Here is a 246,460-nt window from a genome sequence, read left to right on the forward strand (position 1 = left end):
AGATTTTTAATCAGACAATACTTGCCTTGCATATGTTGTGAAGCAAATTTTTAAAAGTTGGTGATCAATTAAACTGCTTGGTAACATTTAAATGCCACTTTTAAACTGATTGGCTTTGGCATCAAACTGACCCTTGTGTGAGGTTATTTGTTGATCTGGAATCATTTAACTGACATTATATGCCAAAGGATGCTGCAGAGCTAATAGTATCCGGTGTAGCATCACTCTTCTTAAAGCATTATTTGCTGTATCATAGCATCATTAGTTTAAATGGGTTTCAAAGTTGACCAGTGATATGAAACTATGTTAAGTGTGTGCAAACAAGTTGTAAAACATTTCCGTATTTGTTTACTCCTTGGAAAAATCCAAATATCGGAATGTAGATATTAATGACAACTCGCGTTCTTTCCCTGTGCGTCCCCACAAAAGTCAGTAGTTTGGCAATTGTTTCCATTTATCTTTGCTTCTGGAGAGAAGGGAGGTTCAACAAGCCTAAATTCAATAAAACTTAACAAAAGTTTATTTTTATTTATTTATTTAAAGATTGTAAGACCAGTTTTTCACTTTCATCTGCAGATGATTCTAAAACTCTCACAGGCAACAATTCAGGGTCCAGGACATTCAATCTACCTTTGTTAGTAACCTGAATTCGACTTGCCTGCTTATTTCTCTGTAACTGTTTTAAACTGTCTATGGCTTTAACTTCATCATCTTTGGCGGGTTTATTTTCTAAAGTACTGGCTGATCTAAATAATTTTTCCATGAGGCTGTTCTTCGTATCGTTTCTTGAAGTTGACTGAAGGCAATTTTTGGGTTTTTCACTGGGCCCATCACCAACTTGGTGCATCAGTTCAGTTGACCGATTGCACAGCTTTGCAAAAGATGGCTCATAACCATTGAATGAAGAGTTGAAGTCCAGAAACTCATCTTCTTGCCTGTCTTGTCTCTTTTTGTTGCTCATGTGGGCCGCATAAGATATTTTGCAAACAGGAAGCCCTTGATGGAGATTTTCAATTTGTTCTGTGAATCTGTAGCGCCTCCTGAGTCTAGAAGGAGTTTTATTGGGGCTGTCGTTCAATGCAAATGCCTCGCCTATCTCCTTGTTACCATCCTGTCGTGATTCACTTGCATCTCTGTTCTCCTCAGTTGTTTTCTGCTGTTCTCTTTCCTTGGCGTCCTGCTCCTCTTCTCCTGTCTCTTTCCTTTCCAAAGCCTCCCTCAAAAATTGATCAGCTCTTTCCTTCTCCTGCTTTTCTCTTTTTTCCCTTTCCAGGTTTTCTAAGATGTCATTCTCCGCCATTTCCTTCCATCTCTTCTCTGCCTGTTCATATTCTAATAGAGGGAGAAAAAAAACATATTCATGCAGATTTTTATGAATGGAAGTGAATGAACTAATCTCCCTGTGGCATCTGCCATAAACCAGATAATGTAAGATGTCTAACAACACACTGAAGGAAGTGACCTGTGATTGTATTGGAATACTTTGGACCCAGAGATTGTTGATTTTTATTTTTTTCGTACAACATAAAGACCAGGTCTAAGCCATTCAGCCCCTCAAGCCGCTGCCATTTAGTTCGATCATGACTGATTTGTTTCTCGGCTTCATTTACATATCCTTGCTCCAGGTCTCTTAATACTATTGAATAGTCTTAGTACTGAAAATTTCAATTGACCTGGACCCCACAGCCTTTTGGAAGGTGATGCTGTGTTGGCGGCAGGGAAAAGTGTTCTAGATGGCCACTACACTTTATTTACAGCAAATAAAAGTTTTTATTTCACCCTTAAATGGCCCATAGATGATCTTGAGATTAGTTTTCCCTAGTTTGGATTGCCCACCAAAGGAAATAGAATTGCTTCATTACCTGATTTCAATCCCTTCATCATTTTAAGGACCAGAATTAGATAACTCTTGAAACTTTTAAATTCAAGGGAATATAAATTAAGTTTATGCAACCTGTTTTCATAATTTAGCCCTTTGAGCCCTGGTATAATTCTGCGAATCCTCGTTGTACGCAGCCGAAGGCCAATATATCAGTCCTAAGGTGCAGAGCCCAAACCCAAGTTTTGTATTCCAAACGTCCTGCGTACTTTGAGATTTTTGTCACTTTTAAAAAAAACATTTGCCCTTTTCTAATGACTGTTTCTGGAAGTTGTGGACGTAATAAAACTCCGTCTGCTCACATTCATAGAATCATAGATTCAATTGATTTTCATTTGGCAAGCTACTGAGGAGCTGTTAATGGACGTGTACCACAACAAAAGTCAATAGCTTCGGGAGTGAAAATGAAACAAAACTAAATAAAATAAGTTTAACAATAAGCTATTCTTAATAAACAGATAACCGCAATCTCCATTCAACAGACTGAACACATAATTTTTGAAATGTATCTCTCTGTAATATGGTAGAGTTAATTGCCCAGATTGCACTCTTTGCCACAGAAGGCTGAGGATTCCAAATAACTGACTGTCTTTAAGACAGAGATAGATATGTTCTTGATTAAAATGAGATCAAGGGTTATGGGGAGAAGACAGGAGAATGGGGACGAGAAACATGTCAGCCATGATTGAATGGCGGAGCAGATTCAATGGGTCCAATGGCCTAATTCTGCTCCTTTGTCTCGTGGTCTTATAGATTTATTCCTCTGTGGAATGTCAAGTGTATTTATTAGTGCTCAGGCCTGGAATGTGTATTTTTCTCACTTCAAAAGCACACCTGTTTCCATAAATCTTTTCAGCATTTCCTTGAGGTTGGCTAAATGTTCAATTTCAGTCGGTCCAGCGACAAAGACGCAATCTAAGTGCACAACCAAACATTGAAATCCCTGCAGTGTGTAAGTCACTGGTCTGACCTTGATGCTGGTGCTTCCTGGGGTTTGACGTGTATTTTAACTTGTGTGATCTTCAGTTTTCCCAATTCATCCTGAATAAGTGTCAGCTTTCTTCCAAAGCACTGGAATTCCATCGGACCTCAAATGGAATATTTCTGACCAGTCTAGTTTTATTTTTTGCAGCCAATCTCAGCCCAGAAGGTTGGGCCCCTCCCCCTTTACAACCATCACAGGAAGCTGGGCTAGTTGCTGTTTGTAGCAGACTGAAATAGTTCAAAGACATGCAGGTTAGGTGGATTGGCCATGTTAAAATTCCCCTTAGTGACCAAAAAGTTTAGATGGGGTTATTGGGTTCCGGCGATAGGGTGGAAGTGAGGGCTTAAGTGGGCCACTGCAGACTTGATGGGCTGAATGGCCTCCTTCTGCACTGTATGTTCTAATTCCTTGTGGCATTCCATCGCGAGAGGAAGGTTCCAGAGCGTGCTTGAAATCATTAACCGGTTCAGCAAGCTAACAGTGCTGTATGGCGTTGTCGTTCATCCCACATACCAATCTGTCCCACAGCATATCATTCAAGACATCCCCAAACTCTCAGTACTGAGTGAGCTGTTTCGCATTCGCCACAAAGGAAGCAATAGCTTCTCAAGGAGCACAAACTCTCGTGTTGAACTTGAAGTGCTGTATAATTACAAGCGGTTTTGGCTGAAAATGGGACTTCACAAGCTCCACTAACTCACTGTACAACTTAGTACTGGGTGGGTTCGGAGAAGTAAAATTTCAGTTAAAATTCTGTGTTTTGCTTCCACAGATGCTCAGCAGGATTGCACTACATTTACCATCGTCAGTACTTTCATTCACTATGAAAGTGAAACTGAGACTCTTGACATACTGACTCCAATTCTCTGCACGAACCGTACGGATCGATCCTCCCAAACAACGGCATGATCAGCAAGTCTTTTTTCCTTTTGCAGGCGCTGGTTGTAATATTTTTCTTGTGTTTACTGTTTTAAGACAGTGTTTATTTTTAAGCTTCAGGCTGTATTGGTTCTGTCTTTGACTTTCCCACACTTTTCTGGTTTTGGCAGGCTACCAGCGATCATGGACATTTAAAAAAATTGTTTCAAGGTTCACTGTAGAAATCTCTCTGACTTCAAGCTAATGTTTTTTCTTTTGTTTTTATTCTGCAAGCGTTGCTTTTAAACCTCAGGGTGCATCTGCATTTTTAAACTTTGCAGGACCTTATTTTTGAACCTTGTGGTACTCACAGCAACCAGGGTGATGATGTTGCCGGAGTGCAGCATGCAAATAAAAGTAGGAGAGGTGGGCCTAGGGGAAGAGAGTGGAAGTGAAGCCATCACAGGAAATGCCTGGACTATAACAAAATAGATCTTATTTCAGGTTAGGGCAGTTCCACTGAGCTGGACAACTGAGGACGGTGCTGGTGGTAGATGGTGGAATCAATTACTGCAGATGGATTCTGAAGGTCGAGAGGCTGTGCATTGTGATCACAGTCACATAGGATATTATTGGTGACTTTGGTGTTCAACACTGCTACCCCTTCCTGTGTCGTGGACCCTGGTTTGATCCTGGCCCCGGATCACTGTCCACGTGGAGTATGCACCTGTCTGCGTGGGTCTCACCCCCATCACCCAAAGATGTGCAGGGTGGGTGGATTGGCCACGCTAAACTTCCCCTTAATGTCCAAAGATGTGCAGGTTAGGTGGATTAGCCATGCAAAATTACCCCTTAGTGTCCAAAGATGTGTAGGTTAGGTGGATTAGCCATGCAAAATTACCCCTTAGTGTCCAAAGATGTGTAGGTTAAGTGGATTAGCCATGCAAAATTGTCCCTTCATGTCCAAAGATGTGAGGTTATGGGGATAGGGTGGTGGATTGGACCCTGATCAGGAGCGAGGAAACTAGGTCGGTGGAGACTTAATGTACTGAATGGCCTCCTTCTGCACTGTAAGGAATCTATGAGATCCTGGAACAGTTTGAATCATGGTGTGGTGAGATGTATGTGTGAGGTGACAACAAGTTTGGGGACTTTGAAGATAGATGGACTTGTCAGGAAGGGGATGAAGTCAGAAGATTTAAAAGGGAGGGGAACTGTCCAGAGAGGGCAGCATTAACAATATTAGCTAGCATGTGGGCAAGAAAGTAAAATTGAGCAGTCAGCAGTCCAAAGGGATTGTATCTGATAGGAAATGGGTCTCATGGACAAGTTGAACTCAGAGACATCTCTCAAAATGTCAATACATTTGGTCTCTCGCCACCTTAATCAGTACCCAGTAGGGTGTTAAATTGCCAGCTGGACGAGGCTATTCCAGGAGAAGCTAAATGTGGCAACTGGATCCCTTTAGGTCCAAGCAGCCATCTGTTGCAAGCCAGAATCACCTCAAGTATCCCCACATAAGCATTCGAGGTTTTCTATCTACTCTGATTTGGGGGAGCACCTCCGAGAGTGAGGAAGCATCCTGTTACAAAAAGCATTGAGTTGAGAACTTGGGTATTAAGAGATTTTAGTTCAATCTTCTGTTGATGAATAAATTCAGCACCACCTTCACATTCTGGTGTTAGGTGTATAAAATAGAATAGAATTCCGACAGTGCATGGGCAACAAGGTGGAGCAGTGGTTAGCCCTGCTGTCTCACGGCGCTGAGGGCCCAGGTTCGATTCCGGCCCTGGGTCACTGTCCATGTGGAGTTTGCACATTCTCCCCATGTCTGTTTGAGCCTCACCCCCACAACCCTAAGATGTCCTGGGGAGGTGGATGGGCCAAGCTAAATTGCCCCTTAATTGGAAAAAAATAATTAGGTACTCTAACTTTATAAAATTTGGCCCATCGAATCTGAACCAACCCTCTGAAAGAGCACCCTACTTCAGTCCACTCCCCTACCATATCCCCTCAACCCCATCCAACCTGCACATCTTTGGACACTAAGGGGAAATTTAGCGTGGCCAATCCACCAAACCTGCTCATCTTTGGTCTAGGCGAGGAAACTGGAGCACCCGGAGGAAACCCACGTGCAGACTCCACACAGTCACTCAAGGTCTGAATTGAACCCGGGTCCTGGGTGCTGTGAGGCAGCAGTGCTAACCACTGTGCCACCCATATAGTATTTTTTTCATTGCAGCTAGTTAGTCTACATTGCGTGAATGTCACTGATATGGAGGTTGTTTAAATAATTTGACCATTCAATAAGAATGAAGGGAATGGTGAGGGTCAGCTATTGTCACTTTTCAGGTGAGTTGATTGAGCAGATCGATTCAATTGGTTCAATCGCTGGACATTTCAATTGCTCTCTAGCTGTCTCCTTCCAGTTCTCCTAATCGTCAGCCAATTCTTCCAGGTGTGGGTTTGTACCTTGTTCTGTTTTTGCTCCAATCCTGCATCCTCCAATCTTCATTGCATATATATTGAGCAGATGCAGCTCACTTTGTCTGGGGCATTTTGCAGGGTGCCCCAGGCTGATTGCGCACTAAAATCTCAGCATTCAAGATGCCAATGGTATGTTCAGTTATGCTCCTGAATCCTCATGGCTATTAATATGTTTATGCTACTTGGGCATGGTGATGTGATGGAGGGGAGTGCTTTTGGCTCTGAGCAGTTGTTGTAGTGATCTTTACATGGGTATGTACAAAAGGGGTTGATGGGAAATGGAAAGATCACTAGGGGGCATCACTGGTGGGCATAAAAGGAGAAGCAAGTAGCCCTCCGGGCTCTTGTGCTGATTAGACTGTGAGGAGAGCAGAAGTAGGGATTTGGCTCAGGGCTGATAGTGTGGTCAGGCCTAGTTGTGTGTAAAAGTTGTAACCTTTCCACTAGTATAGTTCTTAAAGTAAGAACTCACAAAGTTGTTAAGTTCTGTTACTCAATAAACCTTACATAAACCTCTGGACGACTTTGAACCTTCCTCCGGAAGCCTGTGCTGTAACTGGATTGAGTAGCACCTGTTACCTACCACACAGTTAACAAAACAGTTGTATTTTGATATTGCTGAAGGATGGACTACAGGGAGGAATGGATGAGTGTCTCAGGATGAAAATATCACAGCAGTTGCTGTTGAAACTCGCAGAATCTTGCATCTTACACAACAGTTAGTTATTGATAGCCTTTCTTATTGAGAAAAGCTCCTGACTCATCTTCTGGCTTCCTGATAGCTACACGCCAGTACTCAATGACATCAGCACCGTACACAAGGGAAAGCTGCCACTGCTGAAAACCCCGTGTGCTCTCATTCTGATTTTGCATCTGTTGGCTGATTGGCCCTGATGAGCTCCATACTGCAGACTGGGAGGTGCAGTTGATATGGGCGTAGATTCATCTGAAAAGGCTGAGGGCAATGGCATCCTGCTCTTGGAGGCTGCACGGACCTATAGCAAACAAGCCTGGAGAAGCTACAATCTCCTGATATCTCCAGGAAAGGTACTCCAAGTGTACGAAGATCCTGTGGGCTGGGTAAGGCCCAGGGCAGTCCCTCTGACCTGCTCTAACAGCTGCTGCTCATCCTGCGTGCCAAGGTTGATGACGTTTGCAGCTACTACTGCTGCAGCTGTCCTTCTTCTGTCTGCCTATCCATCCAGAATATTATCCATTCGGAATAAAGGAGCAAAAATAGCTGAAAATGCTTAGGCATTGTGCATTTGACAAATAGCATCAGAAAAGCACAGTGATCCTTCGAATTCGAGTCAGTGCAATGGTGAGGGTCCCAGTGCGTTTTGCTCTCGCCCTATCAGTCAGCTTCACAATAACATAATGGAACCCAAATTAAATATATTTGGTTTCTGGTGAGTGTGTTTTTGAATAGAGACTGTTGATCTGTAGAAATCGCAATCAATGAGTCTGTGTTGGGAGCAGGATTTGCAAGTACCTTTACCTAATATTAACTGTTCAGTCGCCATGTTCACACTGGTTGGATGGATAGGGATTAAACAGGTTCATAGGTTCTAACCATATCCCCTAACCTAGCATTGTTGCAGTGTCCAGCACCTATCAGCAATTGATTGGTTAATTCTAATAACATAAGAACTAGGAGCAGGAGTAGGCCATCTGGCCCTTTGAGCCTGTTCCGTCATTCAATGAGATCATGGCTGATCTTTTGTGGACTCAACACCACTTTCCCGCCCGAGCTCCATAACCTTTTATTCCTTTATTCTTCAAAAAACTATCTATCTTATCTTGAAACCCGTTGTCTGCCTTCCATCCAAGCTGATTGGTCCTGACTAGAGCCAGTACCACCTGTCAAATCATCTAACTGATTGACTCTGTTGACAAGAACAATAAATTGTATTTAATGCCTATGAACATGTCAAAATGCCCCAGGGTGATTCTCAGAAGTGTTATCAAAAAACATTTGACAGCAAGCTCCATTAAGGGTAGGAGACCAAATGCTTTGCCAAAGGGATATGTTTTTAGGATCGACTTAAAGGACAAAAAGTTCAGAGAGGGTATTCCAGAGTCAGCCATGGTGAACTGAGGGGACTGAAATTGTACAGAAAGCCCTCGGGCTGTCTGACCACATTGAATGTCTGCAGTGAATATTCCATGTATCGCAATTGTATTGAAGCACCCCCAGAGTGCTACTTGATCTAGGGAGACAACTTAAATCCTTTTGCACCATGTGTAATGACCATTTTGAAATGTCTGTAATGTTTCTTTGACTGTATTGAAGCACCTCCAAGAACAACTTGATGTGTGTAGAGACCCAGAATATTATTACACTTTGTGTGATGGCCATTTTGAAATTTAAAAAAAATTAATTTATGCGATGTGGGTGTCGCTGGTTAGGCCAGCATTAATTACCCTTCAGAAGATGGTGGTGAGTTGTCTTCTTGAACCGTTGCAGTCCTTCAAGGTGTAGGTACACCCACTGTGCTGTTAAGGAGGGAGTTTCAGGATGTTGCCCCAGCGACAGTGAAGGATCGGCGATATATTTCCAAGTCAGGGTGGTGAGTGACTTGGAGCAGAACCTCCAGGTGGTCGGGTTCCCAGGTATTTTGCTGCTCTTATCCTTCTAGATGATGGCGGTTGTGGGTTGGGAAGGTGCTGTCAGTGGAACCATGGTGAGGTACTGCAGTGCATCTTGTAGATGGTACACAAGTCTGCCACTGTTCGTCAGTGATGCAGGGTTTGAATGTTTAGGAAGGGGGAGCAATCAAGCGGGCTGCTTTGTCCTGGATAGTGTCGAGCTTCATGAGTGTTGTTGGAGCTGCACTCATCCTAGAAAGTGGAGAGTATTCCATTACACTCCTGACTTGTGCCTTGTGGGTAAACTTTGGGGAGTCAGGAGGTGAGTTACTTGCCATATGATTTTTAGCCTTTGACCTACCCTGGTAGCCACAGTATTAATATGGCTAACCCAGTTCAGTTTTTAATCAATGGTAACACCCAGGATGTTTGTAAAGTTTTTTTCAGATATTTTAAGAATAAAGTATTTTTTTGCAAAAAATAAAACTCCCGAGTTTAGGCATCAGGCAGGTGAAGGCACGACCACCACTGGTGGAGGAAGGGAATTGGGGTGTGCAAAAGGAAAGAATTTGGGAAACAGATGTCTCCAAGAGATGTGGGACTGGAGGAAAGTATAGAGATAAGGAACAGCAAGGCCATGGATGGATGAAATAAAAGGGTGAGAATTTTAAATCTGAGGCATACCGATGAAGTTAGTGCGCACAGGAATGTTGGGCAAATAGAACTTTTTGGATAAGTTCAAGTTTATGCCAGGAGGACACTGGAATAGTCAATTTAATAAGTAACAAAGGCATGGATGAGCATTTCAGCACCAGATGTGCTGAGGCAGGAGCAATGTTACGGATGTGGATATAATAATCTGCCGTTAGTGGGTATTTGATGCTTACATATGTGCTGTCAGCATTTTGAGAATACAATTAATTTTTCATTGCCAAATTTCTAGTGACATAGTAATGCCGTACACCTTCTAATTTCATATGTTGATTAATGTGCAAACTTTTGGAAGAATCCCAGTAATCTGTGCCTGACTTCATAATTAAACAGTTCCCCTCGGCAATAAGCAAGCATGCGCATGCTGTCTGCCAAATATCTTATGACATAGTTATGCATTTCATAAGTTACCATTTTATAATTTGAGAAGTTCTATCTTTGAAGATATACTGGGGGCTCAAACCTGGGTAGCCCTCTGGCAATCCTCCTCCTTCTCTATAATTTAAATTAATCAAAGAAACCCTTTGGGGTTCAGGGTAGGTGGATTGGCCAGGCTAAATTGCTCCTTAATTGGAACAAAAGATCCCCTTTGGGTTAAATAGGTTAAAACAAAAAGTTAAAACATGGCAATGATGTAAGCTTTCATATGAAGACAAGAGATGGCTTCACATAACTTTCAAACTTAGCAACAGGCTGAGAGCTATATTTCGGAACAGATAACTTTGGCCCTTTCCTGTCAAGTGGACAAAAACAACTCCAATCACACTACCTTGAAGAGTAGGGGTGTCTCCTGGCCAATATCTATCTCTCTGCAAACATCTGAAATACTTTGGTCAAAAACAGAATGCTGCCGATGCTGAAAATCTGACATAATGACAGGAAATGCTGGAGATATGCAGGTCAAGCAGCATCGGTTTCTCTCTCCACTGCCTGACCTGCTGAGTTGTTCCAGTATTTTCTGTTTCTCAGCTGAGACTGTCACTATTACATTGTGGGAGCTGGCTGTATGCAAATTGGTTGATGTGATTCCTACGGGCATGAATCTCTGGCCATGTTGGGCTCTCGCTTGAGCGCAACTCGGCCGGAGAATGCTCGGAAAGGCCTCCTGACAGCCTCCAGGCCTCCCGGGATTCTCCGAAGTCCTGCGAGATGTCGGAGTCGGGACCCCGTCCCAAATGGGCTGGACCGAATGACGCTCGCGGATCCACTGGCCTTCAGCGATTCCTCGGCCTCCCCAGCGAGGCTGCAGCTGGGCGCCGATCAGTGCTGATCCACACAAACGTGGACCAGGTGGAACAGCACCCAGGGGGTCTCCAAAGCCACTGGAAATCCCTGGGTGGTCAGGGTAAGTGCAGGGTGGCTTTGTGGCTCTCTCACTGGAATGTGGGCACTTTTGCACTGCCCAGCTTTCACCTTTACACTGCCACCCTGGCACTGCCAAGCTGCCCAGATGATACTGCCAAGCATCAGGTGCCTGAGTGCCAGACTGGCACTGCCAAGAGGCAGGACCCATGTGGAGCCATGCCCATGAAATGAGAATTGAGGGTGGGTTTGAAGGGTAGGGGAGTGCAGAGCAGGTAAGTAGTGGCCTCCGGGAGGTTGAGTGGGTGATGGGTGCTGTAAGGGGGCTTGGGGGGGCCTGAAGAGGGGGGACCGCCAGGGACCCCATAGCAGGGTGTACTCACTTGTGGGGGTGTGATCATAGATCATAGAATTTAGTGCGGAAGGAGGCCATTTGGCCCATCGAGTCTGCACCGGCCCTTACAAAGAGCAACCCACTCAAGCCCACGTATCTACCCTAACCCAGCAACCCCCACCTAGCCTTTTTGGACACTAAGTGCGATTTAGCATGGCCGATCCACCTAACCCGCACATCTTTGGACAATAGGAGGAAACCGGAGCTCCCGGAGGAAACCCACGTACACACAGGGTGGACGTGCAGACTCCGCACAGACAGTGACCTAGCCAGGAATCGAACCTGGGACCCTGGAGCTGTGAAGCAATTGTGCTAACCACTTTGCTACCGTGCTGCGCATGGTAGTGTCCGTGTGTGTGGGTGGGCGTCGGGATCCCAGGTTGGGTTGAAAATCAAGCATATTATCTCTGATGTTTCTGTTTTGGGTTGCCTGCATACTTTGGAAACATTATTTTTAAATTTAGAGTATCCAATTCTTTTTTTTCTCCTAATTAAGGGGAAATTTAGTGTGGCCAATTCACCAACCCTGCACATCTTTCTGGGTTGTGGGGATTGTTGTGTTTCTTCCTTTGTACTTCAGGAAGGAATTTACCAAACACTTGTCCAAACCAGAATCTTTTATTGAGTATCGTGTTACTCCTCTGGAACTTGGCATCTAGCACTGACCATTCACTTGTATGTCTTATTACCCTCTGAATCTGCTTCTGAAGATGACCAGATGTGTCTCCCTTTATATTGGAGTCACAGGTCACATGACCTTGGTCAACAGACTGCATAGTGTGTCTGTACCACCACCTGCTGGTTGGAGGTTGCATACCATCCATCTATGATATAGCCCATAGGCATATCATCACAGGGGTGCGACCCATGCAGACATGGGGAGAATGTGCAAACTCCACACCGACAGTGAGCCGGGGCCGGGATCAAACCTGGGTTCTCAGCTCCATGAGGCAGCAGTGCTAACCACTGCCCCACCCCGCCCAGCATATTTTGGAAACGTACAGCAATTACCAGAGGCTGGTTTAACACAGGGCTAAAGAGCTGGCTTTTAAAGCAGACCAATGCAGGCCAGCAGCATGGTTCAATTCCCGTACCAGCCTCCCCGAACAGGCGCCGGAATGTGGCGACTAGGGGCTTTTCACAGTAACTTCATTTGAAGCCTACTTGTGACAATAAGCGATTTTCATTTCATTAATACATCTTGAGCAAGAGGACATGTTAAGACATTATTGTTTGTTTGCAGTTGATTGGAAAATGCTGTGTTTATCTAAGTCTTTGTACAAGTAAGGTTTTACCACTTGTTAATCCCGGTGCAAGTCCAACCAATGAGGTTTGCCAGATAATCCATGTTAGCCAAGAAGAAAGCTTTCTCTCAAATTGTAATCATAAACTGTTTTCTGTCTGACAATCTTCATCCATGCAGATTCTCAGAGCTGACACTCAGAATAGCAAACATGCTCCAATGAACATTCATATTAACTTATTTCAGGCAGAATAATTTTCTAGCCTTTGGTGCTGTACCATGATTTTCACCCATGGATGCATAGAACTGAACTATTTTCTTTGACTTTTTGCCATATGGCTAAAAATTTGTCAAAAAGTGCAGAGGATACTGGAAGTCAGCAGAGGGATTTGGATAGGTTAAGTGAATGGGCTAGGTTGATGGAACCATCAATTCACTAGACACGTGCTTTAAGATGTGAACAGTGGTTTTAATCTACTTACTACAGAGCCAGCCTGTTACCCGTTAAATTCTCGATGAACTGCAGGCTGGCTCTGGACAAGGGTATTTATACAGTAGTCCAGGGGGAGGAGTCGTGGGCGGAGCCAAGGGTGGAGCCCTGTACAAACTCCTGAGCATTCCCGGAGCTGCTCCTCCTAGTGGTCGGATAACGCTACTGCGCTTACAATGGTATTGGTAAATACAGTGTGAATTACTAAATTACATTCACCACATTCACCCCCTGCAAAAAAATCAAGTCCGGCGGGGGTGGTGGTTTACCAAGTAAGTCTGTCCGGTGGTTGAACTGTCCGCTGTGATCTGCGGAGCACCGGGGTTGCAGCCCCTTGTGGTGGCTGGATGGGTGTTGTGTGCTGGGGTACGATGGCGGACTCCAGGGAGGGTTGTGTCCGAACTTCATACTCTTCTGGTTCAACCAGGGACTGGGGGCACTGGCTGGCCGGCGCGGGTGCGTGGAACTGGTGGAGCGCGCTCGTGGGCTCGGGAGCGCGAGGGGGTGGCAGCATGGGGTGTAGAGTCCTTCTGTGGGGTTAGAGGGGGCGCTGGATCCGGCGGGTGCCAGATCCCGGAGGGATACTGTGTCCTGACGGCCATCAGGGAACTCGACGAAGGCGTACTGGGGGTTGGAGTGGAGCAGGCGCACCTTCTCAACAAGGGGGTCGGTTTTGTGCGCTCTGACGTGTTTCCTCAGGAGTACCAGGCCCGGTGTCCTCAGCTATGCCGGAAGTGAGACCCCCGTGGTAGTGCCCCTGGAAAAAATGAAGAGCCTCTCGTGAGGGGTCTGATTGGTCGCTGTGCATAAGAGGGACCTAATAGCGTGGAGCGCGTCTGGGAGGACTCCCTGCCTCTGGGAGACTTGGAGCTTTCTAGACTGGAGGGTCAGTAGGACAGTCTTCCAGACCGTCGTGTTCTCCCTCTCCACCTGCCCGTTACCCCTGGGGTTGCAGCTGGTAGTCCTGCTCGAGGCAATGCCCTTGTCGAGCAGGTACTGACGCAGCTCGTCGCTCATGAAGGACGACGCTGTGCACGTAGGTGGGGAAACCAAACAGGGTGAAGATGCTATGCAGGGCCCTAATGACTGTGTGGGAGGTCATGTCGGGGCACGGGATAGCAAATAGGAAACGGGAGAACTCCTCTACGACGTTTAGAAAGTAAACGTTCTTGTTAGTTGAGGGGTTGTGGCCCTTTGAAAGCAATCGCGAGGCGTTCAAAGGGCCTAGAAGCCTTGACCAGGTGGGCCCTGTCTAGTCTATAGAAGTGCAGTTTGCACTCCGCACAGATCGGGCTGGTGACCGCTTTTACCTCCTCATTGGAGAAAGGCAGGTTTCGGGCTCTGATGTAGTGGGCGAGCCGGGTGACCCCCGGGTGGCAGAGGTCGTTGTGGATGACTTTCAGTCGGTCAATCTGCGCGCTGGCGCATGTCCCGCGGGATAGGGCATCCGGTGGCTCGTTGAGCTTCCCGGGTCGATACTTAATATCGTAGCTATAGGTGGAGAGTTTGATCCTCCACCGAAGAATTTTATCCTTTTTTATTTTGCCCCTTTGCGAGTTATCAAACATAAAGGCAACCGATCTTTGGTTGGTGATGAGGGTGAACCTCCTACCTGCGAGGCAGTGCCTCCAATAACGAATAGCCTCCACAATGGCTTGTGCTTCTTTCTCGACTGAGGAGTGTCGGAGTTCTGAAGCGGAGAGGGTACGGGAGAAAAATGCGACTGGTCTCCCTGCCTGATTTAGTGTGGCTGCTAGAGCTACCTCTGAGGCATCGCTCTCAACCTGGAATGGAGTGAATTCATCCACCGCCCGCATGGTCGCTTTGGCGATGTCCTCCTTGATGCAGTTGAAGGCCTGGCGTGCCTCAGCTGACAGGGGAAATCGTGTGGCCTTAAAGAGTGGGCGGGCTTTGTCCGCAAATTGAGGGACCCACTGGGCGTAGTAGGAGAAGAAGTCCAAGCACCATTTGAGGGCCTTGGGGCAATGGGGGAGGGGGTCCGGGTCTGGGCCCAGGACTCCGTTTTCCACGACGTAGCCGAGGATGGCCAGTCTGTGCGGAAAACGCATTTCTCTTTGTTGTAGGTGATGTTTAATTTCTGTGCCGTCTGGAAAAAACGGTGGAGGTTGGCGTCGTGGTCCTGCTGGTCATAGCCGCAGATGGTGACATTGTCCAAGTACGGAAATGTGGCCCGCAGCCCGTACTGGTCCACCATTCGGTCCATTGCTCGTTGGAACACCGAGACCCCATTAGTGACGCCGAAGGGGACCCGGAGGAAATGGAAGAGGTGGCCATCGGCCTCGAATGCCGTGTAGTGGCGGTCCTCCGGGCGGATTGGGAGCTGGTGGTATGTAGACTTCAGATCCACCGTGGAAAAGAGCCGATACTGGGTGATCTGATTTACATGTCTGCAATCCTGGGGAGGGGATATGCGTCGAGGAGCGTAAATCTATTTATGGTCTGACTATAGTTGACAACCATGCGGAATTTTTCCCTGGTCTTAATGACCACCACCTGAGCTCTCCAGGGACTATTGCTGGCCTCTATAATCCCCTCACTGAGAAGCCTTCGGACCTCTGATCTGATAAATACCCTATCCTGCAGGCTGTATCGCCTGCTACGAGTGGCTACGGGTTTACAGTCCTTTGTGAGATTGGCGAAGAGAGAAGGGGGGGAGATTCGCAGCGTAGCGAGGCTGTGGATAGTGAGTGGGGGCAGGGGCCCGCCGAAGCTGAGAGTGAGGCTCTTAAGGTTACACTGAAAATCTAGGCCCAATAAGAGTGGCGCGCAGAGGTCGGGCAAAATGTAGAGTTGAAATTTTGAGTAGCTAGTGCCTCGGATTGTGAGTATCGCGGCGGTGCGCCCCTAGATCTGGACAGAATGGGAGTCTGAAGCGAGCAAGATAGTTTGCCGCACGGGGAAAACGGGGAGCGAACAACGTCTTACCAGGTCTGGGTGTATGAAGCTCTCAGTGCTCCCGGAGTCGAAAAGGCATGGCGTGTTGTATCCGCTGATTTGGACCTCTGCCATCGAATTTCGCAGATGATTCGGGCGTGATTGATCCAGGGTGACTGCGCCGAGTTGCGGGCCATGTGACAAGCGCCCGGGGAGGTCGTACTCTTCCGATGAGTTGTCCGAGCGTGGAGATGCAGGTCGGGCCCGTGGATCACACGTGGCGGGCGGCGAGGAAGATGGCGCCCGAAGATGGCGGCCCCATGTGTCGCACGTGGCCGGCCGTGAGGTGGAGGTTTGCCAGGATGGCGGCCCCCATGGATCACATGTGGCGGGAGGGGGCGGGGTCGGGGCATAGGCCGCAGTGTTTCGGGCCCCGCGGGCCTGCGGGTGTGGGGAGCGATTACTTTGTGCCGCTGGGGAGTTGGAAGCTGGGGCTCTTTTTGTGAGGCACACTCTCGCATAGTGGCCTTTCCGCCCGCAGCTGCTGCAGGTCGCGTTGCGGGCCGGGCAGTGCTGCCGCGGGTGCTGATTCTGGCCGCAGAAATGGCAGGCTGGAGCAGCATAGTGGCTGGCTGGGGCAGCATGGTGGCTGCGTGGCACAGGCCTGGGGGAGTCGCTGGTCGGGGGCCCATGATTGGGTCGCGGGGTCCGCGGGGAACGAGGTGAGGCTGCGGAAGGAGACCTCCATCGTGGTCGCAATTTCCTCAGTTGTTTCTAAGTCTTGGGCCCCCTTTTCCAGCAGTCACTGGCGCACATAATTAGACCTGAGGCCCGCTACAAAAACATCGCGTGCAGCAAGTTCTCTATGTTCAGCCGCAGTAACCGCTTGATAGTTACAGTCATTTGATAGATTATTGAGCTCTCTTAAAAATTCGGCGAGTGATTCTGTAGGCCGCTGGCGGTGAGTCGTGAACACATGGCGTGCGTAAACTTTGTTAATGGGCCTTACATACATCTTATCGAGTATCGCTAGCGCTGCAGTATATGAACCGGCCGAGTTTAGTTGCGTAGAGATTCTGTGGCTCACCCTTGCGTGCAGTAGACTTAACTTCTGTTCCCCTGTTGTTTCGGCTGTGCTACCTTCTGCCAGGTAGGCCTTAAAGCACCGCAGCCAGTGGGAGAAAATTTATTTTGCCTCTGCATCCTGTGGGTTGAGTTCCAGGCGTCCAGGCTTGAGGGCTGATTCCATGATCGATCCTTACTGTTCTTAAGTAGATTAAATTGATGGAACCATCAATTCACTAGACACGTGCTTTAAGATATGAACATTGGTTTTAATCTACTTACTACAAGCCAGCCTGTTACCCGTTGAACTCTCGATGAACTGCAGGCTGGCTCTGGACAAGGGTATTTATACAGTAGTCCAGGGGAAGGAATCATGGGCGGAGCCAAGGGTGGAGCCCTGTACAAATCTATATCATCCATATGGATGATAAGGGCATAGTGTAGGTTAGATGGCCTTTAGTTTTTTGTTTTTTTCCATGTCGGTGCAACATCGAGGGCCGAAGGGCCTGTACTGCGCTGTATCGTTCTATGTTCTATGTCCTGAGCATTCCCAGAGCTACTCCCCCTAGTGGTCGGATAACGCTACTGCGCTTACAATGGTATTGGTAAATACAGTGTGAATTACTACGTTACATTCACCACATAGGGTCTGGCAGATGGAATACAATGTTGACAAATGTGAGGTTATCCATTTTGGTAGGAATAACAGCAAAAGGGATTATTATTTAAATGATAAAATAGTAAAACATGCTGCTGTGGAGAGACCTGGGTGTGCTAGTGCATGAGTTGCCAAAAGTTGGTTTACAGGTGCAACAGGTGATTAAGAAGGCAAATGGAGTTTTGTCCTTCATTGCTAGAGGGATGGAGTTTAAGACTAGGGAGGTTTTTCTGCAATTGTATAAGGTGTTAGTGAGGCCACACCTGGAGTATTGTGTTCAGTTTTGGTCTCCTTACCTGAGAAAGGACGTACTGGCACTGGAGGGTGTGCAGAGGAGATTCACTAGCTTAATCCCAGAGCTGAAGGGGTTGGATTACGAGGAGAGGTTGAGTAGACTGGGACTGTACTCATTGGAATTTAGAAGGATCAGGGGAGATCTTATAGAAACATATAAAATTATGAAGTGAATAGATACGATAGATGCGGGAAGGTTGTTTCCACTGGTGGGTGAAAGCAGAACTAGGGGTATAGCCTCAAAATAAGGGGAAGTAGATTTAGGACTGAGTTTAGGAGGAACTTCTTCATCCAAAGGGTTGTGAATCTATGGAATTCCTTGCCCAGTGAAGCAGTTGAGGCTCCTTCATTAAATGTTTTTAAGGTAAAGATAGATAGTTTTTTGAAGAATAAAGGGATTAAGGGTTATGCTGTTCGGGCCGGAAAGTGGAGCTGAGTCCACAAAAGATCAGCCATGATCTCACTGAATGGCGGAGCAGGCTCGAGGGGCCAGCTGGCCTACTCCTGCTGCTAGTTCTTATGTTCTTATGTCACCGCGCACCATCACTCCTGTCACGTTGCACCATCACTCCCATCACGGTGCACCATCACTCCCGTCACTGCGCACCATCACTTCCGTCACTGCTCACCATCACTCCCGTCACTGCGCACCATCACTCCCGTCACGGTGCACCATCACTCCCGTCACGGTGCACCATCACTCCCGTCACTGCGCACCATCACTCCCGTCACAGCGCACCATCACTCCCGTCACCGCGCACCATCACTCCCGTCACCGCGCACCATCACTCCCGTCACCGCGCACCATCACTCCCGTCACCGCGCACCACCACTCCCGTCACCGCGCACCATCACTCCCCGTCACCGCGCACCATCACTCCCGTCACCGCGCACCATCACTCCCGTCACCGCGCACCACCACTCCCGTCACCGCGCACCTCCACTCCCGACACCGCGCACCATCACTCCCGTCACCGCGCACCATCACTCCCGTCACCGCGCACCATCACTCCCGTCACCGCGCACCATCACTCCCGTCACCGCGCACCATCACTCCCGTCACCGCGCACCATCACTCCCGTCACCGCGCACCATCACTCCCGTCACCGCGCACCATCACTCCCGTCACCGCGCACCATCACTCCCGTCACCCCGCACCATCACTCCCGTCACCGCGCACCATCACTCCCGTCACCGCGCACCATCACTCCCGTCACCGCGCACCATCACTCCCGTCACCGCGCACCACCACTCCCGTCACCGCGCACCTCCACTCCCGACACCGCTCACCATCACTCACGTCACCGCGCACCATCACTCACTCCATCCAGGAAGGCTGCCCAGAGAAGGCCAGCACTGTGATTCCGGGCATCTGAGGTGGACAGACTGCTGGACCCCATTAAGGAGAGGAGGGGTTCCCTTTTCATCAGGGTGGGTTGCAGCCTCAAGCCCATCAGAGCCAACAACATCTCGGGGAGGTGAGCAGAGGTGGTCAGTAGTGCCAACCTTACAAGAAGGACTGGAATGCAATGCCGTAAAAAGATTAATGACCCCCTTAGCGCAGCTTAGGTCAGTCATCTCCTCTGCACCGGCATCACTCCTGTCCCCTGACATCATCTCCCTTACAACCTACCCTCCACCAAATCCCAACACATTGTCCTCTTTGGCCAGGAGCCTTATTCACACATGCCAACTGCTAAAGACCCCCATAGAACTCTCCTCCCAGCATCTCACCATGGCCTTTTTGTGTCCCAGGAAAACACAGCTGACAACAGGCGTGAGATGCAGAATACCAGAGGGGGCATATTGACTTGCGGGTCTCCACACTCCTGTGGAGGAGAGGGCCATGCAACTAGCGGGCAAGGCAGAGGAAAGGGCAGTGGCTGACACACTGGAGTGTGAGCGGTCCTGGGGGGAGGTGTTACTGGGCAGGTGGTTCAGGTTGTGGAGCTGCTGGTCACCAGGCCTCTTAGTTGGAAAATTGGAAAGTGATAAGTTTGTCCCATGTGTAATGGTCCTGGATCACACGGTATGTGGGCTGCCCTACCAGCTCAAACTCCACAACTGGACCATACTGGACATCCTCCTCATCAGATGAGGCCTGCTATTCTTCCTCCTTGTAATAATCCTCCGAGGATAAAGTGAATGATCTCCCTGTGTGACTCATGGAATATGTGCTTCCTTGCTAGAGGGTGGAGGTCCACCCAACTAGGGCACGCAAGAACATAATATAAAGGCCGCCTGGACAGGGACTATCATGTTGGTTGTCCCAATGAGACTTGCTCTATGTGAATACTTACTGCCATCGGCAGATTTCCTCTATCCATGATTAAGAGTTTGGCGACTAGGGGATTTTCACAGTAATTGCATTGCAACGTTAATGTAAGCCTACTTGTGACAATAATAAAGATTATTATTATACTCCAGCATTCACCCTACCGTTCGGCTTCCTGGGTCATTATACTGGTGACCAGGTAAAATAAACTGCAACTCCCATTCTGGACATTGCATGCAAAGTGGCGTGGGAAGCCTCCTCCGATGATTGCAGAGGGGAGCTTACGGACTGGGGCAGGAGGGGTGCAATAATCCCCCTTAACTGGTCCCTAAGATGTGTGAAAAATGAGCTTCCCCACTGCTGGGTGGAGGCCCACCTACCTGGGGCTCATAACATAGTATTGAGGCTGGCCCGGACAGGGAGTAGCATGTTGGTTGTCCCAACGGTACTTACTTTGCGTGTCTATTTACTGTCATAGACAGATTTCTTATGTCCGTGAATAAACCAGCATTCACCTTACCGTTCGCCTTCCTGAATCTTTGTTATGCAGGATGCAGCAGGCCAGTATGATGCTTGAGACCCTCCTGGAGCAATGTTGGGGAGCCCCACCAGAGTGGTCCAGGCATCAAAAGCACACCTCGAGATTGCCGATGTACCTCTCAATGACACTCCTGTTTGCTGAATGGGTTTTGTTGTAATGAATCCCCGCATCGGTATAGGGCAGGTTAATCTGCCATGACCTCAGCGGGTAACTCTTGTTGCCCAAGAGCCAACCCCTTACCCAAGGGACCACCTCGAAGGTGCCAGGGGCCTCGAAATGCACCAGGGTGTAAGTGTCATGCACGCTGCCTGGCTCTCGGGTGCAGGTGGTCGCATAGCAACTGCACATTCAGGGAGTGGAAGCACTTCCTATTGATGAAGGGCATCCTCAGTTGAACCGGTGCTTGGAGGGGGACATGCGATTTATCGATCACCCCCTGAACCCGGGGCATGCCAGCGATGGCAGTGAATCCTGTAGCCTGAGTATTCTGGTGGGCCTGGTCCAGATTGAAGGTGTCATAGTCCGATACCCGATTCCCTGGCACATGGAGCATCCATAACTGCGCAGGTGCACCTTCGTGTGGATGTTTGCAAGATCCCAGACAGGTCCCAACTCGAGCTGTGGAATGATCCTGAGGCATAAACGTTCAAGGCGACCATCACCTTGACGGCCACTGGGAACGGATGTCCTCCTCCAAACCCCCACGATGCCAGGTGTACCACCATCTGGCACAGATGGCTCAGTCTCTCTGGGTAGCTGGAGTCGGCAGCTCCTCTATGGATAGGCGCCAACGTACATACATGGCCCGATGTGGCGCCTTCTTCGTACCTCCTCCTCAGTCCGTTGAATGGCCAGCACTCTTGTGTAGGGTCTTTCCTGAGTTGGCGCTGTTCCTCCAGCCTTTGTATATCTGTAATGGCAGCAGCGACCAGTTAGATAGCGAGCATAGGAGGCTGGACATTGCAAAGGGGGAGAGGTGGTTGGAAAAGAGACTGAGAATGTTAATAAGATGAGTATTCCCATGACCATACAAAACCACCAGGTTACATGGTGACCTGGGTTGTACTGCTGGTCCATCCTCCACACGCCTCCCCCACCTCCTCACCCGGCCCCCTCGATATGTTGTCCGGCGTACTGCACCCCTGTCCCCATCACCGGGCTTGTGATGTAGGGATAGTCTATCCTCACCACCCGTCCCTGTCAAAGGGGTACAGGTGGCTGCTGCAACCCATGTCAGCAAAAGCCTCTGTGGCCCCTGTCCTGTTTCCCCTAGTGGGGTCTACTGTGGGTCTACTCACTGGGTGGGCTGTGTGTTATCCACCAGCAGGGTGCCAACTTGTGCGGTGTAAAAGGTCACTGGGTGAGTGAAAGAAAGTGTGCGTCTGCTGAAAGTGCAGCTGCTATTTCCAGCCCTGTTGGCTTGTTTTGTTTTGTGATTGTGTTTGATGTGTAAATATATAAACGCCTCAATAAAATATTTTTCAAAAAAAAGAGTGTAGCTGCAGTGTGATGTGGGTCCTGGGTGTAACGCACAGGTTGTGACTGGTCGGGTTTGCTGTTCGGGGGCAGGATGGTTGGGAACAGGGGCACGGTGGGCAGCAGGGCTTGGAGACGGCGCAACAGAATCGTCGCCAGGCGCAAATCACGCTTTTTCCATTGCGTGAATTCTTCCTGCCGATGGCGGGAAGTGGAGAATTCAGCCCCATAACTCTCGTCCATTCAAAAAGGTGCAACTTAATAATCTTCACGGTATTTTATTTCCCAAAGAGAGAGTTCTCCTCCTCCTGTTTCTTCTGGATGTATGCGGTACCTGGCCATTTGGTCAGGTATTGGATCCTTCCCTGAATTTGCATGAGAATCCTAATGTTCCTTTCTTCCCATTTGCCTACTCCCAGACCTGATCTCTCCTGTTTTCCTGTGGTGAGGTATCTGTCAGTGGTACAAAGTGAAGTTCTGAGTAGAGATCTTTAGGAAAAGCACTCTCTGTGATACAGCACATTGAATTTTAAATTTGAAAGAAATATTAGATGTAGCTCTCTCCCATGCCATCTCATATAACTGATTACTTACTATTAGGATACCAGACCAGGCACCAATATTTGTTAGGATACTTGACCAGAATCCCAAACAATTTTTTTAAATTCTTAAAACTATGAGGAAAGGATACTTCACCCAAGGACTGATGCCGCTGACCAACGGATATCTTTTATGTTAAAACAAACTTTTAATTTAAACACAGAATTAACGACATTAACATCAAAGAAAATAGCTTTACAATTATCAGTTAAACAGTTCTTAAACAAAAGGAAACTTTACTCTCTATGCCTGCTACTAATTCCAATTAAGCAACCCAACACAGTTCAATGCTACTTATGAATAAAGTTAACAAAACAGGTTTACTTGCTGAGCTTTGCAGACCTTTCGAGAGAGTTCCTTTTCAGAGCAGACTCTGTACATTTCTGCTCAACCTAACAGCATTTGGCAAAACTGCTGTTCAACTTAAAATGGTACAACAGACTGCAAAACTACAGAGATATTTGGCTCCTCCTATTAATTACACGATCTGTATCCCACTAAGATATCGCATGACCTGCTTAGCTAGGACTAAATACAAGTCCTCCATAAAGTATCTACACTCCAGGGAATCTCCAGCAATCATAACAATATTCCATTAGACCATTGTCTATAATCAAGTAAGTGGTTGGAATTAATCATGACCTCACCTTTTACAACACCTTAATTACAGCTTTAGCAGACATATTGCCTGTGTTTTCTTTATAAATTTAGAATACCCAATTCATTTTTTCCAATTAAGGGGCAATTTAGCGTGGCCAATCCACCTGCTCTGCACATCTTTGGGTTGTGGGGGTGAAACCCACGCAAACACGGGGAGAATGTGCAAACTCCACACGGACAGTGACCCAGAGCCTGGATCGAACCTGGGATCTCGGTGCCGTGAGGCAGTAGTGCTAACCACTGAGCCACCGTGCTGCCCTGTCTGTTTTAAGCAGGGTTTTTAATGACATTACTGCAGCATAATATACAATTTCTACATTCATCACACTTACAGTCTCGGTGACGTACTGTAACATGAGCCAATTGCTCACCTTTTCTTAATCTCTCCACCTCGGAATCCATTTCACCATCTTCCTTTCGGAGTTGGCTTTTTGATGCTTTGCTGTCTTCATCATCAGCTTCACTTGATGTTTCCTTCTATTACATTGTGAAACAGTAATAAAAAAAAGCCACGTTTGTACATCTCTGAAGATTGTGGCCTCCAGGGCAGTGTGATAACAGGATTGTGGCACCACTTTTATCGTGGGATTAACTTTCAGCTTTCCTGAGCTTCATCATATGACCAGGCATCACACAACTGTTGTCACTCTCCTCTGGAGTCCCATTTAGATTTAAGATAAGTGACAAAACAAAAATCAAACTACAAAACAGAGCAATCTCCGCTCTGCAGCATTTTATCCAATGTTAGCCTCTAAAAATATAGTAATGGTAATGAAATATATATTAAGGCGAATGGTTGCCTGATGTGCAGACCCGAAAGTTTTGGAGTTTTATCACTGGCTCGTACTAAGCCAGCAGACCTCGACTGGCAGTAGTTGGAGGCGATGTTACAGTCTGCAGCAATGCCACTCAGGTAATAGAATGCAACATTTAAGGAAATTCCCTGTTCCTGTTTTCTGGCCAATGTTCTGCTCTGAAAATTGCACGTGTGTGAAGACAAGATTAGATCTGACTGAAATGTCAAATCAAAAGCCTTGAAAATGGCACATTTTATAATATCAGAGTGTGTGCTATCAGCAGAATTGATGTGAGAAAATGCTTTGCTGATTGGTAATGTCAAAGTTAGCTGGCCCATTCATTTTCCCATATTATCCCTTTCTTTTAAATGTATGGTACGATTTGATAGTCCCATGTTGCTAATCCTTCCCGTCAGGAACATAGAACAGTACAGCACAGAACAGGCCCTTCGGCCCTCGATGTTGTGCCGAGCAATGATCACCCTACTGAACCCCACGTATCCACCCCATACCTGTAACCCAACAACCCCCCCCCCCCCCCCCCCCCCCCCCCCCCCTTAACCTTACTTTTAAGGACACTACGGGCAATTTAGCATAGCCAATCCACCTAACCCGCACATCTTTGGACTTTGGATCTTTGGACATCTTTGCACATATTGGCTCTTCCTCTGTTCAATCTCATGCCGGCAATCTTTGTCCTCGCTGACCTCGAATTTGTATCCTTGCTTGCCCTCTTGCAATCTGCATTGCACTCATTCCCTCTTCTTCCCACTTGTGTGACTCCTCTCCTTGTACAGGCTCCAGCTGAAACTCGTGCTTAAAATGGCAATCTTCTAGCTGAGATTTTCTTCCTCTATCTATCTACCTATCTGTCTACCTCTCTCTCTCCCTTTCTCTCTGTTTATCTCACTTTTTTCTTCTTCTGCCACTAAACACATCATTCCTGCCTCTGCCTCTTTTAACTTTTTGGATTTTGTTATTTCCGCTTTCTTGACTTTTAGATCTCCTTGTGAGCTGGACTGAATATTTGTTTCTTTTATGTGTGTGTGTACATTTCAATCTCATTGAAGGCGGACTAAGCAAACATTTGGTGTGACGATGCCAGATTCAAATTGTTAAAATGCTTTACTCCCACAGTGAGGTGAGCATACAGAACAGCTGGTAGGTAGGACAGGACTCATTTAATTTAAACAGCATAACTTACCTTGGAGTAATAGCACACAAAGAACACACAGATCGGCCCACATCAGTGCACCATTAAGCTTGAGGTAAACAAATTCCTTACTTAAAGGCACTGTTTTATGCTGAGGATCTGGCATCCTTTGATACTTCAAGTATAAGCCTAAACTGAATGTCAATCCGTTATTCAACCTGTGGGGACAGGGGGCTTATTCCCTGCCGTTGGTACACACATGCATACACACATTCTTGCAGGAATAAAACAATAGCAACAATAACTCAACTTGATTTCATACCCCCTCCTCGCTCCTTTTAAGCAATTGTAGGTTATAATCTCACTAAGATCAGCTAACTCAGCACAAACAAGGGTTAGTCCAATTGTGTGTTACAATCAAAAGTGTACCAAACTAACCATCACTGTGATAGAACCATCCTTATCTATTGGAAATAATAGGTGATTTCACAGATTTATAGTGCAGTAATTATGGAAATACATTTTGCATCAGTCAATAGACAAGTCACATGACAGCTGATATCTGCGGCGTGGTTGAAACAGAGAATCATTGGAAAGGTTACCTCACAATGGACCGCTTTCTTTTCTAAATTTGGAAGAACATTGTGAGGAGAAAAGGAGCTGATGGGAGAAAAACAGTCTTCTGTCTGTATTGCTTTGGCCACATTTTCAGCTGCATGACAAAAGATAACAATCAATACATTTTCAACAACAGAATTTGATCCTGGGCTCTGATGTCATACCCTTGTTAACCCAGGCATACAAGTTACAATTTACTGAATTTAGAGTTGAGAAGGAGAATATTATTTCCTAATACGTTAGAAAGAACTTTCCAGTCAACTGGTAAAAGATTTTGTCACAATATACACTAGTATATTATGGTGCAGACACACACACTGATGGACATTCAATAGGACCAATCAACATGCATAACACCGCAGCCAATCACCAGTTAGAGCACACTCACCATAAAGACAGAGGGCATCAGTTTTCCCGCTCATTCGGGATGCAGCCTTTCAGAAGTACAGAGCTTACAGCTTACAGCACAGATCCTCACCATGTGCTGAGTGATTAGACTGGTTAGGACAGGCACAGGTCTTTAGTTAATCTAACATCATGTTAACCCACATTAAGAGTATGTTCAACAGTTTATAGTTTAATAAAATAGTGTTGTACTATTTTAAGTGTTGGTGGCCTGTATGTGTTTCACGGATCCAGAGCACCCAACACATCAGATTTTGGGCTAGTTATTGGGGAAGGCATAAGGTTGAGAGAGGGGATGGGATCAGGAGATAATGAGAATACCTGTTGAAGTGGTTGAGGACCACGGTAGGCAGTTTCGATTTACCATTGAAAATGATTGGAGACCCCCAGGTGCTTGCCCTCTGGACAGGGTGGCACCCTGGCAGTGCCAGCCTGGCAGTGCCAAGGTGCCTGGGTGGCACTGCCAACTGATGGGGCACTACCAAGGTGCCAAGCTGGCATTTTTTGCCCAGCGGTGATTGGGTCGGGGTTGCTCTGTGCACGTGTCAGGAAGGGTGGGGGGGAAGGGGGACAGAGACCACACAGTGAGTTGGGGCATGGGGAGATCAGGGGTTGTGTCGGGGGCTCCAGGGATCAAGACGCTGTTTCTTTTTAACTGTTTTGGTTTTGTTGGTTGCCATTCTGCATATATTAGACATACAAATCATTGAATCTATTAAGACTTCTAAGTTTCTTTCTACCTCATCCATAACTATCCCGTCACCATGTGGCTGATTTTCTCATGCTATTTGCAATTTGTGTTTGTCTGAAACAGATTTAACTTGCTGATTTAGCACAGTGGGCTCAATAGCTGGCTTGTAATGTAGAACAAGGCCAGCATGGTGGGTTCAATTCCCATATCGGCCTCCCCGAACAGGTGCTGGAATGTGGTGACTAGGTGCTTTTCACAGTAACTTCATTGAAGCCTACTTGTGACAATAAGCGATTATTAATTATTATTACTAATATTATTATTGATATGCAACCTAACTATTCTTGCCAACTCACTGTTTCCTCCTATTCCATTGCCCCTCCAAGTTTGATATCGTCAACATATTTGATTACTCTGCATTGCATTTTTGAGTCCTTGTGAACTTCCAGTCAATGATGGTTACTCTAGCAGTGTGTATTTTATAAATCAGTATAAGATTCAGTGATCATATCCAGATCAATGTTTGTGTGTTTCAGAATGGAAGTAATCATCACCTATTGTGCTTTATGTATTTTTATATTAATGAAAGTTAAGATTAAGCAAATATTAAAATGCATGTTGTTGCAATATTGTTACAGTGGTTAGCACTGCTGCCTCACAGTGCCACAGACCTGGGTTCAATTCCGACCTCGGGTGACTCTGTGTGGAGTTTGCATGTTCTCCCCATGTCTGCGTGGGTTTCCACCGGCAGTTCTGGTTTCATCCCGCAGTCCAAAGATGTGGGGATTAGGTGTATTGGCCATGCTAAATTGCCCTTAGTATCCAGGGATGTGCAGGTTAGATGGGGTTACGGGATAGGGCAAAGGAGTGGGTCTGTTTAGGATGCAAAGCCGATGGGCCGAATGGCCTTCTGCACTGTAGCGATTCTATGGTTCTATCCAACATAATGCACATTCTTGGCGTCTGTCTTGTGGCACAGTGGTAGTGCCCCTACCTCTGAGCCAGCAACTCTGTGTTTGAGTCCCACTCCAAGTAACAGAAAACCACTGCAATACCGTGCTAAGTCTAACCTGGATCAACACATGAAAATCCAGGGTTACCAATGCCGCCTTAGAGCAGGGTATCTGTCTAGAGATGGGTTTCTTAAGTTTAAAGTATTTTAATTTTTTTAATGTTTCCTTTCTGTCTCTTTTTCTCTCTGCATCCGTTAATTCATTCCCTTTCTGCATCCAAGTCCATTAATTTTATAAACTTTGTTTCTTACCCTATCCTTCAATCTCATTGGTTAAGGAGATCGACCATTGGAACAAACGCTAATGTCCTCCGCAAGCATTCAATTCAAACTCCTGCAAAATCAGCCACAATGGACTGGATACTATTTCAGGATCATAGATCATAGAATTTACAGTGCAGAAGGAGGCCATTCGGCCCATCGAGTCTGCACCGGCTCCTGGAAAGAGCTCCCTACCCAAGGTTAACACCTCCACCCTATCCCCATAACCCGGTAACCCCACCTAACACTAAGGGACACTAAGGGCAATTTAACATGGCCAATCCACCTAACCTGCACATCTTTGGACTGTGGGAGGAAACCGGAGCACCTGGAGTAAACCCACGCACACACGGGGAGGATGTGCAGACTCCGCACAGACAGTGACCCAAGCCAGAATCGAACCTGGGACCCTGGAGTTGTGAAGCGATTGTGCTATCCACAATGCTACCGTGCTGCCGGCAGTGTCCCACCAATCGGCTCCTATTTTCTCAACTTTCAAATGGCTGGTGTTCCAGGGAAGGACAAAGAAAATGCTACAAATATATTCTGAAGCTACCCTTGAAGTGTGGCACCAATAATGTTAATGACAGAGAATCGTGCTACCACTCACTTAAAGTGGTGTAAACTTGTCCATCAAGCTGCATCATGCTTCCAGCCAAAATACCCTGATGATGAGGTAAAGCAGTTGCAGAAAAGGAAAGGAAACAAATCCTACATTCAGGATACCAATATCATAATAATAATCTTATATTATTGTCACAAGTAGGATTACATAAACACTGCAATGAAGTTACCTCATGGGATGTCCTGCACCATGTGTCATGGATCTGCGGGTCAAGAATTGGCCTGTTCAGTCACATGAATACCCAAGGTGTAACTCATGATCCTGAGTAGACACCATCATTGAATCGAGGGGCAGTTGACAATAAGACATTAGGGCCTAATGTTCAGGATGTTGCAAGCTGGGCGGCACGGTAGCACAGTGGTTAGCACTGTTGCTTCACCGCGCCAGGGTCCCAGGTTCAATTCCCGGCTTGGGTAACTGTCTGTGCGGAGTCTGCACGTTCTCCCTGTGTGTGCATTTCTTCCGGGTGCTCCGATTTCCTCCCATAAATCCCGAAAGACAAATCCCTTGTTAGGTGAATTGGACATTCTCAATTCTCCCTCTGTGTACCCGAACAGGCGCCGGAATGTGGCGACCTGGGGATTTTCACAGTAACTTCATTGCAGTGTTAATGTAAGCCTACTTGTGACACTAATAATTATTATTATTATTGCCTTGCTGGCATCATAGCGCTTTCTTCAAAACAAATTTCCAGTAATTTGTTCTGTAAACATATGCAGCGGGATTCTCTGTTCCTGAGACAAAGTGTTAATGCAAGGATTCATGGACTTCCATGGCAGCAAACCCGGTGCCGCACCTGGACCGATTCAGTGATAGTGGAAGGGTTAGCACCAGTGCCACGTGCAACACAATCGATTCCAATGAGAAATGGCGCGGGATTCACCGGGTCCATAATTGACACTTGCGAGGCTGACAAGCTGCAGCCGCACATACACATTACGATCCCCACACACACTGATCCCAGCCAACATGATGGCACTGGTTGTGCTGAGGCGCGTCCATCCCGCTGATGAGTCGGCTGGGGCTAGAGGGCACCTGGGGGGGTGCCCTGTGGGGACACCCATATGACCTGTGGCCCCAAGTTTACAGTGGGTAGTCACCGGCGTGTGCAGCTGCATAGCTGCTTTGCAGGCCGTGGCAATAGTGCTTCATGCCCATCCACCCTGACCCTACAGCCCATGTCCTGGCCACTCCTTTCTGCTCCTCCGGCCCTGGCAGAAGCCCCCCAGTCAGCGGCACAACTAACAGCAAACTATGGCGATGTTGGACACTTTCTGTACCCCCTCTCTCTTCCCCCAGCAGCCACGGTGCCTGTTTCACGACTTTTAAAAGCATAAGTGAACCTCGTCATTTGTAAATCTCCCCAATAGGGGCCCCAGAGAATACCGGGTCAGGCCCGCTAATGATACGCCAAAGGCGTTTACTGTATGTTCATTCTGGAATGCATTGATGCTGCTGTCGAGGCTCCGGAGAATTGCAATTTGGCGTGAAACTGGCGCCCATCATGATTTTGGCTTTAAAACCGATTCTCCACCCAACTGCATTTCCCGATTCTGTCGCGGAACTGATTTTTATTCCATTAAAAAAAATCCGATTCACGGCTTTCACTGCAGGATGTGCGATTCCCATAATTTCCAGGTCATTATCTGTAAACATGAGGGTTCAAAATCCATGTGTATACCAAAGTCACAGCAACGTCACCTCTCGGTCATCACTCTCAGATTCAGGGTGTTGCTGTGTTGTTTGTCTGGCAATCAGCTATGCAGGAGTCAGAACTTCCTCCAAACAGGTATTGACCAGGCTGAGCCAATTGTCAGTCAGTAGTGTGGTGCATTTGCAAGTTCTAGGGCCTTGTTCTTTGCAAACAGGATGAACATATGCACACATTGTGCCTGTTTCAGCTCAACAAATTGAGTGATGGCCATTCAGTGGTTCATTCCACAGGGCAATCACAGTCAAGCTGCCTGATTTAAATTGACCATCAGTCACCATCAAGTGGTACATTCTCCATGGCAATACCTCTACCAATCAGTGTCCACTTGCCAACCAATCAGCACCCTCTTCTCATACAGTATAAAGTTTCCCTTGGCATTTCCTGATGAGTGCGATTGTCCTGGTGAGTGCAATATGAAAAGCTTCAACAAAATGTCTTTTTTTAGCAGTGTGGTGAAAGTATTGCAGTAACCATTCACCATATATGTAACTATACCATGCTGTTGCCCATGAGGGCTCCACCTATGGACCATTGTAAGGTATTACCTGTGATGTATCATGTTGGTGCCTTTGTGCGCTCCGCCCCTGGCTCCCCTTGAGGGGAGGTATAAAGAGCAGCAGCCCTGTAGGCGGCTCTCAGTAGCAGAGCAGTCGCAGGCACGCACTGTTCTAGTCGATTAAAGCCACAGTTTACATCTACACTCTGTTTCGCGTGAATTGATGGTCGCATCAATTTAATCGACTACAGCACCACAATGGAATCGGCCCTCAAACTTGACTGACTGGAACTCGACCCACAAGCCGCAGAGGCCAAAGGGATTTTTTTTGCACTGGCTCCGCTGTTTCGAGGCCTACCTCGTCACCTCCTCCTTGCCTTCCGTCTCCGACGATCAGAAGCTGAGCCTCCCCCACGTCCGGGTGAGCCATCGAATCTCTGCACAACTCAAGGAAGCCTCCACTTATGCAGAAGCCCTCGCGATACTGAAGCGCCTATACGTAAGGCCAGTGAACGAGTTGTACGCGTGGCATCTCCTCACTACTCGCTGCCAACCCCCCCGGGGAATCGCTGGAGGAGTACCTACGCGACATCAAAGTCCTTGCGCAAAGTTGCAACTAACCAGGCTGTTACGGCCACTCAACATATGGACCTCACAGTCCGGGACGCCTACGTGACTAGAGTCAGGTCCAACTACGTGAGACAGCGCCTACTCGAGAAGGGTGCCCTGGACCTGGGAGAGACAGTAAAGGTCGCCTCCTCCCTAGAAGTAGCGTTCCAAAGCCTCGACGCGTTCCCGTCTGATCATGCGAACCCCTCGTGGACCCCCGATCGAAGAGTATCCCAGGCCTGTGCCACGCGGCTGCCCGCCTGGGGGGGGGGGGGGGGGTGTGCTGCTACCCTGCTATTTCTGCGGCCAGCATCAGCACCCCAGGCAGTGCTGCCCGGCCCGGAACGCGAACTGCAGCGACTGTGGAAAAAACGGACATTTTGTTAAGGTTTGCCTGGCCAGGTCCAAACCCTCAAAATCGCAGGTCCGATTTTAGATTTTAGTTTAGATGGACAGCATGGTCGACATGGGCTTGGAGAGTCGAAGGGCCTGTTCTTGTGCTGTACTTTTCTTTGTTCCCTGTTCTTTGACCCTCAGACTCACAGGCCCGCAGATTCCACAGTATAGCAGCTTGCCTGCTGGCTCCGCCCCCGGATGTGTCATCGACCACGTCCTGTCCGTGGGGGCAGCCATCTCCAAGCCCGCACAATATGTGCGACTCACAGGGCCGCATCTTGGCCATCTTCGCCCCCGCAGCCCACCACGTGTGACTCGTGGGGGCCGCCATCTTGCACGCCATCTTCCTCGCCACCAACACATGCGACCGACGGGGGCCATCATCTTGCCCGCGATCTGCAACGCGCCCGACACGTGCGACCGATGGGCAGCCATCTTGGGACCATCCCAGCACCTCTGACCACGCCGGTTACCCGCAACTCAGGGTGGTCACCCTGGACCAGTCACGACCCAAACACCTCCGGAACTCCATGATGACTGTCCGGGTAAATGGACATGAAACACCTTGCCTGTTCGACTCTGGGAGCATGGAGAGCTTTATTCATCCAGACATGGTAAGATGCTGCTCGCTCCAAATCTTCCCGGCGCACCAAACCATCTCCCTCGCTTCTGGGTCGCACTCGGTGCAGATCCGGGGGTGCACTACCACAACCCTAGCAATACAAAGAACAAAGAAAATTACAGCACAGGAACAGGCCCTTCGGCCCTCCCAGCCTGCGCCGATCCAGTTCCTTTGGATGAGAAAGTAAAATCAAATACTAGTGTTTTGTGTTTAAACAAAGGAGATTACAAGGGGATGAGAGAAGAACTAGCTAAGGTTGACTGGGAGCTAAGACTTTATGGTGGAACAGTTGAGGAACAGTGGAGAACCTTCCAAGCGATTTTTCACAGTGCTCAGCAAAGGTTTATACCAACAAAAAGGAAGGACGGAAGAAAGAGGGAAAATCGACCGTGGATATCTAAGGAAATAAGGGAGAGTATCAAATTGAAGGAAAAAGCATATAAAGTGGCAAAGATTGCTGGGAGATTAGAGGACTGGGAAATCTTTAGGGGGCAACAGAAAGCTACTAAAAAAGCTATAAAGAAGAGTAAGATAGAGTATGAGAGTAAACTTGCTCAGAATATAAAAACAGACAGTAAAAGTTTTTACAAATATATAAGACAAAAAAGAGTGGCTAAGGTAAATATTGGTCCTTTAGAGGATGAGAAGGGAGTTTTAATAATGGGAAATGAGGAAATGGCTGAGGAACTGAACAGGTTTTTTGGGTCGGTCTTCACAGTGGACGACACAAATAACATGCCAGCGACTGATAGAAATGAGGCTATGACAGGTGAGGACCTTGAGAGGATTGTTATCACTAAGGAGGGAGTGATGGGCAAGCTAATGGGGCTAAAGGTAGACAAGTCTCCTGGCCCTGATGGAATGCATCCCAGAGTGCTAAAAGAGATGGCTAGGGAAATTGCAGATGCACTAGTGATAATTTACCGAAATTCACTAGACTCTGGGTTGGTCCCGGTGGATTGGAAATTAGCAAACGTGACGCCACTGTTTAAAAAAGGAGGTAGGCAGAAAGCAGGAAATTATAGGCCAGTGAGTTTAACTTCGGTAATAGGGAAGATGCTGGAATCTATCATCAAGGAAGAAATTGCGAGGCATCTGGATAGAAATTGTCCCATTGGGCAGACGCAGCATGGGTTCGTTAAAGGCAGGTCATGCCTAACTAATTTAGTGGAATTTTTTGAGGACATTACCAGTGCAGTAGGTAACGGGGAGCCGATGGATGTGGTATATCTGGATTTCCAGAAAGCCTTTGACAAGGTGCCACACAAAAGGTTGCTGCATAAGATAAAGATGCATGGCATTAAGGGTAAAGTAGTAGCATGGATAGAGGATTGGTTAATTAATAGAAAGCAAAGAGTTGGGATAAATGGGTGTTTCTCTGGTTGGCAATCAGTAGCTAGTGGTGTCCCTCAGGGATCCGTGTTGGGCCCACAATTGTTCACAATTTACATTGATGATTTGGAGTTGGGGACCAAGGGCAATGTGTCCAAGTTTGCAGATGACACTAAGATGAGTGGTAAAGCGAAAAGTGCAGAGGATACTGGAAGTCTGCAGAGGGATTTGGATAGGTTAAGTGAATGGGCTCGGGTCTGGCAGATGGAATACAATGTTGACAAATGTGAGGTTATCCATTTTGGTAGGAATAACAACAAACGGGATTATTATTTAAACGATAAAATATTAAAGCATGCCGCTGTTCAGAGAGACTTGGGTGTGCTAGTGCATGAGTCACAGAAGGTTGGTTTACAAGTGCAACAGGTGATTAAGAAGGCAAATGGAATTTTGTCCTTCATTGCTAGAGGGATGGAGTTTAAGACTAGGGAGGTTATGTTGCAATTGTATAAGGTGTTAGTGTGGCCACACCTGGAGTATTGTGTTCAGTTTTGGTCTCCTTACTTGAGAAAGGACGTACTGGCGCTGGAGGGTGTGCAGAGGAGATTCACTAGGTTAATCCCAGAGCTGAAGGGGTTGGATTATGAGGAGAGGTTGAGTAGACTGGGACTGTACTCGTTGGAATTTAGAAGGATGAGGGGGGATCTTATAGAAACATTTAAAATTATGAAGGGAATAGATAGGATAGATGCGGGCAGGTTGTTTCCACTGGCGGGTGACAGCAGAACTAGGGGGCATAGCCTCAAAATAAGGGGAAGTAGATTTAGGACTGAGTTTAGGAGGAACTTCTTCACCCAAAGGGTTGTGAATCTATGGAATTCCTTGCCCAGTGAAGCAGTTGAGGCTCCTTCATTACATGTTTTTAAGGTAAAGATAGATAGTTTTTTGAAGAATAAAGGGATTAAGGGTTATGGTGTTCGGGCCGGAAAGTGGAGCTGAGTCCACAAAAGATCAGCCATGATCTAATTGAATGGCGGAGCAGGCTCGAGGGGCCAAATGGCCTACTCCTGCTCCTAGTTCTTATGTTCTTATGTTCTTTATCTAAACTGTCTCCTATTTTCCAAGGTCTATTTCCCTCTGCTCCCTGCTCGTTCATATATCTGTCTAGATGCATCTTAAATGATGCTGTCGTGCCCACCTCTACCACCTCCGCTGGCAAAGCATTCCAGGCACCCACCACCCTCTGCGTAAAAAACTTTCCACGCACATCTCCCTTAAACTTTCCCCCTCTCACCTTGAAATCGTGACCCCTTGTAATTGACACCCCCACTCTTGGAAAAAGCTTGTTGCTATCCACCCTGTCCATACCTCTCAGAATTTTGTAGACCTCAATCAGGTTCCCCCTCAACCTCCGTCTTTCCAACGAAAACAATCCTAATCTACTCAACCTTTCTTCATAGCTAGCACCGTCCATACCAGGCAACATCCTGGTGAACCTCCTCTGCACCCTCTCTAAAGCATCCACATCCTTCTGGTAATGTGGCGACCAGAACTGTAGTATCATCTGCAAACTTGCTAATCAGACCACCTATACCTTCCTCCAGGTAATTTATGTATATCACAAACAACAGTGATCCGAGCACGGATCCCTGTGGAACACCACTAGTCACCCTTCTCCATTTTGAGACACTCCCTTCCACCACTACTCTGTCTCCTGTTGCCCAGCCAGTTCTTTATCCATCTAGCTAGTACAGCCTGAACCCCATACGACTTCACTTTTTCCATCAACCTGCCATGGGAAACTTTATCAAATGCCTTACTAAAGTCCATGTATATGACATCTACAGCCCTTCCCTCATCAATTAACTTTGTCACTTCCTCAAAGAATTCTATTAGGTTTGTAAGACATGACCTTCCCTGCACAAAACCATGCTGCCTATCACTGTCTATTTTCTTCCAAATGTGAATAGATCCTATCCCTCAGTATCTTCTCCAACAGTTTGCCTACCACTGACGTCAAGCTCACAGGTCTATAATTCCCTGGATTATCCCTGCTACCCTTCTTAAACAAAGGTACAACATTAGCAATTCTCCAGTCCTCCGGGACCTCACCCGTGCTCAAGGATGCTGCAAAGATATCTGTTAAGGCCCCAGCTATTTCGACCCTCGCTACCCTCAGTAACCTGGGCTAGATCCCATCCGGTCCTGGGGACTTGTCCACCTTAATGTCTTTTAGAATACCCAAAACTTACCCCTTCTGTATGACAACTTGACCTAGAGTATTTAAACATCCATCCCTAGCCTCAACATTCGTCCTGTCCCTCTCCTTGGTGAATACCGATGCAAAGTACTCATTAATAATCTCGCCCATTTCCTCTGACTCCACACATAAATTCCCTCTTTTGTCTTTGAGTGGGCCAATGCTTTCTCTAGTTACCCTCTTGCTCCTTATATACAAATAAAAGGCTTCGGGATTTTGGGATTTTCCTTAACCCTGTTAGCCAAAGATATTTCATGACCCCTTTTAGCCCTCTTTATTGCGCGTTTGTGATTCGTCCTACTTTTCCGATAGTCCTCCAAAGCTTCATCAGTTTTGAGTTGCCTCGATCTTATGTCTGCTTCCTTTTTCATCTTAGCTAGTCTCACAATTCCACCCGTCATCCATGGTTCCCTAATCTTGCCATTTCTATCCCTCATTTTCACAGGGACATGTCTGTCCTGCACTCTAATCTACCTTTCCTTAAAAGACTCCCACATTTCAAATGTGGATTTACCCTTAAACAGCTGCTCCCAATCCACATTCCCTAGCTCCTGCTGAATTTTGTTATACTCTGCCTTTCCCCAATTTAGCACTCTTCCTTTAGGACCACTCTCGTCCTTGTCCATGAGTATTCTAATACTTACGGAATTGTGATCGCTATTCCCAAAGTAATCACCGACTGAAACTTCAACCACCTGGCCTGGATTATTCCCCAATACCAGGTCCAGTATGGCCCCTTCCCGAGTTGGACTATTTACATACTGCTCTAAAAAACTCTCCTGGATGCTCCTTACAGACACTGCTCCATCTACGCCTCCAACACTACACGAATCCCATTCAATGTTGGGGAAGTTAAAATCTCCCATCACACCCACCCTATTACTCCTACATTTTTCTATAATCTGTCTGGATATTTGTACCTCTACTTCATGCTCACTTTTGGGAGGCCTGTAGTAAAGCCCCAACAATGTTACTGCACTCTTCCTATATCTTAGCTCCACCCATATTGCCTCAGTGCTCGAATCCTCCATCGTGTCCTCCTTAATCACAGCTGTGATATCATCTCTGACTAGTAATGCAACTCCTCCACCCCATCTACCTCCCTCTCTATCCCTCCTGAAGCATCTATACCCTGGGATATTCAGTTGCCAGTCCTGCCCTTCCCTCAACCAAGTCTCAGTAATACCAATTACATCATATTCCCAGGTACTAATCCAAGCCCTAAATTCATCTGCCTTACCTGCTACACTTCTCGCATTAAAACAAATGCACCTCAGACCACCTGTCCCTTTGCGTTCATCATCTCTTCCCTGTCTACTCTTCCCCTTAGTCACATTGAGTTTATTATCTAGTACCTTACTGGCTTTAGTTGCTGCCTCTTTACTGACCTCTAACTTCCTAATCTGGTTCCCACCCCCCTGCCACATTAGTTTAAAACCTCCTGGTACAGGGCGCCGAGTACACCGATTTTAAGCTATATGTACTCCCCGACCTCTGCACTCCTCTCCTGTTGAGACTGGATTTCTAGTGTAACCTCAAGGGCCTAACTCTGAAATTCGGCGGGCCCCTACCCCCACTCACCGTATGTAGCCTCGCGACACTAAAAGTCGACCCTCCCCCGCTCTTCGCAAATCTCACCGCCGACTGTAAGCCAGTCGCCACCAGAAGCAGGCGGTATAGCATTCCGGACAGGTCTTTTATCAGGTCCGAGGTCCAGCATCTCTTGCAGGAGGGGATCATCGAGGCCAGCAATAGCCCCTGGAGGGCTCAGGTGGTGGTCGTCAGGACCGGGGAAAAGAACCGGATGGTTGTAGATTACAGCGAAACCATAAACCTGTACACGCAACTCGATGCGTGCCCACTTCCCCGGATTGCAGATATGGTTAATCAGATCGCAGACTACCGGGTGTTCTCCACGGTGGATCTGAAGTCTGTGTACAACCAGCTCCCAATCCGCCCAGAGGACCGCCACTACACGGCTTTTGAAGCAGACGGCCGCCTTTTCCACTTCCTTCGGGTCCCCTTCGGCGTCACAAACGGGGTCTCGGTCTTTCAAAGAACCATGGACCGAATGGTGGACCAGTACGGGCTGCGGGCCACATTTCCGTACTTGGACAACGCCACCATCTGTGGCCATGATCAGCAGGACCACAACGCCAACCTCCAGAGATTTCTCCAAACTGCCCAAACCCTAAACCTCATGTACAACAAGGAGAAATGCATTTTCCGCACACCCAGACTAGCCATCCTCGGCTACGTCGTGGAAAACGGGGTTCTTGGACCCGACCCTGACCGTATGCGCCCCCTCCTGCAACTCCCCCTTCCCCACTGCCCCAAGGCCCTGAAAAGGTGCCTCGAGTTCTTTTCCTATTATGCCCAGTGGGTCCCCAACTATGCGGACAAAGCCCGCCCACTAATCAAGGCCACCATCTTCCCACTGGCGGCTGAGGCCTGCCAGACCTTCAGCTGCATCAAGGCGGACATCGCCAAAGCCGCAATGCGCATGGTGGATGAGTCCGTCCCCTTCCAGGTGTGGAGCGATGCATCAGAGGTCGCCTTTGCTGCTACCCTCAATCAGGCAGGCAGGCCAGTAGCATTTTTTTCACGCACCCTCACCGCGTCTGAAATTTGACACTCCTCGGTCGAAAAAGAAGCCCAGGCCATCGTGGAAGCCGTGCGGCACTGGAGGCACTACCTTGCTGGTAGGAGGTTTACCCTCATCACCCTCCAACGATTGGTAGCCTTCATGTTCGATAATACGCAGCGGGGCAAAAGCAAGAATGATAAGATCTTGAGGTGGAGGATCGAACTCTTCACCTATAATTACGATATAGTGTATCGTCTTGGGATGCTCAATGAGCCCCCAGATGCCCTGTCCCGCGACACGTGCGCCCGCCCACAAGATGACCGACTCCGGGCTATCCAAGATGTCCTCTGCCACCCAGGGGTCACCCGGCTTCTCCACTACACCAAGGCCCGCAACCTGCCTACTCCACTGAAGAGGTCAGAGCCATGACCAGGGACTACCCGATCTGCGCGGAGTGCAAGCCGCACTTCTATCGACTGGATAAGGCCCAGCTGGTAAAGGCATCCCGGCCCTTTGAGCGCCTCAGTATCGATTTCAAAGGGCCCCTCCCCGCCACCAACCGCAACACATATTTCCTCAATGTCGTTGACGAGTTCTCCCGCTTCCCGTTTGCAATCCCCTGCCCCGACATGACCGCTGCCACCGTTATTAAAGCCCTACATAGCGTCTTCACCCTGTTTGCTTTCCCCACGTATGTTCACAGTGACCGGGGCTCGTCGTTCATGAGCGACGAACTGCGTCAGTACCTGCTCAGTAAGGGCATCGCCTCGAGCAGGACTACCAGTTATAACCCCCGGGGAAACGGACAGGTGGAGAGGGAGAACGCGACGGTCTGGAAGGCCGTCCTCCTAGCCCTACGGTCTAGGAATCTCCCAGTCTCCCACTGGCAGGAGGTCCTCCCCGACGCACTCCACTCTATTAGGCCCCTCCTTTGCACGGCCACAAACGAGACCCCTCATGACCACCTGTTTGTTTTCCCCAGGAAATCCGCCTCCGGGGCCCCGCTTCCGTCCTGGCTGAAGACACCGGTGCCCGTCCTACTCCGCAAACACGTCAGGAGCCATAAGTCCGACCCCCTGGTCGAGAGGGTCCAGTTCCTACACATCAACCCCCAGTACGCATACATAGAACACACCGATGGCCGACAGGATACAGTTTCCCTCTGGGACCTAGCGCCCGCAGGTTCCACTACCACCGCCACCCCAACTTACCCCACCCAACCTACTCTGACCAGCGCCCCCACCCCTACATGGCACCCTCACCCCCTCCTGCCCGCCATTCCCCCTTCACCGACCCACAGGAATGAAGCTCCAGAAGACACACTCCCGGAGTCCGCGTCTGTGCCCGCACCGGCAACTTCACTACCCATGCCCGCACGGATGAGCTCGATACCCGGGCCAGCTGCAATACCAGAGCTTCGGCGATCAGAGTGCACGATCTGGGAGCCGGACAGGCTGAACGTGTGAACCCTTCGCCCCCGCCAGACTTCATTTTTTTAACAGGGGGTGAATGTGGTGAACGTCTTGCAGTAACCATGCACTATATGTAACTGTACCACGCTGTTGCCCATTTGAGCAGCACGGTACCATTGTGGATAGCACAATTGCTTCACAGCTCCAGGGTCCCAGGTTTGATTCCGGCTTGGGTCACTGTCTGTGCGGAGTCTGCACATCATCCCCGTGTGTGCGTGGGTTTCCTCCGGGTGCTCTGGTTTCCTCCCACAGTCCAAAGATGTGCAGGTTAGGTGGATTGGGCATGATAAATTGCCCTTGGTGTCCAAAATTGCCCTTGGTGTCCAAAATTGCCCTTAGTGTTGGGTGGGGTTACTGGGTTATGGGGACAGGGTGGAGGTGTTGACCTTGGGCAGGGTGCTCTTTCCAAGAGCCGGTGCAGACTCAATGGGCCGAATGGCCTCCTTCTGCACTGTAAATTCTATGATAACCTATGGACCATTGTAAGGTATTACCTGTGATGTATCATGTTGGTGCCTTGTGGGCTCTGCCCCTGGCTCCTCCCCGAGAGGGGAGGTATAAAGAGCAGCTGCCCTGTAGGCGGCTCTCAGTCGCAGGCAGGCACTGTTCTAGTCGATTTAAAGCCACAGTTTACATCTAAACTCTGTTTCGCGTGAATTGATGGCCGCATCAAGCAGTATGCATTACTTCATGGTTCCACATGTAAAACACCATGCACCTCCATCGCTATCTCACTCTCATTACCTCTGAAACACTCATCCGCATTGTTATTACCTCCAGGCTGAACTTTGAAACAATGATCTGGCTATAACTCACCTCCTAAACTCTAACTCACCCAGAACATCAGTCTTGGCACCGTACCCAAATCCTGCTGACCACACTACCCTCATCCTCCAAACTCTGCCGGCATCCTTTCTCTTGGCAAACTGATTTCAAAAACCTCATCCATATTTACAAACCCATCCACAATGACATCCAATCTCTGCCACTTCTGTCTTTCCACTCACAGCATTCACCCATCTGAGTCTGAAGCTTTCTTCACATCATCATTATTGTTAAAGCCTTGAGTGATCACTATGCTTCTTCTGGAATTTTCCTCCGAATCATCTCACTCGACTCTCCTTACATTTAAAATGCATCCAAAGGCCTTCAGTCATCTCCCCATACTTCTCCATTCTTGCTCGGTGTCCATTCTCCTCCAGTTTGTGTGCTTCCCACAAGTACATTTATCCAGTTAATTCTAATGCCAAGCATGGAGATCTTATACCTGCTTGGGTTTCCTGTAGGTGGCTGCACATGTGAGTGGTACCAGTAACTTTAATCTGCCCGTTGCAATCAGTTTAAATTCTTAGCTGGGCCATTAGAGCAGAGCATCTCGCAGAGTAACAGGGTTCCACTCAGGTGAAGAACAATGATTCTCTATTAGTTCGATCAGGAGGAAATAAGTTCAATTAGTTATTTAGGTGGAACAACTTGACTTGATGATTTGAGGAGAATGGAGATAGGTGTCTTTTTTTAAAAACAGATTACACTCTAGATACACTTTACAATTGTGCATATGTATACTTGGTGTTATGGTATTCATTTCAGAATATTTAATAATCAATTACATTGCTGTATGTTCATGGACACCTAAAATGGAGGAACCCGTGGGACTGGGACTATTTATATTCTTAGAATTAAATTAAAACATTTTTTCTCCAGTCTATCTGCCTATGTGCTTTAGTGGTGCAGTAGCATCCCCTTCTGCAAAGTTTGCAGCATCGCAATTAAATAATGCAGCAGCTCTTGAGAGGTTCTTCATCACTTTATATATCACTGAGTCTGGTTTGACATTAAAACAGCAGGAGTAAGTTTCATTTTGCTCCCTATTTTTTTTTTATTGAATTTGTTCATAGCAAGGGTAGTGTTACAGATGCTTGGTCAGCCCTCAACAGTGGCTAAGAATCTTAGAATTTACAGTGCAGAAGGAGGCCATTCGGCCCATCGAGTCTGCACTGGCCCTTGGAAAGAGCACCCCACTTAAGCCCACACCTCCACCATATCCCCGTAACCCCACCTAACCTTTTTGGACACTAAGGGCAATTTAGCATAGCCAATCCACCTAACCCGCACATCTTTGGACTGTGGGAGGAAACCGGAGCATCCAGAGGAAACACACGCAGACACGGGGAGAACATGCAAACTCCGCACAGACTGTGCTAACCACTGCTATCGTGCCACCCAGGCTGAGCCAGAGCCATAACTTAAGTTTTAAGATGATGCGGAAAGATCGATTTGTTCCAGAGATGACAAGATAAGAAATAGGGCTTGGTTATTTTATAAGCAAACTTTATTAAAAGAAAACAACATTTAAACTTTTAAACTTAACCCTAACAATAACAGATTACATGCAGTTTAGTAACCTTAACTCACTAGTTCCCATTAAACAACACTATAACAGAACATGCAACCCTCATGTCACTTTCACAGACAGACAAAGGCAATACTTGCATTTGCGAAGCAATTTTTCTTCTGGTGGGGTATTGGTTTTGAACGCTTTTTCCAAAGGCTGCCTTGGTGGCAACTTTCATGACCTTCTTGCTCGATTTCCAAAGCCTTCTCACTGTACCTGTTCAAAACAGAACTCTCTCTCTCTCTCTCTCTCTCTCGCTAAGCTTCATCCAGCCCTCACACAAAGGAGCAGAGCCATGCTATTGCTTTAACCTGCCTTTGACGGACAAAGAGGCCATCAGACTGTGTAATGGGCAAATAACTGGTCAGACAGGAATGTCCACAAGGAGAATGGATCTTGTGTGACTCACCCTCGCTGAATCAAGCTATCCTGTGTATTTCCACTAGGTCTGAGTTTAAGTCTGAATGGACAATGTAACTCATGCCAGGTGTGGGCATACCCCTCTGACTCTGTGCTAGCAGGTTTTTTTTTCCCCTCAGTCTGTTTAACCCCTAAATTGCCTGCTACATTGTGGTCTAATTTCTAGACCTAATTTCCTAATATCTCCCTCACGTGACAGTAGTGCAAATACATTATTACACATGTTGTGCTAGAGCAATGGGTGTTGAGATAGAGCAGTGGTTAGACAATATGGCTCACCTCTGCATTTAATGCAGCACATTGTTTTCAGGAACATCCCAAAACAGTTCACATGCAATGAACTATTTGGAAGTGCAATGGCTTACTAGGTAGGCAGCCAGTTTGAACACAGCAAGAAGATCGCTAGACTCTTCAAATCGGGCATCACTCATTGTGTCAGAGGATTATAGCAATCAAGATACCATGGAGCTAAAATGACACCTAGTGGCTGAAGCCTGCAAGTTCAACGTCACTGGGGCCTGTTTAAAGGGGGAATTTTTATTTTGACTGGTTACATAATCATTTTCATTGTGCAATGTTAAAATAAAGAACATGATCAAAAAGTCTTGACAAGACGATCTGTTATAATTAGGTTATCAAGGCATTTCTAACAGTAACCACCAAAACAAACAAACAGAATCTTGATTTAATGTCTCATTAGGAAAGAGACATCTCAAACACCTCACTGAAGTATTTGCTTTGTGGTCAAGTTATCCAGGAAGGGTGCAGAGGAGCATGGTAGTGTGTTTAGAACCCTGAAATCTGAGGGAGCCAGACCGCCTGCTGATAATAGTGGAAGGACCTCATTAATATTTTCTTTTTCATTTCCTGCGGCCGAGCATACAGGCAGTTTGACAGGGACGGTCCCCGACAATTGGGACAGTTCAGTGTTGCTGATTACAGCTCGAGGATGGGGGTTGTGGTGGCTGGGGTGGTGGATGCCATTCGAGCTGGAGTAGAGAGGCCATGATTAATGGTTCTGATGAAATTTCGTGAACCTCCAATGTGAATTCTGTTTCTCTCTTCACAGGTGCTGCCTGACTTTATTTCTGTTTTTAGTTCCAGGGAAACTTAGCTAAAATCTGGTAAAATTAGGTCAGTCTCCCAAATGTACTTGAGATCCTGAATGAAATACGATAATGCCCCCCCCCCTCGCCACCACCACCACTACCTCTCTTGCAACTTATAGGCAGGCTTGTTTTTGGTGGTTTGGGGTTGTGTATTTTGATTTTTAATATTTACACTTCCTGAAATCATGTCTGACTAATTCATTTGAGTACTTTGAGGTAATACAAGGAATGTGGATAAAGTGGAACATGCAGACGTGGTATACTTAGATTTTAAAAGGGGTTTGATAATTAATAAAGTACCACATCAAAGGTTACTGCACAGGGGGAAACATATTAGCATGGATAGAGGATTATTTGGCTAAAAGCAAACAGCGTGGGGAAAAATGGATCATTTTCGGGTTGGTAAGCTGTTACTAGAGAGTGTAACAGGGATCATCGCTGGGGTTTCAGCTATTTACAATCTGTATAAATTTTTTATTTATTTTAGAAATTTAGAGTACCCAATTAATTTTTTCTAATTAAGGGGCAATTTAGCGTGGCCAATTCACCTACTCTGCACATTTTTGAGTTGTGGGGGCGAAACCCATGCAAACACTGGGAGAATGTGCAAACTCCACACGGACAGTGACCAGAGCTGGGATCGAACCTGGGACCTTGGCGCCATGAGGCAACCCACCGTGCCACCCTGCAATCTGTATAAATGGCTTGAATGAAGGGACCAAACGTATGCAGCGTTCATCAGCGTCCATAAGCGGGACCCTCTACTTTGCCGGCAGCGCACTTACACCCGCGAGTTTCCCGACTGCATGGGGGTTCCCACAATGGGAAACCTTGTTGTCCGGCTGCCGGGAAGGAGGATCCCACTGCCGGAGGAGGCGCGTTGCACCAGAAAAGGGCTGTGGCGGAATGGAGAATTCCGCCCATGGGTTCTACTTTTGCTGATGGCAGAAAGATAGGTAGTGAAGTAAAGTGTGAGGAGAATGTAAGGAATCTGCAAGGCGATCGGGGTCGGTTAAATGAGTGAGCAAAAATTGGCAAAGAAATATAACATGGAAAAATGTGAACTTGTCCCTTTGGCAGGAAAAATAAAAAGCAATATATTATTTTAATGGAGAATGCTTTAAAAAGAACTTGGCGGTACAGAGGAACCCGAGTGTCCAGACCCAGCAAGTGATTAAGAAGGCAAATGGAATCTTGATATTTATTGCACGGAAAATGGAATATGGAAGTCGAGAGGTTTTGCTACACTTGTATAGGGTGTTGGCGAGGCCACTTAAAAAATTCCAATTGCATTATAAGCAATTCAGAGACGGTACATTGAACTGATTCCTGGGATGAAGGGATTATCCTATGAAGAAAGATTGGACAGGTTCAGCCTATATCAATTGAAGTTCAGAAGAATAGAGGTGATCTTATTGAAACATGTAAGGTCCAGAAGGAACTTGACATAGTGGATTCTGAGAGGATTTTTCCCCTTGTCTGCTCGTGGGAGAGACTAGAACTGGGGACATAGTTTCAAAATATCAGGGGCGGGATTCTCGATTGGCTGTTGCCGAAATTGTGTAACGCGATTGTGCAGAGAATAAGTTCCGATGCCAAATCGCACTTCTCTGTCACCTCGACAGCGGCGTTAATGCATTCCGGAACGCACGTACAATAAACACCTTTACACATCATTAGCGGGGCGACCCTGTATTCTCTGGGACCTCTATGATTCTCTGTCTTTGATGGGTCGAGTTCCCAATGGCCTGGTTCGCTTGTGTTTTTAAAAATCGTGACACCGGCGTCATGGCTGATCCGGGACAGAGAGAGGAGGTAGGACACAGAGAGGCACGACTGTGGGCTGCCGGGCTGGAAAATGGCAGGGCTGGCTAGGGTGGGGCATCTGGCCAGGGCCGGGGGGACGCGGGGTGATGGGGGAACAGGCCAAGTGACTGGGGTGAGCCCCACGGGACTGTGGCAGTGTCCAATCACAGATCGCCACCTGCGGTCCATTACCATGGCCTGCAAGGCGGCCATCTTACTGCGCACCCCACTGACCACCCACCTTGGCCCCTGGTTCTGCAGAGTGACACCAGCCCTCTGGTTGTGCCCCCATCAATCCCCCCCCCCCCCCAAACATGGCCACCACATGTCAGCGGGGCATCAGGTGGCCTATCCAACGGCCACGGCTACAGTAGCCCCTATGGGGGAACTGGGCAGGGCCATGGAACATACTGCTGGCAAGGACAGTGCCAGCCAATGGTACCCCTAGCATCAGGGACATGTGCCGGGGCCAGGAGTGCAGGAATTGGGGGTGGGGAGAGGGGAGGGAACATATTGGGGGCGGAGCCCGCAGTGCCAACCAGGGACATCATGTAACCCGATGGACCTGGTTGGGCACGGGGGTGTGCACCATGCTAATATGATGGTCTTTCACCCCCAGCAAGCAATGGATATTGGAATTCAACCAGCAATAGTGGCCTTCCTGCTAGTCACTGCAGCTTTGGGGAGATGTACTGCGGCTGTATGAGTTGGCGCTGCCTGAGGAGGAGGAAGCTGCAGCAGTGGAACATGCCGCAGAGGAACAAGAGGCAGCCACCCAGGATGGAGAACCGGCTACCCAACAGGCAGAGGAGGAGGAGGAGGAGGAGGAGCTAAGAAGCCGTCGCACGAGGCCTCGTGTGTATCGGCAGCGCCTGTCATTCGAGGTCCTGCCGGACCGGGCATGCCATCGAAGATTCTGGCTGAGCAGTGAGACAGTGCGAAATATCTGCCAGATGGGGGTATGGGGGAGGACACCTGCTCCCGGTGGCCGTCAAGTGAAGCCTTTACACATTGGGGTCCCTCCAGGTGCTGAGTGGGGACCTGTCCGGGATCTCACATGTCCATCCGCGCCACCACGGAGGCCCTATATGCCCAGGCGGCTCAATACATCCATTTCAATGTGGACCGAACCCACCAGGATGCCTGAGCAGCGGGGTCTGCCGCCACTGATGGGTTGCTCTGGGTCCAGGGTGTGATCGACGGGATGCATGTCCCTCTCCGATTACCTGCAGATGACAGGTCGCTCTACACAAACTGAAAGGGGTTCCACTTGGTGAACATACAGCTAATATGGGACCATCAGTTGCACATCATGCACGTCTGCACCTGGTACCTGGACAATGTACACAATGCCTTCATCCTGGCACACTTGACGATTCTTGACATGTTTTGAGACGCCCCCCACTGGGGAGCTGGTCCTTGGGTGACATGGGTTACCCACTGCAGTCGTGGCTGATGGCACCTATCCGGAGACCACAGACGGATGTGGAGACACGCTACAACGACGCCCATTCAGCAACCAGGAGTGTGAGCGAGCTGTGCTTCAACCTCCTGAAGATGCGGTTCGGGAGGGAGGGTGGGTAACCCAGGCCACTCACAATGTCCACCCATTCACCCCCCCCCCCAAACATTCCCCCATTTCCACCCCCCCCCCCCCCCCCCCCTTTTCTAGCCAGCCCAGCCCCCAGACCATCTGACAGAGCACTGAGGCAGGTTGTAACATTGTGAACAGGTGTTTAATGTGATAACTTATATACAGAATTATGCCCTAGCCCCTAACCTCCTCAGGGCGGCCAGGACAAGTAGGCAGCACTGTGCCCCTGGCACCAACCCTGTCCTACACACCCGTAACCCTACATCTCAGCCTGGAGGGTGCCTGAACCCCCACCCTGCACTACATGACAGTAACTATACCGGCTGCCATGACTGAGAGGCCTGGCCACTGAGGCCACCAACTACCTACCCTCTGGGCTGCATGCGTCGGACGGTCTAACACTGTTATTTTCTGTAATTCTCCATCAGCGGTATCCTCTGTTTCGCCGGCAGCACACTCACGCCCGCAGATCTCCGATGGCGCGAGGGTGCCCACAATAGGCAACCCCATTGGCCGGATGGTGGGGCGGAGGATCCCGCTGCCGGCAGACGCGCCGTACCAGGACAGAGAATCCCGCCTTAGGTCTACTCACACAATTTAGAACAATGTACCTTTATGTCTTGGTGATGACATGTTCTTTGAATGGTTCAGCAGCACCCGATTAGCATAGATATTTTTAACTCCTAGCTGTCTTTCTTTTTCCTAAGAAAAATTAAGAATTATTGTCAGGAGCATGCATAGTACAATTACTCATATGAAAAGTCATCTCACTGAAAACTTCACACATTGTTTTGCAGAGAATGAGTTTTAATAAAGTTCAAAGAGTCTCCGGATAGCAGGATGTTTGTGTGTCTGATTTTCTGACTTTAGCTGAGGTTTCGCGGGAACAGTAAGAGGCACAGGGTTGGCTTGGTAGGTCTTTCCTGTTTTGGTTTACCTGAAGGTACAGCTGCAACTCCACACAAGCCAGGACCTAAGGACAGGCTGTTAATCTGCCCTCCAGGCCAACGGTGCAGTGTGACGAGATGGTGCGAAAGTAATACTGGAGTTTCATAAGAAACAAATGTTGTTGTTTGTGCGAAGAATATTTCTTATTGCAGTTTGATTCAGAAACCTGAAAGAAAGTCTGCCTTGATTGACTTTTACCCTTGGACTTTTCCCAGTCTCAAAAAGTAACCAAAGAATGGAATTGGTATCCATATGAAAAGTAGCTCCGTAATGGAGTATCCTGCTGCTGGCGGGAGCGTGCTGCATCAGAAACCGGGTACGGCGGGATGGAGTATCCTGCTGCTGGCGGGAGTGTGCCGTATCAGAAACCGGGTACGGTGGGATGGAGTATCCTGCTGGCGGGAGCGTGCCGCAGGAGAAAACGGGTACGGCGGGATGGAGTACCCTGCTGCTGGCGGGAGTGTGCCGTATCAGAAACCGGGTACGGTGGGATGGAGTATCCTGCTGCTGGCGGGAGCGTGCCGTATCAGAAACCGGGTACGGCGGGATGGAGTATCCTGCTGGCGGGAGCGTGCTGCATCAGAAACCGGGTACGGCGGGATGGAGTATCCTGCTGGCGGGAGCGTGCCGTATCAGAAACCGGGTACGGCGGGATGGAGTATCCTGCTGGCGGGAGCGTGCCGCATCAGAAACCAGGTACGGCGGGATGGAGTATCCTGCTGGCGGGAGCGTGCCGCATCAGAAACCGGGTACGGCGGGATGGAGTATCCTGCTGGCGGGAGCGTGCCGTATCAGAAACCGGGTGTGGCGGGATGGAGTATCCTGCTGTTGGCGGGGGTGTGCCGTATCAGAAACCGGGTACGGCGGGATGGAGTATCCTGCTGCTGGCGGGAGCGTGCCGCATCAGAAACCGGGTACGGCGGGATGGAGTATCCTGCTGCTGGCGGGAGCGTGCCGCATCAGAAACCGGGTACGGCGGGATGGAGTATCCTGCTGGCGGGAGCGTGCTGCATCAGAAACCGGGTATGGCGGGATGGAGTATCCTGCTGGCGGGAGCGTGCCGCATCAGAAAACGGGTACGGCGGGATGGAGTATCCTGCTGCTGGCGGGAGCGTGCCGCATCAGAAACCGGGTACGGCGGGATGGAGTATCCTGCTGCTGGCGGGAGCGTGCCGCATCAGAAACCGGGTACGGCGGGATGGAGTATCCTGCTGGCGGGAGCGTGCCGCATCAGAAACCGGGTACGGCGGGATGGAGTATCCTGCTGCTGGCGGGAGCGTGCTGCATCAGAAACCGGGTACGGCGGGATGGAGTATCCTGCTGGCGGGAGCGAGCCGTATCAGAAACCGGGTACGGCGGGATGGAGTATCCTGCTGCTGGTGGTAGTGTGCCGCATCAGAAACCGGGTACGGCGGGATGGAGTATCCTGCTGGCGGGAGCGTGCTGCATCAGAAACCGGGTGTGGCGGGATGGAGTATCCTGCTGCTGGCGGGAGCGTGCCGCATCAGAAACCGGGTACGGCGGGATGGAGTATCCTGCTGCTGGCGGGAGCGTGCCGCATCAGAAACCGGGTACGGCGGGATGGAGTATCCTGCTGCTGGCGGGAGCGTGCCGCATCAGAAACCGGGTATGGCGGGATGGAGTATCCTGCTGGCGGGAGCGTGCCGCATCAGAAACCGGGTACGGCGGGATGGAGTATCCTGCTGCTGGCGGGAGCGTGCCGCATCAGAAACCGGGTACGGCGGGATGGAGTATCCTGCTGCTGGCGGGAGCGTGCCGCATCAGAAACCGGGTACGGCGGGATGGAGTATCCTGCTGCTGGCGGGAGCGTGCCGTATCAGAAACCGGGTACGGCGGGATGGAGTATCCTGCTGGCGGGAGCGTGCCGTATCAGAAACCGGGTACGGCGGGATGGAGTATCCTGCTACTGGCGGGAGCGTGCCGTATCAGAAACCGGGTGTGGCGGGATGGAGTATCCTGCTGCTGGCGGGAGCGTGCTGCATCAGAAACCGGGTACGGCGGGATGGAGTATCCTGCTGGCGGGAGCGTGCCGTATCAGAAACCGGGTATGGCGGGATGGAGTATCCTGCTGGCGGGAGCGTGCTGCATCAGAAACCGGGTACGGCGGGATGGAGTATCCTGCTGCTGGCGGGAGCGTGCCGTATCAGAAAACGGGTACGGCGGGATGGAGTATCCTGCTGCTGGCGGGAGCGTGCTGCATCAGAAACCGGGTACGGCGGGATGGAGTATCCTGCTGGCGGGAGCGTGCCGTATCAGAAACCGGGTACGGCGGGATGGAGTATCCTGCTGGCGGGAGCGTGCCGCATCAGAAACCGGGTATGGCGGGATGGAGTATCCTGCTGGCGGGAGCGTGCCGCATCAGAAACCGGGTACGGCGGGATGGAGTATCCTGCTGCTGGCAGGAGCGTGCCGCATCAGAAACCGGGTACGGCGGGATGGAGTATCCTGCTGCTGGCGGGAGCGTGCCGTATCAGAAAACGGGTACGGCGGGATGGAGTATCCTGCTGCTGGCGGGAGCGTGCTGCATCAGAAACCGGGTACGGCGGGATGGAGTATCCTGCTGGCGGGAGCGTGCTGCATCAGAAACCGGGTACGGTGGGATGGAGTATCCTGCTGGCGGGAGCGTGCCGTATCAGAAAACGGGTACGGTGGGATGGAGTATCCTGCTGCTGGCGGGAGCGTGCCGCATCAGAAACCGGGTACGGCGGGATGGAGTATCCTGCTGCTGGCGGGAGCGTGCCGTATCAGAAAACGGGTATGGCGGGATGGAGTATCCTGCTGGCGGGAGCGTGCCGTATCAGAAACCGGGTACGGCGGGATGGAGTATCCTGCTGGCGGGAGCGTGCCGCATCAGAAACCGGGTATGGCGGGATGGAGTATCCTGCTGGCGGGAGCGTGCCGTATCAGAAACCGGGTATGGCGGGATGGAGTATCCTGCTGCTGGCGGGAGCGTGCTGCATCAGAAACCGGGTATGGCGGGATGGAGTATCCTGCTGCTGGCGGGAGCGTGCCGTATCAGAAACCGGGTACGGCGGGATGGAGTATCCTGCTGGCGGGAGCGTGCCGCATCAGAAACCGGGTACGGCGGGATGGAGTATCCTGCTGGCGGGAGCGTGCCGTATCAGAAACCGGGTACGGCGGGATGGAGTATCCTGCTGCTGGCGGGAGCGTGCTGCATCAGAAACCGGGTATGGCGGGATGGAGTATCCTGCTGGCGGGAGCGTGCCGCATCAGAAACCGGGTACGGCGGGATGGAGTATCCTGCTGCTGGCGGGAGCGTGCCGTATCAGAAACCGGGTGCGGCGGGATGGAGTATCCTGCTGGCGGGAGCGTGCCGTATCAGAAACCGGGTACGGCGGGATGGAGTATCCTGCTGGCGGGAGTGTGCTGCATCAGAAACCGGATGCGGCGGGATGGAGTATCCTGCTGGCGGGAGCGTGCCGTATCAGAAACCGGATGCGGCGGGATGGAGTATCCTGCTGGCGGGAGCGTGCCGTATCAGAAAACGGATGCGGCGGGATGGAGAATTCCGCCCAAGAATTTAATTATTTTCATGGCTAAAGGAAGGACACAGATAAAATGATGGAGATGAGAACTAAGAGTGTTCTCTATATGGAAATGGTCATTGTGTTAACATGCTGAAACACACAAACTAGGAAAAACCCAGTTTCAGCCCATGGTCTCTCTGGAGATGGCTGATTTTAACCAGGGTCACATTGGAAACTCAATATTGGCATCATAATCTCATAAAGGAGAAAAACTGGCCAGAGATTTTACTGCTGATTACTATACAGTGTCTCTTGCTGAAGCTTGCAGACACATGGACAATGAGTGGACGGACAGATTTCAGGCCCATACCCTGACCAAGTCTCACATATGGGGCTAGATTTTACTGGCTGCCACAGTTCCTGCCCCACCCAGCTAAAATGTCAGAGGGGAGTGGGATGTGCCCATCCACAGAATGACAAATGCTGCATTGTCATTATATGCCCTGATGCCAATTAAGAGAGGCATGGCAAGACCTCCGCCCCTTGGAACATGGGAGTCCCACCTTTGAGAGCCTGATCTTGGAGAGGGGACGGGGAAACCTGTGGGGGATTAAATCCCTCGAGTGGGGAACTAATTGTCCAATTGGCCCATGGTGGGCAGGCCACCTGCTTGATTTTGTTTGCCTATCCCCCCCCACCCCCCACCCCACCCCACCCCACCCCATTGTCAAAGCTTTCATGGGGGAAACACAAAATCCAGCTCATTAAGTATAACCATGTGGGTTAGATACCAGTAATCTGCTGCTCTCCATGGAACTGTTCCCCAACCTGAAATGAGAATAGTAGGTTGAAATTTAATTTTGAAAACCTGTAGTCACACATCACCTGCACTGAGAGGAGGCAGTAGAATGACATGTTTTTTATAAGGCTGAGTTTATGAAATCACACTCCTGCGGGTATTCTCGCTATGATTTTCCACTCATTAGTTTTAATGGATGGAAAATTGTAGGGAGCACACCTGAGATTTCCTGACCTGTGCCACTAATGGGTGAGGCTCGTTGTCACGGACAATAAAATAGGATGGCAATTTACAATTGTTGGCTCAGACCTACTGCCTGTGTGAAGTGAGATAAAGTAATTGGGAACAGGCCAACACAGCCTTCACCCTCCAGTGTCAACTTGGGAGACTCTCATTCCTTAGTTAGCTGTTTTACTGAACACAATTCAGAGAGATCTGGGAGCAAGTTGCTCTGAAGGAGGATGGTGCACAGTGTGAATAGTCCCGAACAGCAGAGACGTTGCAACAGCACACAATCACATCATTACAGTTCGGCAGTTTAGTCTGAGAATCCGAGTTAATTATTTATTATTATTCAAAGAACATCATTGCCCAGAACTCTCACTCCTCTGTGTAATTGTGCCAGCAATGTGGTGTAAATCCAGTTTACCCACATAAACCGGGATCTGGTACAGTTACAGTGGTGGAGGGAGAGACAGCAGAAATTCCAGAACACTGCTTTCTCCTTTCTGGGATAGTCACTGCAGCTGGACCAATGACATCATTTTCCACGATCCCTGACCTTGTTTGTACCAGAGTGGGGAGGGCAGGGTGCAGGTGCTTCACTCCAAGGTCTTGCGTGCAACCTGGTCTTTTGGGGACACTTGTCAAAACAAATCTCACCACACAGCCAAGGATTCGGAGTGCACCCCTTGAGCAGTGTACCATTGCCAACCGTCTAAGGGAATTTATTTGCTCGCACAGTTGGCCAATGGTGCAGGCAAACCATGGCTGTCAGAAAATTTGGAGGTCAGCGTGTCAAGGTTAAAGGCTGAGCAGCAATCAGTGGCACTCAGTTAGACTCCAGGCATGTCAATTGACCATAAGACCAAAAGATGCAGGAGCAGAAGTAGGTCACACGGCTCATTAAGTCTGCTCCACCATTGAATGAGATTTTGATAAAGGCGAAGGGAGTCAGACAAGTAGCACAAAAAAGATCCTCATTTACAATACGTACTATTTACAAATGGCCTGGTTGAACCTCACCGGGTCCCCTCTCTCTATCAGTCGGTTCCTATCTGGCCGAATTTGTATGCAACATGGTATCAGATCCGTAGTTAGCGGGGGAACACGGGATAAAAGCCCAGCCCCGTGTGTTCCATGGAGGTTATTACATCCCCCCTCCCCCCGCCAAAGTCCGAAGACCCCTTGGGGACAATGAAGACGAGGAGCAGACGAAGAAGTTAAAAATACTGACAACAAGGAAGGAACAGAAGAAGCCGGCACCATCCCAGCGGGCAGCGGGTGGCCCCATTTGCCGGCAGTGGGACCGGATCAGCCAGAGAATAACGAGCCAGAGAACGACACCTGCGGCTGGACCACCTGGGCATAGAACCCTCCAAACGTGGCCGAAAACGATGTCCGGGTCAGAGACCCTGATGTGTTATCTGTGTTGGTCTAACATCGACTGCAACTGGATGCAGTAAAATGAGAAACAGGCTTCCGACACAGGAGATGGTCGAACACTGTTTTATTGAACCTGCTGATTGCTGTACATAATCTGCTGTGGGTTGACACTCTATTAACCTAACTGATAACCTCCTACTGGCTTGACCAGACTAGCTCTCTACCACATGGAGATGATGTTCGTTGGCCTGTGCACTGTGACTATCTCCCCAGCCGTGACCTGTGAGAGAGAGAGAGAGTCTTAATGCCCTGTGGGCTTTATAGTGGTGGTGTCCTGTCTGGTGATTGGTCGTTCTGTGTCGTGTATGTTCATTGGTTATCCTGTCTGTCAATCACTGCCTGTCTGCATCTCATAATATACATGAGTGGATATTATGACATCTCCCCCTTTTAAAATAAATTTTGGAACGTGGCTGTATGTGTATGCATAACTATGTACAAGTGGGGAATGAATGAACATATGTACATGGGAAGGTGTCTATCGTGCAGATACAGAGCAAACTCAACAAAATTTACAAGATTTAAGTCTATAGATTCAGTCTTTGTGGTGGGCGACGAATTCTTGTTGATCGCCGCACAGATGGAGGGGGGATGCCGGCACCTGGACAGGCAGGATGGCCGCCATCTCGGTGGCCTTGTGGACAGGTGGGATCGCTGCCAGATCGGTGGCCTCGTGGTGCAAGACATCCGGAGGAGGCATGATAACATGCGGAGAAGTGTGGTTGGGTGATGGGCAGGGAACCTTATGCAGCGCCCTCCTGTTGCGCCGTAAAATGGAGCCGTCAGCTATTTGGACAACGAAAGACCTGGGAGCAGCCTGTCTGACGACAACAGCTGAGGCTGACCAACCTCCCTCAGGCAGCTGAACGCAAACAACATCGGCTGGAGCCAGCGCAGGCAGATCCGTGGCATGAGCATCATACGTGATCTTTTGCTGGTCCCTGGATCGCTACACCTTCTGCAGCACCTTGAGGTGGTCAAGGCCTGGAACATGGATGGCTGGAACAGTCATCCTCAGGAGCAACTGCGCTGGAGATAAACCCGTCGACAGAGGGGTTGCCCTGTACGCCAATAGCACCAGGTTGAAATCCAAGGCTGAGTCGGCCTTGCACAGCAACCGCTTGACAATCTGGATCCCTTTCTCGGCCTTCCCGTTTGATTGCGGGTAATGGGGACTGGATGCGATATGACTAAAGTGGTAGGATTGTGCAAAGTCGGACCACTCTGTATAAACATGGATCGTTGTCACTCATTACCGTGAGTGGTATCCCATACCTGGCAAACGTCTCTTTGCAGGCTTTGATGACGGACTTGAACGTGAGGTCCAACAGTTTCACCACTTCCGGGTCGCTGGAGAAGTAGTCAACCAAGCACGTAATCACGCCCATTGGCGCGAAAGAGGTCTATCCCCACCTTGGACCACGGAGAGGTCACAATCTCGTGCTGTTGCAGCGGTTCCTAGGGCTGAGCTGGTTGAAACTTCTGGCATGTTGTGCAGTTGAGGACTGTGTTGGCAATGTCCTGGCTGATGCCAGGCCAGTAAACTGCCTGCCGAGCTCTGCGTCGACATTTCTCGACCCCCGGGTGACCCTCATGGATCTGTCTGAGCACCATGTTTTGCATACTTTGGGGAATGACGATTCTATCTAGTTTAAGAAGGATCCCCTCAACAACCGCCAGCTCGTCCTTAACGTTGAAGAACTGGGGGCACTGCCCCCTTTGCCAGGCATGGGCGAGGTGCTTCATCACGTGCTGCAGTAGGGGATCTTTGGCAGTCTCTTCGCATATTTGATGAGTTTTAAATAGATATTAAATTTAAAATAGATAAGTCCCCTGGGCCAGATGGGATTTATCCTAGGATTCTCTGGGAAGCCAGGGAGGAGATTGCAGAGCCTTTGTCCTTGATATTTATGTCATCTTTGTCGACAGGAATAGTGCCGGAAGACTGGAGGATCGCAAATGTTGTCCCCTTGTTCAAGAAGGGGAGTAGAGACAACCCTGGTAATTATAGACCTGTGAGCCTTACTTCGGTTGTGGGTAAAATGTTGGAAAAGGTTATAAGAGATAGGGTTTATAATCATCTTGAAAAGAACAAGTTGATTAGCGATAGTCAACACGGTTTTGTGAAGGGTAGGTCATGCCTCACAAACCTTATTGAGTTTTTTGAGAAGGTGACCAAACAGGTGGATCAGGGTAAAGCTGTTGATGTGGTGTATATGGATTTCAGTAAGGCGTTTGATAAGGTTCCCCACGGTAGGCTATTGCAGAAAATAAGGAAGTATGGAATTGAAGGTGATTTAGCGGTTTGGATCAGTAATTGGCTAGCTGAAAGAAGACAGAGGGTGGTGGTTGATGGCAAATGTTCATCCTGGAGTTCAGTTACTAGTGGTGTACCGCAAGGATCTGTTTTGGGGCCACTGCTGTTTGTCATTTTTATAAATGATATGGAAGAGGGTGTAGAAGGATGGGTTAGTAAATTTGCAGATGACACGAAGGTCGGTGGAGTTGTGGATAGTGCTGAAGGATGTTATAGGATACAGAGGGACATAGATAAGCTGCAGAGCTGGGCTGAGAGGTGGCAGATGGAGTTTAATGCGGAAAAGTGTGAGGTGGTTCACTTTGGAAGGAGTAACAGGAATGCAGAGTACTGGGCTAATGGCAAGATTCTTGGTAGTGTAGATGAACAGAGAGATCTCGGCATCCAGGTACATAAATCCCTGAAAGTTGTCACCCAGGTTAATAGGGCTGTTAAGAAGGCATATGGTGTGCTAGCCTTTATAAGCAGGGGGATTGAGTTTCGGAACCAGTTATGTCATGCTGCAGCTGTACATAACTCTGGTGCGGCCGCACCTGGAGTACTGCGTGCAGTTCTGGTCACCACATTATAGGAAGGATGTGGAAGCTTTGGAAAGGGTTCAGAGGAGATTTACTAGGATGTTGCCTGGTATGGAGGGAAGGTCTTACGAGGAAAGGCTCAGGGAATTGAGGTTGTTTTCGTTAGAGAGGAGAAGGCTGAGAGGTGACTTAATAGAGACATATAAGATAGTCAGAGGGTTAGATAGGGTGGACAGTGAGAGTCTTTTTCCTCGGATGGTGATGACCAACACGAGGGGACATAGCTTTAAATTGAGGGGTGATAGATATAGGACAGATATCAGAGGCAGTTTCTTTACTCAGAGAGTAGTAGGGGTGTGGAACGCCCTGCCTGCAACAGTAGTAGACTCGCCAACTTTAAGGGCATTTAAGTGGTCACTGGATAGACATATGGATGAAAATGGAATAGTGTAGGTCAGATAGGCTTCAGATGGTTTCACAGGTCGGCGCAACATCGAGGGCCGAAGGGCCCATACTGCGCTGTAGTGTTCAATGTTCTATGTATAACTCGTTCATCGGTGGCTGGGAGGTTGCTGGCACACAACTGCACCTGTGCTTCAATGTGGCGAATGAAGTCGCCCTGTTCACACGGCGTGGTGATGGATCGGGATCGAGCATCCGCGACGATCAGCTCCTTACCCGATGTGTAGACGAGTTCGAAATCATATCGGCGGAGATGAAGAAGAATTTGCTGCAGCCGAGGTGTCATGTCATTTAAATCCTTTTGGATTATGTGGACGAAAGGCCTGAGGTCTGTTTCCACCGTGAACTTTGGCAGGCCGTATACGTAGTCATGAAACTTAACTATTCCTGTCAGGAGACCCAAGCATCCTTTTCGATCTGGGAATACCGTTGTTCGGTCGGAGTCATGGCCCTGGAGGTGTATGCCACTGGAGCCCAGGCCGAGGAGTCGTCTCGCTGGAGGAGCACCGCCCCAATGTCGTCCTAGCTTGTGTCTGTGGATATCTTCGTATCCTTGGTTGGGTCAAAGAATGCCAGTACTGGGGCTGTGGTGAGCTTCGCCTTCAGCTCAAGCCACTCCGCTTGATGTGCAGGAAGCCACTGGAACACTGTCGACTTTTTTACAAGATTTCGGAGGGCTGTGGTGTGGGATGCCATGTTGGGAATGAATTTCTCGAGAAAATTCACCATCCCGAGGAAAGGGAGGACTGCCTTTTGTGCTCTGGAATCTTCATGGCATTGATTGCCAGCACCTTGTCAGCATCAGGTTGCACACCCTGCTGTTAAATGTGGTCACCCAGAAACTTGATAGCGGACCTACCAAATGAGCATTTGGCCCTGTTGAGCTGGAGGCCGTTTTCATTAATCCTCTGGAAAACATGTTTGAGGCGAGGGATGTGATCCTCGGACATCGTGGACCAGATGATCACGTCGTCCACATAGACTCGCACCCCCTCGATGCCCTCCATCATTTGCTCCATTATGCAATGAAATACTTTGGAAGCTGATATGATACCAAAAGGCATGCGGTTCTAGCAATACCTGCCGAACGGAGTGTTAAACGTGCACAGCTTTTGACTGGACTTGTCCAGCTGTATCTGCCAGAACCCATGGTAGGCGTCCAGCTTGGTAAAGAATTTGACATGAGCCATCTGACAGGTTAACTCTTCCCGCTTTGGGATCGGGTAGTGCTCGCGCATGATGTTGTGATTCAGGTCTTTGGGATCAATGCAAATGCGGAGTTCACCAGAGGACTTCTTGACGCAGACCATGGAGCTGACCCAGTCTGTTGGTTCTGTGACCTTTGAGATGATACCCTGGTCTTGGAGCTCTCGTCGCTGCGTTTTCAAACGATCCTTGAGAGGGGCCGGCCCCCAGCGTGGTGCATGGATGACTGGGGTGGCATTCGGTTTGAGCAATACCTTGTAACGATATGGGAAGGTGCCCATTCCATCAAACACGTTGTGGTATTGCGTGAGAATGTTGTCTATCTCAGCCTGGAGATTTACATTGGTTGAGGCAGTCGTCGGTGTCAAGGACATGGCATGGACGCGTTGGACCAGATTTAGGAGTTTGCATGCACGAGCATCGAGCAGGGATGCCTTGTCAGGCCGGACGATCTCGAGTCATAACGTCGTCTTGATTGACTTGTGATATACACCTAGCTGACACGATCCGCTGGCAGCTATGGCATTGTCATTGTAGTCAAGGAGCTGGCAGGCTGGTGGAAGAATGCTAGGTTGGTCTCGGATGCTGCCGAAGTCCGACTGTGATATGAAGTTTGCAAATGCGGCAGTGTCCAATTTAAATTGGATGCGAGACTGCTTAACCGTGACGACAGCACACCATTCGTCATCAGGATCCACAGTGAGGATTGAAAGGCGGTTTGCAGGCATGGTGGAGGCTACCTCGCGCGTGGTGATTATGCCCACCCGGTATGGAGACTCGAGGCAGTCAGCATCGGGGTCCAGTGCGCTGTTGGGATCAGAATCCTGCAAGCCTTGTTGTACACAGCGGACACGTCTGCGCTGCAGCCGGGGTCGCTGGCTGTTGCTCGGTGGAGCGGACCTGCAGGAGGCCGCGTAATGCCCAGGCTTTCCACACTGTAGACATCGCCTTCCTTTGGCTGGACATTGCCACTTTAAATGGGCGAAGCCACAATTTGGATACGTCATGACGCTGACGCCAGTGCGTTCTGTGCGCCATCGCGCATGCACAGTGCAGTCAGCCAACATTCGCACATGCGCATCGGGGTCTTCGGCCTCGTTGTCCACCCGGTCGTGGCGCGCATGCGTAGGGACCCGGGAAAAGCGCGCGAAACGGGCACTCTCCTCGTGAGAGGCTAGTTTTGCATTTTCTGCCGGCCTGATGCGGGAGTAACGATTCCTGGCATGCTCATGGACAACACACGTTTCGATGGCAACGGAGAGAATCAACTGTTTGATTTTGAGTCAGACTGGACCCCAAAAACGATCTGATCCCGGATCATGGAATCAGCCGTCGAGTCATAAATACGTGACTGCGCTAGGATGCGGAGATGGGTCAAGAAGGACTGAAAAGGTTCCTCCTTACCCTGAAGCCTCTGTTAGAAGATATACCGTTCAAAGCTCTCATTCATCTAAATGTCGCAGTGGTTGTCGAATTTCAGCAGAACCGTCTTGAACTTCGTCTTGTCTTCGCCATCGGCAAATGTGAGCGAGTTATAGATGTGGATGGCGTGATCTCCGCAGTCGACAGGAACAGCGCGATCTTTCAGGCATCCGATGCTGCCTCGAGGCCGGAGGCTTTGATATATCGGAGACACTTCTGTTCGAAGACTTTCCAGTTGGCGCCGAGGTTGCCGGCGATCTGGAGTTGCGGAGGAGGTTGGATCTTTTCCATGCCACTGGATGGCTGCGTGCTGGTTGTTGCAGATTCACTTTAGGTAGGTTCATTAGAGTTAATTGCTCTCTGGTACCATGATGTGTTATCTGTGTAGGTCTAACATCGACTGCAACTGGATGTAGTAAAACGAGAAACAGGCTTCTGACACAGGAGATGGCCCAACACTGTTTTATTGAACCTGTTGATTGCTGTACATAATCTGCTGTGGGTTGACACTCTATTAACCTAACTGATAACCTCCTACTGGCTTGACCAGACTAGCTCTCTATCACATGGTGATGATATTCGTTGGCCTGTGACTATGTCCCGAGCCGTGTCCTTTGAGAGAGAGAGAGCCTTAATGCCCTGTGGGCTTTATAGTGGTGGTATCCTGTCTGGAGATTGGTCGTTCTGTGTCGTGTGTGTTCATTGGTTACCCTATGTGTCAATCACTGCCAGTCTGCATCTCATGATATACATGAGTGGATGTTATGACAGACCCCAGTGGTCTTTATCTCCATATCGGAATCAGACAACCAGACATCAGGCACTTCGGTATCACGAGGAGAAGAAGATGCATTGGGAGTGCAGACTGTGGGACCAGAGTAACCGGTGGTGGACTTCCACCGAGGAGACATCTAAACGGCGTCTGGACTGGGATAGAATTCCCCTGAGGAGTCTCCGGAGCAGAAGACTGCTGGGCACAAAAGTGATCTATGGATGGCACAGTGGTTAGCACTGTTGTCTTGCAGCACCAGGGATTCGGGTTCAATTCCAGCCTCGCGTGTCGGTGTGTAGTTTCTATATTTTCCCCGTGTCTGCGTGGGTTTCCTTCGGGTGCTTCGGTTTCTTCCCACAGACCAAAGGTGTTGGGTGGATTGGCCATGATAAATCGCCCCTTGGTGTCCGAAAGGTTAGGTGGTGTTACGGGGATACGGTGTGCCCAGCTAGGGAATCAGAGAATCGGTGTTGACTCAATGGACTGAATGGTCTCCGTCTGTACTGTAGGCATTCTATGATTCCATCATTCAGGTGACGCTTCATCAGCTGATCTCGAATACAGACCTGGTATGAAACCGGGCCACTATGACGAACGACGACCCTTGGAAGCCAGTGAGGACCTTCACCAAAGTTACCATCATTGACCACCTCGTCAGGTGCGAAGGTTCGTAGAAGACCACGCTTATTTGGCAACATCCTTGGAAATCTTGTGTACGGCGCACTTTTGCGCCGATGTCAGGGAACAACAATAATAATAATAATAATGTTATTGTCACAAGTAAGCTTACATTAACACTGCAATGAAGTTACTATGAAAATCCCCTAGTTGCCACATTCCGGTCCCTGTTCGGGTTCACAGAGGGAGAATTCAGAATGTCCAATTCACCTAATAGCACATCTTTCGGGACTTGTGGGTGTAAACCGGAGGAAACCCACACAGACACGGGAAGAACGTGCAGACTCTGCACAGACAGTGACCCAAGCCGGGGATCGAACCTGGGACCCTGGTGCTGTGAAGCCATAGTGCTAACCACTATACTACCATGCTGCCCGAAACCCAACCGAGTCTGGAGTCGGCAACCCATCAACAGGTTGGCCGGGGCTACCCCCATTACAGCATGACAAGCACTCCAAGATGAGAAGAGATGGCATGAATGGTATCCATCGGACCTCTGTTTCTTCAGGCCCTGATTCACCGTCTGTATGGCGCATTTTGCCAATCCATTTGACGCCAGGTGGTAAGGCACGTTGTGAACATGATGGATGCCATTCACCTTGGCGAAGGCAGTGGACTCTTCACTAGTAAACAAGGTACCATTACCCAAAGGGAGTCAGACGAGTAACACAAAGAAGCCGTTAATTAGAATGCCTACTATTCAAAGGGCCTGGTTGAACTTCACTGGGTCCTCTCTCTCTCATTATGGGTCAGTTCCTATCTGGCCGACCTTATATATAACAAAGAGGAGATACTCCTCGAGCCACTTGGGATAAACAATCAACCCAACCCCGTGTGTTCCGATCAGGTTATTACCGAGATCATGGCTGATTCTCAACTCCACTTTCCTGCCTCATCACATAAGCCTTGATTCCCTTACTGATAAAAATCTGTCTGATGCACTATCAATTACCACAAAGACGAGAATAGTGGAACAATCGAGGCTTTATTGAGTGAGATGTTGTGCCTCCTGTAGCTGGAATCAGAGTGGCTGCAGCACAGGAGAGCACACACATTTATATGCCGCATACTGGGCGGAGCCAGCAGGCCGGGATTTACCCTTGTACCTCTAATATACTGGCAGTGCCGTAATACATGTAATATACTACTAGTGGTGACTACCACATTGTCTATCCCACCATAGTGAACATACTTAACGTCCCATCTCTACAGCTCTCTGCGGTAAAGAATTCCACAGATTCGCTATGCTCTGAGAGAGGAAATTTCCCCTCATCTCTGTCTTAAATGGGTGACCCCTTACTCTGAGATTCTGCCCTCTGGTCCTAGACTCTCCCACAAGAGGAAACATCCTCACAGCATCGAACCTGTCAAGCCCCCTGAGAATCTGATATGTCTCAATAAGGTGACTTCTCATTCGTCTAAACTGGCTAGCCCCTGGGGCGGTTCTCGATTTTGGCCACTCCCGCTACTGACCAACCTTGTTTCACTCCCTCGAGCAAAACGAGGCCGGTGAATAACGGGAGAGGCCAAAATTGAGAACCGCGCCAGGCGCCAAACAGTTTGTGATACAACCGACCCACTCCCGAAGGCGAAATTGGGATTACGCCGGAGTGTGGCGAGAAACCAATTATCACCACTTAAGCACTATTTCCATACAATTACTGAGAGCCACATGATATCCAACGGCCTCCCGTCATTTAGCGGCCTCCCCACCAAGTGGTCACACTGGCGCCGATTAGTATTCCTTTTGAAAAACGTGAACCTGGCGGAAGGCCTTCCGTGGGGAACCGAGGAGGTGAGTAGCCATCTTTGCTCACAGACAAAAAGCCCACTTGTCGGCAGCAGATGCACAGCCATACCGCCCTCTCCCGTGTGCTGGCTGTCAGACACAGCCTCATCAAAGGGGCGGAACCTGGGGTAGCTGATGACCACCACCCCCACTCCATGGGACGGGTCCAGGGTGACACTCAGCGCACCGTCCTCCGGCTCTGTGCCTATAGGGCCCTAGGCTTCACATTGGAATGGAGGGGCAACTAGTTCGATCCCCGGCTGCCCCTGCATCATCTGGCTCTGCCAGCCTGGTGGTTCCCCATGTTCTGCACCATCATGTTGATGCTCCTCAGTGACTGGGACAGGCTCTTCAGCACCTCAGCCATGCCCACCTGGACTGGGACAAGCTCTGTGTCGCCTCGGCCATTCCCATCTGAGAGCAGGACATGTCCCGCAGAACCTCATCAAGGTCGGCCTGGTACTGGGTCACATCCCCCAGGGAGGTGGACATTCTGTTGCGACTCTCAGCCACGGCCATCCCCCACTGTGCGATACCTTGGACACCTTCACTAATGGTGCTGACGTCGTGCAGTCGCCACCCTAGCAGTGTTGGCCTTGGTACCACTTATTGCCAGGGACATCTCCTGTGCCCATGGCCTCAGCGACTTCTCCAAGTGGCCATGGAGGTGTTGGGGTGTTGCTGATATCTCCCTCTGAATGTCCCGGCCGCTTCCTAACGTCTCCGTCAGCAGCGGGTACCTCTGTTCCACAGGTTCAGCACCAGGCTGGGACCCAGTTGGGTCCTGGGATCCAGCAGACCCCCTACTGCTGTCTTGCCTGCCGGTTCTTGTCTCCACCTGATGCACATCATCAGCAGTGAGGTGCTCATCAGATTGTGCTCCAGAAGCCTGACCACTAACATTTCCCACCGAGGTATGTGTATCTGTGCTGGTGGAGGGTGGGGGTGACAGCTGTGCCATGACTATTACAGTGGCATTCTCAGAGCTCTCCTCTGAGGTGGTCTGGGAGGTTGGAGAGGGTTCCGCCTGGGATGGGCCAGCTCCATCAGCTGGAGGATCTGCGGGAGAATGGACATGTGGTCAGTGGGAGGGATGGGTCAGTCAGTAAGGCAATAACAGCTCATGTTTGCAGATCCTCCAGGTGGAGCTCAGTGATTCCTCACCTCTGCATCGTCCGCTAGCCTCTGCATTGGTGACCGCTCTGTCCTTGCCCACCCCAGTCACCTCCAGGGCGTGCTCCACGAAGGTGGTAAAGATTCTTATGTACGTCACGCCCACTGCCAGTCTGGCACCAACCTCGACGGTTGTGGAAGAGCTTTCCTGAGGAGACACAGAGAGGGCATCATTAGCCACACTCGTACTGCCCGGTGTAGGTCATTGACCTTCTTCCTGAACTGGAGGCCAGTCCTCCTGGTCACACTCCCGGTGCTCGTGCCGCTGCCACTTTCCCAGACAGCACTGGCTGCCCTGTGGCTAACCCTCTGCAACCCTCGGGGGAACAGGAAACCTCTCCTGGCCTCCACTGCATCTAGCAGCCTCCCCAGGTCAGCATCCCCGAATCTTGGTACTGGTCTCCTCAGTGCCATTGCTGCGAGCTGGCTGGGGTTGGCCGAGCAAATGCAGTTTAAGTGCTGCTCAATCTTGTTAGTGGGGGGCTGACGAGTGTGGTCTCAGCAAATCAGCCGGTGAGCCTTCATTTGCGGCGAGAAGCCCGTGCGGCCTCGTTAAGTGGACGAATTAATGTTCAACGAGCACTGGGAAGCTTGTGGCAATTCCCGCTCGCTACACACTTAGGAATATTTCCGGAGAACCATGCCACATTTGTCCCCTACTGCTAAGCCAATTATGAATCCACTTTATCAAATCATCCTTCATAAGTCTCCCATGTGGGATCTTGTCAAAGGCTTTCAACTCCTTTACCTCAGAGGCCTCAGGCGAGCGCCATTCAGCACTGTTCCCCACAAACAGGGACCAGACGGGACCGCACTCATGGGGGTCCCCCAAGAGATTAGAGGCTCCCAGCTTCATGCCCTATGGGCCAGGTGGTGCTCTGCCACTGATGGTGTCACCTAGTTACCCTGGCAGTACAACCTGGAGTCAGCCTGGCACTGCCAAGTTGCCCAGGTGGCACTGCCAGCTGCTATGGGCACTGCCACGGTGCACAGTTGACATTGCAAGGTGCCACGCTGGTATTCTTTTTGCACATGCAAGATCTGGCCGGAGTTGCCTGGCGTGGGCGTTGCAGAGGTGGGGAGGGGGGTATTGGGGACCCTCCCATATTGTGTTTGGGCTCGGGGGGGGACTGGTTTGGGGGCCTCGGAGATCGCGACGCCATTTAAAAATGACCTCCTGATCTCTCGCCACTATGGGGAGCTCCAGTGAGCGGAGATCCTGACAGTACAAAACAGGGTTATGTGGGGCCTCAGCCTCGCGTTCCCTGTTCAGGCTCCTTATTCAACGAATTTGCATTGAATAGTCATGCGTTTTTCGGCACTGAACGCTAAACGCGCTTGCTAAGGCACTTTGTTCCCTTTTGGGAGAATCGTGTCCAATGGCTCAAGTTTTTCATTGAACGGGATTCAACCAAACTCAAACAAAATCACACAGCTGGCAGGTTATGGTGCAACAGCAACAAGTCCATGTTTACCAATGAAAATGGGCCATGGAGATCACCTTCAATGATAAATACACTGCCCAGTGAAATACTAAACCCTACAGATCAAGAGTAATGCTAAGCAGCTTGTGTCAGATAGAACAGTCTTGGAATACTAAAATTAGCTTCACTATCTCTTGGATGGGGAAAAGTGGCTCCCGCTCCTAACTGTGATCCAGTGACCCTGCCATAAAATACATAGTGTGGATGTCAGTTGAGAACAAGGATCAGATCTATCCGTAATACTTCCAAACACACAGGTCACAGTGCAGTGAGGACAAAACATGTAAAAAGGAGTACATGTTGTTGATGTCAACAACATCAAAGTAAATCTAGCTGTATTTTATTCTAAAAATAGTTTGTTTTTCGGGGGGTAATTGCAGTAAAGAAGTGGTAATTCCAGCTAATGTTCAACTTGCTCAGTGAGGCAGATGGAGGCATTCACTCTGCAAGCCAATCTGTTTCTGTGACACCGCACTGAAAATGGACAAATGGCAGAGCTTTGTTGCCTCGTTTCTCTGTATACCTGACCCTGGGGGAACATTGAGACATCAGAGAGGTGTGCTATTTAAATGTTCAAGAGAAACCCACCTTCAAAGACCTAATTTACTTTGGCTACAATTAAAAAATATATACTTTTTCTTAAAGGCAGAATAAGACTCAAATAGTAAACAACATGGGTTGTGGGATTTCAACAGGATGGTGATTAGTATTATAGTTCAGGCAGGATATGGATTTCCACATATGTTGCTACTAAAATGTCTTTCTGAGACATTTCCAACCAATGTGTTCAGTTAACATTAATTATCATTTCAAGGGCGCATTATTAAAGCCTCATCTGCATCACGGGGCTTAAAAAGAAAAGGATAAGATAGAGTCCTTCTCCTGATCATTTTCCAGTGACTCCAATGGATGTTGGATAAGGAGGGGCTTGGGGCTGACTATGATTCCCAACATGGAAATAACCCTACCAATACTTACTATCTAGATACACTTGTGAAAAATAGTCATTTAGGCAAGGTACTGAAGGGTTGCTGGAAACTTCCTGAGTCAGTAGAGTGGGTGGGGGAAGGGTGGCACGGGTTGGGGAGGAGGCTTGATGGGGGTACAGCCAAAAATTGGTTTCTCCTTAGAAATATGAAAGACACAAATCGATTAATTTTGCTTCCCACTGTACCGATATCGGGCCTCCTTTTTTGTAAACTTAATTTATCTGGGGTTGATATCCTAGATCTTCATATACCTAAAACGTTTTTCCTGATTTAACATTGTGCTTCACGTTTTCATTGTTGAAGTTTTAAACAAACCAATGATGTTACAATGGGTCAGTTAAAGCAATACCGTCAGCATTTGGTTCAGAGTGCGTTGCTCCAATTCTAGCTTCTTTATCAGATCAAGGGCTTCGTGTGTCTTTCTGTGTTCTGTAGCCAGCTGGTGATTGAAACTTTTACCTTTTAATTCCAGAATTTTCTCCAAGTCCTAAAGACACAGTGAACAAAATAAGCACCTGCAGGAAAATCACGGGATAATTGCCATTGAAGACAACACTTTGTGTTCAGAAATCCCTTCCTTTCCTGAAGATGCAGACTAATCAAGTGGAATGATTCTACAGGCACCAGCAACCCTTCAACACAGTGGCCAATTGAACTATCTGTGAGCACAGTGTAAAATGGTGATTATTTTCCCACGGGGGCGCCGGAAATGAAAATGAAAATCACTTATTGTCACAAGTAGGCTTCAATGAAGTTACTGTGAATAGCCCCTAGTCGTCATATTCCAGCGCCTGTTCGGGGAGGCTGGTACGGGAATTGAACCGTGCTGCTGGCCTGCCTTGGTCTGCTTTAAAAGCCAGCGATTTAGCCCAGTGTGCTAAACGAGCACCTCAACCAAAGGTCTCACAACTGACCCAAATCTACTTTTACCCAATGCCCAATTATCCATTTTCCAGTAGCTACTAATGCATAGCAATCAGGAGAGGGAAACCTTCTCAAGATCAAACCAATTTTAGTGCCTTTATCAATGTCCCATCAATAATCAGCCAATTCAGCATCAACCAGGGTGTCTGGTGCTGCCAATTGACAAAGTAATGACTGTAGGAAGTGCTAAGCATGGTATGATTGGTTAGAATGCATAGCCACAGTTGAGGATGTGTAGGATAACTAAGTCTCTTGGTACCAATGTTACCGTCTTACAATATTACTTGAAAGCTCTCAAAGAAAGGAAATCCCTTTGTAAACCTCAATAACAATGTAAATAAAAAGCTCAGACGCCTGTATAAATGGGAGTGTTCAGGACAACATCTGGTGGTGATACAACATACAGGTTTATTTTAAGGTGAACTCCTTCTAACAAAAGAGTCAGAAACATAGTGGTAGTTGGTGAGGAGAAGCAGAAAAGGGCGGGATTACATATTCGACTCACTGAAATTGTATCATGCTTATAAATATGGGGCTCCTAAATAAAGTGATAATCCAGTTCCTAATTTATTTTCTGCATGGCTGGATAAGCGTAGCTTCAAGAACATTCAAGAGGTTCGATGCAATCCAGCACGAAACAGCCCCCTTGATTGGCACCCCATCCACCACCTTAAACATTCACTCCCTCCACCACTGATGCACTATGGCTGCAGTGTGTACCATCTACAAGATGCACTGTAGCAACTTGCCAAGGTTCCTTTAACAGCACCTTCCAAACGTGTAACCTCTACCACCTAGAAAGACAAGGGTAGCAGGCGAATGGGTACATCACCATGACTTGAAAGTCCATTTCCTACACACACACACCATCCTGGCTTGGAATGATATAACTGTTCCTTCACAGTTACCGGGACAGAATCTTGGAACTCCCTCCCTGACAGCACTGCAGATGTACCAAAGCCACATGGCCTCTATTGGTTCAAAAAGGCTGCTCACCATCACCTCCTCAAGGAGAACTAGGGATGGGCAATAAATGCTTGTCAGTAATGCTCACAAGCTACAGAGGATTGAAGCCTGGAAGTTATGCAAAGATTTGACCTCTCTAAAATTATTCTTTGGAGGTATTAGGCAAAGATAATTTATCATATAAGAATCTAAAATAGAGGTGTAAATACGATTAAGCTCTTTTCCACTATAGCATTGTACTTTCACTTCAGGGATCAAATCCAGTCCAAATTGATGAGATGAATGTCTTCAGGAGGCAATGCCAATCCTAAACAAAATGTATTTGATGAACAACAAATAATCTGGTACCTAGTTGGTAACCTTACTTAGTGGGGTAAATTTTACTGCATTTGACACAGGTTTTAATAAGAGAATCCCATTTTGCATTTATACCTAGATTATTATAATTAATGAATAATGAAAATACATACATCAAAAGAGGCCATTAGTATATCTGGTGTGCAAATGAAAGCATTCACTGGAGCACAACTGAGTTGCTCTTCTGAGGTTGGAGCATTAATGTGCAGGGGTAGTAGAAAGGAGTATCTTTACCCAGCCCATAATGTGTGCTATATGATGCCCTGGGAGTATTTGATACAATTATTATGGACAAAATAACATTACAAAATATTCTGAACTATGAAACACCATAATTGATGAACTTAAGAAAATAAAGGTGCAGAAAATGAATTACTGAAGTATTGCCATGGAAGCACAGACAGCAACATAGGTGTTGATGTAGTTATAATACAGTACAGCTGAATTTTATCTTTATAGACCTAAATGTAGCAGGGAAGCTGGTTTTGGGTCACCTGTATTGATATCACAGTTGTGTTGTAATTCACCAACTGACAACTAGGAGTCTCATAAGTATATAAGTGAATGTTGGAGTCAGGTGACCTCAGACTGACTAGGGAGCTGGAAGAGAGGTTGCTTGTGCATGTTCATACTGTTATTTATCTCTTGTTTTGTATATACTTGACCCACAGTTAATGTTAATAAATCATTTATAGCTTTAGTTACAGGTGTTCTTGTAATATAAACCAGGCCATCTGACAAGACCATTACATGGTACCAGGATTGGATGGTATTAAACACTGAGGAAAAAACTATCACATCATCGGTGAAGCCTGCCGTGTGGTCCACAGAGATTTTGCAAACTGCACAAATTAGCTGCATGGACTCATTGAATCCACCAATGAGTCTCAGATGTAATGGTAATCTGTACAGCAACTGGCGTGTGTTTAAACAACAATTTAATCTGTTTATTACTGCAGTAAATTAGGAGATCAATCAGATTCACATAAGGTAGCAATGCTCTTAACAGTGGCCGGGCCGGAAACAATTGCTGTGTTTAATACGTTTAAATTTGCAAAACGATGAAGATAATAAATATTTTAACGAAATAATGTGAAGATTAGATAAACATTGCATCCCCAGAAATAATGAAATCTATGAACACTATGTGTTTAGATCATGATTACCGAAGACAGAAGAGTCCATAAATCATTTTGTCACTGATTTAAAGTTAAAATCTAAAACCTATAATTTTTCTGCGGTGGAATCTCCCATGATTCGGGATCAAATTGTGTTTGGTGGGAATGAAAATAAACTGAGAGAATTGTTGCTGAGGGAATCAGAGCTGTCTTTGGACCAAATAGTTAAGAATTCTCAGGCTCATGAGCTAGCAGCACAGCATTCTAAAATGTGTAGGGAGAGAAAAGAGCTAATGTTTCGAGTCCGATGACTTTGTCAAAGCTTTGACAAAGAGTCATTGGACTCAAAACGTTAGCTCTTTTCTCCCTACAGATGCTGCCATACTTGCTGAGATTTTCCAGCATTGTCCCTTTTGTTTCAGATTCCAGCATCCGCAGTAATTTGCTTTTATTCTAAAATGTGTCTCAGTAATGGCAAAGTCTTCTTGGAAAAAAGCACTCCGCTTGCCGCCCTTTTTCCAAAAGGGCAGGAAATTTTTTTTAAAAGGTAGGAAGGTTCCTGCAGCTCCTTGCACACCAACAAACAGGTTTAAAGGTCAGGATGAAGTATTTCTGTGCAAAAGATGTGGTCAGATGCACAAATTAAGGTAGTGTCCATTGTTTGGCAAGTTTTGTTCCAGATGCAAAGGGGAAAAAATCAATTTGCTCAGACTCGTTACTCTGAGCTCCACTCCAGATCAGTCAGCACAGTGGAAGGCACAGTCTCCACTGATGAAACTTCATTGTTTGTAGGAGTAATAACAGAGAAGAAATTTTTGGAGACATCAAAAAATTCTCCAACACTTAAAGAAATGCAAACCGATACTCCATTTAAAATAATTGCGGTTGATAATAATCTTTATTGTTACAAGTAGGCTTACTTTTTTTTTGAAAATATTTTATTGACGCATTTATAATTTTAACATTTCAAACAACAGAGAGATCCAACACACACAAAAAAACCACAATTACACACCCAACTCCCCCAACCCTAAACCCTAACTAGCCATACATTAGATTCCCTGCCCTTATTTGTCACTTCCATGCCTCTCCCTTCCCCCCCCCCCACCCCCCGCTCTTGCTGATGGTCAATTCTCATTGAAGAATTCGCTGAACGGTGAGCGAACCCCTGCAATGGATCCCTTAAGGCAAACTTAATTTTCTCTAGCCAAAGAAACCCTGCCATGTGACTGACCCAAACCCCCGACTTTGGAGGCTCCGAATCCCTCCATCCCAGTAAAATCCATCTCCGGGCCGCTAGGGAAGCAAAGGCCAAAACGTCTGCCTCTCTCCTCCTCTAGACTCCCGGATCGTCCGACACTTCAAATATTGCCATGTCTGGACTCGGAGTCACCCTCCCTTCCAGGACCTCTGACGTGACATCTGAGAATCCCTGCCAAAATCCCCTCAGCCTCGGACACGCCCAAAACATATGTACATGATTCGCCGGGCTTCCCCCACACTGCCCACACCTGTCCTCCACCTCCTCAAAAAACCTACTCATCCAGGCCACAGTCACATTAGCCCTGTGGACCACCTTGAACTGGATCAGGTTAAGCCTGGCGCACGATAGGGATGCATTGACTCTCCTCAGCGCCTTCTCCCATAACCCGACTTCTAGGTCCCCTCCCAGCTCTTCCTCCCACTTCCTCTTCACCTCCCCAATTGGGACCCCTTCCCACTCCAACAGTTCCTTGCTTATTTCCGAGACCCTTTCCTACCCAACCCCTGTTTTAGACATCACCGTATCCTATAGTCCCCTTAGTGGGAAGCAGGGGAAGCTCAGGAGCTGCTTCCAAACAAAATCCCGTACCTGCAGATACCGGAACCCATTCCCCCCTGGCAACTCAAACTCCTCCTCTCACTCCTCCAGGCTCGGGAAACCCTCCTCAGTGAAGAGATCTCCAAATCTCTCTATCACTGCTCGCTGCCACCTCCTGAAGCCACAAGTAGGCCTACATTAACACTGCAATGAAGTTACTGTGAAATGCCCCCAGTCACCGCATTCCGGCGCCTGTTCGGGTACACAGAGGCAGAATTCAAAATGTCCAATTCACCTAACAAGCACACCTTTCGGGACTTGTGGGAGGAAACCGGAGCATGCAGACACAGGGAGAACGTGTAGACTTCGCACAGACAACGACCCAAGCTGGGAATCGAACCTGGGCTGTGAAGCAACAGTGCTAACCACTGTGCTACTGTGCCGCCAGGAGTCTCATTAGTCTATAAGTGAATGTTAGAGTCAGGTGACCTCAGACTGTCTAGGGAGCTGGGAGAGAGGTTGCTTGTGCATGTTCATACTGTTATTCATCTGTTGTTTTGTATATATTTGTCCCACAGTTAATGCTAATAAATTGTTTATAGCTTTAGCTACAAGTGCTCCTGTATATAAATTAGGCCATCCCACAAGAACATTGCAGTACCTATTTGCAAATGAAAAGGGCTTTGCAACAGCTCTTTAATTCTGCCATATCTTTAGTACCCAGTTTCTCAGTTTCTTGACCATCACAGAGTGCGGGTGTGGTGACACCACATAACTGTCAATGAGAGGTGCTCTATTTATAGAGGCAAAATGATTGCAGGACACTCTAATTGTGAATGCTTGTGGTGGCAAATACATGGAAGGCAGTTGTGGTAAATTGCCCACTGGATTCATTGACCCTTCCCTGTTGGTCATGCTGGAGGTGGTGAGGTCCAGACACGTTGCTTCCTCAGGATGGGAAAGTGGCCTGACACACAAACTAACCAGGTATGGCTGGAAGTTGGAGAACGTGAGCAGTAATAGTGAAGTGCCCACGGCATGGCTACAGTGTTGGAAAATGTTTAATGTCCTCATTCAGTCAGGGAAGGTGAGTGTAATACCATTTTCCGGTGGGCATCCATGACTCTTCGAGCTTCTCAGCATTCTCCTGTGCAGCCCTCCTCTGACTGGCACACCGGTCAGAATTTTAAATTGCTTGGCACGTGCTGGCTCGACCATGTAGCTTGTGAAATCGTGCAAGCGGCTATCAGGTGTGCATCCTGATGTCATCACATACTTGCATATTTCAGTTGGTGGCTGCATGCAAGAGTTGGAAGTGCGCAGGGTGACAATCAAGAAGGCAATTTAGCCCATTAAGGAGTCAATTGATGCAATGTTACGTGGCTCGTCTGCTTTTACAGTTGGTGGGTTGGCCGATTAGCCAGGCAGCCTTTACGTGTTAGCAGCATCCTCGATCGAGGGCAGGATGAAATGTCAGGGCCGAAATAAAATTTGAAAAGGTCACTCATGTCTATGTTGGAATGAGCTGCCTAGACTCTCTTTGCAGCGTTTTTCCATCGTCATTTCTTTTGTACCAGTCTGCAGCTCCCTGAGACTGCTCCACGCCGGCTGTCCCCCAGAGGGAGCACGTTAGAAGCCCCAGAACTTCTGGTGACGGGGACGTGCTGAGTAGTTGCAAATCAGGTCACTCATCTCCTACAAACCCGAAAATAGGCTCTTTCACGCGAAATAGCCCGCTAATACAAGGGAAAAACATCCCCACACCTCAACCAGCATCAACGCGAAAGGAGATGCTGAAACAACAGCCACTCCAGAGGCCGTTTAGAAACAAGAAGTGGAAAAAGCCAGGAGAAGCAAATGGCTGAGCCGGCAGACGCATGAGGCGTTGAAACTCGGGTCTCGGCAGAGCGAGAAGGACCGATCTGCCTTACCAGGGGGTGGTTGGAGGATGTTTCTCTCAAGGGAACCGAGAGAACACAAGAGAGGAGATGAAAACCAATATCCAGGCTGCGGTCAGGGTGGTGGTCACGGAAGCTCTGGTGACCATGCAGGTGGCCCTAGGCAAGCAGAGAGGCGATTGGAAGCCCAGGAAAACACCATGAAGAGCTAGAGAAGGCCTCAACACACCAGGGCGATCAGATCACAGCCCGGGTAAAGGAAATATCAAGGTTGGTCACGACGCAGGGAATCTGAAAGGAAAGATTGAGGATCAGGAAAACCAATCGAGCAGCGCGCGCGGGGGGTCGGGCGGGGGGGGGGATATCTGTTAAGAGGGAATATTGTGTAATAGTCTATGGTTAGGGGGGGTAAATATTCTCATGTAAAAAATCTCTTCAATAAAAATTATTTAAAAAAAAAAGGAAAACCAATCGAGGTGTCAAAACCTACGGATAGTGGGCCTGCCAGAGGGGATCGATGGTAGGAATCCCATAGACTATGTGGGCAATCTGGTGGGAAGGGATAGCTTCCACAACCCACCAGAAATAGACAGAGCCCACTGGGGGTCGCTTCATGCGAAACCCAAAGCTGGAGAACAACCAGGGTGACAATCACAAAAAATCACCGGTACCAAGACCGGGAAAAAAATCCTGCTCTGGGAAAGGCAAACAAAAAACTGTAACTGGGAAGGTCACCGGATGAGGATCTGCCAGGATATTGGGGATGACCTGGCCAAGAGCCGGGCAGAGTTCAATAGAGGGAAAGCAGCCCTGTACAAGAGAGGCGTAAAATGGAGGATGCTGTACCCGGCCAAACTCTGGGTCACATTCCAAGGCAGGGAACACTTCTTCACAGCCCTGCGGACATGAACAAATTTGTCCTGCAGACCTGGCTGGAGAAACTGCAGCAGGGATAGCAATGAAAAGATCATCCAAAGAGACTTCATTTATTTACCAAATCAATTAACCAACTCGATGAACACTTTGCGCTGCCTCATTCTGAGGACGGGAGGTGACATAGAAGAAAGAAAGAGTGAGGGTAGCAGAGCGCAAGAAAGGGAGATGGGAATGGCAGGGAGGGAGCAGAGAGAACAGGCAACGGGAGGATACATAACCAGCTCCGGGAGGGGGGCCACCACACTAGCGGGGAAGCTAGCACTGGGAAGCGTGAAGGAAAGAGAGGCCGCAGGGCATCTCCCTCAAGGAAGAGAGTGAAGCACGATCAATTGCACAAAGACTTGAGTTGGATACAACTGAGGCTTTATTGCTCTAAGATGTGTGGCCTCCCACAGCAGCTGGCGAAATGGCTGTAGCATGGAGGACACACATATTTATACTCCGCCTACTGGGTGGAGCCAGCAGGCAGGGACTACCAACGTACCTGTAGTACAGGTCCTACCCCAATACATCCTCTAATAGAGGTGCAACAGTGGTTTACCACATTCACCCCTGTTAAAATTGAGTCCGGCGGGGTGGTGGAGAACTATATACAACAAATGGTTTTTACATTTACAATATTTGATAGAGAGAAAAAAAAAGTATCTTTTGAAGTCCAGTGGACCAGTTAGAGTTTCAACCGGTCCGGGGCCTTGATGTGCCGCTGGGAGCGCAGTGGTGGCGGCGATGCAGATGCTGGTCTGATCTTCGGTGACTCTGGGAGCGTGCCGAAATCCTCTTCACCCTCGGGCGTGGGCAGGGGGAGGACAGATGGTCCTGGGGGGGGTTGCGCTGGGGGAGGGGAGGGTGGCGCCGGGCCGGAGGGGTGTGTGTGTGTGGAACCTGCTGGTGCCAGGTCCCTGAGCGAGACAGTATCCTGGCGGCTGTCGGGGTACGCCACGTAGACATACTGGGGGTTTGCATGGAGCAATTGCACCCTCTCCAACGGGTCCACCTTGTGGAGTCGGACATTCCTACAGAGCAGGACGGGTCCTGGAGCTGCGAGCCAAGTCGGGAGCGACACCCCGGATGTGGACTTCCTGGGGAAGGCAAAAAGACGTTCATGGGCTGTGTTGTTAGTGGAGGTGCACAGTAGTGACCGAATGGAGTGTAGTGCATCAGGGAGGACCTCCTGCAAGTTGGAGGCCGGGAGGTTCCTGGGCTGTAGGGCCAGTTGGACGGCCCTCCACATCGTCCCGTTCTCCCTCTCTACCTGCCCGTTTCCCCGGGGGTTGTAGCTTGTCGTCCTGCTGGAGGCGATTCCCCTGCTGAGCAGGAATTAACGCAGCTCATCACTCATGAATGAGGATCCCCTGTCACTGTGGATGTAGGTGGGGAAACCGAACAGAGCAAAGATTGTGTTGAGGGCTTTGATGACGGTGGCAGACATCATATCGGGGCATGCGATGGGGAAGGGAAATCTGAGTACTCATCGACCACACTGAGAAAATGTGTTACGGTCGGTGGAGGTGAGGGGCCCTTTGAAATCCACGCTGAGGCGCTCAAAGAGGGGGAGGCTTTCACCAGGCGCACACGGTATGGCCGGTAGAAGTGCGGCTTGCACTCCGCACAGACCTGGCAGTCCCTGGTGATTGTCCGTACTTCCTCGATGGAGTAGGGCAGATTGCGTGCCTTTATGGAATGGTACAACCGTGTGACTTCCGGGTGACAAAGGCTGTCGTGCAGGGTCCGGAGTCAGTCTGCTTGTGCGCTGGCTCATGTACCTCAAGAGAGGGCGTCTGGGGGCTCGTTGAGCTTACCAGGGCGATACAAAATCTCGTAATTGTAGGTGGAGAGCTCGATCCTCCATCTCAAGATCTTATCATTCTTGATCTTGCCCCGCTGTGTGTTATTGAACATGAAGGCTACCGACCGTTGGTCAGTGAGGAGAGTGAATCTCATGCCGGCCAGGTAATGCTTCTAATGCCGCACAGCTTCAGCGATAGCTTGGGCCACTTTTTCGATGGATGAGTGCCGAATTTCTGAGGCATGAAGGGTGCGGGAAAAGAATGCCACGGGTCTGACTGCCTGATTGAGCGAGGCGGCTAGGGCGACGTCTGATGCATCGCTCTCTACTTGAAAGGACAGTGTCTCATCTACTGCGTGCATCCCGACCTTGACGATATCGGCTCTGATACGGGCAAAGCCCTGTTGTGCCTCGGCCGTCAGGGAAAACTGTATGAGTGGTCAGGCCTTGTCCACATAGTTTGGGACCCACTGGGCGTAGTACAAAAAGAACCCCAGGCAGCGTTTGAGGGCCTTGGGGCAGTGGGGGAGGGGGTGCTCCATGAGTGAACGCATGCGGTTGGGATCGGGCCCCAGAACTCCGTTCTGGACCACATAGCCGAGGATGGCTAAGTGGGTCATACTAAACACGCACTTCTCCTTGTTGTAGATGAGGTTTAGGAGAGTGGCGGTGTGGAGAAATTTGGCACGGTTGGCATTGTGGTCCTGCTGATCATGGCCGCAGCTGGTGACATTGTCTAGGTACGGAAGGGTGGCCCACAAACCGTACCGGTCGACCATTCAGTCCATCTCCCTTTGGAAGACCGAGACCCCATTAATGACGCTGAAGGGAACCCTGAGGAAGTGATAGAGGCGGACGTCTGCCTCGAAGGCAGTGTATGGACCGTCCGATTTACGAATGGGGAGCTGGTGATAGGATGATGGGGAGCCCGGGGGGGGGGGGGGGGGGGGGGGGCACAGGTCCTGGAACGCTGGTGGTGCCCATGTGCCGTGGGGGAGACACGATGGTGGCGCCTGAAGATCTTGTGGAGGACAAAATGGCAGCGCCCATGGGTCGCACGTGGCGGGGGTTGAACAAGATGGCGCGCCCCTGGGCCGCACATGTTGCTCAGAGGGGAAGATGGCGGCGCCCACTGGCCGCGCGTGGTCCGGGGAGGTGAAGATGGCGGCGCCCATTGTCCGTAAACGAGGGGGGTGGGGATGATGGCGGCGACTGCACGGGCCTGGCACACCGCGGCGAAGTGTCCCTTCTTGCCGCAAGCCTTACAAAGGGCAGCGCTGGCCGGGCAGCTTGGCGGAGGTGTTTCTGCTGGCTGCAAAAGTAACATCGGGGACCCCCGGGGTTCACTGGCTGGCGCATGGCGCAGGCGTATTGACTGGGGCGGCTGTCTGTGGGGTCCACGATGCGTAGGAGGGGTGGGCCACGCGGCTCGGTGTCTAGGCCTGAATGTTGCGCGTGGCGACCATCATAGAGAGCGCTAGTTTCTTTGTCTCCGCTAGGTCGAGCGTGGCCCCTTCTAACAGTAGCTAGTGTATGAGGTCCGACCCAATCCCCGTAACAAACGCGTCCTGCATAAGGAGGTTTGAATGTTCAGTGGCCGCAGTGGCCAGTCACAGTCCCAAACGAGTGGGATTAGGGCCCGCCAGAAGTCTTCTATGGACTCACCAGGGAGTTGAGAGCGAGTGGTGAGTGCATGCCTGACGAAGAGCGTTTTCGTCTTCTGAGCATAATTCTCTTTGAGAAGCGTCATGGCTTTGGCGTAGTTTGGCACGTCCTGGATTAGCGGAAAGACGCTGGAGCTCAACCTTGAGTACAGGATCTGTGTCTTCTGAGCCTCCAAGACTAGGCTGGGCGCTGAGTTGATGTATGCCTCGAAACAAGCTAGCCAGTGATTAAAGTCCTCTTTGGCATCGCTTGAATGCGGATCCAGCTGCAGGCTATCCGGTTTGATACGGAGGTCCATCTTTTGAAAATCTTAGAGCAATAAATTGATGCACGATCAATTGCACAAAGACTTCAGTTGGATACAACTGAGGCTTTATTGCTCTAAGGTGTGTGGCCTCCCACAGCAGCTGGCGAAATAGCTGCAGCATGGAGGACACACATATTTATACTCCGCCTACTGGGCGGAGACAGCAGGGAGGGACTACCAATGTACCTGGAGCACAGGTCCTACCATACATCCTCTAATAGAGGTGCAACAGTGGTTTACCACAGAGAACGCCTGGAAAAGGTGGGGGTAAACATCAGCAACAGGGAACGACTAGGTGAAGAACCAGAGCTAAGGGAACATTGGGGGGGGGGAGAACAGCTCCCGGGGGGAGAGGGGGGGTGAGGAGGACAGGAGGGGAGGGGCAGAAATACCATAGTGGGGACAGATAGCAAGGGCATTAGGCTGACTATAACAGGCCACAAGTGGCAACTTGGAACACAAAGGCACCGCAAGCAACTACTTTGGAGGGTCCCTGAGCAAAGGGAAACCCCGGATTACAGGGGCTCACCCACATGGCATGCACACAGTTGGCAGCCATGTTGAATGCCCCCTGGACAAAGGGAAACCCTGGAGCGCATGGGCCTGACCTCATGGGGTGACCGAAGCTATCTTGGGTGGCCCCCTAACAAAGGGAAACCCCAAAGTGCAGGGGCGCGTCCACAAGGTTAGTATGGTTGATTCGCAGGAAGGCGGGAAGTTAACGTGTACACTCCCAACTGGATTGACACAGCATTTATAAAGAAGACCATGGCAGCAATCCCTGACATCAACATATTCTGACTTATCATGGGTGGGGAATTTAACTATTTACAGGACCCATGGATGGACAGATCAAATCACGAAACAGGGAAAACCTCCAACATTGCGAAAGAACTCAGCATATTGATGGAGCAGATAGGGGCTGTGGACCCATGGCAGTTCACTCACCCAGGGGAGAAGAAGTTCTTCTTCTCCCAGATACGCAACGTATATACACGGAACAACCTCTTTGTGGTGGGGAAATCAGTGCTTCCAGGGATAGTAAGAGCGGAATACTCCACGATCGAATTTTCCGACCAGGCTCCACACTACATGGATGTGAGGTTGGAGACAGGCCGTGCCCAACGCCCCCCACGGAGGTTGGCCTCCTGGCTGATAAGGCTTTCGGTGAGAAAATATCACAAGCCATAGACCAGTATATCACTAACAACTGGGATGGGGAGGTCTCACACTCCATACTCTGGGAGGCGCTGAAGGCTGTGATCAGGGGTGAAATTATTGTTTGCAAAGCACGAAAAGATAGGGAAGAGAGGGTAGCTAGGCAGCAGCTAGTTGACTCCATACTGGAGGTAGAGCAGCGATACTCCTCAGCCCCGGCCGTAGAGCTCCTGGGGGAGAGGAAAAAGCTACAAATGGACTTTGGCCTGCTCTATACGAGGAAAGCAGTGCACCAACTCCGCCAGACACGGGGGACCCTGTACGAGGCCAGCCACCTGCTGACTCACCAGCTGAGAAAGTAGCTAGCCAAGAGGGAAACAGTACAAATTAGAGACAACAAGGGCAAACTAGTTGCGCAGCCGGAAACGGACAACGGGGCATTCCAGGCCTACTACCGGGGGCTGTACATCTCACGGCCCCCAGCAGAGGGGCTGAGGCTTTGAGGTTTGAGGTGGTGAGGTTTTCCAGCAGGTCCACTGTTGGAGTCACCAGTACGGGTCCCATCACTTCCTCCTCCCTCAGGACAGGGGTGCGAACAGAGCTATCTCCTGAGGCTCGCCCGCCACCTGGCGCTGCCAGTCCTGGAGGCCCGCTCTGGTTTTGACCAGGGTCGACATGCTCACGGCCAATGAGCACAGGACCATCACTATCTGGAACTGTGCCACATCACCCATTGACTGTGCCACCACCTTCTGGATCTCAGCCAGTGATCAACTCAGTGGGATCTCACTTCCTTGCCCGGGGGTTGATCACCACCCCGGTGAATTCCCTTTCCTCTACCGACCACGACCAGGGCCGTCTGCTCAGCCACGGTCAGGGGCCATAGGTCCGGCGCACCCCCGTCACTTTTCTCCTGCTCCTGGTAGTTATGAGCGACCTTCTCCTGGGGGCGGGGGTGGGTAAACAAAAACAAAGTGTTAGACAGTTCGATGCATGCAGCCCAGAGGGTGGGTAGCTGGTGGCCTCAGTGGCCAGGGCACCCGGCCATGGCAGCTGGTATGGGTGCCGGCATGTGGTACAGGTTTGGATGCCCATCTCATTACTGCTTCACATCCGCTTAAGCACAAGCTTCTCTGCAATCACCGAGCAGCTTCTGTGGAATACATTAAGGCAAGTAAAGGATTATAATAATTTTTTATAGCTGCATATAGCCATGCTCTTAGATGGTTCTTTGACTTGTTGACCTTTCTGGTACACTAGGCTCCACCATGTTCTCAAAATGTCCCATTTACAACAAACTAGGCATTGTAAGTTGCTTCGACATGTGTATTTCCTTCTAGGATGTGGATTTGAGTCCAAGTCAGATTGGTAGGTTGAAGGTCTTTGATATGGGTAGCATGACAGCACAGTGGTTAGCACAGTTGCTTCACAGCTCCAGGCTGTTCGATTCCCAGTTTGGGTCACTGTCTGTGCAGAGTCTGCACGTTCTCCCCGTGTCTGCGTGGGTTTCCTCCGAGTGCTCCGGTTTCCTCCCACAGTCTAAAGATGTGCAGGTTAGGTGGATTGGCCATGATAGATTGCCCTTAGTGTCCAAAAATGTTGGGTTAGGTGGGGTTACGGGGATAGGGTGGACGTGAGGGGATAGGGTGGAGATGTGGGCTTAGGTGGGGTGCTCTTTCCGAGGACCGGTGCAGACTCGATGGGCAGAATGGCCTCCTTCTGCAATGTAAATTCTATGGTTCTTTGATAATTTTAAGAGTAGAATGTGTACTGAGCTTGAACAAGCTTAATAACATTTCAGATGAGTTCAGGCTCCTCGCGCAGAGCTGCTCCTGTCTTGCTATTAAAGAGGAATTGTACATTTCATTCTTGAAGCCGTCAGTATGGAAAAAGGAAAGCAATTATATTGGCACATAAAGTGTTAGGTTGAACAACCTTGTGAGTTCATGGTTGCAATGTGATACCTGGGAGCGCTTGTTGCTCACAATGCATGACGAAAATTAGATGTTTTTCCTTTCCAGGAAAATTATCATCCAAATTTGCATAGTTTGCTCACTCTTATTTGCAAATAAAAACACTGGCACATTGAATGGTGAAATGCTCTTTAGTCCTTTCTTATGAACAACGCTAATAATTGCAAACAAAGGACAGGCCACAGTGACACCTAGTGGTGGGGATTGACATCTCCGAATTTACATTCATGAATCTTTCCATATTCAGAGCAGTTTGAGGATATTCAAATTAGTTTCCTTCAGCACAAGAACAAAACCCTCTCTTACACTCAGTGTCTGGTGTCTGGTTGTGCACAATTATTCCAAAACTAATAACAACATGTAAACATATGAAAGTAAGCATTTTTCTTCAGTTTCCCCTCATTAGTATCTCATTTCCTGCCACCATTCTTCATGTATTAACCTATTTAACAAAGGAACAATGTTTCTACTGCCTGAACATTATTGTTGACCAGTCTCACCCATTGGCAATGTATATTGGAAAATGATGTGCTCATAAATTCCAGCAGGTGAGAAACCCTGTATGTCCAATACTTCTTTATGATCAACCCACATTAAACCGAGGCCTGTTCTTGTTCAGGTATATTGGTAATATACCTATATATATTCAGGTATATATATGTAAGACCCCATGACACTATTCAAGGAAAAGCAGAGGTGTTCTCACAATGTCATATCCAGAATTTATTCCTCAATTAACACCAGCAAAAGCATTTACACTATTGAGGTTTGTCAGATCTTGCTGTGAGTAAATTGGCTATGTTTGCCTGAAGAACTGCCTGAACATCAGACACTGATCTGAAACGACTGATAATATAAAAGGCACAAGTGCAAAACACTTCTTGCTTAAGTGCAGGCACTCCTGTGGAACAAGCCCAATCCTGACTTAATTTGTCATGTGTACAATCATCCTTTGGAAAATAGCTATTGAGTCAAAAAATCAATCATGGGGAACCAAAGACATTTACCAGCGTAGAAGGAAGACATTCAGCTCTCATTGTGTCTGTGCCGGAATGACAAGCATTTTCCCTTTGTCAACCCCAAGGAACTGAAAGCACAGGGCACATTTTGGAGTTGTACTCAAGAGGTGCCAATAGCACAATACATGCTCCAGTGACCTTGCTTCAGTGGATGGTGGTGGGTGAACAGCTCGTAAGTTGCTGACTGACATTGCCAGATATTGGTTCAGTACTTCTTGGAAAATGTCAACCGTCCGATCTTTTTCGAGAGTGGACCTGGAGTAGCAGATAAGTGGACCCATGGCTGTACAAATTTCAGAAGTTCGCCCCAATGCCATTGATAACCACACACAGAATTTTAGGAAAGCAGAGAGAAAGTTAATTCGGACAGCCTTCCCTGTTGCTCATTCCCCCAAATTGTGTTTGAAAACAACAGGTTCAAAATAAAGCTCCTCTGTCAGCTGATTTCCAGTAAATCTCAAGCCTTTGCGTTTAAACCAATTTCCCCACCCCATCCATTCAAATAATTACAGCGCACACAAGCCATCAGCTCTTCCCCCTCAAGTATCATGCTGGTCAGATAATTTCATGGAAAGGCATTGTTGCTTCGTCCAAATTGGAACTGAAGACCTAGTAAAAAAAAATTCCAAGTGTCCATATAACGCAATGTCCTTCCAAATTGTGAGAGAAAAACCCAGTTTGTGAAGCCATAGGCCGGATATCCGTGGCCAAATCAGGGCACGTGTGTTCGGTGGCGAGATTGGAAAATCTCAATAGGGCCTGTAGTAATCCACGAGAGGCAGGAGTTCCGTCACCACACCAATATTTATTTACAATAACGATATTACAGGAGCAGCTACAAACAGTGCTGCTAGCAGTCCAGTCAACTTAAGACTGGCTCACAAAGCCTATACAGGTGATTATATGGGCCCCCTCAATGAGCTATTATTGAGGGAGCTCATATTCCAATTGGCCAACCAATAAAGCCAATTGGAGTTCATTATGCCCCTCCCCCCAAGGTCCGAGGAATTCCTGCCAGCTGGCATTCCTCTGCGCTTCTTCCTGCTCCTCATGTCTGGGTCTGTCACCTCTGTGTCGTCCGCCGGGTCGTTCTCCGAAGTGGGCGGGGTGTACCTTATAGGTGCTCGTCTTTTCCTTGATGACCTCCTTGGACGTTGTTCTTCCTCCTCCTCGGGGAGAGGTGTCGCGGCGGCCTCGTCGAGTGTGTCCATCTCCGACTCTGATGACTGGATGACGGGGTCTGGAGAAATTGCCTGGGGCTGGGGTGTGGGTATCCTTTCCGTCTGGGCTATCCCAGCTTGAGGCGGTCCTGCTTTGCCTGCATCCAGGTGTGGTTCCGCTGCCCTTATTTGGTCTAGGTGTTTCTTCAGCTCCTTACCTCCTATTGAAACCTCATAGGATATGGGCCCTGTTTGGGACTCTACCGTGCCTTTGACCCATGTTGGTTCATTCCCATAATTCTTGACCCAAACCGGTGCCCCCACCTGGAAATGTCTCTGCTGCCGACTATTATCATGCCCCCTGCGTTGGGCCTCCTGTTGTTTCTCCACTTTCCCCGTTAAATTTGGGAAAAGGAGACTCAGCCTCGTTCGCAGCCGCCTTCCCATTTAGAGTCATTACTGTCTCCTCTACTTTTGGTATTTGCGGCGGAGTGTCCGGGAGGGGAAGTCTGCTCAAAGCATCTGCATGTGCTACTCGCGTTCCCGGTCTGTGCTCCAGAACCTATCTATATGCCGCCAGTAGCAACGCCCAGCGTTGGATTCTAGCTGATGCAATCGAGGGTATTGACTTGTCTTCTTTTAATAACCCTAATAACGGCTTATGGTCCGTCACTATGGTGAATTTCCGCCCGTACAGATACTGGTGAAATTTTTTTACTGCGAATATCACCGCCAGTCCTTCCTTCTCGATTTGGGCGTACTTCCTCTCAGCCACCGCCAAGGTCCTCGAACCATAGGCTATTGGCCGTTCTTCCCCATTCCTTCCTCTATGGGCTAAGACGGCTCCTACCCCATAGGGGGATGCATCACAAGTGACCACCAATTCCTTCCTTGGGTCATAATGCTCTTGGACATTTTCGGATGACAGCTGTTCCTTAATGTCCCTAAATGCTCGGTTTTGGCGGGCGGACCATTTCCATTCTTGCCCCTTTTTTAGTAGCTGGTGGAGGGGTTCTAGGATGGACGCCCTATTTTCAATAAATTTTCCATAATAGGTTACCAACCCTAGAAATGATCGTAACTCCTGGACCGTGGTGGGAGCTGGGGCGTCTTTTATTGCCCTTACTCTGTCTTCTAATGGATGTAAGCCTGACTCGTCTACTTTATATCCCAGGTACGTCACTTGTGGGGCCAGAAAAACACATTTTTTCCTTTTTAGCTGTACACCTGCCTTTGCGAAATGCCTGAGCACTTCCTCCAGGTTCCTTAAGTGTTCCCTGTTTGTCCTACCCATGATTAAGACATCGTCCAAATAAATCGCCACCTGCGGTAGTCCCTGCAGAATATTTTCCATCGTGCGCTGGAATATAGCGCAGGCTGATGACACTCCAAAAGGTAGCCTAGTATAACGAAAAAGGCCCTTCAGGGTGTGATCGTAGCAAACTTCTGGGAGCTCTTGTCCAGTTTTAACTGCAGGTAGGCATGGCTCATGTCTAGTTTCGTGAACAAAAGCCCACCTGCCAATTTGCCATATAGGTCGTCTATTTTCGGGATTGGGTATTTGTCCAGCAGTGCGTATTTGTTTACTGTCTGTTTGAAATCTCCACAGAGACGTATTGAGCCGTCTGGCTTCAAAATTGGTACCACCGGCGCTGCCCATTCTGAGAACTGTACTGGTCTGATAATGCCGTCGCGCCATAACCTTTCTATTTCGTCATCTACTTTCTTCCTTAATGCAAAAGGTACCGGCCTGGCCATACAAAATTTCGGAAGGGCTTGTGGGTCCACGTGCAAAGTTGCTTTGGCGCCTATGATTTCCCCCAAACCTTCCTGGAAGACCTCCGGGTATTTTTGGAGTACTCCACTCAACTGCCCGCTTCCACTCTGGAAAATCTTCATCCAATCTAATTTTAGGTCTTTCAGCCAGTTCCGTCCAATTAAGCTCGGTCCGGAGCCCTCTACTATCATCAACGGTAATCTGAGCAATTGTTTCTCATATTCCACAGGTACTTGAGTCGTGCTTAGAACATCCAGGGGTTCCCCCGTGTAGGTTTTAAGTTTTGTCGATGTTTTTGTTAGGGTTAGTGGCTGGAGTCCATCTTTGATTTTTCTAAATGCTGCCACTCCCATTACTGATACGGCCGCACCCGTATCTATTTCCATTATAGTGACGGCTGCCCGTTCACCCGTGGGGTAATCCTAATGGGTTCTGCTTTCTTCGTTGTTATATTATATAATTGTTCCCCTTCGGAGGAGGATGGGGCGTCTAGGCTGTGTACTTCCCTGCGCCCCCACCTGCTATTCCTCTTTTGCCACCTCCTTCTAGGGTTTCTGTCGTTGTTACCCCACTCTGTCTGGTGCCAGAAACGGTCCTTCTCTGTTGGGGGAGCCTCAGCCAGTACTTCCCTCTGTCTCCAGTTAGTCCTGGCAGACATGGGGGCAGTTCTGGGGTTTTCCTTTTTCCCTCAATTCCTCAGGTTTTTCCTGAGAGCGGCTATCTGGTAGCAGGACCCATTGTGGTAGTCCCTCTCACAGGTATCTACCTCCATTAGCGTGCCCTGTAGTTCCTGCGCCCCACTTGCTGCCTTTTCTAGGGACAGTGTGAGCTGTAACGCCTGCCTGCAGTCTAGTTCCGTTTCCGCCAACAGGCGTTTCTGTATTGTGAGGTCGTTTATACCACACACACTAACCGGTCCCGAAGCATTTCATTTAGCGTCGGGCCGAACTCACATTTTTCCGCCAGCCTTCTCAGGTGGGTCAAGAAATTTGTGACTGACTCCCTGTCTTCCCACTTCGCTGTGTAGAATCTGTACCTACGCAAAATGAGGGGTGGTTTTGGGTCGTAGTGCTCTTTCACCAATTCCGTTACTTCTTGGAAAGTTTTCGTGTCCGGCGCATCGGGATAAGTCAGACTACGTATAATGGTGAAAGCGGAGGGTCCGCAAGCCAACAGCAGGATAAGCCGTCTCCTTTCGTCCGTCAGTATATCATTTGCCCGGAAGAAGTAACACATTCTCTCCACATACTGGGACCAGTCCTCAATAGCCGGGTCGAATGCCTCTAACCTCCCAAAAAACGGCATTTTTAAAATGACAAGGCTTACCCTCCGAGTGCGGCAGCTGGTCTCCGCAAAATTCTTAGTTTACCTCGTCGCCACTGTAGTAATCCATGGGAGGCAGGAGTTCCGTCACCACACCAATATTTATTTACAATAACAATATTACAGGAGCAGCTACAAACAGTGCTGCTAGCAGTCCAGTCAACTTAAGACTGGCTCACAAAGCCTACACAGGTGATTATATGGGCCCCCTCAATGAGCTATCATTGAGGGAGCTCATACTCCAATTGGCCAACCAATAAAGCCAATTGTTTCGGGGGAAGGGAGAAATGTGTATATGAGTTTATTGGGTATGCCGGGTGTTTATCTCTCCTTTTTGTAGTTACTGGGGGGGGGGGGGGGGGGGGGGGGGGGGGGGGGTTGGTTTTGGGGGTTAGTGTGTTTTTCTTTTTGCTGTTGTTAATATTGTTTCTTGTTGTTATTTTCTGTTTTGGATATGTTTTTGAAAATCTTAATAGAAATTATTTTTTTTTAAAAAGCACATATTGACAAGCAAACTGCAAAGCCTGGGAGAACAGGTTAGGAAAAATGGCTGCGCATGAGATGAGAATTCAGAATGCAGTCAAGTGGCCAAAGCTGTTGTCACATGGTCATGTGGTGTGGGTGGGGTATTTTTGGTCAACCATCATACGCACTATACTATGGGCATCCACGTGGTGGGCAGGACTCGGCATCATGCATAAATGGGCCTTGAGAGGCAGCCACAGGCGATGACATGACCAAGAGTGGTCTTTAGGAGACAAATGCTGATCTTCACATCTCTCTCTTTTATACTGCAGTGAGGAGACCATCAGGAAGATGGAGCCTGGTGGTCGCTCTGTCTGCCATATTGCTTAGAGGCAGGGAGGAAGATGGAGAAGAATGTGACGGCGGTGCTTGATTCACCAAAGGCAGCAGCAAAACCAAGGGGTTTTGGGGGTTAGTGTGTTTTTCTTTTTGCTGTTGTTAATATTGTTTTCTTGTTGTTATTCTTGTGCAGGGCCTCCTCCACAAGACACCACAAAAAATAGGAACAGGAGCAGATCATTCACCCTTCGAGCTGCTCCACCAGTTAGTAAGATCATGGCATATCCAACACTCACTAAGTCAACTTTCCTGCCTTATTTCCATACCCCTTAATTCTCCGACTGATTAAAAACCAAGGATCAAATGTTATGTCAAGGTTATTCAGGGAAGTTATGGATAGCTTACTGGTAAAGCAATTTAAATCAACCGTGTATCATCCAGAATAGCAGGCAGCATGAGAAAGCACAAAACTTTAAAGACCATATTGAGGGCCTACAGGTCAGGATTATCCAGAGAATTAGGATTAAGGAATTCCATCTGTACTCTTTACAATTAGGGATGCAGCTAATGAATCAACTAAATTCATTCCGTTCAAATTGAGTTTTGGTCATGAAGTAAGAGGACCACTTAAATTCATTAAGGAGAAATTGCTCAGTCCGTGTTTTGAAACTACATTTTGGGATTGTGTGTCAAACTTTAGGGAGAGGTTAAATCGAACTGGTGAGTTGGCTAGAAAGCATTTAAAATTGTCACAGCATGAGATGAAAAAAAGTGGCAGATAAGAAATCAAAAACTCATAGTTTTGTTTGTGGGGAGTAAGTATTAGCGATATGACCAGTTTTAGGTGAACAATTACAAACAAGACTTAGTGGGCCTTATGAAATTGAAAGGAAATTGAGGAAGGTGAATTATTTGATAAGTACACCAGATAGAAGGAAACCTCATGTGTCACATTAATATGCTCAAAAAGGTATTTTGATTGGAAAGGAAAGCAGGAGGATGTTTAGTAGCGAACTCGGGGAGATGTTCGGCATGTCAGACAAACCACAAGATGGCGACACCAGCACCATTTCGTCCTCGGGAGTGGCTCAATAGGCTGTAGTCCAGACTGCATGTGGACTTTGCAGGTCCTTTCAGGAACCATATGTGTTTGGTTGTCATTAGTTTGCATTCAATATGGTTGGTAGCACATATCATGAGTAATATCACAGCTCCTGTGACAATTGAGAAGCTACATCAAATTTGTGAAATTCATGGTCTCCCAGATTTCCTTGTTTCAGATTGTGGCCATACGTTTACAAGTTAATTATTTAATGAATTCATGAAAAAGAATGGTAATGTCATGTGTATCCTGTACTGTTTATCCAGCTTAGAATGGTTTGGCAGAGCGAGCTGTATAAACACTGAAGGAGGGTTTGAAGAGAATGGCAGGTGATATTTTGAGTACGAAGCTCTCAAGATGTTGATTCCAGTATCGTATCACACCACAATCCACAACCGAGCTCTCTCCAGCGGAATTGTTGTTAGGTGGAGGCCGAAATCTCACCTGGATCTGCTTCATCCGCATCTCAGAGCAAACGTGAGCAGGAGACAAGAGAAGCAGAAGGAGGGACACGGTTACCAGGCCAAAGACAGGCAGCTCAGCACGGTAGCACAGTGGTTCGCACAATTGCTTCATAGCTCCAGGGTCCCAGGTTCGATTCCCGGCTTGGGTCACTGTCTGTGCGGAGTCTGCACGTTCTCCCCGTGTCTGCGTGGGTTTCCTCCGGGTGCTCCGGTTCCCTCCCACAGTCCAAAGATGTGCAGGTTAGGTGGATTGGCCATGCTAAATTGCCCTTAGTGTCCAAAATTGCCCTTAGTGTTGGGTGGGGTTGCTGGGTTATGGGGATAAGGTGGAGGTGTGGGCCTGGGTAGGGTGCTCTTTCCAAGAGCTGGTGCAGACTCGATGGGCTGAATAGCCCCCTTCTGCACTGTAAATTCTATGATTCAAACCGGATGGTCAGGTTTACATTAGGAATGTTGGCAGTGACCAGAGGTGGTTACCGGGAATTATTTTAAACCAGAGTTGACCAGTATCTTGGGTTGTCTGTATAATGACTCGGAGTCAGGGAACGTCTCAGAGTCAGCAACAGTTTCAGATCACACGGCTGAAGGTAATGCTGCTCAAGGAGTTCACCAGGAAGTGATTCCTGTCTTTCCAGGTTTGCCAGTTGACTCTGCTGGGGGAGTGGAAGTGGAGTGTTCATGTTCAGATTCTCAATCTACCTCTTTATCTACGATTCCAGATCCACCAGTGGCATTGCGTAGTTCAAAACGCAATCGCAAAGCACCTGATAATTTTGTAAAGCACCGACCCTCTGAAAGAGCACCCTATCTCGGCCCGCACCCCATCCCATCCCCTGAACACAGTAACCCCACTTAACCTTTTGAATACTTAAGTGGCAATTTAGCAATGCCAATATACCTAACCTGCACATTTTTGGACTGTGGGAGGAATCCCAAGCGCCCGGAAGAAATCCACGCAGACACGGACAGAACGTACAAACTCCACAAAGTCACCCGAGGCCAGAATTGAACTCGAGACCCTGGAACTGTGAGGCTGCAGTGCTGACCACAGTGCCACCCTGTAGCCCACAAACATATGTAATAATGCATACCATACAGGCTGGAATATAATCAAAGATTTCAGATGGTTCATACATATAACAATGGATGCCCAGGGAGTGCGTTCAATTCTGGAATTGAATTGAATGGTTCAGAAGTTTCATACACAGGATACCTGGGAATGAGTTACAGGTTTGTATCTAAATCCGGGCCTGATGGTTTAGTAAACCTGCAAATGCTTAAATGTAGCATTATGAGGACTTTTGTCCTCTAAGTGAGCACCAACGACCTCAAGAACTTGCTTTTCCATAGAAAATAGAAGCAGGATGAGGCCCACGTTGCTGTGGAGTTAAGGTATCGTATGCGGTTCACTAGTAAAAATATGGACAAAGAATTAGCAGCAGATAATTCATAGGAGCTGGTGGAGGAATTGTGGTAGGCTGGGTTCACGTGTAAAAACATGGTCAATTGGCGCCATCTGGTGGTAAGGCACATACATTGACTAAAGTCGAAAGGATTGTTTTCTGTTGGAAAATCAGAAGTGTCTTAAGTGACCTAACAAATTCCTTTTGAAGTCAACTGATGTTTTATGTAGATAAGAAAAACATTTGGAGTTACATTTTGAGGTTGTCATTGCTGATGCCATTAATGGAATATTTTCCAACTTGAAAATCTATTTGTGAGCTGGATGGGTCGATGCAGAATCAAGTTGACTCTTCCCTTCCCCAACAATGTGTCTCACCGCCAAGTCCCATCTACTGCATCACAGTTACTTGTTTCCCTTTCCAATACCAGCTCATCCTGCTGCCCTTCAGTGAGATCGGGAAATCAAGTAATCTTCAACAAACGATCTGCTGCAGAAGTAAATGAAATACAATGGGCTGGATTCTCCCAAAATGGGACTATGTCCCCACGCCGCCGTAAAAACACTGGAGTTTTACTCCCGAGATTCCTGTAAAAAAGATGAGTTAATTCACAGCCCTGCAGGAGGCAACCAGGGATCCGGAATAAATCTTGCAGCTTTAGCTGCAGATAGGGGCCCCGCAGAGTCTGCTCATGCCCACAGCCACGGCCTCCACCGGCCTCCACCGGCCGCGCTGAGGTCCATGGCGGACTTGGACTGCGGAGCCAGGTGCAAAAATGAGACCTCCCCGATCGGCCATCTAACCGCGTGGATCTAAACCCCGACCGTCCATAAGCCCCGTGTATCTAACCGCGTGGATCTAAACCCCGACCGTCCATAAGCCCCCCCCCCCCCCCGGTGTCCTATCCCCTCGCCAGGACGGCTGCAGATTGAGTCAGCAGCCGCCACGCGAACATCCCGACCAGCAATAGGTGGTTAGTTCCACGACGTTGGGAACTGGGCCGGTCGGGAGCAGAGGATCGCTGGGTGGGCCCCTGGCAATGGGCCCCCAGCTGCGCGGCGTACTCTGCAATCATGCTGATTCTCAATCCTGGAGAATTGCCGGACTGGCGCTGGGCCCGATTTCACCATGAAAGTGGATTCGCCACCACCATGCCGCCCACGATTTTGGCGTGAATCCAGCCCAATATGTTTTTTGTAAGCACCGAGATGTAAAGTGCCAAAATGCTCTGAAGACTGTAAATTAAGCATCTTCAAGGCCCTGCCTGTTTCAGTCTCCAGCTCCCATCTTTGTTTGAGAGGGGTATGGCCCCAGGGGACTCCAGCACTGCCTGCCTAGCTCTATTCTGCCTGGCAGTCACCCAATCTCTTTCTCCAAGTGCAGACTTCGCCTAGGGTGTGACCATTTCTCTAAATGTGCAATCCACAAAAATCTCAGGCTCACGGGTGCACCATAGTGACTCTAGCTGCTGCTCCAGTTCCAATACACAGGATTTCCAGTAACTGCAGCTGAAGGCATCCTGCACACATATTCATCCTGGACACTGGAAGTGTCCCTGGGTTATCCACATAGCACAGGAGGAGCAATCCACATGGCCAAGCTGACCTGCCATGACTTGTCCAAGTTAATAATAATAATTATCATAATCTTTATTGTCACAAGTAGGCTAACATTAACACTGCAATTAAGTTACCGTAAAAAGTTGAGAATATTGAAAACACTTAGGGCCTTCTTCTACTCCAGATGCCGACTCTTTAACAACAGACCTTACCTGTATTCTTACTGTACTATCAAACAATAGAATAGATGCTCACAAGTTCCTACCTCCCAATCAGCAAGTTCCCAGACAGCTTCACTGCAGGACACCCTTGCCAGATCACAGATAAAGTCATGCATAGACGCATCAATTTACCCGGGGTCTACAAACGGTGCGTGTGTAACTTGCAGATTATCGGGAACCAGTGCTGTCAATGACTGCATAAAGGGAATTGGTTATACATAAATGGCAGCTTCTGCAGGAATTAGTGTCATGGAGATTCAGAGAGCATCTCCTGCCGCTGGTATCCAATTGCAATGTAAGTGACCATGCAATACATTTCTATGGCTGTGGTTCCTTCCACCTTTCAGGGTTCCACTGGAGCTCTGTGCAGGATCTCGCATCTCTCCATCCACAAATATATCCAGGAGCATAGCACAATGGCTAGCACTGCTGCCTCACAGCTTCAGGGACTGGGTTCAATTCTGGCTGCGGGCGACAGTCTGCGTGGGTTTCTTCCGAGTGCTCCGGTTTCCTTCCACAGTCTAAACATGTGCAGGTTAGAGGGATTGCCATGCTAAATTGCCCCTTAGTGGCCAAAGATGTGCAGGTTAGGTGGGGTTACTGGGAAAGGGCCAGGTAGGTTGCTCTTTGAGGGTCGGTGTACACTCGATGTGCCAAATGGCCTCCATGGGCACTGTAGGGGGTCACAGATGTCATTTTTGCCTCGGCACACAAATGTATGCACTTAAACTGATATCAGACAAGCCAGGAAGCCAGCACACTGGCATTTGCAGCGATATTCGGATTTCTACAGTTGCAGGATGCCATCACCTGCTCTCTTGTGGCTTTTAAATCTCCCTGACAACAAGCAGTATGTTAACTGCAAAGACTTCCATCCCCTCAATGATCAGCTGGTCTGAAACCATAACAAACATATCGTGCAGTTTTGTGAAAGGTACCCTAGAAGCATCCATGACCCATCCATCCTCAGCAGGCCTCAAATGCCTAACAGCTTCCCGGGAAAACACAGGCTGCAGGGTTGGCTGCTCATGGACAAGAGCTACCTGCAAAGGACATGGCTGGTGATGCCGAAATGGTAGCCTGACTCCGGCTGAGAGAAAGTACAATGAGACTCATTCCGCAACCCGGAGTTTGGTGGAGCACACGATTAGCATATTGAAAATGAAGCCATGTATCTTGAAAGATTAGAATTAGAATTAGAATTAGAATTAGAACAGTACAGCACAGAACAGGCCCTTCGGCCCTCAATGTTGTGCCGAGCAATGATCACCCTACTCAAGCCCACGTATCCACCCCATACCAGTAACCCAACAACCCCCATTAACCTTATTTTTTAGGACACTAAGGGCAATTTAGCATGGCCAATCCACCTAACCCACACATCTTTGGACTGTGGGAGGAAACCGGAGCACCAGGAGAAAACCCACGCACACACGGGGAGGACGTGCAGACTCCACACAGACAGTGACCCAGCCGGGAATCGAACCTGGGACCCTGGAGCTGTGAAGCATTGATGCTAACCACCATGCTACCGTGCTGCCCCGTCTGGATCTGGAAGAGGACTCCAGAACACTCCCCAAAGGGTGTCATGCATCATCATGGCTTGCTGTGTTTCTATAAAATCTGCCGATGCAAAGGGTGGAGGATGTGGATACACTAGCCAAACTTGGCAGAAGGATGGTAATGAGATGCAGTGAGGGCACTCCTGAAATCGGATGGGCTGTCCGTTTTTGAAGGGCGTTGGCACTGATCACCACCTCCCGTACTGGATTTGTCACCTGACTTGGTCGTCTTTGTCCAGAGGAGAGGTAGAGGACATCGAGATTGGCCTCTACGCCATCTAGTAGGTGCTTGAGTCATTAAATTTAGGGGCAGCATTTTTCTTGGCTGTGGCCTATTCTTTGAGGAGTGGTAGCTCTGTGCAAGAGTGGCCTTTAAATATGGCACCTGGATTACAGAAGCTCTGAGGTCACAGCGGGACAGGCAAATCAGAGGCCACCCGCCAGCGATACAACGAGAAACCCGTGCCTCTACATTTTTGGAACAAAGTGTTGCACAATACGACGGAAAGGGCCACCATTGGCGTCAGTGGGTGAAACGCCACTTTACCCTCCCAAATTTGGCCAATTTCTGGGGTGATTCCACCCATATTTTGGTTGATGGGTTAATAGGACTCTGAGAGAATTAGGACATCAGGAGAGGGGACTTGGATGAGCTCTACTTTCTAAAGGGCAGATAATGGGATGCTGGCCAGCAGAGTGTTGCAATATTTAAGTTGAGAACTATCAAATGCATTAGTTAGGATTTCAACAGCAAACCATGCCCATATGTTTTGGGCATGCCCGGCACTGGGGGAATTCTGGCAGGGGGTGGCGAGGACGGTGTCGAGGGTGGTAGGGTCCAGGGTCAAGCGAGGCTGGGGACTCAGGATATTTGGGGTTGGGGTGGAGCCAGGAGTGTAGGAGGCGAAAGAGGCTGATGTTTTGGCCTTTGCGTCCCTAGTAGCCCGGCGGAGGATCTTGCTGCAGTGGAAAGATGCGAGACCTCCGAGCGTGGAGACCTGGATCAATGACATGGCGGGATTCATTAAGCTGGAGAGGGTCAAATTCGCCCTGAGGGGGTCGGTACAAGGGTTCTTTAGGAGGTGGCAGCCTTTATTATTGTTATTATTATTATTGTTGTTCTGTTGCTATATATTTTTCAAAAAATTCCAATAAAAATTATTTTCAAAAAAAAGGATTTCAACAGCAGATGCAAATATGCCTGCACACACTTAGAGAGGCACCTTAATGTCCAGAGACATTAAATTGGAACATCAGTATTGGTACAGAAATTGGTGGCACCAATTTTTCAAGTCCCAACCCAATTTCAGCTTCTTCCCACTGGAATCACACTTGACATCAGCTCTTTTTGTGGTGGGAGATGCATAGGAGGGGGGGTTAATTTAAACAGCACTAAATGTGATTCTGATTTATTTCCCCCTTTATAAGTGGTGGCATATTTCTCAGCCCCTCAGTTTTGGTGTGATCCTATTGTCTATTAATAACCCCACAGTAAACTTGAGATGAAGTTGGTTTATTGCCACACACTCAAGTGCAGGAGGATCACATCCATGCTGCCTTGCATATTTAAAGTAAAAGAGGGATAGGAGAAAGAAAGAGAAAAGATAGGTTTACGGTGCACAGACCACAGAGGGAAGAAATATTGTTTCATGGGGTTTCCAGAGTGGTTTCAAAATCCAATGAGATATTCCTTCAAGGAAGTCAAGAGGACTGAAATCCATCCTGTATAATTCCCTTTTCTGGTGGTGTTGACTTCACATGGTGCAGTAGGTATGCAGAGATGAACCAGTCTTTCAGGTGATGGTACAGATGTTTCAGAAGAAGCAGTATAGGTGGGGCCAAGGGTTCAGCCTGGCCAGAGCTCCTGCTCTGTGAGGCTACTTGTAGAATGGTAAACAACAGACTGAGACTTTGCAGTTTCACAAGGCCACAAGCTAGTGGTCCATGTCACATGACTTCCGCCTCACCACTCTGGCTTTGACAAGGGACGTGTATCTCTCATCTGTGTCCCTGAGATTGTTGTCTGATTCAACCATCAAGGTTTAAAAGGGGGGATTTCCGGTGGTGACATGTAAGGGAACAGTTTCCGTACCAGCCTCCCCGAACAGGCGCCCGAATGTGGTGACTAGGGGCTTTTCACAGTAACTTCATTTGAAGCCTACTTGTGACAATAAGAGATTTTAATTTTCATTTTAATTTTCAGTTGCACATGAACATAGAACATAGAACAGTACAGCACAGAACAGGCCCTTCGGCCCTCGATGTTGTGCCGATGATCACCCTACTCAAACTCACGTATCCACCCTATACCCGTAACCCAACAACTCCCCCTTAACCTTACTTTTTAGGACACTACAGGCAATTTATCATGGCCAATCCACCTAACCCGCATATCTTTGGACTGTGGGAGGAACCGGAGCACCCGGAGGAAACCCACGCACACACGGGGAGGACGTGCAGACTCCGCACAGACAGTGACCCAGCCGGGAACCGAACCTAGGACCCTGGAGCTGTGAAGCATTGATGCTAACCACTATGCTACCGTGCTGCCCATGAGGTGGCTCCCTCCAGAGAACTTAAGCCCTTTTTGCCTGACTTTTGCAGGAAATGTGGGCTGAAGTTTTCTGTATTGATGGGATAAGTGTTCCACATCAAGGGGCTACCCGATAGATGCAGGACCATGCAGCAAAAGAAGAAAGAATTATCAAAGAACTTGGAAGCTTTGAGAACCTATCCGGGAACAAAATGGCAGAGGTTGCTGCTGAAATGCTTCCAGGTGTCTTAGCAGTGGAGCTTCAGATATTACGCCGGGAGGTCTAGGACGACCATGAGAAAGTGATTGAGGTGGCGATATCCTTGATTAGAATGGCGCTGGCTTAGGTGGAGGTACAGGGCACAGAGCTAAAAGAGGTAGGGGTGGCTCTGTCTAGACAAGGTGTCCAGATCACATCTTTGGAGGTGGAGGTGGTACGGAGGGCAGCCGATAACAAAATACTGAGGGCCAAGATGGACAACTTGGAAAATCGAAAGTGAAGAGAGAACTTTCAAATTTATTTACAGGATGTGTATGTTGCTGGTTAGGCCAGCATTTAATGCCCATCCCTACTTGTGCTTGAGAATATGGTGGTGGCTTGCCTTCTTGACATAGTCCTGAGGTGTAGGTACACCCACTGTGCTGTTAGGAGGGGAGTACCAGGATTTTGAACCAGCGAGTGAAGGAACGGTGATATATTTCCAGGTGGGGGTGGTGAGTGACTTGGAGGGGAACCTCCAGGTGGTGGGATTCCCAGGTATCTGTTGCTCTTGTCCTGATAGATGGTAGTGATCATGGGTTTGGAAAGTGCTGCCGAAGGAACGTTGGTAAGTTATTCCAGTGCATCTTGTAGATGGTACACATGGCTGCCACTGTTCATCAGTGATGGAGGGATTGAATGTTTATGGATCATGCAGACTGCTTTGTCCTGGATGGTGTGGAGCTTCTTGAGTGTTGTTGGAGCTGCACTCACTGAGGCAAGTTGAGAATATTCCATTACACGCCTTGGAGATGGTGGACAGGCTTTGGGGAGTCAGATGGTGAGTTACTCACCATTGGATTCCTAACCTTTGACCTGCTCTGGTAGCCACAGTATTAACATGGCTAGTCCAGTTAAGTTTCTGATCAATGGTAACCCCCAGGCTGTTGATTGTGGGAGCTTCAGCAATGGCAATGCCATTGAATGTCAAGGGGCGATGGTTAGATCCTCTCTAGTCGGACATGGTCATCACCTGGCACTTGTGTGGCGCAAATATAACTTGCCACTTGTCAGCCCAAGCCTGGATATTGTCCAGGTATTGCTGCATTTGGACATGGACTGCTTCATGATCTGAGGAGTCGTGAATGGTGCTGAACATTGTGCAGTCTTCCGCAAACATCCCCACTCCTGCTCTTATGATGGAAGGGAGGTCATTGATGAAGCAGCTGAAGATGGTTGGGCCCACGACCCTATGTTGAGGAACTCTTGCAAGAACTGATGCCCTGGAGCTGAAATGATTGACCTCCAACCACCACAACCATCTTCCTTTGTACCAGGTATGACTCCAACCAGCAGAGAGTTTTCCCCGATTCCCATTAACTCCAGTTTTGATAGGGCTCCTTGATGCCACACTCAGTCAAATGCTGCCTTGATGTCAAGGGCAGTCACTCTCACCTCACCTCAGACATTCAGCTCTTGTGTGCATGTTTGAACCAAGGCTATAATGAGGTCAGGAGCTGACCTTGGGTTCCTTGTGGAATCCAAACTGAACGTCCATGAACAGGTTAATACTGAGCAAATCCCGTTTGATAGCACCATTGAGGATTTCTTCCATCACATTGCTGATGTTGAGAGTAAACTGATTGGGCTGTAGTTGGGTTTGTCCTGTTTCTTGTGTACAGGACACACCTGGGCAATTTTCCACATTGCCAGGTAGATGCCAGTGTTGTAGCTGCACTGGAACAGCTTGGCTAGGGGTGCAGCAGGCTCAGGAGAAAAAGTCTTCAGTAATATTGCCGGAATATTGTCAGGGCCCATGGCCTTTGCAGTATCCAGTGTCTTCAGCAGCTTATTGATATCAGGTGAAGTGTATTGTATTGGCTGGAGACTGACATCTGAATGATGGGGACCTCCGGAAGAGATGGATCATCCACTTGACACTTCTGGCTGAAGATTGTTGCAAATGCTTCAGCCTTATCTTTTGCACAGATCAGTTGGGCTCCTCCATCATTGAGGATCGGAATATTTGTGGAGCTTCCTCCTCCAGTGAGTTGTTTAATTGTCGACCACCATTCATGGTTGGGTGTGGCAGGAATGCAGAGCTTAGATCTGACGTGTTAGCTCTGCCTATTACTTGCTGCTTATGCTGTTTGGCACACACACAATCCTGTGTTACAGTATCACCAGGTTGACACCTCATTGTTAGGTATGCCTGATGTTGCTCCTGGCATGCTCTCCTGCAACTTTTTTTTAAAATTTAGAGTGCCCAATTAATTTTTTTCAATTAAGGGGCAATTTAGCGTGGCCAATCCACCTACCCTGCACATCATTGGGTTGTGGGGGTGAAACTCACACAAACACAGGGAGAATGTGCAAACTCCACACAGTGTTATGGGCCAGGGTTTAGGGAACCCCATAGTGTATCATGGAGTTCACCTGACCCACAACTTTTAATAGATTGTGGTATGGGGAGCACAGGGCCCACTCTACAGGTGTGGTACAGCAGAAATGGAAAAGTATTTTTTAAAGCAAAACAATGTTTATTCTATGAACTCAAATTAATATTTTTGAAACATACAGTGAACATTTTAGCAACCATCAATTCAAATACAACCCCCAAGGAATACAACACTAAATAATGCTTAATAACTTCCCAAACGCCATCCAGAAGACAAAAGAAACACTTTTTAACAGAAGCACATTATGTTTGCATTCACTACTGAGAACATTTATAATTCTGAATTCACCAAATAATCAAGAGATAGTCTTTTCATGGCAGAGAGATCAACAGTACACCTGCTCTGTCTGGCTTCAGCTCCAACACTGAAAATGAAACTAAAACACACCCTGCAGCAAACAGCCTAAAACAAAAGTAAAAAGCTAACAGACAGCCCAGCTCCACCCACACTCTGACATCACTGATAAACACCCATTTCTTAAAGGTACATTTCTTAAACACCCATTTCTTATAGGTACTCTCACATGACAACAGTGACCCAGAGCCGGGATCGAACTTGGGACCTTGGCGCCGTGAGGCAGCAGAGCTATCCACTGCGCCACCGTGCTGCCCTCTCCTGCACTCTTCATTGAACCAGGGTTGATCCCTGGCTTAGTGGTAATGGTATCTGAGTGGGGGATATTCCAGACCATGCGGTTCCAAATTGTGGTTGAATACAAGGGGCTTTTTCGGCGGCTAAGATTTTGAGAGCTCCGAATAGGAGATGTGTTATCGTTAGTTGGGTACCCCGGTGTTGGTCAATATAAATTCCCCAAACTGGGGTGACACAGCTTTTATCAAAACTTTGCTGTTTTTGATCCCCAATTTGGACTTGCACCAGCTGATCCTGGGAGGGGACATTAACTGGATCTTTGATTGGGTCGAGGCCTGAGGCCATGAGGCCTTCGGGGGTGGCAAAGGTACTTTTGGCTTTATGGAGTAGATGGGGGACCAGATCCGTGGAGGTTTATACATCCAGTTCTTCTCTCAGGTGCATCAGGTATATTCTAGAATCGATTTGTTTGTGGTGGATAGGTCCCTGCTGCCAGGGGTGGGGGTAGGGTATTCGGTGATAGTGACCTGGTTAGTCAGACACCAGAGCTACTGGCAAGTTTTTTTTCAATTTATTTTTTAATATAAATTTAAAGTATCCAATTTTTTTTTTCCAATTCAGGGGCCAATCCACCTACCCTGTACATCATTGGGTTGTGGGGGTGAGACCCACGGACATGGGGAAAATGTGCAAACTTCACACGGACAGTGACCCGGGGCCGGGATCAATCTGGGTCCTCAGCGCCGTGAGGCAGATGCCAACCACCACGCCACCCCTACTGGCAAGTAGAAAGACGTTGCCGTTGGAGTTTGGGCTGCTTTCAGTAGACAGGGTGGTGCGAACTACGATGTTCGAGGTGGGTGTTCTATGAGCATGGGGGGGGAAGGCCAGTCACCATTGGCGCATCAGCTGAGGCAAAGTTGTTACCGAAGGTCTTGGCTATGCGCTTGGAGCCCTGCCTCCTTGGAGTTATATCGGAGCAGCAAACGGGTGTCAAGGATAGGCAGTTGTCAGCCAACATTCAGAGACAACTTAATGTTGTTTACCCCCTTCTCCACCCTGAGCCAGAGATGATTATTTCAGTGGATGTAGAAAAGGCAGTTAATCGGGTGGATTGGGGTTATTTGCGACCCTTGGGAGGTTTGGCTTTGGGCCTGGGTGTATAGCTTGGATCCAGCACTTTCATAGGGCCCCACTGCGAGCATTCATATGAATGCGTTGAGTTCAACGTGTTTCCACCTCATGAGACACGAGACAGGGGTTCCCACTGTCCCCGCTATAGTTTGCCTTAGCAACTGAGCCTCTGGCCATAGCATTGAGGTCACCCATGAAGTGGAGGGGGGCTGGGGACAGGGATGGGGGGGGGGGGGGGGGAGCACAGGGTGTCATTGTGTGCAGGTGATTTGTTGTTATATCTGAGGGACTCTCTCACCAGTGCAAAGGAGATAATGAAGCTGCTTGAGGGATTTGGCACCTTCTCTGGGTATCAATTGAATTTGGGCAAAAGTGAATGCTTTCCAGTGAATATTCCAGGGTTGGGAAGTCGATCTGGGGAGGTTGTCCGTTAGCCTGGCCAGGCCCAGCTTCTGCTGTCTGGGAATCCAGATGGCCCATGATTGGGCCTCGCTCCATAATCTAAATTTTGGGGATGTGATCAATGTGGTGAAGGCTGATCTGAAGATGAGGGGAAACCTCCCGCTGACCTTAGAAGGTAGGGTTTAGTTGGTAAAAACAAATATCCTCCCAAGCTTTCTATTTTTGTTTCAGTGCTGTCCAGTTTTCCTTCCTAAAGTGATCTTTGTGAAGGTTAGTAAAAGGATAACTTCTTTTATTTGGGTGGGCAAGAACTCACGGATTCGCAGGGCATTTTTGCAAAGGGATAGGCAGTTGGGGGCCTGGCTTTGCCAAATCTGTTATTTTATTATTGGGCGGCAAATATTGAGCGGGTGCAGAGTAGTACAGGGTGCAGAGTAGTACAGGGTGCAGAGTAGTACAGGGTGCGGAGTAGTACAGGGTGCGGAGTAGTACAGGGTGCGGAGTAGTACAGGGTGCGGAGTAGTACAGGGTGCAGAGTAGTACAGGGTGCGGAGTAGTACAGGGTGCGGAGTAGTACAGGGTGCGGAGTAGTACAGGGTGCAGAGTAGTACAGGGTGCAGAGTAGTACAGGGTGCAGAGTAGTACAGGGTGCGGAGTAGTACAGGGTGCAGAGTAGTACAGGGTGCGGAGTAGTACAGGGTGCAGAGTAGTACAGGGTGCGGAGTAGTACAGGGTGCGGAGTCCTTGTGGAGGCAGATAGAGAGGAGTGCATGTAGAGGGTCCAGTTTACGAGCCTTGGTTACGGTTACCCTTCATTCTCAATCATTTGGTCGTGGCCACCTTGAGACTATGGAGACAGTTTAGGCAACATTTTAAGCTTGGTGCTATGTCTTTGTTGGCCCCAATCTGTGAAAATCATGATTTTGCTCCAGCGGCCCTAAACTCGTGTTTGGGCCATGGAGGGAGGAGGGGATTTGTTTATAGATGGGAAGTTTGCTGACTTTGAACAGTGGTTAGGCAGCTACCGGCCTCCGAGAGCTAACCTGTTTTGGTATTATCAGGTACGTGACGTTGTATACAAGGAGATGTCTTCCTTTTCCTTGGCTCCTTTGCCCTCGTAGTGGATAGGGTTCTTTCGGTGGTTTATGTAGAGGAAGGGAAAATGTCAGATATTTATGGTCAGCAGTGGCAATGGAACTAGTTGCGCTGGATGAGGTCAAGAGGAAGTGGGAAGAGAGCTGGGTCAGGTGTTTTTGGGGTTAAGGGGAGGTTTGTGGAGTGAGGCTCCACAGAGTCACTTCACCTCCTCATGCACCTGAGTCAATTTAAGATGGTTCATAGGGCACATATGAGTGGGTTCTTCTCTGAAGTAGATGACAGGTGCAAGTGGTGTTCCAGGGGTCTGGCGCATCATACTCACGTGTTCTGGTCTTATTCTAAGCTTATGAGCATTTGGATCTTCTTCTTCAGCACCATGTCAGGAATTCTTTGGGCTGAGTTGGAACCTTGCCCTTTGGTGGCTATTGGGGATTCAGATTTAGCAGAGTTGCAGACAGGGGTGAAGGCAGATACACTTGCCTTCGCCTGGCCAATAACCCGAAGGAGAGTTCTATTGTAATTGTTGTAGCAATATGGTAGTGAAGGTGTTATATTAGAAACCCTCTCTTAATCAAGATATTGTTTAATAAAATAATTGAAAGAAAGGTTGCAAGCCAGCCTGGGTTATGAAATGCAAATTGTCTTTGTATAACTCTCTTTGAATTTAGTCTGTGCATCTGGTGGTTAGTGGTTCTTCAGAGGTAACGAAGTGTCAGTTTTGCTGATGATTTTTTGTTTGAGAGTCACGGACAGGCATAGATTCAGCCATTTTAGGTCTTTAAAAAAAATGTTATTCTCCATTTTCACATTTTCTTCAGAATGTACACCCCACCAACAAACAGTAAACGGTAACGAATACAATGTCAATCTCCTTATTAACAACAACGATACCATCCTCCCAACAACCCCCACACAACGGCCCGCCTGACAATATAAGCATCAAATAAAACAAAACCTCCCAAGGAGGAAAAAAGAAAAAGGAATCAGGAATCGCCTTTGGTCATCATTAACATATATAGTCCACCCCCTCCTAACCCCCCTCCTAATATCCAATGCCATCCAATCCACAAAAGAGTACCGTGAATGACATCCATAAATTGTAGACCCCCCCCCCCCCACACATACACACACACACCCTCCCTGACTCCTCCCATCCACTTCCTCTTGTAAACTCCTCTCCCCAAACTAGGTTCTTTCCCCCAACTTTTCACCCTGGCTAGACTCACCGAAACCTGTTCTACCAGACTCCGATGGCCGCAGCCTCTCCCCCCACCTCACTCCCATTGACTGGCCGGCTTAAATCGGCCAGCGTGGAGGCCCCGCCCGGGTCTCCTTCTCCCTTGCCCGGTCCTAGAAAAACCAAGAAATCCCCTTTAGCACACAGACCCTGCATACACACCCAAGCCCCAAAGAACCATCATTGCAAATGAAAGTGCCAACTTTTCCTTTGTCCAAATATACAGCATTGAGTCATTTAGTACATACACCACCACGCAGTGAAAAAATAAACTTACATGAGGCTACATCGCTACACGACCCGCTCTCAGTCCCATTTCTCAATTCTGCCACAGTCCCTCTGCCTTCGCAAACTCCTCCGCCACTTCCACCGTCCCAAAATAAAAGTCCTTGGATTTGTAGGTCACCCTCAACTTAGCTGGATACACTATGCCGCACTGCACCTTGCTGATGTACAGTGCCTTCTTCACCTGGCTGAAGGCCGCCCGCCTCCTCGCCAGCTCCACCGTAAAGTCCTGGTATATGTGTATACCAGCCCCAGCCCAATGCATCAGCCGCTTCTGCTTTGCCCAGCACAGGACCTTCATGCTATACCTACGAAAACATACAGTTACTACTCTTGGCGACTCACTCACCTTTGGTATAGGCCTCCATGACTGATGAGTCCCGATCCAATTCATATCGAGAGGGATCGTCCCTCTCCCCTAATAGCTTGGCCAACATCGTGGCAAAATATTCCGTCGGCCTCGGGCCTTCAACCCCTTCGGGCAGACCCACGATCCTCAGATTCTGCTGCCTGGATCTGTTTTCCAGGTCCTCCATTTTGGCTCGCAGACCCTTTTTGGTCTCTTATCACCTTCCGCAACTCCTTCCCCATCGAGGTGAGTTGATCACTGTGCTATGATAATGCCTCTTCCACTTCCTTCAGTGCCTCACCTTGCTCTCGCACCTCTGCCACTGCACAATACCGCCACTCTCACCGGGGCAATCACCTCCTCCACGAGCACTTTCAATACCGCCCCATCTTCATCGCTGCCATGCGCTTTGTGAACTGTTTTTCAAGTTCCACAGCCGTCACCTTGGTCATTTCTTCTGCTGTGAGCAATGCTGCCTCCCCTGGTGCCCCAGCATCTGCTTTCCTTACAATTCCTGCGCTGACTTTTTCACTCACCAGCGAACTTTCATTAACCCCCTTTTTCACGGCCTTTTTTTCCCCAAACTTTTTGGGACATTTCTCTTCCCTGTGCCTTCTTACAGCTTTTTTTAGCCGCCATGCCCCCGGGAGCGGGCGTTAAAACCCCAAAATTTCAATTCCTGAGCGGGAGCCGTCCAGTGTGCAGCTGCCTACTGCCCGCCGTCACCGGAAGTCCAGCCATTTTAGGTCGGTGTCCAGTTTCAAAGTTTTAGAGCTAGCAATGAGCTTACCGTTGCATATTAAAAAAAAATCTTAGTCCTTCACTATCCTGGCTAAATATTCAGATTTCTCATCTATTTAATTGTTTTGACATAACATTTGAACAGCAAAACAGATGAGTTTATTATCTCTTCCAGACACCTTTCTAAATGTCCCTGTGCTAAATCAATCCTATTTATTGTAGCCATGATGTGGAGATGCTGGCATTGGGCTTGGGTGAGCACAGTAAGCCGTCTTCCAACACCAGGTTAAAGTCCAACAGATTTGTTTCGAATCACTAGCTTTCGGAGCGCAGCTCCTTCCTCAGGTGAATGGGTTCCAAAATAAGAATTTTTTTATTGTCACAAGTATGAAGTTACTGTGAAAAGCCCCTAGTCGCCACATTCCGGCGCCTGTTCGGGTAAGCTGGTACGGGAATTGGACCCGCACTGCTGGCCTAGTTCTGCATCACAAACCAGCTGTCTATCCCACTGAGCTAAACTGGTAAAAACACGTCAACAAAGTCAATGATGCAAGATGATACTTTGAATGCGAGTCTTTGCAGGTAATTAAGTCTTTACAGGTCCAGTCAGAGCGACTGGAGAGAGGGATAATCACAGGTTAAAGAGGTGTGAATTGTTTCAAGCCAGGACAGTTGGTAGGATTTCACAAGCCCAGGCCAGATGGTGGGGGGTGAATGTAATGCGACATGAATCCAGGGTCCCGGTTGAGGCCGTACTCATGTGTGCGGAACTTGGCTATCAGTTTCTGCTCGATGAAACTGTGTTGTCACGCGTCCTGAAGGCCATCTTGGACATCGCTTGCCCGAAGTTCACAGGCTAAATGCCCTTGACTGCTGAAGTATTCCCCGACTGGCAGGGAACAATCCTGCCTGCCGATTGTGGCGTGATGTCCGTTCATCGTACGAACAGGATATGGCACTCGACTCATCGACTGACAGTTCCAACGTGCCTCAGCAAACAAAACGCACCGATCTCCTCAGAAGACAAACACAGGACACAACCGACTGAGTACCCTTCGTCGTCCAGTACTTCCCTGGAGCGGAGAAACTATGACATCTTTTTCGCAGCCTTCAACACTTCATCGGTGCAGACGAACATCTTGAGGTTCTGCGGATCTGGAGGGATTTTGGTAGTTTTTCAGGGTACAGACTGAACATGGGAAAGAGCGAGTTGTATGTGATCCAGGCTAAAGGGCAGGAGGAGAGACTGAAAGAGCTGCCGCTCAGGATGGTAGACAAAAGTTTTCGTTACCTGGGTATACAGGTGGCCAGGAAATGGGATGCCCTGCACAAGCTCAACCTGACCCGGTTGGTGGAACAAATGGAAGGGGGCTTTAAAAGGTGGGACATGCTCCCGCTGTCACTGGCAGGGAGGGTCCAGCCCGTGAAAATAACTGTCCTCCCCAGATTTTTGTTTGTCTTTCAGTGCCTCCCCATCTTCATCCCTAAGGCCTTTTTTAAGCGGAGGAGTAGGATCATTACGGGCTTTGTGTGGGCGAATAAGACCCCGCAAGTAAGGAGATCGCTGTTGGAGCGCAGTCAGGGGGTGGGGTGGGTTGGCGCTGGCGAACTTTCCCAACTACTACTGGGTGGCCAATATAGCTATGATTAGGAAGTGTGTGATGGGGGGCGGGGGCGGGGGTTGGGGTTGGGGAGGGGTGGCGGGCGTGGGAGCAGCTGGAGGCAGCGTTGTGTAAAGGTACTAGTCTGGGAGCTTTGATAACGGCTCCTTTGCCATTCTCGCCGACCCGTTACTCCACAAGTCCGGTGGTGGTGGCGACACTGCGGATCTGGGGACAGTGGAGGAGGTACAAGAAGGTGGAGGGAGAGTCAGTCTGGACCCCAATATGTAACAACCACAGGTTTGTCCTGGGTAGGATGGATGGTGGGTTCCAGAGCTGGCAGAGGGCAGGCATCAGAAGGATGGGAGATCTGTTCATAGATGGAAGCTTTCCCAGTTTGAAGGCGCTAGAGGGCAAATTTAATCTGCCATCAGAAAACACCTTTAAATATCTGCAAGTACGAGCCTTCCTGACAAAACAGATAGTGACCTTTCCGACACTGCCGCCACTGAGGATACAGGACAGGGTGGTCTCCGGCACCTGGGTGGGGGAGGGGAAGGTGTCGGATATCTACCAGGAACTACAGGAGGCGGAGGAAACCCCAGTGGAGGAGCTCAAGGGCAAGTGGGAGGAGGAGCTGGTGAGGAGTTGGAAGCGGGTCTGTGGGCAGAGGATCTGGGCAGGGTTAATTCTTCTTCCTCATGCACCAGGCTCAGTCTAATTCAATTTAAGGTGGTCCACTGGGCACACATGGTGGCAGCGAGAATGAGCAAGGTTTTTGGGGTAGAAGACAGTTGTATGAGGTGCAAGGGCAGCCCTGCAAACCATGTCCACATGTTTTGGGCATGCCCGGAGCTTAGAGAGTTCTGGCAAGGGTTCGCGAGGGCAACATCCAAGGTGCTTAACACACAGGTGGTGCCGAGTCCAGAGATAGCGATCTTTGAAGTGTCAGAAGACCCGGGAGTTCGGGGGGCAAAAGAGGCCGACGTCTTGGCCTTTGCCTCCCTAGCAGCCCGGAGACAGATTTTATTAATGTGGAGGGACACCTTAAGATGGTCTTTGCTAGGGTTCTCTCGGAGGTGGCAGCCGTTTGTCAACTTTCTCGGGGAAAATTAAAATCTCAGCAGCAGCAATCCGTGGTAGGGGGTGGGTGGGAGTGGGGGGGGGGGGGGGGGGCTGCTGCTTCATTGGATGGTGTGGGAAGACTGGGTCGCCTGGGGTAATGTCTATTTAATTGTTATTGTATATTCTTTTTTTACACTATGTTAATGTTCACTCTCGTTTGTTTTGTTATTATGGTTACTACTGTTTTATTTTGAAAAATTCTGCAAAACCTTAATAAAAATACTTTAAAAAAAAAAGATGAACATCTTGCCAAGGCCATCCCCACACCCCGATTACTTGCCGTCAAACAACCGTGCAACCTCAAATGGACCATTGTTTGCTGCAAACTACCCAGCCTTCAGAACAGCGACAGCGACACCACACACCCCTGCCATGGCAATCTCTGCAAGACGTGCCAGATGATCGACATGGGTACACCATTAGACATGAGAACACAACCCACCAGGTACGCGGTACATACTCATGCGACCTGGCCAACGTTGTCTACCTCATACGCTGCAGGAAAGGATGTCCTGAGGAATGGTACATTGGCGAGACCATGCAGAATCTGACAACGGATGAACGGACATCGCGCGACAATCGCCAGGCAGGAATGTTCCCTTCCAGTCGGGGAACACTTCAGCAGTCAAGGGCATTCAGCCTCTGATCTTCAGGTAAGCATTCTCCAAGGCGGCCTTCAGGACGCGTGACAACGCAGAATCGCCGAGCAGAAACTGATAGCCAAGTTCCGCACACATGAGTCCGGCCTCAACCAGGACCTGGGATCCATGTTGCGTTACATTCATCCCTCACCATCTGGGCTGGGCTTGCAAAATCCTACCAACTGTCCTGGTTTGAGACAGTTCACACCTCTTTAATTACCTGCAAAGACTCGCATTCAAAGTATCATTCTGCATCACTGACTTTGTCTAACTATATTTGTTTGTGGAACCCACCTCTTCATTCACGTGAGGAAGGAGCTGTACTTCGAAAGCTAGTGATTCAAAACGAACCTGCTGGACTTTAACCTGGTGTTGTAAGACTTCTTACTATTTATTGTATACATCTAATAGGCATTTATCTATATACAACACATTACATTGAAAAGTGTTATGTTTCATTTGTTGTACATTTTCCCAAGTAAATAAGCAAACTAATTTATTTCAAAACCTTTATTGTCATCCTTTATCCCTGCTACTGCTATTATTTATATGTCAGTAACAAAAATGTGAGGCGTGATTCTCTTGAATTCACTCTTGTTGCTGCCTGTGGGGAATTGGTAGTGTTTCCTGTTGGCACTGGGAGCGCTGCTCAGGTACCATTGAGAAGGTCGGGTTTCTGCTGACCTTGAGGGGCGGACCTAAAACTCACTGACAGGTCCCGCTCCTCAGAGCCCGATCTCACAATAATCTTGCAGCTTTCGCCGCCTAACAAGTGAGCAACATCCCTCTGTGGGCTCGCCAAAACAACACCCCCCCCACCCCTCCAGAACCCAGTCCTTGCCTTCAGGACCCCTGGTAGTCCTGGCACCTTAGACTCGGGGGTGGAAATTGGTGCAAGTCCCCTTCCTACACTTCCTTCCAAGTTGCTGAGGGTGTGGCACAGCACTCAGGCAGAGCTCCAGCTCTTTCTCGCAAAACCTTTAGAAGAAACAGCCTATTTTTAAAAGCTGCAGTTAGAGAGAACATCTGCTCAAGCACTTCAGAGTTAATGGACCCCTGCAGAGTTATAAGAAGAAACAATACTAATCCTTCCTTTGAAATAGTCTGGCCCTGCCAATCAAGAGGTTTGTGAAAGGCAATGGATGGTGAAATTGAATGTAGACAATGCAGTTCAAAGCATTAAGGCTTCCAAGCATGCCTAGAGGCTTGAAAAAGTTAGAGGGGATGAAATTAAATGGGGTGAATAAAGCACTTTAAAAGGTTTCCAACACCTTAAACAGGGAAGACTTCCACCTTCTTCTGATAAATTATTGATATTGACCTGATGGGGAAGAGTCTAAAGGTTTCCAACGCGAAAGGAAGACTTTTTGCCTTTTACTGACAGATCTTTGAACTTGACATGTTGGGAGAGACATCACAGGGTTCCAAAACATCAGAGGGTAAACTTTAAATTACAACTTGACATGCTGAAAGACAGTTTAATGATTATCAAAGCTACAGAGGGAGGACCTGCCACATGACCCCCAATCCAGGAAAGACCTTCGAGCTGAGCCCTTCCAGCACAGCCCAAGCCACCCCGACCCCCACCTCCCCTGAAAGACCCTCTTCAGCACCTTGGAGGCAAGTGTAGAGAGGGTATGTACTCCCTTCACATTAAGATGACTGTAAATGGCAATTAGCATGTCCGTGCCCACTCTGGGTGAGAACCTGATCGAAGCCGGCAGAGTGGACTGGGATACTCGCCAGGTGAGACTCCCGTTTTGGTCCTTGCAGCCGATTTAATGGGGTGTCGCGATTCCGCCTGGGTCCAGCAGCCCCTGGGAAACGCCCCTGTGGTTTCATGTAGCTCCTTGAATATAGTTTCTACAACTAGAGAGAATCTAACCATCTCCCTGTGCCATTTAATGGCAATACCATTGCAAAATCCCCCAGCATCACTATCCTAAGTTTCAACATTAATCACAGCAGCAACATAAATACTGTGCTTGCAGGAGCAGGTCAGATGCTGGGAAATCTGCAGCGAGTAACTCATCTCCTGTCTCCCCCAGTGCTCTTCCTCTATAAATTAGGAGTGTCATGGAATACTCTCCACTTGCCTGGATGAATGCAGCTCAAGTAACACTCATAAAGCTCGACATCATCCAGGAGCCTGCTTGATTGGTACTCATTCTGCAAACATTTATTCCCTTCACCAGCAACACACAGTAGCAAACACCTACCATTGACAAGATGCACTGCAACAACTCACCAAAGTTATTTTACGGCACCTTCCATATCTGTGACCACCTAGAAAAACAAGTGCAGCAGGAGAATGGGGACCACCACCAAACTACAAGCTCCCTTACAAGTCACACACCATCCCGACTTCAAAATACATTGTTATTCCTTCACTGATGCTGGATCAAATTCCTGAAATTCCCTTGCTAACAGTAATGTGGTGTTCCTGTACCACAAGGATTGTGGCGGTTCAAAAGGAGGCTCACTGTCACCTTTAGGGATGAGTTATAAATGCTGGCTTTGCCAGTAATTCCCACACCCAGCGAATGAATTAAAAAAACATCAAAAAATATATCACAAGGCACTTCAGGGGGATGGAAGGGAATAAAAATGGATGCTGATTCAAAAGAAGGGAAGAAGAGTATAACCAATTATTTGGAGGACAGTTGGAATGGGGTGGGTATGTGGGGTTGTCTTAAAGGAAGAGAAGGAGGTGAAGAGCTGGAAGGATATAGGGAGCGAGGTCCAGAGGCCGAATGCCGAGGCAGCTGAAGGTTAAGTCATCAATGATGGGATAAAGAGGGGCAGATACACAAGGCCTATTTAAAAGGAGCAACGATTTCAAGGGAGGTTACACAGATAGAGAGGGTTAGTGTCATATAGGGATGGTCAGTGATTATGATTGGCATGTGGAATTGGTGTGTGATTAGTGGTGTATTGCTGCCAGAGCATACCAGAGAGATTTCAATTTTGATTTCAAGCAGATTTGGAAACTCAGTGCGGCTCGCCAAACTTGGACGGTCAAGTGATTGATATTGACAAATGCTGTAAAGTTGCTCAGATCCAATCACAGGCTGGCTCCTCCCTGCATTTGGAGCTGTGAAGGCTCACTAGTGACCCCTGGGAGACCACAGACACTTTCTGGAGTGGGGCCGGTGTCTATGATGTAGTAAAGCAGTGAAATGTATGGCAGCTGGCAGGAGGATTGCCAGGTAACCCTACAATTACCAAGGTTGGCAGTGGGCACCAAGCAAGTTGAGCCTTGTTGTAAAGATATGAGCCTTTTAAATATTTAAGCACTACCACTACTTAAACGCAAGATTGCTTGTCAAAATACAAGTTCACCCAGTTATTTTAATTATTGTAATTTAGTTGGGGTTGGGGCCCATGGCTTGTAACCCATTTTAAACCAATTCCATTTCCACCAAGAGAGCTTTCAAACCACTTGGATAAGGTGCAGAATTCTGGATAAATTGATGTTTACGGAGATGAGAGGAAATTCTAATTTGGTGGACTCAATGAATGGAGGAGGGTTTCAGCAGTAACGGACTGAAATAGGCTAGAAGTGGGCATTGTTACAGGGTGGGAGTATTATGCAGAGGATATGCATTTGGTAGTTCAGCCCGCAGTCCAATAGGATACATTGATCAGCCATGTTTGCTGCCAATGACATTTCAGCCAGCGTATAACTACTGACAACACAGTGAGGTGGAAGGTGTCATTAAACGCCAATGCAGGCAAAGCACATTTTGTCAGACTATTTCTTCCAATCCATTATTATTGACAACTCACCTGGATCTTTTGCTGATCGAGCTCAAGTTTCTTTGTGAGGTTTGTTAGTTGCCAGTTCAGCTCGTCCCTTTCTCCCAAGTTCTTCTTGTCACAGAGCACCTTCAGCTTTTGCAGAGAGTTCTTTGTTTTCCACAGCTCCGACTCTGCCTCTTTCAGTTGCTTCGAGACGTTCCGGTCCTGGTCCTTTGACTTTCGCAGCATTTCTTTCAACATTTGTACCTCGCCCTCGTGCCTGACTAATAGCTGGGGTAGGTTGTTCTGCTCGTTCTCGAACCTGACTAAGGCCTTCATATGTCGGTACTGAAGCTGTCTGAGCAGCCGGTTTTCCAGCCTGGCATTTTCCAGTTCCCTCTGAAGGTCACACACCTCATTCTTCAACTCTTTGGTTTTGTGCAGTCTGGCTGACAATATGTGGCGAGTCACTGGATCAAAATCTTGCCCACCTCGGTTCTGTGATTTATTCTTAACTACTGTAGATTGATTCAAATGTTGCAGCATTTTAATTGTCGGTTTTGTTTGTGCTTGGGAAGGAAAGAAAAGGCCCTGTAATTATATTGAAGGAATTGAATGAAACGAATGATAAATATACATCTACATCAAAAAGGTATTATTGTCACTGGATCCATCTCCATTCAACTATGAGTACTGCATAACCCTGTTTAACCATTAACCTGCTACTTTTGCATCTGCACCTTCTAATTTTCCAGTAGGAAAGAAGTTTAGGGTTAATGGAAACCAGGCTCAGGACAAAGTACTCCCCAGCTGTATTAGCGAAAGCAAAGAAGGGTTGGATACCTGCTCTCTGAAAAAAGGACACAATTGTTCTAGTTGTTTGTTTAGGCTCCCATATTTTCGGTTGCCATTTACATGTATTGCTACGGAAACCATAGCCTGGAGCTCAGTTCAGAACTCCCCAAGCCAGTTAAAGCTGCCATCAGCTGTTCTCCACCAACTAAACCTTGTCCAAAATATATGTTGCCATTTAATTGAATGAAGCAGCTTCAGGGCACGTACAGGGTGTTCCCATTGGTTTCTGAAGCAATGCCATACGTGAGCAGACACTCTGAAATGCACCACTCCAGGGAAATAAATAACCAAAATAAATATATCTCCTTTCAGGTCACAGCTGTATATTTTCTAGAAGGAATCTTTAATGATTAAGGGCAGTAATTTTACTGTTTTTGTCCTTATCCTAGGATTGCTGAGATTAATTCTAAAGTCAAGGCTGGGGTTGATGGCGATAAGAAATTAACATAATTAACAGAAGGAAAGCCATCTATAGATACAAAGAAGGCCGAACTGAAACTGCAGCACTAAAAGGATTTCAGCCAGAAAACTGAAGTGCTGTCTGTAATGCTGCAGAAGAGGTCAGAGCCAGGAGGAGATAGGTTTCCTGCCACTTCTGGTGGAGATAGGAGGGGGTGAGGTGGGGTACAGTGTGGATGGAGTGCTTGGAAGTACTCCCAATCACAGGGGAGGGCAGGGCCCCCTGATCATGTGGGGTGGGAACAGATTAGCTTGGTGGTTGGGGGCAGGGCTCCTTGGGAAAGCACTTACTCTTCCAAGCAGAAATTCAACTTGGAAATCCAGCCAGCCGGCATTAAAGCTCCAATCTAAAGCACGCATGAAGGTATTTCAAGGAGAAGCCTGCATCCTGGGACAAGCCTGCAGCCTGGGGGAAGCCTGCAGCCTGGGAGTAGCCAGCAGCCTGGGAGTAGCCTGCAGCCTGGGAGAAGCCTGCAGCCTAGGAGTAGCCTGCAGCCTGGGAGAAGCCTGCATCCTGGGAGTAGCCTGCAGTCTGGGAGTAGCCTGCAGCCTGGGAGAAGCCTGCAGCCTGGGAGTAGCCTGCAGCCTGGGAGTAGCCTGCAGCCTGGGAGTAGCCTGCAGCCTGGGAGAAGCCTGCAGCCTAGGAGTAGCCTGCAGCCTGGGAGAAGCCTGCATCCTGGGAGTAGCCTGCATCCTGGGAGAAGCCTGCATCCTGGGAGTAGCCTGCATCCTAGCAGTAGCCTGCAGCCTGGGAGCAGCCTGCAGCCTAGGAGTAGCCTGCAGCCTGGGAGTAGCCTGCAGCCTGGGAGAAGCCTGCATCCTGGGAGTAGCCTGCAGCCTGGGAGAAGCCTGCAGCCTGGGAGTAGCCTGCAGCCTGGAGTAGCCTGCAGCCTGGGAGTAGCCTGCATCCTGGGAGAAGCCTGCAGCCTGGGAGTAGCCTGCAGCCTGGAGTAGCCTGCAGCCTGGGAGTAGCCTGCATCCTAGCAGTAGCCTGCAGCCTGGGAGAAGCCTGCAGCCTGGGAGTAGCCTGCAGCCTGAGAGAAGCCTGCAGCCTGGGAGAAGCCTGCATCCTGGGAGAAGCCTGCATCCTAGGAGTAGCCTGCAGCCTGGGAGTAGCCTGCATCCTGGGAGAAGCCTGTAGCCTGGGAGTAGCCTGCAGCCTGGGAGTAGCCTGCATCCTAGCAGTAGCCTGCAGCCTGAGAGTAGCCTGCATCCTAGCAGTAGCCTGCAGCCTGGGAGTAGCCTGCATCCTAGCAGTATCCTGCAGCCTGGGAGTAGCCTGCAGCCTGGGAGTAGCCAGCAGCCTGGGAGAAGCCTGCAGCCTAGGAGTAGCCTGCAGCCTGGGAGTAGCCTGCATCCTGGGAGTAGCCTGCATCCTAGCAGTAGCCTGCAGCCTGGGAGCAGCCTGCAGCCTGGGAGTAGCCTGCATCCTGGGAGTAGCCTGCAGCCTGGGAGTAGCCAGCATCCTGGGAGTAGCCTGCAGCCTGGGAGCAGCCTGCAGCCTGGGAGAAGCCTGCAGCCTGGGAGTAGCCTGCATCCTGGGAGTAGCCTGCAGCCTAGGAGTAGCCTGCAGCCTAGGAGTAGCCTGCAGCCTAGGAGTAGCCTGCAGCCTGGGAGTAGCCTGCAGCCTCGGAGTAGCCTGCAGCCTGGGAGAAGCCTGCATCCTGGGAGTAGCCTGCAGCCTAGGAGTAGCCTCCTGCAGCCTAGGAGTAGCCTGCAGCCTAGGAGTAGCCTCCTGCAGCCTAGGAGTAGCCTGCAGCCTAGGAGTAGCCTGCAGCCTGGGAGTAGCCTGCAGCCTGGGAGGAGCCTGCAGCCTAGGAGTAGCCTGCAGCCTAGGAGTAGCCTCCTGCAGCCTAGGAGTAGCCTGCAGCCTAGGAGTAGCCTGCAGCCTGGGAGTAGCCTGCAGCCTGGGAGTAGCCTGCAGCCTGGGAGTAGCCTGCAGCCTGGGAGAAGCCTGCATCCTGGGAGTAGCCTGCAGCCTAGGAGTAGCCTCCTGCAGCCTAGGAGTAGCCTGCAGCCTAGGAGTAGCCTCCTGCAGCCTAGGAGTAGCCTGCAGCCTAGGAGTAGCCTGCAGCCTGGGAGTAGCCTGCAGCCTGGGAGTAGCCTGCACCCTGGGAGTAGCCTGCAGCCTGGGAGTAGCCTGCAGCCTGGGAGAAGCCTGCAGCCTGGGAGTAGCCTGCAGCCTAGGAGTAGCCTGCAGCCTGGGAGTAGCCTGCAGCCTGGGAGTAGCCTGCAGCCTGGGAGAAGCCTGCAGCCTGGGAGTAGCCTGCAGCCTGGGAGTAGCCTGCAGCCTGGGAGTAGCCTGCAGCCTGGGAGTAGCCTGCAGCCTGGGAGTAGCCTGCAGCCTGGGAGTAGCCTGCAGCCTGGGAGAAGCCTGCATCCTGGGAGTAGCCTGCAGCCTAGGAGTAGCCTGCAGCCTGGGAGTAGCCTGCAGCCTGGGAGTAGCCTGCAGCCTGGGAGTAGCCTGCAGCCTGGGAGTAGCCTGCAGCCTGGGAGGAGCCTGCAGCCTGGGAGGAGCCTGCAGCCTGGGAGGAGCCTGCATCCTGGGAGGAGCCTGCATCCTGGGAGTAGCCTGCAGCCTGGGAGTAGCCTGCAGCCTGGGAGAAGCCTGCAGCCTGGGAGTAGCCTGCAGCCTGGGAGTAGCCTGCAGCCTGGGAGGAGCCTGCAGCCTGGGAGAAGCCTGCATCCTGGGAGTAGCCTGCAGCCTGGGAGTAGCCTGCATCCTGGGAGGAGCCTGCATCCTGGGAGAAGCCTGCAGCCTGGGAGTAGCCTGCAGCCTGGGAGTAGCCTGCAGCCTGGGAGAAGCCTGCAGCCTGGGAGAAGCCGGCATCCTGGGAGAAGCGTGCATCCTGGGAGTAGCCTGCAGCCTGGGAGTAGCCTGCAGCCTGGGAGAAGCCTGCAGCCTGGGAGTAGCCTGCAGCCTGGGAGTAGCCTGCAGCCTGGGAGATGCCTGCAGCCTGGGAGTAGCCTGCAGCCTGGGAGTAGCCTGCAGCCTGAGAGTAGCCTGCAGCCTGAGAGTAGCCTGCATCCTGGGAGGAGCCTGCATCCTGGGAGAAGCCTGCAGCCTGGGAGTAGCCTGCAGCCTGAGAGTAGCCTGCAGCCTGGGAGAAGCCTGCAGCCTGGGAGTAGCCTGCAGCCTGGGAGTAGCCTGCAGCCTGGGAGATGCCTGCAGCCTGGGAGTAGCCTGCAGCCTGGGAGAAGCCTGCAGCCTGGGAGCAAGTTGGTCGTTGTTTCCCCTCGGGCCTCAGTTAATAGCGGAATTGGGTGGGTTCAAAACTGGTTTGGTTGGGTTCAGATTTCAGATCTTTCACATTTTAAGATCCACCCAACACAAACACATCTGATCTAGTTAATCCGTTGCATCTGAGAGTTGTATAGTCTGTATCAAACTTGCATCTTATTGACCCAAATATCATGTTCATGGGGTGGCACAGTGATGCAGTGGTTAGCACTGCTGCCTGACGCTGCCGAGATCCTGGGGTCGATCCCAGCCCTGGGTCACTGTCCGTGTGGAATTTGCACATTCTCCCCTTGTCTACGTGGGTCTCACCTCCACAACCCAAAGATGTGTAGGGTGGGTGGAATGGCTATGCTAAATTGCCCCTTAATTGGAAATTTAAAAAAAAATCTAACCAAATATCATGTTCATAAAACAACAGGAATTCAAAGCTGAGCAATAGGGGTTGTAACAAATGGCAAGTAGCAGCTGATAAAGAAAGTAGTTAGTCTTGAATTAACCTCAGAATGCATTTAGCACAGGGCTAAATCTCTGGCTTGAAAGCAAACCCAGACAGGCCAGCAGCACAGTTCAATTCTCATACCAGCCTCCCCGAACAGGTGCCGGAATGTGGCGACTAGGGGCTTTTCACAGTAACTTCATTTGAAGCCTACTTGTGACAATAAGCGGTTTTCATTTAGTAGGAATTTGTATTTAACTGAACTCATGCCTATTCATAGCAGTGTGACTTTGTGATCTTAAAGGGGCAAGTTAGATAAACACAGCATTACCTCAGCAGCAAAGCAATATATTGTGTGTTACATAACTAAATCTCCATTGTCTTTACAATTCTCTGACTTACCGTAACCAACCTCACGGGAGAACCACCGACGTATAAGATAATAGTCATCCATGCTATTTCTAAATGAACTACAGCAGATTAAACTCCAGTAACATTGAAATGATTACATCACAATTTTCATTTTTCAATGGTGATGTAATCGAGTATAAAATGCTTGGCCAATGCCTAATGTGAAAAACACCACTGCAAAACAAAATAGAAAACCTCTCCCACCAGTGCCACAGTGCGTCACTTATATTAATGCAATGAATGGGCAATTAATGGTTCCTTGAGGTTACGAACTGAATATGCTTTGCTTCCAATGTTTGTGGCACATTATCATTCACCTCTGAGGTTGCTATTATGTTGATCACTCTACAAAACGCACTGTATATAATTGTAAGTTTTTCCCAAACTTTTCCTTTCCTACTGACCCACATTCTGTACTGTTTCACTCCATCTGGAATCTCTCATTCCACAGAGGGCCATTCTTTTTAACCTCCATTCTTTTCCTGAAGACACTCAACCTGCTGAGGTGAGATCCATGGGCACCAAAGGCCATGTGGTGTTTCAACCTTCCAACGTGGGCCTCGGCATTCTATTGGACCATGCTGCACATCACAGAGAGAGATCTGTTCTGATTTGATGGTCACATTTTCCAGAAGAGATCACTAATGATCAAGAGCACCAATTTGGTGGTTTTCTCCCTCCCTAGCCTAAGGTTGCTAAAATTAATTGTAATACCGTAATGGAGCTACCATATTACAAAAAGAACTAAAATAGTTAGCAGAGGGAAAGCTAGCTATTGATAAATAAAATGCTTATCCGAGACTTGAAAGGTAAAACGGTTAAAGTAAGTCTTTGCCAGAGAAGCTCCAGTGTTGCTTAATGACAAATAATGAAGTTAGAAACATTAAGGGATGCTGTCAGTCGGAGGACTTACTAGATTAATACCCGGAATGGGTGGGTTGTCTTATAAAGAAAGGTTGGACAGGCTAGGCTTGTACCTCCTGGTGTTTTAAGAAAAAAGGAGTAAGAGGTGACTTGATTTAGATTCTGAGGGGTCTCGGCAAGGTGGATGTGGAGAGAATGTCTCCTCTCATCAGAGAGTCTAGAGGTAGGGGCACTGTTTAAAAGGAGGGGTCACGCATTTAAGACAAATGAGAATTTGAGTCTTTGGGACTCTCTTCCCCAAAACAGTGGAAGCAGAGTTTTTCAATTTTTTTTTTTTTTTAAATAATTTTTATTGAAATTTTTCGATACAAACATTTACCCCTACTACATTTTAAATTATAACACAACAAATCCCCCCTGGAAAATCCTCCCCACGCCCTCCCCCGCGCGCACCCCCCCACCCTCCCCCCCCCCCCCCCCCCCCCCCGCGCTACCAGTCTAGCAACTAAACCGTTTTTTCCCTTTCTGCCGATGGCCTCGGGCAGTCATTGCCCGCGACCCCCCCGCTGACGTGCTCCCTTCGTTGCTATCCCCCCCCTCCCTTCCCCCCCCCCCCCTTTCTCCCCGGGTTGCTGCTGTTTCGGCCTCCAGTTCCTATCTCTGATCCAGAAAGTCAAGGAAGGGCTGCCACCGCCGGAAGAACCCCTGTACCGACCCTCTCAGGGCGAATTTGATTCTTTCCAATTGGATGAAGCTTGCCATGTCGTTTAACCAGGTGTTAACACTTGGTGGCCTTGTGTCCCTCCACTGAATCAAGATCCTTCTCCGAGCTACCAAGGACGCAAAGGCCAATATTCCGGCCTCCCCTGCCTCCTGTACTCCTGGCTCCACCCCAACCCCAAAAATCGCTAGCCCCCACCCTGGTTTGACCCTGGTTCCCACCACTCTCGATACCGTCCCCGCCACCCCCTCCCAGAACTCTTCCAGTGCCGGGCACATCCAGAACATATGTACATGGTTCGCAGGGCTTCCCAAACACCTAACACACCTGTCCTCACCCCCGAAGAACCGACTCATCCTAGTCCCCGTCATATGGGCTCTGTGCAGCACCTTAAATTGGATGAGGCCCAACCTTGCGCACGACGACGACGAATTGACCCTCTCTAAGGCATCCGCCCATGTCCCATCTTCTATCTGCTCTCCCAGCTCCGCTTCCCACTTGTCTTTCAGCTCCTCTATCGATACCTCCTCCACCTCCTGCATTATTTTGTAGATGTCCGAGACCTTCCCTTCTCCGACCCAGACCCCTGACAGCACCCTATCACTCACCCCTCTATCGGGAAGCAAGGGAAATCCTTCCACCTGTCGTCTGGCAAATGCCTTCACCTGCAGGTATCTAAACGTGTTCCCCGGGGGGAGCTCAAATTTCTCCTCCAGCTCTCCCAGGCTCGCAAACCTCCCCTCTATGAACATGTCCCTCAGTTGCCTGATGCCCGCCCTGTGCCCGCTCTGGAATCCCCCGCCAGTGTTCCCCGGGACAAATCTGTGGTTCCCTCTCAGTGGCGTCGCCATCAGACCCCCCACTTCCCCCCTGTGTCGCCTCCACTGCCCCCAGATTTTAAGGGTGGCCGCCACTACCGGACTCGTGGTATACCTTGTGGGGGGGAGCGGCCATGGTGCCGTTACTAGCGCCCCCAGGCTTGTATTGCCGCAGGACGCCCTCTCCATACGTTTCCAAGCTGCCCCCTCCCCCTCCATCACCCACTTGCGCACCATCGATGCGTTCGCCGCCCAGTAGTATCCGGAAAGATTGGGTAGCGCTAATCCTCCACTGTCCCTACTCCGTTCCAAGAAAATCCTTCTCACTCTAGGGGTGCCATGTGCCCACACATAGCCCATAATGCTGCTAGTTACCTTCTTGAAGAAGGCCCTGGGGAGAAAGATGGGCAAGCACTGGAACAGAAACAAGAACCTCGGGAGGACCGTCATTTTGACTGACTGCACCCTCCCTGCTAGCGACAGCGGTACCATGTCCCACCTCTTGAACTCCTCCTCCATCTGCTCCACCAGCCTTGAAAAGTTCAGCTTGTGGAGGGTCCCCCAGTTCCTTGCCACCTGCACCCCCAAGTACCTGAAGCTCTTTACTGCTCTCTTAAAGGGGAGCCGCCCAATTCCCTCCCCCTGATCTCCCGGGTGTATCACAAAGACCTCACTTTTACCCACATTTAATTTATATCCCGAAAAGTCCCCAAACTCCGCTAGTATTTCCATTACCTCCGGCATTCCCCCTTCCGGGTCCGCCACATATAACAACAAATCATCCGCATAGAGTGATACCCGATGTTCCTCCCCTCCCCTTGTCAGTCCTCTCCACCCCCCTGAACCCCTCAGTGCCATCGCCAACGGTTCGATCGCTAATGCAAATAGTAAGGGGGATAGGGGGCATCCCTGCCTGGTACCTCGATGGAGCCCAAAATACTCTGACCTCCTCCCGTTTGTAACCACACTCGCCATCGGGGCCGAATACAGCAGCTTCACCCACTTGATAAATCCCTCCCCAAACCCAAACCGTTCCAGCGTCTCCCACAGGTATTCCCACTCCACCCTATCGAATGCCTTCTCCGCATCCAGTGCTACCACAATCTCAGCCTCCCCCTCCACTGCTGGCATCATAATCACATTCAACAGTCTCCGGACATTTGTGTTAAGTTGTCGTCCCTTTACGAACCCCGTCTGGTCCTCATGGATTACCCCTGGCACACAATCCTCTATTCTGGTTGCCAGGACCTTTGCCAACAGTTTGGCATCTACATTCAAGAGGGAGATAGGCCTGTAGGACCCGCACTGTACAGGGTCTTTGTCCCGCTTCAGGATCAAGGAGATCAGGGCCTGTGACATTGTCGGGGGCAGAACCACCCCCTCTCGCGCCTCATTGAAGGCTCGCACCAGCACTGGACCCACCAAGTCCACATACTTCTTATAAAATTCCACCGGGAACCCATCCGGCCCCGGCGCCTTCCCCGCCTGCATCTGGCCTATCCCTTTAACTAGCTCCTGCAGCTCTATCGGCGCCCCCAGCCCCTCCACCCGTTCCTCCTGGACCTTTGGGAACCTCAATCTATCGAGGAAGTTCTCCATTCCCCCCCTCCTCCTGGGCGGCTCAGACCGGTACAATTCCCTGTAGAAATCCCTGAAGACCCCGTTCACCTCTTGCCCCTTCTGCACTACGTTCCCTCCCTTCTCTCTCACTCCCCCAATCTCTCTGGCTGCATCTCGCTTGCGCAGCTGGTGTGCTAGCATCCTGCTCGCCTTTTCCCCGTACTCATAGACCGCGCCCTGTGCCCTTCTCCATTGCGTCTCCGCCTTCCTAGTGGTCAGTAGGTCAAACTGGGCCTGTAAACTGCGCCGCTCCCTCAACAGCCCCTCCTCTGGTGTCTCCGCATATCTCCTGTCCAATTCTATAAGTTCCCCCACCAGTCTCTCCCTCTCCTGCCTCTCCTTCCTTTCTCTGTGTGCCCTTATGGAGATCAGCTCTCCTCTGATCACTGCTTTCAGGGCCTCCCAGACTAACCCCACCTTCACCTCGCCCGTGTCGTTCGTGCCCAGATATCTCTCAATGCCCTTCCGGACCCTTCCGCACACCTCATCGTCCGCCAGCAGCCCCACATCCAGGCGCCACAACGGGCGCTGGTCCCGTGCTTCCCCCAGTTCTACCTCTACCCAGTGTGGTGCATGGTCCGAAATCGCAATGGCCGAGTACTCCGTGTCCTGCACTCTCGAAATCAGCCCCCTGCTCAGAACAAAAAAGTCTATTCTGGAGTACACCCTGTGGACGTGGGAGAAAAAAGAATACTCCCTCGCCCTTGGCCTGCCAAATCTCCAAGGGTCTACCCCCCCCATCTGCTCCATGAACCCCCTTAGCACCTCTGCCGCTGCCGGCCTCCTATTCGTCCTGGAACTCGATCTGTCCAGCCCAGGGTCGAGCACTGTATTGAAGTCCCCCCCCATGATCAGGCCCCCTGCCTCCAGACCCGGAATGAGGCCCAACAGGCGCCTCATAAAACCCGCGTCATCCCAATTCGGGGCATACACATTCACCAGCACCACATTCTCTCCCTGCAGCCTACCCTTCACCATCACGTACCTACCCTCCTTATCTGCTACCACCTGCGCCGCCACGAACGACACCCTCTTTCCCACCAAAATCGCCACCCCCCGGTTCTTTGCGTCCAAGCCTGAGTGGAACACCTGTCCCACCCACCCCCTTCTCAGGCGTACCTGGTCTACTACTCTCAAGTGAGTCTCCTGCAACATTGCCACATCCGCCTGCAGTCCCTTTAGGTGTGAAAAAACCCTTGATCTCTTGACCGGCCCATTCAGCCCCCTCACGTTCCAAGTAATCAACCGGGTCGCGGAGCGACCCGTCCCTTTCCCCTGTCTATTAGCCATGTCCTGTCCCCTGTTCGCCCCGGGTCGACCCTCCCCTTCTGACCCGTTCCCCATGGCGATGGCCCCTCCCCCTCTCTCCTCCCGTTCTTCCCTTCCCGTCCTCGGCCTTTCCAGCAGCAACCCGGTATCCCCCCCTCACCCCCCTTTCCCCCCCCCCCCCCTGGCTAGGACCCCTCCTAGCCGCGGTGTATCCACCATCGTACTCCCGAGAGTCAGCTGGTTTTCGCTGACCCGGCTGCCCCTGCCACACTCCGACTCCTCCCGATGTGGGGGGGGAGGGGCCTCCCCCCCCCCTTGCCATCCCTCTCTGACCCCGCTTCAGCGCGGGAAAAGCCGCCATTGCTGGCCACACCCCACTCTTCTCTCCTCCCCCTTCCTCCGTCCCGCGCGCGGGAAACAGGGGAAAGCCCGCGCTTTCGCCCGGCCACACCCTACCCCGCCATCTTCAATTCCACCCCCGTCCCCATCCAAGCCCATAAAAAAGCCCCCTTAAAACGAGAGGAAGAAAAAAGAGAAAAAGAAAACACGCATAACCAACTTGCACCCCCCCCGTCCCGCCTCCCCAACTTAACAATATAACAATATAAATAACAAATCTCAAATAAATACATAAATACATAACTATGCCTGCATAACTAAATAACTACCCAATAATAACGTATTTAACCATCACCCTCCATCGAACAGAACAGTAACCATAACCCTTAAAGAACAGATCAAAAAACAGTAAAAAAGCCCCCCCTACAACAACAATAATTAAGGGAAGTTGGCAACGGGAAGAGACACACAAAAAGGAACAAAGAAACCCCCCATAACACAAGTTTCAAAGAAACCAAACGATCCATCAACTTTAACCAAGTTCCGACCTGGCCTAAGAAAGACATGGGCCACTTGATCAGTCAAGGGTACTCGGGCGGCCTCGACCGCCGGCGTTCCCAAGTTCTAGTTCAGGTCCAGCTTTTCCTCCCGAACAAAAGTCCATGCCTCCTCTGGGGTCTCAAAGTAATGGTGCTGGTCCTTGTAGGTGACCCACAAGCGCGCTGGCTGCAGCATTCCGAACTTGATCCTCTTTGCGTGCAGCACCGCCTTCGTCCGGTTAAACCGGGCCCGCCGCTTTGCCACCTCCGCACTCCAGTCCTGATATATCCGCACCGTCGAATTCTCCCATTTGCTGCTTTTCTCCCTCTTGGCCCACCTCAGCACTTTCTCCCGATCACAGAAACGCTGGAATCGCACCAGCACCGCCCTCGGGGGCTCGTTCGCCCTAGGCCGCCTAGCCATGACCCGATATGCTTCTTCCAGCTCCAGGGGCGATGGACCGGCCCCCTCTCCCATCAGGGAGCTCAGCATCTCCGCTACATATTTCGGGAGATCAGGCCCCTCCAGGCCTTCTGCTAGGCCCAGGATCCTCAAGTTCTTCCGCCTCATTCGAGTGTCCAGCTCCTCAAAGCGGCTCTGCCATTTCAGGTGGAGTGCCTCGTGCACCTCCACCTTTCCCACGAGGACCGTGGCCTCCTCCTCCCTTGCAGTCATCTCCTGCTGCAGCTCTCTTATCGACGCCTCTTGGGTCGCCTGGGCCCCCATCAGCCTTGTGGTCGTCGCGTTCATAGACTCTAAGAGTTCCACTTTCAGCTCCGTAAAACACCGGAGGAGAGCGGCCTGCTGCTCCTCCGCCCATTTTCTCCAATCTTCTAGTGCGCCACCGGCCGCCATTTTGGTCCTCTTCCCCCGCTTTTTTCGGGGAGCTGCTGCCGCTTTTTTTGTCGCCCCACTCCGAGTACCGACCATAAAGTTGGTCTCACTCTCCTCAGGGAGCCTTCCCCCACCGGGATTCGTCTTTACAGTACCGTCGGGGCCCTCCAATTGGCCCTTAAACACCTTTGTCGCAGGAGCTGCCAAATGTGCGACTTAGCTGGTCATAGCCGCAACCGGAAGTCAGTTTTTCAATTTTTTAAGGCAGAGGCAGATAAATTTGAGGGGCCGAGGGCCCTACTCCTAATCGTAATTTGTTTGTAGCCTTAAGTCTGTACTATAGAATTAGATTAAAAATTAGTATCTATTATTTAGACAAAGAAAGGAGCACAAGGTGCCAGTGTTCAGGTAGGTGGTTTGCCAGTGTGCAGGAGGGTGCCAGTGTTCAGGTAGGTGGTTTGAAGTGTGTCTACTTCAATGCCAGGAGTATACGAAATAAGGTAGGGGAACTGGCAGCATGGGTTGGTACCTGGGACTTTGATGTTGTGGCCATTTCAGAGACATGGATAGAGCAGGGACAGGAATGGTTGTTGCAGGTTCCGGGGTTTAGGTGTTTTAGTAAGCTCAGAGAAGGGGGCAAAAGAGGGGGAGGTGTGGCGCTGCTAGTCAAGGACAGTATTACGGTGGCGGAAAGGATGCTAGATGGGGACTCTTCTTCTGAGGTAGTATGGACTGAGGTTAGAAACAGGAAAGGAGAGGTCACCCTGTTGGGAGTTTTCTATAGGCCACCTAATAGTTCTAGGGATGTAGAGGAAAGGATGGCGAAGATGATTCTGGAAAAGAGCGAAAGTAACAGGGTAGTTGTTATGGGAGACTTTAACTTTCCAAATATTGACTGGAAAAGATATAGTTCGAGTACATTAGATGGGTCATTCTTTGTACAATGTGTGCAGGAGGGTTTCCTGACACAATATGTTGACAGGCCAACAAGAGGCGAGGCCACATTGGATTTGGTTTTGGGTAATGAACCAGGCCAGGTGTTAGATCTGGAGGTAGGTGAGCACTTTGGAAACAGTGACCACAATTCGGTGACCTTTACGTTAGTGATGGAAAGGGATAAGTATACCCCACAGGGCAAGAGTTATAGCTGGGGGAAGGGCAATTATGATGCCATTAGACATGACTTAGGATGTGTTGGTTGGAGAAGTAGGCTGCAAGGGTTGGGCACACTGGATATGTGCAGCTTGTTCAAGGAACAGCTATTGCATGTTCTTGATAAGTACGTACCAGTCAGGCAGGGAGGAAGGGGTCGAGTGAGGGAACCGTGGTTTACCAAAGAAGTGGAATCTCTTGTTAAGAGGAAGAAGGAGGCCTATGTGAAGATGAGGCGTGAAGTTTCAGTTGGGGCGCTTGATAGTTACAAGGAAGCGAGGAAGGATCTAAAGAGAGAGCTGAGACGAGCAAGGAGGGGACATGAGAAGTCTTTGGCAGGTAGGATCAAGGAAAACCCAAAAGCTTTCTATAGGTATGTCAGGAATAAAAGAATGACTAGAGTAAGAGTAGGGCCAGTCAAGGACAGTGGTGGGAAGTTGTGTGTGGAGGCTGAGGAGATAAGCGAGATACTAAATGAATACTTTTCGTCAGTATTCACTCAAGAAAAAGATAATATTGTGGAGGAGAATGCTGAGACCCAGGCTATTAGAATAGATGGCATTGAGGTGCGTAGGGAAGAAGTGTTGGCAATTCTGGACAAGGTGAAAATAGATAAGTCCCCGGGGCCGGATGGGATTTATCCTAGGATTCTCTGGGAAGCCAGGGAAGAGATTGCTGAGCCTTTGGCTTTGATTTTTAGGTCATCATTGGCTACAGGAATAGTGCCAGAGGACTGGAGGATAGCAAATGTGGTCCCTTTGTTCAAGAAGGGGAGTAGAGATAACCCCGGTAACTATAGGCCGGTGAGCCTAACGTCTGTGGTGGGTAAAGTCTTGGAGAGGATTATAAAAGATACGATTTATAATCATCTAGATAGGAATAATATGATTAGGGACAGTCAGCATGGTTTTGTGAAGGGTAGGTCATGCCTCACAAACCTTATCGAGTTCTTTGAGAAGGTGACTGAACAGGTAGACGAGGGTAGAGCTGTTGATGTGGTGTATATGGATTTCAGTAAAGCGTTTGATAAGGTTCCCCACGGTCGGCTATTGCAGAAAATACGGAGGCTGGGGATTGAGGGTGATTTAGAGATGTGGATCAGAAATTGGCTAGTTGAAAGAAGACAGAGTGGTAGTTGATGGGAAATGTTCAGAATGGAGTTCAGTTACGAGTGGCGTACCACAAGGATCTGTTCTGGGGCCGTTGCTGTTTGTCATTTTTATAAATGACCTAGAGGAGGGCGCAGAAGGATGGGTGAGTAAATTTGCAGACGACACTAAAGTCGGTGGAGTTGTAGACAGTGCGGAAGGATGTTGCAGGTTACAGAGGGACATAGATAAGCTGCAGAGCTGGGCTGAGAGGTGGCAAATGGAGTTTAATGTGGAGAAGTGTGAGGTGATTCACTTTGGAAAGAATAACAGAAATGCGGAATATTTGGCTAATGGTAAAATTCTTGGTAGTGTGGATGAGCAGAGGGATCTCGGTGTCCATGTACATAGATCCCTGAAAGTTGCCAGCCAGGTTGATAGGGTTGTGAAGAAGGCCTATGGTGTGTTGGCCTTTATTGGTAGAGGGATTGAGTTCCGGAGCCATGAGGTCATGTTGCAGTTGTACAAAACTCTAGTACGGCCGCATTTGGAGTATTGCGTACAGTTCTGGTCGCCTCATTATAGGAAGGACGTGGAAGCTTTGGAACGGGTGCAGAGGAGATTTACCAGGATGTTGCCTGGTATGGAGGGAAAATCTTATGAGGAAAGGCTGATGGACTTGAGGTTGTTTTCGTTAGAGAGAAGAAGGTTAAGAGGTGACTTAATAGAGGCATACAAAATGATCAGAGGGTTAGATAGGGTGGACAGCGAGAGCCTTCTCCCGCGGATGGAGGTGGCTAGCACGAGGGGACATAGCCTTAAATTGAGGGGTAATAGATATAGGACAGAGGTCAGAGGTGGGTTTTTTACGCAAAGAGTGGTGAGGCCGTGGAATGCCCTACCTGCAACAGTAGTGAACACGCCAACATTGAGGGCATTTAAAAGTTTATTGGATAAGCATATGGATGATAAGGGCATAGTGTAGGTTAGATGGCCTTTAGATTTTTTCCATGTCGGTGCAACATCGAGGGCCGAAGGGCCTGTACTGCGCTGTATCGTTCTATGTTCTATGTTCTATGTTATGGTTACATCATATCCTGTGATCAAATGTAGGTGTAGTATAGAAGACGTATAAATATTATTGTATTCTTGCGATTTGATTTTTTAAAAATTTGATTTATTGTCACATGTACCGAAGTACAGTGAAAAGGATTTTTCTGCGGCTGAGGGAACGTACACAGTACGTACATAGTAGGCAAAAAGAATAATCAACAGAGTAGAATGACAAATGATACATCGACAAACAGTGATTGGTTACAATGCGGAACAAGGTGCCAAACAAAGCAAATACAAGAGCAAAAGCGGCATAAGGCATTATGAATAGTGTTCTTACAGAGAACAGGTCAGTCCGAGGGGGAGTCGTTGAGGAGTCTTGTAGCTGTGGGGAAGAAGCTGTTCCTGGGTGGGATTCTCTCAGCCCGGGGCCGGGCCAGAGAATCCCCGCGACCAACACGAATCGTCCCACGCCGCCCTGACGCCGGCACGCCATTCTCCGCAGAGCGGAGAATCGGCGCCATTGGCGCCGGCGTGGTTGGCACGGCGCTGGTCGGGGGCCCTCTACGTGGCCGGCCCGCCGATTCTTGGCCCAGGATGGGCCGAGCAGCCATCGTGAAAACGCTGAGTCCCGCCGGCACCTTCCACACCTGCTCTCCACCGGTGGGAACTCGGCATTGAAAGCCTTGGGGGGGGGGGGGGGGGGGGGGGGGGGGACCCAACTCCAGCGGGGGGCCTCCAATGTGGCCTGGCCCGCGATCAGGGCCCACCAATCGGCGGGCCTGCATCTCTGGCTGGGGGCCTCCTTTCCTCCGCGCCAGCCCCTGTAGTCCATGTTGCGAGGGAGCTGGCGCATTGAAGGAATCCACTGCGCATACGCGGACCCTGCGGCGCCCAGTTGATGCCGGAATCAGCAGCTGGAGCGGATTGAACCATTCCAGTGCCGTGCTGGCCCCCTGTCGGGGCCGGAATTGCTGATCCTGAGGCTGTGTTGACGCCGTCGAGAAACGCGATGGCGTTTCCAAAGGCGTCAACACTTAGTCTCGGGATCAGAGAATCCCGCCCACTATGTCTGGATGTGTGGGTATTCAGACTTCTGTACCTTCTGCCTGATGGAAGGGTCTGGAAGAAGTCAATGCCTGGGTGGGAGGGATCTCTGATAATGCTGTCTGCCTTCCTGAGGCAGCGGGAGGTATATACAGAATCAAAGTGGCCTCTGGATAGCTTGAATTAAGGAGATCAGAGATCAATCTATAGATGCTTGATATTTAACAACAGATTGTCTGCTTCCACGTATTGGCACACATTAATCAGAGTAAGCAAGCAAGGTGAAGAGTGTTATGTTCTGTGTTGTGGCTGTGGTAAAGATGCACACAGAACATCTAGTTCTTTATTGGTAAGATAGGTTATTGACAGTGAGTCAATAGTCCACAGCGAGTCTTGCTGCAGAACCTTCATCCAACTCTCCATGCTCTGGAATTTCAAGAGGACTAAAGAAATTAATGAAAGAGTCATTTTGTACAGTTTTCGTAACTGCTCTACCAGTGCCCGACCTTTATGCTTCTGCTTGTTTCAATGGTTTTCAATGTGATGTTTTTTTCCTTTCTTCCAGTCTATCTGGCACCCTGTGCATCCCGTGATTTCTGGTTCATCAAAAAAGAAAACGTCTGACTCATCAGGCCACGACTCCATCTGGTATGTTTTTGTCATTGCTTCATTTGTGAAATACTCATTTGGCTCAAATTTAAGCTCCAGAGTAAAACTCATTGGCTGTCCACGATCTGAAATTTTCTACTTTAAATCTTTACGGTAGGCTCATCATCACGTCCCTGAGCAAATCCACATTTTTGAAAACTGTCAACCAGAATTCTGGAATTCCTTTTGGCTCCTTTTCTTCATCGTTTTTCTCTTCCTCCACTTTGACCTTTTCTTTAACTTCATCTGATAACTCCTCCACATTTGCACTCATCCTTTGTCTCAGCACTGTCTGGAATGTACAGCCACTCAACTAGCTCCAGTGCCTCATACCCTTCTGCTCCAGGTGGTATGCCTGTGCACAGTTCTGTGCATAGTTAGCAATGTGACCCCCAACCAGTTGGTGGCATTAGAGATCAGTGACATGACTCGGGACACCCGCCAGTTGGTAGTAAGTCGTACAAGGAGAGAGTCACACTTAGAGTAGCTCCAGGGGAATTATTAGTAGCCATCGTCTGTATTATAGTTCATCAGTCATCTTTTCCACCTGCTTGTTAATAAAACATCTTTATAGTTAAACTAAATGTTCCATGTACATCATTACAACGGTTATATCACAGAACACAACATGGTGCCAGGAGTGCAGGACACTAAAAGATAACAACAGAGAAGACGAAATAGCTAAAGAACAAAAGAGAAGATTCTTCCGCTGACCTGGTGAACTATGGCTATCTGCAACTCAAAGCAACAACAGACTGTGAAGGTGGAGATGGAAGATTTGAAGCCACCCCACCAGCTTCAAGACTTGGGTAACATAGATGAAAGTTGGCATGTGTTCAAGCAGCAATTTAGACTGCTGCAGCCTTGGCCTGCAGGCACAGCCTGATGAAAAGTGTAATTGCATTGCTGCTCAGGATAGCAGGTCCTCAAGGAATAGAAATATACAATACCTTCACCTTCATCAGCGAAGAGGAAAGCAAGAGCTATGATGAGGTTATAAAGTACTTAGATCAGCATTGCTCTCCGAAGAAAAACCAAACATTTGAACGTTACATATTTTGTACGTGTAGTCAAAAAGCAGGCGAGATTGCTGCACAACAGGTCAGTACGCTCAACCTAAAAATATTTGACGCCAATTTGGAAGAAGGCGCCAGGGCCATCAGCACTGTGACGCAGTTCATTAGAAAACGTGGTCTCAGTGTGGGCGGTCATTTTAAGCGGTCGACTAGGTCTGCCATCTTATGCTAGTGATGCGGCAATCATCATGGGCCACGGCAAGTCCAGCATTTGGGAAAGTATATTCCAAGTGTGGTCGCACAAATCATTTTGCAAAGCAACGTTTTTTGCATCCTACAGTGGACCAAACAGGATCAGTCAACACAGCTGATGAGATGTCCCTTAATGAACAGTTTTTCATTGATCTCATTACAAACAAGGACATGATGAGTCCGCAAATAAAAAGTGAAGAATTCTTACTGATCAATTGTGACAATAATGATAATAAAACTGATAACATCTGTCATAATATACATATCAGTATATAATAGTGCAGACACACACTGACTGACACACTGCAAGACCAATCAACACACACAACACAGCAGCCAATCACCAGTAGAGCACGCTCACTATAAAGCCAGAGGGCACTAGTTTTCCCGCTCATTTGGGATACAGCCTCTGAGAAGGACAGAGCTCACAGCCTGTAGCACAGATCTTCACCATGTGCTAACAGTTTAGACTGGTCAGGATAGGCATAGGTCCTCAGTTTAATCTAACATATTGTTGACCACAGTGAAAGTATGTTCAACAGTTCCGAGCTTAATAAAATAGTGTTGTACTATTTCAAGTGTTGGTAGCCTGTATATGTCACTGCTAAGGTAAACGCAGTCTCCACAGATCCAGAGTACCCAACACATCACCATCGAAGGCAAATGGACAATTCCAGTGATGCTGAATGACACATTGATAAAATGCAAGCTTGACACTGGATCGAGGGCCAATCTTCTCAGTCTGTCCAACTTGCATGGGCTGCAGGTTAAACTGAAAGTCGTCAATCAAACGAGACTTCTGAAAGACTATAATGGGAAGGAGATTGCGATGCTTGGTGTATGTAAACTCAAAGCATGGATACACAACAGAAGTCACATTGTACCATTTTCCATTGTGGACACGGGATGAGAGTCCATCATGGGAGTGGATGCGTCTGAGGCCATGAACATAGTTGAGCGGCTGTACATTCCAGACGATGCTGCGATGGAGGATCATGGTGACTGGCAACAAGATATAGTGGCGCAGCTATCCGATGAGTTACAAGTGACGGTTAAAGTGGAGTACGATGAACCAGATGAAGAGATGGAGGATCCAAAGGGAATTCTGGCTAACAGTCTTCAAAAATGAGGATTTGCTCTGTGACATGTAACAGGAGCATGACGAGTCCATTCTCAAGCATCTACAACATGTATGGGAAAAATGTAGATCCTGGTCAGCCGATGAGCTTCATTCTGAAGTTCAAGTTTGACCCAAATGAGTGTTTCACAAAAGAGGTACTGACAAAAACGTACCAGATGGAGTCGCAGCCTGATGGGTCAGGTTTCTTTGTCTTTGAAATCATGGGCTGCACAGGCTGCCAGATCGACTGGAAGCAAGACAAAAACATTACATTCACAACCGTTAAAATGAAGAAGCATAAGGGTCAGGCCACTGGTAGAATAGTCAGAACACCTGCCGAATGACTCTTTCTTCAATTTCTTCAGTGCTCCTGAAATTCCAGAGCATGGAGAGTTGGATGAAGGTTCTGCAGCAAGACTCACTGTGGACTTGGAAATTGGTCACTTCCTGCATGAACATATAATTCCACAAGTAGTCTTATACTTCACAGAAGACGCTATTCCAGGCGAAGATGATGATTCTGATTCTGATTACTACGATGTTCATTACGACGATCATGATTACGATGAGGAAAGTGAAGATTCAGATGATGTACAAGATGAGGACAACCATGAGATGCTATTCAGGTGGTTTAGTGGGAGTGATGAGGTGGTCTCAAGGGAGGCCCAGTCTGCGCAGCATAATGATAAATGTTAAAGCTCTGCGATGGCGTACTCAGAGGCTGAAACTGAGATTGCAGTCGCAGACACATCAGGTGACAGCAACTCAACTGCGAACAGACTGATAACTAATTCATTTAGTAGCCATCGTCTGTATTATAGTTCATCAGCTATCTTTTCCATGTGCTTGATAATAAATCATCTTTATAGTTAAACAACTATATGTTCTGTGTACATCATTACACCGGTTATATCTTTTTAAAAAGTAAATTTAGAGTACCCAAATATATATTTTTTCCAATTAAGCGGCAATTTAGCGTGTCGATCCACCGAGCCTGCACATTTTTGGATTGTGGGGGTGAGAATCACGTAAACACGGATAGAATGTGCAAACTCCACAGACAGTGACCCAGGGCCGTGATCAAAGCTGGGTCCTCAGTGCTAATCACTGCGCCACCGTGCTGCCCCTTTACAATGGTTATATCACAGAACACAACAGCTCCTATGATGGACTCTTGTTCAGTGTCCCCAATGGAAAATGTTATGGTATGAACTCTGTTGTGTACCCGTGCTTCGAGTTCACATGGCCTAACGTCGCAATCTAATTCCCCATTGTAGCCTTTCAGTAGTCTTGTTTGACATACGACTCTTGGTTTAACTCGCAGCCCGTTCAAATCTGACAGAATGATAAGGTTGGCCCTCGCTCACGTGTCGAGCTTGCATTTGCTTAATGTGCCATTCACCATCAATGGAATTGTCCATCTACCTTGCATGGTATTAGCATCACCATCATTATTGCTGCAACTGGTAAGTAAAACATCTTCACTGCATGCTCAGACTCATCGTGCCCTCAGTCAAAATCATATCAACGAAAGGCACGTCTTCGATGCACATCCTGTCAATCATGTTAGCACTCCTGGTTCCATGTTATGTCCTGTGTTGTGGCCATGGTAAAGATGCATACAGAACATCTAGTTCTTTACTAGTAAGATAGTTTATTAACAAAATGAACATGTGGAAAGATAACAAAAGAACTATAATACAAACGATAACAATAAGTGCATTCTCCTGGAGCTATTTCTAATGCTACTGTCCTCTGATACGACTCACTACCAATTGCTGATCTCTGAAGTCACATTGTGGATCCTAGTTGCCACCTGCTGGTTGGAGGTTGTATATTTTTTTTTCTTTTTCCCTATACATTTAGAGTACCCAATTCATTTTTTTCCAATTAAGGGGCAATTTGGTTTGGCCAATCCACCTACCCTGCACATCATTTGGGTTGTGGGGGTGAGACCCACGGAAACACGGGGAGAATGTCCAAACTCCACACAGGCAGTGACCCAGAGCTGGGACCTCGGCGCCGTGAGGCAGCAGGGCTAACCCACTGGGCCAGCGTGCTGCCCTGGAGGTTGTATATCTAACTATATACATTACTATGCATATGCATATCACCACAAAGAGGAGGCAGAGGTTGAACTTTGTATTTCTTAATAAAGTATAAAAGTTGTTGAAACGTGATACTCAGACTTATCCTAAAGCATGGATTATTGGATTGTGAGCATTAACATATTTGGCCCCTTGAGCCTGCTCCGCCATTCAATAAGATCATGGCTGCTCTGCATGCATTTCAAATTCCACATTGCCATCTACCCCCAATAACCTTTGATTACTTGCCGAACAAGAATACATCTACCTCCGCCTTAAAAATATTTAATGACCCTGCCTCTACCGTCTTCTGAGGCAGAAGGTTCCAACGTTGAACAACCCTCTGAGGGAAAACATTTCTGCTCATCTCTAAGGACAACCCCCAAATTTAAAACAGTGCCCTCTGGTGTTGGATTCATTCACAAGAGGAATCATCCTTTCCACGTCCAACTTGTCAATACTGTTTAGAATCTTATATCCTTCAATTTTATATATTTGAATGAACTCAATTTCATACTCCTATTACCAACCACCCCCAACTCCCCAGCTCCTCCCCATGCTTCCTAACCACATCTTTTTTGTAGAAATTTGGGGGCATTGAGGCTGCCAATTCCCAATTTGGAATATATGGATATACAATTCCAAATTCCCAATTTGGATCAACTACAGGATCAACTGAGCAACTCAGCAGATCCAGGATATTCAATCCATTTGGCTGTAAGGGTGGGGTACAAATTGTTCTTCTTACCTATTTCATTCCGAATGGTTCTAGCAGAGATAACTATTTCAATGCACAGGTTTAGGACACTGTAACTGAATTCTCCAACTGTCATCACAGAGGGTGATGATAGATGGCTGCCAGTGTCCATTGATGTACCACACCGATCTGTGCTGGGTCCCCTATTGTTTACCATTGATATAAACAACATAGATGACTATTGGGGGGGGGTGTAGGATCAGCAAGTGTGTGGATGACACAAAGATTTGCCAGGTGGTTAACAGTGCGGTTGAGTGTCTTGGGTTACAGGAAGATATCGGCGGGATGGTCAAATGGGCAGAAAAGTGGCCGATGGAATTTAACCCTGAAAAATGTGAGGTGATGCACTTTGGAAGGAATAATGTGGTACAGAAGTATTCAATGAATGACCTGACACTGGGAAGTTAGAGGAACAAAGGGACCTTGGGGTGTTTGTTCATAGATCTCTGAAGGCAGAAAAGCAGGTTAATAGGGTGGTGAAAAAGGCATATAGGACACGCCTTTATCAATCAAGGCATAGATTACAAAAGCAGGGAGGTCATATTGGAGTTGTATAGAACTTTGGAGGGGCCACAGCTGGAGAGCTATGTGCAATTCTGGTCGTCACATTATAGGAAGGATGTGATTGCACTGGAGGGGCTGCAGATAATATTCACCAGGATATTGCTCGGGATGGAACATTTAAGTTATGTAAAGAGGTTGGATCGGCTTGGGTTGTTTTCCCTGGAGGAGAGAAGACTGAGACGTGACCTGATTGAGGTGTACAAGATTATGAGGGGTATGGACAAGGTGGATACGGAGCAGCTGTTCCCTTAGTTGAAGGGTCATTTACGAGGGGACACAAGTTCAAGGTCAGAGACAGGAGGTTTGAGAGGGATGTGAGGGAAAACCTTTTTACCCAGAGGGTGGAATGTACTGCATGGGAGGGTGGTAGAAGCGGGTTACCTCACATCATTTAAAATGTATTAGATGAGCACTTTCCACGTCTCAACATTCAAGGCTATGGGCCAAGTGCTGGCAAATGGGATTAAGTAGGCAGATCAGTGTCTTTCATGCATAGGTGCAGACTTGATGGGCAGGAGGGCTGGCTTCTTTTGCACTGTATTATTCTGTGATTCTCTGAACTGCCTTACACACACAGCATGCAGTCTAGTGAATGATATGGATGGGACTAGCTGGGTTACAAGTGTGCTGGAACAGTCAACCACCTGTTGATATGTTTCTGCCTCGATCTCTTGCAAAGTATTTGGCCTACTTTGGCAGATCTAAGCCAAAGTCAGGAACTCACATGAGAGAAATCTCTGGTTTTGCTGTGCAAATTTGTTAAACTGCCACATTGGCGTCTCCCATCACTGGCATGCTTTCTGAATAACGCTTTGAGATGTCATTGTTTCTAATTTGAGTAATCTTACAGCATTAATGTTAATGAGTGGGGGAAAGTAATTTACCTCTTTTCTGATTGCTTTGATTATTGTTTTTCGTAGTACTTTCTTTTTTTATTGCTTGATGTTCACTTTTGACACTCCCTTCTTTGAATGACTCTACAATACTGCTGTTATCTTCAAAATCCTCAGAGTACTCGGTGCATGCACTATTTCTTCGACACTTGTTGCTTTTGGTGGTGTTCTTTGTGTCGTTACTGGAAATGCTGCTGCTTGAAGTTGTGTCTTCCCTGTGCCTTCTTGGGGAATGATCTGAGAAACTGTCTTGCAAACTCTTTTCACTGGCCATGATCAAGAATATAACTTCTTTGCATCTTTGTAAGTCCACGGATGTTCACATTGGACCAGCGATTGCTGTCAAACCATCTATAACAAGTGTTTTTCTGCAAGGTATCGTATCATTGGTAGCTTCTGTCGAGATTTAAAAAAAGATAAGTTACAAATATTGGAGGTCAGAAATGAGAAAATCCTAGAGAAATACAGCGTGCGCGATTTCACAAAATGAAACAAAATTGTTGTGTTGAGCGCGTTTAGCCGGGTGTTTCCCGGCGCCTGCAGTGCTGAGAAAAACCCCGCTATTAAAGGGACTCTGCTTCATTCTGGGCCTATGCTGAGAAAGGCCCCACCGAAGCTGCACTCAGTCCATTTCCTGCACTGAGGAGTTCTGCTAGCCTTGTCCTCCGGTCCTGCAACATCTTCCTGAAATTCCTCTTCAGTCCCACTGCAGCTCCTGGTGCTGCAGGTACTGGATAGCTGCCAGCCAATCAGATTGACCAGCAGCTCTCTAAGGTGGAGGTCTCACCTCACACATACATTGGCTGTGGGGCATTCCACGTCAGCGGACATGTGTTCCCCACTGGCTCTTCAGATGGTGGGAATGGAAACCCCACCATTCAAAAAATTCAGACCTTGGTCTGTTTCAAAGATTTGTTTGAGTGCTGAGATCTTTGGGTTTTCCACTTGTTTCCAATAACATTCTCCCTTCATATCTCCTGCAACTGTCCCCCGGTTGTACACTCCCATTTTAACACAAGCATCACTAGTGTCTTAACCTTAGCCACCCAGGGCAGACCTCGCCCGGTTTTAATGTTTTTTCATTCTGTAGTCATGTGTCTAGATCTCTTTCTCTCACCTCTCCGTTTGGCTATTAATAGAAGTCCAACTGACTGTTAGTAGCATCCTTCTACATACTCCATGAATATCCAACGCTTCTGGTTCTTTTCACCGGTGCACAAAGCTTACTCAAGGACAGGTGTCTTTCTCTGGGGCTGGAGGGGTCCTCAGTTTGGGCACCAAATTGTGGAAATCATCGGTTTATCCCGGCAAGGCTGGATGGGGGATTTTGGGAGTTTCATCGGGCGGGGATTGAGGGTTTGGGGATCTGTTCATTGATGGCGACTTTTGAGCTTGGAGAAGTAATTTGAGCTGCCTATCAGGAATGGGTTCCGGTATTTAAAGGTGAGAGGCAGGCACCATGCTTTCCTCACATGCCGCTCCTGGGGCTACAGGACAAGGTGGTGTCAAGAACAGGGGTAGGGGAGGGGAAGGTGTCGGAAATTTATAAGGAGCTGATGGATTGGGATGGAGCCCCGCCAGGGATAGTGAAGCATAAGTGGGAGGAAGAGTTGGGTAGGGAGTTGGAGGCTGGGCTGTGGGAGGAGGCCCTGAGGAGGGCGAATTTCATCCTTGTCAGTTTAAGGTGGTCCACGGGGCACATAACTCTGGCCAGGATGAGCAGGTTTTTTGAAGGGGTGGAAGACCGGTGTGGGTGGTATGCGGGTGGGCCCGCGAATCACGCCCACATGTTTTGGGCATGTCCGAAGCTTGGGGTTATCTGGCAGGGGTTTGCCCACGTTATGTCGGAGGTTCTGAAGGTGAAGGTGGTCCCGAGTCCAGAGTGGCGATGTTCGGAATGTCAGAAAACCCGGAGGTCCAGGGCTGAGAGAGGCCGATGTCTTGGAGTTGGGCGGGGGGGGGGGGGGGGGGGGGGGGGGGAGAGAGATAGTGGAGTATCTGTTGAGTTTGTTAATTGCAGCCCTGTTGGTTTGTTTTGATTTGTGATTATGTTTGTTGTGTGAAAATGAATGCCTTAATAAAATATTTTTCAAAAAAAAGGATAGGCTTCTTTGCAGTGGGAAAATTGATGTTTCCAGGAAGAGTAAGGATGGGATACTCCGGGATATTTATCTCCGACCACGCTCCACACTACATGGATGTGAGGTTAGAGACAGGCCGTGCCCAATGCCTCAATGTGGAGCTTGGACACGGACCTCAGGCCGATAAGGCCTGCTGCACACGCCATAGGTGAGAACATTACTAATAACCAGAACGAGGAAGTCGCACTTTCCATATTCTAGGATGCACTGAAGGCTATGATTAGGGGGGAAATTATAGCCTACAAGGTGCGTAGAGACAGGGAAGAAAGGGCAGCCAGGCATCAAGCTGATCTGTCCATTCTGAAGGGCGACAGAAAGTGCTCTGAGCTTCTGGTGCAGAGGAAAAATCTACAAATGGACTTTGACCTACCATTTACCAGGAAAGCAGTACACCAACTTCGCCAGACACAGGGGACCTTCTACGAACACAGAGAAAAGGCTGGCCGCCTACTGGCTCACCAGCTGAGAAAGCTGAGAAATCTGGCAGCCACGAGGGAGATAGCTTAGATGACGAATAGCGGAGTCAGACTGGTAACCGACCAAAAAGAGGTTGACCGAGTGTTTGAGACCTTCTACCGGGGATTGTACGCCCCTGACAGGGACATGGGGATGAAACAGTTCCTCGATGGACTGGATACGGCAGTTGTAGGGGTGGATAGGCGGAGGCAAGCTGGATGCCATCCAGCTCCATGCAGGCGGGGAAGGCACCTGGACCAGACGGGTTCCCAGCGGAAGTCTATTAAAGAGTTGCACCGGCCTTGGCCCCACACCTAAGTGATATGTTCGCAGATTCGCTAGCGAGGGGCATCCTGCCTCCAACACTGACACAGGTCACGATATCGCTGATACCCAAAAAATACAAAGACCCAGTGGAATGCAGATCATACAGACCCATTTCGCTGCTCAATGTAGACAAGAAGATGCTCGCGAAATCCCTGGCCAAAAGACGGGAGAACTACGTACCAGAGAGGATCAGATGGGCTTTGTTAAGGTAGACAGCAAACTGTAAACATCAGGCGGCTGCTGAATGTAATAATGTCCCTATCAGGGGAGAGAGCACCGAGGTGATCATCTCCCTGGACGCAGAAAATGTCTTTGACAGAGTCGAATGGAAGTATCTCTTTGAGGTACTGGAGCGGTTTGGGCTAGGAACCGGGTTTATCTCATAGGTGAAACTCCTGTACAATGCCCCCAAGGCGAGCGTTTGGACCAACACCACCAGCTCTGAATATTACCAACTGCACAGAGGTACAAGGCAGAGATGCCCACTGTCCCCACTCCTGTTCACCCTGGCAAATGAACCCCTGCCGATTACTCTGCGAGATGCAAAATGCTGAAAGGCGTCCAAAGATGGGTGGGGGGTACGCTAGCAGTCAGGGACTTCTACATAGGGGTGGTCACCCCAACCCTCCCTCCATCCCCCTTCCCCTTCAGCACTCCCTCCAGCCATCCATTCAACCCTCCCTCCACCTCAACTCCCCTTTCATCTCGCCCCCCCCTCCACAAATGTGAACCACACATGTGGCTAACGATGCCCTCTCCGTGTCCCCACAGGAAAAACTCTCCATAATCGTCGGGAGAGAGCCCAGACTGGCAGTGGGGTGCCGGACCTGAGAATCCTCACCTCCTACGACGAGTGGGCCCTGGAGGTGCCCGGTATGGCCGAGGACAAGGCGGTTACCCATACGGAGACTGGCGGGCGCCGCTGAGTTGAGGGACCACTGGGTTCTACCAGGAGGAACTGTCAAACGTGAATAGTGATTGCTTTATTGACTGACCTATCTCTCCCATTGACCACATGTACATTCTCCCGCAGGTCCTCCAGCAGACGGGGCCGGCCCATCTCGGCAGTCCCCTCTCCTGACTCCGAAGACAACACCTTGGAGGAGAGCTCCGAGGATGCCATCATGGTCATGGCACAGCTGTCATCCCCACCCTCCACCAGCTCAGATACACACACCTCGGTGGGAAATGTTAATGGTCAGGCTCCTGGGGCACACTCTGGTGAGCACCACATAGCTGCTGATGTACATTAGGTGGTGGCAGGAACCCCCAGGCAAGGCAGTAGTTGAAGGTCTGCTGGATCCCAGGACCCAGCTGGGTCCCAGCCTGATGCTGCACCCCTGGCACAGTTTCCCGGAGCTGATGGAGATGTTAGGGAGTAGCCCGAACATTCAAAGGGAGATGTCAGCGTCACTCCAGAAGATCCATGGCCAATTGGAGGTGTCCCACAGGCTATAGGCGCAGGAGATGGTGCCGGCAATGCATGGCACCGAGGCCACTGCCAGGGTGCCGATCGCAGTGGAGAGCCTGGTGCACGACGTTGGCACCATGAGTGAAGGTGTCCAAGGTTTGTTCAGTCGTGACAGCCATGGCTGAGGGTCTTGGCAGTATGTCAGTCGCACTGGGGGATGTCACCCAGTACTAGGCCGACCTTGCTGAGGTTCTGCGGGAGATGTCCCGCTCTCAGATGGGAATGGCCGAGGCGCTGCGTAACTTGTCCAAGTCGCAGGTGGGCATTGCTGAGGCACTGCAGAGCATGGCCCGGTCACTGGGAGATGTGTCCCAGTCACTGAGAGGCATCGCTGAGGGCGTCAACATGATGGTGCAGACCATGGGGAATGGCGAGGGCTGGTAGCGCCAGATGAGGCAAGGGTAGTCAGGGCTCGAACCAGCTGCCCCTCCGTCCCAAGGTGAACCCCATGGCCCTATGGCACCGACCGGGAGGGAGCGAGCACTGAGTGCCAACCCGGGCCTGTCCCATGGGGCGACGAGGGTGGCCACCAGCTCACCTGGGTTCCACCCCTCTGATGAGGCCATGTCTCGGGGTCAGCACAGGGGACAGGGTGGCACGGTTGTGCATGTGCCACTGACAACTGAGCCAGGGCCCTCCAGAGCCCCCAGAGGACACCCGGCAGGGGCATCGAAGGCCACAGGATGAGGTAAGCAGCTGGCTACCTCCGCCTCAGATGTGCATCTGGGGAAAAACCATGATGTAGTGATAGATCTAGGAGGTCTAAGCACATTGAGGATCACTGAGGGCATCGGGGCAGGGATTAGGTAGGGGATGGGAAGGGAGTGGGTTGTGGACTGTGTGGTTGGGGGGGACAGCACTATCGGGAATGTGGTATTGTACAGCATATTAAACAACTTTTTGCACAAACATTATGATGCCTCTGTCACTTTCTTCCATGATGCAGGATGACCCCCGGACCCTTTGCCTGTCTCTCCAGGCGACACCCCCTCCCCATGGCATCAACCCACCCTCCGTTTGTGGTCATGTCCTGGCACCTGTGCCCCATCCCCTGGGTGTTTGGATGTTGGATGCTGCATGTGTGGTGCTCACCCCCACACAGTGTCCCGGCATCAAGGTTTGATTGGAATGCTACATGGCCCGCCTACCCACAGGAACCCACTTGGCATATGTCAAGTGCTCATTTAACCACAATTGCCAGTTCCCTATTAGCGATAGCCTTCAGCCTCACAGCCAGAGGCCTCAGCAGTCGGTGTAGGTTATGGATGATCAGTAGGGCAGGTGGGCAGGGACAATGGTTGTCCCGGCATGGGTCTGGATCCAAGGGTTGGCATGGTGGTACCACGAGCGTTTCCCCTCCCTCCCAGTTGCCTTCCCAGTGCTTCCCCTCCTATGGCGTCCCATCCCAGCCGAGGGTCCCCCACCCCTGCGCCAGGCACTAGGGTGGCAAGACCAGCATCCCCAGTCTCTTTGCCTGTGCGTAAAGATTGCTACTCCCCTCCTTAGCTCCTTCCGCCAGGTTCACGTTTTTAACAAGGAGTACAAATCGGTGCCATCGTCAGCATTTGCTGGGGAGGCAGGTGAATGACAGGAAGCCGTTAGGTGACGGGTGGCTCTCATTTATTGTATGGAAATGGGCCTTAACTGGTGATAATTGGTTTCTCACCACGCTACGGCAGGATTCCAAATTCGCCTATGGGAGCGGGCCGGTTGCATACCAAACTGTTTGGCTCCTGGCGCAGTTCCCGTTTTTGGCCTCTCCCGATATTCACCGGCCTCGTTATGCTTGAGCTCGAGCATAACGAGGGCGGAAGATCGCACCCATTGTGTTCAGTAGAATCAAGCCCAATTTGAAATAAGTTTCCTGATCACATTTGGTCGAACTTATTCTAACAGTGGGCACCACAGTTTACAATTAACATGATGCTCTTTCCATAGGTTAGTGAGTAAATGGCATTCTACCTAGTCAAAATGTCAGAGACTTGATGCATGGTCTGTGTTAAGTCAGTTGATCTGAAGCCAAGCAGTAGTTGGAATGCTGCACTGTGCCTGAATGTCCTGCGGCTTGGGAGGGGCAATATTAAGCCAGGCTCCCACTCACTCCTCATCATTATCAGGCGACCCTGATGTAAGAACATTTGTGGAATCAGATTTGATACAATTTCCAATTCCTGATAATCAAATATTCTGTCTGACACTCCCTATCAAGGTTCACACATACAAAATGGTTACTAAGGTAGTCATTGTGTAAACATGTGCTGCACTTGCACACCTCCAGGAGCAAACACTGGAGGAAAAAATAATGACTATTAATAGTGAACACAGAACACTCTGAAACAGAGAGTAACACTGCATAAGAGTTGTTGAATGATAAACACAACGTAGACCTTTCAGCCCATCATACTTTGGCCAGTTGCTTGAAAGAGTTATTCAATTAGTTCTCCGCCCCCCTCAATCTTATGTTGAATTCCTTTTTAAAAGTTACGACTGAATCTTTGTCACCACCCTTGCCAGGGGTGTATTCCTGATCATAGGAATTCACTGCATAAACAAAATTACTAGAAAACAAACAGAGTGCAGCAAGAGACAGTATAGTGAGGGGTAGACACTGTTCTCTGCAGCAAAGAGTGAGAACCCAGACATCTGTGTTGCCTGCCAAGTGCCAGGATTCAAGACATCTGCTTGGTTGGAGAGGAACTTGCAGTGGGAGGGAAGGATCCAGTGATCGTGGTCCATGTAGGCACCAATGGACCAGGAAGGAGGTTCTGCAAAGTCAGTATAAGGAGCGAGGCACCAAATGAAGAAACAGAACCGCTAAGGTAGTAATTTCTAGATTATTACCAGGGCCACATGCAAATTGGCAGAGGACAAATAAGATTAGAGTAATTAATGCGTGACTCGAAGACCAGTGTGGGAGAAGTGGGTTCCAGTTCATGCGCACTGGCACCAGTACTGGTGTAAGTGGGATCTGTATCTACACCACGCTGGGGCTGATTTCCTAGCAAGCCGCATAAATAGTGAAATAAAGAGTGTTTTAAACTGAATAGTGGGGCAAGGAATCAAATTTGGGAAGATGTGGTATAGCAAAAGGTAAAGACAAGGCCCGAGAGGAAGCTACTAATTTTTAAAAATAAATTTAAAGTACCCATAACACCATAAGATATAGAAGCAGAATTAGGGCACTTGGCCCATCGAGTCTGTTCCGCCATTCAATCATGGCTCTGCTAAACATGATAATAACCCTCTCCGGGGAGAGAACACAAGAGATGATCATCTCCCTGGACGCAGAAAAGGCCTTCGACAGAGTCGAATGGAAATACCTCATAGAGGTACTGGAGCGGTTAGGCTTGGAACAGGGTTCACCTCCTGGGTAAAGCTCCTATACAACGCTCCCATGGCGAGCGTACGGACCAACAATACCAACTCCCAATACTTCCAGCTGCACAGGGGCACCAGACAAGGATGCCCATTGTCCCCGCTGCTGTTCGCCCTGGGGGGGGGGGGGGGGGGGGCAGTACTAAAGGGGCTGCCGTTTAAACAAGCCCGACACAAATTCTGCTACCTGGGGATCCAAATAGCCCATGACTGGAAAGGGATCCACAAATGGAACTTCGCCAGTCTGATGGAGGAAGTAAAAAAGGACGTGCAAAGATGGAACACACTCCCACTCTCCCTCACGGGGAGAGTCCAGACGATCAAAATGAACGTACTGCCCAGGTTCCTCTTCCTGTTTAGATCCATACCGATCTACATCCCCAAGGCCTTTTACAAAGCGCTGGACAAACTAATCATGGCGTTCGTATGGGGGAGTGAAAATGCTAGGATCCCAAAGAAGGTCCTACAAAAAACAAAATCCAGGGGGGGGCTAGCCCTCCCAAACCTACAATTCTACCACTGGGCGGCGACAGCCGAGCGAGTAAGAGGATGGATCAAGGAGCCAGAAGCCGAGTGGGTGCGTGCGGAGGAGGCCTCCTGCGTGGGTCCTCCCTCCGGGCCCTCGCCACGGCAGCACTCCCATCCCCAAAACACTCCAGCAGCCCGGTGGTGATAGCCACCCTCCAATCCTGGAACAAATTGCGGCAGCAATTTGGCCTGACCAAAATGTCGGACAAAGCTCCCATCTGCAACAACCATACGTTCACACTAGCACTGACTGACGCCACCTTCAAAAGGTGGAGGCAGGACGGAGGGACACTGTCAGTCAGGGACCTATACACGGACGGCAGGGTCGCAACACTGGACGAACTGACAGAGAAATATCAGCTAGCCAGGGGGAACGAGCTAAGGTATCTGCAGCTTAAAAACTTCCTACGAAAAGGAGACAAGGACGTACCCACAAACGCCACGACAGACACTACTGGAAGAACTACTGAACGCAAGCATACTAGACAAGGGAAACTGTAGTGACATGTACGACCGACTGACAGAAAGGGCCGACACCGTACTGGACGCAACAAGAAGGAAATGGGAGGATGACCTGGGGATTGAGATAGGGTGGAGACTCTAGAGCGAAGCACTGCATAGGGTCAACTCTACCGCCACGTGCACAAGGCTCAGCCTGACGCAGCTAAAAGTGGTACATAGAGCCCACTTAGCAAGAACCCGTATGAGTAGGTTCTTCCCGGACATGGAGGATAGATGTGAACGGTGCCAAGTAGGCCCGGCCAACCACGCCCACATGTTCTGGTCTTGCCCCAGACTTGTGGAGTACTGGACAGCCTTCTTTGAGGCAATGTCCAAAGTGGTGGGGGTGAGGGTGGAGCCATGCCCGAAAGTGGCGGTCTTCGGGGTCTCGGACCAGCCAGTTCTATTCCTGGGTAGGAGGGCGGAAGCCCTTGCCTTTGCCTCCCTGATCGCCCGCCGTAGAATCCTGTTTGGCTGGCGGTCAGCAGCACCACCCAGAGCTGCAGACTGGCTGTCTGACCTCTCGGAATCTCTCCAAATGGAGAAAATCAAATTCACCATCTGAGGGTCAGATGACGGCTTCCTCAGAACATGGGAGCCATTCACGCGAATGTTCCGGGATCTGTTTGTGGCCAACGAACAAGAGGACGAATAGCCAGGTAGCCAAAAATCAGGGGAAATTAGTCCAGAATCAGGGGAGGGTAGCCAAGTCATGAAAGGGAGAGATAGATTGGGAGGGAGGGAGGGGGGGAGCTAAACCTGAGGAAAGAAAGGCGAACCGTGGAGAGGGGGGGGGGGGGGGGGAGACAAGAGAGGAGAACCAGCGAGGTGGGGCGGGGGGGCGGGGAAACAGGAGCCGGAGGGAAGGCACGGGATGCCAAAACGTGCACGACATCTCCAGGAACGGGGAACGAGGAAAATAAAGATGGAGAACTGGAGGAGCAGCAGAAGCGGAGGCGAGCAAGGGACGGCAGCGAGACCCGTCCGGGAGAAGCAGGCGACAACAACACAAAACACAGCCAAGCATCGCACACTGTAATTATCTCCCCGGCACCCAAATGTACATTTGCCTCCCCTACCACCACCCCCCCCCCCCCCCCCCCCCCCCCCCCCCCCCCACCCCGCAAACAGTCGCCTACTTACGTGGTGTAAATAATTTTGGCAGGTGTACAGAGCTGCCGCTGTCGAGCTGGTGCACAATACCCTACCAGTTATTCTATTTCATATTTTATTGTATTTTATGTTGGGGTATGCCCTTCTCTTCTAAATATGTGTGTATATATATATATGTTTCTTATTCTGTGTACATAACGGTAATTATACCTTGCTCAAAAACCCAATAAAAAACATTTATAAATAAATTCAATCATCCCCATTCTCCTGCCTTCTCCCCATAACCCCTGGTCCCCTTATTGATCAAAAACCTATCTATCTCTGTCTTAAAGACACTCAGTAATTTGGCCTCCACAGCCTTCTGTGGCAAAGAGTTCCACAGATTCACCACCCTCTGGCTGAAGAAATTCCTCCTCATCTCTGTTTTAAAGGATCTGAGGTTGTGTCCTCTGCTTCAAGTTTAATACCCAATTATTTTTTTCCAATTAAGGGGCAATTTAGTGTGGCCAATCCACCTAACTTGCACACCTTTGGGTTGTGGGGTGAAACCCACGCAGACACAGGGAGAATGTGTAAACTCCACACGGACAGTGATCTGGGGCTGGGATTGAACCTGGGTCCTCAGCGCTATGGGGAGCAGTGCTAACCACTGCGCCACCATGCCGCCCCGTGAGGAAGCTACTAATGTGGGGAATTATAAACAGACCATGGCAAGAAGGACCGAGAGTCCAAATCTAACAGTAACCAGCAGATAAGGCTAGATACTACGGAAATAATAATGGACAAAGCCATAGGCTCTATCTAAATGCATGAGGCATTCAAAACAAAATAGATGAACTAATAACCATCATGTGAGAGTACCTTGAAAAAATGGGTGTTAAAGAAATGTACCTTTAAGAAATGGGTGTTTATCAGTGATGGCGGAGTGTGGGTGTAGCTGGGTTGTCTGTCAGCTTTTTTACTTTCGTTTTAGGCTGTTTGCTGTAGGCTGTGTTTTAGTTTTGTTTTCAGAGCTGGATAGCTGCAGTCACAGCCAGAAGGGGTATTAGTCTCTCTCTGTAATCTAAAGACTGTAAATCGATCCTTTGGTGATTTATAACTAATAACTGCTCTCAGTTAAGGTGACTTAATAGAGGCATACAAAATGATCAGAGGGTTAGATAGGGTGGACAGCGAGAGACTTCTCCCGCGGATGGAGGTGGCTAGCACGAGGGGACATAGCCTTAAATTGAGGGGTAATAGATATAGGACAGAGGTCAGAGGTGGGTTTTTTACGCAAAGAGTGGTGAGGCCGTGGAATGCCCTACCTGCAACAGTAGTGAACTCGCCAACATTGGGGGCATTTAAAAGTTTATTGGATAAGCATATGGATGATAAGGGCATAGTGTAGGTTAGATGGCCTTTAGATTTTTTCCATGTCGGTGCAACATCGAGGGCCGAAGGGCCTGTACTGCGCTGTATCGTTCTATAAATCTATAAATCAGTAGTGACTTTAACCTGATGCACTTCTGTTAAAAGTTATTTTTTAAGTCTTATGGATGTTAAAAGGACAGCGTAAGGATTACGTAGTGTTGTATTTTTTGGGGTTGTATTGGAATTAATGGTTGCTAAGATGTTCACTGTATGTTTTAGGGGCTGGTTTAGCACACTTGGCGAAATCGATTGCTTTTAAAGCAGACCAAGGCAGGCCAGCAGCACGGTTCAATTCCCGTACCAGCCTCCCCGAACAGGCGCCGGAATGTGGCGCCTGGGGGATTTTCACAGTAACTTCATTGAAGCCTACTCGTGACAATAAGCGATTTTCATTTCATTTCATTCATTTCATTTCATTTCATTTTAAAAAGGTTAACTTGAGTTCATAGAATAAACATTGTTTTGCTTTAAAAAATACTTTTCCATTTCTGCTGTACGACACCTGTACAGTGGGCCGTGTGCTCCCCATACCACAATCTATTAAGAGTTGTGGATCAGGTGAACTCCATGTTACACTTTGGGGTTCTCTAAACCCTGGCCCATAACATAACGCAATTAGAAATTATTAAGTAAGATCTGATCTCCTTTACAGAGACATTGCTACAGGTTGACAAAGATTGGGCTGTTATGTTAAAGGGTATGTGACATTTAGGAAGGGCAGGAAGTGAGGAAAAGGTGGAGGGGGTGGCTCTGTTAATTAATGATGTTATTAGCTCATTAAAAATTTATAAAGGGATCTTTCGTCTACATACAGATTGGAAAAATCAATGGCCAAAGCTGGCGTAGATGAAGAGTTCATAGGTTCATGGAATGTTTCTGGGATTGTTTCTTAGAGCTACACATTCTGGAGCTAACCAGAGAACAGACAATACTAGATCTGGTATTGTGCAATAAGAGAGGATTAATTGATAACTTCATTATGAAGGGACCCCCAGATGGCAGTGATCACAATATGATTGAATTTTACATTCAGTTTAAGGGAATGAAGAGTGCCTCTAAGGCTAGTATTTTAAACTTAAATAAGGGCAATTATGAGGGAATGAAGATTGAACTAGCAAGAGGGAACTGGAAAATGTGATCAAGGGATAGATCAATAGATATTCAGTGGCAGACATTTAAAGAGATGTTTCAGAATACGCAGAATAGACACATTCCAAAGAGAACGAAAACTTCTAAAGGGAAGGCCCATGATCCGTGGTTAACTAAATGGGTCGCACTTTGCACAGTGGTTATCACTGCTGTTTCACAGTGCCTGGGACCCGGGTTCAATTCCAGCCTTGGGTGACTGTCAGCATGGAGTTTGCACTTTCTCCCTATGCCTGCATGGGTTTTCTCTGGGTGCTCTAGTTTCCTCCCACAATTCAAAGATGCGCAGGTTAAGTTGATTGGCCATGCTAAATCATCCCTTGGTGTCCAAAAATGTGCAGGTTAGGTGTGGTTCCAGGGATAGGGCATGGAAGTTAGCTTAAATAGTGTGCTCTTTCAGAGGGTCAGTGCAGATTCGATGGGCCAAAGGACCTCCTTCTGCACAGTATAAAAGTTAAAGACAGCATTAAAGTTAAAGAAAAAGGATATACTTGCACAAAGACGAGAGGCAGGTCAGAAGATTGGAAATAATAGAAAGAGCATCAAAGAATGAGAAAAAGATTGATAAGGAAGGAAAAACTAGAGTACGAGAGATAGCTAGCTAGTTAAATAAAGATAGATAGTAAGAGTTTCTTCATATATTTAAATAACAAAGAGTTAACAAAGTGAGCGTTGGTCCTATAGAATCTGTGTCTGGGAAATTGAGCTTTGGCAGATGAATTAAACAGGTATTTTTTCAACAGTCTTCATCGGAAATGGAAAGGAAGGAGAAACTCAGGAAAATTACAATCACCAGGAACATGCGTTTGAGCCAATTGTTGGGTCTGTGGGCTGACAAATCCCCGGGTCCGGATGGACTTCACCTTAAGGTCTTGAAGGAAGGACTAATCAGATAGATTTTTTTTAAGGGGCAATTTAGCATGGCCAATTCACCTACCCTGCACATCTTTTTGTGTTGTGGGGCTGAGACCCATGCAGACACAGGGAGAATGTGTAAAGTCCACATGGACAGTGACCCGGGGCCGGGATCGAACCCGGGTCTTCAGCGCCATGAGGCAACAGTGCAAACCACTGCACCACCGTGCCGCCCCTGGCTAATGAGATAGTTGATGCATTGGTTTTAGCTTTCCAAGATTCACTAGATTTGGGGAAGGTTCCATGAGACTGGAAGGTAGCAAATGTAACTCCTTTATTCAAAAAGAAAGGGAGACGGAAAGCAAAAAACTGCAGGCCAGTTAGCCGAACATCTGTCATAGAGAAAATTTAGAAGCTGTTATTAAAGATGCTATAGCAGGGTGTTATAACCTGCCTGCTTACCATTGGCTGGGGATAAATGACAATCCCACAATCCTGTGGGAGTATGAGCTTCCCCAATGAGGGGGGCGGAGAAATCATTAGCAGACTCCCAGCATAAATAGAGCTGGCCAGTTTGGGACCAGACAGAGAGGGGTTTGGCAGCATGAGAAGTTGTTGCTGCTGTTGTGTATATATACGTTAATTTGTATATAAATGTTATTTCTTTGTATCCTGAAAACTTGTGCTGGATTCTTCGTGGCCCTCAGAAAACTGGCGACGAGGGTTAAAGTGAATAGCTGTCTACACTGCTGAAGCCACCTCCCTGGATTTTTGTTGGACACAGGTTGGAAGTTGTTTTCTATTACACCATGCCTCTGTATGGACATTTGGATGTTTTTGATGCTGTGCTGGAAAGCTGGAACCAGTACGCACAAAGGATGCGTTACTATTTCCGGGCAAACAAACATCACCGAAAACGAGCGCCAGGTGGTCATATTGCTCACCGCCTGCGGCCCGCATACGTTTGGGGTGATTAGGAGCCTTACGTACCCAGCTGCACCAGACACCAAAACATTTGATGAACTTGTGAATTTAGTGGGGCAACATTTTAACCCAACCCCATCCACAATAGTCCAACGTTACCGGTTTAATACCACTGAAAGGACCCCAGGAGAATCCCTTGCCGACTTTCTATCCAGGCTACGCAGGATTGCAGAGTACTGTGACTATGGTGTGACCAAAATGAAAATGTTGGCCCGGAGTTATGTCTGGTGGCCAGGCCTCGACACCGACATTGAGAAGGTGGCCCAAAACTGCTCCATTTGCCAGGAGCATCAGAAGCTTCCGCCGGCCGCGCCCCTACATCACTGGGAATGGCCAGGGTGGCCTTGGGCGCGCTTGCATGCGGATTTCACCGGCCCTTTTCAAGGATCCATGTTCCTGCTATTAATCGACGCCCAGTCTAAATGGCTAGAGGTGCATAAGATGGGAGGCACAACGTCCTGCACAACAATCGAGAAGATGCCTTTGTCTTTCAGTATGCATGGCCTCCCCGAGGTGCTGGTCACGGACAATGGCACTCCGTTCACAAGTGAGGAGTTTGCAAGGTTCATGAAGAAGAACGGCATACGTCATATCCGCACTGCCCCTTACCACCCGGCTTCAAATGGGTTGGCGGAGCGCGCAGTGCAGACATTCAAACGAGGCCTAAAGAAGCAGTCTTCTAGGTCTATGGACACGAGACTGGCTTGGTTTTTGTTTTCGTATAGGACCACCCCCCATGCGGTGACTGGGGTAGCTCCCGCAGAACTCCTAATGGGCCGGAGACTTCGCACCCGCTTTAGCATGGTTTTCCCGGACATTGGCACAAAAGTACGCTACACACAAGAACGGCAGGGACATGGTTTTTCTCGGCATCGGCCGATTCGGCAGTTTACGCCCGGTGACCCAGTGTTCGTTCGGAATTTTGTTGGTGGTGCCCAATGGGTCCCTGGCGTAATCTGCCGCAAACCGGGCCCTATCTCTTACCAGGTACAAGCCCAGGGGCGTCTCCAGCGCAAACATGTAGACCATGTTCGGTCCAGAAGACTATCCCTACCAAAGATTGCCCGCCCCAGGAGCTCATTCCTGCAGCTGCAGAGACCAGACACAATGGAAAGTATTCCTCACAATCTTCCTCTGGTGCCTCACTCAAAGCCTGCGCAGGTCGTGACAGAACCGCGTGGAGATAAAGACACCGAGATGACGGAGGCAGCAGACTCTTCTCCGAGATGGAGACACCTCAGAGGGGGAATCCTCGGGCCGACGGGCCATGGACGTACAACAGTTACGTCGTTCATTACGGAAGCGCCGGTCTCCATCTCGTTACACGCCGCCTGATCCAGCGCCTCATACAAATGGTGTCCGGCCTGTGGCAAAACGTGTCCGACGCCTTCCTTCACCAGGGTCTTCGGTGGATTTCTTGGACTTTGGGGGGGGAGGGATGTTATAACCTGCCTGCTTACCATTGGCTGGGGATAAATGACAATCCCACAATCCTGTGGGAGTATGAGCTTCCCCAATGAGGGGGGCGGAGAAATCATTAGCAGACTCCCTGCATAAATAGAGCTGGCCAGTCACAAAACAGGGCATTTGGAAAAAATCAACAAAATCAGACAGAGTCAACATAGTTTTGTGAAAGGGAAATCATTTTAAACTAATTTATTGGAGTTCTTTGAAGGAATCACATGTGATGTGGAGAAAGGGGATGTCCTGTACTTAGATTTCCAGAGGGCGTTTGATGAGTTGCGCATTACAGATTATTGTGGAAAATTAAAGCTCATGGTATTGGCATGGATTGAAGGTTGGCTAGCTAACAGGAAACAGAGTTGGCATAAATGAGTCTTTTCTGGTTGGCAGGATGTCACAAGTGGTGTGCCACAGGGATCAGTGCTGGGGGCCTCAATTTTCTGGAATTTATATAAATTACTTGGATGAAGGAACTGAAGATATGGTTGCTAAATTTGATGAGGACACAAACTTAGGTAGGAAAATAATTTGTGAAGCTGACATAAGGAGGCTACAAAGGGACCATCGGACCATAAGATGTAGGAGCAGAACTAGGCCATTCAGCCCATCGAGCCTCATAGAGAGGTTAGGTGAGTGGCAAAAAATCTGGCAAATGGAGTATAATGTGGGTGAATATGAAATTGTCCATTTTGACAAGAAAAAAAAGCTTATTACCTAAATGATGAGAGATTTCAGAGCTCTGACGTGCAGAGGGATCTGGGTGTCCTAGTGAATGAAAAGGCTGGTATACAGGTGCAGCAAGTAATTAGGAAAGTCTATAGAATGTTTTAAGTTGTGAAGAGAATTGATTACAGATGTAGGGAGGTTATGCTTCAGTTGTACAGGACATTGGTGAGACCACATCTGGAGCACTGTGTACAGTATTGGTCTCCTTATTTAAGGGAAGATGCAACTGCATTAGAGGCAGTTCAGAGAAGGTTTACTAAACTAGTACCAGGGAGGGGCAGGTTGACTTATTACAAAAGATAGGAGAGCTTAGGTTTGTATCCACTAAAGTTTAGAAGAATAAGAGGTGACTTGATCAAAACTTTCAGATTTTCAGGGTATGGACAGGGTGGATGTGGAGAGGATGTTTCCTCTTGTCAGAGAATCTAGAACTAGAGATTGCTGTTTAAAATTAAAGGGTCACACATTTAAGATGGAGATGAGGAGATTTTTTTCTTTCAGAGGATCGTGAGTCTTTAGAACTCTCTTCCTCAAAAGGCAGTGGAAGCAGTCTCTGAATATTTTTATGGCACAGCTAGATAGAACATAGAACATAGAACAGTACAGAACAGTACAGGCCCTTCAGCCCACGATGTTGTGCCGACCACTTATCCTAATCTAAGATCAACCTAACCTACACCCCTTCAATTTACTGCTGTCCATGTGCCTGTCCAAGAGTCACTTAAATGTCCCTAATAACTGTGACTCTACCACCTCCTCTGGCAGTGCATTCCACGCACCCACCACTCTCTGTGTAAAGAACCTACCTCTGACATCTCCCCTATACCTTCCTCCAATCACCTTAAAATTATGTCTCCTTGTGACAGCCATTTCGGCCCTGGGAAAAGTCTCTGGCTATCCACTCTATCCATGCCTCTCATCACCTTGTACACCTCTATCAAGTCGCCTCTCTGCCTTCTTCTCTCCAGTGAGAAAAGCCCGAGCTCCCTCAACCTTTCTTCATAAGACATGCCCTCCAGTCCAGGCAGCATCCTGGTAAATCTCCTCCGCACCCTCTCCAAAGCATCCACATGCTTCCTATAATGAGGTGACCAGAACTGGACACAATATTCCAAGTGTGGTCTAACCAAGGTTTTATAAAGCTGCAGTAAAACCTCGCGGCTCTTAAACTCAATCTCCCCGTTAATGAAAGTCAACACACTGTAGGCCTTCTTGAGAATTCTGAATTCTCTCTCTGTGTACCCGAACCAGAATATGGCGACTCCGGGTTTTTCACAGTAACTTCATTGCAGTGTAAATGTAAGCCTACTTGTGACAATGGGGTTTATTTATCTTATCTTTTTTTTAACAACCCTATCAACCTGGGTGACAACTTTGAGGGATCTATGTACGTGGACCCCAAGGTCCCTCTGTTCCTCCAGAGGAATGTAAAGGAGGCCTTTTACCCTGTATTCAGCATTCAAATTCAACCTTCCAAAATGAATCACTTTACATTTATCTAGGTTGAACTCCATCTGCCACTTCTCAGCCCAGCTGTACATCCTGTCAATGTTCTATTGTAACCTGCAACAGCCCTCAACCCTCAAGGCAGTGTTATTCAAACTTTTTTTTGTGAGTGGGACCCACTTTTACTGACCAGCTGACCTTCGGGCCCCATGTGAAATTCGTGACCCACACGGCCTGACACACCATTATTGATTACCTTCAATGCAACTGGTGAGCCTGCTTGGTCCTCACCATCTCATTCTACAACTACGGTCTACAACTCCACCAGCCTTTGTTGATTAATCAAGCTAGATTCTTGATTAACCAAGGGGGTGAAAGGCTATCATGGATAAGCAGGAATGTAGGGTTGTGGTTCGGATCAGCCATGATTTTATTGAATGGTAGAGCAGGCTTTAGAAGCTCAATGGCTCTGAATTTGCATGTTTTGATGTATCTCTTCTCTTGCCTCAGATCATCCGGAGATCTCTGGCCATAGACCCTCCTAGCTGTAGAACCTTCCACATATCCACAAGAAATCGAGAGCATTTTGTTGAACATGATCAATTTAAATATTAAAGGCGAAACTACCCATTTGCGAGCTATTCCTTTGAAAAAGCAAATCACTCATGGGAATCCTGACTGTGTCAAATATACATTGCAAGTCTCCTGTGTGTGTGCGTGTGTGTGTGAGGGGGGGGGGGGGGGGGGGGTGCAACCTTCTGCTCGTTTCTCTTTGTTTTTGTTTGAACGCTGATGTCGTCAGGGAAATACCAGTTACTGCAATAGACTTCAGCAGATGTCTAACCGACCATCCTTATCATTATTAATATTTATTTCACTCCTTTACATTGTCGGCAACAGTAAAACTTCGACCCGCCAGTTTCTGACTTATGCCATCTGCATTCAGCATTCAAACAGAAATAGTGGTCCACATTGATGGCCGCCCTTTTTGAGGCTTGATGTTAGTTTTCTGTAGATAAGCTACCCCTCTTTGAAAGATGTGAGTCACAATGAGGTTTGCAACAAACAGCTTTCGAATAATGCCCCTTCCAGGAATCTATTTACAAAGCAATATGATCAGAAACGGCCTCTGATGTACCAAAGAGAGAAACTAATGGAATCCATCCCGCACCTTTCAGTAGATCGAAGCTAGTCATAAATGTGACCTACCGGTTTATGATCCAACGCCGCTGAAGGAAACACGAAATGTCCATAGGACATGTACCTGAGGCGGTCAGGACCCGAAGGATGAATTCCTTTCAAATGTCACAACCTGCGCAACAATAGTTTGCGGGAATCGAATGGATACACTATCAAATATTTAGACCCATCACCCTGGAAACGAGCGAAGCGGCGCTCAGTGAACATTCTTTTACTTTGGGCTCCAGGGAATTGTAGTTAATTCCTTCGCGAACCCCACCCCCCACAAACACGTACACACCAGAAGGACTAAAAAGAGACCTCCTGCAAGCCTAAATTGGGATTGTCCTATGTGGCTCAAAGTAAGCTATTATAAACATCGATTACACGTCTGCAATGGTTACAGCACAGAAGGAGTGGCAGCGGGTCCAAAACACCCAACACAATAGCAACAACCAGCTGCATTTATAAAGCAACTTTAATCCGAATGCACTTCACCCGAATGTAATCAGACAAAAGATGTACCCTGAACACATCAGGAAATGCTTGGGTCGCTGACCAAAAACCTGGTTCACACCATAGGAAGCATTAAGGCAGTGTTATTCAAACTTTTTTTTTGTCAGTGGGACCCACTTTTTTACTGACCAGCTGACCTTCGGGACACATGTGAAATTCGTGACCCACACAGCCTGACACCATTATTGCTTACCTTTAATGCAACAGGTGAGCCTGCTTGGTCCTCACTATCTCACTTGCTTTGTCATTCAATGTTACATTTCTGCTAAGGACTTCAGCTAAGTTCTTGCTGCACCCTTTGAAAAAATCAAGAGGTTTGTCCTCCAACTCGCCATACCTGTCTTTGAAGATTTGAGGGTTTTAAACTTTCATTTGCCACTACTTCCCTGCATATAACACACATGGGCTTTGCATCTTGATTTGCATTGGTACAATTAATAAAGCCATACCTCACTGCGTTGCTCCTGATTTCAGTTTCTTCTTAATGGATTGTTCACCAGAGGCCCTGGCGCTCACACCACTGTAATGTTCCTGTCAGATGGCCTCATTTATTACAAGTTGTAGTTGAAGTTTTAAGTGATTTATTAACATTAACTGGGGAGTTAATATACAAGACAACAGATAAACAACGGCAAAATAATGCACATGCAAGCTCTCGCTTTTACTTCCTCTAGCCAGTGTCTGGTCAGCTGACTTTACATTCATTTATATACTAGTGAGACTCCAGTGGTCAGTCGGTGAATTACAACACAACCATGATATCACGACATCCCCTTTCCTTTGAAAGAATAAATTAATACATTATCATTAGTATATTTACATATGATATTATGAGCCGATGAGTCTAGCAGTATTTTTTATTTATTTTAAAAACTGGTTTAACAAATATACATATATAGATACATATATACACAAGAACAGCAAGCATAGTATGTACAAATAGTCCAAATGTACAAATTGAGTCAAATTGGGTTTCTTCTGACTGCGGCTGATTTTCTCTTAGTTTCACCTTGCTACTCCGAACTTGTAGATTCAATGTTCTCCATGACAATTTCACGCTCAGGAACTGCTGAACTATTTGACACTGTGGCTTGCATTGATGCTGATGTAGATTCATCATCTATCATGTTGTGAAAGTCTTCAAGAGTGCGCGACAATTTCTTCTTAAAACCAACCCATCCTCGGTCTGTACATAGTAGAAATGAGGTGCTACTTCTTCAAGTACAATTTTTCTCAACCAATTGCCTGAATATTTTACTCTCACAATGTCATCACTACTCAGAAGTGGTAAAGTTCTAGGCATTCTATCATATAACTGTTCTTGTTTCTCTAGCTTTAGTTGCCAGAAACCCTGAGGTACGTCAAGTTTCATAAAGAATTGGGCAGCAGCCATCTCAAATGTGATTTCCTCAATGCATTGGTATATGGTAATGTTCTTTTGATAGTCTTGTTAAGATCTTTCAGATCCATGCATATACAAATATCACCATTCTTTTTCTTTACACAAACCATGGAGGTTACCCAGTTGGTAGGTTCTTCTACTTTTCTGATTACTTTTAATTTTGTCATTCTGTCTAGTTCCTTTTTGAGGCGATCCTGAAGAGGTGCAGGTACTCTTCTTGGTGCCTGTATCACAGGTTTTGCATCCACTTTCAGTTGTATCTTATAGGTGAATGGTAGTATACCAAAACCTGTGAACACATCGCTGAATTTGCTGCTAATGTTCTCTGAATCTTTGGAGCATGGATCCAATCTTTTGTGGATGCTATATATCAACTGCACTAGACCTAATTCTTCACAGGACTGATCACCTAATAATGTATCTAAACCCTCGGATACACTTCTCGAGATTTCTGCCTCCTTCTGCCTGTGTTCTTCATCACCACACTCAGGTCACAAGTGCCATAACATTTAATGCTTGAACCATTATAATCTCTCAGAGATATTTTGTTTTTCTTCTAATCGGCTGGATATTTAGATTTGACAAAATCAGTCATGCTGATTAAATTGGCTTTGGCACCAGTGTCTAACTTCAATTGGGCACAGTAAGAAGTCTTACAACACCAGGTTAAAGTCCAACATGTTTGTTTCGAATCACTAGCTTTCGGAGCGCAGCTCCTTCCTCAGGTGAATCAGGTGAACATTCACCTGAGAGAGGAGCTGCGTTCCGAAAGCTAGTGATTCAAAACAAACCTGTTGGACTTTAACCTGGTGTTGTAAGACTTCTTATCGTGTCCACCCCAGTCCAACGCCGGCGTCTCCACATCGGACCACTGAACTGTTCACTTCAAGTGGTAGCAACCATTTGTCCTCATCAGCCTCATTTGTTTTAAATGGAGTATCAGTTTGCAATTTAATAAATGCAGGAGAATTTTTTGATGTCTCCAAAAATTTATTCTACTGTGTTATAACTCCAACAAACAAAGATGTTTCATCAGTGGAGACTGTGTCTTCCACTGTGCTGACTGGTCTGGGGTTAGAGTAATAATTCTGAGCAAAGAGATAGAACATAGAACATAGAACAGTACAGCACAGAACAGGCCCTTCGGCCCTCGATGTTGTGCCGAGCAATGATCACCCTACTTAAACCCACGTAACCCGTATACCCGTAACCCAACAATCCCCCCATTAACCTTACACTACGGGCAATTTAGCATGGCCAATCCACCTAACCCGCACATCTTTGGACTGTGGGAGGAAACCGGAGCACCCGGAGAAAACCCACGCACACACGGGGAGGAAGTGCAGACTCCACACAGACAGTGACCCAGCCGGGAACCGAACCTGGGACCCTGGAGCTGTGAAGCATTGATGCTAACCACCATGCTACCGTGAGGTCCTTTGCATCTGTCCTTTGCATCTGGAAGAACATAGAACATTACAGCGCAGTACAGGCCCTTCGGTCCTCGATGTTGTGCCGACCTGTGAAACTCTAAAGCCCATCTACACTATTCCCTTATCGTTCATATGTCTATCCAATGACCATTTGCCTAACGCTGGACACTGCTTAATTTGTGCCTTTTACCACATCTTTTACACAGAAATACTTTGTCCTGATCTTTAACCTGTTTGTTGGTGTGCGAGGAGCGGAGCTTTCCAGACATTTTTTTGAGGTTTCCCGCCTGTTTGGAAAAAAGGGCGGCAACCGGAGATTTCTCCTCCAAGAAGACGGCGCCATTACTGAGAAACATTTCATAATGCTGGGCTGCTAGCTTGTGAGCGTGACAAATCTTAACTGTTTGTTTCAAAGACAACTCCGATCCCCTCAGCAACCGTTCCCTCAGCCTATTTGCATTCACACCAAACACAATCTGGTCCCAAATTGTGGAAGCTTCCACCGCTGAAAAATTGCAAGTTTTAGGTTTTAACTTTAAATCAGTGATGAACTGAGCTATAGACTCTCCTGTCTTCTGTATATGTGATCTAAACACATAGCGTTCACAAATTCCATTCTTTCTGGAGTTGCAATGGGCGTCAAATCTTTGAATTACTTTGTTAAATTTTTTACTATCTTCATTGTTTGCAAATTTAAAGATATTAAACACAGCAATTGCTTCTGTCCCTGCTGCTGTTAGGAGCATCGCTACCTTACGTGAATCTGATTGATCTTCTAAATTTACTGCAATAAGAAACAGATTAAATTGTTGTTTAAGCACTTGCCAGTTGCTGTCCACATTACCATGAAATCTGAGACTCTTTGGTGGCTTCAACGACTCCATGGTGTTAATTCTGAAGTCTGGAAAATCTTCAAATCTCTGTGGCAGGCTGATGGTCTTTCTTTTTCTCAGTGTTTAATACCTTCCCACTCTAGTACCATTAAATGGTGTTGGTTGGCCTGATTTATTACAAGAACACGTGTAGTCAAAGTTGTAAACGGTTTACTAACATTAACTGGGGGTAAACTATATAAAGACAACAGATTAACAACAGCAAAATCATGCACATGCAATCTCACTCTTTAACTTCCTCCAGCCAGTGTCTGGTCAGCTGACTTTACATTCACTTATATACTAGTGAGACACCTTGTGGTCAGTGTGAGAATTACATCACAACCATTTTTTTTTGTTCCTGAAGCTGCATTTTATTCAGATGCATCCACTGGCAAAAGGATTTGTCTCCAAAGTGGCAACGTCCTTTTCAAATGACTTTGCCAGCTGATGAAAGTACAACAAATGACAATTGATATTAAAAGTCAGTATACAGTTTTCAATAAATGAGTTTTAAAACAAAGACCATCAGTTTGCTTTCAAAGAGTCTTGCAATAAGTTACATGAAAAAGCTGGTGCAGAGGAAGATCTTTCATTACTTTTCATTGGCAAGGAAAATGACTCAAGTAATCGGACACATTGCTGGCAACGTTAAATTCAACGTGCTCCCCCATTTAAAAAAAGTTCTACATGTTCCATGCCAATTTTCCAAGTGAAGGCATTTAAATTCATTAAAAGCCACAAGGCTGAATTTTAAAAAAAATGTTCAATCCTCATTATGAGGTAATTGAGCCAAGGACCGGACTAACAGATTCAACGAAAATTGGTCGATTAAAAGAAAAATAATTTGAGTGATGGTATTCTCGGAGACCAGTCATGTTAAGAATGGCAGTCCAGGTTTCCAAAGATCTTGGGCGGGATTCTCCTGTACCCTGCAGGGCGGGGGGTCCCAGCGGGGAGGAGGAGGCCTTTTGGCCCTTCGAGCCTGCTCCGCCATTCATCACGACCATGGCTGATCATCCAACTCAATAGCCTAATTCTGCTTTCTCCCCATAGCCTTTGATCCCATTCTCCTCAAGTGCTATATCCAGCTGCCTCTTGAATATATTCAAAGTTTTATCATCAACTACTTCTTGTGGTAATGAATTCCACAGGCTGACCACTCTTTGTGTGAAGAGGTGTCTCCTTATCTCTGTCCGAAGTGGTTTACCCTGAATCCTCAGACTGTGACCCCTGGTTCTGGACACACCCATCATTGGTAACATCTTCCCTGCATCTACCCTGTCTAGTCCTGTTAGAATTTTATAAGTCTCTATGAGATCCCCCCTTCATTTTTCTGAACTCCAGCAAGAACAATCCCAACCTAGTCAATGTCTCCTCATATGTCAGTCCTGCCATCCCTGGAATCAGTCTGGTAAACCTTCGCTGCACTCCCTCGAGAGCAAGAACATCCTTCCTCAGAGAAAGAGGCCAAAACTGCACAGAATACTCCCAAGTGTGGCCTCACAATGGCCCTGCACAATTACAGCAACACATTCCTGCTTCTATATTCGATACCTCTCGCAATGAAGGCCAACATACCATTAGCTTTCTTTACCACCTGCTGAACCTGCATGCTTACCTTCAGCAAATGGTGCACAAGGTCACGCTGCACACTCCCCTCTCCCAATTTACAACCATTCGGGTCGTAACCTGCCTTCCTGTTTTTGCTTCCAAAGTGAATAATCTCACACTTATAACCTCACTGATTTGCCCACTCGCCCAACCTGTCCAGATCTTGCTGTAGGATCCCTACATCCTCGTCACAATTCACCCTCCCACCTAATTTGGTATCATCTGCAAACTTTGAGATGTTACATTTTGTTCCTTCATCCAAATCATTAATATATATTGTGAATAGCTGGGGTCCCAGCACCGATCCCTGTGACACCCCACTGCCTGCTAATTTGAAAAGGACCCATTAATCCCTACTCTTTGTTTCCTCTGTGCCAACCAGTTTTCTATCCACCTCAATACATTTCCCCCAATCCCATGCACTTTAATTTTGCACAATAATTCCTTATACGGGACTTTGTCAAACGCCTTCTGAATGTCAAAATATACCACATCAACTGGCTGCCCCTTGTCAACTGTACTGGTTACCTCTTCAAAGAATTCGATCAGATTTGTCAAGCGTGATTTTCCCTTCATAAATCCATGCTGACTCTGACTGATCCTGCCACTGCTTTCTAAATGTTCCGCTATAAAGTCCTTGATAATGGATTCAAGCATTTTCCCCACTACCGATGTTAGGCTTCCTGGTCTATAATACCCTGCTTTCTCTTTACCTCCCTTTTTGAATATCGGAGTAACATTAGCTACCCTCCAATCTGCAGGGACTGTTCCAGAGTCTATAGAATCCCGGAAGATGACCACCAATGCATCCACTATTTCCAGAGCCACCTGCTTAAGCACTCTGGGATGCAAATTCTCAGGCCCTGGGGATTTATCCGCCTTCAATCCCATCAATTTTCCCAGCACCATTTCTCTACTAATGTTGATCTCCCTCGGTTCTTCCCTCTCAGTAAACCTTTCATTCTCCAACATTTCTGGTATCTGATTTGTGTCCTCATTTGTGAAGACAGAACCAAAGTATGTATTCAATTGTTCAGCCATTTGTCCCTTATTATGCATTCCCCTGTTTCTGTCTGTCGGGGGCCTACATTTCTCTTTACCAATCTCTTTCGCTTCACATATCTGTATAAACTCTTAGTGTCAGTATTTATGCTCCCTGCAAGCTTCCTTTTGTACTGTACTTTCCCCTTCTTAATCAATCCCTTCATCCTTCTTTGCTGAATTCTAAACTGCTCCCAATCCTCAGACCTATTATTTTTCTTGGCCAATCTGTATGCTTCTTCCTTGTATCGGATACTATTTCTAATTTCCTTTGTAAGCCACGGATTGGCTCTCTTACCCCTTTGCTTTTGTGCCAGACAGGAATGAACAGTTGCTGTAGTTCCCCCATGCGTTCCTTGAATGTTTGCCATTGTCTATCCACTGTCATCCCTTTAAGTAACTTTCCCCAATCTATCAAGGCAAACTCACGCCTCATATCCTCATAGTTCCCTTTATTAAGATTCAGCACCCTAGTCTCCGAATCAACTACTTCACTCTCCACCTTGATAAAAAAACTCTATCATGTTATGGTCGCTCATCCCCAAGGGGTCTCGTACAACCAGATTGGCAATGATTCCCTATTCATTACACAGTACCCAGTCTAAAATGGCCTGCTCTCTAGTTGGTTCCCCCACATATTGGTATAGAAAACCATCCCGGATACACTCTAGGAATTCCTCCTTTACAGCATTGTGGCTAATTTGATTTGCCCAACCTATGCGAAGATTAAAATCACCCATGATCACCGATATTCCCCTGTTACATGCATCTCTAATTTCTTGTTTAATGCCATTCCCAACATCACCACTGCAGTTTTGGGGTTTATATATGAAACCCACTAATGTTTTTTGTCCTTTGGTATTTCTCAACTCTACCCATACAGACTGTCAGAGCTAATACCCCTTCTCACCATTGTATTAATTTCCTCTTTAACCAGCAGAACCATGCCACCACCTTTTGTTTTATGCCTGTCCTTCCTAAATACTGAGAACCCTGGGATATTCAGTTCCCATCCCTGTTCACCCTGCAGCCATGTCTCCATAATCCTAATTATATCATACCCTTTTGTATCTATCTGTGTGATTAGTTCATCCACTTTATGGCAAATGCTCCGTGCATTAAGGCACAGCGCCTTTAAGTGTGTCTTTTTCACAATGTTTGTCTTGCTCCCAATATTTTTCTCTGCTGTCCTGTTTGAATTTTGCCCTTGGTTTCTCCAGCTATCACTTTTCTTATTCACTTTTCTACCTTTTGCTTTTGTCCTTGCTCCCTCTTTCTCTGACTCCTTGTGTAGGTTCCCATCCCCCTGACATATTCGTTTAAACCCTCCCCAACTGCTCTAGCAATAGCCCCCCTAGGACATCAGTTCCAGTCCTGCCCAGGTGTAACCATCCGGTTTGTACAGGTCCCACCTCCCCAGAACCGGTCCCAAGGCCCAGGAATCTGAAACCCTCACCCTGACACCATCTCTACAGCCACGTATTCATTCTATATATCCGGTCGTTTCAACTCTGACTAGCACGTGGCACCGGTAGTAATCCTGAGATCACTACCTTCGAGGTCCGATTTCTTAATGTCCTTCCGAGCTCCCTGTATTCTGCTATTAGGACCTCATCCCTTTTCAGAACATCCTATACCCGCTCTGAGACATCCTTGACCCTAGCACCAGAAAGGCAACATACCATCCTGGAGTCTCATTTGCAGATACTGCTTTCTGCGGTTCCAAGAGCCATTTTCTGAACAAGGTGGGAGATTGATCCTGAATCTGGCAGAAATGCGTTTGATCAGTCATAGTTCCTGTATGAGCGGCGTCCATAACTACTACCACCACCACCACTGTAATAATGTCCACCTTGGCTCTTGTACCCACCCGAATAGCTTTCCCGGTCTCCCATATCATACCGGCCTCTGCCGCTATAGCCGTCGCTCCTGTTGCGACCCCGTAGCTGCCTCCTCCTCTTCTGTGGATACTGTAGCCACCGCTGTCACCTCGGCTTCCACTGTACCCACGGCCACCGCCCGACTTTTTCTCGGCGTGGCCCACCTGGATCTGCTGCCCGTCCAGGGATTTTCCGTTCATCGCCTGCAGGGGTTTTCAAAAGTGATGAAGCCGAAATCACTGGACGCCATGGTGTCTTTGTCTTTAATCACTCTCACCTCAGTGATCTGCCCGTACTTGGAGAAAACATCTTCCAGGTCCTGCTCGTCAAAGTTGAGGCCGCCGACAAACAACTTACCTTCTTCAGACATGGTGGCGGGCTTGCTGCGCACTTGAGTCATTACAACACAACCGTGATATCACTACAACCACCACTGCTCTGTCCTGCTGTGGATTCACCTGAGCAGCTGTATCCAGCAGATTTAGTTGTGAGATCCTGTCCTGTCTTTATTGCTGGCCCTCTCTTCCTTATTATGAAATGATCCATTTTCAATTCTTCAGTCCTGTTGCTTACTTCCTTGCTGGCAGCTCAAAATGGATGAGTCTCTCCCATGCCCAGACCACGTGACGTCAGTGATTGGGGCACGTGACCTGCTACCTGCTGCCTCTGGTCGCAAAATTCCATCGATCTTTTGAAAAGATCTGCTCCTGGGTCTGTGCGCTGACATCAGGAGGAGGTGGTCTGCCCTATTGGGTTCTAGGCCTGCACACTGCTGAAGGGACAGGCATGCGCGGGATGGCCGGCATTCTGAAAGAGGTCAAAGCCGTTGAGCACTTCTTCCCATGATCGGGAACGCTGCATTTAATGGCCCCGCAACCCTCCCGCAACCACCCCTTATGACCCTGAATTTGAAAATGACTGCATTTAGGTGTGCCTTCATGGCAGAGGTTTAGCGAAGGAATTCCAGAACCTGGGGTCCAGGCAGCTGGAGGCAGAGCTACCAATTGTGGAGCAAAGGAAATTGGAGTCCATCAGAGATCATAGAATCACTACAGTGCAGAAGGAGGCCATTTGGCCCATCGAGTATGCACTGACCCTCTGAAAGAGCACCCCACCTAAGTCCATGACCTCACTGTATCCCATAACCCACCTGACCATTTTATTGTGGCCATTAAGGGGCCATTTAACATGGCCAGTTCACCTAACCTGTGCATCTTTGGATTGTGGGAGAAAACTGGAGCATCCGAAGCAATCCCATGCAGTCACGGGGAAAATGTACAAACTCCACACAGACAGTCACCCAAGGCCGGAATTGAACCCGGGTCCCTGATGCTGTGAGGCAGCAGTGCTAACCATTGAGCCACAGTGTTGTCCAGAAATGGAAGGAGGCAGAAATCTCTGAGAATTGTTGGCTGAAGAAGGTTCCTGATATATGGAAGGAGGAGGCCATGGGGAGGTTTAAAAACTTAGATGGAAATTTGTGCTGTTGGATCAGAAACATAAATGTAGGTCAGTGAACATGTGGGGGGATAGGGGGGTGATGTGAAAGCAGTTCCTAAACCCCCCTGCCTCTATCTACCTCACCAGTTTGAGTGGACTGTTGAAAACATAGCTATAGCGAGACGTCTGGTGGCGGCCATGGTGGAGTAGGTCACACATTTGATAGCTCCCGCCTGTAACGGACATTTGCACCTTTTACCCCCATTTTTCCCCGGATTTTATGGGATAAATCGGTGAAGAGCGAGACAGTGAGGAGAAATCCCCCTCCGGTGTATGGAGAATTAGACCAGAAGTGGCTGTGTGAGACGACAATGTCCTATAAGGGAGACGCAAGCAGAGCTGGTAACACGGGACAGCATTGCAGAGCAGCAGGGCCGCGGGGAGATGACTCAGTGTTCGACGGAGCAGCTGGTGAAGTTTTTGAAGGATTGCTTCGCCAAGCTGAAGAAGGATATGCTGGACCCGACTAAGGCTTTGATTGATCAAGTGGTTCAGAATCAGGAAACCCATGGGAGAGCGATCCAGGAGGGGGGGAGGGGGGGGGGGGGGGGGGGGGGGGGGGGGAGAGAGATCTATGAGTACGGGGAAAAGGCAAGCAGAATGTTGGCGCACCAGCTCAGGAAAAGAGAGGGGATAGGTAAAGTCAAGAGTAGAGACGGTAAATTGTCCTGGACCCAGCGGGGGTTAACGAGGTATTTAAGGACTTTTATAGTAAATTATATGAGTTGGAACCGCCGGCTGGGGTGGAGGGGATGAGGCAGTTTTTGGATCAGTTGAGGTTCCCAAGGATGGAGGAGGACCTGGTGGAGCATCTGGGAGCCCCAATTGAGATTGAGGAAATAATCAAGGGGCTGGAGGGCATGCAGTCGGGCAAGGCCCCGGGGCCTGACGGCTACCCGGTGGAATTCTATAAGAAGTTTTCAGATATATTGAGCTCACTGCTGGTGAGGACATTTAACGAAGCAAGAGAGAAAGGAGTCCTCCCCCCAACAATGTCGCAGGCCTCAATTTCATTGATCCTGAAACGGGAGAAGGATCCAGAGCAATGCGGATCATACAGGCTGATTTCTCTACTGAATGTGGATGCCAAACTGCTGGCTAAGATGCTGGCCACAAGGATAGAGGACTGTGTCCCGGGGGTGATAGGGGAAGACTAGACGGGATTTGTTCAGGGCAGGCAACTCAAGGCCAATGTTCGAAGGCTTCTCAATGTTATTATGATTCCCTCAGAAGGAGAGGAGGTGGAGGTGGTGGTAGCGATGGATGCAGAGAAGGCTTTTGATCGGGTGGAGTGGAATTACCTGTGGGAGGCGCTGGGAAGGTTTGGGTTTGGTGAGGGCTTCATTGACTGCGTACGGTTGCTCTATCAGGCACCAGTAGCAAGTGTGCGTACAAACTGGCTGAGGTCGGGGTATTTTGAACTACACCGATGGGTGAGGCAAGGGTGCCCCCTCTCCCCGTTACCGTTTGCTCTGGCCATAAAGCCATTGGCCATGGTGATAAGAGGCTCTAGGAACTGGAAAGGGCTGGTCCGTGGGGGGTGGAGCACCGGGTCTCGCTCTACGCAGATGATCTGCTCTTGTACATTTCAGACCCGTTGGAGGGGATGGAAGAAGTAATGCTAACCTTGGGGGAATTTGGCAATTTTTCGGGATATAAAGTGAACATGGGGAAAAGTGAGATGTTTGCGATCCAGGCAAGAGGGCAGGAGAAGAGACTGGGAGAGCTGCCGCTTAGAATGGTAGGGAAGAGCTTTCAATATCTGGAAATCCAGGTGGCACAAGAATGGCAGGTACTGCACAAATTAAACCCCTCCCAGTTGGTAAAACAAATGGAAGGGTACTTTAAGAGATGGGACATTCTCCCGCTATCACAGGCAGGGAGGGTACAGACCGTGAAAATGACGGTCCTCCCCAGATTTCTGATTGTCTTTCAGTGCCTCCCCATCTTCATCCCTAAGGCCTTTTTCAAGCGGGTGAATAAGGTTATTTTGGGCTTTGCGTGGACGGGTAAAACCCCGAGAGTGAAGAAAGTGTTGCAGGAGCGCAGTCGGGGGAGGGTGGGTTGGCGCTGCCGAACTTCTGCAATTACTACTGGGCGGCTAATGTAGCCATGATTAGGAAGTGGGTAATGGGGGAGGGGTCGGCAATGGGAGCGGATGGAGGCGGCGTCATGCAAAGACACCAGTTTGGGAGCACTGATAACGGAACCTCTTCTGTTCTCGCCGGCCCGATACTCCACAATTCCTGTGGTGGTGGCGGCTCTTGAGGGTCTGGGGGCAATGGAGGAGATATAAGAGAGTGGAGGGAGCATTGATTTGGACCCCGATTTATAATAACCACAGGTTTGTACCAGGTAGGCTGGATGGCGGGTTCTGGAGTTGGCAGAGGGAAGGAATTGGAAGGATGGGGGATCTATTTATAGACAGTAGCTTTCCCAGTTTGAAAGCTGTTAAATATTTCTTTATTCTCCTCCATTTTCACATTTTCTCCCAAATTTACACTCACCAACAATAAACGATAATCAGTAACAAATATGTCAATCCCCATATCAATAACAACGATCCCAGCCTCCAACCAAACCCCAAACATTAGCCCGCATGTTCACATAAACAAATAACAAAAAGGAATCAGGAATCACCCATAGTCACCATCAACACACCCCCCACCCCCAACCTTCCCACCCACCCCTCCCAACTAATGTTCGATGTTATCCAGTTCTTGAAAGTGCATGATGAATAATGCCCATGAATTGTAGAACCCCTCCATCCTTCCCCTCAGTTCAAACTTAACCTTCTAGGGGCCTCACGGTAGCATGGTGGTTAGCATCAATGCTTCACAGCTCCAGGGTCCCAGGTTCGATTCCCGGCTGGGTCACTGTCTGTGTGGAGTCTGCACGTCCTCCCCGTGTGCGCGTGGGTTTCCTCCGGGTGCTCCGGTTTCCTCCCACAGTCCAAAGATGTGCGGGTTAGGTTGGATTGGCCATGCTAAATGCCCGTAGTGTAAGGTTAATGGGGGGATTGTTGGGTTACGGGTATACGGGTTACGTGGGTTTAAGTGGGGTGATCATTGTTCGGCACAACATCGAGGGCCGAAGGGCCTGTTCTGTGCTGTACTGTTCTATGTTCTATGTTCTATGTTCTCAAGAGTTAAGAATTCCAACAAGCACACCCCCCTTCCCCACCCCCCCACCCCCCCCCCCCCCCCCCCCCCCCCCCCCCCCCGCCATGCCAGGGCACGGGGTGGATAAGCTGCCCTCCATCCCATCAGGATCCGAGGCGAAGGCTACACCATTTGCCTCCACACCCGTTTCCAACCCTGGCTGATCCACCACCCTGAATATGGCCACCCGGGGTTCTGGGTCCAGTTTCACGTGCACCACTTTAGAAATTACTCACAAAAACCTCCTTCCAGTAATCCTCGAGCTTTGGACAGGACCAAAACATATGAACGTGACTAGCAACCCCCCCCCCCCCCCCCCCCCCCCCGCCCCCCCCCACCCCCCTCCGCAACGTTCACACACATCTTCTACTCCTTCAAAGAATTGGCTCATCCTCGCCCTCGTGAGGTGTGCTCTGTATACCACCTTCAGCTGTATCAACCCCAACCTCGTGCACGAGGTGGAGGCATTCACTCTCCGGGGCACCTCACACCAGACCCCCTCCTCCATATCCTCTCCCAACTCTTCCTCCCACTTTGCTCTGATCCCTACCAGTGGTGCCTTCTCCTCTTCCAAAATAGCTCCGTAAACCACTGACACTACCCCCTTCTCCAGTCCCCCTGCCGTCAGCACCTCCTCCAGCAATGTGGAGGCCGGCTCCTCTGGGAAGTTCTGTATCTCCTTTCTGGCAAAATCTCGAACCTGCATGTATCGAAACATTTCCCCCTGCTCCAGCCCATACTCCGCTTCTAGCTCCTTCAATCCTGCAAACCGACCTCACCCCTGCCCCCACCCCTGGCCGAGACACCACAAAATACTGACTCTTGTCGAGATTTAGTTTGTATCCCGAGAAAGACCCAAACACTCGAAGCAGCTCCAATATTCCCCCTATCGACACACTCGGTTCCGACACGTATAACGGCAAGTCATCGGCATACAAGGACACCCTATTCTCTATCCCCTCCCGCACTATTCCTTTCCATACCTCCGAACTTCTTAATGCGATGGCCAACGGCTCAATCGCGAGTGCAAACAGCAGGGGGGACATAGGACATCCCTGCCTAGTCCCACTGTGGAGAGAAAAATATCTTGAGCTGATGTTGTTTGTGCGGACACTCGCCCTCAGCTCCTTATATAGTAGCTTTACCCAGTTCACAAATCATGGGCCAATCCCAAACCGCTCCAGAATGCCAACAAGTACCCCATTCTACCCGGTCGAAAGCCTTCTCAGCGTCCAATGCCACAACCACCTCTGCTTCCTTCCCCTCTGCTGGTGCCATAACAATATTCAATACCCGTCTAATGTTTGAAAAGAGCTGCCTCCCTCTCATGAACCCCGTCTGATCTTCACCTATCACCTTCAGAAGGCACTCCTCCAGCCTACCCGCCAGTACCTTTGCCAATACGTTTGCATCCACATTCAGAAGTGATATGGGCCTATACGGCCCACACTCCGTTGGATCCGTATTTTTTTAGCAACACGGAAATCGATGCCTGCCCCAAGGTTTGTGGCAACACCCCCTTCCCTATCGCCTCTTCAAACATCCCCACCATCAGGGGTACCAGCTTATCCTTGAATTTTTAATAATATTGCACCGAAAACCCATCCGGCCCTGCCACCTTCCCCGACTGCATCCTCCCAATCGCATCCTTTATCTCCTGCTCCACTATTGCTCCTTCTAATGTAGCCCTGTCCCCCTCCCCTAACCTCAGGTACTCCAACCCATCTAGAAATTTCAGCATCTCACGGTCTCCCCCGGGTGGCTCTGACCTGTACAACCTCTCATAAAATTCCTCAAAAACCGTGTTAATCATATCCGGAGCTACCACCAACTTCCCTCACCTGCACAATTTCTCTTGCCGCTGCTTCCCTCCGGAGCTGACTGTGGTGAATGTATAAGTACTATTAATTCACCAGTATACTGTGTTGCATTATGCCATGCTATTAACCCTGTGGGCTCCATCTACGGGCCACTGTGTGGCTTCACCCACAGGGGGAGATGTGGAGCATGTACGGGCTCCGCTCATGGCTCTGCCCCTTATAGGAAGTATAAGAGCAGCTGACCTGCGGGATAGTCTTCAGTAATGTACCGGTCGCAGGCAGGCAAAGTTGTAAGCTGATTAAAACCACTGTTTACTTCGACTCGAGTTTCCGAGTGAATTGATGGTTGCATCAATTTAATCAGCTTAGAGAACTACCATGGAGTCAGCCCTCAAACCTGACAGACTGGAACTCGATCCACAGGAGGCAAAATAAATTTTTTCACATTGGTTTCGGTGTTTCAAGGCCTACTGGCCGCGTCGTCGACATAATCCGTCAGGGACGAACAGAAATTGAGTCTTCTCCACGCATGGGTGAGCCATCGTATTTCTGCCCAACTCAACGAAGCCACCTCCTATACTGAGGCCCTGGCGACACTCGAACGCATCTATGTGCAGCCTGTGAATGAAATCTACGCGCGACATATCTTCACTACTCGCTGCCAGCGCCCCGGGGAGTTGCTAGATGACTATCTGCGCGACCTCAAAGCCCTCGCGTGTGACTGTAACTATCAGGCCATTACAGCCACTCAGCACATGGAACTCGCCGTCTGAGAAGTTTACGTTGCGGGGTTCCGATCGAACTATGTGAGGCAGCGCCTGCTCGGAAAAGGGGCCCAGGACCTGGAGGACACGGTAAAACTGGCAACCTCACTGGAGGTCGCTTTTCAGAGTCTCACTGCGTTCCCAGCCCATCACGGGACCCCCTCGTGGGCCCCCGACCAGAGAATACACCAGGCCTGCGCCGCGCGGCCACCTGCCCACCACGGGGGGCTATCTTGACATTTTTGCGGCCAGCCCCAACACCCCCAGCAACAATGCCTGGCCCGCAACGCAAACTGCAGCAGCTGCGGACGAAAAGGACACTTCGCAAAGGTCTGCCTGGCCAAGCCTAAACACTCGAACTCGAACACACAAACTCGATCCACCGACTCTCAGGCCCACAGACCCCATAATGTGGCAGTGTGTCTGCCGACCCCGACTCTGCACAACACGTGCGACTCACGGGGACCACCATCTTGGCAATCCTCCCCCACACGGCCAGCCACGTGTGATCAATGGGGCCGCCATCTTGGCCATCGCCTGCTACACCGCTCGATGCATACGACCGGCATGGACAGTCATCGCGGGGCCGCCCCAGCGCCGACGATGCCGCCGACTACCCTCAACTCAGTGCAGTCACCTTGGACCAGTCAAGACCCAAACACCTCAAGAGCTCCATGATGGCCGTCTGGGTTAACGGATACGAGACACCTTGCCTGTTCGACTCCGGGAGCACCGGGAGCTTTGTCCACCCGGATCTGGTAAGACGCTGTCCCGATATTCCCGACGCAACAAACAATCTCCCTCGCCTCTGGGTCGCACTCAGTTCAAATCCAAGGGTGCACTACTGCAACCTTAACGATACAGGGGGCCGAGTATACTAATTTTCATTTGTACGTGCTCCCAGACCACTGCGCCCCTCTCCTCTTAGGACTCGATTCCCAGTGCAATCTCAGGAGCCTAACTCTAGGTTTTGGCGGACCACTGCCCCTGCTCACCATATGCAGCCTCGCAACCCTAAACATCGACCCCCCTCCCCTCTTTGTTAACCTCACCGTGGACTGCAAGCCAGTAGCCACTCGAAGCAGGAGGTATAGTCTGCAGGACAGGGCATTTATTAGGTCCGAGTTCCGGCGTCTCTTGCGGGAAGGAGTCATAGAAGCCAGCAATAGCCCCTGGAGAGCTCAGGTGGTGGTCGTCAAGACCGGGGAAAAGTTCCGGATGGTGGTTGATTACAGCCAGACCATTAACCGGTTTACGCACCTTGATCCCTTCCCAGATTGCAGACATGGTAAATCAGATCGCGCACTACGGTGTGTTCTCCATGGTGGATCTGAAGTCTGCATACCACCAGCTCCCAATCTGCCTGGAGGACCGCCACTACACGTCGTTTGAGGCAGACGGCCGACTTTTTCATTTCCTCCGGGTCCCCTTTGGCGTCACGAACGGGGTTTCGGTGTTCCAACGAGCGATGGACCTAATGGTGGACCAGTACGAGCTGCGGGCCTCGTTTCCGTACTTGGACAACGTCACCATCTGCGGCCATGATCAGCAGGACCACGACGCCAAACTCCATCGATTTCTCCAAACCGCCCAAAACCTTAACCTCACTTACAACAAGGAGAAATACGTTTTCCGCACTACCAGGCTAGCCATCCTCGGCTACATGGTAGAAAACGGAGTCCTAGGGCCCGACCCTGACCGTATGCGCCCCCTCCTACAACTCCCTCTCCCTCACTGTCCCAAGGCCCTCAAGAGGTGCCTTGGATTTTTTTCCTATTACGCCCAGTGGGTCCACCAGTATGCGGACAAAGCCCGCCCACTATTTAAGGCCACCCTTTTCCCACTGTCAGCCGAGGCTCGCCAGGCCTTCAAGGCGGACATTGCCAAAGCCACCATGAGTGCGGTGGATGAGTCTGTCCCTTTCCAGGTGGAGAGCGACGCATCAGAGGTCGCTCTCACCGCCATCCTTAACCAAGCAGGCAGGCCGGTAGCGTTTTCTTCACACACCTTCTCCACCTCCGAACTTCGACACTCCTCTGTCGAAAAAGAAGCTCAAGCCATCGTGGAAGCCGTGCGGCACTGGAGGCACTACCTCACTGGTAGGAGGTTTACCCTCATCACTGACCAAAGATCGGTTGCCTTCATGTTTGATAATTCGCAGCGGGGGCAAGATCAAAAATGATAAGATCTTGAGGTGGAGGATCGAACTCCCACCTATAATTACGATATAGTATTGTGGTAGTATGACTAGAGGTACTACGGTACCTAGGAGTGTGAGCTTCTACTGGTGGAGAAGGCTCGCTGCTCATTGGCCCATGTGTTGCTTTCTCATTGGTCAAGACGAAGGTAGCTCCGCCCAATGAGGTGGAGAATAAGAACCCGTGTTCCCAAGCAGCCATCGTTCTTTCTGTACTCAAGCTGCTGGGGAAACATCTTGTAGATTAAAGCCTTCAATTTGGACTACTCCTTCGTTTCTGTGGTTATTGATCGCGCATCAAGTATATCGTTCTGGGAAGCTCAACGAGCCCCCAGATGCCCTGCCCGCGGCACATGCGCCAGCGCGCAAGACAACCGACTACAGGCTATCCACGACGACCTCTGCGACCCGAGGGTCACCCGGCTCGCCCATTACATCAAGGCCCGCAACTTGCCCTTCTCCACCGAGGAGGTCAAAGCTGTAACCAGGATTTACCAAATCTAACCCTAACTCCCTGGTAGAGAGGGTCCAGCTCCTGCACTTGAACCCACACTATGCATACATCGAACACCCCGACGGCCGGCAGGATACCGTTTCCCTCCAAGACCTGGTGCCCGCAGGCTCCTCCACCGCTACCTCTAATGTACCCCACACACTATACCCTGCCCGTCACCCCCGCCAGACTTAAGTTCTTTTACAGGGGGTGAATGTAGTGAATGTATAAGTACTATTAATTCACCAGTATACTGTGTTGCATTATGCCATGCTATTAACCCTGTGGGCTCCATCTACGGGCCACTGTGTGGCTTCACCCACAGGGGGAGATGTGGAGCATGTACGGTCACTGCTCATGGCTCTGCCCCTTATAGGAAGTATAAGAGCAGCTGACCTGCGGGATAGTCTTCAGTAATGTACCGGTCGCAGGCAGGCAAAGTTGTAAGCTGATTAAAACCACTGTTTACTTCGACTCGAGTCTCCGAGTGAATTGATGGTCGCATCACTGACCTGCTAACGTACCTCTTATCTCCATGTTCATAAACTGCCCCCCTTGCTCGTCTCAGTTGGCACACCGCCTCCCAGTCTGAAAGCTTTGGAGGATAAATTTAAGTTGCCAGCAGGCAATGGTTTTAGGTATTTGCAGGTGCCGGCCTTTCCACTGCTGCCGCCACGGGGGATACAGGATAGAGTAGTTTCCAGTACCTGGGTGGGGGAGGGGAAGGTATTGGATATTTCCCAGGAGCTTTCGTAGGCGGAGGAAACTCTGGTGGAGGAGTCTAAGGGCAAGTGGGAGGACGAGCTAGGATGAGAGATAGGGACGGGTCTATGGGTGGATACCCTAAGCAGGGTTAATACCTCCCCATCATGTGCCAGGCTAATTAAAGGTAGTCCACCGGGCACACATGACAGCGGCTAGGATGAGTAAGTTCTTTGGAGTAGAGGATAGGTGTGCGAGGTGCGTGGGGAGCCCAGCAAATCATGTCCACATGTTTTGGGCATGCCTGAAGCTCAGAAGGTTTTGGCAGGATTTTGTGAAGGCAATGTCCACGGTGCTATAAACATTGGTGGTGCCGAGTCCGGAGGTAGCGATCTTTGGAGTATTGGGAGATCCGGGAGTTCAGGGGGTGAAAGAGGCCGGCGTCTTGGCCTTTGCCTCCCTGGTAGCCCGGAGACGGATCTTGTTAATGTGGAGGGACTTGAAGCCCCCGAATGTAGAGACCTGGGTTAGTGACATGGCTGGGTTTCTCAGTCTCGAGAAAATAAGTTCGCCTTAAGAGGATCAATGTTAGGGTTCACCCGGAGGTGGCAACAGTTCGTCGACTTTCTCGGGGAAAATTCCAAGAAATTCCAGATGTAATATTCCAAAGGGGGGGGGGGGGGGGGGGGGGGAATTGTTGTTGTATGGTTGAGGTGTGTGAAGATTGGGCTGGGGGGTTGGGAAATGTTTATTTTACCATGTTGATGTCATTGTTTATGTTGCTGTTATAAAAAAATTCAAATACCTCCGTAAAATATTATTTAAAAAAATGTAGCTGTAGCTATAATCTTGTTTTTCGCTATTCCTACTGCTTAGCTGCTTATCATTGAATCACAGTGCAGAAAGAGGCCATTTGGCCCTTTGTGTCTCCACCGACCCTTTGAAAGAGCACTTTACCCATGTCCACCTTGCCCTATCCCTGTAATTTAACCTGCAGATCCCTGGACACTAAGGGGCTATTTAGCATGGTCAATCTATTCACAATCCCTCTAATCAAAGCAGATTGTGCCAGCCCACAGCAGGATATGGACAACAACCAGATTTAGGCTGGCAAGTGTTAAACAATGACAAAGCATAAATACCAGGCAGTGACCATCTAATAAGTCAAAACTTAATCACATTCTTCAATGTCTACCTCCGTCTCCGAGTCCTCCAACATAATTTTTATAAAATGGGATATAAGTGTCACAGTCTTTCCATATTTCCCACAAAACAAGAACAACAAGAAAAATGTCCGGTGCAAGTTTTGATGGCCCTGTCTGCATAAATTCTAACTGAGCTGCACACATTTTATCCCAGATGAAGTCAGCAAAACTTTCAGATGTTTATCACTGCACTTGAGCATTCTCTCATAGTTATCAATTGTCTGCTTTCACAGCAGATATATGCTTTTCTGACTAATATTTGACCAACTTGCATTGTAGAGTTAAAATTCATTGATCTGAAGCAACTTGAACTCATGGTAGAATGTATCACAGTGCCAACCATGCCTTAGTTGGCAGCACTCTTGCTTCTTGGTCAGAAGGTTGTGGGTTCAAGGCCCATTCCAAGACTTGAGCACCACAGGTTGATAGTCCAGTGCAGTACTATGGGGAGATATTGTACTTTTGGAAGTATTGTCTTTCAGATGAGAAGCTAAACCAAACTCATTTTGATGCAAAAGATTCCATAGCACTTTTCGAAGCAAGGTAGAGGAGTTATCCCTAGTGTCCTGGCCAATATTTATCCGTCAACAGCATCACAAAAACAGATTATCTGATTGTTATCACATTGCTGTATGAGTACACTGAGTTTGAACTGGCTGCCACATCTCCTATATTATAATGGTGACTACACCTGAAAACTATTTCATTGGTTGTTGTAATGACTTAGGCCAGGCCTTTGAGATTCGCCAATTAGAATACGAGTTCCCTGATTAGTGGCCCAATCAGGGAACCCCTTTCTCTGTATATAACAGAGAGTGTCAGATCCTTTGCACTCCCAGTGCAGACAACAAGCTGATGGCACCTGGTTGTTTGGTTAGCAAATAAAAGGAAGTCTGGTCAAGGGACTTCTGCCTATGTGAACCTATCACAGTTGTAAAGTGCTTTGTGACATTGATAAAATAAGTATTTTTATCTATATCTCTGCACAAATGTTTGAACAGGTGAGCACAAATTTTGTAACAGATGGCATCAAAGTCACAATGACATCCCGTGTGGATGCGACCATGGCGAATTACCCCTCCTCATGCTTGTTGACCACACCAACCTCCTCCAACACCTCTGTTGTCTAGCTGGATGGGACTACCCTCACCTGGTTTTATTCCTATTTATCCAATAATAAACACTGAATCCCCTCAATAATTTTCTGCTCCTGCAGAATGCCCAGTGGACAAATTCTTGATCCTGCCTATGTCTCCTCCAAAGAGTGCTCTGGAGTGACATCATATGAAAACACATCAGTGTCTGTGTGAGTTTCCTCCGGTTGCTCCGGTTTCCTCCCACAGTCCAAAGACGTGCAGGTGAGGTGGACTGGCCATGATAAATTGTCCTTAGTGACCAAAAAGTTTAGGAGGGGTTATTGGGTTAGGGGATAGGATGGAATTTAGGGCTTATGTGTGTCGGTGCAGACTTGATGGGTTGAATGGCCTCCTTCTGTACTGTATTTTCTATGACCTATGATCAGGTTTGACATGTGCACTACCTTTTCCAGCAATTCCACTGCCTCTGAAACATAATTTGGTTTGTCTGATTTCCTCCAATTAAATTGATATTGCCTGTTCTGCCTTTGGCTCAACTCAGCTACTGCTGAAACCTTCACCGTGCCTTTGTTATCTCTCGACATGACTATTCTCTCCTGGCTGGCCTCCCACCTTGAGCCATCGGTAAACTTAAACATATCCAAAACTCTGCAACCTGTATCCTAACTTATACCATATCCTGTTCACCCATCACCTGGGGCTGGATTAGCACAGGGCTAAATCGTTGGCTTTAAAGCAGAACAAGGCAGGCCAGTAGCACGTTTCAATTCCCCTACCAGTCTCCCCGAACATGTGCCGGAATGTGGCAACTAGGGGCTTTTCACAGTAACTTCATTTGAAGTCTACTTGTGACAATAAGCGGTTTTCATTTCATTTCACCTTTCTGCTCACCGACTTCAGAGGCTCCCATTATGGCCAACACTTCTCATCCATGTATTTAAAACCCTCCATGGCTGACCCATCCCGAGCTCTGTAACCTCCTCGAGCTCTACAACCCAACGAGATGTCGGCCCTCCAATTCTGGTGTCTTTTGCGTTGCCCTAATTTTTATTGTTACTCCATTAACAGCTGCGCATTTAGCTGCCAAGGCCTTAAGCTGTGGTATACTCTCTTCAAATGTCTCTACCTTTCTCCCTCGCTTCCTGTAATATGTTCCTTAAAAGCCTCCTTATTTGATCAAGCTTTTGGGTCATCTGTCACAATATTTCTTTCATGTGGCTCAATGTCAGATTTTGTTTGGTGTCGCTCCTGTGGAATGTCTCGGAAAGTTTTACCACACCAAAGGCACCACATTAATGTAAGTTGTATAAGCTCACACACCTTCTTCAAATTGAGTTTACTTGTTACTTATTTTGGTTGTCAACAGGAAGGTTTTTCAAACTGTGGGTCGCGTCCTGCAGCTGGGTTGGAAGTGGGTGTCAAGAGGGTTGCGGAGGGATCAGTTGTGGCGTTCTCGGTTATGGGAGAAGTGCCCAACCGCCGTGACCGGCTTTTAAATTGAGAATGCCGACTGTGACCAATTTTAAAATATGAATGATGGAGTCTTCCGGCCAGCTGCGGCAGCAGAAAGAAGGTCATGCACCCGGCATGTCTACTGACGTCACGCATCCTGCACGTCTGTGCTTTTGGTGCACAATCACGGAGGAGAGATTCCTCCATTTTCTAGCTGGGAGCAAGCAAGGCAACATGACTGTGAAGAACTGAAAATGGATCGTTTTAAACAAAGAAAAAAACTGAAATTGGGAACAAAGCAGTATAAAGATGATTTCTTAAGGTATGGCTTTGTTAATTTTGCCAATGCAAATGAGGATGCAAAGCCCATGTGTGTTATATGCAGGTAAGTACTGGCAAATGAGAGTTTAAAACCCTCAAAACTTCAAGGACATTTGAAGACTAAGCATGACGAGTTCCAGAACAGACCCCTTGATTTTCTTTAAAGGGTGCAGCAATAACTTTAATCATCAGCTGAAGTCCATGGCAGAAATGTAACATTGAATGACAAAGCAAGTGAGATTGTGAGGACCAAGCAAGCTCACCTGTTGCATTAAAGGTAAGCAAAAATGGTGTGTCTTGAAGGTCAGTCGGCATGGGTCACGAGGCCGGCCAGCATGTGTAGCAAATGTCAACTGGTTGATAAAAGTGGGTCCCAAGGGAAAAAGTTTGTAAAACACTGGTCTACAGTGCTCTAAAATTTTAGGTGGTTGGCCATGTATTCAGCTCCTTTACAATCACCATTTAAAAAATATTATTGATCTACAAGTTCTATATTTTCTCTTTCCATCTCAGTTTATAGCTTACTTGCTCACCTGCTGCAAAATAACAAGTCTTTGTATGTAGTTTATATATAGTGGGCAGCACAGTAGCACAGTGGTTAGCACTGTTGCTTCATAGTGCCAGGGTCGCAGGTTTGAATCCTGCTTGGGTCACTATCTGTGCTGTGTCTGCACATTTTCTACGTGTCTGCGTGGGTTTCCTCCGGGTGCTCCGGTTTCCTCCCACAAGTCCCAAAAGATGTACTGTTAGGTGAATTGGACATTCTGAATTCTCCCTCTGTGTACCCGAACAGGTGCCAAAGTGTGGCGACTAGGGGATTTTCACAGTAACTTCATTGCCGTGTTAATGTAAGCCTACTTGTGGCAATAAAGATTATTATTAGTTTGGACATTTAGCACTGATGGACTAATTTTGTTTTACATATATGTCTTGACTTGTCAATCTGCCCGTTTGCCCATAAGTCCCGCTTCCGAAGGGGAAAGGGAAATGCAATTTACGATGGAGAAAGTAAGTTTGTGCATCGTCGAGTGCCCTGTGTTTTTTAGTCCTTACGATCCGGAGGCAAAACAGGGGGGACGTAAAAATGATTAAAATGAATGTTTAACTTCTCCAAACTTGTGCTAACGGCACCTCAGCACTTGCGTCCGACAATCTCATTGGTTTGTCCCGTTCACTTGCCATATAGGGAGGGAGGGAGAGACTCACGCCTCCCTCCCCGCGATGATTGACAGGTGAATTGTCCATTCACACCATCGGTGTGCCGCCCTGGCAGCCAATGCGCGCTGCCGACTTGGCTGGCTTCGCGCGGCCGTCCTCACTGTCGTTGCCGTCTCTGTGCATGGGTGGGAGTTCAGCAAAGCTTGCAGCCGCTGCTCATATCTTCGCCTCGTCTTGTCTTGTTTGGCTTTCTTAAAATTCCTTCTGGGGGTGGACATCGCTGAGAGAAACCATGGTCGTCAAGGTCTTTATTGCAAGTCAGTCGGGCTCCACCGCGGTAAGTGAGCCTTATTTAACTTCCCTCTCTATTGACGGCGGGGCAGCGTTTCTTTTTATATCCAGCACAGCTGATAACACATACCAGACCCAGGGCAGCAATCAGTCAAACCCAGACACTTCCCACTGCACACAGAATTTTCCAGAACTTCAACTTCTACATTGAGTTTTCCTAAAAAAAGTTATTAGTATTTTTGTACCATTAGTAAAAATAATAATGATTCTGCATTAAATTATAAATTGAAAGTGTTTCACTCATTTGAGCACAGCCTGTTGTGGCAGCGCGTTAACTGTATTTAATATCTTGCAGATGATTTGAGTTTTGGGTGAGACAATAGGATAACTGAGCTGTGTTAGAACTGGAAGGTATCGAGTTCAGTCACTGATCACTGAGTTGGTTGACCTCAGTAAAATTGAATTGTGCTGGTGTTTAGAAAGGCTTCATTCAGCACGTCAGGGGGAGTTCCTGGTGTAGATTGCTATCCAGCAATCCATGTTGGCAGTGTATCTGTGTATAAGTGTGGCCCTAGCTGTGATGCTACTCCAATCTCTCTGCTGAGTTGGTGATTGATCTCAAACTTGATGGTGTGGGGGTGGGGAGGGTAATCCTGACTCAGACAGGGAAACGCCAGCCAGGGTTGCACCTGATCATTATCTGGGCATTCGCTCTGAAAATGTGCTTGTATTTCTAAAAGATAAATGAGGCTTGGCACTGCTCCCCTTTTGGGTAAATTGGTCTCGCAATTTCATTCACGTGCGAAGAATGGCAAAATCCTGCACCGTGACCACCAACAAAGCTGGTCAGAGTCAATGGTTTCAGAAAAGGAGGGTGAAAACTTTCAGGTGGCAAAAAGTCTGAATTTTAAGTTAACATTCTACCTTCATTTTTAAAATATATTTTTATTAAGCCTTATTAGTTAATGGAATAAAGAGCAGAATCCTTAAATGGGCCGAGGGTAAATTAATTGTTATTGGCACAGATAGGCTTACATTAACACTGCAATGAAGTTACTATGAAAATCCCCTAGTTGCCACATTCCGGCGCCTGTTCAGGTCCACAGAGGGAGAATTCGGAATGTCCAAATTGCCTAACAGCACATCTTTCCGGACTTGTGGGAGGAAATCGGAGCACCCAGAGGAAAGCCACACAGACACAGGGAGAACGTGCAGACTCCACACAGACAGTGACCCAAGCCCAGAATTGAACCTGGGACACTGGAGCTATGAAGCAACAGTGCTGGCCACTACCGTGCTGCTTGATTGTGCTTCTTGGATTCATTTGCAGGAAAAGTGCTTTTAAATTGATGAATGGGTGTTGTATTTTTTAGCTATGACCAGAAGGTGCCTAGCCTTTAAACATCCAACATTATCTGGTTATTGAGGGAGAGAGCAAGGGAGTGGGAAGCTTTACTTTGTTTCCTGGTGCTATTGATGGTGAAGATTTGATCCAGTTTTTATCAGTAGAAGTTTTGTTCGTTCCTTGCATGTCTTCCCCGCAAACAACAATAACCTCAGTGCACCTGAGCTCGGAGGGGAAATATCAGCCAGGATTTGCATTTCCACAATTCAAGCATCCACTGTTAAAGTCGCAATAGGATATTTGCATATAGATAATTTGTGCATTCATGCACCACCTCCAATCCCCCATGATCCTCCAATCCCCCATGATCCTCCAATCACATGATGAAAGCCACTCTTAAAAAGGCAATAAGATAAGTAAACAAACTGCCAAAGTAGCACACATGGACCAAGCAAGTAAAAAAAACAAATTTTTCATGCTGACCAATGCTAAAAATAAACTTCTCAACCTTTACAACTGACCATATCAGAGAGCACTTTTATTACAATTTCCTTTTGTTGCTTGCACCTGGCCTAGAATTCTGCATCTGCACACACAATGCCTCTGTTGTCTTTTTAGTCATCTACAAGGAAGTGTAGCACGACAAGCAGTGTAATCCTCGAAGAACAGCTTGTAATTTAGATAGTGCTTTCAATATGGTAAAACATTCCCAAGCACTTCACAGAATAAATATCAAGCTAATTTTGACATTGCCAAAAAGTGTTATTAAGACCGGCTTGTTTAAAGAGGTAGCAGAAAGCGAAAAATACAGACCTTGTGGCCTAAACTATTGAATACATGGCCCCCAGTCGTAGAGTAGTGAAAATAGACATGCATACAATACCAGAATTGGAGAATGCTGAGCTGGGAGCGTTGTAGGGCTGGAACAGGTTTAAAAGATAGAGAGTTGGGAGGCCGTACAGGGATATGAAAATGAGGATGTGAATTTTAAAATTATTGCTGGACTTGGGAGACAAAATAGGTGAGTGAAAATTCAGCGAATGGGACATGGTGCGAGATAGGACATGAGATTTGGGTAAAAGATGAGAATCTGCCAAAGTAGCACACATGGACCAAGAAAGTAAAAAAAAAAGGTTGGATTTATTTATGGGACAAAAGAATCTCCACTCCCTGAAGGGTCTTCCTCCGATCTGGATTTTTATACCGGTGATATGCCTCCCATTACCAGGGAAACTCGTATTCAGTGGAGGTCACAAGGAACCTGATAGACCTAATGCAGTGACTACCACGAGGGTTATAACAACCCCCCCCCCCCCCCCCCCCCCCCCCCCTCCAGTCCGGAGATATGTCCATGTCCATAGCTGCAGGCAGGTTCAAAGAACCCCTAGTCGTCTTAGCCCAGGAACGATCTTTGGGGGCCAACCTCGTAGCATCCGGAAGCATATGCCGAACCAGGGAGTGGGATTTTCATGCGGAGCGCCTGGACGGGAACATCAGAATGGAGGCTGTTGTGGGCGGCAAAACAATGGGCTCTGGTGGTGGCAATATGTCCATGTTGGTCTCTGATTTGGAGCTCAGCAGGACCTCATCCGACTTCTCAATGTCCAAATCCAGTTTTTCCATGGCAGGTATGGCCTGTGCCAACGGCGGCAGCTGGGTTGAATGCAGTAATTGTCCGGAACCTCTAGAATCAGATCTGGCGTCTCGGGGATGTGCCCACGGAGGTGATTCACGTGCCAATTCGACTCGCACCCCTGCACCTACACTGTATAAGAGACCAGTCCTATCTGGGTTAACACAACGCCTGGGATTCATGTGGCACCCTCACCAAAGTTGCAGATGTACACAGGTCCCCCAAAGGAAAAGTGCGCAAAGGTGTATGTCAGCCTGCCTCAGTCTCAGCTCTATCCTGGCAAGGGCAGATTTTCCCACCAATGTCTGGGAGAACCAAACTCAGATGCGTACACAGGCCATCAGCAGTCTGGCTGGAGCAACCCCCCCCCCCCCCCCCCCCCCCCCCAAATCGTGGCGTACATTGTTCAGTAGCGAGAAAGGAACTGCGGCAGACGAGTATCCCAGGAACCCGAGGCCTGCTTTTTCATTTGTTTTTGAACGTCTGGACTGTTTACTCACTAATCCATTTGACGGCATGTGGTACGGGAGGGTACGCACGTATCGTAAGCTGTTGCAGTCATCAACGCCCCAAACTCCGCACTCTCAAAAGCTGTTCCATTGTTTGCGACCAGCACCTCTGGAATCCCGCATGTGCTAAAAGATTGCAGCAGCCTGCCGAAGTTAGCCGTACTGTTGTAACTTGAATTTTATGGACCTCCATCCACTTTGAATAAGTGTCTATGACGATGAGGGATGTTGCTCCCTGGAATGGTCCCGCAAAATCTATGTGGAGGCAGGGCTATGGAGGGCTCGCCAATTCCATCCTCGTCGCCAGTGTAGAATCCGCCAAAGTAGCACGCATGGACCAAGCAAGTAGAAACAGAGGTTGGATTTAATTACAGTATGCAGAGTCGCCACTCTCTAAAGGGTCTCCGTCCCCTGGTTGGAGTTTTTATACTAGTGACTTAATCCCCTATTAAGGGGAAGCCCTGCCCCCTTTAGCAGGGAAGCTCATATTCAGTGGGGGTCACAGGCAATCTGATAACCTGATGCAGTGACCGCTGCAAGGGTTATAACACCATGCAAGACTGGTCTTTATGCAGAGCCTTGTGTGTTCTTCGGGTGCTCCGAAGAACTTTGCAACCAATGAAATAATCTTGCAAGAGTAGTTACTGTTGAATGCACTCAAATTTACGAATAAGGTAATGTGGAAGGCCAACTGGGAGAGCATGGTCAAGTCTGGAGATCACAAGGGCAAGGATGGCGAATCTAAACTACATACAGTCCTGCTAAACTTAACACCAAGGAGAAATTATTAATTTGAAGAAAATAAAGACTTTCATTTATATAGCATATTCCGAATCACAGGACATTCCAAAGTGCTTTATGAGCAATGAAGTACTTTTTGAAGCGTAGTCCCTGTTGCAACGATGAATTGTGGAAAACAATTGGCAACCAGCAAACTCCATCAAGCTCAGACACAGTACCATCCAGGTAATCAGTTTTTTGTGATGTTGATTTGAGGAATAAAAATATATCGACCAGAAGTTTGTTTTCCCAGTTAATTTTACAGCTGTGAGACATTTCAACTTTAATCTTTGCTGAATCTTTTTTTTAGGAAGGGAGCAGGAAAGATAAATGGCGTGACCTTCCTAAAAAGGGAACTAAGTCCTCGAGTGACTCGCGTTGAATAAGGGGCCTGAATAGGGAACGTGAGGCTGAGGCTGCACATGTGGTTTACGATGGGGAGTGGGGAGCTCCGCGTACTGGTACTCCCCATTGTAGCCCATTTGTAAATAGTGACTTGACCCCCCCCCAGCCTGAACTCAACACAATATGGGAGGGTCACCCATGCCAGGCAACCCCGGTGGCACCAACAGTGCCAGGGCACCACCCTGCCCATAGAGCATGCAGCTGGAGGCCTTCGATCACCTTGGAGACCCCCACGAGTGCCGTTCCGTCTGGTCCCCGTTTGTGGGGACTAGTGCCAACTGCACTCGCCAAAGGTCCTCAAGGCGAAGGGATTGAATTCCAAAAGCCTCATGTACCTCGGGAATCTGCACATCAGAGCCTGACTCTAATATGCAAATTTGCCAAAATGTGATCTTGCCCATTGTGGCCGGGATTCACCTTCCAATGTCTCCTGAGATTGCAAGATGGGGGAGGCATTGCGAGCCGGGTAGATCCTGGGAGTGGGGTCTCCCGGCTTTCAATGGGCACGTTGTGCCGTGGCATGAGGCTGGAGGATCACGCCCAATGTGTTCTGATATTCTGCACCCCAGTGTCAAGCACTTAAAATCTAGATGCCACACATCTGCAATTGACAAGATTCAGGTTCTGCTTTCTAACTATGTAATTTATAACCATGTAATATCTTCCACAAGATAGAAACTGGGCAGCATGGACAAGCTGGCTGAAAGTCCTGTTTCCGTGCTATAAATCCGTGCTATAAACATCTATGACTCTATGTAGTATATTTGTAAATGGGATTTTGCTAATTGCAACAGTAATAAGAATCTACTTGGCCTCAATGGAAATCTGCATTAATCTGTGATCATTGCCAGTCTTGCTGGATGTCTGTTGTAAAGTGGAGCCTCTGGCCTACCTAATCTGTATTGATTTTATGAAGTACTGTTGCTGAGCCCTGAATACTGCAGAGTAGTTGGTCTGCTTACATGTTTAAAAGTACATGTCCTGGCTTCCCTATTTCTATTTTGTTTTTCACTTGAGCCTATTTTCTCTTGGGTAAAGATAATCTAAATAGAAATATTCCCAGGTTGGTGTGGTTCACAGCCACCTTAAGGATGGCTAATATTGGGCAATAAATGCAGATCTTTGGTGCCAATATTGCAAGAATGGAACCTGGAAGGGAAGAAAAATCCAATGAACAAATGTTTTTCTTTTTCTTTGGTTGTTGGTTTCTAGCTTTCAGTGATTCATTGTAGTGTCTTAATATGGTATCCAGAAGCACCAGGTAAAAGTTGAGTTGTTTCAAAATTCATTATGGTGAGATTTGAAAAATATTTCGCATGTTTCCCTCAATGGATTAGTAGTTCAATGCATCTCATTGGTTCTGCCTAGCATGGTGATATATAGATCAGAAAGTCCCAGGCTTGATTCATTAGATGATTTCAGTGGAAGGATGCAAAATTGATCTTAGAGTACCTTGAGCCAAGGTGCAGAAAAATGATCTGCCAGGGTTCCTACACCTGATTCCTGTGCAGTGGCCTATGCTGCAAAGTGCTGACATTGATGTTCCATGAAAGCAAGATCAGGTTTAGTGTTTTGCAAGTCCGCTATATGGATACCATTGTCAATTTTACTGTCATGTTAATAATAATAATCGCTTATTGTCACAAGTAGGCTTCAATGAAGTTACTGTGAAAAGCCCCTTGTCACCACATTCCGGCGCCTGTTTGGGGAGGCCGGTACAGGAATTGAACCCGCGCTGCTGGCACAGTTCTGCATTACAAGCCAGTTGCTTAGCCCACTGTGCTAAACCAGCCCCTCATTAGTTAATGAGAGGTTGAAGTGAATTGAAACTTGAGTTTATTGACAAAGAAACTTGGAAGCAGGGAGCTAGAGAATGCAAGAAATGAAAACAGTGAGCCAGACAATAAGTTATTATTATTGTCAGAATGCATAAAATAAAAACAAAGTGCTGGAAAGCGTCAGCCATTCTGGCAACATCTGGAGAGTGAAACAGTTAACATCAACAAAACCGTGTTAACGTCAAAAGGGTCCTATTTGACTTTCAAAATTAACTCTGTTTCTCTTTTCCACAGAAGCCGCCTAATCTGCTTGATTTTTTTTCCTCCCTACAATTTGTTTTTACTTCAGATTTCCAGCATCCATGGTATTTTGCCTTTTACGTCAGAGAATGCATATTTGGAATAGATCGCTTGAATGGACGATTCGGGGCTTTGCTGAGATTTTTAAGTGAGGCAAAAGGGGTAAAATTGTTAGGGAGCAGGGAAATAGTAAGGTGATGGATCCTGGGAATGGGAGTGCTTGATCTGCACCTGGGTTTCGAGTTTTGGATAAATTGCATTTTGTAAAGAATGGATAAAATTAGGCCAGCTAGAAAATAAATCAATCTTTATGGGATGAAGGCACAACTGAGGTTTCTATGGTGGAGGAAGGATTGGGTTGGAGAACTTGGCATTATTGAGCCACAAACTCATACAAAAACACCAATTAGTAGCAAGAGTAGTATACTTGGCAACCCTTGAGCCTGCTCCGCAATCAGTAATGGAATGGCTGACATGATTGTAACCTCAACTCCACATTAACACCTACTCCCAATAACCTTTCACCCCTTTGCTTATCAGAAATCTATTTAGCTCCACCTCAAAAAATATTTAAAGATTCTGCTTCCACAGCCTTTTGAGGAAGAGAGTCCTGAATTCTCACTGCCCTCAGAGGAAACAAAAAATCCTCATCTGTCTTAAATGGGCAACCCCTTATTTTTAAAGTGACCCCTAGTTCTAAATTCTCCCATAAGAGGAAACTATCTCTCCAAAGCCACCCTATAACTTCTTTTATGTTTAAATCAAGGCACCTCTTACTCGTCTAAATTCTAGCATGATACAAGCCTATCCGATCCAACCTTTCCTCAGAAGACAACCTGTCCATTTTAGCTATTAGTCCAGTGAGCCTTCTCAGAACTGCTTCCGATGCATTTCCATCCTTCCTTTAAATACGGAAACCAATACTGTACACTACTCCAGACGTAGTCTCACACTGCCCTGTATACCTGAACTATAACCTCTACTTTTGTATTCAATTCCTCTTGCAATAAATGATAACATTCTATTGGTTTTCCTAATTCATTACTGGTTTCTTAATTCATTATTAAAAATGTAGTTGCACTGTTGAGTACAGTCCTAACTTTCTGCGGTGAATTTAATTGCTAATTGACTTACAAATGTAGCAACTTCCTGAAACTTGAAGTTGAGGTGCTGTTTTTGCTCGGCTAATGGTGAAATGGCACCAATCATCCAGCAACATGTGGCCATTTGCAATTCAAGGTGCAAGTCTTTCTCTCCCAAGTTGCTGAATGATTTGCACATTAATAATGTGTAAATAAACTCGCCTTTACTTTGACAGCAAATTCTGGCCCAGTATTGTCTTGTCTAAAGGATGTAAAGCCAAGGTTCTGCGTCTTCAGGTAGGCATTAAAAAAGCTGTAAAGAGCAAAATCTATTCTGAAGTGATGAGATCAAATGGGCAGCACGCATTCATTCATCTGTGTCTTCATCAATTAAAGATAGACTTATTAATGTCCTAATCGGCCTCCCAACCAACCTTCATTCTTTATAAATTTTAATTAATCCGAACTGTCCAAGCCCAGTTCAGATGCACACTCATTAATGCTGTCCATGCTAAGCTTCATTACTTCCCTGTTCTCTAACCTAATGAGTTCTAGTTGGTTTACAAACCCCTTTTCAATTTTGACCATTTCTGTTCAGGTTATTAATGTCTGTCTCTTGTCACAAAGCACTTGAGCCTGACTCAGTTGCATAATATTAGAAAGTTATTAATTTCCAAATAAAGAAAGTGCATTGCAATTCGCAACAGTGCATTTATTCCCAGAGCAAGCTTTAAGACATGGCTAAAGAATCAGCGATTTGGCTTGGTTAAGTAGCTGGGCACTCTGCCACCCACGTGTGCATTTATTCCCAGAGCCAGCTTTAAGACATGCCTAAAGAATCAGCGATTTGGCTTGGTTAAGTAGCTGGAGGCACTGCCACCCACATTCTATCTGTGTCTATTGAGTTAATATAGAGGAAAGCACTCTCTCGGACCAAAAATGTCATTTGCTATTTAATGGTGACTCACTACTATATCCGATAATTCTGATGTGTTTTTCATTGATGTCTGTTTAGAATCAAATGTACAAGCTTAAATCAAATGGGTCATTAATGAAGATGAGTCAGTTACTGGCCATGCACTGTAACTCTCTGATATATTTTACATTACAAAGCATAAGTAATAATGTAACCCAGTGCCCCATGCTTATTTTCACTTTTCTCATAAATAATTGCCACTTCTATTTTCAATGAGATGGCATGAGAGTGGTTAAATAGCTAGTCTCAGTAATCAGTGTAGAAGAGGCAATTCGACCCATTGAGACTTCCTCGACCCTCTGAAAGAGCATCCTACCAACTGTACATGACCCTGGTGAGACCACATTTGGAGTATTATCACTATGGGAAGGATGTGGAAGCATTGGAAAGGGTGCAAAGGAGATTTATCAGGATGCTGCTTGGTTTGCAGGATAGGTCTTATGAGGAAAGGTTGAGGGAGCTAGGGCTTTTCTCTTTGGAGCGGAGGAGGATGAGAGGCAACTTAATAGAGGTTTATAAGATGATAAGGGGGATAGATAGAGTGGACGTTCAGAGACTATTTCCTCGGGTGGATGTAGCTGTTACAAGGGGACATAACTATAAGGTTCAGGGTGGGAGATATTGGAGGGATGTCCGAGGTAGGTTCTTTACTCAGAGAGTGGTTAGGGTGTGGAATGGACTGCCTGCTGTTATAGTGGAGTCGGACACATTAAGAACTTTCAAGCGGTTATTGGATAGGCACATGGAGCACACCAGAATGACAGAGAGTGAGATAGCTTGATCTTGGTTTCGGACAATGCTCGGCACAACGAGGGCTGAAGGGCCTGTTCTGTGCTGTACTGTTCTATGTTCTATGTACCAAGGCCCATTCCCCCGCCCTATCCCTGTAACCCATAACCACACCTAACCGTTGGTCACTAAGAGGCAATCCAGCTAACCAGCACAACCTTGGACTGTGGGAAGAAACTGGAGCACACAAAGGAAACCCAAGCAGGGAGAACGTGCAAACTCCACACAGTCACCCAAGGTTGGAATTGAACCTGGGTCCCTGGCGCTGTGAAGCGGCAGTGTTGACCACTGTGCCAACATGCCACTCATTGAATAATGATGTAAAAACAAAATGGACTAAATAGCCATTTCTCAGATCTTGATTGTTTATTGGTAGCAGTCTTGCTTTCGAATTGAAAAGTTATGCGGTCAAGCAGTAGAACCTTAGTAAATAATCTCTAGGTTAACATGAGTGGCAATTTTGGAAGTGGCATCCATTGTGTTAATTTTAGTCACATTCTAATGCGTTTAGATTTGACGACTGTGAAGATGACCAAGATATTTCGACACAATAGCACCAATAAAATGTACTGATTCTTTATCTCCCTCAGCAAAATTGCTGCTATTTTTGTCTACATGATGGCTACTGATTTTCAGAAAGTTCATCATTGCTGAAACATTGTGAAATGTGAAAAGGTGCTACATCTTATTTAAGTGAAAATTGTCCTTGTGAAACTTAAGGATGCATTTCATTTTTATGCAAAATCCAAGCTCTAATTATTTAGCAAGGAGGCAGAGACGTTGTCGTATTGTCACTGGAGTAGTAATCCAGAGAGCTGGGGACCTGGGTTTGAATCCACATAGCAGATGGTGTAATTTGAATTCCATAACAATTTGGAATTCAAAGTCTATTGTAATTATCCATGGTTGTAAAAACCTATCTGGATCTCTAATGTCCTTTAGGGATCTGCCATCCATACCAGGTCTGGTTCCAGATCCAGAACTTTTAAATGCTGTCTCAAATGGCCGAGCATGGGCAATAAATGTCAGCGTCCGCATCCCATGAATGAATTCTTAAAAATGACAGTTTTGGGAGATTTTTGCAGTAAAATAAATGGTGCAACACCATAGTGTCCAGCATGTCAGAACATTGACAACCAGTAGCCAAAGTAAAACGGGGGATTAACGTACTGAAAAATATGGCAAAAGAAATATGGTAGGTTCTGTTGAATGTGAAGAGTTGCATTGCTATTGCGATGCATGGCAACAAAATTTCTGTATGTTTCCAATCCAAATCATCTCACACAACTTGTTGCTCTAGTGAATATGGTCGAGCTAGTGATACTTGGAGAGTGTCTGTCAGTATTACTCATGCGGCCAATTAGTTGGAGGAACAGAAATAGATTTCTTGGCAGTTGCTGCAATCACAGTTTAATTGCCTGGAACCATTCCATTTTCATATTTTAAACTTAATTGTTTTGCCTTCCAACTTTGTTTATACTGATTTAATAGCAGAACAATATGGCGTGACATTAGTTCTCAAGTCTGATTTTGTAAGCGGGTTGAAGTACTAAAAGGTTTATTAACCTGATACCAATTCACTTACCACAGACTCCATAACCAAGAGCAGGCTCTCTTCATATGTTTAACTGTTCTGTGATAAATGGTGTCATCAGAACTTGCTACTTTTACAGAAACATTAAAGATGTTAGATATATTCAACCGATTTATGAAAGGAGGTATCTAGTATTAGTGGTTAATAGTTGAGAGTATTAGTGGTTAACAGTTGAGGGGAATAGTATCAGTGTAAACATTCCTTACAAATAGAGAATCTTTTGCAGCAGTCAAAACAGTCGACAATGGCAGACATATAAATTAGGAATTTCTCGTCTCCTCCATTCTACATTGCTATTGTTCTCTGTGCTTTGATTTGGACAGAACATCCTGACTGCTGAACTTACCACCAATCTGGTAAGAAATTAATGCTTCACTTGTTGCAAAATTGTTCCAGTTGCAATTTTAAGTGGGAGCTTTATTTTTTAATCATAATGCAAATATAGTTACCACACAACGGATGATGCTGAAAAGTATAGAACAAGTTTTTTTTCAGCATTCAGAAAGGGAAAAGGCAGGCCAACAATGCTCTGGCACAAAGGCTGCACCTAAAATCTGCCTTTGCCTCTTATTATGACACAACCTTTCTGTATTTTAACTTCCTACAATATTCCATCTGAGCTGAAGGCACAGAGGAACAATAGCTCACTTTTCCCTTGAGGACATTGCACTCTTTGATCTCAACATTGATTGCTGGAACTTCAGGCATTCACTGTCCTCCATCTCCATGGAAACAGGTAATTGGATGCATGGGGTGAAGTCCATCTTCAACTGGGAACAAATAAAGAAAGATAAATTTTGTGTAGTCTTTTTGTCACAACATTAAAAAAAAATGTTTATTCATTCATGGGATGTGGGCATGAACGGCTAGGCCAGAATTTATTGCCCACCCCTAATTGTCCTTGAGAAGGTGGTGGCGAGCTGTCTTCTTGAACCACTGCAGTCCAACCATGGCCCCTTAGAAACAAAAAGATTTGCAAACTTTGACCAATTCCTTGAATATTTCAAATTATTATGTTCAGAAACTCGAAGTACATTTCAGCTCTCTCCCAATTGCAAATAATGAAAATGAAATGAAAATTGCTTATTGTCACGAATAGGCTTCAATGAAGTTACTGTGAAAAGCCCCTAGTCGCCACATTCCGGCGCCTGTCCGGGGAGGCTGGTACGGGAATCGAACTGTGCTGCTGGCCTGCTTGGTAAGCCAGCGATTTAGCTGAGTGAGCTAAACCAGCCCCTTGACTTAACGTATTGACTTTGAGTGATTTAGAATGTGGAATTTAATAACATATGGAATGTTTGAGGCAAAATAAAAGAGAGATCTTTAAAGGGAATACTAGACAAGTAGATGAGGGAGAAAGGAGTAGAAGGAACCGCAGATATGGAAACAGGAAGTTGGGTGGAACATGGCACAAGCCAATTGGGCTGAATAGCATGTACTGAAGTATTTTTCAGAGGCCAAGGGAACGCACACAGTACATACATAGACATAGAACATAGAACAGTACAGCACAGAACAGGCCCTTCGGCCCTCAATGTTGCGCCGAGCCATGATCACCCTACCCAAACTCACGCATCCACCCTATACCCGTAACCCAACAACCCCCCCCCTTAACCTTACTTTAATTAGGACACTACGGGCAATTTAGCATGGCCAATCCACCTAACCCGCACATCTTTGGACATAATAGACAAAAAAAAATCGACAGAGTACATTGACAAATGGTACATCAACAAACAGTGATCAGTTACAGTGGGGAGGGGCCAAACAAAGCAAATACATGAACAAGAGCAGCATAGGGCGTCGTGAATAATTTCCTTACAGGGAACAGATCAGTCCGAGGGAGAGCCGTTAAGGAGTCTAATAGCGTTGGAGAAGAAGCTGTTCCTAAATTCTATTCAAATGTCTTAGTCAAGTATTGCGGCTTCATTTTGTGGGCTGCAACATGCCACAATAGGAAGTCAAACTGTTGCAGTACCTGGTGAAGTGCTCAAGCATTTTCCTGGATTTCAAGTATAGTATCGCTGTGCATTTCTGGGGCAAAGTATGGAGGTGGATGCAGCACTGCTTTACCCTGCCTCTGTTGATATTGGTATTGGTGGGAGAAATCAGAACCTGGCTGCACTGATTCTACCTCCGTCTATTCATACAAGCGGAATTGTCATTAAGGAGCCCTGCCTATTAGCAAGAGAAGTTCAAGGTATTTCCGACAATACACAAGCCAAGATACCTAGTATTATCACTCACTGTGCTCCTGACTCCACTTCCTACTCCAATTTAACAGTTTCAGCTGAACTAGAAACTGATGGAGGCTGGTCTGAACGAACATGATAGGCCTGACTGTCTAGCATAGAAATCCATATGCCACTCTTGCATCTCCTGGAGGAATAGGTTTTGTTAATCCATCACTAAGTCATGGATCCACATACTTTGAGGAGGAAAAATAAGCAGGAGACTCTGATTGGAAGATGAGGCTTGTGGAAAAAGACACCAACGTGATGGTCCAACTGATCTTTCTGGTTCCGCCAGAAAGCTTCATTCTACAATAACGGTCATGTAAATTCTTCCAATGTTGCTTTGCAAGTATATATTGCTGAGCTTCTCCCTCCATACTATTAGTTCAGTTGTATTTTGGCACCTGATCACCAAATGATTACATCACCCCAATGTTGACATATCCTGGGAATAGCATGCAAATGTTAAAATGCTCCAGGGAGCATTGTAACCTTAACTACCAAAAGAGAAGGCCAGCCATTCAAATGCAAACAATGCTATCAGGGCAGAAAGATTGATCTTTAGCTGCTTTTTGTTTGTATATAGCAATGGCCAATACCGAGCAATTCAGAAATCTGATGGCTTTATGAATCCACTTGCAGATTCCTAATTCCCAAAGAACCGAGTGGCAAGTTGCCAATTGGGTTCAGTTTCATTCTAATCTTCAATCTGGAGACTGTAGATTCAATTTGAACTCCATCACATAAAGATAGACATGCATTTGTATAGCACCTTTAATGAACTCAACAGCCTAAGTACTTTAGGACTGTAGTTACTACTGTAACGTAGAAAATCCGGCCAACAATTTACACAATTTATTGTTTCAACTGGGGACAATTAATGACCTCCTGATCTCCTCTTCAGGCCAGTTTTGGCAGTGTCAGGTGTGTCGGTGTTTTACCAGTCCTAATTGGGCTTGCTCTCACATTCTCTTCCTGGTACAGTGATGATTGTATCAGAGCCATTGCATGCTGCCCTCTGGATCTGGAAAACATATTGATTTTTGTTCCAATGTCCACCCCTTTCTCACCACATGGTCCATCTCTGACACTTGACTTCACTTCCCTTCCTTGACCTCTGTCTCCATTTCCGGTGATAAACTGACCACCAATATTCATTACAAGCCCACCGACTCCCACAAAGCTCCTCATGCCCCATTTCCTGTAGGGACTGCATCCTATTCTCCCAGTTTCTCTACCACTATTGGGTCTGTTTTAATGATGCTACCTTCGAAAATGGCACTTCTGACATGTTCGCTTTTACCTTAACCAAGCCCCCCCCCTTTACATGGATGACATGCATTCAACCAGCTTTGACACAGTCACCTTCATCTCCACCTTCACCCCTTTCCTCCCAGAACCATGACAATGTCCCATTGTCCTCACTTTCCAACCCACCGACCTCCATATTCAAAGGATCATCCTCCAGTATTTCCACAAATTCCAGCATGATGCCATCACAAAATACATTATGCCGCCCACCCTCTCATCAGCATTCTGAAGGGCTCCCTCTGTGACACCCTGGTCAACTCCTTATCCCCTTCCCTTGCAGAGGTTCAACATCTGCCCCTTTACCTCCTCTCTATCCAAGGCCCCAAACACTCCTTTCAGGGACAGCAATATTTCACTTGCACTTCCTTCAATTTGGTCGACTGTATTCACTGCTCCCAATGTGGCTGTCTCTATGTTGGGAGACTAAACGCAGACTGGGTAAGTACTGTGTGGAACACCTCCGCTCATTCCGCAGGCATGACACCAACTTTCCTGTTGCTTGCAATTTCAACGCTGCGTCCAATAAAGCCAATGGAGACTGGAGAAGCAGCACCAACTAGTTCTGATTAGGAATATTTACAGCCCTCGGGACTCGAACATTGAGTGCAACAACCTAGAGTGTGACCTTTCTCCTCTTTTTAAATATCCAAAAGAAGTTTGCCCCAATACAAACCTCCTCCCACCCCCAAACACCAGGCCGTCTGTCACTTGCTCTTTAGTTTTGCTTTCACTGAACATTGACCTTTATTCTCCCATTAACACGTTTGTATATATTGGTTTAGCACAGTGGGCTAAATAGCTGGCTTGTAATGCAGAACAATGCCAGCAGCGCAGGTTCAATTCCCGTACCGGCCTCCCCGAACAGGTGCCGGAATATGGCGACTAGGGGCATTTTACAGTAACTTCATTGAAGCCTACTTATTATTATTTATTATTATTATTATCATCATTATCAACTACTGGCGCCTTCTGCCATTTATGTTTCCTCTGTCCTGTGACTGACAAACCTTTGTTGCGATCTCTCCTGGCTCCCACCAATCATTGACTTTCTAGTCTGCTCCAGCTGCCCCACCCCTCTTTTATACAGTACATAATCCACCACACCTCCTTGTAGCTCTGAAGTAAAGGCAAAGTTGCCACAGTCCCAGATGATGACCATAGGCTGCTTTCTTCTTTGAGTAGGAGAGCTAACTGGTGGTGATTTAACCTGGGAATCATTATCCCTCAGGCTAAGGGCAAGGTTGAGAAGGTGGGGCCTTCATGAATAACCTCCGCCTGTATGGGGATTGAACCCGCGCTGCTGGCCTCGCTCTGCTGTCTAGCCACGTGAGCTAAACCGGCTCTGAAGAAGGGCCATACGGCCATGAAACATTAACTCTATTTTTTTCTCTCCACAGGTGCTGCCAGACCTGCTGAGTTTTTTCCTGCATTTGTCTGTTTTTGTTTCATATTTCCAGCAGTCTTTTTCTTTTTATTATTGTGGCAGTATTTGTAGTGATTTTTGAGGTAGTGAAACATCATACTGGTTGAAGCTTCCGAACATCGTACTATTACGGGCCAGGTTAGAGAACCCCAAAGTATATCGTGGAGTTCACATGACCCACAACATTGAATAGATTTTGGTTATGGGGCGCACAAGGGCCCACTTTACAGGTGTGATGCAACAGAGATCTGAAAGTATTTTAAAACAAAAACAATGTTTATTCTATGAATCCAGTTAACATTCTATAATTACACAGTAATAATTTATCAACTACCAACCCTGACAACCCCCCAAAAGATACAGTACTCTATAGATATCATCAAGGAAGAAATAGCGAGGCATCTGGAGGGAAATTGTCCCATTGGGCAGATGCAGTGTGGGTTCATACAGGGCAGGTCGTGCCTAACTAATTTAGTGGAATCTTTTGAGGACATTACCAGTGCGGTAGATAGTGGGGAGCCAATGGATGTGGTATATCTGGATTTCCAGAAAGCCTTTGACAAGGTGCCACACAAAAGGTTGCTGCATAAAATAAAGATGCATGGCATTAAGGGTAAAGTAGTAGCATGGATAGAGGATTGGTTGATTAATAGAAAGCAAAGAGTGGGGATTAATGGGTGTTTCTCTGGTTGGCAATCAGTAGCTGGTGGTGTCCCTCAGGGATCAGTGTTGGGCCCATAATTGTTCACAATTTACATAGATGATTTGGAGTTGGGGACCAAGTGCAATGTGTCCAAGATTGCAGATGACACTAAGATGAGTGGTAAAGCAAAAAGTGCAGAGGATACTGGAAGTCTGCAGAGGGATTTGGATAGGTTAAGTGAATGGGCTAGGGTCTGGCAGATGGAATACAATGTTGACAAATGTGAGGTTATCCATTTTGGTAGGAATAACAGCAAAAGGGATTTTTATTTAAATGATAAAATATTAAAACATACTGCTGTGCAGAGAGACCTGGGTGTGCTCGTACATGAGTCGTAAAAAATTGGTTTACAGATGCAACAGGTGATTAAGAAGGCAAATGGAATTTTGTTCTTCATTGCTAGAGGGATTGAGTTTAAGACTAGGGAGGTTATGTTGCAATTGTATAAGGTGTTAGTGAGGCCACACCTGGAGTATTGTGTTTGGTTTTGGTCTCCTTACCTGAGAAAGGACGTACTGGCGCTGGAGGGTGTGCAGAGGAGATTCACTAGGTTAATCCCATAGCTGAAGGGGCTGGATTACGAGGAGAGGTTAAGTAGACTAGGTCTGTACTTGTTGGAATTTAGAAGGATGAGGGGAGATCTTATTGAAACATATAAAATTATGAAGGGAATAGATAGGATAGATGCGGGCAGGTTGTTTCCACTGGCGGGTGAAAGCAGAGCTAGGCGGCATAGCCTCAAAATAAAGGGAAGTAGATTTAGGACTGAGTTTAGGAGGAACTTCTTCACCCAAAGGGTTGTGAATTATGGAATTCCTTGCCCAGTGAAGCAATTAAGGCTCCTTCATTAAATGTTTTTAAGATAGAGATAGATAGCTTTTTGAAGAATAAAGTGATTAAGGGTTATGGTGTTTGGGCCGGAAAGTGGAGCTGAGTCCACAAAAGATCAGCCATGATCTCATTGAATGGCGGAGCCAGATGGCCTACTCCTGCTCCTAGTTCGTATGTTCTTACAAAACTTAATAACTTCCCAAACATCATCCATAAGTTAGACCCTCTTTAAATAACAACAGCAGGTTTAAATTCTCTACAGAAACAAGTATTACTTTGAAATCATCAATGAGCTGAAGACATTCTTTTGATTGCAGAGAGAGATCATAACATCTTGCTGTGGATGCAGCTCTGAAAACAAAACTAAAAACACACTGCAGCTCCCAGCTCAAAACAAAAGTGAAAGACAGACAGACAGCCCAGCTCCACCCACACACTGACATCACTGCAGCTGTTTGATAAACACCCATTTCTTGAAGGTACATTCACCTGACAGTACATCCTGTCCTCCAATCTACTCTTGCAGTGTTAATGTTCATTACTGGAGTACTTTGTGGTCATCTTGCTGTGGAATAAATTTATATAGGGTAGATGGCAGTGAAATGGGCCATTCGGCCCATTCAATCCCTGGCTGCATTATTGCACCAGTTCTCCCATCTTTCCTCCTCTAAATCTTTCAGCCTCGCCCTTTTTGTTTTTTTTAAATTAATTTGAGTACCCAATTCATTATTTTGCCAATTAAGGGGCAATTTAGGGTGGCCAATCCACCTACCCTGCACACCTTTGGGTTGTGGGGGTGAGACCCAGGCAGACAAGGGGAGAATGTGCAAACTCCACACGGACAGTAACCCGGGACTGAGATTCGAACCCGGATCCTCGGCGCCATGAGGCAGCAATGCTAACCACTGCGCCACCGTGCCGCCCTCTTGTTCAACATTTTCACTTCCATGTTTTGTTGCTCAAGGGGCCGAGGAGCAAATTTCAGAAAGATAAGGTTTTGGCACTGCGTTAAACATGAATTTCAAAATAAATTTGCGGCATGCGGTCAGAAGAAAAGAAACCACTTGCTAACAAAATAAAAACAATCTCAAAGCAATAAATTGATAATTAAAAAATTATAATTAATAACGGTCACCATTGGAGAATGATGGGGACAAAGTCTGTTAATGTGGTTCACTCGCCCTCACCCACTGGAGTGTGATATTGTGTTGGCGAGTGGGAATGAGGGTGAAACGGAATCCTGTAACTGAACCAGGCACAAGGACACTTCATTGGCCTGTGTCGCTCTTGCTTCCCCCCCCCCACACCCCCTTTCATGCCCTGCCGTGTACTCTTTTGTTTGCAATGGTACTCGCTGACACACTCGCACATCTAGCCACATCCCCAGGAAGAGTCTTTTCACACACACACTACCACTTCCAGCCTCTTCTGGCTTGGCAGCATCTTCCTGCCCAGCCCAACAGCCAGACTCTCACTCTTTCTCCATCCCCCACTGCTTCTCCTCTCCTGCCCAGCCCTCTCCTCCTCTCCCTGCTCTGCCCTGTCTTCCTCTCCATCCCAGCTCCACAACAACGAGGGAGAGGAACAGCCTGTGAATGGGGAGAGAGTTTCTTTCAGAATAGTCCACTCTCTAACTAGCATTTTGAAAACTGCTTCTGGGGGCCACACTGGGGCGAGGAGGGGGGGGGGGGGGGGGGGGGGGTGGCTTTGTGGGCCACATCCGGCCCTTAAACCACACACTGGACAAGCACTCCATTTTCCCTCTAATGTTTGTCTAGCCCCCCTTTTAGAGGCGTTCAAACTATTCACTTCAACCACTCCCTGTGGTGGCAAGGTAAAAACGTCCATTGCGTTTTGGCTTTGGAGATGCTGTATGAATTTCAGTCTGCCAGATGTTGCTGCTACTCATTTTAAAGTTTTTAATGTACTTCAGACATGGAATTTGGAAGTTGTGCCCGACATGAAGGGTATAGTGATTTTATAAAGCAGTAGAAACATTTTATGGCTCTTAAATGAAAACCCCAATGAAATACAGCCTTTTTTGTGTAACAGAAACTTTTCAGCATGAAACAAGGCAGATGGGTGTGTAAATAAAATATTGGTTTGTCATTTGCAAGTATGTGTTCTATTTTCTGGCCTTGCTATAGCCACTTCCTGAGATTGTGGCTTCCTGTCGGTTTGAACTGGCTCGTTTTTCTATTATCTACCAAACCATACAAGGTAAAAATAATTTTAGTCTACATAGTCCTGTGATCCCCAACAATGCTGTTCCCTCCTCCTTTGGTGTTTAATGACCTGCTTTACTATCAGGTCTCTTGTTCAAGTAACCTCGAGGATTAGAATGGCATCATCTCGTTTGGAATTTGTAAAATACATTGATACTAGAAGTTCAGGAAATAATTTTTCTATTACTAAAACCATCATTTTGCCTACATTTTTAAGTATGGTACTTCAATAAGGACATGCGGAGTCCACATCGAGTAAAATAAGAAACTAAATTTTATTTACACAAACGATATGTACACCATCTGGTAGATCACTATCGGGTTCCTGTTGTAGTCGATGCCTTACTGGCTGAGCTTTTACACATTGGCTAATTGAGATACCTCGTCCCTAGGGTGGCATACTGGTTAGCACTGCTACCACACAGCGCCGAGGACCCCGTTCAAGCAACCCATGACCCATTAATATCTTAGCAGGAGCTACCCCAATTACCGTTTGCAAGTCTGTGTCCATTGAGCCAGACGTCCGTTTCTTGCGCCCTCGTTTAACCATCTGCACATTTCCCCCCCCCCTGCCAAACAACTCAATGCTGGACGCTATCGGGCAGTGCGGATGTGGCGAAACCTGTTGCTTTTCACAACGTGAAAGAGTTATCAGTCACGAGTACCGCTGTGGGTGGAAAAAGAAATGCGCAATCACTTGATGGTAGCCCGAGAAGTGATTGCCAGCAGATGAAAAACATTGAACCCAAGAACGGACCGGCGAAATTGGCGTGCACTTGAACCCAAGGGAGCCCCGGCCACTCCCAAGGGTGTAGATGTGCTGGCGCGGGGAGCTTCTGGTGCTCTTAACAGATGGAGCACTGCAGGACCAACGTCTAGATATCCGTGTCCAAACCCGGCCATCAAACGTAGCTTCTCGCCAGCATCTTAATTTTGGACAATCCGGGATGTCCATTGTGAAGGACTTTCAACATGATAGCCTGCCCCTTCTCTGGGATAACAACCCTCATGCCCTGAAGGATTTCATCTTCCACAGTCCGCTCCGATAATTTTGAGGAGAATACCTTTAACTCCCTTGGTAGCTTTCACTGCTGTCCACCATATAGCACATGTTGTCGCATCTTGGCAAGTGCAAGATTTGCTTGCGTCTAGTCATAAACACATGGCAGTGACAGGCAAGGAATCCATGAAGTTGGGCAGCACGGTGACGCAGTGGGTTAGCCCTGCTGCCTCACGGCGCCGAGGTCCCAGGTTCGAATCCCGGCTCCGGGTCCCTGTCCGTGTGGCGTTTGCACATTCTCCCCGGGTTTGCGTGGGTTTCGCCCCCACAACCCAAAGATGTGCAAGGTAGGTGGATTGCTCACACTAAATTGCCCCTTAATTGGAAAAAATGAATTGGGTACTCTAAATTTAAAAAAACATATATATAAAAAGGAATCCATGAAGTTCAAAACAGCAATCACTTTGTCCAATGTAGGGGGTTCGCGGATACGATCTGCAAGGGAAGACGGCTCAATGGCATGCACAATCTGGATCCAATGGGCTATCCCACAGATCATTGGCCTTCCACAAAGCTGCTTTCATCTTGTGATAACTACGCTAATGACTGTGACTCTTGGACCTTATGCACCTGTCTATAATATTAAAAGTTAATTATCTCATTTTTAGATGTGTTTTCTTGATGGAGCTTTGTAAAACTCAAGGTGACGTTTGCTTTCTTTATTTGCAGTGGTTTGAGACCTGCCCTGTGAGAATTGATGCCACTAGAATGTTTTTTGTGTAGTATACAAATAGTGGGCGAAATTCACCGAAGACCTTCGTGATGCCCTTGACCGGCAGGCAAAAACGGCGCTGGTGACTCGGGCGTCGGGGCCCGCTTATCAGCCCGAAATCTCCCGTCCCGAAAGGGCCAGCAGCGGAGTGACGCTGTACGCGTTAGTTTCACCCGCTGCGGAAGTGGCGCATCGGTTGACGTCGGGCGACATCATCAACGTTGCCCGGGGGTGGGGGTGGGGGGGGGGGGGGGTAGAGGTAGGGGGGGTTAGGGGTAGGGGGGTAGGGGTAAGGGGCAGTGGCTTGCAGGGGGGGGGGGGCGGCGGTGCGTTGGCCCCGGGCATCCATTGGATGGGGGCATCAGCAGATCTTCCTCAAGGCTCCCCTTCCTCCCAGCTGCCTTGTCTTTGTTTGAGAGAGAGAGAGAGAGGGAGATTGTGGGGACAGACAGAGAGAGGGAGTCTCGTCCGTCCTCTGGCTGAGAGCAGGGCTTTGGTGAGTATATTGCAATCTTCCTAAACCCAGGAATATTGCCTGGTTAGAATGCAGAGGGAAATGCTCGGATCCCGGGGTGGGAGATGTGTCTGGATTTGTCTATTTCTGCTTCAGCCTCTGAGATTTCAGGTCAGTTTCACAACAACAGGAAAAACGCGCGGAGAGAGAGGGGAAAACTTCTGGCAAAGTTTCTAGGTTCTGCCTTTATAATCCACAGCGCAGGATGGGTTCTGCGCTGTTAATTATAAAGGCACCTTTTCTAATCCTGGGGAGAAACAACCTTTTGAAGAGTCTGAGGAGATAAGCAGGAATTTGGATTAATTCTGCCTCCCCACCCCCTGGGCCTCTTTCTCCTCCCTCCCCCTTTCTCCTCCCTCCCCCTTTCTCCTCTCTCTCTCACATTCTCTTCATCCTGCCCTTTGTTCAGAGCTATTTGATCCCCCTGTGCACTGGCACAGATTTACAGTGCGGTTTAGGTTCTGTGTTTACCCCAGGTGTGGGGGCGGGGAAAAGAGGGAGGGTTTGGCATTCCTCAGGGGCACTACCCCCCCCTACACCCCCCCCCCCCCCCCCCCCGGCACTCGATGTAGGTAACTGAACGGCGTCAAACATCATCAATGGTTGACGCCGCTATAAACCTACTTTGATTTTCGCCGACGTGACCCATGGCCACGTCGGCAGGACTTCGGCCCATCCGGGCCGGTGAATAAAAAAACTTAAAAAAACAATGGCATCCCGCCGGCGCCAGCCGTTCTCCGAGGCGGGCGGCGGGATTTGAAGAACGCCGTTTTATGGCGGGTGGGAGAATTTTTAACATGGCAGGAGCGGCAATATCGGCGCCGCCGGCCGATTCTCCGACCCTGCGTGGGGTTGGAGAATTTCGCCCAGTATCTGAGCCTTTGTGTGACCAGGGGAGGTAGTGTCTGTTTACAATCAGAGTTAAAAATCATCAATTACCCTTCATATTTTCTTTCAAAGTACAGGAAGCTCCTTTGTTAATATTGATTTGTGTTTTGTGCAAGAATACTTTTGTAAAACAAATTTGCGTGGGTCTTTGTTATAGATTACTTACATCCAGTATAGTATTGATAGTTTTGACAGTGAAGCTGGTGAAAATACTTCAGTAATTCTTTGCTGATATAATATCCTCCTAGATGCTATGTGTAAGTACTCCATTTGAAGTTCAAGCTGGTGAGTTGGAATGTCCTATCTCTTCATACAGTAGCTCATGTTTCACTATGGGGAGAGATGTGGTGTCAGCAATGTTTCAGAACAGATTTTCTGCTGTGGATGTGTTGCATTTTGAGAAGGAGAGGAGCTGACTTGAATTCCTATGACACAGATATGGCTGGTAAAGTTGCTAAATGCTTTGCTGAATTGTGCAGCATATTAAAATTGGATTCCATTTACAGATTATTTTTTCATAGTTGTGATGTGCAAATGAAATGAATTTTCCTGGAACTTCAATAATAGGGAAAATGTATGAGTAGGGGAAAATGTATTGGGTGTTGCATATAGAGCAATCTACCATTACTATGTGTGGGCTAGCTTCATTTCAAGAGCATGTAATTAGATTTTTTTTTGCGTGACTTTACTGAATCTAGTAGGTCCATGCTACCAGTGTAATAAAGTGCCAGGTTTAATGGCCATGTCCTCCCAGTTTAGTGCAGACTCGGTGATGGAGTTCGGAGCATTTTTGTGTAATGTATTTCAGTCATTTTCAAACTCGGGGCCACGGGCGGTTGTTGGGAGGGTTGCGGGGCCATCATTTGCGGCATTCCCGATCACGGGAAGAGGTGCGCAACGGCCGAGACGGTTTTTTAAAAATGCCGGACAGAAGCGGCAGGTAGTAGGTCACACGGCCCATACATTGATGTCACGTGCTCTGGGCGTGAGAGAAATTTCTCCATTTTGAGCTGCCAGCAACCAAGCAACAGGAATGAAGAATTGAAAATGGATCATTTTGTAATGAGGTAGAGAGGGCCAGAGTCACAAACAGGCCAGGATCTCTCAACTGAATCTGCTGGATATAGCTGCTCGCGGAGAGTCCATGGCAGGACAAAGCAATGGTGGTGTGAGCTCCAGGGCCTCTCGTGAACAACCAATTAAGAAGAAGCTGAATCGGGAACAATGCAGTATAAAGATGATTTCTTGAGGTAATGCGAGTTAGATCTTTATGATTATTTTAAGAATGTGTGAAGGTGGGGTGAATTACCTTGAGTAGTAAACCTAAAATGCCAAGACCATGGTGGGAATGTCAAGATAAATTGACTTTTACCGATTGGCAGGCAATGACTAGTGGGGTATTGCAGAGACCTGTGCTCTGACCCCAACTGTTCACATTATATATTTTTTTTTTTTTTTTTTATAAATGTTTTTATTCAGTTTTCATATTTTATATTGAACAAATTACAAATTGTTAGGAGAAAGAAACAAAAAAACAAACACGCAAAAATTAACATACATATTTACAGGTAAGCATCTTCGTAGTAGTAACTGCGCCCCCCCCCCCCCCCCCCCCCCCCCCCCCTCAACATGTTTATTTAGTTTGGTTTTGGGCCTTAGCTAGCCATCGAACCCCCGTAACGAACCTGTAGCCCCCCCCCCCTCCCGCTACCTTCCCCCGACTATTCTTCCTCTTGTACATTGGCCACAAATAGGTCCCGGAACAGTTGCATGAATGGCTCCCACGTTCTGTGGAAGCCGTCGTCCGACCCTCGGATGGCAAATTTGATTTTCTCCATTTGGAGAGATTCCGAGAGGTCGGACAGCCAGTCCGCAGCTCTGGGCGGTGCTGCTGACCGCCAGCCAAACAGGATTCTGCGGCGGGCGATCAGGGAGGCAAAGGCAAGGGCATCCGCCCTCCTCCCCAGGAATAGATCTGGCTGTTCTGAAACCCCGAAGACCGCCACTATCGGGCATGGCTCCACCCTCACTCCCACCACTTTGGACATTACCTCGAAGAAGGCTGTCCAGTACTCCACGAGTCTGGGGCAAGACCAGAACATGTGGGCGTGGTTGGCCGGGCCTCTTTGGCACCGTTCACATCTGTCTTCCACCTCCGGGAAGAACCTACTCATACGGGTTCTTGTTAAGTGGGCTCTATGTACCACTTTTAGTTGCGTCAGGCTGAGCCTTGCGCACGTGGAGGTGGAGTTGACCCTATGCAGTGCTTCGCTCCAGAGTCCCCACCCGATCTCCATCCCCAGGTCGTCCTCCCATTTCCTCCTTGTTGCGTCCAGTACGGTGTCGTCCCTATCTACCAGTCGGTCATACATGTCACTACAGTTCCCTTTCTCTAGGATACTTGCGTCCAGTAGGTCTTCCAGTAGTGTCTGTCGTGGCGGTTGTGGGTACGTCCTTGTCTCCTTTCGTAGGAAGTTTTTGAGCTGCAGGTACCGTAGCTCGTTCCCCCCCAGCTAGCTGAAATTTCTCTGTCAGTTCGTCCAGTGTTGCGATCCTGTCGTCCGTGTATAGGTCCCTGACTGTCAGTGTCCCCCCGTCCTGCCTCCACCTTTTGAAGGTGGCGTCGGTCAGTGCTGGTTTGAACCTATGGTTGTTGCAGATGGGAGCCCTGTTCGACATTTTGGTCAGGCCAAGTTGCTGCCGCATTTGGTTCCAGGATTGGAGGGTGGCTGTCACCACTGGGCTGCTGGAGTGTTTTTTGGGTGGGGATGGGAGTGCTGCCGTGGCGAGGGCCCGGAGGGAGGTTCCCGTGCAGGAGGCCTCCTCCGCACGCACCCACTCAGCTTCTGGCTCCTGGATCCATCCCCTTACTCGCTCGGCTGTTGCTGCCCAGTGGTAGAATTGTAGATTCGGGAGGGCTAACCCTCCCCTGGTTTTTGTTTTTTGTAAGACCTTCTTTGGGATCCTAGCATTTTTACCCCCCCATACGAACGCCATGATGAGTTTGTCCAGCGCTTTGAAAAAGGCCTTGGGGATGTAGATCGGAATGGATCTAAACAGGAAGAGGAACCTGGGCAGTACGTTCATTTTGATCGTCTGAACTCTCCCCGCGAGGGAGAGCGGGAGTGTGTTCCACATTATATATTAATGATTTGGACGATGTAGCATTTTGGAATTTGCAGATGATACGAAGTTGGGTGGGAGGGTGAACTGTGAGAAGGATGCAGAGATGTTTCAGTGAGATTTGGACAGGCTGAGTTAGTGGGCATCTGCATGGCAGATGCAGTATAACGTGAATAAATGTGAGGTTAACTTTGGTAGCAAAAATAGGAAGGCAGATTATTATTTGAATGGGTGTAAATTGAGAGATACTCTCAATTGTGAATACTCAGCGAGACCTTGGTGTCCTCTTGTGTCAATCGCTGAAAGTAAGCACACAGGTACAGCAGGCAGTAAAGAAGGCAAATGGTATGTTGACCTTCGTAGCCAGAAGATTTGAGTTTTTGAGTATAGGAATAGAGATGTTTTACTACAAATGTTAGGGCAATTGGTAAGGCCACACCTGGAGTATTGTTGCAGTTTTGGTGTCCTTGTCTGAGGAAGGATGTTCTTGCTGAGGAGGGAATGCAGCGAAGGCTGATTCCTGGGATGGCAGGACTGTCATATGAGGAGAGACTAAATTAGTTAGGATTATATTCATTAGAGTTTAGAAGGGGGGGCGATCTTATAGAAACATAAACAGGATTAGACCTTAATTTAAAGAATTTTGGATAATTACTGCCACTGCATCTACCATCACCACCACCTCTTTTAAGACCTGAGAATGAATTCTGTCAGGCCTTGGGGTCTTGTCAGCCTTTCATTCCAATAGTTTTCTCTGTATCCTTTGCCTAGTGATTGTAAACTATTTAAGTTTTTCCCCCTACCTTTCACCTCTGATTCACAAGTATTTCTGGGGTATTATTTTGTCTTCTACAGTAAAGACAGACACAAAATATCTGTTCAATGCTTCTACTATTTCCCATTATATGTTTCCCAGACTTGCTTCCTCTCGAGGACCAACACTCATTTTTTCTTCCCCCTATCTTGCTATCTGCTCTGCTCTTGTATTTCTAGCTTGCTTTCTTTTATAACGAGGGAGCAATTGGAGTATATTTTTAGTCATTCTTTGCTGGTTTTAAATTCTGTCCAATCTTCTGACCTACCACTAACATTTGCTGCCAGGCCTGCTGAGTTTTTCCAGCATTTTCTGATTCTACATCTTGATCTTAAGGTCATCTCTCACTATTGTACTAATGTCACCCTTCATTAACAGAGCTACTGTTATCTGTGGTATTACAGAAACTCCAATTCAGTAGACTCTAATCTCTTAAACTTTCATTCTGCAACTACATTGCTCATTAAATAGTTCTAGATATTTGACAATAGGTTATTTGGATTACATGTAAACACAGACTATCATTGCTTTGGTTGAGCAAGTGGTTTGGGTAATTTGGAATGTGTATCTACTGATGTCTCATTCACCATCTATATGTGTGATGCATTTAACAAATTCTTAACTGTGATTGGATTTGGTTTATTGTCATGTGTACCGAGGTACAGTGAAAAGTATTGTTCTGCATACAGTCTAGACAGATTGTTCTATACATGAAAAAACATAGGACATACGATAGACACAGACATCGGGTGAAGCATATGGGGTGTAGTACTACTCCGTAGAGAAGTTGTGTGAAGAGATCAGTTCAGTCCATCAGAAGGTCATTCAGGAGCCTGGTAACAGCGGGGAAGAAGCTGATTTTGAATTTGTTAGTGCGTGTTCTCAAACTTTTGTATCTCCTGCCCGATGGAAAAGGCTGGGAGAGAGAATAAACAAAGCCAATGGATGGGAAGCGGGTTTACGTGATGGACTGGGCTGTGTTCATGACTTTCTGTAGTTTCTTCAGGTCTTAGGCCATTCCAAGCTGTGATGCAGCCAGATAGGATGCTTTCTATGGTGCATCTGCAAAAATTGGTAAGAGTCAATGTCAACATGCCGAATTTCCTTAGTTTCCTGAGGAAATATTGGCGCTGTTGTGCTTTTTGGATCGTAATGTCCATTGGAGGAGTGGCCTCTCAGTAAACTGCTCAGGGAAGTACTTGCAGAGGTTATGAAGTGAAATGATAATAGGGCTGTGTCATCTGTTCCTTCTTTGCTTTTATTTATTTGCTTCATTTGACTTATTTCCATGTGCACAACTCAACAGTGATCTTGTTCACAGATCAAGAAGAAACAACAGGATGTTCTGGGTTTCTTGGAAGCCAACAAAATTGACTTTAAAGAAATGGACATAGCAGCGAATGAAGGCAACAGAAAGTGGATGCGGGAAAATGTTCCAGGAGAAAAGCGCCCACAAAATGGCATTCCTCTCCCGCCACAGATCTTCAATGATGAATTGTATTGCGGGGTAAGTTTTAAAAAAAAAACAAAAAAGATTTTCTTGACTTCTGCTAAAAAATCTTAATTTATTCCTCTTATATATGCTAACAATTATCCCTGGGTCACAGGATAGCTGGTGCTTTGAGTGCTTTTGCCCTAGTCCTAAATGGTAATGTGTGCAAGCCATTTGCCATGACACATTCCTCTGAGTATATTTAACTCCTTAACTCCAAATGAGAGTGTTATGGTTGCTTCTTGTTCTAATTGTCGTAATTGTTCTAATTATGGCATGCTGTCTCACTTGGTGTGTGGCATATTTGTGATATTATACTGCTACATATTTTGCTGGGAAACTACATCCAAGTGATACAAAACTGCCATTGAATCTTAAGGACTGAAACCTGCTTGGTTACCAGAAACACAAGTTATGTCTTTTTAGCATCGCCCAATTTTGAGTAAAAGGCAAAGCCTTGAGTAATAGAACCATTTCAAGCGTATTTCCTGCCTCCAGTAGTAAGCCTAACATTAAAACTTACGCTAGGAGAGCACCTCTGAGAACTCTAAGTCTAGGCCTACTTTGCAAAGATATAGGAATTTTATGTAATTTGCTGTTATTGAATGTTCTTAAAAGTTTTTAATTTGGATCCACCAAGTTAGATGTTATTCTAAAGAAAAAAAATTGAACAACAGATTAATATCTTGATAAATGACGAGCAAGAGGATATTCTGGTTTCTCAATTATAACTCCTCCTAGAATTTGTACATCAGATCTTAGTCTAATGATCTTTTATTGACTTTCCTTTGTTATTTAAAAACCTCCTTGATGATGCAATGCAAACACTTTCCAGATTTTTAAGTCACTAATCTTCTTGACACTGTAGGACTATGATGCTTTCTTCAATGCAAAGGAAGATCATGGAGTATATGCATTTCTTGGTCTGGCACCACCTCCTGGTTCAAAGGTACGCCCTTCATTTCATCTATGTACAATTTGAGCCTTGTAAAACAAAATTCCATTGCCTACCTAATAATACCATGAAATTACTTTCTCTAGAGATGAGTGTTTAGCTTTTTAGTAAAATAAAATTTATTTCACATATTAAAACTATCCTTCCTGAGTAGATTGGGAAGAATAGTGGGTTGGTACATCTTCTTGCACTCCTGAGACTTTAGGCTAAAAATGAACAGACTGGTGGGATGAAATTTTAATGTCTGCCAGCTCCAAGGGCTCCATTGTGAATTTAGTTTGAGTATTCTGCCTAATACTTAGCGTGGTCAAGTCTGCAGCATCTTTCTTTTTGCATCTCTGGGCAATAACTGGTGTTCTCACTCCAGGCACAGGGCTGGCTTTTTTTGCTTGCTCTGTTGCAAATCTACATTTATTGATGATCATTAGTTGATGGTATTGGGCCTTTATTAGAATTACTGCTTGATGCATCGTTGCTCCCCAATTTTGATAAGTAGGATTTTGATCCAACTATGATGAAAGGTGCAATTTATATACAGACTTGGTTGGTATGGTTACCTGAAAGGGAACTTGGATGTGAAGGTGTTCTCCGAACTGATATTCTTATGGTAAGGGTGGGCTTCGAAGGTTGCTGCATTGTATCCTTGACGTTGTAGCGGCAGTGTGCCAATGATAGAGGGAGGGGGTGAATATTGAATTTGATGGTAAGGACACCAATCAAATTAATTTCTCCATCCTGCATTGTGCTAAATCCTGAGGGTGTTATTGAGTCTGCATCCATCCAGTTGAATAGTGAATATTCCATCACTCGTGACTTGAGCCTTGCAGACTGTGGTTAAACCTTGCAGTGTCGGGAAGCAAAATAGCCAATTTCTACCTTATCTTGTAGCCATTGTTGATATGACTGGTCGAGTTCAGTTCTGGTTATTGGTAGTCCCCAAGTTATGATGGTGTTTACTCAGTAATGATGATACCATTAATAGTAAAGTGTAGGTGACCATTTCAAGTGACCATTGTCTAGCACTTACTGTGGAGCAAGAGAAGTCAAGTTGAGACATGTTAAGGATGTGGTGAGATCAGGGTGACAAGCTGTACAATCAGGCAACAGTTTAGAATATGACTTTTGATATATTTCTTGATATAGTTAAAAATGATAACAGTGCAGTTTGAATAATACAGCTGAAAATTCTATTTAAATATTGGTGTGTCTGGTACCCCTAAAGTAACCCACTTATTAATTTAAAAAAAGAATAATTTGCTAATTATATTCATAGAATCACAGTGCAGAAGGAGGCCATTCGGTCCATCAAGTCTTCGAAAGAGCACCCCACATAGGCCCACTACCCCACCGTAGTCCCGTAACCCCACCTAACCGTTGGACATTAAGGGGCAATTTATCATGGACAATCCACCAAACCTGCTTATCTTTTGACTGTGGGAGGTGACCAGAGGAAACCCACGCAGACACGAGAAGAATGTACAAACTCCACACAGTCATCCAAGGCCAGAATTGTCACCCGGGTCCCTGGCGCTGAGGTAGCAGTGCTAACTACTGTGCCACCCGACGTCTTATTGTTGTACAGTGGTCAATTTCTTAGTATATTGGAGTGAAACTCACAAGCTTTTAAAGCATGACTGTTACCATAAGACATAGGAGTGGAAGTAAGGCCATTCGGCCCATCGAGTCCACTCCGCCATTCAATCATGGCTGATGGGCATTTCAACTCCACCTACCAGCATTCTCCCCGTAGCCCTTAATTCCTCGCGACATCAAGAATTTATCTATCTCTGCCTTGAAGCCATTTAGCGTCACGGCCTCCACTGCACTCCGCGGCAATGAATTCCACAGGCCCACCACTCTCTGGCTGAAGAAATGTCTCCGCATTTCTGTTCTGAATTTACCCCCTCTAATTCTAAGGCTGTGCCCACGGGTCCTCGTCTCCTTGCCTAATGGAAGCAGTTTCTTTGCGTCCACCCTTTCTAAGCCATGTATTATCTTGTAAGTTTCTATTAGATCTCCCCTTAACCTTCTAAACTCCAATGAATACAATCCCAGGATCCTCAGCCGTTCATCATATGTTAGACCCGCCATTCCAGGGATCATCCGTGTGAATCTCCGCTGGACACTCTCCAGTGCCAGTATGTCCTTCCTGAGATGTGGGGCCCAAAACTGGACACAGTACTCCAAATGGGGCCTAACCAGAGCCTTATAAAGGCTCAGTAGCACATCGCTGCTTTTATATTCCAACCCTCTTGAGATAAATGACAACATTGCATTCGCTTTCTTAATCACAGATTCAACTTGCATGTTTACCTTTAGGGAATCCTCGACTAGCACTCCCAGATCCCTTTGTACTTTGGCATTATGAATTTTCTCACCGTTTACTCACTGTTGATGCCCTTCTGCCTTATAGAACTACTTCGTTTTAAGTGACGGCCTCTAAAGCATGCAAGTCGATGTAATTAGCAGGAACTTGCACGGGTGATTAATTTGATTTGGGGGCATGGCCAGTTTTGTGGTCCGGATTGGCATCTAGGGTGATTAAAAAAAAAAACAAAAACAAATGCAAAATATCACTGGGTGTAATTTGCGTTTTAAATTCAGTGATCCTCTTTGTGCTGGTTTGGCCTATTTTGTGCTAGACTAAAATAATATAATCTCATGGAAACTCCCAGCCTAAAAGCTTTTAATCTATTTTTGTTTAAAAAGAGTTATAAGGATTTCCGTATCTACCTACCAGAGAGCATCCTACTCACAGGTCATATTCAAATTAGAAGTTGATCTGTGGGATGGCTGAATGATGTACAGATTTCTGCAGTGAAATTGCATTCCCTTTCATCATGACTCCAGGAACTGGCGATCTAATGTGCTGTGCCACTCAAGTTATTTATTTTCAGTTAAGAATGGAAACCAAAGTTTTACATTTTTGCTTGTCTGATGTGCAAGGGAAATCATTTACTTTCTTTCATTGCTTTATTTTTGCACCATGCACTTTTCATATTTTTGTGCTCAGCGTAGTGAGATCTGAGGCTAAGAGAAGCAATACTGTTTTAGTTTTATGAACCTGGTGTCGGTATCCATGGTACTTTCAGTTGGGTACAGGATGGTTGGATTCAAAAATAAGCTTTTTCTTTCTTTGCCTTAAACCCAGTGCCCGAAGAAAACCATAATCTACACCAGTACAATTATTTTCTGTTTAGAATACCAGTCATTTTCTGATCTGTCTGAGTACGGTTGCCAACAAAGTACCACTTTATACATTGTGGGTCAACAACCACCAAGAACATCAGTTGAGAATTACCCAATACCATTCACTTGATAGTGGGTGAAATAAGTCATTGTCATCCCATTAGTCTGAACTGCATTGGAGCCTAGATCCAGGAATGAGAGTAATGTTACCATCTTCACAGTTTTCCTGGGTATGCTATTTTAATCGATTTCTTGAATATTGTTAACTAGAAAGAGTTTTAGCAATTAACTCGGGTCAAAATATTGGATTGTTCAATAGATTACAAGCTCGTTATATTGCCATTAATACAAAAATAACATTCTTACAAATACCCTTATGTGCAAGATGGATAAATGACTTCTATAATGTCGTGTCAGTTTGTTTTTTTGAATTTCATGTTTGACTTTCACGTTGTAATCATATTTCAAATAAAGTGTCTTGGAGGAGTTGGGATATGCAGTCCTGTTGTAGATGGCTTATACATGGGTTAAGATAAATGGTTCTCCATTGATATGCTTAATATTTATTGGTTTAATCTAAAACTTGAGGATCAACTTCAAAAATAGTTGGTTTCTGAACCTCTTGATGAATTCATTCTTAATGGATAATGGCCAACACTGAAATGTTACTGAACATCAGTTTAGCCATTTTTATTACACTGAATCTAAGATGGAGTAATTGATTGAAATCCGTTGCTCTTGTGTGTTAATGAATAGTTTATATACAATTCAGGGTTTCCTTTGTTTGCTTTTTGCTCTGCTACAGGAAGCACATCAGGCTGCAATCATCCAGAACGGTGAAGTTCCAGAAAGTGATAAAGGAGACTTAGTAATTACGCATTGAATTTCTTTCTCTTTTTTATGTTTTCTGTCTTGCTCCACTTCCTCATTTGAACTAACACTTACTGATCTGTCAAGTGTTTCTTTGGAGCATGCACTGCAGACCATTTTCTGGTTGGAATTCTGTTCAGGAGCTGCATAATTGCTTCTTGGTTGGCACATATTAATAGGACAGAGTCTGAATCTGTTCAGGGTATGTTTTACAACTAATAATCATATCGGACAATTGATGGAGCAAAATGAAAGCTTTGTTTGAACTTTGAACTCATACTATTGAAGCAATGTTGTAGCTCGAGAGTTTCCAGTTTTTACAAGTATCAGTTTTCTCTCAACGATATTTATGGTCTGTTGTTATCAGTGTTGCAGAGGTGATCTGTTACTTGTGTTTCGATACAGGCTGGGGCTAGATGACTGTAGAATTTCAAATTATTTGTAAAAGTGTGAAGTTAAGCTTTGCAACCACCGACAAGTTAGTTTAACGTTGTGTCAGCAAATTGTGTCTGACTAAATTGTTTTTATTGATGAGGCAATAGAGAGGGCTGATGAGGGTAATGTGGTTGATGGGAACATAGAAGCAGGAAGAGGCCATTCAGCCCTTCGAGCCTGCTCCACCATTCAAAAAGATTATGAATGATCTGGTTGTGGTCTCAACTCTACTTTCCTGTCTGCCCCCCATGAACCTTGACTTCCTTGTGCATCAAAAATCTAACTGCCTTGAATAAATTCAATGAGCCATCCTCCACTTCTTTCTGGGGAAGATAATTCCACATTCTAACGACCATCAAAAGGAAAATATTCTCTTTTTTATCGGTCTTAAAAAGTAGACATCTTAAACTATGTTCCCTAGTTCTAGTCTCCCCCATACCCATAAGAAAAACATTCTCCCTATATCCATCCTCCCAATCAAGTCCCCTCAGGATCTTGCAAGTTTCCATAAGATCAGTTCATTCTTCTAAACTCCATTGGATATAGGTCCGACCTTTTCTCATAAAATAGGCCCTTCTTCCCAGGAATAAGTCAAGTGCACCTTGTACGAACTGTTTTTTTTTAAAAAGGGTACCAAACTGTCTGCAGCATTCTGGATGTAATCTCACCAAGCCCCTGTACAGTTGCATTAAAACGTCATAGAATCATGGAATCCCTACAGTGCATAAGGAAGCCATTCGGTGCATCAAGTCAGCACTGACCCTCCGAAAGAGCAGCCTACCTGGACCCATGCCCTATCCCTGTAATCCCACCTAAATTTTGAAAGCTAAGGGACAATTTAGCATGGCCTAACTTGCACATTTTTAACATTCATTTCTCTTACAATAAATGTCAGTGTTCCATTTGCCGTAATCAATTGCTAAATGTTTTTGCTAACCTCTTTTGATTCATGTACCAAACACCCAGATCTACCTTCCATTGAGTGCTGCAATCTTTAATATCCAGGCAACATTTGACTGAGTTTGACATCAAGGAGCCCTAGCAAGTCAATCTGAATTGGGGTGAAAAATCACCTGGCTGGAGTCGTACCGAACATAAAGGAACATGATTGTGTTTGTTAGCGGCCATCACTGCAGGGGTTTCTCAGAGTAGTGCCCTAGGCCCATCCATCTTCAGCTGTTTCATCAATGACATTTCTTCCATCATAAGGTCAGAAATGGGGAATGTTCAACACAATTCCCAACTCCTCAGATACTGAAGGAGCCCATGGCCTACACAGGAAGACCTGGACAACATTTCAGGCTTGGGCTGATAATTAGCAAGTAGTATTTGTGCCAGGCAGTGATCATTTTCAACAAGCGAGAATCCAACCAACTCCCTTTGTCATTCAATAGCTTTGCTAACACCAAATCTCCCACCATCAACATCCTGGGGATTTCCATCATCCAGAAACTGAACTGGACCGACCATATAAATGATGTTGCTACAAGTGCAGTTCGGAGACTGGGAAGTTTACAGAGAGTAATTCGCCTCCTAACTTTTTCCAAAACCTGTCCAGCATGCCCAAGGTACAAGTCAACAGTATGATGGAATACTGTCCATTTGCCTGGATGAGTGCAGCTCCAACAACACTCCAGAAGCTCAACACCATCCAAGACACAGCAGCCCATCCACTACCCTCCAGCAGCAATTCACAATGGCAGCAGTGTACACCATCTAAACGATACGCTACAGGAGCTCACCAAGGTTCCTTCGACGGCATCCTCCATAGAAACATGGAAATTAGTATCAGGAGTAGACCATTTGGCCTTTGAGCTTGCTTAGCCATTTAATATGATCAAAAATTATCTATTCTTTTCTTGAGTGCAGTCAGCGACTTAGCCTCCACAGCCTTCTGTGGTCGGGAATCTAGAAGTTCACCATCCTTCCAAGTGTGGAATCGTTTCCTTATCTCGGTTCCAAATGGTCTACCCCATATCCTGAGACTGTATCCTCTCGTTCCCAACCAGGGAAAACATCTTCCCTGCATCTAGTCTGTCCACCCCTGTTAGAAGTTTATATGTTTCCACCAGATCTTCTCTCGTCCAACTGAACTCGAATGAATACAGGCCCAGTCGAACCAAGCTCTCCTCCTAGGACAGTCCCACCAACCTTGGTATCAGCTCAGTGAACCTTTGCTGCACTCCCTCTAGGCAAGTAGCATATCTTATCTTAGATAGGGAGACCAAAACTGCATGTAATATTCCAGGTGCAGTCTCTTCAAGGCCCTGTATAACTGCAATAAATGCTCTTGCAATGAAGGTTAACATACCATTTGCCTTCCTAATTGTTTGCTGCACCTGTCTTGCGCACGAGTCAATGAAAGTGGTAAGGGCACCTAGATCCCTTTGTACATCCACACTTACAATATATTACCATTTAAATAATACTCTTCCTTTCTGCTTTTCATACGGAAGTGTATAACTTCACATTTAGCTGTGTTGTACTGCATCTGCCATGACCAATGATCAGTATCACCTAGAAGGACAAGGGCAACAGATGCATGGGAACACAACCACCTGCAAGTTCCTCTCCAAGCCACACACCATCTTGACTTGGAACTATATCACCATTCCTTCATTGTTGCTGGGTCAAAATCCTGGAACTCCCTCCCCAAAAGTATTGTGGGTATACCTACACCACATGGACTGCAGTGGTTCAAGAAGGCTGTTCACCACCACCTGATCAAGGGCAATTGGGGGTGGGCAGCAAATGCTGGCCTAGCCGACAACACCCACATTCCACTAAATAATTTTTAAAAATCATTATTTGAATAGTATACTGCTCTTCTACAATATTGATAAACTTGGGCGATAGGCTGATGGAATTGGCGGGCAAATAGCAGATAAAATTTAATGTTGAGAAATGTGAAGTTCTTCATTCTTCTGATAGGAAGAACTCGGAGAGATAACATTAATAAAAAAGTGCAATTCTAAAGAGGGTGCACCAGTAGAGGGAGATGTGTGAACTGAAGGTGGGAGGGCAGGTTGAGAAAGTGGTTAAAAGAGCATACAGGATCCTGGGCTTTATAAATAAGGGCATAGCGTACAAGAGCATGAGGCTGCAGCCTCAACCAGAGTATTGTGCCGAGTTCTAGTTCAACGTTTTTAGGAAGTAGGAAAGGTTCATGGGATGGTCAGGGATGAGAATTCTGTTACCTGGATTGATTCGAGAAGTTGCTGCTGTTCACCTTGAAGAAGAGAAGAGGGAATTTGATAGAGGTGCTCAAAATAATGAGGGCCTGGACAGAGTAAGCAATGGGGTGAAACTGTTCCATTGGCCAAAGGATTGAGAACCAGAGGGCACAGATTTACGATGATTGGCAAAAGAAGCAACAGCGACATGAAGAAAAAGTTTTTTATGCAGCGAATGGGTAGGATGTGGAATACTCTACCCCAGAGTGACGTGGAGGCAGATTCAAGAGAGAAAATAAGAGAGCTAAGAGGAAAAAGTGGGGAAGTGCAACTGGGCAGGTTGCTCTATCTGAGAGTCAGCACAGACAACAGTAACCGACTTTAGATGGACTGATGAATTGGACAGTCAAATTGAATGAAATTTAATGCTGGGAAGTGATGGAAGAATGAGGGTGTTTGGGGGGTGCGGGGTGGGTTGCGATATAAACAAACTGTACAAGTTTAAATGGGGTGTAGGAAAAGAGAGACCAGGAGGTTTACATACACCAATCTTTGTTGAAGGTGGCAGGACAGGTTAATAAAGGTATATTAAATCTTTGATTAAGAGTTGATCTGTGTTAATCTTTGGTATGATAAAAAGTGAAATAGTTAAAGAAAGTTATACTGGTACATTTTTATAAATCGTTGATTGGGCCTCAACTGGTATTATGTCCAATTCTGACCACTTAATTTTCAGAAAGATATCAAGAACCTGTGGAGGGAGCTTGCAATGGCAATATACCAGGGATGTGGAACTTCAGTTATATGGTGACACTGGAGACAATGTGATTAGTTTTGGAGCAGAGCTGAAAGAATAATTTAGTGTGGTGTTTAAACTTATGAAGGAGAAATTGTTTCCATTCACAAGTGTGTTAGTCACTACAGGATACCAACTTAAAATAATTTGTAAAAAACAGGGGAAATGGAAATGTTATTTGACACAGCAAGTTGTGATCCGGAATGTACTACCCAAAAACACAATGGAAGCAAGTTCAGGATTAACTTACAGAAGGAAACTTGGTTATATACTTGAATAGGAAAAAGTTGCAGGCCTGTGGGGAAAGATTAGGGGAATGGGACTATTTGGATAGTTTCAAATGGATAGCATTGGCACAATTTCTGAGGTACAAGATTCCATTTCTGGAATTTTCAGGCCATTCCTGTGGGTTTTCTGGCGGTGGGGATGCAAACAACAGGAAACCCCATTGACAGCAGCAGGACCAGAAGATCCCGCCACTGGCCAATGGTCGCCGCGGCGAAAATCCCACCCTATGATTGCTTCAACAGTTTTTCCTTTATCACACAACAGAGAAGATTAAAGGGTGATTTGATGCAACTGTTTAAAATTAAGCAGGATTAGAGTAGACATAAATGGATCCTTTCCAGTGATTGGGGCATCTAAAATTGGAAGTGTATAAGAGATAAAAGGTTAAATGTAGAAGGATTCAGGAGAGAGCATGAAAAATCTTTTTTACACAGGATTCTGAGGTTGTGGATACACTCCTAGAAGAGAGACACAGTCAATCTTTTAAGGTGGGTGATTGAAGGAAAGGGAAATAAAGGAATTTGGTAACAGCAGGCATATTGGATTAGGACTATTGCTTACACGAAGGATAACTATCAACATAAATTCAGGGGTCAGCCTACTTCTGGCTTATAATTTCTATGCACTCTCCGGATGCAATTTTTAATCAGAAAAAGCTGGGAAATTCAGAAGGAAAATTAATTTAACATCATGCCACAAAAGAAATGTAGAATTATCAGTGATAATCAGTATAACCTAATCACAGACATTTGTAAAAACTGGAATACAGAAAAGGCCAGATGCTCTGTGCATTTTTATGTCTCTAATCATTTTTAGCTTGATTAACAGAAAAGAATACAGTCTCTGATCAATACTCTTTCTCTGTCTCAATTATTTGTCTTGTCGGCAACATCTTTGCATGATGCAACGTTTTCCCTCATCTCGATTTTTCACTTTGGTAGGGCAATGAGCAGCATTTGCTTATAGCTGCGGAAGATCAACCTGAAGAAAATATTGAAATATTGCATAATCATTTTGAACAGTCAACAGATCTAAATGTAATTATATATTTGCTTGCATTGCTTTTTGTGTGCGTGTGTGGATGTTTTGTGCGTGCTTTTTTTACTCTTTAATTCTGTTTTTTTTAACTTCGATCTATAATTGTGTGTTGGTAGAAGTCATCAAGTCCGAGCTCAGGAAAACTGAAAATAATTCAAATTTGTTTTTTTCTTGATGTAAAGAAGTTTAAGCCGCAATAATAATCTTTATTAGTGTCACAAGTGGGCTTATATTAACATTGCAATGAAGTTACTGTGATGTTTCATAGACAAAACTATATTTCTTTACACCTTTATTCATTAATTCACAGTTGTAAAGAGAGAGAGCTCCTAGAAAGTGATCATAAATGAAGGGAAGGATTGTCAAAAATTGCATTAATACAATTCAACATTAAAGTATTATACCGGATTGTTAAATTCTCATCTCAATATTTTGCGGTCCACAAAATAATTGTATAGTGTGGTATTTTGGAGAGTAGCCTGAATTGCTTAAGGTGTTTCATAACTTAAATACTTTGCAGCTGCCATCAAAGGATCTTTTGATAGCAGACCTCCGATGCAATGTGCCAAAGGTGGATCATAACATTTCAATCACATGTATTTTATGCCAATTGAAAATGAATTGTATGTATACGGTCATGCACATGCAGTAACTTCCAAGGCTGTAAGTTTAGGGGTTCCGATAATTTTTCTTTTAATTGGAAATTCCTATCTAAACCCCTTGGTAAAATGACTATCTGATAACCATTCCTGAGTATCAATCCTGTTAGCTTTTAGGTTTTTGTCAAACTGCTTCATTACTCCAAGAAACAAAAATGAAATGTACTGGAGCACTTTAAGTGTCTCCGGGTGCATCTGTTAAAAGAAAATCTGCTCACGGGCAGCACGGTGGCCTAGTGGTTAGCACAACGGCCTCACGGTGCTGAGGTCCCAGGTTCAATCCCGGCTCTGGGTCACTGTCTGTGTGGAGTTTGCACATTCTCCCCGTGTCTGCGTGGGTTTCGCCCCCACAACCCAAAAATGTGCAGAGTAGGTGGATTGGCCACTCTAAATTGCCCCTTAATAGAAAAAAATAATTGGGTAATCTAAATTTATAAAAAAAAAAGAAAATCTGCTCACATCACACAGCATCTGTAGACCATTTATCCCCGTAGCCTATTTTGCCATTCAGTGAGCTCATGGCTGATGACATGTTAACAAATATGTCAATCTCAGATTTAAAATTAACAATTGATTCAATATTTATTATCTTTTTGTGGGAAAGAGGTAATGGCATGAGAGAAGAGAGTAATAGGATGATTTTTTTTTGCTCCTTCATCAAAGGAAGAGATGGCATGTTTTCATGCTAATATCGCTTCTGCCATTTAACTATCATCTGTTTTTCACTTAACAACTTTACATTCAGTGTGTACAGATTTTCATCCTCTTTTCTTTTATTTCTTTTTGAATGGTGTTCATTCCAATTCTGATGAAACATCAGCATGTCTGTTTTCTCCTTTGATATTGCTGAGTGGTTACAGCATTCTTTGTTTTGTTCAATATTTCTGGCTTTTACAGTTCTTTTTTTTGTCCAAACTTCTAGAATCTGTTAATTTTTTCATATGCAGTTTGCTTTCCTTTGAATATTGATGTTGGTGTGTGCAGGAAAACATTGGTGAGAATGAAGCTGAGAAAGATCAAGAATCTGTCCATCAAACTATTGAACCAGAAGAGGCTGTAAGAGAATTTCACACACCTGTAACGGTTCTATTTTTTTTTTCATTTGTGTGGCTTAACCATTTAATTCCCAATGTTAATCCTTACTTTAAATCATTCCAATTAACAAGACAAACTAATAATCCGCAGATCACTTAATAACCATCCAGTGTTCAAGCTAGCAATCATTTTAATTACAGCACAGTAGCACATTGGTTAGCACAGTTGCTTCACAGCTCCAGGATCCCAGGTTCGATTCCCGGCTTGGGTCACTGTCTGTGCGGAGTCTGCACATTCTCCCTGTGTCTGCGAGGGTTTCCTCTGGGTGCTCCGGTTTCCTCCCACAGTCCAAAGGACACAGAAAAATGACAGCACAGAAACAGGCCCTTCGGCCCTCCAAGCCTGCGCCGATCCAGATCCTCTATCTAAAACTGCCGCCTATTTTCTAAGGATCTGTATCCCTCTGCTCCCTGCCCATTCATGTATCTGTCTGGGTACATCTTAAATGACGCTATCGTGCCCGCCTCTACCACCTCCGCCGGCAATGCGTTTCAGGCACCCACCACCCTCTGCGTAAAGAATTTTCCACGCATATCTCCCTTAAACTTTTCCCCTCTGTGCGGAGTCTGCACGTTCTCCCCGTGTCTGCGTGGATTTTCTCCGGGTGCTCCGGTTTCCTCCCACAGTCCGAAGACATGCAGGTGAGGTGGATTGGCCATGATAAATTGCCCTTAGTGACTAAAAAATTGCCCTTAGAGACCAAAAAAAGGTTAGGAGGGGTTATTGGGTTACGGGGATAGGGTAGAAGTGAGGGCTTAAGTGGGTCGCTGCAGACTCGATGGGCTGAATGGCCTCCTGTTCTATGTTCTATTTTCACACCTTGATTTTGTGACCCCTGATAATTCCCACTCTGGGGGAAGAAGCTTCTTGCTATCCACCCTGTCTATACCTCATGATTTTGTAGACCTCAATGAGGTCCCCCCTATCCTCCGTCTTTCTAATGAAAATAATCCTAATCTACTCAACCTCTCTTCATAGCTAGTGCCCTCCATATCAGGCAACATCCTAATGAACCTCCTCTGCACCTTCTCCAATGCATCAACATCCTTTTGGTAATGTGGCGACCAGAACTGTACGCAGTATTCCAAATGTGACCGTACCAAAGTCTTATACAACTGTAACATGACCTGCTACCTCTTGTACTCAATACCCCTTCTGATGAAGGAAAGCATGCCCTATGTCTTCTTGACCACTCTATTGACCTGCGCGGCCACCTTCAGGGTACAATGAACCTGAACACCCAGATCTCTCTGTACATCAATTTTCCCCAGGGCTTTTTCATTTACCGTATAGTTCGTTCTTGAATTGGATCTTCCAAAATGCATCACCTCACATTTGCCCGGATTGAACTCCATCTGCCATTTCTCCGCCCAACTCTCCAATCTATCTATATTCTGCTGTATTCTCTGACAGTCCCCTTCACTATCTGCTACTCCACCAATCTTAGTCTCATCTGCAAACTTGCTAATCAGACCACCTATACCTTCCTTCAGATCATTTATGTATATCACAAACAACAGTGGTCCCAGCACGGATCCCTGTGGAACACCACTGGTCCCAGTTCTCCATTTTGAGAAACTTCCTACTACCACTACTACTTTCTGTCTCCTGTTGCCCAGCCAGTTCTTTATCCATCTAGCTAGTACACCCTGGACCCCATGAGACTTCACTTTTCTTCATCAGCCTACCATGGGGAACCTTATCAAATGCCTTACTCAAGTCCATGTATATGACATCTACAGCCCTTCCCTCATCAATCAACTTTGTCACTTCCTCAAAGAATTGTATTAAATTGGTAAGATATGACCTTCCCTGCACAAAACCATGTTGCCTATCACTGATAAGCCCATTTTCTTCCAAATGGGAATAGATCCTATCCCTCAGTATCTTCTCCAGCAGCTTCCCTATCGCTGACGTCAGGCTCACCGGTCTATAATTACCTGGATTATCCCTGCTACCCTTCTTAAACAAGGGGACAACATTAGCAATTCTCCAGTCCTCACTCGTGTTAAAGGATGCTGCAAAGATATCTGTTAAGGCCCCAGCTATTTCCTCTCTCACTTCCCTTCGTAACCTGGGATAGATCCCATCCGGAACTGGGGACTTGTCCACCTTAATGCCTTTTAGAGTACCCAACACATCATCCCTCCTTATGCCGACTTGACCTAGAGTAATCAAACATCTATCCCTAACCTCAACATCCGTCATGTCCCTCTCCTCGGTGAATACTGATTCAAAGTACTTGTTAAGAATCTCACCCATTTTCTCTGACTCCAAGCATTACTTTCCCCCTTTGTCCTTGAGTGGGCCAACCCTTTCTCTAGTTACCCTCTTGCTCCGTATGTATAAATAAAAGGCTTTGGGATTTTCCTTAACCCTGTTTTCTAAACATATTTCATGACCCCTTTTAGCTCTCTTGATGCCTCATTTCAGATTGGTCCTACATTCCCGATATTCTTCCAAAGCTTGGTCTGTCTTCTGTCGCCTAGACCTTATGTATGCTTCCTTTTTCCTCTTAGCTAGTCTCACAATTTCACATGTCATCCATGGTTCCCTAATCTTGCCATTTCTATTCTTCAATTTCACAGGGACATGTCTGATCTGCACTCTAATCAACCTCTCTTTAAAAGCCTCCCACGTATCAAATGTGGATTTACCTTCAAACAGATGGTCCCAATCCACATTTCCCAGCTCCTGCCAAATTTTGGTATAGTTGGCCTTCCCCTAATTTAGCACTCTTCCTTTAACCACTCTCGTCTTTTTCCATGAGTATTCTAAAACTTCCGGAATTGTGATCACTACTCCCAAAGTAATCCCCGACTGAAACTTCAACCACTTGGCCGGGTTCATTCCCCAACACCAGGTCCAGTGTGGCCCTTTCCCGAGTTGGACTATTTACATACTGCTCTAGAAAACCCTCCTGAATGCTCACAAATTCCATGTAGACCTCTGACACTAAGTGTATCCCAGTCAATGTTGGGAAAATTAATCTCCTATCACCCCACCCTGTCGCTCCTATATCTTTCCATAATCTGTTTACATATTTGTACCTCTATTTTACGCTTGCTGTTGGAGGTCTGTAGTACAACCCCAATATTGTTACCGCACCCTTCCTATTTCTGAGCTCTGCCCATATCGCCTCACTGCTCGAGTCCTCCATAGTGCCCTCCTTCAGCACAGCTGTGATATCCTCTCTGACCAGTAATACAACTCCTCCACCCCTTTTACCTCCCTCTCTATCCCGCCTGATGCATCGATATCCTGGGATTATTTAGTTGCCAATCATGCCCTTCCCTCAACCAAGTCTCAGTAATAGCAATAACATCATACTCCCAGGTACTAAACCAAGCCCTAAGTTCATCTGCCTTGCCTACTACACTTCTTGCATTAAAACAAATGCACCTCAGACCACCAGAACCTTTGCGGTCATCATCTGCTCCCTGCCTACTCTTCCCCTTAGTCACGCTGACTTCATAATCTAGTTCCTTACAGGCTTTAGTTACTACCTCCTTACTGTCCACTAACCTCCTCATTTGGTTCCCATCCCCCTGCCACATTAGTTTAAACCTTCTCCAACCGCGTTAGCAAAAGCACCCCCAAGGACATCCGGCTCAGGTGTGGACCGTCCAATTTGTAGTCGGCCCACCTCCCCCAGAACTGGTCCCAATGTCCCAAAAATATGAACCGCTCCCTCCTCCACCATCTCTCAAGCCACGCATTCATCCTGCCTATTCTTTCATTTCTACTCTGACTACCACGTGGCACTGGTAGCAATCCTGAGATGACTACCTCTGAGGTCCGACTTTTTAACTTGGCTCCTAACTCCCTAAATTCCTAAAGATATGCAGGTTAGGTGGATTGGCCATACTAAATTGCCCTCCATGTCCAAAAAGGTTAGGTGGGGTTAGTGGGCTGTGGGGATCAGGTGGAAATGTGGGCTTAAGTAGGGTGCTCTTTCCGAGAGCCGGTGCAGTATCGATGGGCCGAATGACCTCCTTCTGCACTGTAAATCTGATTCTATGGCCAGTTGATTAAATTAGGCGTTTTACATAGGGCTGGGAAGGAAGCATGAACATTCATTTTTAATTTTAAAGTTGACGTAGGATTTGCAAGGGGGGCACTGGAAGATGGTATGATCGAATATTGTCCTTTCTATAATCAGTTAATCTGAAAATAGTATTCAAAGTAAGTTGTACGTAACAAAAAAAAAAACAGCACAGGAACAAGCCCTTTAGCTCTCCAAGCCTGTATTGGTCATGATACCATCCTGGCCAAAACCCTAAAGAACAATGCAGCACAGGAACAGGCCCTTCGACCCTCCAAAATTATGTTGCAACTGGAGTTGTAAACCTGGTTTATTGGTTAAAGTATTTAACGTGCCAAACTCCCTATGTAGATTCCTCACTCACAGAAAAAGCTTTCTAAGATACCATATTCAGAAAACTAATTATTATGTGGTGAAATTATAAATTTGTTGTTTTTGACTTCTTCCAACTGCAATTGGTGTCACTTATTCTATATTGTTGAAAATGCCCAGATAATTTTGGAGCATTCTTGAAATTGTAATGTCAAGGGTAATTGTTATAGCATGTCAGCTTTCCTTCTTGCTCCTTAAATAAAATTAAGAGATAAAAGGAACCCAGGTTTAGCATGCTTGGTTATAATGGCTTGTTCACTCAATGAGAGAACATGAAAGGAAGATCTCTCCAGTAAAAGCATTGAAAGTTAATACTTAACTAAATGAATAGGTTTAATGTTAGACTTCTAGGATCAAGACATGACTCAAATCACAATCACAGTATGTGATATGTAAAAGGCCTATAATGGTGGCAGTATGTGTGTAGGTTTACATTGTACAGAAGAGTGTCTCCAAAAGCTGGTGGAGTTGTCTGAAAACTGGACATTTTTAGAATGTGCCATACATCAATTTTAATTGAGTGAAATAAAAAACTTACTTTGACAATTTAATAAGGCACCGCATTAGTGCGGTGTGATGTCTGACTTGTTGGCCCCTTCACCGCTTACATTCCAGTCTATTCCCATGCTCCGAACGACCCTTTATCCTACCCAACCCAGCTTGATCTGAACCAAACCATCCTGGACGTGAAATCCAACAAGATCTGAAATCCCACATTTGCTCGGTCCCAAGGTTTTGTGACACCTGTACCAGAATTAAGGCCTTGCTGTGTTTGCCATATTACATTATTTAGAGAGTGCTTACCTTTTCAGATTGCGTGGAATGAATACGTTACCATTTTGGGCAGATGAATAACACATTATCCATTAACTAACATGTTAATATTTATAGCGTTCATCTCATTTCCATCTTTCTACTCAACAAATATGCTTTTGCACTTGTATTTTGAAACTTCTTGTTATTGAAATTGTATTAAAAATACACGTGTTTTCTATTTTAATTTCTTTCTTTGTCCTATCCAATTTTTTTCCACTAAGGAGACTTGTCCTGAAGGTGAAAGTGGGGAAAAGGCAGTACTGATTGTGTACTGTTGTACTGCAGCACTTGTCAAACAACAACTTGTATTTGTACAGAAAAACATTTTCAGATGCTTTACAGAGAGAAAAGTAAAAGGGTTGTAGGCATTAGACCATGGTGGAGTTAGGAGAGATGACTGTTACATTATGGGAAATGTTCAGAATACATTGTGTCCTATCATAATTAACTACTAGATGGAGCTAGATGCAGAACTATATAAAGCACGGACTCGCAGGCTTCTGGGAGAAGGCTGGAGAGATGAGCAGAGGAGCAGTGAGAGAGATCAGAGTACAGTTATAGATAGAGTGTAGAGATTAGTATTCGTTGAGTTTAGATTGGAGATTACTAGATTATTGATAACTTTAGGACTAAGTGGTCAAGCCTTAATAAGTAGTGTAAATAAATGTTAGCTTTGCTAATGAACGTAGCTTTTGTGATCTTTGTGAACACTACAATATCCATCCTGATAACCCAGAACACCACAATGACCAAAAGGTTCGTTGGAAAGGTGGGCTTTAATAAATGTCCTAAAGGTGGAGAGAGAGAGAGGAGAGGTGGTGGAGGGGTGGGGAGGGATGGAAGGGAAAAAGTCTGAGAGTGAGTTCCACAGAGTGACTCCAGGGTCTGCCTTGCAAGAATGGGTTATGTTAACAGCTAACTACTTCAAACGTGTTCTTCGATCCCTGAGTACTTGTGAGCAATGTGACGTGAAATGAGCTCTTCCATTCAATATAAATAACCATGCCTGTCTCAAGTGAGCAGTCCGTTCTTAGTGTTGGTTTAATTACATGAATGTAGAGGTTTGCCTGTCTCCTACTCTTCTCCTGTCTTATCCGTTTGTTTTCATGACTTTGCCAGGCAAAGGAAGAGGAACAGCCAGAATCAGAGGTTGGACCAGTAGTGTATTTTTTTTTCTAATGATTTACTGAAATTAATTATAAATATGTATGAGGCAATAATACATTTGATGATCGTGTACAGTACAATGTTTGGGTAGGGTTGGGAAATTAATAAAAAATCTATTAGTTTCTGCCCAGTTCAAAAATTTTGTGACCTAGATTGCATTCTCCTCCCACTTCTTTCCCGCCTTCACATTTTTGAATCACCATGATGTTCTCTCCTTCCCTCTCACCTTCCCCAACTGTATTGCCATGAGCACTGCTCCACCACTAACACAAAGCATTTGGCCTTATTAACCTATTCTAAATAAATTATGTTGACCGAAAGGAAGAAGAATAATTAGATAAATGGAATAGTTGCTGAGCCATAGAGCAGGTGACAAAGTTGTTGTGAGGTGGTGTGCTTTTACACTTTAGCTGCCATGTCATTCTTGTGTTTTTATTTATAAATTTACTAGGAGAAAGAAGAAGCGGAACCAGTAACAGAGGTTCGATCAGTAGATTCTATAGTCATCTAAAAACCTTTGGTGGTTCAGAAACTAATTAACATAATCTTGTGTAACAATCCTAATTTTCCTGCATGTTCTGGCATTTCCAATTTTAAAAACTGCTTGAAGGTTTTCTCATTAGATTTAGACAGATTACATAACTTTTTGCACTTTTCTCATTATAACTAACCAGCATATTTCACATTTTTTTATTTGTAGTTGTCCAGCTCCTTTTCCTGTTTATAATTTTGTTTCCTTGTTTAGGATGAAGAAGAACAGCCTGTAACTGAGGTAGATTAGCTGTTCCAGTGATTCATCAGTCTCTTTTTGTCATCTCATGCTAATTAATCATCCTCTTTTGTAATGTTTTCATTTCATTGTCATATTCTGCATTGGCCAATTGTTGACGTTTTGAACTGGAATAGACTGTTACCAGATAACATCTAGGCTGACGAGAAATTTTGTGCATTTATGGGATTGTGCCATGTCTATAAATGACTTCTAATTACAAGTGTCTTGGATACAAGTAAAATTATGATCACTTCTTTAAGGAAACGAGTATTTAGACTCAACGGTCTGACAATCACATTGTTCCGTGGATTCACTTTGAAGCATACTTTTTAAAAACACTTTTTGTGCAGACTGTTAAATTAACTAATAAGCATTAATGCTTATGATGGATTTTACCGACCAGAAAGACGATGGCTCATGGTGCTGTCTGTTGCTAAGGTTAATACGAGATGGGGTAAATTGGGGAGCAAATAGCAAGTGAGGACAAACTTGGTTTTTAGATTGCATCATAGAATTTACAGTGCAGAAGACCATTCGGCCCATCAAGTCTGTAACGGCTGTCAGAAAGAGCACCCTACTTAAGCTCACGCCTCCACCCTATCCCAGTAACCCCACTTAACCTTTTGGACACGAAGGGGCAATTTAGCATGCCAATCAACCTACCTGCACATCTTTGAACTGTGGGAGGAAACCGGAGCACCCGGAGTAAACCCATGCAGACACGGGGAGATAGTGCAAACTCCACACAGACGAGGCCGGAAATGAACCCGGGTCCCTGGAACTGAGGCAACAGTGCTAACCACTGTGCTGCAGGTAGAAAATACTGCATCGCTTTAAAAGGGAGTTTCTGAAAATGAAAGGGAAAATGCTGGAAAATCTCAGCAAGTCTGGCAGCATCTGTAGGGAGAGAAATTGGCTAACGTTCCGAGTCCGATTACTCTTTGTCAAATCTCTTGTTTCTGAATAGACTACTACAACGAGCCTTCAACATTGCGAGGATACATGGAGGAGTAATAGCATACTATTTTGCTGAGATAGAAGGGTGTTTATTCTAATCCTTTTTATTTTTTTGCCAACCTAAATTTTTAATCTTATTGGTCATTGAACATGTCAGCAACAAGTAAAATGACTAGTCATTGATTACAAAGGAAAATCCTTCGAAAATGCCAACTCCTTTTACGTCGGTTGGAACCCGGGGATATATACACAAGGAGGATCCTACAATGGAGCACGAGTGGGATTTGAAATAACATTTAAGATCCCCTGATGATTTCACAACCGCACACATTTAGTTGTTACTAGCAAGGATTGAGGCTTGGTTTCCACTGATCGAGGGTAATTGACTGTTATGGCGCTGGAGTTGGGCTCAGCAATCCTGGACTGAAGAGGGAAAAATAAAAGGTTCCTTCTTTTAATTGCTAACCAGTAAGATCTGTAAAAGAACATGTCAACAAAGAGCACATTCGTTCTCTACTCTGATGCCTGTATTGGTTCAATAATGCCAACACCCATTGGCTAGAGTCATAATGGCCACAAAGGAAAGGATGCTAACTGGTTTGGAACCATACCCAAGCAAACAGTTTGCATCATGAGAGAGGGAGGAAATAGCTGAGGAAAATATATTTTAAAAATTCAAACTAATTCCTATAGCATTAAAGATGCCTGCACCCCTGTCCATGCCTCCCACCACCACTAAAAATGGTGTAAATGTACTTGGATACAAATGATTGGTTTTACAGTTCTGGGATTCCCTGCCATTGATTAAAACTCCATATGTTCCACATTTTCAACTACAAATCTAATGAGGTTGATAGAATGAATGAGCTCTAAATATCCTGCATAATTCTCTTCGAAGTCAAAATATGAGCCATTGCCATTCATTCAGTCTGTAAAAACATAAATTTGAATATTGTGAACACACATTCATGCTCCTTCCTGTTCTTCCCTGTTTTCTTTTTTAAAAAAAATTAAAGTTCCCAATTCAATTTTTTTCCCAATTAAGGGGCATTTAGCGAAGCCAGTGCACCTACCCTACACATCTTTGGGTTCTGGGGGTGAGACCCATGCAGACATGGGGAGAATGTGCAATTCCACACGGACAGTGACCTGGGGCTGGTATCAAACCTGGATCCTTCGCGCCGGCAGCAGTGCTAACTGCTGCGCCACTGCCGCCCCCTTCTGTCTTCAACATGGAAACATTGAACGTGCTTTTGGGGAATAATAATAATCTTTGTCACAAGTAGGCTTAGAACACAGAAAAATACAGCACAGAACAGCCCCTTCTGCCCACTATGTTTTGCCGAACCTTTGTCCTAGATTAATCATAGATTATCATAGAATTTACAGTGCAGAAGGAGGCCATTCGGCCCATCAAGTCTGCACCGGCTCCTGGAAAGAGCACCCTACCCAAGGTCAACATCTCCACCCTATCCCCATCACCCAGTAACTACATTGCAATGAAGTTACTGTGAAAAGCCCCTAGTTGCCACATTCAGGCGCCTATTTGGGTACACAGAGGGAGAATTTAGAATGTCCAAATAACCTAACAGCACGTCTTTTGGGACTTGTGGGAGGAAACCAGAGCACCCGGGGGAAATCCACGCAGACACGGGGAAAACGTGCAGACTCTGTACAGACAGTGGCCCAGCCAGGAATCGAACCTGGTGTTGTGAAGTCACAGTGCTAACCACTGTCCTACCATGCTGCCATCCCGTAATTCTGTTTGGTTAAAAAATGAAGTCGGTGTTTATGGTATCAGTCTCTTTCTAATGAGAATATGTTTAATTTCCATATATTCTAACCACATTCATTATTTCCTTTTGCTACAGTTTCATCCATCATCATTTCACCACTGTTCTTCACCTCTTGAATTCTTCTTTGGTTCTGTTGTGGGATGTTTTCTGCATTTTTCTTTTCTTTTCCTTTTTCATTAAGTTATGACCCTCCTTTCTTTCTCTCCCTCCCTTCTGACTCTTCTTTATTGTATTTAGGAGGAGGATGAAGAAGAACCAGTGACTGAGGTACTTTAATATAAGAGCAGTTTATATGTGAGGAGCCTCTTTCTCACCATGCTTTATGTACCTGAACAAGTAATTTGACATGCTGAACCTCTGTAATCTGATTATTCACTAAAATATTTTCTACAATACAAGCTGAATAATTATTAATTGGTAACGAATGGGCATTTCATTAACTTAATTTTTTTACATAGGGTTATCTTGCATTCAGAAAGATCCATCAATTCTTTGATTTTAAAAGCTTATTTCAAAATACTAAAGTTTTTGCAGGAAGGAGAGTATAGATTTTTTTTTAATTAGAAAATTATTAGGTTATAAAAATTGTAGAATCTTTACCTGAACATCTCAGCATCACAAATGATATGCATGGATAGTGTTGATAAGCATGCTCTCCTTTGTTATTGTTTTACATCTCTAATTTTACTACTTGTGCTCATTTTTCTTTCTCTTTTTCTTTATTTCTTATTGATTAGGATGAGGATGAAGTGGATGAATCTTAAAAAAATGATTTTGCTTTTCTATAATTTCATCTACAAGGGTTTAAGGTAATGAGAGAGAATGGTCACCCGACCACCTAATCCCACCATTCCGATGAGCATGCAGAATTAATGACATGCCTGGTAACACTATTGCTTGAGACATAACTAGCCTAAGTGGGTGGTATGTCGCTTTTGACTATGAATGTTGCCTCAATCCCAGAGGACCTTCGGCTTCTCTCCACGTTGAGAGAGCCGACTGCTGGTGATTTACCCTGAGGGTCACCACACCTCGGACGAGGGGCAAAATTGAGAAGGCAAAGCCGTCATGAATAACCTCAGTCGGTATGCAAATTGAACCTGCACTGTTAACGACGTTCCACATCACAGAACTGCCATCCAGCCAACTAAGTGAACTGACCCCCCTGACTATGACATGACTAGTGATCTGATTATATATTTTACATGTGCTATTATTGGCTGATTTCCCCACACATCCTCCATTTGAAGACTTCTATTTGATTATGATAGTTGTACTGCAAATGAGCTATTTTAAGTTGAATCAGGGCTAGTCTGCTGGAATCGAGTACTTGAACTAATTGTACATGGCTGCTTGACTGTCAGCCTATTTCTCTTTATTTAATATCACTTTGACATTTGAAGACCCTCTTGTGTAAAGCATTAAATTGCGTCTTGCATAGTGTGTTGCTCTTGTATTGCTTATTATGCCTGCACTCAACTAACTGAAGTTTATATATTTGCTTGAAGATTTTTTTGAAAAATGTTCTTTTGTCAGTTTAATTTCTAAAGTAAAGTAGGCGCTAGGTTTTTGGTACTGAATAATTAAGCTTTGTTCTTCAGCCACCTTATCTGCTTAATCACTATTTTAATCTTGTCTTGAGAGGCTATCACTATTGACCTGTGCCTTTTAGTTATAATCATTCAATGTCACTTTGTAGCACCATAAGCCAAAACTCTTAAGATTTCACTTCACTGTGAGAAGTGACAGTATTTAAACTGTCATCTAACCCCGGTAACTATAGGCCGGTGAGCCTCACGTCTGTTGTGGGTAAAGTCTTGGAGAGGATTATAAGAGATACGATTTATAATCATCTAGATAGGAATAATATGATTAGGGATAGTCAGCATGGTTTTGTGAAGGGTAGGTCATGCCTCACAAACCTTATCGAGTTCTTTGAGAAGGTGACTGAACAGGTAGACAAGGGTAGAGCAGTTGATGTGGTGTATATGGATTTCAGTAAAGCGTTTGATAAGGTTCCCCACGGTCGTCTATTGCAGAAAATACGGAGGCTGGGGATTAAGGGTGATTTAGAGATGTGGATCAGAAATTGGCTAGTTGAAAGCAGACAGAGGGTGGTGGTTGATGGCAAATGTTCAGAATGGAGTTCAGTTATGAGCGGCGTACCACAAGGGTCTGTTCTGGGGCCGTTGCTGTTTGTCATTTTTATAAATGACCTAGAGGAGGGCACAGAAGGTTGGGTGAGTAAATTTGCAGACGACACTAAAGTCGGTGGAGTTGTAGACAGTGTGGAAGGATGTTGCAGGTTACAGAGGGACATAGATAAGCTGCAGAGCTGGGCTGAGAGGTGGCAAATGGAGTTTAATGTAGAGAAGTGTGAGGTGATTCACTTTGGAAAGAATAAAAGGAATGTGGAATATTTGGCTAATGGTAAAATTCTTAGCAGTGTGGATGAGCAGAGGGATCTCGGTGTCCATGTACATAGATCCCTGAAAGTTGCCACCCAGGTTGATAGGGTTGTGAAGAAGGCCTATGGTGTGTTGGCCTTTATTGGTAGAGGGATTGAGTTCCGGAGCCATGAGGTCATGTTGCAGCTGTACAAAACTCTGGTATGGCCGCATTTGGAGTATTGCATACAGTTCTGGTCGCCTCATTATAGGAAGGACGTGGAAGCTTTGGAATGGGTGCAGAGGAGATTTACCCGGATGTTGCCTGGTATGGAGGGAAAATCTTATGAGGAAAGGCTGATGGACTTGAGGTTGTTTTCGTTAGAGAGAAGGTTAAGAGGTGACTTAATAGAGGCATACAAAATGATCAGAGGGTTAGATAGGGTGGACAGTGAGAGCCTTCTCCCGCGGATGGAGGTGGCTAGCACGAGGGGACATAGCCTTAAATTGAGGGGGAATAGATATAGGCCAGACGTCAGAGGTAGGTTTTTTACGCAAAGAGTGGTGAGGCCGTGGAATGCCCTACCTGCAACAGTAGTGAACTCGCCAACATTGAGGGCATTTAAAAGTTTATTGGATAAGCATATGGATGATAATGGCATAGTGTAGGTTAGATGGCCTTTAGTTTTTGACTTCCTATGTCGGTGCAACATCGTGGGCCGAAGGGCCTGTACTGCGCTGTATCTATGTTCTATGTTCTATCACAAGGATGTTAAAATTGAAACTTCCTCAAGTTTCCTTGTTTGAAAAGCAACATCTCATGAAATGTATTTTTATTTCTAACTTTGAAGACTGTAGAAATATTTTGTGCCCTTGTATCAGTGATCTAAGACCAGGGAGAGTGATCTAATACCAGGGTGGAACTTTTTACATTGATGGGAGCATCTGACCTCCTTTCTACCCTTCCCACAGCACTCTGATCTGTGCAGTGTGTCAACTAGGTTGGATTTAATTAAATGTGAACTCCACTACTGTTGCTTGTTATGTAAAACAACCAAATATTTGCTCACAAATTGAGAACTGTTCTCTGTTAGAAAAGATTAGAATAGCTTAACTGAGGGAATACATTTCAAATGTTATTGAGGGGCACAATACGTTGGCCTTGGGATTTAGCAGTGATCTTTAATTAATCCCTTTTTCTGTTTTATCTATTTTAGGAAGCAGAAGCCCTTAAAGAACAAAAGCAAGTGTAAAAACTTGACCCAGGAACATTGCACCACCTATGGTAACTTCAGCAAAAACATAGGCACTGCCCAAGAACTTCTTCAATTTAAAAAAAACATGGATTTCAGCAGAAGCCTTTCGCCTTCGAACGTCCACTCCTTTTTTTTGCAAATATTGAGCCGCAATCAACCTTTTCCTTCTGTTTGTAGATGATTAGCTGCTGTTGTGTTTGGAGCCAAAGAGCTTTGTAGAAGCAAAATTAGGTTTTTGGAAGCTGTTCTAAGCACTCACGACAAAATGGCATTGTTAAACTCATTTAACACCTGAAACTTTCCTCCTTGGAGCTGCACCCGGTGAAAGCCTTAGATCAAAGCTTGCCTTCACAATAAGAACTGCCAATTTTTTCAACATACATCTTCTGAATTATGCCAAGTTGCCTCTGTTTCCTATGAATTTTTGCCAATGTTCCCCTCACTGAAAATCAGTTACTGTGAATGTTGGAGAGAGTAACTACTGATAAATGATGCAATTAAGTTTTTAAAAAATATCTCCTTGTTGCATTCCTTCTTCCCTCTCAGTGATGTGTTTTATTTTAATAGTGTTTTGGTGTCTTAAGCAGGCAAAAAAAAAGTTAGATTAAACTGCACCATCCAGTAGAAAGTTTTTGTCTCTTCTCACTTTCTTAGTTGTTCAAATGTCCATCCCCAGATCTGGATAGTGTTTATTATGCGTCTATATTATCAGATTTAGTTTCTGTCTTAAAGCAGACAGCTAGGCTGTTCTCTCTGTTCTGTGACATATTTTGTGTGCAGTACTCTAATGAATCTCATGCAGCAATTGTGTCTGCTTATTTTAGAAAAGGACTCCTTTCCTTACCAAAAGTTTATGTTCTGTTAGTTTATATTAAAGGAAGGGTAACTGTGTACGGTTGAATGACTGCCTGTGCATTGTACTTGTTTGCTCCTTGTCTAATTTTGAAGGCAGCAGTGCCATGGTGGAATGCGATTTTATCTTTCACTGCTGGACGATAAACTCGGCATTGTGGAACAGCCACTTGTTCTGCCTCTTGCCTACTTACCTATTGCATTAAGGTTAATTAGAAAAGGAAATCGGGCAGGTTGCATGATGAGCAGTGGATACATGAGACTGTGTTTACTGCCCAGCAGTGAAAGTTAGAATTGTCCCTTGATTTGTCTTTTTCTTCACATGCCTTTTTGTATCAGTTTAGCCTCCAACAATATGGAATCTGAACAGCAACAATGCAAACTCTGTTCAGTTTAAAGTGTAACAGCTCACTTGAACTTTCTCTGTGATTACGGGACAGATGGCTGCTCTTCTCTATTTTCAAATTTAAAAAAAACAGATTTTTATTCTCCTTTTTCACATTTTCTCCCGAGTTTACACCCACCAACAATAAACAATAATCAGCAACAGATATGTCAATCCCCATAACAATAACAACGGTCCCATCGTCCCACCAACCCCCAAACATCAGCCCGCATGTTTACATAAACAAATGACAAAAAGGAACCAGGATTACCCATAGTCATCCTTAATATACACAGACCCCCCCCCCCAACGAATGTTCGATGTTATCCAGTTCTTGAAAGTGCATAATAAATAATGCCCATGACTTGTAGAACCCCTCCGAGCTTCCCCTCAGTTCAAACATAACCTTCTCAAGGGTCAAGTATTCCAACAGGTCCCCCTGCCACGCCAGGGCACAGGGTGGGGAGGCTGCTCTCCATCCCAGCAGGATCTGTATTCAGACGATCAACGAGGCAAAGGCTACGTTATCTGCCTCCGCACCCGTTTCCAACCCTGGCTGGTCTGACACCCCGAATATGGCCTCCCAGGGACCCGGGTCTAGTTTCACATGCACCACCTTGGAAATTACCCTAAAAACCTCCTTCCAGTAATCCTCTAGCTTTGGACAGGACCAAAACATATGAATGTGATTAGCGCCCCCCCCCCCCCGTAACGCTCACACACATCTTCTACTCCTTCAAAGAATAGGCTCATCCTCGCCCTTGTGAGATGTGCACTGTATACCACCTTCAGTTGTATAAGCCCCAACCTCGCACATGAGGTGGAGGCATTTACTCTCCGGAGCACCTCACACCAAAACCCCTCCTCGATAACCTCTCCTAACTCTTCCTCCCACTTTGCTTTGATCCCTTCCAGTGGTGCGTTATCCTCGTCCAAAATAGCTCCGTACACCGCTGACACTACCCACTTCTCCAGCCCCCTTGTCGTCAGCACCTCCTCCAGCAATGTGGAGGCTGGTTCCTCGGGGAAGTTCTGTATCTCCTTTCTGGCAAAATCTCGAAGCTGCATGTATCTTCGCTTCCAGCTCCCTCAATCCTGCAAACCGACCCCTAAGAAACAAATCTTTTAGCGTCTTAATACCCTTTTCTTCCCATTTCCGAAAACGTCCATCCCACCTCCCTGGCTCAAATCTGTGGTTCCCCCTAATCGGCATTTCCCTTGACCCTGCCCCCAACCCGAAGTGCTGGCGAAACTGCCTCCAAATTCTCAATGAAGCTATTATTACCGGACTCCCTGAGTATTTCCCCGGATCTATGGGGAGCGGTGTTGTTTCTACTGCTTTCAGTCCCGACCCCCTGCACAAACTCTCCTCCATTCTGACCCACTGGGAATCAACCCCTCTGACTCAGCTCCGCACCTTCTCCACATTCGCCGCCCAGTAGTAGTACATCAGGTTCGGAAGACCCAAACCCCCTGCCTGCCTTCCCCGCTGTAGCAGCACCTTCCTCACTCTGGCCACCTTCCCTCCCCATATGAACAAGGTAATCCTTCCTTCAATCTCCCTGAAAAAAGCCTTTGGCAGGAAAATCAGTAGGCATTGAAAATTAAACCGAAATTGCGGCAACACATTCATTTTAACCGCCTGTACCCGACCTGCCAGTGACAGAGGGAGACCATCCCACCTTGTCAGGTCGGCTTTCACTCTCCCCACCAAATTAGTGATGTACCTGCGAAGCCTCTCCCACTCCCGGGCAACCTGCACCCCCAGATACCTAAAGTGAGTCCCTGCCCTACGGAATGGCAGCCCCTTCCACCCCTGCCCCCACCCCCAGCCGAGACACCACAAAATACTCCCTCTTGTCCAGGTTCAGCTTGTACCCCGAGAACGACCCAAATACTCGCAGTAGCTCCAATATTCCTCCTATCGACGCACTGGGCTCCGACACATACAGCAGCAAGTCACCGGCATATAAGGACACCCTATGCTCTATCCCCCCACCCCCGGCACTATTCCTTTCCATGCTCCCGAACTTCTTAATGCGATGAGCAACGGCTCAATCGTAAGTGCAAACAGCACGGGGGACATAAGACATCCCTGACTCATTCCATGGTGGAGAGAAAAGTATCTCGAGCTGATATTGTTTGTGCGGACACTCTACTTCGGCTCCTTATATAATAGCTTTACCCAGCTCACAAATCTTGGTCCAGTACGGTAGCATTGTGGATAGCACAATCGCTTCACAGCTCCAGGGTCCCAGGTTCGATTCCGGCTTGGGACACTGTGCGGAGTCTGCACATCCTCCCCGTGTGTGCGTGGGTTTCCTCCGGGTGCTCCGGTTTCCTCCCACAGTCCAAAGATGTGCAGGTTAGGTGGATTGGCCATGATAAATTGCCCTTCGTGTCCAAAATTGCCCTCAGTGTTGGGTGGGGTTACTGGGTTATGGGGATAGGGTGGAGTTGTTGACCTTGGGTAGGGTGCTCTTTCCAAGAGCCGGTGCAGACTCGATGGGCTGAATGGCCTTCTTCTGCACTGTAAATTCTATGATTCAATCCCAAACCGCTCCAGAACTGCCATCAGGTACCCCCATTCTACCCGGTCAAACGCCTTCTCGGCATCCAATGCCACAACCATCTGTTCCCTTCCCTTCTGCCGGTGCCATAACGACGTTCAAAACCCTCCTAATGTTCAAAAACAGCTGCCTCCCTTTCACAAACCCAGTCTGATCCTCACCTCTCACCTTCGGGAGGCACTCCTCCAGCCTACCCGCCAGTACCTTTGCCAATACTTTTGCGTCCACATTCAGAAGTGATATGGGCCTATACGACCTACACTCCGTCGGATCCTTATCTTTTTTTAGCAACAGTGAAATCAATGCCTGCCCCAAGGTTTGTGGCTTCATCTCCTTCCCTATCACCTCTTCAAACATCCCCACCATCAGGGGTGCCAACTTATCCTTGAATATTCCACCGAAAGCCATCCGGCCCTGCCACCTTCCCCGACTGCATCCTCCCAATCGCATCCTTTATCCCCTGCTTCACTATTGCTCCTTCTAATGTAGCCCTGTCCCCCTCCCCTAGCCTCGGGTACTCCAACCCATCTAGAAATTCCTGCATCTCTCGGTCTCCCCCAGGTGGCTCTGACCTGTACAACCTCTCATAAAACTCCTCAAAAACCTTGTTAATCAGCTCCTGCGCCACCACCAACTTCCCTGTCCTATCCCTCACCTGAAGAATTTCCCTTGCTGCTGCCTCCCTCCGGAGCTGACCTGCTAACATATCTGATAACATAACTTATCTCCATGTTCATAAACTGCACCCCTTGCTCATCTCAGTTGGCGCACCGCCTTCCTGGTGGATAGTCGGTCGAAGCTCGCCTGTAGTTCCTTCCTCTTTTTTCCAGTTTCGCTGGGTCCGCATCTTCTGCATAACTCCTATCTTCCTCCAACATCTTATCTATTACCCTCTGCCGCTCCAACCTCTCCTCTTTGTCCACCCTGGCCTTAAACAAAATTACCTCACCCCTCACCACCACCTTTAGAACCTCCCAGACAACTGCCTTCGACACCTCACCTGTACAGTTGAAACCCACATGTTCCTTAATTACCTTTTCAATTTTCTTACAGAACACTTGGTTCCCCAAAAGCCCCACATCCAGTTTCCACCCCGGCCTCTACGTTACTCCCTTCTCCAGTACCATAGCCACCCAATGTGGAGCGTGATCTGACACTGCAATTGCAGAGTATTCCGACCCCTTAACTCCAGCCAGCAAAGCCTTTCCCACCACAGAAAAGTTGATCCGCGAGTATACCTTATAGACTGCTGAGAAAAACGAGTACTCGCGTTCCCTTGGGTGCAGGAACCTCCAAGGGACCACCCCTCCCATTTTCACCATTAGCCCAGCTAGCGCCTTTGCCCCCCCCCTGATGGGACCAGCGAGCGCGGCTGTGATCTGTCCAACCTTGGTTCCTGCACCAAGGTCCAGTCCCCTCCCCCAAAAAATCAGCTCATGCGTGTCCAAGTCGGGAATGGCCCCAAACACCTTCGCGAATCCCACATCGTCCCAATTGGGACCGTATACACTTAACAGCGCCACTAATCTCCCCTCCAGCGCCCCTGTCACAATCCCATATCAACCCCTCTGATCTGCCAACACCTTCTCCATCTGGAAGCGTACTCTTTGGCTGACCAACACCGCTACCCCTCGAGCCCTTCCATGAAGTCCAGAGTGAAACACTTGGCTAACCCAGCCCTTTTTAAGTCTCACCTGGTCCTTCACCCTCAAGTGAGTCTCCTGCAGCATTGCCACATCGGCTTTCAAACTTTTAAGATGCGCAAGCACTCTTGACCGGACCTCCGAGCCCTCTCACGTTCCACGTGATTATCCTTTCTGGGGTCTCTTTCCCCCCCCCCCCCCCCCCCCCCCCACCACCATCGACCATCATCATCCCACTGGGCCCTGCCCCATAAGCCTGACCCGTCCCTGCCCATTGTTAACATCGAACCCCTTCCAGCATCCATCCCCCCCGCTCTCGCTCTCCTCCCAGGCCCATTGAAGCCTGCTATCCAGGCTCCAGCATCCGCAGCCCTCCTCTCACCTCACCTCCATTCACTAGCTGACTTTAGTTAGCTAGCGCGGGTGGCTCCCCCCCTCCAAGATATATCGTCCCCTTCCACCCAGTCCCAGAGAAAGAAAAAACAAAAAAAACAAACCCATACAATTCACTAACATAGCATTTAACCGTCGCAAAACAGAACGCCAATCAACCCACCATTAACTTAAACTCTGTAACAATGCAAAGAGAAGTAAATTGCAATACACATCAGTAAAAAGAAAGTTGTAGCATTTATACATTTTCCAGCTGCTCAAACACAGTCCACAGTCTCTCTTCCAGTTCCGCTCCTCACGTCTGTTCCAAGCCTTCTGCCCTCACGAACGCCTCAGCCGCCTCCGCTGTCTCAAAATACAAGTCTTTTTTTTAAAATAATTTTTATTGGAATTTTTTACAGAAAATATAAAATATAACAACAAACAATGAAATGCAACAAAATAACCCATAACAACTGTAACACCCCCCAGACAGCCTCAACGCATGTATCATATCCCCCCTCACCCCCCCAACCCCAACAAAAGAACTTAAAAATAAATTAAAATTAAATAAACAAACATAGTCATCGTCCCCCCTTCCCCCCCCCCCCCCACCCCCGGGTTGCTGCTGCTACTGTCCCAGTACCCTATCCAGGGCATCCGCCCATGTCCCGTCTTCGATCTGTTCCCCCAGTTCCCCCTCCCACTTAGTTTTCAGCTCCTCTACTGACGCCTCCTCCACATCCTGCATAACCTTGTAGATATCAGATATCTTCCCCTCTCCGACCCAGACCCCCAAAAGCACCTTCACTCACCCCCTCGCGGGAAGCGAAGGGAATCCCTCCACCTGCCGTCTAGCAAATGCCTTTACCTGCAGATACCTGAACATGTTTCCCGGGGGGAGCCCAAATTTCTCCTCCAACTCCCCCAGGCTCGCAAACCTCCCATCAATAAACAGGTCCCTCAGCTGTCTGATGCCCGCTCTGTGCCAACCCTGAAATCCCCCATCAATGTTCCCCGGGACGAACCTATGGTTCCCCCTTAACTGAGCCTCCATCGAGCCCCCCACTTCTCCCCTATGTCGCCTCCACTGCCCCCAAATCTTGAGGGTAGCCGCCACCACCGGACTCGTGGTATACCTCGTAGGAGGGAGCGGCCACGGTGCCGTTACCAGGGCCCCCAGGCTTGTATCTCCACAGGACGCCCTCTCCATCCATTTCCATGCTGCCCCCTCCCCCTCCATCACCCGATTGCGCACCATCGACACATTGGCTGCCCAGTAGTACCCTGAGAGATTGGGTAACGCCAGCCCCCCCCCCCCCCCCCCCATCTCTACCCCGCTCCAAGAAGACCCTCTTCACCCTCGGGGTCCCATGCGCCCAAACAAAGCTCATGATGCTGCTGGCCACCCTTCTAAAAAAGGCCCTAGGGATAAAGATGGGCAAACACTGGAAGAGGAACAAGAACCTCGGGAGAACCGTCATTTTGATGGACTGCACTCTACCCGCCAGCGATAGCGGCACCATGTCCCACCTTTTAAATTCCTCCTCCATCTGCTCCACCAGCCTGGTAAAATTAAGCTTATGGAGAGTCCCCCAACTCCTGGCCACCTGCACCCCCAGATATCTGAAACTCTTCACTGCCCTCTTAAATGGGAGCCTCCCAATTCCCTCCACCTGATCTCCCGGATGTACTACAAATACCTCGCTCTTGCCTAAATTTAACTTATAGCCCGAGAAGCCCCCAAATTCCGCTAACAGCTCCATCACCCCCGGCATTCCCCCTTCTGGGTCCGCCACATACAACAGCAGGTTGTCCGCATACAGCGATACCCGATGTTCCTCCCCACCCCGCACCAGACCCCTCCATCTCCTTGACTCCCTCAATGCCATAGCCAGAGGTTCAATCGCCAATGCAAAGAGCAAGGGGGACAGGGGGCACCCCTGCCTGGTCCCACGGTAGAGCCTAAAGTACTCCGATCTCCTTCCATTTGTAACTACACTCAACATCGGAGCCGCGTAGAGCAGCCTCACCCATTTGATGAATCCCTCCCCAAATCCAAACCACTCCAGCACCTCCCACAGGTACCCCCACTCAACTCTATCAAACGCTTTCTCTGCGTCCAGCGCCACCACTATCTCCGCCTCCCCCACCACTGCCGGCATCATGATAACGTTTAGCAGTCTCCGCACATTCGTGTTGAGCTGCCGTCCCTTGACAAATCCTGTCTGATCTTCGTGTATCACCCCTGGCACACAATCCTCTATCCTGGTGGCCAGGATCTTCGCCAGCAACTTGGCGTCAACATTGAGGAGCGAGATAGGCCTGTATGATCCACACTGCAAGGGGTCCTTATCCCGCTTTAGGATCAGAGAGATCAGTGCCTGCGACATCGTCGGGGGCAAAGCCCCCCCCTCCCATGCCTCATTGAAAGCTCGCACCAACAGGGGGCCCACCAGATCCGCAAACTTTTTATAAAATTCCACCGGGAACCCGTCCGGCCCCAGGGCCTTACCTGACTGCATTTGTCCAATCCCCCTGACTAGCTCCTCCAACTCTATCGGCGCCCCCAGTCCCTCTACCAGCTCCTCTTGAACCCTTGGGAAACTAGCCTGTTCATGAAGCTCTCCATCCTCCCTCTCCCCATCGGAGGTTCCGACCGGTACAGTTCCTCGTAGAAGTCCCCAAAGACCCCATTTACTTCTGTCCCCTTCTGCACTACATTCCCACCCTCATCCGTCACTCCACCAATTTCCCTAGCAGCATCTCGCCTATGGAGCTGATGCGCCAACATCCTGCTCGCCTTCTCCCCATACTCATATACCGCTCCCGCGCCCACCTCCACTGTGTCTCCGCCTTTCTGGTGGTCAACAAGTCAAATTTGGCCTGCAAACTACGCCGTTACCCCAGCAACCCCTCCTTCGGTGCCTCCGTGTATCTCCTGTCCACATCCAGGAGCTCCCCCACCAGTCTCTCCCTCTCCTTCCTCTCCCTCCTTTCCCTATGGGCCCGGATGGAGATCAGCTCCCCCCGGATCACTGCTTTCAGAGCCTCCCAGACCATCCCCACCCGGACCTCCCCCGTGTCATTGGTATCAAGATACCCCTCAATACTTCTCCGGACCCTCCTACACACCTCCTCATCAGCCAGCATCCCCACATCCAGGCGCCAGAGCGGGCGCTGGCCCCGCGCCTCCCCCATCTCCAGATCAACCCAGTGCGGAGCATGGTCCAAAATCGCTATGGCCGAATATTCGGCATCCTGCACCCTCTGGATCAATCCCCTGCTCAGGACGAAAAAATATATTCGTGAATAAACCCTATGGACATGGGAGAAAAAGGAATACTCCCGCGCTCTCGGTCTCCCAAATCTCCAGGGATCCACCCCTCCCATCTGGTCCATGAATCCCCTCAGTACTTTGGCCGCCGCCGGTCTCCTACCCATCCTTGAACTGGACCGGTCCAGTGGGGGATCCAGCACTGTGTTAAAGTCTCCCCCCATGATCAGGCCCCCTGCCTCCAGGTCCGGAATGTGGCCCAACAAGCACCTCATGAAGCCAGCATCATCCCAATTCGGGACATATACATTAACCAGCACCACCTTCTCTCTCTGCAGCCTACCCTTCACCATAATATATCTGCCCTCCTTGTCCGACACCACCTTAGCCGCCTTGAACGCCACCCCCTTCCCCACCAGAATCGCCACCCCCCGGTTCTTCGTGTCCAATCCTGAGTGAAAAACCTGCCCCACCCACCCTTTCCTCAGACGAACCTGGTCCGCCACCTTCAGGTGGGTCTCCTGGAGCATAGTCACGTCCGCCTTCAACCCCTTCAGTGAGAAAATACCCTAGTTCTCTTAACCGGCCCATTCAGCCCCCTCACGTTCCAGGTAATCAGCCGGATCAGAGGGCAACCCGCCCCCCTCCCCTGCTGGCTAGCCATAGTTTGTCGACTGCTCGCCCCAGGCCAGCTCGCCCCGCCCGACCCGTTCCCCATGGCGATAACGCCTCTCCTCTACCCCCCCGGCCCACACCAGCTCCTTCCTGACCATTCCAGCAGCAACCCGGTATCCCCCCACCCCAGGTTAGGACCCCTCCTAGCCGCGACGCACCCTCCATGGTACTTCCGTGAGTCAGCTGACTTCTGCTGACCCCGGCAGCTCCCGCCAAAACCTATCCCCTCCCGGCATGGGGTCATCCCCCTCTTGCCACACCTCCTTGGCACCGCTTCAGCGCGGGAAAGAAAACCAATAGAGGCCACGCCCCCACCGCCAGCTCCGTCCCCCCTGCCCCGCGGTGCGGGAAACCAGAGGAAAGCCCGCGCTTTCACACTGTCACACCCCACCCTTCTGACGCAGCTCCCCAAAATCCAGTTTCACCCCAACCCCCAGCCCGTACAGAAGAGTCCATATAAAATACAAACCCCCAACATTCCCCACATACCCAACACCCATACCCAACAGACAGACCCACCCGGAAACCGAGCAATAAGAAAACCAGCATAAAAAACACACATGTCAAAGTTAAAGAACAGCAACAGCGAAAACAGCAACAGCCATAGTGTGTCCCCAGGCCCTAGTTCGAGTCCAGCTTCTCCGCCTGTACAAAGGCCCACGCCTCCACCGGGGACTCGAAGTAGTGGTGCCGGTCCTTATGTCACCCACAGACGCGCAGGCTGCAGCATTCCAAATCTGACCTGCTTGGCATGCAGCACCGCCTTCGTCCGGTTGAACCCGGCCTGCCGCTTTGCCACCTCCGCACTCCAGTCCTGGTAGGTTCGCACTACCGAATTCTCCCACTTGCTGCTCCTCTCTTTCTTGGCCCAGCGCAGCACACACTCCCGGTCGCTGAATCGATGGAACCGCACCAGCACCGCCCTCGGGGGCTCATTTGCCTTAGGCCTCCTGGCCAGCACTCTGTAAGCTCCCTCAAGCTCCAGGGGCAAATGGAAGGACCCCGCTCCCATCAACGAGCTCAACATTGTGGTCACATACGACGG

The 246,460-nt window shown here is 47.5% G+C and overlaps 2 protein-coding genes and 1 pseudogene across 36 annotated transcripts; 1 reads left to right on the top strand and 2 right to left on the bottom strand.

Moving 5' to 3' along the window:
- Window positions 1-513: 513 nt before the first annotated feature.
- On the bottom strand, window positions 514-156,359 carry LOC119968782 (lebercilin-like protein). 4 transcript variants are annotated; one of them, XM_038801512.1, is made up of 8 exons: window positions 156,166-156,359; window positions 137,002-137,406; window positions 112,975-113,495; window positions 67,857-67,994; window positions 48,388-48,478; window positions 25,955-26,064; window positions 23,774-23,879; window positions 514-1,332 (listed from the first exon to the last, which is right to left on the bottom strand). In XM_038801512.1, exons 2-8 carry the CDS (start codon window positions 137,282-137,284, stop codon window positions 530-532), a joined length of 2,052 nt encoding a protein of 683 aa, XP_038657440.1. In that variant the 5' UTR covers window positions 137,285-137,406; window positions 156,166-156,359; the 3' UTR covers window positions 514-529. The 4 variants fall into 4 exon arrangements, with proteins under 4 accessions (XP_038657440.1, XP_038657441.1, XP_038657443.1 ...); XM_038801513.1 differs by lacking the exon at window positions 67,857-67,994; XM_038801515.1 differs by lacking the exons at window positions 137,002-137,406; window positions 156,166-156,359 and adding an exon at window positions 118,320-118,397.
- Window positions 156,360-164,797: 8,438 nt separating this feature from the next.
- LOC119968676 lies at window positions 164,798-165,263 on the bottom strand (annotated as a pseudogene).
- Window positions 165,264-180,864: 15,601 nt separating this feature from the next.
- Window positions 180,865-236,534, top strand: sh3bgr (SH3 domain binding glutamate-rich protein). 32 transcript variants are annotated; one of them, XM_038801517.1, is made up of 12 exons: window positions 180,865-181,100; window positions 209,405-209,590; window positions 210,444-210,524; window positions 214,525-214,587; window positions 220,223-220,318; window positions 221,963-222,055; window positions 228,426-228,455; window positions 228,925-228,954; window positions 229,219-229,245; window positions 232,236-232,265; window positions 232,736-232,807; window positions 235,603-236,534. In XM_038801517.1, the coding sequence occupies exons 1-11, from the start codon at window positions 181,056-181,058 to the stop codon at window positions 232,760-232,762; spliced, it is 708 nt and encodes a 235-aa protein (XP_038657445.1). In that variant the 5' UTR covers window positions 180,865-181,055; the 3' UTR covers window positions 232,763-232,807; window positions 235,603-236,534. The 32 variants fall into 32 exon arrangements, with proteins under 32 accessions (XP_038657445.1, XP_038657446.1, XP_038657450.1 ...); XM_038801518.1 differs by having other exon boundaries at window positions 221,963-222,034; XM_038801541.1 differs by having other exon boundaries at window positions 180,926-181,100; window positions 209,390-209,590.
- The last annotated feature ends 9,926 nt before the right edge of the window (window positions 236,535-246,460 follow it).

This window comes from Scyliorhinus canicula, chromosome 7 (genome assembly GCF_902713615.1).
Source record: "Scyliorhinus canicula chromosome 7, sScyCan1.1, whole genome shotgun sequence".
Lineage (NCBI taxonomy): Eukaryota > Metazoa > Chordata > Chondrichthyes > Carcharhiniformes > Scyliorhinidae > Scyliorhinus > Scyliorhinus canicula.

Coding starts and splice junctions, on each gene's coding strand:
- LOC119968782 (XM_038801512.1), bottom strand. CDS start 137,284: ATGGCCAGTGAAAAGAGTTTGCAAGACAGTTTCTCAGATCATTCCCCA. Junction 67,995..112,974: donor TCGATCAGCAAAAGATCCAG/GTGAGTTGTCAA, acceptor CTGTGTCTTTAG/GACTTGGAGAAAATTCTGGA. Junction 1,333..23,773: donor GGTGGAGAGATTAAGAAAAG/GTGAGCAATTGG, acceptor TCCCTCTATTAG/AATATGAACAGGCAGAGAAG.
- sh3bgr (XM_038801517.1), top strand. CDS start 181,056: ATGGTCGTCAAGGTCTTTATTGCAAGTCAGTCGGGCTCCACCGCG. Junction 214,588..220,222: donor AAAGTGATAAAGGAGACTTA/GTAATTACGCAT, acceptor TCACTTTGGTAG/GGCAATGAGCAGCATTTGCT. Junction 232,266..232,735: donor AAGAAGAACCAGTGACTGAG/GTACTTTAATAT, acceptor CTTATTGATTAG/GATGAGGATGAAGTGGATGA.